A 217990-nucleotide genomic window follows, 5' to 3' on the forward strand; every position below is an offset into this window, starting at 1 on the left:
AACCATTCTCACACGCACTAAATGAATGTAAGAAATAATAACCACCGTTCAGAGCGACCTCCACGCACTATTTGTTTATACACCACACTCACTTGCTCACTCATTAGGCTGAGTTGCTAATCTTTATAGTGTACGATACGATAACGATACGATTTTCTTATACTTCTGGTGTAAATAGGATAGGAACTCTGTTTATGTGTTACACAGTTACGCTGAACAAATTGATATGGGGTATGAGATAGGTTATACCCTGGATACGAACATAGTTTTTTTTATTCGAGTGATGGGAGTTGTTCCCTCGAGACGTTAGCGTAAGTAATAGTGATGGTTATATTTACTTAAACCGACTGTTGGCATTGGAAAATTGAAAATTAACCGCGAAACATTTAACGCCTTTTGGCTAATTCTATGTAGGTGTATTAATTTGAACCTTGAATTAGTCTTTTTCTACATATTGTTGACATATTGCTGCCCTCGAACTAGTCACCTTACATATCTTGCCTTTTTCAATGAATCATTATTAATTGATTAAACATAATTATAAAATAGAGCAAGTCAACCACATTCTACAATAATTACGCGTAATTAATTGTTTATTTTATATCTTCATACGTTCGTGATGACGAGGTTTTACCAAGATTGTTAGCGAAATTGTACGATTCTAGCTATAGAATGCAGAGCACTAAGGTCGCAGTTCCGGACACAATTTGTTACTGTCTAATAGCGTGAGTCACAATGTCGCGGTGGAAATTACTTTGTTCGAACCGACTAAAAATCCTCGGTACCTATTCTTTACAGAGCATATAAAGCAGGTGACACCAGAATCAAAACTTGACACAACTTTTTCCATTTAACGAAGTAATAATCAATTTAAACAAAAATCGTCTTACTAAATAGAGAAACCAATGTGAAGGAAATTGGTCATTGTTTAATTTGACCTGACGCGACCCCTCGTGTGACTGGTGACTCCAAGGTATGGGCGTACCAGCGTGATTGATCGATGGATGTGGAACGCCTTCTGAGGAACTAACGTATTTTCGGCAATGGCTCGAGGCTACGGTAATGATTATTTAATACCTAGAGCTGGACGTTTTTAGTGTTACGTAGTTTTTGGTATTCATAACCTAATTATTTTATTGAGCCTTTTATAATATCCTCTAAGTAAGAGTGTGGTAAAAGTATATACTACTACACTACTTTACTTTTATAGTTATGTAAATTCCATGTAGAAGGACAGTTCCTCCTACCATCCACTATCGACAGCATCTGGAATCCGGAACCTCACTGTTAGCTCATTACAGATCTATTTTTTTTATAATAGGTGAGTGAGATTATATAATTACCAAATTAATTCAGTCAACTTGTCCAAATCTTAAAAAACAAATAACTACCACATTCATAAATAAATATTATCACACAAAAACAATGGCAGACAATGCGTCCAGTAGGCTAATCCTATGCGTACGCGCATACATACGCCGTGGCGTGGCGCAATCGTGACGTAAGCTATGTTTACTCACCACATAAGACTATGGTATGGTGGTGCGTAGTGAAGGAAAGTGACCTCAAGGCCGTACGGAGGTCAAATGGGAGACGAGATGGGTGATAAGATTGAAGAAATGTTTCGTTTTGTTTGTGTGAAGTAATAAGAATTTCGCCAGTCTAGATGGGAAGCTTGTTAATATATATTTTTTTAAGAATAAACCTTTCAACCGCTGCACTGTCTTTGTCCCTTTCAGCCACTAGTCTTTTTTACCTTATCACTAAAATTTAACTTATCACTAAAAATCGCGGACCACTTAAAGCCTAATCATATAACATCTTGTAGAAAGTGTGTTAGGGAGGCTTATAGGATTAATCTTTAATGAAATATATTCGTTAACTTATTTACGATTTTATAACATTCTAATTAATTTTTGAATCCTAATCGTAGATTTATTTTTGAATTTGTAATGTTTTTGGCGAAAACTTGCTTTGAGATGCAAAACATAACATACTTTTTGATTAATAGATTGAACGAGTTAATTATTCAAATAATTAATTATGTCTCACTGATCATCTCATACAAATATTTATGACTTTTAGTGATTGACATCTAGAACACGAGTGATACATTAATTTTTTTAGGACTTTATGTCATCGGAGTAATTTCATAGTTTTGCAAAGCATAGTCAGACGTCATAAAATTTGACTACCTGACTTACCAAGGGGTATCGAGTTGTCTAGGTAACTCGGTTAAGGATTTCAGATAGGCAGATCTATTCATTTAAAACACCGATACTCGGCTGCGTACGGACTGGAAGCCGAGCCCAATATGGTTGGAAAAAGGCTAGGCACATAATCAAAAGCCCTATCATCGATCATACAAAAGGTCACATAAGGGTCAAACCACATAAAAACGAAATTTCCCATCGGTTGTTTTCTCACCTACTATGTAATATTTGACACTCGCATCATACGCTATTGTGCAATAATAAAGGGTCAGCTGTCACTTGTCTAGTGATATGGGCGGCCATCTTGGAAATGTTATGTCATAACTTTTGACAATTTGTTGATATAGAGAAGATGGGAAGTATGGGAATTTTTTGGTTTGGTAATGAGGTAAACAAATAGCTTGCTTTTATTGAAATCATTAAAATATGTAACTTAATCAGTGCCGCTCTCTATATAAAGGAATTCAAGCTATCTTTCCCCATAAATGTACCAAGAAATAATACTTTACTACAGAAAGATTTAAATGAAAATAAAAAGAGAAATACACTTCTGCTTATAAGGCCATTGACATAGACTGTTATCAATGTCACCTGCAATACTAAGAAGGTAATCAATCAGTAAACAGATCATAATTGAATTTTAATATAAATAGTCATCAAATTAAAGTATTGCATGAAAAATGGTTTTCCCCACCTCTTATTATTTTTAAAAAGCTCTGTATTTATTAATTTTAATAACACACTGCCTACTTATGATATCATCAAAATACCACGCTGATTGTTTCCGAAGGTAAATAATAATTGGTGGTTTAAAAAAAAACTAGTTTTAAACATTTATGGTTACTTATGTGTAGTGTAGGGTATTTTACAGTCATTGTGTTTCGAGGCGAGCAGCGTTGTAACTACAGCTTAATTAGGAGCTTCGATAAACTGCGGGGTTATAAAACTTGATAATGAGATGAAAGTATACTTATTATTTACTTACAAAATTGATTAAAAGGTTATCATAAAAAAGTTACTTCTTGTATTGATTCTTCCGCACTTGAAGGTGACGCGTTTCCCACAAAAGTATATTTATAATGCGCTACTTTTTGTTCACAGGGAATGTAACGCAATTCAGAGGACAGGTATATCAGTAATCATCCATCAAATTAGGAAAATGTAAGAAAATACAAGCTTTATTATCTAGTTCTCAGGGTACCTAACAACTTGAGTCCTACTGCTTATATTTTTTTTACCACAAAACATTTTATAGTTTCCCAAAACAAGTAGCTCGGTAATTACCATGAAATCTCCATTACACTTATAGAATATTAAAATCAGGTAATCACTCGTATCGTACTCCATCCACATCGTCTAAGGGCCGGCGCAGACATAGCCACATCTAGTGGCGAGTGGCGCAACTGTATTTGTAGTCGACCCATAGTTTAAGACCATGCTGTGAACTGAATACTTTATGGGATAACTTAATTACGATATATCTGATTGTCAACTGTTTGGTTTACAATGAGCAAAGGCACGTATGACGTAGTGGACAGTAAAAGTAGATACTAAGCTGTGTGTTGTGGGGTTCGATCGACAATGGATGTTTTTGAAATTATCCATGGTGCTTAACTTACAATTCCTAGTTTGGGGCAAGCTTTTACCATTTATAATAAGCTTCTTAAATTTTGTAGTGGTGTTTTTAAATATGTATATTCAATAAAGAATTTTTCGCAACCTTAATTGTCGTTTAAAGAATTTTGCACACATTTTAACAATTCGCATGTCTCACTAAAAATGGAAATCAAATAAAGCCGATTAGCCATTAAATTAAATCTAACCAAAAAAAAAACATTAATCAGAAAATAAATTTTATAATTAATATGTCATAATCTTTGTTAGCATACATCTCACTAAGTGTGACGTAATCCTGCGCACACGCATGCTAGGCATTAATCTCGCGTTGCGTGGTCGCATCAGTCATCAGCCGGCGCCTCTTGCTACAAGATAACAACATTATTAATTGGCTAAATAAATTGCTTAATAATTTGAAAATTAAGGAAAGTTGTTGCCTAGTTATTACTTAGTTGCCGAATGGACGCAGGCCGTTTCTAATCGGCCTTTTATGATGAAGACTTTGTTTTCTATACATACGTAAGGCTGATTCTCCTTTGAAACCTGTCAATTATCAGCATTTCGTAGTGTTACGAAGCTTTATTTATTTTCAGTGTCTAAAACTGAAGGCCAATTGGCAATGAACAAAATAAAAGTGGAGCTCGCGCCATTATTTTTGATTATAGGCCTTTGCTTATGAGTGAGTGTAGTAATAAATAGGCGTATTATAATAATACTGCATGCAGGCAGGCTAGCATGACTTGCAAAATCTCTTTTTAATCTAATTTAAGTAGTTAGCCACCTATTGCAGGTCGATAGTTTTACGCAAAAAACATTACCTTTCAGCTTGGTGAGATGCAGTAGGTAAGTTTATACCTACATCTGTATGTACACCTATATCTGTATGTACACTTTGTACATACAGATAAATGACTAATACTAAGAAAACTATAATATAATATTTATTCAAGAAAAATTTTGTGTGAATTCTGGCTTTCAGTCGGTATCACTGTGTTAAAAGAAAGGCCGACTTTATTTATTTATTTATTTACAAGGCACACCAATAACTTATTTACAATTACTTACGCATATATAAGTTTACAATTATTGTTAGTTCTGTGTAAATAAGTTAGTTACAGGTGCGCACAACGCTCACAAAGAATAGCGTGATCGGCTGTAAAAAACTTAAATACTTAGGTATTTCTTGTATTTTCTGGCTAATATCATCATTTTCCTTGCAATATTCCTGGCGATAAAGATAATTTAGATTATACTACCTATTATTAAATGCATAGGTATAGAAAGGCACGGAACATATCTCAATGTTCATCGGGAACTGGTGCAGGTTGGCAAACTTCCAGAGCTCCGCGAACTTCAGGCAAGTTAGCACATTTGTGGCTGAAACTGGGACAGACAGCAGATTTACTACAGGCAGATACAAATACCAAAACTGGCCCATTTATTGCTAATTGTTAGGCAATTTTAGTGTACCGATCCTTAAGTTGTAAGTTCAGTACGTCATAGGTTGAGGTGAGAAAATGCAATAAAAAAAATTATAACCTCACAGGATTTCTTTCTAATAATTAAGTATCTTTCCTATCTCAACTGAAATTTGTGCACTGTAAGTTTTTATGTAATGAGAATGAAATTGAAAGGTTACAGTTGTCCCATCATGGCGAAAGTATACATAAGAGGCACATATTATATTAATATTTAAATCACTATGACATTACGGAAACTATTAAAGATAGTATGTTAATAGCAGAAAATTATATGTCAGAACAAAATATACAATCTATTAAGACGAAATGCTAACAATTGTGAATATTATGTAACCGATTCTTTAATGCTAATAGGCCAAAAGTATAAATTGATGCACTATAATATTGCAAAGGTTATAAAAGCTACATGTGAAGTAAACTTAGCTCCTGAAATACTTATCGACTGATACTGAATAACAGTTGAAAACGCTTTACGTGTCTTCTGAAACACGAGGGTGTGACATCACCAACTTCCAGACTCCGGGCTGCTATGAGTTTCTGAAACCCTGTAATCGTGATTTGTGCTTGTTGACCCAGGAATCGAACTCGGGACCTTGTATACAGTAGTCGTGGTTACGACTACCAGACTAATAGGGCATTCGTTAAGAAGTGACTGCATTATGAGAAACAGAGCTAATCAATTGGTTGATCAAAAGACTTACTATAAGTATGTAGTATTTTATGAACTTAGAAGAATTACAAAAACGAGTAAATTAAAATGTTTTGTGTACACTTTCTTGTGTACAAATATTAGTAGTGACGTAATGTGACCGCGCCAGTTAGGTAAGTAGGTATATTTGACATGATGTGTGTTTGTACGTTTGTACATATTCAATGCGCATACGCAAACGGGAGTGACGGAAATGTGTGAAGCTAATATTTGTATGGTGATTATAAAATAAAGTAGAAAAGATTTGTGTTTTAAATGGAACAGTAGCTGTTAAGGCCTAGGTATATTTCCAAGTGAAAACTCGTATTTATAAATGCACGTAAAAACAGTACAATACTTTTGTAACAAGTCCAAACACGGCTATGATTCGATGTTACAGCTTAAAGGCCCTGTTCACATCTTCCGGCTCTATTATCAGGCCAGTTCGATAATACCATATTATTGTATTGTCGTTAGAATAACATACAGTTGCCGTTCTTTGAAGTTAGTGAATAAGGTATCTTAGATAGAACATACAGATCGAATAGTCGCGTGTTATAACCCTTTGGATAATATGTCAAAGTCATTTAACTCTAAAAGAAATATTTAAGTTAAGTATATGCACAAACAAATCCCTGAAAAATTAAGGTTATACAAGCTATTTGTAACACTTGGCAGTGATCCAAGTGGACCATCCCAATAGTGTTATTTAACGTCTCCATGTAAGCTGGTTCCTGATAGAGCAGCAGTTTATAATGAAGCCTGACCTTTGTGCGGGCAGCGTGCCAGGGCGCCAGGGTGCAACGTCGTCAACGGAGGCGGGTCATTTTCAAAATGTTTTCGTCCTTCGGTAAAATGTAAATGTTTAATTGGATCTTTTTGGTTAAAAAAATGTAGAATGTTCACAAATTGTGATGTGTTTTTAATTCCTGATGCGAAGAGAGGGGTCTTATAATCGTTTGAGTTCGCTATGTGTCTGCCTATGGTATCGAAATGAATGACCTAAATTGGATGTTTTTTTAGATGAAGGCTGGTGTTCCAGGGATTGTTCTTATAAAATTGAAACTGAAATTGAGAGCTGTACAAACTAATACTGCCATCAGATGGGCAGGTATGCTTTTTCAGTCCAATATTGCTAATTACGTTAATTAAATCTTCAAACTGATGAGCTATAGCCAGAACATTACTTACTCGTAAATTATTTGAATTCACATTAATTAAGAAATTCCTTTGCAAATAGCTATATCGGGCTACCATTACCCGTTTTAAATGTCACTCCGTTGAATTTTAACAGTGGAACCATTTCAATTATTTTACGACCTGTCTCATATACAATGTATATCTCTGTATTAATACATTGATCTGTTTACAACAGATTAATGTCAATACACTTTGCACAATTAATTGCCTTTCATCTGATTACTCGTGTATTTTAATAAATCCCTCGCATTTGACATGTGAACCGAAATTGGACAGCTCATTTACATAAACGAAAAGCGCGGTCATACATTATATGCTACATAAATACATGGATACATTTAAAAACCAGCCAAGTGTGGGTCGGACTTGCTCACGAAGGGATCCGTACCATTGTCTGTGAAAGGACTAGACGTACACGTTCGTTGTATGTGACCCTGCTGAGATGTTCATATGTATGTTTGTTCTAGTTTTCAGTATTTGTTGTAGATAATAACAGCAGCATAAATGCATCATTTGTGAAAATTTCAACTGTCTAACTTATGTATGCTTTGGGAGATGCAGTCTGGTCACATACGGACGGCGAAGTCTTAGTAATAGGGTTCTGTTTGACTATTCGGGTCCGGACTGCTGAACCCTAAAAGTAATGTGTGTGCTCGTAAGTATTTTTATTTCAGAATTTATATTGTCATGGTTCGTGAGGTCACCCATACCATAAGATCTTATGTTTATAGCGTACAAAAAGTGTTTATCACCTATAATAAGTTAACAATTGGGTTGGTACCCACTTATACTGAATTTATGTTTATCGTTTATCGAAGTAAATTATTGGAGCGGGGTGCATGGTAGTGGTACGGCCAAGTTCACTGTGATTTCACTTTATTATTTTTGAAAAATTCTAAATAGTGCCTAGTTTACATTCACTAATGTCGTGTATGTTACATAATTTAATTATTTTATGAAAAAACTACCTACTTAGTATTTTAATGAATATTTATAGCGAGAGAAAAATGTGTGCCTAGTTTGTAATCTGATTAACACATGATTATTGTAGTAAGAAGAGGTTTTATGATTTTATTTAAATAATTTTAGAATTAAATCACAATACTATGAATGTGTAACGTTATAAGCATATGAATCCATTTGCATATCTCATTAGAATGTAAAACGATGTAGTTTCTATTAATTACAGGTTTTTGAGTAGGATAGAGGCTTAGCATTAAATAAAATTTGTGTTACTGATTAGCCAATTAATTAAATTATTAAAATTGGATTCTCCTTGGCTACTGCTCTTACTTATAATATGCGAATGCCATCAAGGGAATAATGTGTTGTTCAACAAGGCATTTAATTTATAGTTCCTATAAACGAGACGAGATTTTGCTTGTGGATAGTAGTTCTGACAAGCCTTATAAACCAAACGTCAAAAAGCTACTGTTCTTAGCAAAACAAATGGTTCCTTTTTATAAGAACCGGGTAAAAAACAAAGTTTCTGGAGGACTTGGCTCTGCACTACCAGCGTAGCAACAATAAACAGTACCTACAGTACAGTAGACAGACAGACAGTCAACGGTACTCCCGTTTAAAGTTCACGACTGATCACAATCTGGTGTCAGCAGACATCATTGTTGCCTTGGAACAATCAACTTCGGTGAGGTCCTACATATATTACACATCTGGTTGCCTATACTAAATTAATTGTTTGTATGCTTGCCGAAAAAAAATATCGAACAAGTGATAATTGTGTTTTCAGACTAATAAAACACATAAATATAGATCTACCTAATAAAAATTACCTACAAGATAAAATTAAGAATCCTCTTCCTTTTTTGAAATCGGTTGAATACAACTTAAGGGAGAAGTTACTTAGGATAAAGTTAAATTCCAGTTATGTTTACCTACTACCCTTGAGGGTGTAACGTAGTTATAAGCAACCCTGTTATTAAATACCATGATGGATGTACATGTACCTACACGAAAATATCCGTACTTAAGTAGACAGACAAAGCCAGGGTAACCTACTATCCTACAATAAATCAGCATCAGCAATTATTGAAGAATTTTAATGGCAAATTATCGAAGAAGTAGCGATCGACTCTCAGTACCTACTGCGTCCCATAAGGAAACCATTATTTATTACAATGTCAATACAATATGGTGAATTGCAAGTTTTATTGAGGTCATTACTGGATTTTTACCTTTTGTTTACTTAATACAAGCCTGGTGCATGCATCAAGCTCTCAAGTATGCGTGGGTGAGATGGATTCTAGGTAGAGCAAGAACTAATGTAACTTTTATAAGTTTGTATACATATCTTGGATCAATGACTGATTACAGGTGAAGGGAAAAATCTAGTCGGGATAGCAGCCAGTGATATATTTCTTAGATTTTAAGAGTTCGAAGATAATTTTGGTTACTTATAACTTAAGTAGTCTAAAACGTGAACAGTATCTAGCTACTAATTTCAAGTAGTTACGTCAAAACCAAAAAATAAAATGCAATTTTGACCTGCACAAGATGTGTAGCTTTAATTAAAATGGTGAGCCGTCAAAATGAGCGATTTAATTAACTGTAGACACACTATTATATTACTTCATATCGCTCGTGAGAGAAAGTTTATTACGCAAAGATACTCTACTGAACATTCGTAAAATAATTTCAGGTTACAGAAAAAAACGTTTCGATATTTAATCACTTGTTAGGGTACCTAATATTATGCGCAGTCGGATAAAAACTGTACTTTTCATCGGTTATAATCTCACCTTATCAGTTGCCTGGGTTACTATATTTTAAATCGATCCAGTAGTTCCTACATAAAATTGAGATAAACAAACGAAATGAACTCTTCAGCAGTGTAATATTAGTTTAGGACAAATGTCCCCGACATGTAAAACGTTTTCTTTTAATTGCTGAAAGGCAAAGTATTTCTAACTTTGGACTACAAAAATGCTTGTAAGAATTCAGTCCATTTGATCTTGTCGGTGACTAGCCGCGCCATCTGTTGGGCAACTTTCGCAACGCTTGTCAGATTTTATCATGTACAGTTTTTGTTAAAGGTTTAAGTATTGATTTATTCTCTTTCTGTATAATTAATTTAGACACATCTGGCCGTATGGCACAATAAGAATAAACAATTAGACTGTTTCAGGAACGTTCTGTGCCTACAAAAGAAGGCTTAACCTCCCATTATTTACAGAGAACAATACATTGAATAACAACGATTTACTCCCAAATACTTCACTAAGTCTAGCACCCAATCATCAGTAAATGACCAGCCAAATAGCGACCATATTGATATCAGTCTTAGTTCGGCCATCACGGTGCACGGCGCGGGGGAGGGGGAGGGAGCCAGGGGCGCGGGGGCGTGTTGCGGCGGGAGGGCAGTGGGCGTGGCTGGTCGATACCGGCTGAAGGGAGCTGAAAACTATGTAAAACGAATGATAAATCATTTAACAAGGTTACTAAGTCTCGTACAAATGTGAACGAAGATTTCAGTTTTACAAGTTTCGTCTGAAAGATCTTTTTCAATTTGCAAGGAGATTAGATATAAAATATTGCTTGAGACGAATTTTCTCTTGTATAAATTCAAAAGAAAATACTTACGAGACTTTAAATGAACTAAAATATTGAATAGAGGTTAATGGATGAACAGTTCAAAGATGGATAGATTGATTGATGAATTAATAAATTAATTGAACAGGCAAGGCCATAGATATAATAAAGAAGGGCGAACCACACTTCGTATAAATTATTGCATGTTAATACCTATATAATACTACTTAATTGTATTATGCAGGTCAGGCAAGTACCAATGCAACTTTTCTAAGTTTGTACGTACTTTCTAAGTATATCTTAGACGCCAATGACTGTGTTTCGGATGGCACGTTAAACTGTAGGTCCCGGCTGTCATTGAACATCCTTGGCAGTCGTTACGGGTAGTCAGAAGCCAGTAAGTCTGACACCAGTCTAACCAAGGGGTATTGGGTTGCCCGGGTAACTGGGTTGAGGGGGTCAGATAGGGCAGTCGCTCCTTGTAAAGCACTGGTACTCAGCTACATCCGGTTAGACTGGAAGCCGACCCCAACGTAGATTGGGAAAAAGGCTCGGAGGAGAGAATTGTATTATGCAACTTGTCATAGCATGTTGCTTACAGAACATTATCATAACTTTCAGTCTAAACAAATGCTACTGAATTTTATAAGGTAAGGCACTTTAGTTCCTTAAGACAGCTTACCTAGTAATTGGCTAGCTAGGACATTACAAAGATTCAATATAATCAGAATGAAAATCCTTGCGTGAGACTGCACGCGTTAATTAGGTACAAAGAAAATACCTTTCCAGTACTATTCCACAGTTGAACAGTTGTTATTTCCATAAAAAAATAAATAATTATTACTAAGTGTTATATGTAAATGTAAGCACTATAAATCGCACGGGTGTAGGATTGGTGCGTGTGTGACGTCACAGTTAAGTTTATATTTGTAGCAGGTCACGAGGGCACTCATTCAAGAGGGTTAACTGTATGTCATATTAATTCATATTTACGCTTTTTACTTTTATGTTAACTAAGTTAAGTATGTTCGTGGTTGTGTGTGATTTTTTATAGGTATGTTTGCAGGTTTTTCTCATTTTAATTGAAGTTTTTCTTCTTGGTACTCTTTCCTAAGAATTCTTAAAAGTACAACAGTAAAATGTATGGTTAAAGGGTTTATACGAGTGTTTTTTTTAAATAACTTTACAATCTTATTGCCTAGTTAATTAAAATTGTTGCAAAGATTTTTTGTATGCTTAAAAAAAAGATATACAATTATTTATTTTTCAGATGCATTTTATGCAAGAAACTGTTACACACAAGTAATACATACACATACACACCTAAGTATATTTTTATAACAGTGCCCTTCATCAAATCGTGAAATACTTAGCAGGTGCAGTTTAGTTTACTAATAGTTACAGCTTTAGCCTCTTGCACAAACAACATAAAACATTTATGAATAAAGCTCGTAAAATGGCGGCGCTAATTAACTTCCATTGAGTGCAGTCAGTAATTAACAGCGTTCAGTGTACAGAGCCCGCAAACTGTGACGTCAGCTACAGAATTTATACTATGGAAAAGATACTAAAATTTTTATCATAATTAGGCCACGGTAAACTGTAGGTCCGGGCTGTTATTTGAACATCTTTACAGTCGTTACGTGTAGTCGTCAGTAAGTCGGACATTAGACTTTGCCAAGGTGTATTGGGTTGCCCGGGTAACGATTTGAGAAGGTCAGATAGGCAGTCCCTCTTTGTGAAACACTGGTACTTAGCTGCATGCGTCTGCTTCCAGTCTAACCAGATGCTGGTGAGCCTTCTCAATCCGATATTCCATGATAAGACTAGTTGTCAAACTTTCTGGCTTCAACGACTAAACATGTTCAAATGACAGCCGGTACCCGCCATGGAAAGACCACCCACCGAGACCACTGCGACAAGCGTTGCTTAACTTGCTAGCTACTCAATAAAATTACTTAAATATCTTTGTTATGTTTCATTTCAACATGAACAAGCAACATTAATTAAGAATACATCTCCTTTATGGAGATTAACAACAATATACTATATCCTGTATCATTTTAACAGCTACACTGATAATAAAGCGCTAGATATACAAAGAGCGCTGCATAAAGCGCTTGAAGTGGTAATAATGAATGCAGGATGCATTTCAGTAAGTTATTGCTTCTCTCTACGGAACCATTCGCTCGCTGGGCAGCCACTGTGTTTGGGGTTCCGAGTGGGTCGAGTTCAATGAAATTGTGAAATGAGAGGTTATAGTATGGTGGTGGTGTTTCTGATCGCAGTTCTGAGAAGAATATTTTATAGTAAACTAGCTTCTGCCAGCGGTCTCACCCGCATCCCGTGGGAACTACTTCCCGTACCGGGATAAAAAGTAGCCTATAGCTTTCCTCGATAAATGGGCTATCTAACACTGAAAGAAATTTTCAAATCGGACCAGTAGTTCCTGAGATTAGCGCGTTCAAACAAACAAACAAACTCTTCAGCTTTATAATAATTCTATAGATATAGATTAAGCGTATTTCTCCAGTTTTTAAGATATACAAGGTACACTGTCTTGTCATATTAATTCAGTAATTGTAATCTAGGTCCTGTATTCATAGAGGTTCGTTAAACATTTAGGTACAGTAATTACTCTGTGTACGTAGTGTCTGTGTGTTTTATACTATTTTAGCATAGGTACACCCTAAACTTGCTTTAATACACAATAAAGAATACACGTACAACCTTTTCATACAAAAATCCGATTGATTTAGCTTAATTATTACCTACAGAACCATAACTGAATACTAAAATTAACGCTGTAGTTCCTAGCACTAATGACTGAAGAGAACTAGTTCATAATAGTACGGGCTTAATGATGTAGACTACAGGGGAGGGGGTAGCAACTACGAGGGAGGGAGGGAGGGGAGGTATCAGTAACATTTTTAAATAAAAGGACCTTCAGAATGGGTGCTCTTTCAAATTAAACTCCCAGCGACAGACAGGCTTGGATAAATGACTGTCTTTTGTACGCGAATGAAATGCTCTTAGATTTATTTTAACTTTTATGTCGCTGTAAATGGGTTCGGTTTTAACGTAAATGACAGTGAGGGCGTCTCTTTCGTTTATTTCTTTGGTTTATTTTATTAAGTACTTATAAGATTTTTTCTACTAGACTTATAAGCGCTAGTATGGAACCGTAATAACAGCTACTACCTGTATATGAAGATATATTACAGTCCCTGTGTTAGTATAGGAAGTTAAAGTTAATACATAAAGGAGACATATTATCCTCAAGATGAATCTTAGTGCGATTTATATTTGTTCACGGATTATCACATAACAATCAGTGTAACATTAATACTTAATACTCCTGTACATACATATGTGACGCTTTGAGCTGGGATATTCATAAGCCGTCAGTTCAATATGAGATATCGCTACTTAGTGGGATGAGGCTCCACCTATATTATATGTAGTGTACTAACATATTATTATTATTTATTGGATACTAGCGTTGTTTTACGGGTGTTAATGGAAATACTCGTAAATATTTGGTCCTATAAGTAAAAATCTTCTGAGCAAAATATATGACTGCGGAGCTTCTCGATTTAAAATTTCTTTCTTTATTTGATTGGTTATTTAACTAATGATATTTGAAGCTGTGGTAAGTAGTCTTTGTAATGATGTGAAAAGCTTTTAACCTTTCTTGTTGGGTAAGATCGCTTGAAACGTTTAATATTACATGAAAATATCTAATTTGATTTTGAGAACAAAATGCTGAAGGTTTTACAAACTATTGCTACTTAAAGACTTGTATACAAAAAACACGGACTCAAAAGCGGGTACTTTTCCTACGACGCCGGTCGTTAGCCCCGGCTTTAGCGGGAATTCGCATTTTTTGCTCAATTTCCAAATTGGCCTCTCCGCGGTAAACGGATCATTACTCACAATTTCTTTAACAAAAACTTCTCGTTTCAGTCAATTTGCTTTCAGTGAGTTTGACAATAAATAGTTTTATCTGCCTAGCTTTTTCCCAACTAAATATGTTGGAGTAGGTTTCCATTCTAACCAGGTACAGCTGACTATGAATGTTTTACAAGGAGCGACTGCTTTTCTGACGTCCTGAGCTCAATTACCATAGGAAACCCGACTGCTAAAAATAGAATTCGAAATAAAGAAAACAGAAGTTTGGTAGATAGATTTAAGCGTAATACTTACTTTCAATAAAGATGTTCAAATGAGACCCGTCACTAACATAGCATGTTTACCGAAACACAGTCGTTCAGGCATAGATTGGTAATCCACCCACGCCAAATCGATGATCATTAAATAGTAACGTAGTATAAATAGTATTGCAGCTGTTATATAACTGTAACCCTTTGACTTTGCCTGCGAGTGACCGTGATTCGACTTTAACTGTTGAAGATTAAAGGTTAAGCCGAACTTGTACAAAGTCGTTTGTTATTATCGAGACATCGCGTAGTTTGGGGAATAAAACTGATTGTGAGAAGTTTGAATTTCAAACGTTAAAAGTTTTTAAGCAGAAGAAAGAATAATGATTTTATTGATACAGTACAAAAACAAGAAAGGACACAGATAAAGATTTCATGCTTGAGTTTATCGCTTTCCATTGTAATGTTGATATTGTCTCACTTTTGTAAGTTCAAAGTGTTAAAGTTAATGTTACACCTTGCATGTAAGTACTGGTTTGCTCCTATCTTTCTCCACTACACATAGGATGAAGCCGACCCCAACATAGTTTGAGAAAAGGCTCGGAGATGACATAGGATGAAAGTTCCTTGTGGCAAAAACACAAGAAAGCGATGGGTACCAAGACGATATATAAATATATACGAGTATATCTAGTTTCCATTAAACGTCACAATCCCCCAGAGACAGAGACGACAACCAAACTTTCAAAATATCTCCATCCATTTCGATTCCAGAATATTCCATTATAAATTACAATACAAACAAACAGACATTCGAACATTACAGAGATAGTTTAAAATGCGAATGTAAGTTTGTATGTTACGCTTTCACTGTGAAACGGCTGAATCGATTGTGATTGTAACTGTAACTTAAGAGTAAAAGCTCAATTATGGGTTAGCAGTCTCGGTGGGGTTCAAGGCAGGAAAATACACTAATCAATGTATTTTTTGGCATCAATTTGGTGTATTTTTTTGAAAGAAAACATCCGCACAGGAGACACATAACCCTCCTTTACATAACTCAGTCGGCTAAGAAGGCTGATAATGATTGATACTACCTATGCAAATAGAATGCCCTCTAGAGACGGTTATACATGGAATATCTTTCATCTGATGGATGGAAAAAGTTCTCTAGGGATGCGGGCAAAACCGCGGGATCCATCTATCTATAAAATAAAGGTAAGATGGCGCGTGCCGAGCCTACCAACAGCCTCTGGGTAATGAGACGTGGCCGCGCCTGAGATGAATCATCAATGGAGGGAAGCTGTAGATATTGAACAAAGATTTTTTGAATCTGGCCTGAAATTAGGTGATTTATATCACCGGTAAGCTTGTACAAATGTTTCAGAAATATTGTGATTTATGTGAAACGTTTAGAAAACGTTAAAAGATTAGATATATTGCTCGATTGAGGACAAACATGTTTGATATTGAATTTTTACTATTTGTCAATTTATTTTTAGCACGTTTTGAATAAATATTAGCATAACTATGATACAAAGTGTTATAAAAAACCGACACGGTTGACAAAACCACAGTGGTATATTTCACAGCTCCCCAAAACTCCGGGATGTCAGCGCGGCGCGGGCCCCGTCACGGTAATCCCGTGTAATCCCCGCACTACTGGTATCGCTTTGATCGTGCGCCCTTCCCTAACAGTCTAATGTAATGTAAACGTTCCCTTTACAAACAAAATGTTATTACAAAAAAGAATTATTTTAATTAATGAGTTCGCCTGAAGCTCTTTGTTAGCTATCTGTGTTGTTTTTACTAAAAAAACAATACTTTTGTTGGTACAAATTGTTCATTTAGCGCTTTTCAATTACGAAAATACACGGCTAATTTAGAATTCCCTGTGTGAAGCTCGCACAAAACTGGATTATCATTAGGCTGAATACACAATGTAATAAATGTGTATTCTAAAATAAATAACCTGCCAGCCATGTTAATGAAACATACACACACACGTGGGTATTTATTTTACAAGTTTCATCAAGTATACTAGATTCTGAAATAAGTTCTAATTAGTTTAATCAAGGGATTATATAAAGGAGAATGAGCGTTTTGGGCTACCTCTCCTCTAGCATTAAGTGATACATCAGTAGAAAGCTTATTTTATGTTGAGTATTTGCTTGTATTGGTGCTACTGTCAGGGAGTTAAAACGTGCTTAATGAAATAATATCTACGTCCAAAATCAGCTCTAAGTTACTTATAATGTATTGACAATCAGTGGAAGGTATATTAATAAGAAAATATACTAAGACTAGTGAAATGGGGTAATAGTAGATGGTATACATGCTTCTCTGTTGGAAAGTTTCACAAAGTACAGAGCCGAAAAAGTAATATTGATTAACTTGGAACAAGTAAAGAAAAAGTACTCTCATATACTCCTCTTCTATGTTCCTCTTATATACTCTCTTATGCACTCTCTTATGTACTTTCTTATATACCCCTCTTATGTACTCTCTTGTGTTCTCACTTATGTACTCTCTTATGTTCTCACTTATGTACTCCTCTGATGTACCTTGTTAACGTTAATGATCTAGAATTTTAGCATCATACATCATATATTCGTTTTCTGGCAGCAAGCCAACACAAAGTAAAATGATGAATGCGGCAAACAAATAACGGTATTTTATTTATATTTGAAAGCTTCGCAATAAAGTTGAGCAGTCAAATTGGACCGAAACAAACATTTCTATACTTTTACTGACTTAACAAATATACAGGTCAATATTTACCGTCAATATTGAAATGTGTGCTGACATCCCGGGATCCCGCGGCTGGGAGTCCCGCTGGTAATCCCGGGTGATCCCCTCCTTGTTAACCGTGGCTGAGATTGACGCTGCTTGACGTTTGGCTGTGAGGCAGAGGTATCAGGGTATAGACAGGTACATTTCACAGATCCGCCTATATTTTTAATAAAAAATTAGATACGGGAAATTGGGTCATGGTAAAAAGTTTAAAGTAAAGCTTGTTTTTCGGTTGCAAATATTTGTAGCAGACTGAAGTTGTAATATGTTCGTGATGTTGTTAAGGTAAGCAAGGAAAGAAGTATTAAGACTATGTTCTTTTTTCAGCTTTAATATTTTGCTAAATTAATGTGGACGAGTCAAACTCATATTACATTCCTTTTACTCCTTTTATAAATAAAGATCGGTTGCTTATCGTACCGTGAATATTCAATCAATCCCCGCTAACAGAAATATAAATCAAGTACTTTCTGAACTATAAGCCTCCAAAGTAAAAAACCCTTCAATAAGGCTTTCATAGAAAATTCTATCCGCAGCAAAAACTGTACCAAAGACCTGAAAACCGCCTGGGAGAACGGTCGTTATCTCCTGAGACTACAGCTTTGAAGGAATTTCAACCTTATCTATTACGCACAAGGCTCATATTTTAGTGAACAGAAATGTGTTGAAGACGTTGCTCTGAACATTTGTGAAGGGGCTTAAGTTAACACAAGTTTGTTCGATTTTATACTCTATTGGCTTAAATATAAAGTAGATTGAATGTGTTTGTAAGAAAAAAATCAACGTCTTTAGACTAAGAAAAAGGATTACAAGTTGGATTTCAGTACATTATTCTCATCAAAAGTTCTTGTTATTCGCCTTTAATGAGGTTGTTCGTTACGTTTTAAATATTGTCAGAGAAATGTTTGAGCTTTCATTGTTTTATGAAAAACTCTCAGGGGTTGAAAATAAAAGAAAAACACAAAGTTACGTGTTTTTGTACAAGTTGAAAGACATTATTATAATGAATGGGTAGATTAAGTTGTGTACCGACAGTAGTCGGCTTTGCTTGAGTTAATCTGCTTCATACCTAGATGGTTCTTGTTCAGGTACTTTTAGGTTAAGGGACATTGTATTAAGAAACCTTTTACCCTCATTACATATTATACTCTTAACTAAGCATAATCTTTATTAAACGAATGCTTTTAAGCCATTTTCAGTTGAGTGAGTCTTCAATATAAACAACCGTATGGTATTTTAAATCTTGGCTGTAATATCGCTTATTTATGAGAAAACAATTAGGCTATCTTTTATTCATGCAAGAAGTAGCTCCCACACGACAATGAAAGCCACTGGCGGAAACTAGAATCAGCAATTAAGCCATACTTCCAATAAAGTTTCACTAGAAAGTCGTGCAAATATTGCACCAAATAAACAAAAATCCTATAATCATTCATACATTTGTCAGCGCGGCTGGTGGTAACAAATTCTCACTCGCTTAACATCTTAGATAAAACAAAAGCTACCGCCATTACACTCGTTATCCCGAGGAACATCTTCAAGGGATTTACATATAAAAGCTTATTTGGGGTTACATTTATCTCTGCGTACCTGAACAAGAGAGAAAATAAAGACCTAATTAGGTGACAAGAAATGTTATTTTTCACAAGCTTTATTTTTTGTACTGGGAATGTCAAGAGAGCTCATTAGTGCCTGAAAAAAATGAACGCTGAAAAACAAGTTAAATAAACCTCAGTTGTTCTCCAATTCATCCCTTTTATCAATAATTTAATGTCGAAGCTTAAACACAACACAGAATAGACAAAAAAGGTCTTAGATGACCGGCGCCAACAAATATATTATTTCTTCAAAATATGCTTGACCTTATAGTCATGACTCTAGATGTATCATCATTCCCCAGCCTATGTCCGTGTTTATTATTTAGTTGAGGTTCATTATATCTTCTTTTTCCTTCCTAACTGACGCCATTATAATAAGCAACAATACTTGCTATATGTATACCTATCGTCTTTCACACAATATAGCCATCATTCTCTTCCTCACGTCTAGGCGTGAACATATAAAAATATACATCAGCATATGCATCGCATTACGCTCCCCCTGTGGCGTCTCCATCTAAATTCATCAGCTGATTTGCACATGCATGACGCTGTGATCCGACTGCCTTGTCTCTGCCATTAGCATATATCACTGTATCAATGTCATTGTTATCTATTCATTGATACCTAGTATATGGGGTTGTTACGGTGATACGGAATTTGATTTATTTATTTAAATAAGAACAGTCAAAGCCAATAACACTATTTAACTTATTTTTCAACTCAGTCATGCATCCTTCTCGCAAATATTCAAACATTCTGATTATATTATCATCTTCCATTTATCCGCCAACACACATTGTGACATGATGCAGAAAATGTGAATAGAAATTCTCTTTTGATACTATCCTATTCATTAAAGTATCTGGTCTATCTATCTTTCCATCTGTCGCACTTTTATTCTAAAACATTTCATTTAATATACTTTGTGCTACTGTACAGATTTAAATGAAAGAAACACTGATAGCCAAACAGCCAAAGAAAGGAAAGGCTACATTTTATTCGGATGAGGGAAACAAGACTCGAGACTCGGGTGAAACAGTTAGTATTAAAATAAATACAAAATTTATTAGGAATAAGTTCATAATTGTTTTATATTTTTCCCAAGCTAATAAACAAACACATAAACACTAAATTACATCGATACAATTTCCAAAACTTCCATGGGAAAATGAACAAATGTTTTTATGGGACCAGTTCGACACAATGGGTCCTTCGTGTACCATAGAGGCATCAATGGCTACCCGTGCCATAACTGGGGTAAATATATTATGAGGAAGGGGGATAGACATACTAACAGAAAGTCTGTCTATCTCCTTTTACACATTTTGCTTCCCAAAGGTGGGTGAGCATATTAAATAGATCGTGTTATTTTGTAATATTGGATGTGCCCCGCGGTTTCACCCCGTCTTAGTTGTTGAAACACAGCGTGACATCCTAAGACAATACTTTCTTTGTGCCTTGTTTAATATTAGATTAGCAGATCTTCTGTTTACTGCTGTTCAAATATTTTGTCCTTAAGGGTTGGAAATTTAAAATTGTGCTCTAAAATGAACTCATTCCTTAGCTTAACTTTGTTGTAATAAATAGTACGTCTGTAACGTTTTCCAGTTATTCTTAAAAGTCTATACAGACAGACAAAATCACTCTTGCATTTACCTATATCATTAGGTTTTGATATTTGAGTCCTCACGTACCCGAAAGGACACTTAAACAAAAGTTTAATATCACGGGTCTTTTAACAGCCTGTTAACCTTATCCTGACCTCTGCGATAAGGTTGCATGAGGTCAGATGACCTTATGAAAAATAAATTATATACATAGGTATAAAGGCTGGTACCTGGTTGGTCAGGAAGCAGATTTAGGCAAAGATAGAGTGGTACATGTTCGACGGATATTACGGCGAAAAATACCTTTGAAAGGTTGATATTTTCGTGTATAGGTGTAACCTTTTTGTTGAGTTATATTATTATACTAAAAGCCAAAAAGATTAAATAAGTATACGGTATATATTATTGTAGGGTATCACAATACGGTACACTGTGGTACAGAGTGTCAAAACATAGGTAGTTTATGGAAATTTCTCGGTAGTAGGCTAAAAGAGTTACCTATTTAACTGGAGACCTTTAGGTCTATTGAACTACACAAGTTTCAAGTAAAGCCAAGAAAATAATTTGTATGAATTAAAGAATTATCTGTACCATGTACTTATCTGTATACATTTATAACCCACATAGTATACTTTTGCTAACTTTATGTAAGAATCTGTACAAGCACTATAGATATAAGATAGGTACAAAATAATGGCCCAGCCAGACAAAGAACACTACAGTCTATAATACGTTAATAACACTGGATTCAATCAATAGTATTCCCCGGTGAGCAATCCGTTAATAACCGAGCACTACGCCCGCGGGACTCACACCACGTGTAATGTTGTTTATATGCCGAAGCTATATACTTACGTATGTCTATATATTACGTCTAGAAACTTGATTTTATAGTCTGCTTTTGGAGGACGTTGAAGGCGAATGAAAATCTTGACTTAATCCACCAACCACTTATAAATATGCGTCCAGCAACCACGCACCTGTTCTCCATCGATCATCAGGTTAAGCAAAGTTTTGACCAGTCAGTTCGAGGATGGATGGCTATCTTGACATGACGAGTTCGTGTTATTTGGATAAAGATAATTTATTTTGTTAAAACATGGGTATATGTTTACAAAAAACAGAGGTGTTGAGTTGGAAGATATGTTAAAATTGGTGGGTCCCGCCTGTCATTTGTATGTACATCTTGGGCAGACGTTACGGGTAATTACTATCCAGAAAGTCTGATAACCAGTCTTCCTAATATACATACATTGGGTTGCCCGAGTAATTGGGTTGGGGACGTCAGACAGGCAGACACTATATAAAAAACTATTTTTAGAGTCTACTTTATTTTGAGTGTCCTAGAAATAATAGAGGACGTTGAAGGCTGTTATTCTAGGTTCTTTAAGTTTTTTTAGTCCTTACTATTCTATGTCATCTTACAATTCAGCCGCTTAATTGACAGCAGCACTCAACAGAGCGTGTGTCGTCTATTTGCTGAGTAAAATTGCAGCCGCTTTAGTCAGCGCTTTTTGCGCTAAATGAGCGCTATTGTCGGCCGCAGACGATCCTTACATATTCATAGCGCTAAAACTGTCGGGCAGAGCTGTATATAGCAAATGGACTGAAGTAAAAATGTATGTAAAGATCTATTTGTAGTTCGAAAGATCTATTTGGTGAAAGGGGGTGTTTTGGGGGTGCCGTTCTTTTGTAAAGACGTGAAGCTAGCCTAGTTTCAATAAAGGTTTTTGACTTTAACATACATGATTGGTAACGGGTTGATTCCGGATCTAGGATCTTCAATGTATGGAAAGGCCTATGACCACCACTGAAACCAAAAAATTGACAAATATAGATAATTCTATTTTGTCAATCACCCACTATTACCTATAAAAATCAACAACAAAAAACAACATCCTTCTTATAGAATATCGCACTATCTCCTAATATACCACGCATGATGAATGAGCGGCTCCCACTTCGCATGCGCGGCGCCATCGACCGCCGTATTTATAGTCCCGAATGCTGCACCGCCTCCCGAGGATCCGCAGCCACAGACTAGAGGCTTTCCATGTATAGTCGCAGGTTTTAATGTGGATCAGGCAAACTGACAATTGAGGTGGAGATAGACTGTGGCAGTTTGGTGGTTGTCTTCTTTTTAATAATTTTTAATCGGGTTTTGATTGGATTCATTTTCAGCTTCAGTTTTAGGGTAAAAGTAGAATTAATTCACTAATATCATAGCGAGATTATTTTTTTGGATGACTCCTTTCTCTGTATGTGCAGAGGAAGGGAGTATCAGACCTTTTGACCTGGGTCTGAAGATGGCAAAAGATTACATGCTCTAAAAACCAAGACAATTTGCTACGGCTGGGATTATTCCATGAGTTAGCCATAAGGTTCCATGGCCTAACAGCACGAATAACATGGAGGTTTTAATCAGTTCATTTCTGTCACTCCTGTCCTATGAATATATAGTGGGGATTTCTGAAGACTTCCTGTTTTCAAATGTCCGCTACATACATATGTACTAAATCTTATACTTACCCGATGTTAGCCAGCTTAGATTTTTTGGCAATTATATTTTCTGCAAAGCTAGGAAATCGAAATGTATTCCCAGAATTCACAATTATGTTATAATTGGATCCAATTAAGGAATATTATTAGGGAACGTTCCACTTCAGAAGTTATATAAATACCGAGTTTATTATTTAATGAATCTATTTAAAATGTTCCTATTATCAGATGATACTAGCCGAGTTTCCGCGGTTCCACCTGTGTCCCGTGGAAACTACCACCCTTAACGGGATTAAATATAGCCTGTGTTACTCGGCAAGAGTGTAGCTTTTTAACTGTGAAAGAGTTTTTCAAATCGGTTCAATAGTTTCAATATGGTATGAACAAACAAACAGACAAAAAATGTCTCCTCTTTATTATATCAATATAGATTTCAAAACGCAATTGTTTGCTTACGTCAACAATTTATTAATATCGCTGAGTCTCGCTTATTTACAGACACAAAAATATATTTATTCTGTAAATGAGATAAATGGAAGAAAAATATAGAATGTGTATCTTATGTCACAGTAACTATTCTATTTTTAACTATTACCGCTGTTTTCTCTATGATGAGCTAATGAGAAATTATTTTTGGAATAATAGATTGGTTTTGAGAGTTTACTTGTGAAAAGGGTGGGTAAACATTATATGTATTATGTGTATGTTCTCATGTTATGTTTATGTATGTAGGGTATCAGTTATTATTTTGTAATGTAGGTAATGGGAACTCGCTTAAATAAACTTCTCTTCGGACAATATGTAGGTTTTATGGAAAAACTCCACAATATGTTGTCAAAGGCCATTGAATGAAACCAAGGAACCGTGTTCACCTGTCATAGAAGTAAATCAGTTAAGTACAAATTTCATTTGGGTTCTAAGCTTGCTATTTTGTTGTTACTAAATGCAGGTTAGTTAGCTTTTAATTTAGCTGACCTAAAAGGTTAAAATTGGCCTGGAGATAAATAGGACTCTGGAGATAGACTTATTCGAGCACACGTGTTACCTCTGAACGTGGGTAAAACCGTAGAAAATAGCTACATAGTATATTTCAGTGTGCTTCAAAACTACCCACTCATAACATTCCAGCACTCGATTTGATGGTAAAACAAATACTTTCTGAATTGAAAAAATATTCTGACAGCCACAATTTTTATGTACGTAGTGGAAAACAAACGAATATCGGGAATATTTTGACTTCTATCCGAAATGTAATTGGAAAATAAATTCGAGCTGTATCCGAGTTTATCCGAATATATTTCATATAGCTGTGTTGGTGGGATTTATTCCTCGTGGTTTTGGCTTACCGTAAAATTTGAGTTATGCTACGATAAATCCTACATATTTTGCAGTAAAGTTCGTATAACATATAACCTTGAATGCACATTTGGATAATATTTAAATGTAGAGAAAATGGAGGAACAGTTTAGGAGATATCAATAAATTATATGTTACCATCCACTGATCGCTGTTGAAAAATAGTCAGTTCTATTGCTTTGACTTTGATTGCCTATGACATCTTATAAAAGAGAAGGCATAATTACAAAATTATCGGGTACCTAACTTAGTCAGACAAATTTTACTTATATAGCAACCATGGACCAGATTCTATTCTGATGTTCTGATGTTTTTTTTTCACCATTAAGTATTGGTTATTGAGACATGACATCTATAATCATATGAATTTTCATATATCTCAAACACAGCTTCACATAAATGTCTCTATCGCATAGTTTTCCTTAAACAATATCCCGAGGAAATATTCATAAGATGTCGAAGCACAGAATGTAGGGCAGATATAAAAGTATGAGAACAACTTAAACTTATTTACATTATTCATGGCGCGATAACAACGTGATGGACGCTTATGTACGTCTTCGATCCTTTTATCTCGGAAAGTATAAGATGTTACAGAACTTTGAAAAATTCTTATATAAAAAGTGTTTAACATTTAAAACTTTGGTAATTGGTGGCTATTTTTAGAATATTTGTAGCCTGACCATTGTTTTACTATGCTATGAAAAATATAAATCATACATATAAAACAAAACTTGAGTAGCTCCAGTTTTGATATTAGTCAGTCTGATTGGCTACCATTTCGTACAAAAATTTAGGAATCAAATATTTCTTGACATTTTAGCATGGCCAAGTAACTAGAGAAGGCTAGTTCCAAATACTGAGACATGGCTGAAATAAATATAATCCATTCATTTAAAATGAATTTGTATTGTACAAATATAACATTATTGGAAAGAAAGTATTAGCTAAGTACCTGTACATAATAAATGACTGTGCTTATATACTATGCCTTTATATCCATCCACATAATATAAACTCAGTATAAAAAAAATTGATGACACCACTTATAAAGCAGCCAAAAAACCAAGAAAAATAATCGTCCTATTTACATAACGATGAAATACATGAAGGAGCCGTCCCATCAGATGTATGTTCGATAAGACTTCGCCCATCGACCGACACAGCCTATTTTTAGTCATCGACCGGTTTATACCTACGTGAAAATTTCAGAAGGCTCCCATTTGCTGGGAGGCTGTGACGTCACGTTTCACCCCCAGCCAATGGGAGCGCGCCGTTTCGCGCATGGCCCGAAAGCCTTTTCTGAGCTCTGTCGAGGCTCGCCAGTTCGGGCGAGGTGTTCCCAGGTGTGCAAGTACCCGCCAACACAAACAAAGGTCAATATAATTCCATTTTTAAACCGCCATTTTAAGCCGTTCGATATTCAAAATTGACGATTTATTCGCGTGTTTTTTTTTAGATATTTTTTTGTGTGTGTGCCAGTTGGAGTAATTTTAGTTCTATTTTTAAAGTTGCGACTCATTTTAATTTTTTGAATGTCAAAAATGGTTTTTGGAGTGTCATAATTAGGGTAGTGTGTGAGTGTGTATATTTAGTGATGGTTATCGTGATAAAATCTTGTTTCTTTAACCCGCGGGTTACATAATGGTTACGTAATGGGTTACACGGTGCTGTGTATGTGTGTGTGTGATGTATGCATGTGTTGGTGAGAGGGTGTCAGTAGGTCTTAAAATAGATGTCTGTATGTATTTATAAATCTATTATGTATGTAAAATTATAATTAATTCTTTTGCTATTAACGAATGGTTGTGTTTTATACTGTTTCATCGCATTAAAAAAATAACGAATTTACCATTAGTGTGCTAAAAAAATGTGACTACCTTATAAATATCCATTTACTGATTAGACTAACATTTTTGACAGTCAAATTTGTGTCATAACTTATAATGTATTTTTGGCTACGTCATATAATATTTTTGTAATGTCAATATTCACTGTAGTTTGATCATTATCCGTAGCCGCGTAGCACTCCGTCGCTACGAGGCGTAGCGGCGTAGCCGATGCCGACGGCTACGCGCCGTAGGCGCTTTTCTATGGTAAAGGATATTGTTCTACGAAGCTTCGAGTTCGTTCTTATAATGCTACGTGTTGTTGAAATAATCATCTATTAATATGAAAAGCTTTTTAAAAATATGTTTGTAGCAATATGAAGTAAAATTATTTTGTTAAACTTACTTAATTGTTTTATGTTGAGTTAAATACTGTTTTTATCAAATAACTACTTATTATTCGGTTTTAATGAAATTGGGGAATGTAATCATTCAGTCATGTAATGGACCATTCCCTTTTTAAATTAACTAATTTAAACTTCTATTCATAAAATTTTATAACTTTCAAAGAGAGTTAGAATAATTCACAAACAAAGGCAAAAATACATATTCAGAGACTAATTTCAAAAAGTTACATTTTGCGTTACAAAGGGAGCGGAAGTCATAAACCGCGTCTGGTTCCGGTCGCAAGATGGCGGCCGGAAGCAGCTCGAGTGGCAGCTTCCGCTGGTACACATCCGATGTGGAGGCTCGCGACTTTATGAGGGGGATGGAACTTTATGTCGTTGAATGTGTCTGAAAACTATGTATTACATGATTACAAGGGTATTAGTAAAAAAAAAACTATAAACATACTGCTTGATGCTAAGTAACAGCCACCCTGATAGACCTATTAATCAATAGGTTAAATGTCGCTTGGAGCAGTCAGTCCGTGGATGGGTGACCCTCTCATATGACGAGTCCCTTCATATTTGTAACTTTGACAGTTGTTACTTGTAGTAAATATCAAGAAGTTAGATTACAAGTTCCTAAGAAGTTCCATATGACTATGTACACTAGAATCTAGTTTTAACTTCGGCTATCTATACTTATTACATGCTTTTGGTATCAGCTCCATAAAAACTTACTTTCTTTGTGATATAAGCTTACACAAAGCATATAACACAATATTATACTATCACATATATAAACTATGAAGGTTAAGTTACATAGTGTATCGGGGCCAATGCTGCGTCCCACATACGGCTGAAGCGAGGCGATACGCTGGCGAGCTGCCAAATGTTGCCAACAGCTATAAACTATAGCTGACTTGAGCCTTGTCTTACCTACAGCAGTATATAAATAGGTACATAGTTAGAGTGATTAATCTTTTAGAGAATCGTCATTTTGTGGGTAAGGTTTGCCATAAAAAGTGTGGTGGAATAAACGGCAGCCATTTTGGTTAAGGTCAGAAGGATTGAGAGTGGATGGGTGATATTTGTAGCTGTAGGGTTTTTATATACGATTGAGGAGAAAGGATAAAACTTTTGGTATGTCTACGCCTCTCTCCTGATTGGTTTTGAGTTGTGCAATTGTTGGGATGTAAAACTATCCATGGCTTCTTATCATTAGCTTCTTTCTTAAAAAGAGGTCGCGGCTTTCTCTGCTGAGGTCCGGCTGTGAGAATGTCCTGGATTCTTGATGATAATATAAAAGGCCTATCTCCACACATTGCCGTGTATCTGTGTCAAGGACGGGATAGGAACGTGTTTTGTCGGGAGTCACACATGCCTATTGTCCGTGCCCTAGTCGGCAACGGAGCATTCCTGAATGTCCTGACCCTGACACGGCCCCGATGTGCAGGGAGGGTACCTTTGATCAGCATGAAGATGTGTGAAAAGATGTGATTAAACAACTGACTGACTACCGTTCATGTGTATTAAATCTTGGTGCATCTTATGCTTATATGGAGATTTCAGCAATTGAAATGGAAAGTTGAATTTAAACTAACGAGCCACTATTTGTTTGTTACAGGCACACTCGGACGCACCATGCTGACAGCCCAAAACCAATACATATCAAATACCGCACTGATTAACTATTAAACTAAAACTTAATATACTTAATTATAAACTAAACTTTAAATACTCGAGCTATTTTACGAGAAAACAATTTTTGGATTGAAAGTTTTAGTAGCTAAATTTGGGGGTATTTTGAAGGGGGTTTAGTTCGTGGGGGGTGGTTTGAAGTGTCGACCGTGGAGGCGGAAGGCGGCGCGCTGTTGGGGCGGCTGGGGGGCGCGCTTCGGGGGGGCGCAGCCGCCGCGTCGCCCGCCAGGGTCGCCAGCTCCATCAGGGGCTACCTCACCAACAAGGTCGGCTCGCTGCAGCTCAGGGATACAGGTATGTTGACGCTACATTCATTAACTTGGACGTATATGACACGGTATGAACTGCGTGATGGTGTGACGTTCTAGGCATTAACATCTGTCGATCAAAGAAATCAACAGTGACGTCACAAAGCATTAGGTACGTCTAGGTATCTGTACCGTGCCATTACGTCTATCTGAATATCACGGCGTTCAATGCAGCGTACAATTACACCAGCCGTTTAGTTTACGAATTCTACCAGCAATTTGATACGGAACCCCAACAATTCTTTACAAGCACTCAACAAACAGACGAGCCCCCGAAACAAAGGCATTATTTATTTACGATGATATTAAGACACGACACAGCATCGCGGAGGGCCCTTCGCAAACATTGGGCTCACATCGACCAACAACCTCCTACACACGCGGTGATGGAATTTAAACCCTATGTCGCAGGAAATAGAGGTTATGTAGTCAGCAAATGTTTGGCAAAGCTAACGAAAAGCAAATATTTGTTGGACAACGTTATAAAGTAAATTGGGGGAGCGCGTGACGTAATATAAATAAAGGAGCAGCCGGTTTATATCGCACTGATTCTTTACAAGATAGGAAATATGTTATGAGATTATAATTGGAGAATTACTTGGCTATCTGAAAAATATATAAAAACTATTTTTGATACATTTGTGTCACCTTGTCACAAAATGGAGCAATACAGTCAAAAATCTGCTTCTTCTATTTATCATTACTGTTCTCAGCAGTAACCGCACATACAGCGTGTTACTTTCGTTTCTATAATATTAGTAAGGAATACGAATAAGAAAACTATATGCCTTGTGACTCACAGTAGTAGCTCTCCACGCTCCATTGAACCAAATATCCTTAACCATCACACATAATAATGTGGACATTAATGTCCGTCCAATCAAATTGAATCGTTAGCCAATCCAATTAGCATTAGTTCGTCCAATCACGAGCATTCGGTTAGAGACTGCGGATTAATTAATTAACACAAACAACTTTGTCTTGCAACTCAGTTCAATGTTTGGGGTAATTAAATGTTCTTGCGAGATTCAAAGGGATTAATCAACATTTTGCTGTGTTTGATAAGAATTATTTTGAAGATATAGCTTGAAATTTGGTCTTACAACGTCTGTTTAATCATTTTGTTAACCGACTTCCAGAAAATGAGAAATGATTGCATATCTAACGAATTTTTTTTTATTTGAAGAAAAAGCTATCAGACTCTAGCTATTTAACTGACCCTTTTTTCAGCCTTATTACGCTTGAGACTGCAAAAAAAAACTATTGCGAACCTAAAACAATCTAATTAACAAACATTGAATTCCTTCTGAGAATTCTTGGGAAAAGGGTCACAGACTCAAGGAATCCCATTTAAAACCTTCGTGGAAACTTCCAGAACAGCCTAAAACAATATTTGTTCCTGTAGGCGTATTTGTTCGTAAAATCAAGCCTGTATTTGTAGTTGTACCCGCAGAAACCGAGGCTCGTTGTCCAATTTTGCCGGTTTTCCCCTCGGGCCCTAATTGCGTCAATTATTGTATCGTGACGCGGGGACGCAGGTTCGAGTCCCAATGCGAGGGATGTTGGGCTAGGGAGTTTTGCAAGTAAGATTGGACTATACCGGTGGATTTTCTTTTGAAGGGATATTTAAAAAAATTGGATTTTATATAATTTCTTGGTTTTAATGACTATTATATTGCCGTAAATTAGGCACATGTCTCCATTGTTTTTAAAAAATGAGTGTTGCACAATTACATGGGTATATGATTAAAAAAAACTACATACGTGTTCAATAACCTTATACCTTTGATTTTCAATGTAAGTACCTCCCAAGGTACCTTTGATTTTGAATGCTGTATTAAGCTTGGTGAATAGTTGCCTATGAAAATATTTCTTCATATATTTTTAAAATACAGTAATTTCCAACCTTAATAAACTCCGCAAATTACCTCCCATAAACCGATATGAACAATGAAGCATTTTATTTAAGTTTAATTTTATTTTCGATTCGACCCCTAGCCCTCTGGTCCCCTTCTCATTAGGGGTGCAACCTAACACGGGACTATAATTTTTCCCTAGTAATTCCAATAATGACGCCACGGGTCTATAGTTAATAGACCATGGCTTATAAACGGTTTTTCTAATCGTCGCGATGATAAATGGAAGGTTGGGAGAATATTAGTCTTGGTTATGAAGATAATTTTGATTTATGGTGGGAGATATTACTAAATCTTGGGAGTTTTTTTTGTGATTTAATCTACATTTAATTAAGTAGCCTCAGCTGTATTCGGCTATAGCGACTGCTTACCACTCTGATTACTTTATGTGGGAGCTAGGATGTTCAGCTCGTAGTTGCGCTGTCCAGTGGCTAATATGGCCATTTTTTTTGTTTTTTCACCATCATTATAATTGTCAGGTCTAGGTGTGCCATTTCAAACTTCACTTTAACGTGTAGGTACAAGTTGCCAATTAATATTTTAATATCATTTTCTAATCTTGTTAATTCTCATAACCTATATCGGAAACAGTCATAATTAATTTCAAGCTCTCTGAAAATCTCAACGATCACAAAAGTCAATCCAAAGACATCCCTTCACATTTTTTCCTTTCACAAGTCAACTCGATTCAAATCGAATCGAAATCGAAATTCGAACAGGGATCGAGTGCCACTTGTACTACAAACAAATAAAGAGATTTGGGTCACTGCGCGTTACATTGCGGATTAACATCACGATTCTCTAGCGTTCCATCTAAGTTAACCAGCAATGTAAGATGACATAACATTTTTTCTCAAGTAAGAAAATTGGATTTTCCTTTTGAATGCTTAACGTCAGAACGAAATACCTTTTCGTGTGGAGATGTGAATTGTAATATTTTAAAGCGAGGGGTGCAGATAGGTGCGTATTGTTTGAAATCGGTAATATTTTGGGGTGCGTGGGGAAAAACAGGTGGATGTAAATTACATTTGGTGATTATCATAATATCTTTGACAGTACATTCGTATTCAGGCGTGGAAATTGTCTGAGATAAAAGAAAAACGGATGCATATAGTCTTGGATGGAAATTATATTGCCCATTCTTGTGTCAAAAGATTCATATCTAAGTACACAAAAATTTAAAAGTACTGAAAACTAGAATAAGATAAGTATTTAAGTATCATGTTTTACAACGACGGGTTCGGGTTCAAACATAATTTTTGCACGTTTTATAGATAACGGTATCATCACATGCGAATCCTGCTTGTCCGTAGCTGGCATTTATTTATTTTTAGCCAATAGGTGTTCGTTGGTATTCCTTATTCCAATATAGTGGTACAAATGATCCATCGTTCATATAAAATGAAATCTAAACAAATGAACTGCAGTACCAAGCACTCCAGTTGGAAGCAAGTTAACAATCCCGCGCCGAGGGGAGAGTGGGGCGCGCTGGCTCACTCCCTAGTTATGAATATTTGATATCACCCGCGGCGGTAGTCGAAACTCTTGTACTATGCTAATACACGCAGACTATGTTGTATTTTGGGTAGGCGTTATTTTGTATTGATTAACTGGGATAAGCAGTCAAGCCATGTACATAAAACACTGGTTCTCAGCTGCATCCGAAGGCTAGAAGCCAACCCCAACATAGCCAAGTGCTCAGAAGTAAGAGGCTCAGATTAAGTTGACAGTTTTAATATTGTAGCAGATAATACCATCATGTCCTCATGGAAAATAATATGTTGACGACTTCGCAAGCAGGTTACGTTCTTCTAAGAAGACTTATTTCAATTCAATCTACAAATGAGGATCAGTATTTACATTAGCCTGAAAAGGAAACTTCTTAGAATCCAATACATAGGCGTTACAAAGAAAACAATTTTCCCGTTCACTTCAAAATCGATAGTATTTATTATTTATATTCGTGGAACACACGCCAACCACGCCAGCCCAAGGGGTCTTACCGTAATGGAAATATCGATTCTACAACATTCCTCGCAAAATATTATATATCTGTGCCGTCGCTAAGGGAATCCGCTGTAGTGCAAAAAATCGTTCTATTATTTTTGGTTTGTATTTCATGAATATCTTATAAGCTTGTAAAGAAAGATGAGCGAAAATCGGGACTTATAAGTGGGCTTTCTTCACGGTATTAAAGTCAGTTTGCTATCGGTACAAAAGCTTTTGTTTTGGATATTGGCAACCGCGTTGTTTTAGCTTAATTGCTTTTTAAGCCCTTCGGAGTTTAAACAAGTAGTAAGTAATTTCAGCTCTTTTGTCTAACTTTAGTTTAGCTTTAAGTCTAGCTATGATAATTACATAATTGTACGGTACTCCGAATATTAAAATAGTAAATAACTATTCACTCATCTAGTCTAGTCACTAACCCGTTCTATGCCGAAGCGCAGACATTCATTTTCTTTTGTCTTATACCTAATTACCGAGTTTTACACCTCATTATATTTATAAATTGACTATATTATTTTTGATTTTTAACACTATCATCCTAATATTTCCCCAACTATCAACGAAAATAATAACCCATGACCGCAACACTAGTGTCGGCACGCGTCGCCCCTCGTGCTGTGACAGCCGATGACAAATGATTGCAGCGACACCGAGTCACCGCTCTTACGTATCGAGCCATGCGCGTCATACAATGTGATACAATGTCATACAATATGATACGATGTCATACAATATGATACGAGGTGAATGATGGAGTGCAGTCGCGTGGAAGTGTATTACTAAATGATGCACTTATGATATTGTGATAGTAGGTGTGACAGAAATGGAGATACGTGCGACATATTGTACGGTGTATTAATAGTATTTTTAACTGATTCGTTGAAGTACAGTACATAATAGTAGAATGGTAATCGTGTCCTATATTTGGTACAACGGACTGTTTTTTAAAACATATCCGTGTACCGACATATGGTACAAAATGATATAACGCGTTATAGTTTCTTTTATATCTGAAAAAGTAGTGATAATAGTGAAGTTTCGTAGTATGTAAACTTATCTATTCCTTAAGGACTCAGTATTGTGAGACAACACGATTTTTATACGATATAAACCTTCACTAGCTAACTTTCTCGAACATATCATTGCGCTGCATGGAATTTATTTAACTTTAAAGTTCTATATAAAAAACGAGATCATCCTATGTCGCATTGCTCATCACAGACAGCACAACATATTTTTCCAATTCCAGCAATTAGATTCAACCGTACATTGATTACGTACATCCATACATTCAGCAGTCGATCAGTATTCGAGTCCCGTCTGAGGCAATCACGAGTGGGTGTTATCTGCCGGCATTTATTTGTTTCGGACGTGTGCCGTTGTGCCGCATCTCCCCTCGGAAACGTGGCTCAATCATGGGATGCTGGTACTGGAATTTTGTGCGTTCGTTGACAAAATTGGATGAGAGTTTTTCGTCTGTGAGAGTTGTTTTAGTATCGTTAGCACTCATAGTTCTTTATCATGGTAATTTGGTTAAAAAGCAATGATTAGTAATGGAAATGTTGCTGTTAAAGATCAAAATCAATTATATATTAGGCAGCTAATATAATAAATCTTTCGTTTTCAGAAAATTACATAATTTAAATTTCTATGGGCATTGTTGTGCTACTTGTTTCTAAGCTAAAAGTCTATGAATTAAAGATGTGCTTTAAATGCTCACAAAACAAATGTACTCAAGTTTCCACCCAATTAATTACCAGCACAAAATTATCACATATAATTGGAAACCAAAAAAATCACACTTGCAATTTAACACGACCCTTATCGCCCTTCCCCTAACAATATCCGCACATCCGCCATATCCGCATACCCGGATACCCGGGCACATTGCGGGTACAACAGCAATAAATGTAAGCTGGGGAGAGTGGGGCAATATTTATACGTAGAGGGGAACCGCAGTCATTAAGCCCGGGATAGCCCGGGATTAAGTTTGTTTGCAATGGTATTGTTCACTGCTTTACGCCGTGGTGTCGCGGTGTTCCCATAAAAGACGTTTTGTTTTACAGAATGGAAGGGAATGGGTGAAATGGCTGTTTGCTGTTTTTTGTGTGTGCCATTTTTATGGGAGTTTAATTGGCAATTAATAGGGGGTTATTTTTTGTCGTTAAAACAATTAACTCCGTATTGGCATTTTGATCATCAATACAACAAATTCTTTTACTAATTAAAGAAATCGGCCTACTATTGAAAAAGTACCTGTAATAAGCATACGTAAGTACAAGAATACCTAAAATAAATGACACTCAAAACCCTATCTTAATATATCGTTCAATGCTCGCTTCATAATTATTTTATGATTATCGCCTCGGTTCACCAGCATATTGCCGAGCAATAACTGTCATATTTCAAACTCAATAGTCCATGCGACACGCGCGCCCGCCGCAAACGTTCAGCCATTACGATACAATAATATTTGCAAGATGGCTTTCTCCCCTTACGGCGGTTATCATAATAAAGGCCGCTTACAAGCGGACGATTTTATAGTGCGACTATTTTACGCCAAATATTGTCGCGCTTTCATAATATGTAATATTCGTGTATGTGTTATGTCGGCATATTACTTATGTGATATTAATACGGAATTGTCATCAACAAGTGAACGTGAAAATTATTCTTTCCGCTTTTTATGTTCAGTTTGTGTTTCCATTGTCACTTGCGATATAAAAAAGCGCACCAATTAAACAGGATAATGCTCACAGAGTTACCTTTACCTCCAAAATAGTAGCAGCTTAAATTAACGACCACCATCTTTATCTCACAAATTCTGCCTTTAACAAAAAAAGTCGGCCATGTCCAACTCGCCCGCAGATCCCCTAACCCTTGTTAAATTAGGCGTCAGTAATAGGTCGGCGGATGATTTGTGGCGATCGCTGCCGATAGCGACGGCTAATGCCGTCTTGTAAGGGGGCATTATACGGTACTAGTGATAAATCCCGAAAATCGGGGAAAATGGTGCTGTCGATTGGCGTAATAGTTATTAGACTTTTTACTGCAAACTTCTGCAGTTTTATGAGGGCAGCAAATAGTAATAAACCGACATATGTATAATTTCGTCGATAATGATTTACAACTTAAGCTAGATTTACAAAAGCTTTGCGCTTAACTAGGTCAAGAAAAATAATTTTAGCGCACAAATACCTAATAAAATACACCCTTGACGACAACAAAAGCACTAAACTCTAGTAGCTCTTTACAATAAAATTCGAGAGCAATAATCGAAATCGTAATAAAATCTACAAAGGAGTTCAATCACGCCATCACTTGACATTTCAATTCGTTGGCAACATGGCGGCCGGTTGACGGAGATAGCCGAGCGCGTTCGGGTGTCTCCGCCGACCGCCCGACCGGGCCGGGTAACAGCTTTATTGCGGGCACGTTGCTATGCCCGGGTGGGGACGTGATGGCCAATACTGCAGATTTATGAGTGTGGTCTAAATTCGCGGTTTCAGTATTTATCTACGTGGCTTGTGATTTTGAACGTAAGCTTATAATTGTTTATGAGTAGGTGATTATTTAATTTTTTGTTGATCAAATTGAAAATCGGCGTCAAAGTTTCTTTTTAATTTGATACCTATGAAATTCTTGTCTTTTATAAAACCAAAATCAAAAATCATTTATTCAAACTTTTTGAACGTCAGGAATTTACAAATATACAATAACAATAATCTTTATGAACAAGAAGACACGGAATTTAGCATCTTAACAAATCAGATTTTATCCCAATGGACACGGGCGTAATTAAATCAGTCGCTTTTAATTTGCCACGGTAACTGTATACAAGTTCCACACATTTGTCCAACATCGGGAAATAATTTCCACCGGCTTCGGCTTACACCACACAATCATTATTTACACCAAACTACACACCACTCGAAACTCTACGCCGACCTAACAGCATCCCATTTATTTATTTTGCACGTTCACCCACCTTTATTACAACGACATATGGTCTAAAATCCTCTGTTACAGCAGCAGGTGTATTTGCAATTTTTCCCTCAGAGCAAATGGCTTCATTTTCCCAACTCGCCCCACTGTGTTTTACACCGCGAATACTGTCGAGCAATTACTGCGGTGTCTTATTACACTGCCGTGCAAATTTAATGACTACACTAAGATATGTGTCTGCGATAGTTTTCAACCATATCTCAAAGTAATTTATTTTTATGCAAGTCACTTGAGACTTTTAGAAAAATAACTTAACGAGCTTGGGATCCTTTTAGATGTACTAAGAAATAAACATGGGGAACTGTTTAAATCGCTGGGGAATCCAATAAATAGTGCTCGGAGTTTGCTCGTTCAGCTGAGAAATATTCCCGAAGCAGAAAGCTGTCGTCGTAAAACTTGCAGAAAATACGTTTCTACCCTCCACAGGTATTGGAAACGTTTTCCAATACCCTCTTTGAACGGAAAAATATAAATCGTAGACTCTACATAAATCGTTTTGCACGGTATTGGTGTTTTAAAATGTATTTTCAATCTGAGGAATAGTATTTGCTTCCGCTTCGTTATCCATTGCATTCAGCGCTAGCTTTAATAAAAAATATGACATTCTTTCTATTATACTCATCGTTACAGCTACAAATGAGACGAAGAAAGTTTTAACCATCATAACAGTTCTATCTCCAAAATCACATGGGATTGCGAGAGTACCACCACAAAACGAAAAATCCAATCTCTTTGCTGATGTAAAATGAAAAATTTTAGTGTCTTTAAAATATTTATAAATATATTTTTCCGTTGTCAACCGTACAGACTTATACAACTATAACGTATTCTATGCACCAGGGAGCCCCGACCTCCTCTGGGCGAGTGGGGTGAAGTGGGCACCCCGGGTGAAAGGATTTAGCGATCAAGTGCTTTCACATAGGAATTGGGTCCTAGTGACAATTTCCTTTGTTGATTCAGGAATTATTTGCGGGTAGGGGATGTTGCGGGTTTGTTATGCAAGTTAAAGGGGTGATCTAGTATGAACGATAAATTGAATATTGAAATGTTATTTAAAAAGCTTAAAGTTTAGTTTGGTTACGTTGCCATGTTAAATGGAATTGCAAAATATTGTTGGTAAATATTGACTAGGAATAAAATAATAATTTCTTAGTAGTAAAATTGCAGGGAGAAATCACCATCCTCTTTAAATACTATGCTCAACTGGGCAAAAGATTCCCTTTAGGTGAATCGGGGTTATATTATAATTAAGATCTGTTCGCTGTCTAACGACCAATCTGAAGGAATTGTACAAAATTAAAGTTAAAATTACAATATACAGTACCCGCTTACAGTACCCACTGACCCATTTAACATCTCCCAAGCTTTAGCTCGAGTTCTATTAGTTTTATATACGTATTAAACCAACAAACTTACCATATTCCCCCACGATTAGCTTTGCATATTAGTTCTGGGAATCTAGGATGAATTTGTGAACGTTTCTGTGTAAACCACGGTCGAGTTATTAGATATTCTGTTCGAGCTCGCGGCGCTTTGAGCACAAAGTGGGGAAGCACACAGGGACCTCGGGCTAGAGAACACTTGAATCCTAATATGTATGTTATTCGAATGGGATTTTGAAAATTGATGTGTGGGATGATGAATATGTTAAGTTTGCTTTGATTTTCAGGCGTTCTTACTTCAGATATGTTTTGATATTAATTTAAATCTTAACAATTATGTTGTATAACCATAATCATAGAAATTGATTCACTTATTGGGAACTAGCAATAGAACCTTACATTGAATAAACTTTGAATTTAATACTCAAATAAACTTTACATTGATCCTTTCTCCAGTAGGTCCATAAACTATAGCCAGGGGCCACAACTTACAGATCTCATCTGAAATGCACGGCCTCAACCATAAATAAATAAGGCCTGAACCCTTCAGCCCCAACAAGATTACAGCTGACTTACGTAAACTTTTCCCACTGTGCCCCACTTCGCCCCACTCGCCCCACCCTCCTGGGACCCGCGATATAATCCAGTTTGCCTCTTTCTCCTCGCAAAATGAAACGCAACGAAAAATACAACGTTATTTAATCCCCTTGCTACAGTGTCATGACACTCTTATTGCTCTCGTAATAAGGTCGAGTTTGGATTAACTGAACAGCAAATGTACAGTTGGTTTTTGTTTTTTTAACGTGTCAAGTGAGGCTGAAAGTTGTTGGTATTATTTCTGCGAATAATGGATTCTTTTGTATGGGACGCAGTTTGGAAAACTTCATTTCATCGTGAATGTAGGTTGGTAATGACTACAACATTTCCTTGTTTGAGAGATGCGCCGAAAATTCAAATTACTTATCGTGTGGAAAAGAGGAAAATTGCGCGGAAGAGGTTTATTTTATCTTTTATGTATAAGCAGACATACACAACGTAATGAAAAATTAGAAGGCAACGTGAAGGTAACGTGTACATGAAATTGGAAACTCTTGATTGGATAAGTAATAATACAATAGGTAGAACCGTTCTTGACTAGCAGAGTTTGAGTGCCAACTATTATAACAATCTTGGTACATCTCAGACATAAGCTAATTAAAAACTTACCAAAGGAAGTCTCCACTTCACTTATCTTAAACACCATACTCCCATATCCACTTCCATACCCTCACTCCTGGCAGAAGTTCATATGAAGCACAAAGGTGAGGTGGCTCCGCGCTCGGCTGAAGAGCTCGTGGCTGCGATAGGGCACGCAGGGGCACTCGACCTGCGAATGTTGGGGACTTGTTGGGGACTTGCCATTGATTCCATGCTGGTAAGGGATGGGGGACTTTAAGAGTTGTTAGGTGATGTTTTTGAGTAAGTTGGGAAGTTTGTTGTTGGATGTAACGGTTGAAGGAATTTGCTTATTGCTTATGTATGTGTAAGTTGAGTTTTAGGAAATGGTATAAGGATTGAATAGTTATTGGATTACGTTTGGGAGATCGACTTTTTTACCAGTGAAATCAAAAAATGGTAAAGGAAACTGCAAGGTATGGCCCTTTCGGCGAGTAATATTTTTTTATAAAATATACTGATTGGTATATAAGTTATAAAAACATACCTACATATTGTTTGCCTGTAAACACTTAATAATTTAAAGACTTCACCTAGTTCAAAAGAGTCGTAAATATTTCCAATTACAATTTATTTTTTGATAACCAAAAACCAAGGAAAATGTCATACAGATGATAAGTATTTATATGCATTTGTTTGTAATCTATTCTACAAACAAATATACAAATAAATCGAAACTGGTACATATCAAAGTCTCAGTGGGAGGCGTCGGCTTTTGTTCCCTCGCAGCGGCGCGCCGCCTGGTGGTGACAACAGTTTGAGTGTCGAAACAATGTCAAACTGTTGTAATTATACCAGGGTATAGGAAATGGAAAACTGTACAATTTATTACTTATATAAATCTATACTTTATGTATGTTTCATTGATTGTATGTTTCTTTATTTGCTTGAACGGTTATCTTTAAAAATACTAGCTTTCCCCGGCATTTCTTCACTCGCATCTTGTGAGTCCTAACCTATCCCGTATCCGTCGATATATATAATTATTATCTGACTCTGAGAGAATAGTCCAAATCAGTCCGGTAGTTACTGAGATTAATGCATTCGTAGGTACTCTTCAGATTTTAAATATTAGCAAGCTTAGTTGGTTATTAGTCTAGATAGTTGTTACTATGACTCACAAGATGCGAGTGAAGAAATGCCGGGGAAAGCATAAATGTTGCACTTATCGTAGACAAAAAGTCGACTTAGCACTTTTGTATCTCATTCCCAAACAGCTATTTTAGGTTTATTAAGCTTCACCGTATTACACGAAACCTTACCCAACATCCACACATCTATCTATTACTCTTGGTGACGGACACAGACAGTAGTAATGCCCTCGCGGCTGGATCAAAGCGCGGCGCGGTCGGCCTCGCCTTTGTGACGTCACAGTGCATCGCGCTGCCTCCGACAGCCATCTCGGGTAGCTGGCACTTTGTGACCACTGTACAGTTATAGATGGATAGTTTATACAGATTTCAAAGGCAGATTAATGGTAGTTTTGAAATAAATATATAGAATTAATTAACAAAAATAAGGCAATTTTTTAAAATTATAAATATTTAGTAATAATTGTTTGCGTACGAGTATATTATATGTCAGACTGGTTGACATACTTTTACCTATTAGATTTTAAGGATATAAAGAGTTAGATAACCTTTCATGTCAGTTTGCAGCAGCAAAATGCTGCAGACAAAATCAAAATTGAAAAATGTATGGTGAAATCAAAAATGTACAAGCGGCTACCCCACACCCACAGTGTCTCCAACAGACTATATAATAACTCCACAAATAATTCAGTATTTAGTAGCATCATAAAACATCCAGTTCATGACCAAACATATACATATTTATTTCATACCAACAGAAATATAAAAGAGAAAAATACTGGCAAAGTGCTCACCAAAAAACCGTATGAAAAATTCAAAGGTTCACCCCTCGGCTAGACGGGACAGGTCACTCTCCCCTCCACCCCCACCCCTCCCCGCTCCCCTGGGAGAGGGCTACACCCCTGCGAAATTAACTCGCCCTAACTCACCTGCCCTTTGAAGAGCCGCCGGTACATCTAAACTACATACTGGCGCTTAATAGTTGCATGAATGTTTTATTCGAGTTTTGAGTAGCTGAAAATCGATGTCTGTAAGCGAGGAGAATTTATGTCGCTTTGCACTTACATTATTATTCTTGTTGCTGATTTCAAAACCAATTTTAAGGAAAGCTTTAGCACAGAGTTTTTAAGGCGCTCTGCATAAAATATATTATAAACTAATGCAAAAATTTTAAATAGGCATAATCAAAATTCAACATTTCTCAGATATTCTTGGAGTAGAATGAAAGAAACCCGATTTTTACGGCAAACGCTTTTTCGGATTTGTTGAACGTTGCACATTTGTAACATAGTTTTTCCTACTAGTAATATTTTTATACACTTCCCCACGAGCATTTTATAACTCTTGTTTCAACCATAAAAAGCTCAGAAAAACTAAACGGATCTGTAGGAAAAATTGCTTGATAACATTTTCGCTGGATGCAGGTCGCTTCCAACAGGTATCTGTGGAGATCAATGGGGGAGGCCTATGTTCAGCAGTGGACGTCCTATGGCTGAGATGATGATGATGATGATTTTCTGTGAAAATGTCACGGTCTCAATAGTCGTTTCGTTTTTTATTGCTTGTTCCAAGAATGTCTAGCGACAATTTCGTGAAGATTTTTTGTACAACGCGGTTGTTTTTCGGTTATGTGGCCGTTAGCAGTGTTTCTTTCTCTTTCACGTACCAAATATTTATATCTATATTTACCTACATATATTATGTTTATTTTTCGTATGTAGTGGGAGGATTATAAATCTACACACCACTCATATTTTACAGCTTATATTTATTTAAAAAAACAGAAGGCCAGCCCATTCCGTGCTTACAATAATCAAGCTTTCATCCAATTATACTAGTGTTAAACATTCGAATACAACACGAGTTTTTAGCACATAAAAAACAAAACAAGAAAAAAAACAGCAATTATCCGCACGAACGCCTCGCGTCACTATGTCGTGCGACTGTGCACTCCGCAGGGAGTCCGACTCCCATAGAAATTGCAATTTTATTTCATTTTAACGCGACTGTTTACCTTCAATATAATCTAGTTAGGGTGAGCAGGGAGCCAGCTATTACGCATTTCTGTCACGGCACTGTTCTTTGTCGTAATAAACAGAGATAATATTTTGAAAACGCTGCATTTTTGTTTCATGGTAAATTGTGTTATACTCTGTTGATGGAAAACAGAGCTAGGGAATTCCAGATTTCTCTTTTACAAAATAGCCTTATACCAAGCCTTAAAACAAAATTAATTTAATCTCACAATTCTATGAATGTATAGTTGTTTGTGTGCTTCTCTCTACATAACGTTTGTTCGTTATACCAACTTCTGGGTTAACAAGTTACTAGGAGGCCTTTGGCTAGGTCATATGTCTGAATTAAATGTTTAGGTTGGTTTAACTTCCCAAACTTCTGAAACCCTGAGGCCAGAGGTCAACACGAACAACACAGCATACCACTTCGTGATCATAAATCAACATACATAAATCAATAAACCTCTGGCTCAGCTTGTAAAATATTAAAGCGATGTAATGCGCAGCGGCCATTTTGGAAAACTATAGTCTGGAAACCACCATATATACATACGTATATGAAGTTCAACTGTTTCTGCAATGCGCAGAACTGAATGTCGTAGAAACTATTGGAATGACCTTGAACTTAAAGGGTTGTTTACTGCTATTTGATATTTTGAGTTAGAGTAGGTACTAAAAAATAAATATGTATGTTAGTGGTTGCTATCTTTATGCAGATTTTGTATTATAAGGAGCGCCAACATCTGTTAACTGGTTAATTTACAAAATCCTGAAACTGCAAACCTCAGAGCAAAATCTCTTAAAGCTTATTCTTTTCTACAGTATGAAATGGCCCTACTAACACCATTTCTATCTACAAATGCATTAACACATCAGTTATCCAACAACACAAAGTAAAAATATACTATCTTTAACAAAGAACCGTCAAAGAAATAATTCCCCATCCTTTCATAGGAAGTGGGTGACACAGCTCGTCTATTCACGTCCCATAGAATACCATAAGAAGTTCCAGCCCCCCGCCATAGTTAATGAAATCACGGCGATGGGGACCATAACCATAGCTAATGGCTTGGCTATGGGCCCGACCTTTATTAGTTTTCTATTGTTATCGCCAAACGATTTGATGGGGTTTATTTAGTTAGCTCGTTTTGTACAATGTGACAGTTAAATGGTGATAAATATGCTTTGTCATTACGCTTGTTTGCAGCAAAAGATTTATAATAATATTTTTTATTCAGATAAATTAAGAGTCTAAGATATAAGCTTAAATCCGAGTCGTGCGTGCTTGAACTAGGAAATCCTGTGTTGCAAGCGAAATGAGCTAATATTATTAAAAATCAATAAATATTTAGCACAGGTATAATAGCGTTTTTACGAACCATGTTAAAAAATGGAGGGTGTTCGACGTTTGCGTGGGGTTGGAGTCAGTTTTTCTAATCTTGATTTGTTCTCTATCACTGAGATGGTTTTTGGATTATAATATTTTTTTACTGTTAGAATAATATTAATTCGTTTAATTACGTATTTCATTTTAAGACATAATTAAATTAATCATTTCAAGTGTAAGATTGTGTTATGCAAACTTTGTAGCCCAATACATTTATACCCACTCTATTAAAAATACATAACAAAAACCACTCCACCATAAAGTACCACATGACCTTAACAGCCAACAAATACATATTATTATATTATACGTAGCGAACAATAACAAAATATTTCACATTTAAGCATAAACTTAGCGTCAAGTTCAGATCGCGTGCGGCGCAACTACCGCCAGTCACGGCACGATCGATAACTTAACGTTAACTTAACTTACTTGGGAGCTTTTTTCAGAATGAAATGTGGCTTAAGTATTTTTGTCGAAGCTGGTTATTTTTTCTGTCTACCCAGACAAGATATTTTGTTGTGAAGTTGCTAAGCTGGGCTCAAAATTCGCCGTAGCAACTCAATCATTTTTTAAAGTTATAAGTATTTGTGGATTGTGTTACCCTTTTCTGTGAAGACTTTTAAAGGTTTTAGTACACACATATTAGAATGTTCTTATCTAAAGCACATACACTATATTGTACTTAGTTTCCCGGATCAAATTCAAAGCCCACGCGGAAAAAATCGATGTCAAAACACGGAACTTTAAAAAGGACATGTAACCTCTGGTAACTTTAAATGTCAGTGCTCTTCAAACACATGATGATGCAGTCACCTTTCACGCTGAAATTAATGTACTACCAGGATATACTTATAATTAGCCCAGAATAAAGAGCAAGTGGTATTGGGTTGCCCGGGTAACTAGGTTGAGGAGGTAAGATAGGGCAGTCGCTCCTTGTAAAGCACTGGTACTCAGCTGCATCGGGTTAGACTGGAAGCCGAAACCAACATAGTTGGGAAAAGGCTCGGGAGATGAGGCCAGAATAAAGAGCAAACATATCTATATCTACACGTAACTTGTATTTATAGATATCAGTGGGTTTGTTCATTTGTCCGCTGTGGAGTGCACTCGTATGGAGAGGGCTCGGCCCTCTTACGGGGGCTAATTGATTACGTCAACAGGGGCTTTATTTATACGACTCACTGGAAATGTAAATATTACATATGGCGTATTTGAAATAGCATCGAGTGTGTCTAAGTTTATTTTGCTTTTTGACCAATGCGACTTGCATAGTTTTATAAAGTTTGTTTGAGATAATTGAATGGTAGTTTCTATTGGTCTTATAGGAAGCGCCAGACAATCTCAGGCATAAGATTCACGACATAAATGTAGAAGCTCATTTTTATCTGCGGTATGCAACGGTCATAATTAACTAGGGTCGCCTTTCAAGCTAATCAGACGCAGTTAAGTACTAGTTTTACATGGAGTAACTGCCTATCTGACCTCCTCAACCCAATTACCCAAGCAATCCTTGGCAAGACTAGTAAACCTTCACGATTATAACTACAAATGTCGCATGCAATGCACTAAAATTACACTTCTATAACATAACCGGCCGTCCTTACCCCACTTGAGACTGTTCTGCATAAGTTCAACTAATGTGGTTCGTTCCAAGTAGGCGCAAGTAGTGGTAGGTGTAGCCGCACGCGACACTTCCTGCCTCCAATAGTTTGCCTGATTACTTTTACATTGAACTCGTGATGGCGCAAGTTATGATAAGTTTCAGGTTAATGTGGTCACGTTTACTGAAGTACCTTGGTAAAATAATTTAGACCATATGAACATCTCAAACGAAAACTAGCAATTAATGTATTCAATGCAGTTTTAGTTTCTTTGCAGGAACAGTGTCTTTCATTTATTAATATGATGGATTAAACGTATATTTATGTTATTTACGTCTATTCAATAAATTCTATTGTTCAGATATTTATTATGTACCTACCTATTCAAATCGAAAGAAGTCTTAACCTTTACTTCTATTACTTGCACCACACAAAACCCTTACAAACCACCATGTTTTTTACCATACCGTCGCCATGACCCGCGCGAACCAGCCTTGGCCCGAGTTTCATGTCGTTTCATTATGTTTTTACAGTTCAGCTTTATTTATTTCTTTGAAACTGTTAATGGGCTCGCTAGTTTGTAGTGTGAGGTGCTTTGTGGAAACTTAATGATTATTTTGCTATTTGATTTTGTTTGAGAATCTACTGATTGATGAGTTTTTTTGTCTGGTTACTGGTAACCCTGTTATTTCCTCCCTAGGTTACCTACTTTTTATCGTTGCTACAACATACGTCTGTACAATTACAGTGTGTTATTTCCCGTGTGTTTGAGACCGAAAAAGAAATTTCTTCTAACAGTTGACAACGTAAAAAAAATTCTTGAATTTTTTATTTAAATGACTTAGTAACAACAAAAAATGTAGCTCCTAATCACTTTCTTTCCTTCCACATTTTTACCTTTCCTCATTGAAATTCTGTAGTCGTGCGGAGTCTTGCTAGAGATTTTCCGCCCTTTGCCTTTCTAACGAGCCTGTGTACAAAGGAGGGTAGGCAGAGTATTGAACGGCTTCAAATGATTAAATTGCTTCCTCTAAACCCAGATGTAAGGATTACATTTTTCTCTTTGTTAGAGACACGTTGCGGTAATCTTATGGTGGTTTTTGCATTTGTTTAGAGAATTTTAGATTAATTTATTTGTGAAGAAGTGAATATTTCTTTGAATTATCTGAAAAATAAAATCCTCTTGCTGGAGCATTCATTTTGGAAACGAATCTATGATTTGTAGTCATCTCATTACTGAATCAATTAGGTATTTAAAACAATTGAGAGCAATCCCTCAACTCCCATCAATAGACGTATTTCGCCTAACGACTTTTAATAAATACAGATCAGGCGTTAAGGAAAATGTTTGCAAAATATATCGAATGGCCCGTCAAAGCTAACACGAGACTGTTCTTGATTGAACGCCTCGTTTTCTGAGGAAAAAACCGAGAACGCGACGTAAGCCCCTTCCTATAATGATATCGGCGGCAGGGGACCTCGCAAATTGGATTTCGGTTAAACAAGTTGTTACAATTACTGCCTCCGTGAGGGATGAAAGCCTCACTCGGACCTCGGCTAACGACTGCTCACAATTTCACATTTAAAACCTTCAGACTATTCATAATTAAGTTCATTGTGTAACTGTGAATTTATTTGCTGCGTAAACTATTTAATGTTTCAAGGTTTTATCATACAGCGTTGCTGAATATACATTAATTAGTTCGACTGTTCATGAATGTATTTCAATTTAAGGCTCCAGCAGACCGGATGCGTATGCGTAGACGTAAACGTAGTCACGCGCGTAGTTACGGCGTAACCATGAGTTGTAATGTATGCAAATGTATGAGACAGGCCACACCGCTTGCGTAACGACACGCGCGTCGTTACGCCAACTATGGTTGTAACTTACTACGCGTGGTTACGCATACGCATCCGGTCTGCTCGAGCCTTTAATGTAATGTGGATAACGACCGTCGTGAATCGTTAAAATATTTTGATTCCACGCTTTTCAATATGAATATGTGAATTGCATATTGTTTTTGATTATTATCTTGTGCGAATGTGATGTGTGATATTTTGTTAATAAATAAGAAATGTGTTTGTGTTCAAAAGGACTCTGAATCGTCTTTGGAAATCGAAGCTCTCGTAACTAAGACCACTCGGGACAGAGGAACGACAACTAACAGAAACAAAGATCGACTCACAATCCTTTTGAAACATTACAGCACCCCCCTTTCTCATGAAATGATAATACAATGATCATTTCTGTTTGTTGTCAGGTTCCAAACTCCTAATCGAGGGTCCCGCTGAAGGAAGACGCGTAAATGTGTGAGCGACACGCAAATAACTCAGCGAGGGCAACTCTAGCCCTCCCCTGAAGATGTGCACAGCGTCCCACAACAGATAGAATCATATAAAAGTTATTCAAAGAATCCAAGATGGCGGAGGGACCACAGACGATATGGCAGAAGATCGACAACGCGGTCATCCCCATGGTGAACCTGGAGGTGCGGGAGGTGCGCGAGATCCTCTGGGAGAAGATCAAGGAGCCGACCTCGCAGAGGAAGATCATCCTGGTCATCGTGTCGATAGCGCTGTTGCTCGACAACATGCTGTACATGGTGATCGTGCCCATCATCCCCGACTACCTGAGGTACATCGGCGCGTGGGGCGAGGCGGGCTACGACCACGTGGTCACGCTGGCGCCCTACAGGGAGGGCAATAGGACCATCACACCGACCAAAATCATCCCAGCATCACATGAGGGTCAAGACTCAGCCACAGGTGTCTTGTTCGCCTCTAAAGCTATCGTACAGCTCATGATTAACCCATTCTCTGGTGCCTTAATCGACCGCATCGGGTATGACGTACCCATGATGATCGGACTCATCATTATGTTCCTCTCCACATCGATCTTCGCCTGCGGTCGGAGCTACAGTATGTTATTCTTCGCGAGAAGTTTGCAGGGCGTAGGGTCTGCCTTCGCGGACACTTCAGGCCTGGCGATGATAGCTGATAGGTTTACTGAAGAAAATGAAAGATCTAAAGCCCTTGGTATTGCGCTGGCCTTCATCAGCTTTGGTTGCCTCGTTGCTCCACCATTCGGCGGTGCGTTATACCAATTTGCAGGAAAGGAGGTTCCATTCTTGATTCTCGCATTAATATCATTGATGGACGGGTTTATGCTGTTGCTTGTGATGAAACCACTGAAGACGCAGCTGAAAGAAGCTAGAGAGCCCAAACCTCCCAGCACTCCCATCTGGAGGCTGTTGATGGATCCTTACATCGCTGTCTGCGCGGGCGCCCTTATGATGTCCAATGTTGCGTTAGCGTTCCTGGAACCAACCATTTCGCTTTGGATGGAGGATAATCTTACCAAAGACAACTGGAAGATTGGTATGATTTGGTTGCCAGCTTTCTTCCCTCACGTGCTTGGTGTCATCATTACCGTAAAGATGGCAAGAAAGTACCCTCAGCAGCAGTGGCTGATGGCCGCCGGAGGATTAGCGCTGGAAGGTCTGTGTTGTTTCATAATACCTTTTGCGAATTCATACAAAATGTTGATGATCCCCATCTGTGGTATTTGCTTTGGAATCGCCCTCATCGACACAGCCTTACTACCAACACTCGGGTACTTGGTGGACGTGAGATATTCATCTGTGTACGGGAGCATCTATGCGATCGCCGACATATCCTACTCGTTCGCATACGCCGTTGGACCAATCATCGCTGGAGAAGTAGTCGAGGCTATAGGATTCACAGCTCTGAACTTGTTCATCGCCTTCAGCAATTTATTATACGCGCCAGTGCTCATGTATCTCCGGCATATCTACGACTTCAAACCATTTGAGAATGAAGCTAATATCCTCATGGCTGACCCGCCAGATAAGGAATACCAAACATATAGCCTGCAAGACCAGAGGCCTGTGAACGGCGAGTACAAGAATCATCTAGAGTACTCGAACGTGTCCGGTCAGGTGGCCGGCACTGAGGAGTCTAATATTGATGCGGGAGCTGGTGGATACAATTATGACCAGTCGTATCAAGGTGGGTATCAGAATTACAGCCAGGGGTACGAGCAGCAGCAGCAGCCGCAGCAGGGCTACCAGCAAGAGTACCAGGAGCAGTACAGTCAGCAGAGGCAGTTGCCGGCACAGCCGCAGCCCACAGCCAGCAACCCCTTCAGGGCGGGAGGTGCGCCCGCGCCCGCCCCCGCCCCGGCCCCCGCGCCTCAGCCGACCATAAAGAACCCCTTCAGGCAAGGCTTCTAATTCGCTCCAAAATCAGTGTTGTTGTCGATATTTTTGAATTTACTTGTTGTGTAATTATAAATGTCCTATTTGGGTAGACGCCAACTGTTAAATAGATTTGCTTGCGTTGTGCACTTACGACCAATGTTACAAATTCAATACCTAGGAACGAATAGCACGATTTTTAAAGGTTAATCATTATAATATTTTCTTAAAAGGTTACATGAATGTAACCTTCAAAGTGAAGTGTAGCATCGCGAGCAAATGTAATGTGACAGTTGGCACTAGAACTTCGATCACTGAGCCGTAATATATCGGCGAGTTATTTAATGTCAGATAGATGTCTATTACCTAGCTGTGCTTGTAATGTAGACTATTTATCGGGTGAACTAACAATGGTTGTTTTGGATGGTAACGAGTAACGTTTGAGAATTGAATGTTGATAAAGATGGAAGAATACGAAAAGAGACAGGCAGGTACGTTCTAGAAAGAAGTGCGTAGCAAAATATAAAGTGGTAGTTTTGAGTAAAGTACGATAACTAAACAACGAAAAGTTGAGGGTAAAAAATCGATTGCTATTACGGAAATTTTATAACTTTTATATGACACCAGGGTAACATGGCTTGAGCTTGTTTAAATGACTTGAATTCAAGGTTTCGCATTTGTAACCTATGTAAACATTATTGAAATTTTAAAATCAAATTGACTCAAGTCAAAATAAATTGCCATGTGTGCTATGTAAACATTATTGAAATTTTAATATCAAATTGACTCAAGTCAAAATAAATTGCCATGTGTGCAATACAGATCCCTTGAATATTATGAATGAATTAAAGTTTTAAGTAAAAACTACTTTGGTAAATAACAATACTACTGAAGTTGAGAACAAAATTTTGTATCATAAAGTGCGTGTTAAAGTGGGATATAGAGGTATCTGTAAAATGCCATCTGGCTCGGAAGGTTACAAGTTCGATAGCGACATAATTCAAGGGCATGTCAGTTGTCACCCAAAATGGCCATTGTTGTCACCCGTTGTTTTCTTGTTGATATTGTTCTGATATAAATACAACTGTTATGCCTTCTAATAGTATATAGAATTATATCTGATGTGAGAATATATAAACTATATTATAATCAGTAAGGAAATAAAAGAGTGTGGAAACATAGCAAAACGCTGATAAATATGTACTATATGTACTTAAATTATATCAAGGCAAATGTAACCTTACTTCAATTTAATTAAGGTTAAAAATTGGCTACAAAATATTTGCATTTTAATGAAAAAATACCGCTTTTGTCGTGTTTCCATGTTTAACTAAGCTCGGGAAATATCGAACCATGTTTAATGGAAAACAGATTCTAACTACATATAAAAGTTTTTCCCACATAATGTCGCTAAGTAGTCTAGACTAGGTGTAAGGTAGATATTTTAAATCCAGCACAAACACGATAAAACGCACGTTTAATGTAAGGGCCTAAAATATTAATTTGTAACTTTTGGCACTTACTACAACACTTCAGTAGTTTGTTCAGAAGACAAATTATCATTACTGTGTCTGTACAAATTACTGAAGTGGCATCGTAAAAATGTTACTGACTGTACATAATCATTACCATATCGTAGCATTATGAGAACTAGCTCTCTACTCAATTATATCTCACAATGCGATGTTACTTAAAGTATATTTTTAGATACGATAACATGTAACTCTCGTTTGCTATCAGCAATACTAGTGTAAGCATAAGTATCATCGTATCTCGCTTCTATATCAATTAATTCAATTAATATCAATTATAATATCAATTAGTGGTAACTTAAGTTAGAATCAACGTGATAAGTTGCAACCAAGGTAACGAAACATATCAGAATCTTTTGATTCACTTAGCGTAAGTAAGCTACTTATACATAAATGTAATGTAATTATAATTTAAAGTATATTTTGTGTAAGTATATGTACAGGAGTAGTTAGTGTATCTGTCGTTGACTATACTGAGGTAGGTATGTACCGCCGGCACACAGCAAGGGGGTGGCCACTGGACGAGGGGAGGGAAGGGGAGAAACGCATAACTATTAAAAGATTAAAGTCACCAAAATGTTCGATTACTTATAAATGGGGAAATGTTAATTAGAGTTGCCAGTGATCAAAGCTTAAGATCCAATGATTTGATGTAAAGATGAAAGCCTTTTCAAAGAAGGATAAACACTTAAATTTGAGAACATGAAATTGAAGTTTGAAAAAAAAATTTGATGGGAGAAATAATGTTTTGCTTGTAAAAACATGTTGTAAAAGTTTGTTCGACAATTTGGCTAAAAAAAAGTCAAGAAAAAATATATGCGTAAATGAATTCTACAAGTAAAATTCAAAAGTGGAAAGTCCCTGATATGAAGAGAAAGTTAAAGTATCGTAACGAATGAAAGCCGCCCCTCCTCCCGTCTGATGGACACCAGTAACATTTCGCAGACGACTGAGCAACAAGAGTCAAAATTAAAAGATAACTAAAATAATTGTACAAGAAAACGTGACGAGCCCGACATGTCAATTGAGAGTGTATAAAGTAAAAAGTGATTATTGTGAATAATATTCGTTAAAATTATTATTGTCGTAAAAATTGCTAAGGTTAATCAGTTGCCGACTCCAAAACTTAACACCCGGAATAGTTTTCGAATTATTCAAAAATGGTACTTTCATTGAATGATAATTTGTGAATTAGTACCTAGCCTGCAGAGTACAATAGCGTTCGTAGTGTCAGGAGCACAACTCTTCATTGTTTCGCACAAAACATTTTATACTTTCGACTGTTAGAGTAGAGAGAGGAACTATTTTTTAGATTGAAAAGTTGCTTGCGAAGTACATCGTAAAAATAATTTATTCGTAAATAATTTTCACGTGTACTAGGCCCGCTTGATTAATTCTGCATAAAATATGCATTTATGCTAATATCATGTTTGTGACCGAGTGGAGATCAAAGGACCTCTCTCGCGAGTACTTGTAAGTTTAGAGTCAATTTTCGTGTCAAATTCTCCCGAAATTCAATTAATTAGTAGATTGTGAGCACAGAGAAGTAATATTTATTGTATATTTAAGTAAATTGCTTTGTGAGTTCTGACCGGGACCATGTGTTTCATCTATTATCCCAAAGAAATAAAAAGTATGATAAAACGCTAAATTCCTGATGTTTGCGTACTACCATACTACCATTCAGCTTCATACTGATTTATGAGCACAAACAAACTATCGGCAGACTACAATTATATTAAACGGTAGATATTCCGTAATTTATTTAAAAGTTGAATAAATCAAAGCGGTAATGTGGTCAATTCCAACTAGTGAAATATTCAGAATGCAACGTCCATGATGAATATACTATTCAATACTGTTTGAACACTGATTACCAATTATATATTCACAACATCGCGATCAGAACTCACGAGTGAATAATAGCAATGTATTAAGTTGTGTATTGTGAAATATCGTGTGTGCAATTATTAATAATTGTACTATTACTATTACATTGTGTACTATTATATCAGCAATAACCGCCAGTATCGCAGACATATCATTAGATTTAGATATACATTATACAATCTTAACGTTTTATACTTAAACGTATATTTTTTATAATAAGATTGATTGTAATAGCGTTGTGTATAGGAATATTGTCTTTTGTGGTTTACACGTGCACTTATATATAGAATTTTTGATCTTCATTTATTGAATTTATATAATATAAAATTATATATTTATACAGTATTTATACCGTATATATTTGATTTTAAATTGAATTCAGAAGATTTCTTTCTTTGAAGATATAATTATTTTAAATACGTAATTATTGTTTCATTTAAAATAATTTATATTTTCTTATAAATACAGTTCCATATTATTTTCTTCATTAATTAAAATTATGTATGACACCAAAGGCGCTAGTTATCTTAATGTATTTGGCAATATTTTTTTGCAAAACATGTATTATCAAAAATGCATTGCATATAACATATTTATGCCAAGAACAAGCCTCAAATAGGCGCATTATTGTATCACAAAGCGCCACAAAATTGTTAAAGACTTTTTGATATTATTTTAGAGTGCTTAGAATTTTATTTCTATAGTCGCTGTGATGAACACAAACTATTCAAATCTTCATCGCTAATTTCATTCTTAACAATTTCTAATCTTCTATCTATCTTCTTTAAAAATCTCAGTAGACTTATATTCCTTCTTAATAACTTAATCTTATTGTAGAGTATACTAACTCCCATTTTATATCTTGTGCTGCCTTTACAAATCCAATGAGAAAATTATAAATAAAATAATTAATTAACTCAGAAAACAAAAGCTTTCACCACATACAGTACATAATCTTAAAAGAAAAATTAATGATCTGTGAAATAATTCAAAACATATAGCATAGTTTGAATTTGCATAACAGCCTTTATATATGGCAAGCTATATTACAAAACATTTGCTAAATACGAGTTGGAAAAGAATCTTTGAAAACTTCTTATAAAAACGTCCTTGTTTGATATTCCTCGCTAGATAATCTTAATTTTCATCTTTGCTAAGAATGCGCACAATTGTTAGCATTAGCATTTTCTTGGCTTCGGCTTGAGAATATATGTATCTACTTATTACTAGTAATACTTATATGTCGTGTATCAAATATAATCCTTATCTCGGTGTTTCTTGTGAAATTGTGGCTGCAAACGGTACATACAACTCTATATCACGCCTTTGTATTACCATCAGGATTATAAAGTAACTGCTAAACCTTTATATTTTTCTCAATTACCTACAAAACATAGCAAGAAATAGTAATATTGTTGCGACGTGGCCGAAAAAATGGATTTCAAAATAATAAGTAGATTATCATCAGTAACATGCATGTTCAGTGAATGAATGCATTATCATTTGCAGACACATTTTCACGGGGTCTACTCTAATTCCTATAAACTCAACGAAAAAAGTACAGTCGAAAATCTTAATATCCTAAAATCTTTATCACTTTTCAAACTTCACAACTTAGTAAAATTTGCAAAAACTAGAACACGATTTTATCGTATAATCTTAGATCTCATGCCCTTCTAAGAGTCACTATGGAAGGATCACTATAAATACTTGATCCACATTTCATTTCGTTGACTTGGAGTAGACCCCAGTTTAGGTCAGTACCCGTCCGTTAGATCTACAACTATCTATAATCGTACTTTTAGGAACTATCACATACTCATCTAGATCTTAATGCATTTCCAATATCACTCCATTCTTATTTCCGTATCGTAGAGAACTTCCTAATCATGACTATTTATTTCTTGAATTTTATCATCAGTGCAACATATATACATATTTTAAATCGCATTTAATTCAAACGATTTTAATCATTTAAATTTTTGAGTAAGTAGTTAGTAGCACCAACAAAAAATTGAAATGTTTTATTTAAAATTCTTGTCATAAAATCGTTTGTCGATGAAGTGTTTAGGCATTTAAATTTTTTTCCCAAAACAATAGTTGTTTGAACAAGTTTTTTTACCACAGTAGAGTAGTCAGTGTCTGTAGTGTATTACTATAATGCTAATTAATATATAAAGCTGTACATATAATGAGTACGACACCCACACAAGTATGAGTGATAAGTACAGTTATATACAAAATGGTAATATTAACTACTAGTATATCATATTATCATAGTTCGTATCGTATCATTCTATCATAGTTGCGAAAATCGTATCAATATTTTTTTGCAAGATACGCCGTATTTCGATTAATTAGAAAATATCAATAAATGTTGCAAATAAAAAAAAAAAACAAGATAGATTATTTGCGTAATTTTGAGTTACCTAAATTTCATGTTGCGGTTGTTACCAATTATTAAAAGTTGATATCAGAGAAGTTTTTTAGTATTTTTTTCTATTTGAGTAGGCGTATCTTCTTAGGATTATGTAGCTTGAAATATATTCATACATATGTAGGTAACATAATTCATAAATTAATACACTAATTGGCTGATCAAAAAGCTATTTAGAATAACCATACTTACATACACGTAAGTTTAACTGTAACATGTTAGGTAATTTTAGAAGCTTTTTAGGGTAAGACAATCATAATAATTATACTCAAAATACCTCAGATTAATTATTTGTTTTCAATTTAATGTAGATTTTTTTATTAGCAGTACAGTTAAAATGTATTTTAATTTATTTTAGTAAAGTTTTCTTTTTCAGAAATAGTTTTTATTTTTCTTTCCAGAATGGAGGAGGTTTTTTTCTCTTTATCATAGATTCTCTCTAGTAGAGGTTTATTTCAATGTAGCTAATAAATAACATTAAGGTAATGCTCTAAATACTGAGTATTAAAATATTATCTAATCTAGGTTATTACTTACTATATTATGTATTTATAATATTTATATATGTATCTGTATAAGTATCGCTCTTTTTGAAATAATAAGTAAATAAACATATATATTTATATAAAATATAATATTATTAATGTTAAGCGTACTTTAAGAATAAAAAATAGATAAATAAATCATCTTAAATATGAAATCTAATCAGTAGGAATATCTATCACTATACATAATTCATGCATTCTAGGTAACATAGAATAGACTTAGAAAAATAGTTGAACACTTTCAAATGTAAAATATTTGTTATTTTGAAAATTTGTCTTTAATTTTATGTTGTTTGAAATTGTATATGTTATGGCTTTTTGAATAGCTATGTAATATAACTGGTTGCTCGTTTAGAAACTAAATCTACTGAATAAATGTGTTATTCTTTTCTAAATGGAAAAAAGACCAAGTCTTTTGAAAACACCATCAAAGCAATACAAAATATGGAGTCACTCAAAAATTAGTTGCGTATTTCAAAAATACGTATTTAGAAAAGTGTATCATGTTTATAAGTGAATGTATATTTCAATGTATCGCGTATCTAGCTAGTGAGTGATTATCAGATTATTAGATACTTACGACAAAATAACTTATAACCGTACATATTCTACTCTAGTTGTATGTAAAGTGGTCAAAATCAAAATCAGTGATCGAATAAAATTGTTACGACAAAAAATAATAATTGTTTTTATTTTTATTTCTAAAACCTTTTTCAGCCTTATCGTTTCATATTTAGGAAACTTTATTTTCATGTTAATAAATTGTGTTTTTGAAAGAGAGTGAGTTCCTTAAAGCAGATAATATAATCGAAGTAAAAGCCTTTGTGACATTTTATAACAGACCCAAATAAAACACTTTTATAACATAGAATTTCAAAATGGAAATTCCAAAATATTTTTACAGATTATACCATCTAAACGGTCCTGCAACCGTGGGTTTGTAAATGTTATTCCAAATTCAAATCAAGCAATTAGTGGACCCCACTGATTTTGAATTAAGCGCAGACAAAAGTAAACCTTACGCCCTTAGATATTCCATTTAATTTTGAACAACGGAAATTATTCTCTTTATCCGAGAAGTTTGCTAAATAAATTCCAATCGATTTCCAATTTTAACGCGTTGGATTAAAGTCCATTTCCGAAGCAAAGTTATGTTAAAAGCTCTATCTTCATCGCTATTCAATTTTAAGTTTTAGCGGTGAAGGAATAAAGTTGATATTGCATTGTAGTTTTGAATAGGGGTGAAGCAGGGTGCGGTGAGTTTGTTATCAGTAGTAATTAGTCAAATTAGTGGGGTGTACGTGTTCCGTATAATTGTGCGACGGGATGAGGGACAAACATGGAATAATGTTATCTTGATAGTCGTTACTCAGGGAGATGGCGAGATGAGGTAATGAATGTGTTTTGTATATTAACACTAGAAAGACCGAAATTTTGAACTACCTACAAAGACCAAGTGGGGTCAAATGACCCATTCAAGGGTTGTAATGTTTTATTCGTGTATTATGGTTTTAATTTTTATTGTTTAACATCTAATGGAAAATAAAAGACCTTAATAGTAATTAAACATCCATTATGTGATATAAAAATGAAAAAAATTGCACATTTTTGATGTTTTAGCTCCTTGTTTACATTACAAGAACCACACAAAGGCTTTTTACAACTAATACAAGATTTGTTGGTTTTGTCTGCATTTTTGCACGTAACAATGACGTGACACCGTTTTCTCTTTTCGCTACGTTCTTCTTCAGGGTCTGGGGTATGCTATCATCGGGATGTGAAGTACCTAGATGGCGTCATCAGGGAGTGGGTATCTCGGGCGATAAACTCCCTTGCCAAGTCAAGAATGACCTTTTTTCTCGGATTTTTGTACAAAATAAAAGAATTGGTTGCTGCCAAATTCATAATATCATGAAACACTTGTAAGGGCCAACGAGCAGAAGGTGCTTTGACACCATATTTCTTGGTCATTTGATCAATAACGTCCAGGTACTCCAAATTACGTAGCTTTGTAAAACTTCACCATGTTCGGTTTCTTTTTTGCTTCTTCTCGATCAACAAATACATAAGAGTGAAGTGAACTAAGAATCATAACTGATTTTGAAGGTTTTCCTTGATAAACTGTAAGTGCGCAGGTTTCAGAGTTGTGAATATGTGTTTCATATAATCTGAGGGTTGCATTTTTTTATAGTAGCTAGAATATCTCTTCGTATTTTGTTTACCGTACCAACTATTGATGTACGTTTTTCAATTAGCTTTTTGATAAACTTACACTGGTAAAAAAAATATCAGTTGTTATTATTTCGACCACTATTCAAGTATGAGTCCATTAGTCGCAATACATCGCACTCGCCTAAACTTTGATTTTGTGGATGGCCTTCATCTCTCCCTAAATATGGGAAACCATTACATAAGTACTTTGAATCAACATCAATACAAATATTTTAATTTAACTACCCACAATACGAGAATATTCAACGAATTTACAAAGCACGCACGTAGTGGTGTCAAATGACCACTGCGGTCTTTCTAGGTAGATGATAATTTTTAATTCGTATTTATCTTGCTTTCGGTATCGACACATCAGAATAATGTAAAGAATGACGAAATGTTAAAAGTCATTAAACCACAGTGATTTCAATGCGTTGGTTTTGAAAATATGATTGATCAAAAACTTCATTGGGGTCATTTGACCACTCTGGTCTTTCTAGTGTTAAAGTATGTCACTCTTTTTGATAAATTGGATATGCATTATGCAGAATTTAACTTTTATTTAAATTAATTTTGGAACAGCGGGCACTTTCAGGCCCAAAAACATATCTGATGAAATTTTTTTTGCAGTTAATTTAAATCTGGTAGGTACAATTTAACAAAGATATACTTTAGTACATGTTAACAAAAATTACACTGTATTCGATTCGTAGCAGTTTGCAAACCAAATAATGATAAAAAATAAGTCCTGTAGTAAGTTAGCATACTTATTGCCACATTATTTTTTACAACAATTCTACCAACATTCTGTATACACATTACCCTACAGAAGACCCCCCACTTGATCAGTTCTCAATAAAAACAACAGAGCATTGAATAAAACACGAACAAACACGAGAGACATCGACGGCACTCAGCGAGCTGGCTTGTTAGCTCGAGTGCGAGCGGAGCCGGGGGGCGAAGCGTTACAAACAGGGAAGAGTTGAAAGGGTTGTCTATCTGTAGCCGAAATTTCAAAAAACCAATTATACATGTCTGATTTGTACCTTAATAACAGGAATGATACTTTGCGTAGGTTTATTGAGAATTATCGTGATTTTTTAAATATTATGACATACCTTATATAAGCTATCAAAATAAGGAATGGCCACAGTTGATCAACATCACCTCACTGAGGTTGAGGAGGTTTGGTGGTTCACTATTGACGACAGATACTATAAATAGGTATATTTAGCTCAGTTGGGGAGCTTTATGCTTAAAGGTATGTAAACCATATTGCAAGCTTTACAAATCTAAATGTACACTCCCACTGCATGCATGTTTAACTCAGTGGGAGAGGTTCAAGACTAATGGATACATGGAAATACATTGTAAGCTCTATAAAGATATATGTCAATTGTGTCTACAGAGATGTCATGAGTCCAAAAATTATAACAGTCACACGAGCCATGAAAATATGTCAACAGTTGGTGTCAAGCACCCACTCAACAGTACTCTAAGAAATACATTGTAAAGTATGTCCCAAAAATATCAAGTGGATTTGTTCAATCAATAAATCACATCGTCATTATTTTCTTTAAAAAAGCGTTGATAATTGAGGCAGGGGTGGCGCGGGTCAAAAACCCGTGAGAATTTAACGAGGGCGCCGCGTGCCAACCCTAACTGAAGTTATTAAATTCTCAAGTTCATACAAATTGTTACCTTTGTGTTCGTGTAAGCGGTTCGATAAATATGTGGATTATTGTTTATGTAATATGATGTTTTAAACTTATTTAACAGCATGTGGTTTATGTGAGTATTAACAGCTATCGGTTTCGTTGCCTGAGGAGACTATTATCGCCCGGGTATAAAGTAGCCTATGTGTACGTACAAGCTACACTATAGCCAAGTTAATCAAAATGCATTCAGCAATTTTGTAGGAACAAGCATCCATACATACAAACTTAAGTGGGAAAGCCTAAGGGACCCTTTATAGTCCATCGAGGTAGCCTTGTGCTACTAAGTGGTAGGCGTGACCCCGATATTTTACAGCTAACATCTATAACCATTAATCAGAAGAGTCAAAGTTTCCACCTCTTTTGATAACTCAAAAGTGTCTATAGATAGCCTAGTTGGAGTTAATAATTTACCACTTTTTTGTAGACAAAGGTAGAATTATTTATTTGAGTGCTAAGCACGGAGGAAGAAAAGATAAGCAGAGATGCCATGATGCAGGTAGGTCAGGTGTCTTCGTTTAGGTCAAATACGTACGGTAGGCATGACCAAAAGGGTGAGTCACGAGTGAAGTAACGGTGCCTTCGAGTTCTTTGAGACATCTGTCAACGATTTTTGGTATTACTAAAAATGGTCGGGGCCAAAGAAAGCGTATACGGGCGAAGACAGTAACGTTCCCCGTCCTTCGAACACTCGCATTTTGGCGCGCTACTTTCTTAGGATTTTTTTGTTATGGCACCTCCGCTAGTAATTTTGTTCTCCACGGTGTTATAATTTTTATTCACTGAACATTTTGCCCTTATCCGTACAATCGACGTTAATTTACTTCATCACTCATATTTATTTCCATCAGGTTTTCCCAGAATTACCGTTTTTCTTCAAGTCATTAGAGCCATATTCTTTCGTAGCGCGTAGCACTTCGTAGCAACGTGCTACGTCAGTCTGCGTAGCGGCGTAGCAAATTGCGTGACGTAGCCACTTAGTGAATGAGGAATAATATTTCATAATAGGGGTAGTTATATAAAATATATTATGATGGTTGTATAAAAATACTACAGTGGGCTTTAAAGTACTGTTAACGCAAAGTATGATTTATTTGTGTTTTAGAATATTTTCTGTTGAGAAACTGTATTTTTATTTTAATTTGAACACATTTATATTTCTGTCCAAAATTATATTTAAAATTAAATTATATTTAGGGTCTGTTTCCAGACTCGACGAATGCAGACGAGTAGTAGTTTTTCTTTAATTGTGATATTATAAAATTTCAAATAGTCTCTTTTACATACCTATTTATACAACTAGAGGTTTTATACCTAACGCTAAACCATTTATCTTTACGATGACATTAAGCAATATATCTAGATACGAAACTGTGACCTTTGCGCGTGACCTTACTGAAACCGCATTATATGCAAACTCAGTTTATTTTATGTTCCAGCTACAAAATAAACCTAATAGAAGGCTTTGCTAACACGGAGACTAGGGTTTAACTTTGTAACGTTTTCCTACTTTGTATTAATAATGTTTTATCATCATCCTCCGAGCCTTTTCCCAACTATGTTGGGGTCGGCTTCCAGTCTAACCGGATTCAGCTGAGTACCAGTGTCTTACAAGAAGCGACTGCCTATCTGACCTCCTCAACCCAGTTACCCGGGCAACCCGATACCTCTTGGGAAGACTGGTGTCAACCTATCAATACAGATTGTTCCAGACAGTAAGCATTTGAATTGTTACCCAATTTGGTAATCCCACAATATTTTACAGATACTGTATTATATTAGTTAGGAAACTTTTATGACACAGGGAAAATTTAACTAATATACAGACTTCTTAATGTCTCACTGCAGGGCTGCGGCCTCTTCTCATACCAAGAAAAAAATACCTATAATCAACTACATATTACAAAATATCTTGAAAAAATATGAATTTATCTGAAGTTATAAAGTTACTCTATCTAGAGTTCTACAGAGACTCGGTAGAGCTCGTTAGCGCTCGTCGTTAGTCTCTGCTCTATGTAGAGTTGTGGCGGATTTGTTCTTCGTTTTATTCCAGCTCTTGTTTTACACGGGATGTAATTAATACTGTGAGAACAATGGAGAATAGTTCAGGGTTATTTGCTTTAATTAATTACGTAATTAACATTTCTTTAGCTATTCATTTTGCTGGCCTACTTTTAGAATTATATTATTACTAGCTTTTGACCGCAACTTCGTTCGCGTGGAATAGTGACTACCAGCAGATTTTTGATTTGACCAATAGATGGCGCTATATGTCCGGAATATTTTTTTTTTGTAATAAAAACTATCCTATGTCCTTTCTCAAGTTTCAAACTATGTCTGTACCAAATTTTACACAAATCGGTTCAGTAGTTTAGGCGTGAAGAAAAGACAGACAGACAGACAGAAAGACAGACAGACAGACAGACAGAGTTACTTTCGCATTTATAATATTAGTTTGGATAAGTGCACCAAGCATACGTGGGTAAATTGCTGATACATAGTATAGAGTACTAGTAGTTTTTCCGCGGTTTTACCTGTGTCTCGTGGGATAAAATATAGCCCATGTTTCTCAGGAATAGTACAGTTTTCCATGTCAAGTGAAATAATTTTTCAAATGGGTTCAGTGCTCTCAGAGACCTTAGGGTATGAAATTAAGGCACTCCAAAACACATAAAAACTTAAGTACGTCTACTATCTTTCCAAATATGTAGCGGGACTCGAGGGTAGTAAACACAATAAAGTATACACTAGCCATCTGGCTACTGAGCAACTAGCCCCCGTGTCCCAGAGGAGTTGAGAGGTACGCGTCACTCTGAGAGGTACCCTCGGTCGGGGTGTTATAATGCTACTTATGAAGTTAGGATAAGAGTGGCGAGAGAAAGGTTTTGTTTAAGGTCATTTGGGGTGCAAGGATTTTTCGTGGTTTTGCAAAACTAAGGTATTTTCTTTAGGACAACAGAGTTTATCATAGACATCATTATGTATCTAACTATCCCCTATTTTGGAGTTACAGTCCAGTCTAACCAGATACCTGGTAGGACCTTCTCAACCCGGGCAAACCTACATCCCTTGGTAAGACTTAGCTACGAGCTGCGCTTTATACGTTTGGACGTTTTTCCAATATGTACATGTACATTTGCATAATTTAAAAACAGGACGCAATGAAACTACAAGGAATTCATGAGTTCCAAAGGTTAATTCTAATTAAAACTCCTAAATATTAAAACGAATATTATTTTACCTTTCATGAAAGAAATGACTGATCTGGTTTAGATAACACAAAAGGATGCAATTCGGTTTTAAGAGCTGAAGTCGTAGATACCAGCCAGTACTTTAGCATCCAGTCAAATATAGAAAACTGCACATCACTGTAATCTATAATGCAAATCCGACATGATGTACATGTGTGTCACACCCACACAAACAGAGGTGCGGCGTGCAGCACCTGCGATCGATCGCACCTGTGTCGCCATGGCAACGCCCCGCCTCGCCGCGGGCCATGCAGTCAGCGGGAAGCGGGAGCGGAACCAACATCAATATATTAATGTTAGTTTCTGTTTTTTCTTTCTGTCTGTTTGTACCCTAAAGGCTCCGAAAGTACTGAAACTATTTGATGAATTCTTCATTGTTGGAAAGCTACACTCTTCCCGAGTAACATTAGCTATATTTTACCCCGGCACGGGCAGTAATTCCCACGGGATGTGGGTGACGGTTTGATATACGTACTTGAATATAATAATGCCAGCTTATCTTATATTTGTTTCTAGATTGGTTTTGCAATTTCATCAGTTTGCTGTAAACAAACGTACATTCTCATTTATAATTCGTATTAGTTAAATAGCGCTTGATAACGCACTTCTTCCAGTCTGCTCCGATTTCCGGTACCTCGGTTCGCTTATTCAGGGCGATGGCGAAATAGATCGGACAGTTACGCACAGAATTAACGCAGGATGGATGAAATGGCGGCAGGTAACGGGAACAACTTGTGACCCTCGTATTCCCCTTAAACTTAAGGGGAAAATTTACAAGAGTATGGTCAGACCTGCTGTCTTGTATGGATCAGAGTGCTGGCCCACAAAAGCGACGAATGAAAGACAATTGCATGCGGCAGAGATGAGAATGTTAAGAGGTATGTGTGGGGTTACGCGAATGGATAGAGTGAGGAATGAGTATATAAGAGGAAGTTTGAAAGTGGCGCCGGTATTAGAAAAACTGCGTGGAAACCGGCTGTCGTGGTATGGGCATGTGATGCGGAGGAATGAGAGTCATGTTGTGAGGAAGGTGATGAGTATGAACGTGGACGGATATAGTGGAAGAGGAAGACCAAAAAAACGATGGATGGATTGTGTGAAAGTAGATATGGTAAGAAAGAATGTTACTTGTGAGATGACGGCAGATAGAGGAGTATGGAAGAAGAAAACATGCTGCGCCGACCCCAAATGAAATTGGGATAAGGGCAGGAGGATGATTAGTTAATTAACTAATAGACTGCATCTATTAATTCCACCCATTTTATAGCTGTATCGTTTTATTACGAAACCTCATTATCCGTGGCAATAATTGCAAAATGACAATTTCGAAATATGATGATAATTTAATTTGAAATAGGTACAGTACATGTATAAAGCACTTATCTTACAAAGCTGGAGAGTTTGTATGATTGTTTGCTAGAACGCGCTAATCTCAGGAACTACTGGACCGATTCGAAGAATTCCTTCAATATTGCCCCATATATCAAGGAAAGCTACAGTATAAAAAGTAGCACTATCGAGCTGAGAAAGTGCATGTTGCATCCAATATACTTTAATATCCTGCAACATCACACGAGATTAGTAATTAGGTTCAGCAGCGGCGACCATTTTTATTGCATTACGCCGCTTCACGTACGCGGGGTGGGCAGGGTAGGACGTGCCTAATGCAGTTACGTGGCGTTTTAAAAGCTTTTTTTATAGTACCTCAGTGTGAAATGACACGGGTTTTACGCTGGACTTTATATTTAGTATTAAAAAGACTGTTAAAAGTGGACTGAGGTTATTTTCTTTAAAAAGGTTAGTTAAGTTCCAAGAAGCAATCAAAAGCTGAAAAGTTTGCTTTATTTTTTCTGGAATTATCCAATTTGAAAGAGTCTTCCAATTTTAGATAGCCTCTCTTTCAAGGACGGTTATATCAAGGACGGTTAAAGGTAGTGAAAAATACGACATACGTAAAGAACCCCTTAAGGCACGGGCAAAACCGCAGTCCGAATAAGCGATTAAGGATCATCACAATTGGCTAAGTATTTCGTATTAGAAAGCTATATTATCTGCGAGTAACATAGGCTATATTTTATCCCGGCGCGCGTGAAAACAGCTTGTGTATTATATAGAGTCAGTTTCATACTTAACTAACTATGGAACCTTGGCACGTGTTAAAGTTGACATAATGTAAATAATATTACAAGTTATTAGTATCGAGTAAGCAGTACTTCAGTACTTGTGCGACACGACATATAATAATCAAGGGAGGCATAATTCTGTCGTTAGGCGTTTGTTCTGATTTGTATCTCTTTATTAAACTATCGGGGGTTTGTTAATTGTTTATTAATTGCTGACAATATTTGAATCTTGATAAATGAAAAATTATGGGGGTGACCTTTTTAGCTTTTGCACATTTTGCAATAGGTATTGTAGTTTGTACTGTCCCCATACAAGATGACACAAAATGAATGATGGTAAAATATCTTCGTAGACTTTTAACTGTGTAAAACAATGTCTGGCACGATCAAAATGAATAATTGAAAATGTAACTCTAAATATACTAGTATGAAAAAAGGCGGGGGACACTTACTTTCTACATCCTACCTCTTAATACTACGATTTTGGTGTAAATTAATCCAGCGCTTTACACATATACCTATATAGACTTATCTAAATCACATTATTAATAAAAAATATACACAAAACACACTATTACAGAAAACCACACGCAAATTCATCGCACTATTGATTGACCCCGGCCCTTCTTGCTCATAATATAAGAAAGCCGAGCTTCGTGTGAAGTTACACCTGTCCGCAAGGGTAGAGGGATGTTAATTACAATTAATATTGCGAGATTTATTGTAGCGTAGAAATATTGTATGCATTGTATTCGTTGTAGAATGTGTTTGTATTCAATTTAGTTTTACCTTTCCTAAAACGGAGAGGAATATATTTTTAGGGCAGTTATTTTAAGACTACGTCGCAAGATGTCTGGTTTTTGACATGTTGCAATACAAACTATGCAAATGTTTATACATAATGTATATGCACAAAATAAAGTCGTGGCACTATAATCATTAAGAACAACTGAACCGATTTGACTGAAAATTTTAGGGCAGCCAGCATAGAACAAGAAGACGAACATAGGATAGCACTTTTTACACACATATGGGTTCGGGGAGTAACTGAATCTGTGGGTGGAAGCTGGATATGCACTATGAAACTTATATACAACTTATATATTGTATAGTTGAAACATTAATTTTCATTGTATTTAAACCACATGTAGATAGAATATGCAGTGTTGACCTTTATGTTAACCGCGGTCGATAACCATTGTCCGTAATAGTACATTTGAATATTTTAAACATGCGTGTTATACAGAGAATAAGAGTACCCGCACACTGTAGACTGGCAAGGTAGTTACCAAAAACTATTTCTATCGTGAAAGTTGTGAATTCAAAGTTTATTCGATCTAATCCCAGCCAAATACTTGATCGTTGTTATGTGCGTACTATCATTTTTACCATACTGATTTAAGAGCCCAAACAAACTGTTGGCTGACTAAAAGTTTGCTGTGTGCGCCAAATTATAGAATAGGCTTTTAGGTATTGTACCTAGAAAAATTAGTAATATCTTACATTCGACGCCAGACGGAATATTTCAGCCACACAGACACATCTGCTACTAGATTTCTAATCAGTTTCTAGAGCCTAGCCGTCCTATTGACGGTTCATCTAATTTCACGATCCTCGCTCCTGACAATACGATCTATCCCCGGCGACATTGACGATAATTTATTGAAACCGCAGACCAATCTGCTGAATTTATCACTGTGTTTGGGAAAATGAACCTTATCTCCTTAAGAGAAGTCTCATTTATGATAAACTGAAAAGATGTGTATAAGCTTCGGTATAACTTTATATATCTTAATTGTAATAAATTAATCATTTTATGTGCTGAATTAATATAATTATGAAAGACGCCGTCGAATAAAATTATAATTAATTGTAGGTTTATTATCCAAAAGCTAAGTTGGGGGAGTCTATAAACGTGTCTAGTACTTAAATAAAATATCCCACCAAAAACATTAAATGTAAAAAAATGCCAAGTCTCTCGATGCAGTCTTTCCATCGTAAAACGTTTTGAGATCTCATAGAAGCCAAGTCCTATTCAAAATATTTTGTAGTTATAAATCAACATTTAGTAATTGTATCAATAGTTTTCTTTATATTATAAATATAGTGACTTGGCAATGAGCACAAGAAGAAACAAATAAAACGGCATATTTGGAGGAGTTGAAAGTTACACACACCGCATGCGTAAACATTAATATCACAAAATTAATTTTCTTTTGGTTTATCCGTGTCGTCCCAACCAAATTTCGGCAACGGCAGTCAGTCTTAGTGTACTCTCGATTCATTTACTTTCATAAAGCGATGGCCCGTAAGGTATTCTTAATTATTGTATTGGAGCATGTAGTCGGTAGTGACCATCATGATTCACACATAACAAATAATCTGATCACTGGTCTCGTCAGTAACATTTGCACATAATTCCAGGCAGCAAGCAGCTTTTAATTTGTGCTCATTGCCAAGTCACTATAATTATAATATAAAGAAAACTATTGATACAATTACTAAATGTTGATTTATAACTACAAAATATTTTGAATAGGACTTGGCTTCTATGAGATCTCAAAACGTTTTACGATGGAAAGACTGCATCGAGGCATTTTTTTACATTAAATGTTTTTGGTGGGATCTCATTTATTTTTTGTAAGTGTATAAATATATATCTACTAACTTACAAACTATAACTAAACTAAACTAAATAACACGTAAAGTTCTCCGAATATCAATTATCACTACAATATTTTTTAGTTTCGAGATGGTTTTTCATAGACAGATGGCGCTATCAAATGAAAATTATCGAATTATTTTGTAGTACTACTTAGACTGCGCTTTGTAACGAAACCATAGCGCGATTCAGACAGGTACAACGCCATCTATGGAGCGCGCATACAATATTTATCGCAATACAATGGAGTTTTAGCATTATTAATAATATAAAATAAAAATTTATATTATAAATAAAATAAAATAAAAATTTATATTATTCTTTTCTATTCTATGTATGTATTCATCCAATTGGATAGGTACTTAAACAACGAACAAAGTTAACAATGCAGTCAAAATCTATACATAATGTTCTTGCCAAACCGCAAATATAAAATTGTTTTCTATGGCATACTATTTTTTAATGTTTTTATAATTTTTCCTTTATATGTGGCTAATGACCTATCTTGGTGCAAAATTTGAAGTTTCTAAGTCAGTGAGTCAGTGAGTGACAAAATGGTGTAACTTTGATCGACCGTAACTCCTAAACTATTAATTCAATTGGCATGTAATTTCGAACTTAAGCTTGTTCTAATGCCTACTATTATTCACCGAAAACCTAAACTCCTAGCTTTGTCCACGTCGAAGATATAGGGGGGGCGAAACAGCCGCGAATCGCTTCGAGAAAAAATGGTACGACCGTGGCCGTTTTGCTCGAGACTTGGCTGGGGCACTGCCGTGCCCCCAGATACCTGTAAAATAATCTCAGATCCTATTATGAAATTGTATAATTAAATTCTCAAACATATCACTGCATAAAATGAACACAGTTTCACACACTTAATAAAAATGATTTTGTTGGTTAGCCTAATCCGATTCGAAAAAAAAAACTTTCAGAGTGTCCATAATCTCACGGAACACGAGTAAATCCGCTGACTAGCGTAAAGTCCACAAAATATCACAAATCATTCTCTCCCACAGACACTAGCTGCATCGGAACATTAGATAACATCCCGCCCTCACATCATTTGTAAAATGTATCAAAGTACAAATGAATTCGGTAAGGGTGAACATATAATTAAGAGCTTGGTCATTACGAGTGGGGTGACATGTCGGGCCCCGTGACAAAGCGGTGGCTAGAATTGATCACCGCTGATAAATTGGGGGCCTAATTAATCTGTGGCGGTGGCTTTTTTTGCACCTTAATGTAGCTACTTTATTTAAGGGAGCTTTGTACCTGAAAATTCTTTCAGATTCCCAGTAATAAAACCAGTTTTCTGTTCTAGATTTGATTACTGCAAAAGCGTAGGTACTGCATCAAATTGTTATCCAACGTTTCTTCATATTCCTGCCTATGCCTATTAAATATATCCGAATATATGCTTTATATCCAAAAACGAAACGAAATATTGTATTATTCTCATTTATATAGCCTGTCTATACTTAACAACTTACAAACTACTTAAGACGTTACCAAAACTTAGTGTGCAGCCGGGCCTCCGAACATCCATTGGGTCACGTAGACACTCAGTTAAGCCCAGCTGAGCCCCCTGGCGGATATTGCCACTAACTCTCAATATCGCCAAACTGCCCCCTATTTGCCCTTATTTAGGGGGTGTCGAGGTATTGTAAGGGAAAGTGGAACAAAGGGAATATTTACGAGAGCCAAGATAGTATGCAATCGTTTGTGTCTGTTCTTACGTACATATGTAAGCTGGATAGAATTTGTTTTAAGGTGAAATATGCACAGATAATATTTGAAAAACGATTCAAGCCTTATTTACATCTGCCAAAAATTTAAGCTAATATCGCAGTTATTTTGAAACAAATATTCTTTAATATGCTATTCTTCATAACGCTTTAATTACTATAACTTCATTACTCATTTCTATACCTAGGATAACTATTACCCCTAGCCAAGAAATATTACCTACACAAAAAGCTAATATTTTACCTACAACAGGTTTATGAACACCGTTACTTTTAATAACACTAACCACTAACAATATAACAGATATGTAAGGGTATTTTGCACCCTTTAATTAGATTACCTCCCGTGAGCCCAGACGCTGGATGCAGGAGTCAACAGTCCCGTTACTGAACTTTAACGGGATAACACAAGGTTGTGAGACGGTGAGACGGTTTTCTAACTTTATTTCTGATCGTTAAGGATAATCTGTTTAAGGTTTTTGATGCTATATATTTGCTAGGTACGAGGTATTTGGTGATAGGTAATAATATAATAACTTGCAAGTTTATAAAGCTTTCTTGGTGCTGTAAATAAATTTATAAGATAGTTATAGAGACGTTCGTTTTGAAATTTATAGATTTGGCCTGATTAAATATCATCTCCTTTCCATGTGCAGTTTAGAAACTTATCGATAAAAAATCTATGCATTATTTAAATGAAGGCAGACCCATTTGCTAAGGATAGAAACGTAAAGTACCTAGCAAGCTTATCTGTCTAATACATACAGACCTACATACTATTTTCTTTTATTTGGTTGCAATCTGTCGCAATATTCATTCAGATTCTCAGGAAATACGATAACATCGGCCTTGAAATAATAAAAAGAATCTAATTACGGACGTAGGTTGGCAAAACACAGCTTTACAATCAGTGACTTTCTAGTAAAGATTGGATTCAAATATTTGTAAAACTACAGTAGGGTGTAAACGCTAACACACACGACTGAGGTACTCGCACTAAAATATTGCGACAGCTCATTTTTGATGAAATATAATTAATTTACAATGACCATGCTAGAATTTCATTTATTGTTCTAATATGGCTGGAACGCCGCAGCAAGAGCGCGACGGATTATGTCATTGATAAGAAAATAGTTCTGTGCAAATTTAAACAAAAAGTTGTATTTCTTGAAAACATTCTTGTTTTTGATATAAAAAAGACTTATTAATGAGTAAAGTAACCATTCACGAATAATTTGATGTAAAAAAAGTACTAGAAAAGGATTTTTTCATTACGAGATGCTTAAAAATCTGTTTCAAGGTAGAGATTTTTCGGTATTTCGGAAAATTTTGTAAAACTGTAAATCCGTAAGATTTTGCTGAACATATATATTGTTGTATTGGTAGGTAGTGACCCAAGCTATCACCCCCTGCAGTATGTCGTGCTATTTACTGGACACCCTGTATAATCAGGTATATTACATCGCAATATTCAGTGTATTATGGTATTGTTACAGCATGGGGCGAGTCCTTGCTGTCGCTGCCGAAGCGCTGGCTGAGCACCCAGGTGTACGGCTCCGACGACGAGGACTTCCAGGTATGTGAGCATCAACAGGCTGCTAATATCATATAGCAAACACAGCTCAAATATAGAAATATGACCTAAGAATGTTCACCAGTCTAACCTAGGGGTATTGGATGGCTCGGGTAACTGGGTTGTGGGGGTCAGATAGGACAGGCGCTCCTTGTAAAGCACTGGTACTCAGCTACATTTCGTTAGACTGGAAGCCGACCCCAACATGGTTGGGAAAAAGGCTTGGATGATGTGTGACCTAAGAATGTAACGAAATACAAATACCTAACTTATTTATTGGTTTGTAACTCTTTGTAGAAACAATCAATCAATAAATCATAATTTTTATCGACAGGTTAACATGCAAGTGAAAAGTTTTACGATTATTATATGTGTCTTTTATTTGTTCTAAGAAATCAATCATTTTCTTATCAGAATACAGACGAACCTATTCAGTTAAACAGAGACAACAACAGAGTTAGACAAGAAACAAACCATCGCATTTAACAATGATACTAACACCCACACTCATGGACATTTAATAATTACTTAAGCCACTCCTTAGTGACGGAATGTCAAAGAATTACATCACTAAGGAATGGCTTGAGTAACCTAAGTGGGGAGGTACAACTAATAAGAAAATATGTACCAACCAGAATGTCCAGCTGCCGAAGCTACCAGTCCCAGAGCTGGAGACCACGATGGAGACATACCTGGAGTTCGCAGCCGTGGTGGTGAGCCAGCAGGCGCTGGAGCACTCGCGGGGGCTGGTGAGAGGCTTCATGGAGGAGCTGGGCCCGCGCCTGCAGGAGACCCTCACCGATAGGCAGAAGGAGATGGACAACTGGGTAAGATGGAAGTTACAATGTTAATCTTAACTGAGTCGTATTTAGGTCAGACAGGTAGTGGATTGAAGTGTTTACGTCTCCCAAACATTCCTCAGATTAATAAGGGATGTTATTCAATTGTAATGAGCGTTATTTAATTTTAATAACATCTGTCGTTATCCTACAATAAGAAGCATTGTGTTCAAATTAAAGTACTTTTTATTGTAACAAACTGCATTACAACATGTGTACACGTGGAAAACTTCAGGTTTATTATAACTTCGAGCATTAAAACTTCAAAGATCTCTCGCTTCTTGCGAGTTGTAAGACATTTTCCGCTAATAAATAAAGCACAACACGCGCCAGCTCGCTTATCGCAGCCGTTAACGTTTTCCTCCATAACCCAAAACATGGTTACGTCAATCTTATTGTTCTCTGCAATCGGCCTCTCTAAGCCCCTCCAACATGACGCCTATTCAACTACCTACCTAAAATGAACATCAAAACTATAATAATTCTGTGCCTCATAACTCAAGTGCTACAAAGTAATGGATTGGTGCAACTTCGGAGCTCTTTGGCGACAAGTGACAGTCCCCTACTGATGAAGATTCTGCAATCCGTCGACGCGGCGACAAGTGACGAACATTTATTAGCAGTAACATTAAAACTATTACAAAGTCTGTGTGTTTGCATGCGTGAAACTTTGAAGGCAAAGGAAGAATCGTATAACGTTGGAACCAATTCCGTAGAGCCCCACGATCCAAGTGGCACTGATGGTAAAGTACTCGACCTCTATAGAAATATATATAACAACACATGCTTTAATTTAAGAGAAGAATTAATGAACCGTTCACATAAGTTCATAGTTGATGATGAAAATTCGATTTTTAATCACACAAACTGTGGAAAAGATGAGAGAAACAAAATTCAAATCGCAACAAATGTCAGTGATAATTCCTTGGCTGTGAAAACTCCATCAAGACTGGAACATGTATTATTTAAAATATTTATAGAGACTAAGGAATTTCATAAATATAGAATAAGAAAGTACAATTTATTTGGTAAGGGTACATCACTTGCGCAAAATGCGTCGCGCCATAGTTTCATAGTTATACTTACATTACATCCTAATGAACAAGATGAATCTGCAAGACGTTCTAAGCCTGCTGAAAGACACCTTAACAGCACGCTGTATTCAAAATCACCCATAGATATAGACATCATAGATACAAAACATGATCAAAACCAAAAAGAAAATGCAAGTTCTCCGAGACCGTTCAATTTTTCAGACTGTCATTTGTTGTCCATTTATAAATTCCTAACTGTAAGTGATCGGAAAAATCTAACAAAAATGTATAGATTCATGCGTAAACATGAAACAATAAAGATATATATTGAAGTTAATACAGGACCCAACCACACGAATTTTGTTAATATTTGTTGCAACAATAATACAATAAACCCACAGTGTCATAAAGATTTACTTAACGACATCGATGTATTCTCAAAGGCTTTTGACAAAGATAATAAAACTAAGCCGTATCTTAACATTATATCGAGAATTAAAAGCCTAGTGGAACTTTACGGTAAAATAAATGATACCAAACAAGTTTACAACCAGAGTCCTGCTATCGAGAAGCATCAAGAAAATAAAGACAATAAAACTGTCATAGAAACTACAACAACCGGACCTAGGACTACTACTGATACAAACATCCACAAGGAAAAAGACGCACATACGTTAGTTTTTAGTACAAATGATTCTTCCCAACTAGGTGAAGTTACCAGGGCTATTGTATTACTTAACGATTTTGTGTCAAAACAAACAACAAAAAGTTTTTTACAATCTCATGAAGATAATACGACTGACTTTCATGCAAATAATTCGAATGATACATCCTTGACAAATGCTGATATTCAAAACGCTGCCGTCACACAAGTGATATTTACAACAGTCTCTGAAGTCAACGCAGGCACTGCATTACATAAAAATAACCAAGAAGATTCACACCCAGAAAAATCAATAAGCGTCTATACTACTAAGACTATTCTTGAGAATGCTACAAAATATTTATCAGACAATACAATAAGCCCTTCGACAGAATCATTACACACCAGCAAAATTGCAGAAACAAGTGGGTTCCAAAGTGTTTCCACGCCAATGTTACTTGAAGCCCAGAGCACAAGCAGCACACCACAAGCAACAGTTTTGGTAACAGATCTGGAAAAAATTGAAAACAATACTCTTGATTATTCTACAATAAATAAATACGAAACCGCTGAATTTTCTACCATCGATGTAATGCAAGCTACAAACTTGGCTGGTGGTAATAAAACGATTACAGAGGGTACACGTGATGACATTAATGAAGGAACTGAATCAACATTAGCTACATTTTACCAAACTAATCTCACTGATGATGAAACGGGACTTGAAAATATTTTGGTTAATGACCATACAGATGATCTCAATGAAAGTACTACACAATCTGCAGTGTTAACGTCAAAATTAACGGATATAGACAATAATTCAACTTCAAAAACTGATACAGGTAAACAACACATTGGTACCCAAGAAACAAGCACAACAACCACAAAAGACTCAAATTATGTAATAAGTAATGGAACATTTCACGAAACTTCTACGTCAGCTGAAGACTTACCAATAATTACGGAAATATCAACATCTAGAACAATGGACCATTTCACAGATATGCATACTCGGGAACCAATTTCCTACAATACTCGCGATAACGAACAAGTCACATCAAGTGAATTCAATACTACCACGGCGTCAACTCCTATACATGAAACTCAAATTACAATCGACTATATCGAAAACGAATTGCAAAATAAAAGTGAAGAATTGTCTACAGTGAATAATCAAGAAACTGATATTACAACAGCTTCTTTTGTTGACATAACAACCCTTAGAACCGATAAATCTGAAAATGTTAGTGATATTGACCAAAATGTCATTCTTTATGAAGACTTTAATGATATAAATCTTACAGATACAAGTGTGTCCCCTTTAAAATTCAACATTTCTGATAAAAGTAATCGTCCAGAATCAACAAATCAATATTATCAAACAACCCTTATGACTACAAAATTATTGGATATTACAACTAATATTGAGTCTTCTGCAACTACCAAGGATCTACTGCAAGATCATAAATTTGAAGTTGAAGATATAAAATACATAGAAACCAATACTGTGAGCAACATAGAATCAATACCTATTATTTCTCCTAATGTCAAATCTGATAAGATATACGACGATAGCCTGTTAAAAATGGAAGGCCCTAACGATCCGAACTTAATGGAAAATGAGGTATCACCATCAGAACCAAAAATAAATTATACAACCCAAGACCCAAGTAAAACTTCAGCACACAATGACGTCAGTAACTTGGGTGCTGATTCAAACACTGACTTAATTGATGATACGAAACCCAATACTAAATATAAAAAGTATGATGAATATGGAGTTACGCAAAATACTACGACGATCCTATTACCAAAGTCTGGTGAAATAATAAGTACTCTGGATGTTGCAAAAGACAATATTTCGACAGGTACCAGCTTACATAATAGTACAACAACAAATATTATTGAATATGACGATTTTTCTGACTTGAATTTATCGTCTCATCTTACGGTAATTGACAAAATAGGACCCACAACTGAAATGACTACTAATCAGGACGCAGACCCTATTGGGACCCTATATTATATTACAAACGATTATTCAATGCCAGAAAATATAAGCACGCATTCGACAACAACTCAGGTAAATGGCAGTTTGCTTGATTTAAAACATGATCAATCAACACCACTGCCTCTATTAGGAACGAGCATAGAGACAACAACTGAGACTGAGATTTATGAACATGCTTCAAATCCAGCGCCAAAATTGATAGACTATTCTGATAAACCAAGTTCTTTTCTTAACACTGATTTAACTACAGACAATTTACAGAATAATGATGATTACGATGAATCGGTCTTCGAATCACAATACGAACCGCATTTTCATCCTACAAGTGATATAAATTCCAATAATGATGAAAAAAATTATACAAATCATTCTGAAAAGCTAGGTACCCAACCATATTCCGAAGGAAATGAAATCACTAAAACTACCTTAAGTAATTTTGACAAGAGCAACCCAGATGTTGAGCCTGCCAATTCAGAAAAGACTGGCACCGCTCTTAATACTGACATTTTAAGTACTCAGAAAGGTAGTCAGTATATTAAAGAGAATGTACTTTCCACAACTAATATTATTCCAAATACTGATGAAAATTTGATTACCAACAGTTTTAATCCAGATACTCAACAATATACTGAAGGGAATAATACAACTGAAGCTATCTTAAATAACTCTAGTAAAAACTATTCAAGTGCTGAGCCTAGTAATTCAGAACAGCCGAGTACTATTCTTGATACTGATGTTTTAACTACTCAAAGAGGTTTTCAATACACTGAAGGTATTACCACTTTTACTTCCAAGATAGGATATGACGAGACAATGTTTTCAACTACGGATATAATATCAACTACTGGCAACAATGGGATAACAAATAGTTTAAAAAATCTAGATACAGAACAATATCTTAATGGAGTTGAAACAACTGAAGTCATCCTTAATAACTTTACTACTCGGAGAGATATTGAATACACTGAAGATATTACCAGCTTTACTTCCAAGTTAGTACACGACGAGAAAATGAATTCAACTACGGATACAATGTCAAATACTGGTAACAATCGATTAACAAATACCTTAAAAAATCCAGACACAGAACTATATCTTAATAGACATGAAACAAATGAAGTTATCTTAAATAATTTTACTACTCAGAGCGGAATTCAATATACTGAAGATATTACTAGTTATACCCCTGAGTTAGCATACGACGAGAAAATGAATTCAACTACGGATATAATATCAACTACTGGCGACAATGGGATAACAAATAGTTTCAAAAATCTAGAGATAGAACAATATCTTAATGGAGATGAAACAACTGAAGTAATCTTAAATAATTTTAACAAGAGTCTTTCATATGCTGAGACTGACAATTCAGAAAAGCCAGGCACAGTCCTTAATACAGATTTTGCAAGTACTAAGACAGTTAATTTATACAATGAGGGTAACTTCAATTTTACTCAAGAATCAGCACATCAAAATAATTCAACGATGGATATTATGTCGAAGAATGACGACAATTGGATAACAAATCGTTTTGAGGATTCAAATACTCAACGACATCCTGGAAGCAATGAAACCACTGAAGCTGCTATAAGTAATTTTAATAAGAGTTACTTAGAAATTGAACCCGGTGATTCAGAAAAATTAAGCACCTTTTATGATACAGATTCTTTGACTACTCAGACAGATATTCAAGATACTGAGGCTAATGTCGGTTTAACCCCAGAGTCAGCACAACAGAATAATTTAACAACCGATGGAATTACAAATAATGATGGCAATAGGACAACTAAACGTTATGAAGATCTATATCTAGATCTAGATACCCTACAAGATACGGATGCAACAGAAACCACTGAAGCTACTTTAAGTAATTTTAACAAGAGTTACTCAGACATTGAGCCCGACGATTCAGAAAAACTAAGCTTCACCTTTTATGATGCAGACATTTCGACTAATCAGACAGATATTCAAGATACTGGCACTAATTTGAATTTTACCTCAGAGTTAGGACGTGATCAGAACATTCATTCATCGACAGACATAATTTCAAAGTATGATAACAATTCGGTAACAAATCGTTTTGAAGATACAGATACTCAACTTTATTCTGAAGGTAATGAAACAACTGAAGTTAACTTAGTTAACTTTACCAATGCTAACTCACATTCTGTACCAGATCATTCAGATGAGCCAATTTCTATTACTGATACAGATTTTTTTACTACTCAGACAAGTATTCAAAACACTGGGGCAAGTGTCGTTTTCGCCCCAGAGTCAGCACAACAGAATAATTTAACAACCGATGTAATTACAAATAATGATGGCAATTGGACAACTAAACGTTATGAAGATCTACATCTAGATCTAGACACCCAACAAGAAACGGATGCAAAAGAAACAACTGAAGTTAATTTCATTAATTTTAATGAGAGTAGCTCACATTCTGACCTTATTTCTTCAGACACAACTGAGACGCCCACTTTTATAGAAACGGCTTCGTTGGACAGCAGCGAATTACTGCCGATTACGGACAAAACCAGCAAAATACAACTCATAAACCAAGACGAAGTACCTATAACTCCGAATAACTCTTTAGAAAATATACTTCAACAGGTGCAAGTTTCCAACGTAACTGTTTTCTCTGCCAATGAAGCAACGACAATCTTTGGAAATTATGTTACAGAAAAGAGCATTTCGCCGACGATGGAGTATAGTTTAAACACATTACAAACAAATGACTCATCTGGAAATAATCTATTAAACAATGATTCATCATCGCTTAATATAGCGTTGGAAGATATTCCTGTATCAAAAGAAAGCGTAGATGAAATTTTTCTAAATCCAGACAGGAATATCTCTAACAATGCGTCTAAAGAACACTCAAATGATACATTAAGTTCAGTAGCTGAGACTTCGTCATCTTTTCACCCAGACATTACTTATGACGATATAAAAACTAGCGCAAACGATGATGGTTTTCTGGAAATCAGTCATCAAACCGAAAATATAAAAAAGGGCATTAAGCAAACCAACGATATCAAACAGATGATTGTTAAGGATGATACTAATTATACCAATACTGGTGATGGTATTTTTAGTGATTCTCTTATAGCACAAGGCCAATTTACCACGGAATTCAATAAAATTGCTGATAATGAAATAACCTTACTGGATAAAATTGTTAAACAGGAACAAGAAGAACATCTTGAAATTACAACACAACCTATGTCTGTAGGTTCTACATTAGCATCTGGTACTCGTGCCACGTCAAAAACTTTAAATGTAGTACAAACGGCTGTACCAAAAACTTTTGAAATGTATAATGACAATCTACTAGCAGGTGAAACTACTATTAACCTAGCTTCGCCAACACAGATAGTAACAGAAAAAGTTTCAGATAGTTTCAAACAAAACTATCTTGAACCTGACATCACGCCTCTCACTCATCAAGAAAATAAATCCACGAATCAGAAACCTGTGATAAAAGATAACAACATAACACCTGATCAGAGTATAGAAAATAAGCAAGTAAATAACAATAATAATTTTACCATTGATCTTCTAGATAAACAGAAATTCACAATAATTGAGCCATCAAGCACAATAAGCACTGTAACTTCAAACACTGATGTAGAAAATAATACTAGTAACGATGAAGAAGCAACACTGTCTGAAGCCGAATTCATAGATATTAAAGACAATACAGAGGTTGAGTTAATGCAAGAACTAACTTCTTCACCAGCGAAAACAGTACACCCAAGCGCAAGTCCATATACTTTTATAACTTTAAATGCTTCTAGTGGAATACAACATGATACAAAACCAGTTGTTGATTCATCAAATGCTGAATCTAATGAAATTGTAGAAAATATATTCATAGAATCAACAACGTTACAGTACAATCTTAAGGAAACATTACTTCAGACTGATGAAAAACTGAATATAAGTATTTCAGGTGACCGAGATCTAAAAAAGAATGTGGAGACGACAACAGATAATTTGTTTTACACTAACATTATACCAATTTCTAAAGAAACAAATAACTCTAACCTACAACATGCTACGACTACGATTGTCACTCAAAACGAAACAAAATTGTATGAAGTCATAAAAACACAAAATGAAAGCAAGTTTAGTAATGAATCATTACTTGATGAAACCCTAGAATCTACTACTACAACAAATAAACCAAAGTTGCCTAAGAGACCTAAAAAAAGTAAATTACTAGCTGTACCCAGAAATGTAACAAAAAAAGAAAACGGGAAACGTGTAAAAGCATCTAAAGATAAAATACAATTTACAAAACCAGTAGCATTTGAATTAAACATTCGTGTTGGAGTGGAAGCCAGTAAAAACGGAATCCAATTTTCAATACTGGGTGAAAAAGAAACAGCATACAATAGCAGTCAATTACCAGAAACACCTAAATTGTCGGAGCGAATAAAAGACAAGGCTCTAATCATACCTGGTAGAAACAAAACTATTGAAACAATTCTGAAGTCAGAAATGAAGTTAAAAGATGAAGCCAACAAGGCAAACAGCACATCTTCCAACAAAAAAGTAAAAGATATTGTTCTACCAAATACGAACTGGACTAGAAAATCAAACTATGACGGAAATGTGGACCTAAATAAGATTGCTGCAGATATAAATAAATTGTCTTTGAATGCAACACCAATTAGTACAACCGAAAAACTAAATGAAACTACATTCATGAAACTAGATAATACAATTACTGAAAGTACGTCAAGATACAATGTTTCAACTATGAAACATGAAAGTAAAATTCCAGGTGCTCTAACTCCAAACCTTGGAATTCATAATCTTAAGTCAATTTTTAAAAAGTACACTAAGGAAATAAATCAAAATTTTAATAACACGACAATGGGGAACAAAAGTTCTAAAGATGTTTTGAATACAATTTATAATAATAATACACTACTGCCGCAGATGGCAAATATTGAGCATCAAAATAATTCAATTTCAAATATTTTTGGGATTGGTAATGATACATTAAAAGTCATCAAAGAAAACTTGACAACAGATCCAGGTATTCTGGCTAACAACACAAAATATGTAAAAACAAAATTTAACAAAGAAACAAATAAAACCATGAAAATATCAAAACATAAACATAAAAAGCTACAAAAATTATTAAAGAAGTTACTGCACGGCAAACAACTTAGCAAACATCAATTACGTAGATTAAAAAAGATGTTAAAGAAGAATGGTACCCGTATTCATAAAAAGAATAAGAAACATCACAAATCTAATAAACATTCTATTGTCACTTTGGAGCACACCACTTTAACTGCGAATAATAAATCTACCACAGAAAGTCCTGCACATGTTAAAACAATTGAGAAAGCACAAACATCCACCATTTCAAGTAAAAATACTGCCAGAACTATGTCTGTTCAAAATAATTTGGCAACTGAAATTCAAATCAAACAGCAAACGACGGATGAGGTGCCTTGGAAGATCTCTAACACGGAAGGCGTTCTCGCCCAAAGACGGAATTTTGATAGACTTTCTAAAAGCAGCAACCTGTCTCATCTTACGGAGTTTCGAAGATTTTGGGGAATGTATCTCACTGATGACGAAGATGAAAGTACACGGAAACCGCAATATAAGTGGGTGACGTATACGCCAAGACATTTAAACAAAACTCACTCAGTAAGCGTTACGTTATTTGAACCACAACAAACCAAAGAAGTAACTACAGAATTCCCTAAAAATAGTCTGCAGGAAAGTGATGGATTCGACGAAATTCTGGAAACAATAAACGATGTGGATCAAAATAAAGAACAGCTTCTATCTTCAGAAAATGATATAGTAAAAACACAAAGAAAATCTTTAACGACTACTTTACTAGGAGACATAATAATACTAGAAAATATTACGGCGGCCGATATACTTAACGAATTAGATTCAAATGATAACCTTATTGACGAAATAGATGATGTATTGACACAAGAAAATAGTAATGCAACTTTGCCATTTGCTGCTTACGATTTTACTGACGATAATGGAGACGATACTATAACTGAAAAGATTAATAAATTAAGTACTACAGAAGCACAAGAACATATGATAACTACTCCTTTTAAAATAACTGCTTATGTAACAGTTATAAATACCTTACGCACAAGAGAACTTGAAAACGTTCTAAATACTAGCAACATTGAAGATATAAAAAAATCAAAAACATCAGAGGAACATGCCACAGTGAAAATGTTCTCAAATAAATCTGATATAAATGAACGGCAAAATATTACTTATATAAATGAACCTAACGATGATGCTGAAAAAAATATGGATCAAGTGGTTCTTGGTGATAACCGCAAATATAATGTTGTTCATAAAATTCAAAATTACACTGATGACATTTGGAACGAAACTAATATAAATGGACCTCAGACAAAGTCTTATTATATGGTAGAGGAAAATACAGACCTTTACATTGAATCAAGCACTATAAAAGACTTATTATCCACAAAAGCAATTATTAAAGTTAACAACACAACTAGTAAAAAGATTTATAACAAAGAAGATGAAGATTATTTTGAAAAATTGTCTGCAACTACTGAAATGAGTAATACTCACAGTATAAATATATTTTCATCTGCACAGCTAACACTTGATTTAGAAAATAAAACTAAGCCATATGTGTTTGCTAACTTAACTACATTTCCACCTCGAAGTAGTGACACGGCAGGAATTACAATCTTGATTACTACAGAAATGCCCATTACGGCTTCAGAAAAAAGTATACTTAAAGAAATAGATAGAACAACCTCGAACGAAATAGTAAGCGAAGAAAACTCGAACATCAAGAGTAAAACTAACAAGGATACGAACATAAATATTCAAGATAATAGTACTGAAAAGGGCATGAGTTTACAAACATTATCAACATCATTGAGGGTTTCAAGTGAACAAATGCCTGCTCAAGATAATTATTCTGCAACGGAACAAATACAGAACCCATCACAACACGACACAATGCTCAATAGAGACAAGTATACCGAAACATTGACATCTACTGAGATGCCTACTTTAACAACAGTTTCTCAAGGGAACGAAGGATCACCATTGAGTCCTCAAAACTTTAATGCTTTATCAAAGCTCCACAAAAATAATAAAAATGAAACCTTTGAAGATAATAATCTTGAAATGCAAAACAAATTAAAGGCTGGCAATGAAGAAACATTTAAATTTCAAAACGAAGTAGCTAATGTAACCACTGACAAGCATGTGGAAGATACCTCCCGTGGTGTTACTTTTGTAGAGATACCAAACAACTCTAAGCACACAACTCCTCAAGGAATCAATACTACAACATCACCTGACATATTGAAATTTGACAAAACCCACATGACTACCTCATCCGGTAATAGCAGCTTGGATTCTATTAACGCAGATCCTAAGAGTCAAAACTATGTTAATAACGAATTAGAAAACAAAGCTACATCTGAAATCAACACGACATCTACTGTTATCCAACCACTTCTGAAAATGTCCAAAAATGAGAGGGGGAAAATCGATGACTCATCAGATACCATCAATTCATTGCGAGATGTGACTCAAGATGTAAGTTTTACTTCGCATACAGTAGATATACCTTCAGCTTTTAATTTAAGTGCAGATGGCGAAATAACTGCGAACAGAGATGGTTCACATTTAAAAAAATCGCAAAGTGAAGTAGAAATGAAGAATAATGACGTGCTGGGTGAAGAAACCAAAATAATATTAAAAAATATCAGCAACGGTATCAAAGTGCAATCACCGACATATTCCGAAGTTTTAGATAAACCGTTAAACTTAACTCAAATTTTTGAAATCACTGCCACAAACACGCCCATGGAGCAAGATTTATATCACTCTCTCAATAAAGGAACAATAATCAATGCAGTGACAGACAGGGACCATTCCACGACAACACTAACATTTGTATCAACTGACTATTATACTAAAACAACCGAAACAAAGAGTCTACTCCAACAAGATTCTGCGGAGAAATTTGTTACAACGCACAGTATGCCCAATAACATAAGAAACAACACATATCTGCCGATAAATAGGCTGAACGTATTGCACAACACAGAAACCATATTAACTGCTGAAAAACGAAAAGATAATTTTGGGAATACTAATAAAATCACGCCGATGACGACTACACATGTTTCTAAAAACACAGAGAATTCAACACCAAACTTAAATAAGCCCAATAATACAGGAAACATCTTTCGTAAAGACTTCATCGAAACCGCAGAATCTAAAAATAATGAGAGTACACTACAGAAAGAAATCGAGCCCACTACAGAAAAGAGTACTGCAATACAAGAAGATGAAAATAAAAACCAACAAAAGCGGGTCAACTCCTCCAAGTCAAAAATATACAGTTTAGATCAAAATGCAAGACAGAAGGTCTTAAACAGTGAAAATATAAATATTTCAATGACAGAAAATTTAAACGATGCTATTGATAATAATAAACCCATAACCAATAAAACATCTACTGCTGAAAGTATTATATTGGATAATCAGTTCACGACTGTATCAACAGATAAGAATAAAATGAGAATAACGGATGGCACCATAAGTTCTAACAAACCCACACACACTAAAGTTGAAGAACTTACAGAATATCAATTAATGGCTTTAGCACTAGCAAGTAAACTAAATCTTAATTTTACAAATAAAGGTGAATCCACGATTGATTCCTACATGTTAAAGAATATCAAAAGCATTTACATGCAGGACTTGCTGCATCCAAAGGGACAAAATGATGCCATAAAAAATGGTTCTATTAGTCATTCGTCAAAGTTGAATCAAGTGACCAAAATGGAACCTATAAACAAAACAAACATTGCTTCAAATGTCGAAAATGTACAAAAGTATATACCCGTACTAGATTCGACGTTATTAAAGCCAGCCATACAGTTTAACAATAATAGATCGAAACAAAACGATTATCTCGACGATCTTCATGATCTTTTCTCTAAAGTTAAGGGTGGACAATTTAAGGGTGAATCAGGTGTAAAAATATTCAGCACGCGTCTGAATAGACCGTCTATTTCGCACACGACAGCGACAGCTGTTACAAAGAACATAAAATACAACACATATCAACCGATAACGAACGAAGACCTTGAACTACTGAAGTATGACGCTATACCGTTCTTCAGTGTACCCGTCGTTAAAAAAATTAACAACAAACCACATTCCAAAGCTGAAGTTTTAAATCGATCTTGTGATGTACTGAAAAATCTCAAGAATAAGTTTCATTCTGTCTCAGAGTTTAAACAAGTTTTAAAAGCAGCTAACTGTTCAATAGACGAAGCGGAGACTCAAGAAAACGATTTGCATCTCGCTCTAGAAATGAATAGGGATTCACATCATCCCATAGACATTATAAAAATTCCACATTCCTCAGAAAACAACAAAATATCTCACCCAATACTGGAAATTAACATTAATTCACCTCAAATAGCAACGCATGGGGATTCACCTCCCATGATTGAAATTAATGGGAATCCACTTCCAGCAGAAATAAATAAAAACTCTCTTCGGACGGATATTGACAAAAAATCACTTTCTATGAGTAACAACGGCATCTATTCTCAATCACCTAAAATGGATAGGATAAGTCCATTAAGTGACAACAGTAAAAGCACATCCCAAGTGATAGAACCCGTCAGAAAATCACTTTCTATCAACTCTTTTATTAAATATCCACCCTACAGTGATACATATAGAAGTTCAGCGCTATTTGACAACAATATGAATTCTCCACCAATAATTGAAACAAATAAAAATTCATATCCATTAGAAAACAATATAAAATCTCCTCAAACGTTAGGAATGGAAAAAAGTCCATATGTAATTAACAACAATATGAACTCCCTACAAATGATAGAAGCAAATAGAAATACACTACTTTTTAATAATAATATGAACATTCAGCAAACACTTGGATCAAACGGAATTTCAAACTCTCTTCAAAATACGATTGAAAGAAATAGGAATTTACAAGCCATTGATAACAACGTAATCACTTCTCAAGTAACAGGAACCAATATAAATCCATATGCAATGGAAAACAATATAAACATTCCTCAAATAGTTCAAATGAATGCAAATACACGCGTAACTTATAACAATATGAACACTCCTCAAAATATTGAAAAGAGTAAAAATTCAATTGTAATGGAAAACAATTTAAAATCTCCTGAAGTGTTAAAAATGGACAGAAGTCCACATGGAATGAATGACAATGTGGACTCTCTTCAAAAGATTGAAACAAATAAGAATCAACATTCATTGGTTAACAGCATGAATGCTGTTCAAGGAATAGAAACAAACAGAAATACTCCTCTTAATAAAATGAATAGATATGATGTACGGCCTATAGGCAATAGTATTATTTCTCCTCAAGAAACAGAAATGAATAGGAATGTACCTCAAACTGATGTAAACAGATACAATCCATCTCTACCGTCAAATAACATGAATGTAGTTCCGATGGACACCGATAAAAGACCAGTGTGGATGAATATACAGAATAATAATTTGCCTAAAGCAATAAATGAAAACTCTCACCCAATTCCAAAATTATACAAAAATACTGAGATAGAAGTACAAAGACATCCAACTCAAATGATTGATATCAATAGCGGTTTCCTTCCAATAGTGGAAACAAATAGTAAATTACTTCCGATGGAAGGTAATACATATTTACTTCCTATGGTTGATAACTTTGAAAAGGTATTTCCCGATAAAATTGATCGGAATGTTACTTCCATGATGGATATACATCAAAAGTTACCTCCTGATAGTGGCATCTATGACAACCCTGCTGCAACTATTAACCGTGGCCAGTATTCAATGTCAATGATTAACAATAACATGGCTCGACCAATTATTAATGAAGATTATGTAAACACGCCATTATTGGCTGGAACTAATGATAATCCGCCATTACCGATTGGCAACAAATTAAATGTTCCTTCAATGGGGGACCTTGGTAACGAAAAATTACATACAAAGATATATGACAATCAAATTACACATGAAATGAATAACAATAATCAGAATATGCTTCCAATGTTCTCCAACGTCCAGCATTCACCTCAAGCTGTTGACAAAAGTCAAAACTTGCCAGTAACGTTTGACAATTACGGTAAATCATCTGCAATGATTGACACTAACCAAAATTCACCAGCAAAGACTAAAAACGATCAGAATATGCTTCCAATATTCTCCAACATCCAGGATTCACCTCAAACTATTGACAAAAGTAAACTCTCCCCTATGTTGATGGCCAATGGTCAAAACTTGCCAGTAACGTTTGACAATTATGGTAAATCATCTGCAACGATTGACAATAACCAAAATTCACCTGCAACGAATAATAACAATCAGAATATGCTTCCAGTGTTTTCTAACATTCAGGATTCACCTCAAACTATTGACAAAAGTCAACACTCCCCTATGTTGATGGACAATGGTCAAAACTTGCCAGTAACCTTTGACAATAACCAAAATTCATCTGCAACGAACGAATATAGTCAGAATATGCTTCCAATGTTCTCCAACGTTCAGCATTCACTTCAAACTATTGACAAAAGTCAGCACTCCCCTAGTTTGATTAACAATGGTCAAAACTTACCAGAACCATTTGACAATTTTGGTAAATCCCCTGCAATGATTGACAATAACCAACATTTACCTGCAATGACTAAAAACGATCAGCATATGCTTCCAATGTTCTCCAACATCCAGGATTCACCTCAAACTATTGACAAAAGTCAACACTCCTCTATGTTGATTGAAAATGGTCAAAATTTGCCAGTAACGTTTGACAATTATGGTAAATCTCCTGCAACAATTGACAATAACCAACATTTAAATGCAAAGACTAAAAACGATCAGATTATGCTTCCAATGTTCTCCAATGTCCAGCATTCACCTCAAACTATTGACAATGGTCAAAACTTGCCAGTAACGTTTGACAATTATGGTAAATCTCCTGCAACGATTGACAATAATCAAAATTCACCTCCAACAAATGATAACAATCAGAATTTGCTACCAATGTTCTCCAACGTCCAGCATTTACCTCAAACTATTGACAAAAGTCAACAGTCACATGCTTTGATTGACAATGGTCAAAACTTACCAGAACCATTTGACAATTTTGGTAAATCCCCTGCAACGATTGACAATAACCAAAATTTGCTTGCAACGAATAGAAACGACCAGAATATGCTTTCAATGTTCTCCAATGTCCAGAATTCACCTCAAACTGTTGACAATGGTCAAAACTTGCCAGTAACGTTCGACAGTTATGGTAAATCTGCTGCAACGATTGACACTAGTCAAAATTCACCTCTAATGAATCAAAACAATCAGAATATGGTATCAATGTTCTCCAACGTCCAGCATTTACTTCAAACTGTTGAAAAAAGTGAACACGCCCCTATTTTGATTGAAAATGGTCAAAACTTGCCAGTGACCTCTGACAATAACCAAAATTCATCAGCAATGAATGAATACAGTCAGAATATGCTTCCAATGTTCTCCAATGTCCAGCATCCACTTCAAACTGCTGAAAAAAGTCAACAGTCCCCTAGTTCGAGTAACAATGGTCAAAACTTACCGGTACCGTTTGACAATTTTGGTAAATCCCCTGCAACGATTGACAATAACCAAGATTTGCTTGCAACGAATAGAAACGACCAGAATATGCTTTCAATGTTCTCCAACATCCAGAGTTCACCTCAAACTATTGACGAAAGTCAACAGTCTTCTATTTTGATTGACAATGGTCAGAGCTTGCCAGTAACGTTTGACAATAACCAAAAGTCACCTACAAAGAATAAAAACAATCAGAATATGCTACCAATGTTTTCCAACGTCCAGAATTTGCCTCAAGCTCATGCTGTTGACAAAAGTCAATACTCTCCTATTTTGATTGACAATAGTCAAAACTTGCCTCAAGGTAAATTCCCTGCAATGGTTGACAATAACCAAAATTCACCTTATACGAATAAAAACAATCAGAATTTGCTACCAATGTTCTCCAACATCCAGGATTCACCTCAAACTATTGACAAAAGTCAACATTCCTCTATTCTGATTGAAAATGGACAAAACTTGCCAGTAACCTTTGATAATTATGGTGAATCACCTGCAACGATTGACAATAACCAACATTTATCTGCAACGAATGAAAACAATCAGAATTTGCTACCTATGTTCTCCAACATCCAGGATTCACCTCAAACTATTAAAAACAGACAACACTTCCCTATTCTGATTGACAATGGTCAAAACTCGGCTATACTTTTTGAAAATTATCGCAAATCTTCTTCAACGATTGATAATAACCAACCTGGAATGAATGACAAAAATCAAAATTTGCTTTCAATGTTTGGTAATAACCAAAATACATTCAAAAATAATAATGGGAATTCAATTATTGGCAACAATAACAACGCACCTGTAATTAAGGCTAATGACAAGGATTTACAAGTAAAGATAAACAGAAATATATCACCGACAGTTTCAGACAATGGCAGGAAATCAGGAAGCAATTCTCCTACCATAACTAACAGCAATAAGAGTTTTATATCAAAGATTGAAAATAATAGAAATTTCAATAATTTGAAGTTACCTTCAATGGTAAACTTGCAGAAGAACTCAACTGTTAACATCAAAGATAATACGAAAGCACATGTAGTGGTTGACAGTAAAAAGAATTTACGTTCTTGGATCGCACCTAAAAAAAATCCTCCGATGAAGGGAACGAGTAAACCACGCACAAATAATTATGCGCGCAAAAGTACTTATCACAAGATTAAACCTCATATAATTTCAGGTCCAATTATAAATAGAATAAAAAACTTACATGCCAAGACGATCAGTGCTAAAAAGACCCCATCAACGAATGTAAAAGTTGATAATAATAAGCAAATACACAGCGCAGCTGGAAAGATTAAAAAACCACAATCCGTTTCACAGAGCAACCATCATGCAAATGTTGTCACGAAGAACTTCAAGAAAACAGGTTCACGCAAAGAGACACTTTTGGATCCTTTCGGGAAAAGGAATCCTTACTCTGCAAAACTTGCGCCACCGAAATCTCGGAAAGTGCCAGTCAAGCGAATGAGGATAGCCTCCAGGAGGAAAGATGTCATGACAATGAACACCCAAGACTTCTATTCACAACATAGATTTGTGACAGCACAGAGTTTAGCACGCAAGATAACAAAACCACCGTATTCAATGATGATTAAACCTTTGCATCCGGTTGTAAATTACCCCGTATTAAGACCGAAATTCGATAACATAGATCGAGCAAAAATATTAGAACAGAGAATGAGGTCGAAGCCTGTGTACATGCAACCTAACGACGATTTTAGAAAGGAGTTTATGTCGCCACTTGTCCCGGATATTAAATGGCGTAAAAAAGTGAATCCGAAACTTAATAATGTGTTGAATATGCCTACGTGGCATACTACTCTGAAACCAAATTTTATGAAAGACAGAATAGATAGCATGAGGAATAACTTCTTTACTGCGGATTACATGAAAGTAACGAGGCGTCCTGCGTACAATGACGTGTTGCGGGTCCCAGTGGGTGAGGACTCTACGGAAGATAACTACAAACCCGCAGCGTCTTACCACAGGAGGATGAACAGCGACGAGCAGCCCACTACACACGCTAGCACGCCTCGCCGCAGGAGAACTATATTCTTCCTGAGTCCAACTGTAGCTTATAACCAATATTAAGTATGTTTAAGTAGTTAATAAATAAATATTGTTAGTTGAAACATGTTGTTTTTATTTTTGGGTATTATTAGTATTATTAGCAATAAATAATTGAGATACATACCTCAATAACACGAGGATGAAAAATAGCAAATTGACATTAAAGCTTTAGTCTAGGTATGCCAGAAAATTGCAAGATAAGCTTGTATATACCAGTCTATGAAGCAGTCTGGTGAAGCATCGGTTGGATCTCCCCAGGTGACGGACTGGTGGCTGGACGACATGTACCTGAAGGTGCGGCTGCCGCTGCCCATCAACTCCAACCCTGGCATGGTGTTCCCTCGTCGCCACTTCGCCAAGATGGAAGAAGTGGCGGACCTGGGGGCGCTGTTCATTGATGACCTTCTCGATTATAAGGAGATGCTGGACAGGTAAGGGGTAGTCAGGAACTGGTGATATAAAACGCTGGAGCACAATTGTCTCTCATGTCTATATTTTAGTACCTCAGACTGGATATCCATATATTTACAGGTACTTACCGAAACTGCACTGATCCGATTTTAAGTCCATCATTAGCGATTAAGCTAAAGAATTAATATCACCACAATCAGAGTTAAATGCAGCCACCGAAAGTAAAATGCAATATAAACTTTAGACATAATTTAACATTAGTCTACACCAAGTTGAGCATAATAACCAATTGATATGCAAAACCACTTGAACACTGAAGATGATTAATCTCGACGGAAACTGTATTCTAACTAAGACTCGAATAAGAGTTTAATTACTAACTGTACTATGACAGGTTAAGTGCATTCTAAGTAAAACTTCTAATAGAAATATTATTATTAGGTAGTGAGGAGTCCGCACATTTTAAATACGTTAACATGCATTTATAAAACTATAATTCAATCTATTTATAGAGGTGTCGAAAATGATCTAATGAATATCAAAAATTCCAGAGGTGAGCTTCCACTAGAACGAGCCACCAGTCGCGAGAAGGGTCAGCCCCTCTGCATGGAGCAGTTCTACCGACTGCTGGGGGTGTGTCGCATCCCCGAGGTGGGGAAGGATCGCCTGGAACTGCCCCAAGTCAAGCGAGGAGCGGAAGAGCCAGAGGAACTCATCGTGGTAGCCTGCAGGAACTATGTGAGTATTTTTAGAGGTGATTATGTATTACGAGATTGGACAGACTAGTAACAAATAGTCGGAGCTGCATAGTGCCCACACAAAACCGTGATTTGACGCCGCATATAATATATTCATTCCAAATTAATTTTAAAAAATATATCTTACCCATAGTAATTTCGAGTAAAATAGTAAGTAGTAGAGATTTTGTTATCATAGGGTCAATGCAGAATTTAGACAATTGAATGTTGATCCTCATATTCTGTCCTCAATACGCTATTTCCTAGCATCAAAGTCTGAATAAGAACAAATGTAAGAAATACCCAATTCACAAAACCACTGAATCTTTCAACAAGCAATCTCCAAGTATTAAAATATTTCTAACCGTGATTTGTTGAGTAAATCTAGAGGAACAAGAATAACTGCATTATGTAGACAATGTAACTTAGTTAGCACTTGGCGCGTTGCGGTGCACTTTATCACTTAAGCTATAAGTAAGTTAGAGCTGTCCCCGAGTTAGAATAAGTTATTTTATTTTGTGTTCGCTGTTTTGAGATGCAGACTTGTGGACTTTTGGGGGTTAGTTTTGGATTGGATTAGGGTCTAAAAATATTGTTTTTTTTTTTTATTACTACTTTTTTTTTATTACCTTACCATAGTTTATGGGTTATTCATAATTCATAAACTATGGTAAGGTATCTAAGGTATGTTTTTTGTACATAATTATAATTGTAATAATTACGTATTTTAGTCATATTTACAATACCATTTGATTCCAAAATCGCATTAGCCTGAATGTGCTCTGAAACAATTAGTTCGTTGCGGTTTCAATTGTGTGCTTCTATTGTTCGTTTCAAGATAAACCTTTATCAATGCTAAACTGTTTCAATTTGCGAATCGCTTATAAATAGTTGGCGTTGAAATGTTACGTACAATTTGTCGATGCAGGAGTTGACCAATTAGTTAATTATCATCCTCCGAGCCTTTTCCCAAACTATGTTGGGGTTGGCTTCCAGTCTAAGTCCAGGCTTCCGGATTTAGCTGAGTACCAGTGCAGTACCAATTAGTTAATTATCTAAGTGTAAAAAAGTTTACCGTGAATCTTAAAATTTTATGTTTTGATGTTCTTAGTTCTTCCAAATGCTCGCGATGTCTCAATCAGTCGGGGTGTAAGGATAGCGGAAAACTTATAACTATGGGATTATTATAAAAAACAGAGTATTTACATACCAGCATCATTGTGACTCACATCTTCCTTCTTCCTCAGTTCTATCCTATCCCAGTGAAAGCAGCAGACCGAGGCAGGCTGACTCCTGGTGAGATGCAGGCTCAGCTGCTGCACGCCATGGTGGACGCTGCCGGGGCACCTCCAGCGCCCAGGGTCGGCCTGCTCACCTCCATGAACCGGGACCAGTGGGCCAGGGCTAGAGAGCAGCTTATAAAAGGCAAGTTATTATATTCCTTACATATTTATGATTTGCTTCTTGGGCAGATTCTAAAGAACATCAGCATCAAACTTTAAAGAAGTTGAATGCCTACAAATGCGGTCTTTAGGTTGAACAGTGTCGCATATTTTAAAAATAATAAGCATAGAAGACTCTATGCATATTATTATGGAGATGAATCAGACATTACAGTCGCTTTGAAAAACACGAGAATCGTTCTTAAGTACGGGGCAGTTACCTACCAGTAAGTCTCCTGAAGTACCTAGCATTTATTTAAAAATCTGCGTTTTCCAGATGAGATGAACCGCATGAACTTGGAGCTGATCTCCCGGGCGCTGTGCATCCTGTGCCTGGACGAGGCGGGGGGAGACAGGGCTGACACCGATGTTGACACCAACGCCATGCTGCGAGCCATGCACGGCGCTGGCACGCGACATCACTCCGCCAACCGGTGGTTTGATAAGACCGTACAGGTAAATTGAAATGCCTAGAGTTTTTCCTTCTCTATTAAAATTGGCTCTAATCATATCTGTGTGTAATATTTTTTCAATAGGATTTGCGGTGTTTTAGGCACCCATATTTAAGTAAAACAACTGTTTAAGTATATTGGATATGACAGCCAGGTCATGCATGGTAAGAGTCAGTGTGAAGGTCATTTTCAGAACCATGCATGGGCTAACTTTTACTAGTATAACTTTGATGACCAGTGCAATGATATAGATCAACCTTTCACCATACACACGTAATACCAGAAAGTTACAGTTAAATATAATTTCAGCTGATCATCTCATCAGACGGCACAGTAGGCATGTGTTACGAGCACAGCGCTGCTGAAGGAGTGGCAGTCGTCCGTCTGGCAGAGCGTGCTCTAGCCAGGGCTGAGGTGGCTGACAGACCAGCGCCTCCACCAGCTCTCTTGCCGGCCCCACAGGCCATGAAGTGGAACATCACCCCTGACGTGCAGAGGACCATCGAGACTGCTGCTAGGGATTTAGACAGGTACAAATACAAATACATGAGCACCTAGAATTGTGGAAAACATTTTACCAGATCTTATTCCGATATTCATCTAATGTGTGCTGTTGAACCACATGTGATTTTATGGACTACAGGGCCATCTCAGACTTGGATCACAAAGTATACACATACCGCGGGTATGGGCGCGAGTTTATGAAGTCGTGCCGCACCAGTCCTGATGTCTACATCCAGCTCGCCATGCAGTATGCTTATTACAAGTAAGAGTAGTTCCATTTTCCTTTTGAAGCGGATAAATAAAAAGTTAACAATGTACTTACCATATGCCTTATTTGTATGCTATCCAGAATGTACGGGTATCTCGTCACCACATACGAGTCAGCCTCCCTGCGTCGGTTCCGTAACGGGCGCGTGGATAACATCAGATCAGCTCACGGCGCAGCACTGGCGTGGGCCGCAGCTATGTGCACGGCCGAGACTCCGCCCCTCAACGACGGAGACGACGGACAGAAGAAGGTGTCTTTCAATTTGTATGGGGTGAGCATAGCTTTGATTGGTACTAGTTCTTGTCTGGGAAAAAGAAGACAAAGCTTTTTAGAAAAGCATGGATATATAACGTTTTCTTCTTTTTCAAGGAGCAAAAGAAATTGGAGTTGTTTGAAGAGGCAGCTCGCAAGCAGACTGCTATCATGGAAGCCAACATCCTGGGCAAGGGTATTGATAACCACCTGCTGGGGCTGCGGGAGGCGGCGCGCGAGACCCTGGGAGAAGTACCCCCGGTGTTCTGTGACACCACTTATAAGCAAATGATTGAATTCAAACTGAGCACTAGTCAGGTCAGTAGTGTTCGAAGACTTCATTACATTAAGAGAAGCCAACTCTTGTTGCTCTTTTTTCATTTTACTTTTTCGTTGTTCTTTGGAGTAGGACTGAATAACAGGTCCCTGATATATCTAGAATATTTTCAGTATGTACGTATTCCTTACTTCTCAGGTAACCACCACAACGGACGGCACATTCATGGGCTACGGTGCCGTCTGCCCCGACGGGTACGGCTGCAGCTACAACCCCAAGAAGGACAGCGTCATCTTCTGTATCTCCTCGTTCACCTCCTCTAGCGTCACCAACACGGAAGCCTTCCGGCAGTCCTTGGAGGAAGCCCTCGACTCCATGAAACTTATGTTCCAAGCTAAGAAGGCGGACAACTGAGGTGGTAAGAGTTCCTTGGAGAAAGTTTTTGGTATCATAGTTGGCACCGGTACAGGTTAGTATGGAAACGCACTGTCCTTTGGTTTTAGGGTAGGCAAAAAGATATAGTTGATTGGTTAAAGTGAATTGGATTGCGGTTTGAAATGGAGGAATTTGAATTGATGTTTAAAAAAAAGTATTATTATAAAAACCCCTCCTACGTCTTAATTAAATTACCTATTTGATATTAAAAAAATTGGAGCTGAAAGCTGGAATTCAAAGTTATAAAATAATACATGTGCTGAAACTTATAATACATACCTGTAAATGGCATGATAAAATGAACGCATAGCAAAATTTTTTTGGTGAAACCTAATATGATCTTTTAGAATCTTTTTGTAAATATTTACATTTATTTTTAATGAAAATTATTCGGATCTTGACTTAATGCTAATTCTCGTATTAATTAACTATTGAACGTATAAAATATTATATATCAGTAGGTATGCAAAATGCACGTTAGGTAAGAAAACTTGAACATATCATGAAGGACTTGTTAGAAACAATATAAGGATCTCAAAGATTTTTATAAAACTTTTTATCAAAATTATATCGATACTCGATACAAAAAAAAACTTATAATTTAACTTATAACCTGTATACTTATAAATTATAAGTTAAGTATACATATATTATAAAAGCGGGTGATTTTATTTGAAGGAAAATTGTAATGTGGGTTGCTTGTTTTCCTTGCAAGCATCAAATTGCTTGAAATAAAAGGGATGGATATGTGGAATAGAATATTATTATAGAAATTATAACTTGTGTTATATTGAAAACTATAGTTTTATCAAATCGTTGCCGTTCTGAAATCTTATGCCATATTAGCGAATTGTTCATTATTCTATAGTTTTTATCGTTGTTATCTTTAGGCAATGTATTTATTTAAAAAGCGTCGCAAATTAGACTTTCCAGTCTTATAATAAAAAATCAGAAATATTATAATATGGCAAATTATAATAAGCGAAGTGACAATGAAAACCGTTCAAGTATAGTAGATATATAAAGGTATAGAGAACTTCGTGACTCTTATAAAATTACGCGCACTTTAGATAAGTATACAAATACTTTAAAATCATTATTTCTCAAATAATAATCTCTAAATGAAGCTACGGTGCATCGTACTTACATATCAAATATAAACTTAGCCAAAGAATTTACATAGATGTATAAGTTGAAACTTTAGAGCTTTTACACTTTATATTTATACATTTGTTGTCGTTCTATCTCTATTTTACTCGTATGTATAAATTTGATATACTTAAACTAAAACGTGACGAATTGAAAGATAATGAATTTGGCATCGTAGGTCAATTTAAAAGTGTATCTAAAAAGCACTAATAGAATTAATAAAGTTGTTGAATATAAAAAAGAACTCACGAAGAATATTGGATTACATTTAATTGCATTTCCTTTGCATCAATTTTAAAATAAAAAAAAAAACAAAAATTGTATCAAAATACAATTAAACGTTCGTAAGCTCTATCAAGTGAAAATTGCGCAAAGGAAAGTCTTTAAAACAATATTTCACGTAACTTTCCAACATATTATCAAAGATATCAAAAGCTAAAAACTATGCGAGTTATTGTAATTAAGAATGCACTTATTTATTGTTATTAAAAAAAAGTAGTATTTTACGAAATATGCAATTAGCATTGAATATTAGAAAACAAGTAGTTATAAACTATTTATTTAACTGCCCCCAGCTTGTCTGTGAAAAAATCAGTAAAAGAATTAAAAAAAGTATTATCATCATATAAAAAAAATGCAGATAATATATCAATCAAAATCGAATTAAAGAAAATATAGCTACTAAAAGTAAGCATTTTTGATTATGTAAGTATCAAGTTGGGGACAGTTCTTAACTTAATAAGGAATTCAAAATGTCAATGCTGTGGTGATAACAAGATATTTAGATTTGTGATATACTTACTTAATTATATCCTTATTCAAATTATATTTACTTTGTAAAATCAAAAAATATATATGTCTACTTATTTATTTTGCACCTAAATTATAGTGTCACTGTTATTTATTGTTTAAAAATATATTTATATTATATTTTTTCTTGTTAAAAACAACAAAAATCTGTTCTATGAATAATTTATTTGTTATTTCAATGTTAGGTAAGCTAAATATTAAAAAAAAAAATAGGTAAGTAATTATATATAAGAAAAAACTCGTACATATCAATGTCGACTGTCATGCTCGGCGTGACCAAGAATATCGAAAACATATCAAAGTTTAGATTTAATTATAATTAAATTAATCTAGTTGTAATCGCAAATCACAAGTTACGATATCAATTAATATGTTAAGATTAACATTAAGAGTCAATTTGACAGTATTGCAAAAAAGTAAATCAAAAAAGTATGTGTGAGAAATTACCTTATTTACTTTGTAGTGTTACCTATTAGTAAAATGTTATTTTGAGATATTACCTTAGTATTTTTGGAGTGAGATGGTTAGCTAAGGAGGGATGAAAAAAAGTTAGCTTAAAACACGCGCCGCGGAGCACAATTAGAGATGAGTGTTAGACACAATTTATAAAAGTGTTTACTTAATTTATAAGATAAATAGATTAACGCACATATTATTGTATTCGTAATAAGTATAATTTGTTACTTATAAAAGTATAAAAAAGTTTATTTTCTATAAAAAGCCGACATCAACGAATATAATTTGTTGCATAATTTTATTAATTTATTGTTAAATACAAAATTATTTAACAAAAGCTTGTACAATTATAAACAATTCCATTTATTTATATTCGATGTAAAATGTATATTTTATTATTATATTGCTGTTTAAAAGTTAATTATTATTGTTCGTTGTTAGATACTCGTTAAAGTAGAAGTAGGTATTCAATGTCCTTATAAAGTGAAATAATAAACTAAATAAAAAAACATCACAGTTGAGAATTAAAAAAAAACCAGTAACTGCACTTATCAATGACTTATACATTATATTAAATTATACATCCGAAGTATATTATACCTATATGTATATGTATATTGCACCAGTATTGCAAAGAATATTGTATTGCATATAAGGATATTGTATTGCAAAGATTACGTGGTGTATTAATTCCCTGACTATGTTTAGATAATAAGATAAGTACTTAATCTTAATATAAAAAAAAACATATCTGTTATTCAACTAGATATAGGTAATCAATGTTACCTTTAGAAACACGCCAAGCTTTTTACCCTATTTTACAAAATAAAGACATTGCATGTTGCGGACTCTTATGTCTATCTCCAAAAAAGTTAAACAGGCGTTTGTCAAATGTTGGAATGGAAATTGTGTTTTTGCTAATGTAATCATGGAAAATCAATGAAGTTTAGCATGTTTGTAGTTATAGAGATATTAATTAAATGTTAGGGGTTGATGTAATGAGAACTGTGAGGAAGTAGACAAGGGTAAAATTGCGATGAAGTGTGAAGTGCACATGCTTGAATGATTATATTATTGAATAAAAACAGCTTGATAAAGATGCCTTTACGCATTTTTGTCTGTAGAACATGCACAAGGTATGAGGTTGCATTTAAAAGTGGCACTGATTAGTAAAATTTTAAAAATAAAATGTCAGAAAGTGCAAGTACTTACGTGCAAATTGATGGAATTTGAAAATTGAGAACTTTACGAATATTTATAACCGGACAGAATCTATGTCAAAATGTATCTTGAATTTTTATGCAACCGGGCTTCTACGAGAAGTTTACCTACCTATAAAACTAACTTTTAGGAAAGATTGTGCACCGCAGTTGGATTGTATTGTGAAGATAATATATTCGTGTTCCTAGTTTGTATTATCACTGTTAATTATAAGAAATACATTTATTACAATTATACATAATAAATAATCAATTCTACCTAATTGGTAATTGAAAAAATATCATCTCTATATACCTATTTGAAAATGTATTAAATATCTAAATGTTCCCTTGCCATTTGAAATGTAAACATATCAAAATTGCTTTATAGTATTTTAGGAAGTTTACTTAGATATAAATATGTGTTATATGTATGTATAACTAGATGTCACCAGTACCTGTCCGTGCTAAGTCACAGTGTAGGAAATAGCAGTTACACAATAATTAACTTAAAAACATACACACAACACAACAACAACAAAATAATAGTTATTTGTTATACAAGAGTGCAAAGTTGCTTTTTAACCGCGGGCTCAATTTTGATGACCGAGCAAGCGAAGGATTCTAAAATTGAAACACGAGCGTAGCGAGTGTTTCAATAATTAGAATCCTGAGCGATAGCGAGGGAATCAAAAGAGCACAAGGTGAAAAATCCTTGCACTCGAGTGCAACACGTAACTTTTCATCCCACCTCATCGAGGAAATTACTAAATGCAAAAAAACAAAATGGCGCGCACATATGAGTATCAAATTAAAAAGAAGTACCTATTAAAGTTCATTTATTTAAAAACTCGGTTTAAAAATGAAATGAGGTTAGAAATCTATGTAAAAACAATAATAAAAATTACTTGATTAATTTAATAATTATTTTAAGCAGTATTTTATTTGTTTAATATGTATTTGTTTGAAAAGTCTTATCAAGATTGTCACAAATGGAGTATTGTACACGATGTTCTAAATTCAAATCACTTTGCCGCTCTAGAGGATAAAAACGACTTTTGCGCTCAGATATCAAAGGGTAAAACTACTCTTTCCGAGATGGTGGGATGAAAACATAATTTAAAGAAAAAACGCACGAACAGAGCTGCGATCGTTATCAATTTTCAAAAGGTCACAAGCGAAATGTAATCAAAATGGTAAAATAACCACATCAAAATTAAGCGCCTCCTTTATCAAAGTTAGTTAAAAAGAAGGTCAACATTATGAAAAAACAGACCATTATATAGTCCCAGATGAGATTTGAATACATGTCCGAAAATCTCAATGAAATGATCTCGACATATGATTCACAAAATGTCTCGGTAATGACAAGAGAAGCTTTGTATAAGATTTATGATATTTTCAGTGAATATATTGAATGATTGTGCAACTGCTGTATCGTAGAGTGTGGCAACTCAACCATAATTATCTGTAGCTTGTAAGTGTATCCGTGTCAATTGAATGTTGCTCTCAATAAATTGAACTTTCCGTTGAAACTTTTATTTTATTTCTGTTCATGACCCTGAACTTTGTGTTAAATCCCTCTTTTTGATAAGTAGTCATAAAAGTTAAATATTGTCTTATACAAGAAAGAAGAAAGAAAGAAAATACATTTATTCAACTACAAAAGGCAATACACAATAGTGGGGGAAATATGCGTCACATCCACGCGAAAAGGCCCTTGCTTACAAGAGGTACAAAATTAAAACTATACTATTTATAGAACATTTTACTTTATTAATAAGAATTTTCTTTGTTCAAATAGATTTATTTATTCGCGTCAACGTCTTCAGTTCTGTCACATATTCAAAACATTACAAAGAGATTGTTTCTCTTGAATTGAATAAAACTTTTAAATATTACATTACAAGATATAATGCCTCGTCATAATCCTTACAAGAAAATAGCTGAAATTTCAGGAATTGTATACGTATTTTTACATATAAAGCCACAGAAAAAGTATCACCTCCGAAACCAATATAAACAGTTAACACTAGAAAAGTGCACTTATCACATACACAATAAAGACTATATTACAATATTAAAATAAAGCTCTCTATATTATATTTCATAAGTACCAAAATATTAACTCCATCTTTATTTACAGAATAATTTGTTCGCAACGACTATTTATTTAAAGCAATAAGACATAACATACATTAAACAATTTAAAGTATTCACAATTCTATAAATCTATGTTGGGGCTAAAGTTATCTTCAGATCCTTTCAAAAGGATAAGTTTTTTTATTATAAAATCTATATTATATTCCACACAGTTCTTTATGTAGCTCAATTAGTTTGAAGAACTTCATCATTTTAAGACTCGTCAACTGGTTATAATAAGCTTATCATTCATAGAAGATTGGTGTTTAATTCGATTTATAAACACTCAATGGCACAAAAAACAATTCAGTTTTTTTTTATAAATCATTGATTCTCTTTCCTATAACAGGGTGCAGAAGTCAATAGTTAAAAGACAATATATTTCGTTACTTTGATCAACAACAAGTCACATTTTATTTATAAGTTTAAAATCGTGACATTTATCTAAAAAGATTATTAAGAAGTTTCACATTTCCACCTACCATAATCTATGAACATTATTAATTTATTAGAATAGCACAAATATACAAACACATATGTATACACCGCGACTTTTTAGTCGTCTTACAAAGGTGGTCCACTGAATGTATCCGACATAAAATACCACTAGACATGATTATTAATTTTATAGCATTAATTAAGATAATAGGTGCAAAGAAAAATAAATAATACATTAGAAATAAGAAACATCCTGTTAATAATGTTTACGTATCAAACGGTAGAAAGTAGGTACCTTCCCAGCGCTCGAGTCGAGTGATCGTTCCATCTCCATTTTTTACGAGACAAAATATCGTAAGCCAATCTAGCACAGTCCACGTGGACTGTCATCCAATGAGATTCATTCCACGAGCGGCACGACGGCACCGCCAAAGACGACGACGGCACTTTTCAAAGAGTCCACGTGGACTTTGATAAATGCCGCCTTTTACTTAAAAATAGGTTTTAAAGGTCATTCTGTGGCTCAGTTGCCGTCCGAACACCGCAAGTGGAAGTGTGCGCGCACTACCGGTAATCAAGTGTTGTTCGCGATCGCTACGAATGAATAGGGTATAGGTACGTCTTGCATGATGAGTGATAGGAACCGTCGCTACTCGAATATCGAGTACCTACAAATGGTACGCGTGTACGCAATAGCTGGTGACAATTTAAGGGAAGCAAGAAGATTGTACGCTGCGCCTAACAATCTAATAATGTTACGGAACCGAGGAGTGATCAACCCGCACGAAATAAAAATAATAATATTGTGTTGCGCGCGGCGCGTGTGACTGTTGTGCGCCCTGAGCCGCGTGGGGCTACCGGTAACCCAGCGAGCGGTAGGCATTTATCGCGCGCGAGTACAGAGTGACAGAGGCCTGATAATAGGTACGTCATTGTCAACTTACATCACTTTGTTTTGGTTTTATTACGAAAAATGTTTCTGACGGTCCTAAGCCCGTAAAAGTATGAAAGAAGAATTGGAATTAAGTGTTACAAATTAAGTAAGAGTGCAAGTTTACAAACTACTACATAATGAGAACATTAAGATTGCAATAGTAAGAAACTTATTTTACGCTAGGGTGAATGAACTTTGATAAAGACGCCGCGCCGCGCCGCGCCGCGCCGCTCCATTGATAAAGACTCGGGCCGCGCTCACTACAGGGTGTTTTTATAATCTATGTCATGCGTCATAATAATGAATTTATTTTTGTTTTTGAATTATTCAAATGTCATAAATATATATATTTTTTTAATGAACGTGTTCTAGTCATTGGATACATGAAGTGGGCTGCCGTTGTAAGACGACTAAAATGTCACGGTGTATTTATAGGCCGTTAAGACATTGTCCGTTGTACATAATAATAAAATTGTAATCACAATTAAGCTACCTTTAAAACAATTCATTAGATATTCCTCTATTAAAATGTGTTATAATAAATGCTTGGAACTCACACATGATAGACATTAAAACTTCAATAGTATATTTATCTAAATAGTCTTTCCATATATAAATCATGATCTTTCAAGACCTTTTAACTGGCCAAGTATCTTCTCAATTTGAGTAATCACTTAACTAAAGACAAACAATCTTGATACTTTTTATTTAAAAAACCTTGTTTAAACATCGACGTAAATACAATAGCAACAATTTCTTAATACATACATTGAATCATTATTTTAAGCATTACTTTATTCGTTTCACATGTATTTGTATAAAAAGTTCAAGTATCAAGATTGTTCAACTTCAAACAAGTGCCTTATAAAATGATGTATAGGTCCAAACCTTTGGGTCTATAAGCCCATATAACTAGATATTCAACGGTTGTCTAGTAGACTAGTATCTGTATACACGGCTCGACGCCCGACGTCACTCGTCACGGCGTTACGTGATGAGGTACGCGGGTTCACAGTTACAATCCGTCTCGTCCGACTTAACCTGAAAAGCATAGTTTTTACATATTAAAGGTGTTAGTCATTACCTATTTTTCCCACTACGTATATTTACAGAGTAAAATGAAGAACCAGAAAATGAGACGACCGCTACTCACATTTTTTTTAGGTAATAAATAGCGTACATTTATATAGCTTTTTGAAATATTTAAAACTAAATTAAAGTATACCCTTTCCACAGGGCAAAAAGAATGACCAAAACAATGAAACACATAAAAATCAAACATTCACAAAGAAAATCATCAACATATACAGTAAAACAAACTTACAACACAAACGAGTATCCATCACGGCATGAATAGATAACCCAAATCTAACCAAATAGTAGTTAACCCAAATCGCAATATTTCATTGAAAGTTCACACATATTTAAAAACAACGTAACGCCCAAAAGAGATGCCCAATGTACCGTAACATACTTTCCATTTAAAAATAACCTTGAAGTAGAATATATGGTCCTATGTCCATGAGTACCTAAAGCCCCAAGTCAAATGTACCGCTCACCGTAATAATATAAACTCACAACATTACTTTCGTTTGATCGTATCTCTAGCATCAGGCCAGTAGCGGACCTAAACAGGAATACAAGAATGACATACTATTCCTGACTCGGGGTGTGATTAATGCACAATTTCACAAATAGGTAAGGTTGAATATTTTTTAAGCGACTTTTATATTTGTATGTCATACTTTCAAGAAAATTTTCTCAGAGAAAAGAATGTTCACTTGTTTCTCTCCACTACGTCGGATTGTTTGGTAGAAAAGTCGCCTACATTTCGTCCATGGGTGCATTTACACCAAACGGAGAAAGAACTAGCTTTAGAACACGTGTATTCTTTCCTTGCTTTTAATATTTCTTTCCCTATTTAAACAGTCACAGAGCATTCTTTAATTGTTCTCTCCACAATATATGAGACTCCAAGATAGAATGAGCAATTAATCATTAGAACTAGGTACGTTATCAGGTACTCACCATAAGGAAATGATGTAAGGTCAAAGTCTCAGCCCTGGGCCGGAGGTCGGGGTCATGCGTGAGACAGGACATGCAGAACTCCTGGCCTTCCTCGGAGAGGGTGGAGGGGATCTCGGGTCTACCACCAGACCCCACCAGGAACATGATCTGGTAGTTGCTGTCGTACTGCGAGAATGGACGCTGGAAACAGGTGGTATGGTGAATATAGTCGGGAGAATTTGTAACTGTTTTTAATTTGATAAGACAGCAAAACAAGCTATGCCCCGACAGGAATCCGTCGAGGTATTAAATGGGATTCTAAGCTTGATTACACAAAGAAGTGATATATATTTTCGTCAAACATATATTATATAAAAACTGATTTATTATGAGGTTTTGTAAAACTTGGGCAGTAATAATTTAGTATCTTGTAAAGAGGGGTGAAATTACGTTGCATATTGAGAGTTGAAACGATCATACGAATAGAGGACATATTGAAATATGCTTTTAAATATAACATCATAATGGTTTACCTTGCCGGAAGCCATTTCAGTGACGACACAGCCGAGCGACCAGATGTCAGCCGCGCGGCCGTGACCTGACGACTTCATGAACACCTCCGGAGCCATGTAAGCTGGAATATAACAGCAATCACCTTAATATTCGTAAAATAAACATCGCATAAAATAACTCTAATAAGCATAAGTCAATAATGTTATTTAATAATGGAATTTTAATTAGTCTTGTTTTGTAAGATGTAATTTAAAAAAATCCCGCCGGTTTATCCCGCATCCCGTGGGAACTATTTCCAGTACCCGGTTGTTACTCGATAGTAGGATAGTGTAGCTTCTCAAGAGTGAAATAATTATAAAAATCGGTTCATTACTTTCTTTAGAATACAAACAAACAATCAAACAAATCGATAACATACTAAATGATATACATGGAAATTTGTAACTTTGAGCCATCCAAAGTATAGAACAAAACTTGTGTTAAAATGCAATTTAACCCCCAAAGGGGCAGGATGATTATGATGATACAGTACCTTGTGTGCCGACGAAGCCCTGCAGTTCCCCGGGCGCGGTGGTGTTGGCGCGGATCTTGACGGCGCAGCCGAAGTCGCCCAGCTTCAGGCAGTGACCTTCGTTCGTCAGGAATATGTTGCCGCCTGCCAAATATACATAAAAACAGTTAATGGTTAAGGTACAATTAGGTAAATATTGTCTGGTTTTCAAATACATAGGTCATTAAAAGCGAAATATAGAAATAATGAAGTAATAATGACCATTTTAAACATTTTTAACAGTGGATAGGAGTCAGAGAGTTCAACGAGTTACTTTACGAAAGAATATTGTATAACAAGATCTTAATTATGTCAGTTATTCTATCTAAAATAAAGTAAATTATGGATTGAAACTGCTCGGTAACTGTTAAACTGTAGTTTGTCTGTAAAACATTAGCCATACGTCTTTAGCAGCAGACAACATACAACATATCCAGCAACGATCTTTTTTTAAACCAAGCGTATACCTCGTGAGCGACAAGTCTACCGCTAGATTTTCACTGGTACTTGTCAATTGTTCGCTTCGTCGTGTGTGTCGCCATTTTCTCTTCTATTTCACGGCATTAACGTCTTACTTTTTGTACGTAACATTATCGAACATATACCAAAACGTTGTTATCACAATTACTATTAGAAGAACACAACAAGCGACTCACTCTTGATATCCCTATGCGCGATGGCTCTCGCATGCAGCTCGCGGACGGCGCTGAGCAGCTGGCCGGTGTAGCGGCGCACGGTGGGCTCGGCCAGCGCCCCGGACGTGGCCACCAGCGCCTCCAGCGAGCCCTCCACGCACAGCTCCATGAACAGCAGCATCTCCTCCTGAGGGACAAGTGGTGTCCATTATAATATGATATAATGTGGTTGCCTCCAATAGGTATCTGTGGAGATCTAAGGGAGAGGCCTATGTTCAGCAGTGGACGTCCTATGGCTGAAATGATGATGATGATGATGAATGTGATATAGAGTTAATGAGACCCATTAATACTGTCAAACAAGCTCGTTGAGGAGACTTCACAAATCCACACGGAAAGTGAGACGTAGGCAACAGTGGTGATCACTAGTGCGCGTGGGACGGTGATAACTGCCGACGCCGACCGCCATGCAAACTCGCAGCTGTAAGTACTCATTGACGTTGATTCTCTTACGCAAATGCAAGTGCCAAGGTAAAATGACACCCTTCATGCCAGGAGTTGTTCAGTACTGTGCAGTAACACACATACCCTGTGCAGTTCGCAGCCGTAGTACCGCACGAGGTGCGGGTGCAGGATGCCCTCCAGCACGCGCAGCTCGTTGGCAGCTCGCTGCAGGGCTCTCCTGTCGCCGACACCCACTGACAGCTCCTTCATGGCCAGGAGTTGGCCGCTTTCCGTGTTCACCACTGTGTACACCTGCGGAGAGAGAGGGGATTTTTCGTTAGCATTTATTATTTCAAAATGTGTCTGAAAATAGCTCTGTAAAATGAAAAACTAAAGTTTTTAAAAACAAGAATAGTTCTCATCAAACTTAATGATTATTCGCGACTATGATCCGAGAAAAGTAACGCTCGCATACGGCCTCACACATACCTAACGCTCGCGCACTAAACTGATATCAGTTTCTGCGCTGCAAGACACGCGATTTTCCGAGCCGCGTCTATTTCCCCGCAACCATTTTATCGATTATATTATCGAAAGCAAAAAATCGAAGTAAACAATAAAAAAATGTTCATGGAAAATTCAAGACGCAATATTTGAAGTCAGTCACGACGACACGACACTAAAAAAATAATAACAACATCATAAACATACAGGTCACAAGAAGTGTGAAGAATAAGTTACCTTGCCGAAGGTGCCGGCACCAATTTTCAACCCTCGCTGCCACTTGAAGGTGAGCTGGCGCAGCTTGGGCTCGTAGCTGGGCAGCGGCGCCGCCAGCACGTGCCCCACGCTCTTGCTGTCCCGCAGCCGGGCGTCGCGGGCACTGTCCACTTGCTCGATTGCTGAGAGGACGCGACGTCTGTGCGCTAGGGGGGTGGTACAATTATAATTAGTACGCTAAAGTTTTTCGCTAAGCCAAAGGCGCTGTCAGTAGCAGCATATAGATGTCGCAGTCATCTGGTTAAAGCTGCTAGTTGATTGAATAATTTGCATTGAATGACTACATTTAATTACATAAATAGATATATCGCTGCATAGATATTAGCACACATTGGGCTGGTTAATCAATTAATATGAATGTATTTCTCATCATCGTATTATATTCTGTTAATTTTAGTAAAAACGTCTAATCATCTAAATAGTTGAATAGTCTAAATTGTGGAATAGACCCTGTATTAAAAATCACAATTTAAGCTGCATACCTACACAAATATATTATCTACACACAAAGCCAAATTGGGCAATCTTTGTGCTCCTACACGGTGCAAATACCTTGTGCATTTTGAGGCACTTGCGCAGGTTGTATGCATTTTGAAAACATACAGGTATAGTGACTCGCGCATGTACTAAAGCAAGCTACCCACCCACGTGCTGTGTTGCGTGCGCGCGGGTCACGCGGCGCATAACTTGTTCCAGCTACATGCACTGCGTAGACGCACCCATAGATCCGTCAAATAACGAAAACTTACCATTGGACTCTGCTTCAGGATAGTTGAGAGGATCAGCCTCCACGGGCGGCGGCGTCGGCGGCGTCGGCGCCTCCCGACTCGAGCAGTTACTCGGCAGTGGGCTCTGGAATATTCACATTTTCATTATTTACAACATAAGCTCCCTAGTTTGGTGCTATAGGATTATTTGAATGTGTTACCGCGACACAGGTAGTAAAGGGGCTTCAGAAGAAACATGATGGGTTTTAGTCAGTAAAAGTTTGAAACTCCTTTACGCTGGTAAACCACAGCGAGATGGATCATTTGATTTTATATTTGATAAGACCAGTATTAGTATTAGGGCTGATTTTTCAATCGCAAGATAACTTCTATCTGAGGAATATTTTTAACGTTTTGACAGCTTTTGTATGGAAAATATGTCAAACCGCCATATTTATTCCTCAGATAGAAGTTAACTGATGATTGAAAAATCAGCCCTTAGTTTGTTGCCCTAAGTTGTCAAAGTTTGCAGACTAGTTAAAGAATATTTCAGTATGACGATGTCCTAGTTATCATACCTGTAGCCTGGGTCGTGGTCGCGGCGAGTGCGGCTGCGGCAGCGCGGCGGGGCGCGGGTGCTGCGACAGCGGCGAGGGCCGCGACCCGATCACGTGCGAGATGCAACCGTCCATCAGGGTCTTCAACTCCTATACAAATATACATCACAAAATTATAAATAACTTGTAATAAAATAACAGCTTCCTAGAAAAGACTATTTGGTCCGGGACTGAAGGCTAATTCGAAAGAGTTACCGCGGCCTTGGTACATAAAGGGCTTAAGAAGGAACATGGTGGGTAGTCAGTAAGAGTCTGACACTCCCTCACGCTGTACCCACAGCGGGAAGGGTAATTTGATGATTTCCCATAAAAAAATAATTAATTAAAATTAATGACCTACCTCAAATTCTTCTTCGCTGAGATGTTTAGTATTTCGCGGGTCACACGCCAGCATTAGGAATTCTAAACCTTGACTCGCCCATCTATAAACAAAACATAAGTTAAGTAATTTTTTTCTTATTTATTTCACATGGGTCTTAAAGTCGGTGTCTACAGGCCAGTTTATATTGCAAGGGATTTCTAGAGCATTGTCAACAGTTTTATTATGTCCTTTTCAGTGATTTGGAAATTTAGGTCCAAAAACTATAACATTTTTAACACCCGAAGTGAAGATAATATTTTTACTATTAATTATAATAGTTACCTAGGCCTCAATCCTCTTCCTCTATCACACCTCTCGACCACAAACAACATCCAGCAGGTGGCGAACTGTATGACTCCCCTCGCCACCCGCGCCGCCCAGCGTTGTTCCTCACAGCTGGCCACCCGCCTCTCAACTCCTGGGGGGAAGGTGGGAGAGGATCGCCGGAGTTCCACCTCGTCCTCCCCCGGGGTCTCGGCAGAGCCTGAGAGAAGGAGCTCGATGCTGTTTTGGACCTGGGGAATTTGTAAGAGGATGATAGTAAATTGTCACGGAATAGTTGAGTAGTTAATTGACACCCTGCTATAGCTTTATCGTGCTTAGTAACGATATGTATAGGTAATCAAAGTAATAAGCTGTTAGAGCTGAAACTAAGATGTTTTTTTGCTATATTTGACATTCTGGTCCAAAAATTATAGGATTGTACCTAATGCAGAACTGAGTAAGCGCAATACATATATATGCGAGATGCGGTCGCTAGTGACCTACCGACCCCTGACTAGAGTTCTAATGACGCTGGTAATTATACAACAGTAGGAATTTAATTATGCCTTGCGCATGCCTGCGTTTCGGCACACAACGTTAACAAAAACGAGGAACAAAAATACTATGTTAGAAGCTCACCTGAGTCTCTCCAAAATGATGTATATTATCGAACAATCTCTCATCGAAGACACTGTTTTCATACTCGTCCACGATACTGTCCGATCGCAGCAGCCGCGTCCGCCGCCCCGGCGGGGTGGCTGGGCGGGCTGGTGGGGCGAGGGGTGGGGCGGGGCGGGATGTGTCGGAGACTAGCCGGTGGAGTTCCTTGTGGATCTGTGGAGATTATTTAATAGTGTAAAGAAGGTATGGTTAATTTTGAAAATTCTCTTCAATCCCATTTTATTGAAGATTTTTCACAAAATTAATCAACTTTTATGATCGGAACGATATTTTAAAGTGCTTTGTGAGCAAACAAATATTTTAAAGCGGAGACTGAAAGTTGGAAAAATAGGTCCACAGAAAAAAACATAGAAGACATAACATGGAAATACGGTTACGGTATGGTTGAAATAGGTTTAAGCGACAAACAACACAAACTGTAGTGAATAATTCCAAAATAAAAGCTGTAAAACGACAAAACGATATTCAGACACAAATAATTTCACTTATAGGTGGGACACGATATCAACGCAATAAACACATTACAAAAACGTAGAACTTACAATACGTAAACATGTAACAAATTACGTCATTGCAATCAAAATTACCAAATATTTGAACACCGTAATCTCAAATGAAAAACTGCGTTCAACAACATGTTTAAATTTCCAAGTTAATATAATATCTATTTACTTACAGGACATCAGGGTTCAAGCAATTTCTAATTTTGATAGGCTTAGACTTTTCTGTACATTAAAACGAAGACTGCTTACCAACAAAAACAGCACCCAATACAACGCCAAAGCCACAACAGATACACAGCTTAGCCACAAGAACGCAACAAAACGGCAACAGAACAAACTGCAGTGTTACTCCTTCCAGCATACCAGTGGGTTAATGGACTCATGCACGAGCATGGTCTCGGGGCGGCGTCTTCGCTCGACGCGGGGTCTGACGGGCTGCAGCGAGGCGGGGCGGCGCCGGAGCCCGCGGTCTTCGCCCCCGCGGTGCGCGTGCACGAACTTGTATAGCTCTCTGTTCAGCTGCGTAAGCAAGTGCACGGTGTACAGTGCGAAGAACTAAGTTTTGCACAAGATTGAACTTGCAAGAGTCACTTTTGTTTTATTGTAAAAAAATGGGTGAAAGTAACTCGTTACTTAGATTTTATATGATCAAACCATTTTTTTTAAGACTGTAGATACTTCCTACTTTTTTGGAAGTCGGTTAAAATGACATTTAAGTTTGTCAAAATAGATTATTGTCGAAGAATAGTGCAAAACTTTACGTATTAACACTAACAAAGGCGAAGTGAAACTTGCATATAGTGTGCAACTTGCATATAGTGTGCAATAAAGCTGCAGTGTTATACAAACAGTTGCATAGTGATAGTAAAGAAATACACAGCGTAAGTGCGAGCATGCATCTTACTATAGTTAGAAGAGAGAAAGGCCTACCCATACATACCAAAACCGAAGAAAAATAGATAATTTATAGATTCATAGAAGGTTCACATAACATATACATACAGATCGGAGATTTTGGGGTATATGGGTAAACTCTAAAGATTAATTTTTAATACAGAATTCAAAATTCTTAATACCTTCTTTTAAGTTGATTGCCAACAAAAGATCTTATAAAAAAGGCGAAATTCCACCGGTAGCACACACAAATATTTCGTCTCCGATATGTTCCTAAAATGTCGCGTAAATTTGTTACGCGAAAACACTATCAATGGACTTCATATTTATTATTGCAATACGTACACATTTGTTATTCTCTAACCCGTACACAAGTTTCAGCGGAATTTCGCCTTAGAGACTAGTTTTGTTAATCATCATCCAATTCCTCATATTTTAAATATATTTGTTTGTCTCCCCTTGACCTCGAAGCCGAGCTTGAACATCTGCAGCAGCAGCTCCCGCACCCGGGTGGCGACGGTCTCCGACAGCTCGCGGTGCAGCTCGGCGTCGCTGGCCGACAGCCGCGACTTCGCCAGGATGAGCTGGATGTGTATATACTCACCTCGAAGCCGAGCTTGAACATCTGCAGCAGCAGCTCGCGGACCCGGGTGGCGACGGTCTCCGACAGCTCGCGGTGCAGCTCGGCGTCGCTGGCCGACAGCCGCGACTTCGCCAGGATGAGCTGGATGTGTATATACTCACCTCGAAGCCGAGCTTGAACATCTGCAGCAGCAGCTCGCGGACCCGGGTGGCGACGGTCTCCGACAGCTCGCGGTGCAGCTCGGCGTCGCTGGCCGACAGCCGCGACTTCGCCAGGATGAGCTGGATGTGTATATACTCACCTCGAAGCCGAGCTTGAACATCTGCAGCAGCAGCTCCCGCACCCGGGTGGCGACGGTCTCCGACAGCTCGCGGTGCAGCTCGGCGTCGCTGGCCGACAGCCGCGACTTCGCCAGGATGAGCTGGATGTGTATATACTCACCTCGAAGCCGAGCTTGAACATCTGCAGCAGCAGCTCCCGCACCCGGGTGGCGACGGTCTCCGACAGCTCGCGGTGCAGCTCGGCGTCGCTGGCCGACAGCCGCGACTTCGCCAGGATGAGCTGGATGTGTATATACTCACCTCGAAGCCGAGCTTGAACATCTGCAGCAGCAGCTCCCGCACCCGGGTGGCGACGGTCTCCGACAGCTCGCGGTGCAGCTCGGCGTCGCTGGCCGACAGCCGCGACTTCGCCAGGATGAGCTGGATGTGTATATACTCACCTCGAAGCCGAGCTTGAACATCTGCAGCAGCAGCTCCCGCACCCGGGTGGCGACGGTCTCCGACAGCTCGCGGTGCAGCTCGGCGTCGCTGGCCGACAGCCGCGACTTCGCCAGGATGAACTCGATGTGCTGCGTTATTAGGTCCCGGATCGCCATTATTGAGTTCTGTGGGTGAAAAGTAAAATATGTGACCTTTTGCGAACTATAATACAAGAATTATAAACATAGATTTCAAATAGAACATTATATTCCTAGGAACATAAACGTTACATTATAGCCGTGTACTGACGGAATATACATAGCCATCCTGCTTCCGTTTATGTTTGTTTACTGTCGGGCCGGATAGCCGCGCACCCGCCTCCTTCACTCGCCGACACTATGACTCCGATGGATTCCGACGACCATGTGACTTATAATATACTATTTATGACTCAAGTACGGCTAATCCGATTAGGCTGAAGGTTGAAACCACCAATCATGTTCCTTCTGACGCCCTTTATGGACCAGGGTTGCGGTAACTCTTTGGAACAATCCCACAGTCGACAGGCTTTGGCCCTAGAAGGTCCACTGGGTATGGCAAGCAGCAACTTAGAACCAAGAAACGGCCATACAACCTTTATTCCTCTGCGCTTATTCTGAGTTATTTCCTTTTGAACACAGCTGAACCTTTTCAGTTAGTGCTAGCTTTTATTAACTAATATACTCACGAATATATCAGCTCTCTGCTTAGTATAGGAGGGCGGCGGGGCCCGCGCCAGCCTGGCGGCCAGCGCCCGCGCCCACTGCGCCGCCTGCAGCGTGGCGTCGCGGGACATCGCGTACACGCTCTGCGCTAGCCGACATACTTTGTAGATCGTGTATCTGAAATACACATGTTATTATTTATAGTTGAAACTAATGTTGATGTCAAAATGAACAAATACAGTGAGGGCGAGGAACTAAAAGACACGCGTCGCGTTCGCGTATGTGTGCGTATCTAATTCATCAGCGTACGTGCTACTGGACATAGCAGCGTGTGCGACGCAGTGTTGGCACGGCATTATTATTTCTTATACTAATTATTGTGATTAACCCTCACTATGTACTGTGTGCTAGGAATTGCATTCCCTAGTGCTACATAAACAATAAAAAGGACAAAATGTATAAAAAGTAAGGTCAATGTACAACGTAGCTCGTACATTTGTTTCTCAAATATTAAATTTTTAATACATAATCATAAGGGATAATCCTCTTAAATATAGGTATAAGCAATGTTTTTTGGATCGTATTTACATGTATGGAAATTCACAATTTATTACACGCAGCAGTGGAGATACAAAACTCACTTGTCAGGCTCGGCCATATCTTTCTCCGGGTGTCTCATCATCTTGCCGATGGTGTCGTCGAACTCTCGCAGCAGTCGGTTCAGTTGATTACACGTGATGTCACTGTAAACGGAATTATAGGTTAGTTTTTATGATTGTATATATATTTTTGTTGCGACGGCGTTATGACTTGAACTTTTTTGGAAATCACTGCGATATTAAGCGTACTTACACATTTATAATATTTTAATTGAGACGTGCCGAGGAGAGAGCAAATTGGCCGCGGCCATCTTGACATTTCTGCAGAAAGTTTTCTTGTCCAAACGAATCACGGCGTGTGCGTTGTCTATGCGTAACTTCTGGTCTCAACATTGGCTCGCCCGACGGCGGCGTTCCGTCGCACGAACAATGATAATAAAGTTGACGATTGTTAGTGTGGTAACATACTCCCGGCCTTGAAAGCGTCAGGTTTCAAAGTTGAATGACGCCTCTCTCCTTGGCTTGATTAGTAGTATTAATTGTCGGTTAGAGGAAGCGGGCAGATCTTGGAAAATGCCCGCCTTACTACGCCGTCTTGTTTGCGTATATCGGCAACACGAGATATACCGTCCTTCCCAGGGTAGGTTTTCAGTATTCTTCCTAAGCTCCACTTCAACGGTGGCAGATTGTCATCCTTAAGAAGGACAAGCGTATTCTCTTTTAGGTCATTTTTATGTTCCTGCCACTTGCTCCTGGTCTGCAGCTCTGACACATATTCTTTAGACCAACGCCTCCAAAAGTGCTGCCGTATTTGCTCAACCCTCTGATATCGGGTGAGTCGGTGTTCAGGAACATCGTGGACGTCGGCAGGCACAGGCGCAGTCAGTGGACGGCCAACCAAAAAATGAGCAGGAGTAAGGGGGAGGTCAAGAGGATCGGTGGACATGGGAGTTAAAGGACGTGAGTTTAAAATAGCTTCAATTTGCGTTAAAACCGTAGTGTACTCTTCAAACGTGAGATGTGCATTGCCAACTACACGACGGAGGTGATGCTTACAACTCTTAACGCCAGCTTCCCATAAGCCTCCAAAGTGGCTAGCATAAAATGGAATCATTTTAAATTTAATAGTCTGCGAAGTTGCGTATTCTTTAATGTCATCAGAACAATCATTTAAGAATTTTGAAAATTCGTTCATTAAACCTACAAAGTTCTTGCCATTGTCAGAAAAGATCTCAATCGGTTTACCACGCCGCGAGATAAACCGCTTGAGAGCCAACATGTAAGCATCGGATGAGAGATCGCTTACAAGTTCCAGATGGACAGCACGCGTAACGAAGCATATAAATAAACAAATGTAGGATTTTTGAACCCTTGCTCCTCTACCCTTACGGTTCAACGTGAACACCGGTCCCGCATAATCCACGCCGCACCGTATAAATGGATAACCAGGGTCGAGACGTTCTTGAGGCAAATTACCCATGATCGGAGTAACCGTGGTCGCGCGTAAACGTGCACACTTCACGCATTTGTGCACTACATTTTGCGAGATTGCGACCGGCAATCGGCCACCAAGATTCCCTTATTGTAAATAACAATAGCTGAGGCGCAGCATGCATGGTACGGAGATGTTCATGCCGAAAGAGGAGCACGGTAAACCAATGTTTCGCAGATAATAAAATTGGATGTTTTTTGTTAAAATTAAAATTTTCAGAATTTTGTATTCGTCCACCTACTCTTATCAAATTGTTTTTGTCAAGAAATAAATTTAACTTAAGCAATTGCGCATTTTTCTTTATAACCCTTTTGTTACTAAGCGACTCGCAAACTTCGGGAAAAGATTCTTGTTGACTCAATTTAGCCAAAGCAAGTTCCGCATATTCGAGCTCCGTGACGGTTAATAAGCCCGTTCGCCTATTATTTCTATTGCGCGTATTATAAATAAATCGAAATAAATAAGCAGCAGAACGCTTCAATCTTAAATATTGAGAAAACTTGGAAAATGGAAATAAACTGTCATCAATTGACTGATTAACTATGTGACAAAGAACATTAGACTTTAACTCGGGCAACTCTGAGTCGCAATTTACGTTATTATTACTTGATATATTTTTTATTTCAAAGTCTATATTGTGTAAAAATTGTGGGCCGTCCCACCATAATGATGAAGAACTAAGTGTATCTAAGTATACTCCTCGCGACACTAAGTCCGCAGGATTATCTTTGCCAGAGACATGTCTCCATGGGTGCTCCTTGGTTAGGTCATGGATCTCTGCCGTTCTATTCTGGACGTATGTTTTTAGTAAATTAGGAGGCATACCCAACCATCCTAGAACAACGGTGGAATCAGTCCAGAAAACGACATTATTGACTGTAGAACGTAGAGAGCCAATGACTTTGGAATATAATCGCGCTCCTAATAACGCGCCACACAACTCCAACCTAGGTATAGTTGTGGGTTTTGTAGGTGCGACCTTACCCTTAGCGCATAACAAGCGCACCGTAACGACAGATTCACTATTAATAGTGCGGACGTAAACACAGGCACCATACGCTACCTGCGAGGCGTCAGTAAATATATGTAGTTCAGTATGTATTGGGTCACAACACATAACATATCGCGGTATACGTAGATTGCCAAGCGAAGATAAGTTGCTAGTAAACCGGTTCCAGACATAAGCTACGTCACTAGGAACAGGTTCGTCCCAATCTAGTTTTAATAACCAACATTTTTGTAACAATGTCTTGGCTATTGTTATAAACGGGCTTATTAACCCTAACGGATCAAAAATCTGGGCTGCGTGCGATAAAATAATGCGTTTACTAATAATAATTGAGTCTGATTTTATTTGCGAATAGTAGTTCAATTCGTCCGACGCATTATTCCAACCAATACCTAAAGTTTTGTTCTGAGTGTTATCGCCAGTTGCGAGTCGCTTATAGTCTGTTTTTTAATCTCGTAGACTAAATTGACACTTGCAAAATGTCAAACTTTCTAATAATTTTGCTAGCTCTGTGGTGCAGTGTTGTACTTACGACACCGGTTCGTTGAATCGTAACTTTTTATCTATAATAGACGAATTAAATATTCATTCAAAGTTTTATATTTAAAATTCACGTACGTACACATGGCTGTACGACGTGCTACAAACTGCCAGGGATATCCGACCACGCAAAGCCATGCGTTATCGCGTCTATTAGTGCGTCTATTATAGATAAAAAGTTACGATTTAACGAACCGGTGTCGTAAGTACAACACTGCACCACAGAGCTAGCAAAATTATTAGAAAGTTTGACATTTTGCAAGTGTCAATTTAGTCTACGAGATTAAAAAACAGACTATAGTAACATTCTGCACATCATTAGGGTTCGCGCGGTCAAAGTTAAAAACCCATTTACGTAAAATAAAACATGCAGACTGTAACACGTGACTAGTGCCCTCGCAAATTGCGTTTAAATCATGGATATTGTTCGATCCGCAAATTGAAATTAAATCACCTTGAATGGCGGAACCAACCATCTGTATTTGATTTAAAGAAATACCTGAACTCGACACCATTCCGGCATCAAAAACGACACGCAATTTAGTAGTAGTAGCGTTTTCACGCAACACTCCGTGGTGAGGTAAAAAATAATGCGGTGTACTATACGTTTGAACAAGACTCATGTGACCTAAGTCAATGTATTCGTGTATGAAATCACTATACATTTGTTTATACTTGGCATTACGTAGTAATTTCTTTTCTAACGAGTAAAACCGGTTTTCGGCCTGAGTACGAGTGTCGCCCAAGCAATCAGGCGAACGCTTGAATGGCACTCGCACATAGAAGCGCCCGTCAGCCAGTCGCTTTGTTGTTTTGGTAAAATGCTCTTCGCATGCGAGTTCCTCGTCGGTGCCGATATTATTATTATTCACGGTCACCTCCTCTATTTCCCAAAATTTGCGTAAAGATTGATCTAATGAACAATCATCATCAGATATTGATGACTGTGTAAAATTACATGAAACATTTTTAATAGGTGGATTATTTAAACATTGAATTGAACCAGACACGACCCAACCTAACTTTGTATTCTGAAGGTAAGGGCCGATTGTAAGTCGCATTTTACCTTCACAAATAACCTCCCAAAACAAATCCGCACCTATCAACATATCTATCTGTTGACTATCGTAAAACTTTGGATCAGCTAAAGTGATATTGTCCGGTATACTGAAATGATTTATATTCAAAGTTGTTGTAGGTAACCTTGATGATATTTGCGGGAGAATTAAACACTGAACACGCGAAGTGAAACTTCCATTTTGTGACCGAAACTCAATAGTACAGGATTGCGAACACTGTGTTATTAAGTTTCCGACACCATGTATATTTTGAGTGGACTGTATAATTTTAGGTTTTAATTTCTTTATGAAAAATTGCGAAACAAATGAACGTTCACTTCCGCTATCCAGTATAACGCGCGCTTTATGGTATTCACCCGATTGGCCACGTACATCGACAATGGCAGTTGATAATAAGACAACTTTAGTCACATTGTTACAGCCCGCCTGAATATTGTGTACTTGTAACGAGTTACTATGTGTTATATTACTAGTGTCAAGCTCTGAATTGCTAACAGCTGATTGCTCACTAGATGTCATTGACCTTTTATCCTTACAGTTAGCAACCTCACAAATTAATGAATTGTGTTTTTTGTCACACTTTCTACACGGACCAAAGACACAAGTACCTACAGAATGGCCGGAACGCATACAGTTTATACACAAATTCTTGTCTTTAATTATTTTTAATCTATCTTCCGCACTTAAATCAAGAAAACTTTGACAAGAATACAAAGGGTGTTTTTCATTACACATTAAACAATTTTTGTAGAACTTTGTAGACTTAGATTGTGATTTATTGTTAGATTTATTAGTACATAACTACATTACAATGAACTTTAGATGTGGAAATATTATTTGTTTGTTTTTTATTTTCAAATCCACTGGTTGTATTTATTTTGCTATGTGATACTATGAGAGTCTCTAATATTTCAGCTTTATTCCTAAGAAACTGTAATAAATCTTCCAATTTAATTATTGACTTTGAATTATTACCAGTGTTTAAATTAATTCTATGTTCCTCCCAGTCACGCTCCGTGATGGGGTCTAATTTGGAAACTACAATATATATAATTAATGTATCCCAGTGCTCAGTTGGTTCACCTAATAGTTTTAATGCACGGAGATTTTTCAAAATGTTGTCAATTAGTTTTCTTAATAACACCGGAGATTCTTTTGTTAATGCTTGAATTGTGAACATGGACTTTACATGATTGTGAACCAATTGCCTAGTATTATCAAACCTATTGATTAACAATTCCCATGCAATGTTATAATTGTCAGCGGAGAACTCCAATGATTCTATTACAGCTTTAGCGCTTCCTTTAAGTGCGGATTTCAGGTAGTGAAACTTTTGAATTTGTGTTATACTGCGACAGTTGTGAACTAGTGACAAAAATGTGTCCCTGAACTCTAGCCACTGCTCATAAGCTCCATCAAAGTTAGGAATTGTGATGGTTGGTAACTTTATTTTAGCAGTACTGTTACTCGGCAAATCTTGCAGAGATCCCTCATCAGAGCCTGCCATGCTTTTGACAAGGGCAAGAACCTTGTAGTATTCTTGCTCAAACTCTTCGCGCGATTCGAGCTGCATGTCAATTTCTGACTCAGAACAGATATCTTCTATCTTACCTTGAACTTCATTAAAATCTAACAAGATATTTTGAGCACCTGTGACGCGTAATTTTAGCTCTTCTTGCTGTTGAAATGACAAGTTCACGTTTTGAAACGAAGACACATATTTTTTGAAATTAGTAAGCCGACATCTTGTCGATGCACGCTTCTTTTTTAAATCTTTTAGCATTTTATCCATTTTATCTGATGATTCCATTTTAGCTTGATAAATAAATGTATTCGGTACTCACGGTTTCCAGCGGTTACTTAGCTAACAGGCGTTCCTTATGCGGGCGAGCTGAAGCGTATGCGCATCACCCCACACCGTGCAAGCTTGACATGCGAAAATTTTATAAACACAATGGAAGAAGAACCGAAAATCAGATTGGAAAAGGGATAGGACTTAAATGCAAAAGGAATAGGATAAGTTGGCACGTCTCACTTCGCAGCACACGTTACGCCAAGCCACCACACCACGTGCGTCCATACAACACTTTTCGTAAATATTGTTCTTTCGCGTACGATCCGACGAAGAAGGTCCACTTATTATGTTGCGACGGCGTTATGACTTGAACTTTTTTGGAAATCACTGCGATATTAAGCGTACTTACACATTTATAATATTTTAATTGAGACGTGCCGAGGAGAGAGCAAATTGGCCGCGGCCATCTTGACATTTCTGCAGAAAGTTTTCTTGTCCAAACGAATCACGGCGTGTGCGTTGTCTATGCGTAACTTCTGGTCTCAACATTGGCTCGCCCGACGGCGGCGTTCCGTCGCACGAACAATGATAATAAAGTTGACGATTGTTAGTGTGGTAACAATTTTTTTTAGTTAAAACATTGACATATGTGGCTATGATTCAACATTGTAATAAAATTAAAAATAGGTTTCCCAAACTATAAAGTTATAATCTTACGGAGGATATCAATCACCTATTTGTTGATTTGGCTAAAAATCGAAATTTGATTTACTTATAGGTACATCTTACATAGGTATAAATAGGGCAGATCTTCCTCTCCACCACCCAAAGGTAGACTGGTAGAGAAAGCCTAAGGCGTTGAGTCCCCCATTGTTCTTTGTGACCAAGTAGTATTTAAAAAAAGGTATAGCAAAGCTTGTGAAAAGAGAGATAAGGAATAAAGTAAGCTGGTTTTCTTTTTCAGAGGAATTAGTATAAAACAAATCTACTATCGTCCACCAACAAGGTGGACAGACGACCTGTCGCCTCCAACAGGTATCTGTCAAATCTAAGGGACAGGCCTATGTTCAGCAGTGGACGTCCTATGGCTGAGATGATGATGATGATGATACATACGAGAAGGTGAGCGGCGCGAGTACAGCGGCACACTTGATGCGCTTGGCCAGCTGCGCGGTGAAGGCCCACTCCGCCTGCAGGCGGGACCGCGGCATGTGCTCCGTCACTGACATCGTTGTGAGGTATGAGAGGTATTGCTGGAAATATGACGAAATAAATATATTATTGACATTGACACATCAACGCGATCATATTGATAAAGTAAGAGAGTAGTGCGATAGAGCAGAAAGTGAGTTGATATCATCATTTACCACAAAAGTAGAAGATTGAAAACAAAAGTGCAGCTTGCATTTTTCTTTATCCTACACTATTATAATATCTACGGAAAATAACACATTAAATAGCGTATTTTCCACTACATGCAAGTTCACTGCTTAGCATATGTGTTAGCAGTCAAAGGTTGCAATTTCTTGAATACATATTGTAGAAATTTGTTACTTTTTGGCAGAGGGAGTAGAAATCAGAAGACATTGGTTTGCGTCGCAGTGCCGTACACCGATGGAAGCTTACATTTACAATACTTTATGCGTGCAGCACTGTTACTTATTGAAACCCATCATGTTCTTTCTTAAGCCCCTTTATGTACCAAGGTCGCGGTAACTCATTCTAATTATCCTGTAACCTCGACATTTCATGCCTACCTTAAGCAGCGTCTCCACGGTATCATCAAACGTGCCGGTGAGCAGCAGCAGGTCCCTGGCAGCAGGCCCCGGGGGCCGGCCGCCCAGCGCGGCGCGCACGTGCAGCGCGAAGTCCGCGCGCATCTCCGACGCGATGTCCAGACCCTCGCGCAGCTCGTGGATCAGCTAAGGAGACACGAAATTAATTACACTTCATGTTAAAATAAACATCACGTTAGCATCGAGACGTGAGAGTGCCATGAACAGCAGTGTCAGATTTAAGCCTGAAACTGCGTTAAGCGGGCATTAACGCGGGAATCCGTCACGTGGAGGTCACGGGCCCCGCGCCCATGCAACGAACGGGGCCTCCGTGAGACAGAACCCGTTGACCTACGCGTCAATTACCCATCACAGACACCCACTTAACGCAGTTTAAAAATTACAATATTATTATGTTAGTTTCATATGCAACCATGTAATTTATGTGTATGCTCGCTTATGATATAATTTCTTGATCATTTATCAAATATATAAAAATATTGTTCAGCAGTTACTCAAGCGCTGCATTCCAAAATCCGCTCTACATTATTATTAAACGAGTAATATGATGCAGCAAGTAAACCAAATCAAACAGAATTAGCTAATCAGTATATTAGTATCAAACAGCTCCTAAATATTTGGTTTTGTTAGGCTTAGCACATAAAATGGCTACCTTTGTAAATTAAAATAAATAAAAAAATATATAAAAAAAAATATTTGCTTTATTCATAAAATACACAACTTATATCAATTCGTGATCACCGCTGCACTAAAAAATGAAACGCTCTCTAACGCAGTGAGAAATAAACTGAATAGAATCCTCGTCGAGTTTTCTTATCCTAAGTTACCAACAAATTGATTTCAACGTCAAAATATATAAACCAAACACTAGTGTCAAATGGCTAACATAAATAAATAAAACTATTTGGCGGCACACATTACCTGTTTAACAGTAAGACACGAGGGATGCTCCGGCCTGGCCTCGAGGCGGAAGGACAGGTAGTCGTGCACGGCCTCCATGCACAGGCTGGACAGCAGCAGGAAGTGGGACCGGTACGAGGGCAGGCGCATGGAGCGGCACTCTTCCGACCAGCAGCCGTATCTGAGGGTTGAGGGTATTGGAGTAGTGGTGTGGGTAAAACAAATAGATTAGGTTACTTTGGTAAGTAAAGTTAGATTTTGCTCTTATATCTAGACACACGGCAGTGTGTCCGCCAAGTTCGAGCAAAAAAAGCGACACACCGGCCGTGGGTTATATTACACGAACCATTTCGGGCCAAATTCGACCCCCCTGTAACTCAAAATCTATTTTATTTACGCATACCAAATTTCTAGTATCTGTTAAGACCCCCTCACTTATCTAAAATACAAAATTTCATTGATATATCTATTGTAGGTCTTAAGATATTGACGTCAGAAAATCGCTATTTTTGCTATACACTCACTGACTGACTGATTCACTGACTCACTCATCAAAAACCTAGACCACTTCCAATGGTCGTATGGACTTGAAATTTGGCATGGAGGTAGGTCTTTATGTCAAGGTAAAGGGAAAAATCTGAAAATGGAAAAGTGTGAGACGGTTTCAAAATAATGAAGGTGTTTTATACCCGGTGTAAATTTATACCCCTAAGGAACTAAAACGAACTAAATTTATCTATATTTATATAATATATCTTCGAATGGTACAAAGGTTTGTATTTAGTCAAAGTAAAGTAAAAATCTGATAACGGCCAAGTGTGAATCACTTTCGAAAATAACGAATATGTAACTTTGATCCACGAACATAATATATGATAACATGTCATGTCAGTCAGTTGGTAAATCTAGTCCATTTAGTTAATCTAGTTCATTTCTTTGTAAAAAACATAGTGCATATTAAAAAGTCTAAAATATAGTATAAATGAGACATTTCTTTAACTAACTTCATCATAAGAAAAAAATAAAATAAACAACCTTACAAAAATAAATGAAATCCCACCCAAAACAAAAATGTGAAAGACTGCCAAGTTCGATAATATGGGAATGCTTCGCCTATAAAAGAAGTGAGATCTGAATAAGTACCAAGTTCCATACACATACCTCAGTTAAAAATAGTTACTTTTTAATGATGATTACTTGGCAAGTTTTAATAGAATATTAAATACTTGATTCATTGTGTTTAGTAGGTTTATAACAAGGTGTATGAAAACTTGCCAAGTAACATCATTAAAAAGTAACTATTTTTAACTGAGGTATGTGTATGGAACTTGGTACTTATTCAGATCTCACTTCTTTTATAGGCGAAGCATTCCCATATTATCGAACTTGGCAGTCTTTCACATTTTTGTTTTGGGTGGTAAAGGAAAACACTCCAATAAACTGGACAAAAACTAAATTTAGACGATAGTGTGCTCATAAAAGTCACCGTTGCAGTTTAATATATTAAAAATACTTTATAAAAATTAATATTTCTTAGTTGCAATTTTGGTAAATAGAGAGATAAATAAATATTCTTAAATTATTTTCATAATTAGGTTGCAGGAGAAAAGGCATAACTGTGTTATATATTTAAAAGGGAATACGTAGGGACCAAACAATCTACTCAAACAGGAAATTATTGCACAATTCCACAAGTTAATATAAACAGGTATAAACATCCAAACAGAACATGTATGTAGAGCACAATTTCTCAACTCAACTCGGTACCGGGATATTCGGAATATTTTAATTATTTTTTTTAAATAACTTTGTTTATTTTATCAATTGGGATAGAAGTGACAATTTCAATATCCCAAATATCCCAGTACCGAGCGCGCTACGCGCTACAGTAACAAACAACCACACTGTACTGACCTGCTTAGCTCATAAGTCTTGACTTCATCTTCATCTTGTCTCTCGGAGTCAGGTCGTTCATTTGCGGCGTCCTCGAACACTTCTTCACCATCCTCCTCGATAAGGTTCTCTGAATTCACCGTCTAGGGTAAACGAAGAAATTATAAAATAGATCTGAAACTGACTTTTGAAGATTGTGCGACATCGACGTGAAAAAATAATATTATTTTTCGTGATTGAGTAAAAAGGGTCTTAGATTTCAGTGCGAACGCATCACTTTTTATTAGTCAGTTTTAAATGTAACTTCTAGCAAAATTATAGGTTGCGAAATCATTTTGCCAATTTTTTTTTTTTTTTTTTTCTATTTACCAGCAGAAGTTGAAAGCTTCAAATCTAGTATCTATCGAGGGGATATGGCACATGTTCGAGCAGTGTATGTTCAAGAATGTATCAGTATCAAAATAGCCATAATATCTCGCGTATATGCTTTTCTTTCTAATGCTTTCCAATGTACTCACTTCAGGTTTCTCTAGCGTGAGATAGACCTTGTCGAGCAGGTTCATCCTCATCTTGTATATGAACATCATGCAGCGCCTCACGCCTTGCGTCTTCAGGATCTCTTGGTGGTAGTCCCTGAACAGAATATATTTATTAGTCAATATTTCACTTTATTCTTCTTGTTATTTTACAATAGAAATCATACGTAAATGAAAAAATATTTTGAGCTATATTATTACCGCGATCGATAAGATCACGCCGCATATCGAATGTTATCGAATGTAAAACATCAAAACACCATTTTATTTACCGATTTCGTAGTGAAAAAATCAATAATATAGAGGTAATAATATAGCTCGAAGTATTTTCTCGTGTTTTTCTATAATATGTATAGAAAATAATCTACTATTCTTTATTTGATTGAATTAACTGCTTTTCCTCAAAATTTTACATGTCTAAACAGCACATTTGTCCCACTTACCTATACAAAGAAACTTTACACTTGTCAAGCAGTCTCATATGAGTAAGCTCCGTCAGAGGTCCGATGTCAAACGCGTCGTTAGCCACCGGCGGTCCCTCGCTGGACATGTAGCCGCTCTCGTTGGACGTGTAGGGGTCGCCGAACTTGTAGGCTGAGGATATGTCCGGGGTTGGGAGACCGTTTGTGGACGCTATGCTCTCTGGAATTGGGAATTTTAAATGTTAATTTTATGGTGTGAAAGTCAGTATGTCTAGAAAAAAAAACTAGTGAGATGACGGCTAATAGAAGAGTACGGAAGGAGAAAACATGCTAACTATTTATATGGAACTATTTATATACTATAACTATTATGGTAAAGATCAATAACTACAGGCTGGCTAAAACCAAGTAACCTTGTAAAACAAAGATGGGCAGTAAATCGTGTCAGGCGCTTTTCATTGCAGCTAAATTCTATAGTGGCACAACAATTGTGATGAAGATAAATACCAGCAAATAAATGATATTTTAAAAAATAATGATATTTTATTATATTGAATTGTTATCCAGGTACCATAAATAAACATACATAATAACTAGTTTTTATAAAAACAAAATAAAAAAGCACAACTCACTAGAATCAACTCCACTATCAACATCATCAGTCCCCTTGTCCTCCTGTCCCTCCTCTCCCTCCTGCTTATGTCCGTCCTCTCCCTCCTTCTCCTCACATTCACCAGGCTCCTCCTTGACGGAGCCTCCCGACTGTCCGCTGCAGTCGCTGCTGCTGGAGTCGGATGGATTGCTGACGTTGAATCGCACCTGGCACGGACGTGTTTCTGAGGATTGTCTGCAGAAGAAAACTAGAGTTAGTTTTTGTGTACGTACACGTGAGAGTCTTGTGGTTAAAGTAACAGATTTTCAAGTATAAGTGTCAGGCGGCTACTAGTGTAATTTCTTAGATGTTCAAGTGACAGCAGAGACCCACCAATTCAAGGTGTCTTCCGAAAAACGGAGAAACTTGTCATGACAAGATGGTCACTCATACACGGAAAGCACCACGTCGGGTGTTATTTAACCTTATGATCAATCAACCCGTGCGGCTGTTACTCAGCTACGAGGCCCTCCTTTCATTCTTCGCAATAGGAGTGAATTGACACTTAGAACTAGTTAGTCCACATTACCTGCTGATGCTGGAGTCCACGGAGGTGGCATGCTGTGCCCCGCGGCGCTGGCTCTTGTGCAGTGCCATGTTGTACCAGAGGCACATCGACATACAAGTTAGTCCACATTACCTGCTGATGCTGGAGTCCACGGAGGTGGCATGCTGTGCCCCGCGGCGCTGGCTCTTGTGCAGTGCCATGTTGTACCAGAGGCACATCGACATACAAGTTAGTCCACATTACCTGCTGATGCTGGAGTCCACGGAGGTGGCATGCTGTGCCCCGCGGCGCTGGCTCTTGTGCAGTGCCATGTTGTACCAGAGGCACATCGACATACAAGTTAGTCCACATTACCTGCTGATGCTGGAGTCCACGGAGGTGGCATGCTGGGCCCCGCGGCGCTGGCTCTTGTGCAGTGCCATGTTGTACCAGAGGCACATCGACATACAAGTTAGTCCACATTACCTGCTGATGCTGGAGTCCACGGAGGTGGCATGCTGTGCCCCGCGGCGCTGGCTCTTGTGCAGTGCCATGTTGTACCAGAGGCACATCGACATACAAGTTAGTCCACATTACCTGCTGATGCTGGAGTCCACGGAGGTGGCATGCTGTGCCCCGCGGCGCTGGCTCTTGTGCAGTGCCATGTTGTACCAGAGGCACATCGACATACAAGTTAGTCCACATTACCTGCTGATGCTGGAGTCCACGGAGGTGGCATGCTGGGCCCCGCGGCGCTGGCTCTTGAGGCGGATGGAGCGCAGCATCCTTCGCATGGCCACCAGCTTCAGCCGCATGTGCAGTGCCATGTTGTACCAGAGGCACATCGCCTGGAGGAGAAATATTATCTTAATTATCTGGGATATACGGATTATGACCTTGGATAATGGCTATTGGAAATGGAAGGGAGGTAAGAGCAAAGTACTTTATGTATTGGTTAGTAGCATATAACCAAATATTAACAACCACTACTCAACAAGAACACAGCACAAATTGGTCACCTTAATCCTATTCTTAAACATCTGCGTGGCTATCTGCGGGTGCTCGACGGTCATGTTCCTGGAGGAGGGGTAGAGCGCCACGGCGTTGAAGAAGGAGTCCACCAGCGCCGCCACCTCGCGCATGGCGCGGCCCACCGCCGCCGCGCAGTACGCGCACTCGAATGATAGGCAACCGAACATCTGCTCCTCTAGAAATACAAATACATATAAATATGTTATACAGTATATTCAATAGAAACTTTCGGTTATTATTTTAGCCTGTAGAAACTACTTCGCGTATCCGGATAATATAGCCTACGTCACTTATGGATAGTACAGCTTCCCAATAGTGAAAGTTCAAATCAGTTTAGTAGCTTTAGAACCCTTCGGCAGGAACAAATAAACAGTAACAAGAATTCTCTGTATGATATTAATGCAGAAACGTTCCAACCCACTGTACGCGTAAATGCTTATGATATAAGCAGAACGTTGTATTCTTTTTTATTCTAACTAGTAAAGGTACTACAGGTTTTATTGTTGAATTATATTGAGTTTAGATAACCATATGCTAAATTTTAGGCTGTTCAATCACAATAACTCGATTTCGGGTGACTTGTGGGTTGGAACGTTTCTGCATATCTACGTCCAATTTAGATATTTATCGAATCTTGAATATCCATATTAATATTATTCAAAGTAAAACAAATGAAATAATTTACGGCTACTCTCATGCTACGATCTCTATTGGAAAAAAAATAGCAGCAGTAAATAACATACCTTCATTAATCTCCTCATGAACTGTAAGATCTTCCTGTGAGGTGACAAAGTTCAACGTGCGCTTGCTATTCGCTCTGCACGGATTCTTATTTACAAACCTGGAAATAATTATTACATTTTTTAAATAAACACAGATGTCTCCTTTCTCACAATTAATCTTAGCTGCATGGTAGCACTTCTAGCTTATCACATACATATATTCTTTGGGATTGGCTTCTATTGTATTGAGATGCAATTTTACATTACATCTAATAACTTTTCTAACAATCTTTCAACCTCATACAGCTACCATGTGAGCCTTCTATGTCTATAAAATATTTAAATAAGCACTTACTTATATTCGAAAATATTATTAATAATCTTAGGCACGATGTTCCTCTGGGCGCATAGATACGCGTCCTGCTGCGCAAGAGTTCTCCCCGCAAGCTTGGCTTGCAGCTCCAACCAGATGAGGTCTTTGAGCTCGTTCTGCCAGACTTGCTCTTCGCGGCTTATCTGAGGAGGAGATGATTTTTATCATATCTTGAGAAGGTTTTGTATGTGGATGATGTCTTCAATTAATATGTAGTTTGGTGTGTACTGTCGACTAATTACATGAATGACTCACTTTGTCTTACAATCGTTTTTAACTGTCAAAACACAGACTACAAAGAGGTACTGCAGAGCATGCCGAATTTCAACCTTAGTCTCAACGAAAACTTGCTTTAGGTGAGTCATGCATGTCATATGCAGATAGTACTTGAACGGTCTATAAATGTTTTATTGATGTATTGTTATTTGAATGATAGCAATTACTTAGTATGATTGATAGCTCGATGTGAAAGGGACAATTTCTGACTACCACTTCAGGGAAGGCAAACACAATTTTATATACTTAACGCATAAGCCAGGACCATAGGACCATGAGACTCTTACAACTATACCCAGATTTACTTTTCTTATTCAGATTATTTTTATAATGAAAACAAGATCAATTCACAGATTTTATTTAAGTTTTGTACATTTTTAGATTTCAAGGCTTATTTAATTGAAAAACTTAAAATATGTGAATACTCACGGCTCTCTTACAGCCCTTCTCAATATTCCCCATATTGATGAGCAGACTGAAGGTCTTGTGGAAGCTGACGCGGCTGGGAGGCAGTTCCTCATCGCCATCACAGCGCCACCTCTCCTCGCAGTCCGGCAGCAGGGTGTCATGGCCGATGGCTTCGCGGTGCTTCGGCCGCGAGGTGAGCGACATGAACCGGCTACATGACTCCACCTGAGAGTGGAGCTATTGGAAGTGTTAGTGACGTTGGGTGGAGCACGGCTAAGATAATAGAAGAGGAATTAAGACCGAAGATATTCAATTGGTGGCGTAGCTATAATAGGTATTGGAGAGAGATTAAATCATTTAAGAGAAATATTTAGGTCAAAATTAAAATTCTGGTCTACTTTTCAGATTTTGTAACCCGTGTATTATGTAGGCTAGCAAGAGTCTTAGTATAAAATCATTAGCTGTATAATTATTAGCTGTGATATCATAGAAACCACAGGAAACAGCTGTCACTATAAACTTTTTTATTTCCTTACGGCAACACCAACAAAAGCATTATTTATTGTCGTCACACCAATCATCCTCTTGGTCTACTTCTTTCAACTACAAAGTTACAAAGCACAAACTTACTAATGTGGGCACAGCCGGCATGGGGTTTGGAGACGGCAGCGAGTCAGCGCGCACATCGTGCGTGAGGTCCTGCTTGCTGTCTCTCGCCCGGGAGCGGATCAGCTTGAGGCTGCACCGCTTCTTCAGGCGGTCCAGCACTGAAACATCAGAAGGTATTGTCAGTTTCCTACTCAACACAATCAAATTACGAAATACACGAACATTAAAAATGTATGACGATCATGACTGCAGAACAAAACAACCTGAACATCATCCCGACATTATTTAGATACGAGAGCTTTAATTTGTTTTGTATGAGAAACCTATATTTAACTTTTCTTAAAGCCGGCGAGCAGGGAAAAGTTGTGTCAAATAAACAAAATGGTTGAAACTATCAGGACAATATTTGAGTAAAAATTGTGATCGAACAGTAATGACAATATAATATTATTTAATACATACTGGGAGAGGAGGGATCATGCACCTGGTGGTCCACGACGTCTTTCCTCTCTCGCAGCAGACGCTGGAAGCCGGGAGCATCCAGGTGGTTCCTGTAACAAAAACAAGATTAAAATGTAGCCATGCTTAAGAAATATAATTGATTTATGGTCGATGTTGATCAAAAAAAATATTTGAAATCGTAATATATTGATCGATATGATTGATGATAATAATATGAATTTTGTATTGATCGATACGAAAGCATTGAATGATTGTCAAAGGGTGGGAGTTTTGGGAAGCCTCAGAATTAAACCTTCAAAATAAGGGTCAAAAGAACTTTGAAAATTCTGAATTTTCCTTTTGTTCCTGGTATGATTTGAAAAGTTTAAACACATGAACATTCAAATATTGGATTATGAGTCCATGGCACATAAATATAGTGCACATGACATTATTTTTATACACCGGGCAACTATAAATTACTGTCAACGTGTGTTAAACAATTATGTACTTCATAACGGGCACGCTATTACATATCTCATTAAAATACCATTTCAGTGTTCCAAGGACAGTATATTGGGAAATATGTACATAGTTGTTCTAGATACGTAGCTACATATTATCATGAACATCTAATGATAATAGTTTATCTGTAGTAAGGAATCTAGTTTTGACTACAATCTTAATTATGTTTCTTACTTATTTTATAAGAAACCAACTATTCACCCGCTTTCCAGGAAATCTTTCCGTACACGGATACAATATAAGCTATGTCACCCGGGAATAGTGTAGCTTTGTAGCTTACCAATAATCAAATAATTTTTAGTTGAGTATCGATTGTGATTGAGTTGAGTATTTTTAAGGAGTCTTTAAAGATTACAAACAAAAACTATTTTTCTGTTTATAGTATTTTGTTTAGATAATAGGTACCCGTGAAATAAAAGATGATACCAAGAACCAGACTTGAAGACTGAAAGATAAAAACAAGGGTGTAACAAGAATCCTCATAAAAGTCACATATAAGAATGCAGTTTTTAATGTTCATCAAGCCAGTTTATAACCCACACCGTACAGGCTTGGAATGCAGAACCTACAAGATCGTCTTAACGAGGAAATCATTTCACCACGCTACCTTCAAAATTCAAGATCATACTTTCTTTAAAAACGATCTATAGGTACAACAATAATTTTAACAGTAAATACTTTTACAATACTCCTTGTATTGTTAATATTAATTAATTCATTTAAAATGTAAATAATTTAATCTATGTAGGTATGTTGCTATTTGTCCACAGCTTATAGATAAGCAAGCCGTTGATTACAAATTGACGGATTATCGCATACTTATTAATCATCGATAGAAACCTTGTCATAATAGTGGTATTGTTTCATTCAACTTAAAAGGGTTTACAAGGAAATGAAGAATATGATTAAGAAACTATTGATATTCATACCATGTTCATTTTAAAAGGAATGAGTACGCCTAAAACATTTGAACAAAGGTACTACTTAAATTTTTAAATAGAGTAATAAAAAGTCCAAGGTTTTATGCATCATATCTAGCCAGTTTTAGTTGAAGGCTTAGGCAATAGGAGCCTGCAGCTACAGTCAACTTGAATACAATTGAAGATATGTTTGCTAGTAGAAATTCTATTGATTGTTTAAAAACTTCTCCGCTTCGCTTTGGTAGAGTCCGGCCGTAAAGGTATACAAAATACAAATACATTTTCACTTTTGTTTAAGGCAACTGGACATCTCTCTCTGTGTCCTGATATGTATCCCTTATGGTGGTGGGGTCATCTTCCCTACATTTCTTCTCCACTTCGCTATGACATTCTCCGACATCTGGCACTCCCTCATTTTTTTCGCCTCTTAATCACGCCATGTAGTCTTGGGGCGGCCTCTAGATCTCAAGGCGACTATGCCTATGGGGCCCTATTGTCATCGGTTGGTATCATTGTCCCTGGTACCAGCTCGGAAGAGAGCAGTGAACTGACACCAAATGATTGTTACACCTGATAATTAACTATACCTATCATACAAGGTGAATATTTCGTTTAAGTTAATTCCAGAAAATAAGTTACTGGTCCAATTTGGAAAATTCTGTCACGTTTTCGCAGCGCATTTATTGAGGTAAATGGTGGTAATGGTAAGGCTAAATGGTTCTCATTCGTGTACATCCGTGAAGTACGTAGGACCTAGTTTTGCGAGCGGTACTTTTTCAGATTTTGGTCACGTTTTGATTAAAACTATGATTAGATTATTATAAGTCACTCATTAAACATTTGGTGAATAATTTACAATATGCCATTCATGATCGTTATCTAGAAATAAAAGCTGTAGTGTTGCTACGAGTGATACCTGATACTATGATATAGAAATAAATAAATATTTACTTTGACACCTCCATACTGTGTCACAACATAATGCAATCATATTGTAAAATATTTAATAATGGTGAAATATATTTCTGGCATTTATCTGGCCTTTTTCAGTATTCGATAGAACATGATTTAGCAATAGCAGGATTTAAGTGGTACTTTATTATCTAGTTAGTATCATGTATCAGGTAAATTTTGGCGGGTCATGATTGTTTGCATGACTTGAATGAATAGCCGGCGCCTGCGCATTCTTAGAATAATGTACATACGATAAATGACTCGTTGAACACGGTTCAAGGTAGGCTAGCAGCTTCCTAGTATAAAGATAGAGCGTTTTTTAGTTCAGTAGTTTTTGAGGAAAATGATAATAGATAAACACATGACTTCTTTAAATATGGCTTAGAAAACGATTCTCAGAACACAGACATCGGTTCCAAAAGTCGCAATTTTAACAAAATAACCGGTTGGGATTTTTTTTTTACGATTTACCATGTCCTCCTCCTAGCCGATTGTTGGCTACAGCACCTGTTCTCATGTAAGGAGATTAGCCAACTGCGCAGGACATATTATAGTGCACAAGCATTTACTCAGACACAGGTGCACTCCCTATTCCTTCACTCTCATAACCCGATGGGACGGCAATCCGACACGACCGGAGAGAGATCAGGCGCAACTTGCTTAACGATTTACCATAATCATTCAGTGAATGAACCCTCAGATATTGTTTACACAGTGTTGCTATATTGCACCGGTGTGCACACGTCTTTAATTTTATATTTACATAAAGCTCCCTTTTATCTGTGTTATCTCAAGCTGACGCAATTTTTTTCTATTTGCCGTGGTTAGATCATAACCCTAGTTTAAGATCTAGCATATTACGATTGGCCGAAAATCGAGAGAACATCTCACGTGGTTTATTATCTGTACTAATAACTAATATAATAAAGAGGAAAAGAATGTTATTTGGTTTGTGTATACTAATAAAATGAAGTGGACAAAATATAATTTTTGCTTGTTTGTAATGAGCAAACTCAAAAAATACAAGACCGATTTAAAAAAATCTTTCACTGTTGGAAAGCTACACTCTTCCCGAGTAAAATAGGCTAGTTTATCCCTGTATGGGCAGCAGTTCCCACGGGAAAATGGCTAGACTTTCATAAGGAAATGACACAGCATATCAAAATCTTAAAATTCTGTTAAACCCAAACGGAAAAGTATTATCAAATTTCTTCGTACACTATCACATAGCAATGCGGTGAATAATTCAATATCTATCGATGTCCTACTTCTGTTATTCTAGATCGAAGAGTGAGCTGAGTCATATCCTGAAAATATCTTATCACGTCGTAATTTTATTGTAATAAGTCCTTTCGATGATATAATTTGGTGTTTTGTTTGCAGTATTTATTCGTCTGCGTAATATTTTGGCATTTGGTTTTAGTCACGTTCGTCATTTAGCCAATCACCTACCTACACGGGCCGGGTTGTATTAAGTGGATTGTTAAGAATTAGACTACCCGTCGATTATACGGGACGTCCTTAAACGTATGGAAAAAATCATATAAGGTAATTCAATTCACAGGTCAATTCCAAACTTTACGACCCAAAAAGAAGAAAAATGTATGGGTACTTTAAGTATTTAAAAAATGCTGTAGCAATGAAATTCATAATATTAATGAGCAAAATTCTAAATTACCTCTCTATAGTGTCACACAACGATATTTGTCTATCAACGAGCCGCGACGATAGAGGCTATAAAAAAAAACTTGCTAAGCAGCATTTGTAAATACACACACCACTTTGTATAAATAAACAAATGACTGGGCAGTTTTCAACCTTCAAAACATCCCACACTGATTTCGACGTTTGCCAGCAATTAAAACAGTGTTTTGTCTAATTTTCACTGGGAAAGTAAGTGCCTTTCAGTCTGGAAGACGGGAGATGGGACGTGAAGCCGACGTGCCCCACTGTTATCCAGAAGCTATCGCTTTTGAAAATTACCACTTAAGAGGCCGTCATTTGAGAAAGCTCTACTACTACATCCTTTTGCTATGTCTAAAACCTGCAGCCCACTTAATAAACAGAAGATTTAGAGACGGTAAATTAGCCAATAATCCGGTATTTTTAACAAAATGAACCTTCAACAATATCAGTAAGTATCCCATTGAAGCCGATTACAGCTTCACACACAAGTTGAGCTATCTTATCTAGCGCGTCACTTGCACATTGTATTTTTATTACTTGTTATCAATCTGAATAATATTGGTTATAGACTCGACCGGTTGAGTTATTTAAAAATACTTTTGTCACCCAAATGTCCATCATAGATTGTATGGCAAAGATATAGAACACCTAACCGGCTAATAGCGACTCTTTGGGGTAAACAATCTGCAATTCTATGGTTTTCATGATTTTAGAAACCCATTCCTAAGTCGACACACCAAAATAATTTGATCGATAAATAATTTACAAATAGGTTTGTCATAATTTGCCAGATAGAATAGGGGAAATACTAAAAAGGTTAAGTACCTAAGTGCAATAAGAAATTACACACAGTCACTCATACTGTCATTTATTATGTTTTCTCTGCTATGCAAATATTGATGTACACGAGAACTATGTACAATGTAAACTTTTAACCTTAAAAAATCATATGACAATTAACTACGATGTTATTCAACAAAATTGATCATGTGTTCCAACTCATTTCTGCCGCGTTATCGTTATCACTAAACTTATAATAAACAGATTAGCCACAATACCTGTCCCCTTCAATGATGCCGAGAATTTTCACAAAATCACAAGACACACAAATCTACACACACAGAGCACTAATCACTAAAATATCTTGGACAACACTTAAGAAACCTGTCCATACAAATAACAGCTAATAACTGAGGTTACATAAAATTTTGGGCGGCCTGATGACCCCGGCTCCCCCCCCTCCATATCTCTGACGTCACATAGAGCGGCGGCAGCCATGTTAAGTAGTTGATCAATCACACAATAGGTACATTAATTAATGATGTGCATAGTATTGTATCTAAAACAATCTGCAGTGCGTGATAAGAATTTGTTAATTATTTTTGCGGTTAATTGCGTTTCTGGTTAGGCTTTTGATAAATAGGAGGGGTGTTAGTGGGGATATTTATTTTGTTATTTTTAGGAGTATCACTTATTGCTGACAAAGCTAGAGATTCTACCTTTGCAATAGAGAAGGGCTCTTCTTAAGCCCCTGTGCCTAATTGGGAATATTTGTAAGCCAGACAATGTAATAGTGATCTGCTGGAAATAAGAAGGGGCAATCGAAATTGCTATACCCACAACAACAAAGCCATAATAGTCGCCACAAAAATAGCGAAATACAATAACTTCATAACCAATTATGTACGTTATCCAAAAATAGCTCTAATAGCCCTCGAAATATTGACGTCATACCTATAACCACCCTCTCGTCCAAAACTTCCTGCAATGTTACCTATTTACATTTCCCATCTGCCTAGCCATTTGGTCGGCTTCCAGTCTAACCGGATACAGCTGAGTACCAGTGTTTAACAAGGAGCGACTGACCTCCACAAGTCAGTTACCCGGGCTTTTTTCAAGATATTTATATATAGGAACAATATAAACATAAGGCATAGTTATCACTGTTACCACCCGTCTTCCAATACGTAGTAGACTGATAGCCTTATCTACTCATTGTATACTGTATATTTTGTTATATTTTCTTGGCGGAACTGTATCTTTGTATATTTTATCAAGCAAACAGCTGGTTTCTTCCACACTTAAGTTGATTAGTGTTTAATAAACTATGTTGATATGTATTAAATACGTAAAACATAAACAGTAGTATCCAATACAAACGAAATTAGCAATCTAATAAAAGAAAATAGTTCAACCTGGTTTTAACTAGTTTACAAGGGACTACATCGATATTATATTCATTGATTTAATAAACAAGATATGATAAACAAACACACACATAGCTCACAGAACAGATGGCCGATGAAGCAGAAAAGTTTTCGAGTGGCGACCACGACCCGGAAAACACAGCGTTGGCATACTTCCCAATAGATGGATGGACGATCTGGCCAAGGTCGCCGGGAAGCAGTGGATGCGAGATGTTGAAGATCGAGCAAATTAGCGAACCTTAGGAGAGGCCTTTGTCCAGCAGTGAACGTCTTTCGGCTGACAAGACGACACATTTTTTTTACAATTTCAAATCTTTTGAGGAATGACGATAAATAAAAAATCGGTAAAAAAACTTTTAAGTTAAACGGTTTTATCTTATGTGTACTGAAAACTAGAAAATAAAAAAATAGTTACTTACCTGTCAACCTACGTAGGTGGTCCCGGTCATATTAAACTAAAATAAAAACGTGGGGCCCATTAACTATTGCTGTAGTACTTTCTTCTAGAGGTATAATAGGTGTGGATTGCATCGGCTTACTATAATCGTAACTGGAGATTTTGACAATCAATAATCAGCCGTAGCGGCTTCACCAGCGAACGCCGAGCTCATGATCTACCAAAGTATAACGATATGCTTTGCCATAGGTAGGATTTCACAGGGGCCCCACGTTTTTATTTTAGTTTAATATGACCGGGACTACCTACGTAGGTTGACAGGTAAGTAACTATTTTTTTATTTTCTAGTTTTCAGTACACATAAGATAAAACCGTTTAACTTAAAAGTTTTTACCGATTTTTATTTTCTAGTTTTTAGTATTTAATGAAAATGCCTACCGAATATTCCTCATTCTATCTAATTCATTTAGTGCATCATTATTACACGGTCTCTTACCTGACAATTTATTACAATCTAATTCCTCAATACATAGCCCTTCCAGAAACTTTTTTTTGTAACAACCCCAAAAATCATCACATGACCTCTCCTGCTGTGGGTCAGCAGCGGTGAGGGAGTGCCAGACTCTTGACTAAAAACCGTTTTGTTCCGTCGTAGGCCTTTTATGTACCAGGGCCGCGGTAACTCTTCCGAAGGCCTTGGCCCTGTTGGGCCTCGCTGGAGTTACTGACAGTTTTCTACTTGTGAAGCCCTTTCATTTGATACCCATATTGATGGGATTGACAAAACCTGCGTTATCCGCCATCTTAGATTTCAATTTTGCATAGTAAATTGTATTCTACTTGTTGAGACCTTTCATTTGATACTCATGTTGATGGGATTTACAAAACCTAAGTTATCCGCCATTTTGTAGAGGCCGCCTTCTTGGATTTTAATTTTATATAGTACATTGTATTCTACTGGTTGAGAACTTTCATTTGATACCCATATTGATGGGATTGATAAAACCTAAGTTATCCGCCATTTTGTAGCGGCCGCCATCTTGGATTTCAATTTTTTATAGTATATTGTATCCTGCTTGTTGAGCCCTTTCATTTGATACCCATATTGATGGGATTGATAAAATCTTAGTTATCCGCCATTTTGTAGAGGCCGCCATCTTGGATTTTAATTTTATATAGTACATTGTATTCTACTGGTTGAGAACTTTCATTTGATACCCATATTGATGGGATTGATAAAATCTTAGTTATCCGCCATTTTGTAGAGGCCGCCATCTTGGATTTTAATTTTATATAGTACATTGTATTCTACTGGTTGAGAACTTTCATTTGAGATCCATATTGATGGGATTGATAAAATCTACGTTATCCGCCATTTTGTGCCAGCGGCCATATTGGATTTACAATGTTATTGATATTAATATATTGTATTGTCATCGGAATTAAAGGTGTATACAAAATTTCAGATTAATCGGTTGACAGGAAGAGGGTGAAATTTGAATTACTAAATTTGACCCAAGAAGAAAGAATGAATAAATAATAAAACAAACGGGGTGAGCTAAATAAAACCGTTTAAAAAGTCAAATGATATCCAAAACCTATTATCGTCCATGACAAACTAGCTCGCTTATCTTTGCCAAAGTTATTTCAACTAAAAAAAAATAGAAAAAACTTGTTGACCTAGGTGGTTCAAGCATACACAATAAATACTTTTCTCTACTATTTCTTAAGATAAAACAATAACTGTCGTAGTATCAGCCTAGTCAACATTTAGATAATTTTACGATGGTACGCTTTACCTATATGCATAAGTAACGTAATTTATATTTGAATACTTTTTTTCTGTTTAACATGATATCATCAGCTATTTTATCGTCCCACTACAGGGCACAGGAATCTTTTAATATAGAGAAGAAATGAGAGTTCATGAATACCTATGCTTGCTGAAGGCGGATAGGCGATTTCAGACTTTAAGTCCGGGTTTCCTCAAGATGTTTCCCTTCTCCTTTAGGTACTCTGTCATTGGTGTCTAGGACATTGCTTACGAAAGAAGAATATCCTGATAATCTCTCTAATCTGATACATCTCAAAATGCCATGCAATAATTGGATCTTATCATATCATTTTAATGAGACTCATTGTAAAGTTTAAATTTTGTATGCAGGCAACATGTCACTTTAGTTTGGGTGTCAAAGTTCAGGTCTTTTTTTAAATAGCCTTTACATTCAGGCAGCAATATTGAAATATACGACCATTATGTAGCTACACTAATCTCCGAACAGTTAATTTGGAATCCCTTTGAACTACCTACTATCATTATTTACCACTTTGCTACATAATTAATTAACAGGTTTACTACAGCAAATTACTGGAATTCTCACTCATTGCTTGTATTTGGCGAATTGCTTAAAATAGCCGACATCACTCCTCTTTGTGAAAATCAAAACAGAATCGATATTTAACCTATTGACCGCCATACAAATTGAATCACTTATTTAAATCAGCGACCATTCCGATTTAGTGTTACATGTTTTTGTTTGGCTTCCAACGCGTTTTACTCCCACACAACAACAAGCAACCAATTGTGTAACAAAAGAAAATTAAAATGCCAAAATTACGCTAAAATTATTTCGAAGTGATTGGACTTCATACATCTTCAAAACTAGCAACGACAATACAGCCACTGTAGATTAGCTTTTAAATTTTCCTACAGTACCTATGTACCTGCAAGCATGGCTTGTATATTGCATTTATCCACAAGCATCTATCGAGAACAGCACTATCTAGTGCACTTATAACTAATTAATAGTACAAGCCCATAAATAGACAATAACAAGCATGCGCGATATGGAAACCATTTAAGTAATTAAACGGTGGTTGTAAATTCAAGAGCTAGGGACACACCCGACATAAATCCCCTAAGTCTTGATGATGCAAAAGTAAATAATAATAAAAAAAAACTGAGAAATAACTTGTTTGATAAATATAGAGGTCGGGACGCTCCAGGTTGCGGTCCAATTACCAGTTTGTGCGGAAACTAGGGGCATTCAACTTATCAAAACGCCAATCCAAAATGAACCTGTCGGCGACGATGAATAAGTGTAAAAGTGATAACTAAGTGATAAAAGCAGTGATAATCAATGTTTAAGTTTTTTAAGGTTTTATGATAGTTAGTATGTCTGTAGTTAATTAAAAGCTATTTTCTGTTGTTGTTTTTAATTCCTTTAAAGTTTAAGACTAAAATTGTAACATAGTTAAGCGTATCTAAGTACCTACTAATTTTAAGTGTAACTTGTATGCCCTAGTTTAAGGATTAACGTTTTCAATAAAAAACAGATATTGCTGTTGTTTTAATTATAAAGATAGAATACTAAGGTTGCATAATTAAAATAGTCAGTACAAATAAGTTGTTAAGCACTAAGTTTTGTAAATAAATATAAGTGGGATGCCTATCTTATGCAACCTAGAAACCCTAGAAATAGATTCAAATAGTAAGTCTAGGGTATTGGTACTTTTCCATTGTTGAATTCTAGTTTGCTTTTTGGCCACGAGCGGCGCTAGTAGGATGATCGACAAATTAAACCGAATGTTATCGAAACCTTACCTTAACGAGAGCCGTTTGAGTTTTTTAAAGTTTTCTAATTAAAAAGGGATGTTTTTAAGGGTGAATTTTTTGTATAATATAAGGGAAATCGGGTTGCATAGGATAGGCATAGCTGGAACGTTATAAGTATGCCAAATCACCTAAAAACTGCCCAAGAAAGATTCCCATACATAGGGCACGGGAACGCCCCTCGCTCCCATTGGCTGTCGCATCGGCCATATTGTGAACTACTTACCCGCGCTCTAGCGTATATAATGAGGGCATATTTTGGTAATCGGGCAGACCTTCCTAAAGCCGCGTGTACGCGGCCCTAATATAGCTAACTATAAGTTAATTAGAAATGACAGGATCACACGCCACAAAGGCGGCACGCTTATCTATTATAAAAGATCGCTACATTGTGTAGAGATCACTCCCCCCGACTTAAGCTGCATTGAAGCCTCGATCTGTCGACTAGCCATGTCCCAGCACCAGTCGATCACTCTCGTATCGGCCTACTGCCCTCCCACGTCCTCATCCTTTCAGTCCTACGACCCGATCCTTTTCACGAACGATCTCAGAGCCTTACTAGGCCTGAGCGACTCTGTAATAATAGCAGGCGATCTAAACGCCAAACATCCCGCCTGGAATAGCAACACTACTTCTCCAAGAGGCAGGTTGCTATTCAATCAGTGTGAATCCCTCAACTTCGATGTCATCGCTCCGATGCATCCCACTCACTTTCCTAATATAGTCGACCACCTTCCCGACGTTCTCGATGTAGCGCTCCTCAAGAACGTAAACTTACGTTTACATTCGATCGAGGTACTACACGAGCTCACCTCCGACCACAGACCGGTTCTTGTGGAACTAGCCTCGCGCTCAGGCCCACTCGACCCGGATCGCCCTCCTCCCACCCAGATTGTCACGGACTGGAGAATGCTAAGCGAAAGCTTGAAATCCTCCTCCGCCCAGTTAGAATCAATTCCCGATGAAATCAACTCAGTCGCTGACATGACGGGCGCGATCGGCTCGTTCACCGAGCACGTACAATCCACCGTGGACAAGTGTTCACGTAGAGTTGAAGCGACGAGCTTTCATCGCTTCAAGCTCCCGGATGACGTGCGTGCTCTGGTGACCGAGAAGAACGCGGCTGTCCGTGCCTACAGTACTTTTCCTGCGACGCTAACAAGTCTCACATGCGTAACTTACAGCGTGCTGTAAAGGAACGCCTTGCTGAGATGCGTGAAACGCGCTGGGACAAGACGCTGAGCGAACTCGAGCCGACTCATCAAGCCTTCTGGCAGCTTCAAAGGAAACTCAAATCCGATGAAGTAGCTTCCACCCCGCCGATCAAACGCCCCGACAATTCCATCGCCTTCGAGGACGATGAAAAGCGGAATGTCTGGCCGACAGCCTCGAGGCTCAATGCTCGCCTAGTACCCAACCGGTCGACCCGGCTCACCTACTAAAGGTCGAAGCCGAGGTCGAACGCAGATCCTCCCTACCACCGCAAGAAGACCCCGACGATCCCTTGCCTCCCGTCACTCCAGACGAAGTGGCAGAGATCATCAAACGTCTCAAACCCCGTAAAGCTCCGGGCCCAGATAGAATAACCAATAAAGTGTTCAAAATCCTACCCGCTTCCCTCGTAATACTCATGACCGCGATCTTCAATTGCGCCATGACCCATAACCTGTTCCCACAGGCATGGAAAGAGGCAACCGTAATCGGTATTCCCAAACCCGGTAAACCAAAATCAGACCCGTCCAGCTATCGCCCTATCAGTTTACTCAATGTGTTCGGCAAGATCTACGAGATACTTATCTATAAGCGTCTCAAAGATTACGTCGAAGCAAAGAGTCTTATTCCATTAGAACAGTTTGGTTTTCGAACCCATCACTCTTGTGTCCAACAAGTCCACCGCATCGTGGAAGGTGTGAGCCACGGATTCCAACGTGGCCAACTCACCGGCACGATTCTCTTCGACATAGCAAAGGCATTCGACAAAGTCTGGCACAAAGGCTTGATTTACAAGCTTTACCAACTCGGTGTCCCAGACCGTCTCGTCGTCATCTTACGAGACTTTTGTCGAATCGCACCTTTCGCTATCGCATAGACGGCACTCTTTCTTCGGCCCACCCTATAAAGCTGGCGTCCCACAAGGCTCGGTACTCTCCCCCATCCTCTTCACGCTATACACTAGCGATATTCCTAAGAACAAGCATGTTCAATTAGCCCTATTCGCCGACGACACGGCAATCTACTGCTCAGGCCGCAGCCCAGCCGCCATAGTGAGACATCTCCAAGCCTATTGCAACACCCTAGGTGTCTGGACTAGGCTATGGAGAATCGAACTCCACCCCGACAAAGCCAGGCCATACTCTTTTCGAGCCCCGCCGTAGGCTTCCTCCCGTGCCCCCGTCAGTCACCATGTTTGGTAGGCCGATTCCTTGGAAGGAGCATGCCAAATATCTAGGTGTAATCTTAGACCAGCGCCTCTCATTCGCCGAGCACATACGTAAGGTGCGCTCTAGAGCAGCCTTTGTGTACGGCAGATTGCACTTCTTGCTCAATTCAAAGAGCAAATTATCTCTTAAATCCAAGTTACGCCTCTACGGATCGTGCATACGCCCCGTCATGATGTATGCTTGCCCTGTGTTCGCACAGGCAAGCCATCGCTGCCTTCACAGAATGCAAGCCCTTCAAAACCGTGCCTTACGGAAAATCACAGGAGCTCCCTATTATGTTCGAAATGAGATTCTTCATGTCGACTTAAAATCCCTACCATCCGCCAGTATATGAAGCGTGCCGCCATACGGTACTTCGAACGCGCTGAGAAACACGATAACTCACTTATCGTGTCAGCCAGTAATTACACTCCCTCCCGCATCAGTAGGATTCGCCGCCCTAGGCATGCCCTTCTAGAACCTGACGATGAGATAACTGTCCTCCAAGAGAGTAGTAAACTCACTAGCACCCTATACAAACACAAACCGCGTTCGTACAAACCTCGCCGCCGAGGTCCGCCGCGACGTCCCGTTCTCTGTCCTCCCGACCCTTGCTCATCGAGCCAGCCCGCGAGCTGAGCCAGTAGCTTTAAATTCCCCATTTAATAATAATGATCATATGATCCAGCCTGTCCCTTTGCTGCCTCCCCAGCGACGCCCTAAGCCGAGGTCCGACCCCACAGGGGGTACCCTTAGCGCAGTCGCTTAGTTTATAAGTTGTTTTACGCCCCTGGCTGGAGGCCTTAAATTCTAGGCATCCACAGGGAAAAGTCCGGTTAAGCAGTACACGGCCTCCTAGGCTGAACTGCGAGATGCCATACCAAAAAGGTAATCGGGCAGTCCGAATCCAGCAGCGCTCCAGTTAACAAGAAGAATAAAGGAAGAATTAACCCTGAATAGTGTTATTGTCTGCACCCTGCCTTGTTGAAGAGCGTCCCCGCCAGCAGCCCTATTCGGCACCACACCAATTATACAGTCCACACCCTTCAGCTGGTCCTTCGCGAGCCGGATAGGGTGAAGATCAAGATGCCTTCGACAAGATCAAGTTCTGCGCAGTCCAAGACCACCGGGGAAAGTTCTACGTCAACAGACTGGAGCATGAATACGCCAAGTGAAACCGCAAGTTCGTCGATAGCAAGTAGATCGACGCTTACAAAGAGGACGCCGTCGCCGCACAAACGAACGCCGTTACCTCAAGCAAAGGGTGTTGTTGGAAAGGATTCATCAGCGGGGGAAGGGAGCCGCCCCCCTCCGCCATCAAGGATAAGCGAAGAATCGGATCCCGTACATGAAGTAGGAAGCCACCCCACGTCCCAGAACCCGGAGAGAAGCGTCGCAGTGAAGGCTCGTCCACAAGATTCAAGCATTCCGCCGTCTAGTGTCAGCGCGTCAGTTGAAGGAAACCCTCAAGCTAAGAAGCCGACCCGCGATGTAGACACGACGTCCAGCCGCTCGTCTCAAAGAAAGAAGGCAGAAGCACAAGCAAGAATGGCGGTGGCACTACGGGAATTAGAAGTAGCTGAAGCCCGCGCAAGGGTAGCTCGAGCCGAGCTGGACATCGCCGTCGCCGAGTCCGACGAGGAAGATGGAGCTGGTGAAGAGTTGTACGAGCAAACCCATGAAGTGGAGAATTGGTTCATCGAGACCAGCGCCGGGCCCAGCAAGAAGAAGAGACCGACCGATTCTAAAGAAGAAAGAAGCGATATCCACCAACTGGCTGAAGCAATACGCAAGCTGTCTGAAAACTCACGTGACGTCACCGCGCCGAAGTACATCGAACTCCCTCACTTCAACGGATCCTGTGAAGAGTGGTTGGCATTCAGAAGATCATTCGAAGATACAGCCGCCTCATTCAGCAACGCACAGAACTTAGCGCGCCTAAGAAGAGCTATACAAGGGAAAGCGAAAGAAGCTGTTCAGAGCCTGCTATTCACCGCTGAAAATCCACGCGAAGTAATTAAGGGATTGGAGTCAAGATTTGGAAGACCTGGAGCGCTAGCATTATCAGAGCTGGAGAAGCTGAAGAATATGTCAAGAGTGAGCGAAAACCCAAGTGATATCTGCGTGTTTGCAAGTCGCGTGAAGAACGCTATAGAAACAATCAAGGCGTTGAAGAAACCGCAGTACCTCAGCTCGCCTGAAACATTGAAAGCCATAGTGGAGAAGATGCCGCCTTCTATGAAGTTTCGCTGGTTTGCCTATCACAGAAGCAGAAGAGATGAAGACCTTCAAGAACTATTACTTGTTGAAGCGTTCCTGGAAATTGAAGCAGACATGTGTGGGGACTTCGCTCCGCCTGAAGCGTTATCAGAACACAAGAAGGGTTTCAGAAGGCCGGTGAATGTGACACAAGACACGTCGCAAGACAAATATAAGAAGTCGTGTCCAGCTTGTGAGGGTGAACACTATGCAACAGAATGCAAGAAGTTCAAAGAAGCGGATATAAATGAGAAATGGGACATCATCAAGAAAGCAAGAATCTGTTTTAAGTGTTTACGATTCAAGCACTCAAGAATCAACTGCAAGGCGCCTGTGTGTAAGCAGTGTGGAAGATGGCATCATACTCTCCTGCACTCGGACGAGCCGCCTGTACCAGTACAGAAATCAAGTGACGAAAACAAAGGGAAACAAATATATGAAGAGAAGGTTTCTTCAGTAAACAGTACCAAGTCAGAGAGAGAGCATATTTGAAGATGGTTCCGGTGCATCTCTACGGGCCTAAAGGACAAGTACGTGTACTGGCGTTGCTGGATGAAGGATCAACTGTCACGCTCCTGGACGAGGCAATAGCAGAGACGATTGGAGCTGAAGGAAGTCGCGAAGCTCTGTCTATTGAAACAGTGGGCGGAAGAGTTATAAGGAAAGATAGTTCTCAGAAGATTCAACTGAAGATAAGAGGAGCCCACAGAAGAGATAAGAAGTCCATCACAGTTAGAACAATTGACGACTTGAGGCTGTGTGAACAAGGAATCAGTAAGAGCACCGTAGAGAGCTGCCCGCATCTGAAGGCAATCGAAGAGCAGTTACTCTACACGGCAGAGCGGCCAAGGTTGTTGATTGGGCAAGACAATTGGGCACTTATCGTCACAAGAAGATTGAAGAAGGGCAAGCCAGCTGAACCCGTGGCCTCTCTCACTGACTTAGGGTGGGTGCTGCACGGCTGTGAAACTGGCACGAACACTGTAGTCAACTTCGTACATTATGGAAGAGCGACGACAGAATCAGAAGACATAGAAGAAGTAGTAAGGCAACATTTCCAGCTAGAATCGCTGGGTATCCAGAACCGACTGCCATCAAACGACAGCGACAGAAGAGCCTTAGAAACTTTAGAAAAAACGACGAAACGTTTAGCAAGCGGGCAATTCGAAACAGGCCTCTTGTGGAAGAAAGAAGACGAGCGCCTGCCTAACAACTACAAGCAAGCTTTTCGTCGTCTAATCAGCATTGAAAGGAAGCTGGACAAAGATAAGGAAGTCAAAGAGTATTACGAGAAGCAAATCCAGAGCATGGTTGAAAATGGATACGCAGAGAAAGCGCCAGAGACGTCAACTGAAGGAAGAACTTTCTACTTGCCCCACTTCGCAGTTGTGCACCCTGTCAAGCGGAAGCCAAGAATAGTGTTTGACGCAGCAGCCAAGTACGAAGGGAAAAGCCTCAACGACGCCTTGCTAGCAGGCCCGGATCTACTTCAGTCACTGTTCGGAGTGCTGCTACGCTTCAGAGAAGGCCCAGTGGCTGTCATGGCCGACATCCAAGACATGTTTCTTCGAGTCAAAGTGAGGGAAGGCGACCGAGACAGTCTAAGGTTCCTGTGGCGAGGAAGCCGAAGAACAAGCAAACCCGACGAGTACAGAATGTCGTCGATTATATTCGGGGCAGCGTCATCGCCCGCAACTGCGATATATGTGATGAACAAAAACGCGGAAGACTTCAAGGCAACTCACCCAGAAGCTGTGAAAGCTATAAGCAGGAATCACTATATGGATGATTACCTACAGAGCTTCGCGTCGATTGAAGAAGCTAAGAAGATATCAAGAGAAGTTAAAGAGATACATTCTCGAGCGAGTTTTCACTTAAAAGGCTGGGCGAGCAACGACATAAGGGTATTATCAGAAATTGAAGACACGAACAAAGGAGAATCACTGCTGCTTACAAAGGAAGAAAAAACTCTGGGACTGAGGTGGCTTGTGAAAGAAGATAAGTTGGCGTTCAACGTTGGTCTGCGCAACACACCGAAGGAATTATTAGAAAATACAAGAGCGCCTACGAAGCGTGAAGTCACAAGTGCCGTGATGTCAACATTCGATCCGCTAGGCTTCGCGGCGCCTGTGCTAATACAAGGAAAGAAATTAATTCAAGACATATGGAGAACGAAGGTTGACTGGGACGAGAAGATTAACGAAAAACAAAGAAAAATGTGGTCAAGGTACTTAGAAGAGGTGCTGGCATTAACAGGACTTCAGATACCGAGATGTATCTCGCCACGCTGCGGTGAAGGGCAGCTACACACGTTCACGGACGCTAGCGAAGAGGCTTACGCGGCGGTTGCTTACTGGAGGACAGTTGAACCCTGCGGGAAAGTGCACGTCTCCATGGTCGCAGGCAAAGCAAGAGTATCGCCGACAAAACCAGTGTCGATTCCACGATTAGAGTTGCAAGCCGCCCTGCTTGGCAGTAGACTAGCAGCTAGTATCGAGGAAGAAATGAGCCTGCAAGTATCAAGAAAATTCTACTGGACTGACTCTAGCACCGTGTTACTGTGGATCAAGGCGGAGCCAAGGAAATTTAAAACCTTCGTGGCTAACCGGCTCGCAGAAATCGAAGAAAACACTAAGCCGGAGGACTGGAGATGGGTGCCCACTAAAGAGAACCCGGCGGACGACGCTACAAGGGGAACGCCGGCCGAGTTCAGTCACAAATCAAGATGGTTCCAAGGCCCCGCGTTTCTTCGACAAACAGAACAAGAGTGGCCTCTACACGATTTCAAGTCTGCGGGCAAATTGCCGGAGGAAAAAAGCAAGGAGCAAGTGGTGGCTGCAGCAAAAGAAGGGAAGGCCTTAATTGATTTACAAAGGTTTTCAAGCTGGGAGCGACTACTGCGCGTCACGGCCAGAGTGGTCACCTTCGCATACCTCTTATTGAAGAAGACCCGTAAAGCAGCCACTACTGCCGTGCGCAAAGAAGACGAGCCTTGGCGACCGCAGAGAAGAGCACAAAAGGACAAGAAGCGAACCCCCAATCAACCAGCCATCACCAAGTCTAAGAAACCTCTACACGCACCTATAGAGCAACAACACATAAGGAAGGCCGAAGAGATTCTAATAAGGATAAGTCAAGTCGATAGTTTTGCAACAGAAATAAGAAGTTTGAAAAAAGAAAAACCCCTCGAAAATGCAAGTAAACTTAAGAAAATCGACGTGTACATCGATGATGACCTCATCATTAAGTTAAGAAGCAGGACGATGAAGTTTCGCGGCGAAGAGCGAAGGAAAATGAACCCTATTATATTAGACGGAAAACACAGAATTGCGCAGCTCATCATTCAACATTATCATAAGAAGTTTCTTCACGGCAACACTGCTACAGTCATGAACGAAGTGCGACAAAAGTATTGGATCTTCGGTTTAAGGGCCGCAGTAAAGGCAGTGTCACATGGCTGCCAGTGGTGCAGAACAAGGAAGAGTGTCCCCGCGATACCTCCGACGGGCGACCTACCGAGCGAGCGACTACAACACCATCAGTTCCCGTTCACTTGCACTGCAGTCGATTACTTCGGCCCCATGCAAGTCACCGTTGGCAGAAGGGTTGAGAAGCGGTGGGGGGCATTGTTTACATGCCTTACCACGCGAGCCGTTCACCTGGAGCTGGCCCCCTCTCTAAGTGCCAGCTCTATGATAATGGCGTTGCGACGGATGACCGCGAGAAGAGGAAGGCCGAGTACGATTTTTAGTGACAACGGTACTAACTTCGTTGGCGCGAACAAAGAGCTAGAGGCGGCCGCACAAGAAAAAGGAATCAAGTGGAAATTTATCCCCCCCGGCAGCCCAAACATGGGGGGCGCCTGGGAGAGACTCGTGCGGTCAGTGAAGACGGCCCTGGCTGCAGTACTCAATGAAAGAAGCCCGCCTGAAGAAGTACTTCACACATTAATAACAGAAGTCGAACACATCGTCAACTCAAGACCCTCACCCCGTCAGTATGGATCCCGACGACGAAGAGAGTCTGACCCCCAACCATTTCCTGCTTGGAAGATCGTGCGGAGCGATGGCGCCGGGAGAATTCGACGACACAGACTTAATCGGGAAGGCAAACTGGAAAACAGCGCAGAGGCTCGCCGACCATTTCTGGCAGCGGTGGGTGAAAGAGTACCTGCCCCTCATCATGCCACGACGGATAGAGGGTCGCGCCACTAACGACCCTCGAGAAGGCGACATCGTGCTCATAGTCGACTCCACGTTACCTCGCAATACGTGGCCCCGCGGTGAAGTCATTAAAACCTACCCCGGGCCAGACGGCAGAACCCGAGTGATGGACGTAAGGACTACGGGAGGAGTGCTGCGCCGGCCAACGCGTAGAATCATCGTCCTGGTTCCCGCCGCATCGTCGCGCTCCGAGGATGGCGTGCTACGCACCGTGGGGGAGAATGTCGGCGACGATGAATAAGTGTAAAAGTGATAACTAAGTGATAAAAGCAGTGATAATCAATGTTTAAGTTTTTTAAGGTTTTATGATAGTTAGTATGTCTGTAGTTAATTAAAAGCTATTTTCTGTTGTTGTTTTTAATTCCTTTAAAGTTTAAGACTAAAATTGTAACATAGTTAAGCGTATCTAAGTACTAATTTTAAGTGTAACTTGTATGCCCTAGTTTAAGGATTAACGTTTTCAATAAAAAACAGATATTGCTGTTGTTTTAATTATAAAGATAGAATACTAAGGTTGCATAATTAAAATAGTCAGTACAAATAAGTTGTTAAGCACTAAGTTTTGTAAATAAATATAAGTGGGATGCCTATCTTATGCAACCTAGAAACCCTAGAAATAGATTCAAATAGTAAGTCTAGGGTATTGGTACTTTTCCATTGTTGAATTCTAGTTTGCTTTTTGGCCACGAGCGACGCTAGTAGGATGATCGACAAATTAAACCGAATGTTATCGAAACCTTACCTTAACGAGAGCCGTTTGAGTTTTTTAAAGTTTTCTAATTAAAAAGGGATGTTTTTAAGGGTGAATTTTTTGTATAATATAAGGGAAATCGGGTTGCATAGGATAGGCATAGCTGGAACGTTATAAGTATGCCAAATCACCTAAAAACTGCCCAAGAAAGATTCCCATACATAGGGCACGGGAACGCCCCTCGCTCCCATTGGCTGTCGCATCGGCCATATTGTGAACTACTTACCCGCGCTCTAGCGTATATAATGAGGGCATATTTTGGTAATCGGGCAGTCCGAATCCAGCAGCGCTCCAGTTAACAAGAAGAATAAAGGAAGAATTAACCCTGAATAGTGTTATTGTCTGCACCCTGCCTTGTTGAAGAGCGTCCCCGCCAGCAGCCCTATTCGGCACCACACCAATTATACAGTCCACACCCTTCAGAACCATCGGGAGACCCGGTCTCCCAGCTGGTACTTTAAAACCCCAAATTCTTTAAAGACCGAATTCAGAATACCTTGAGGTCACTAGGAAAGGAAACAAAGCAAGAAAGTAGTTATAATTTATCTCAAGGGAACGCTATGCACCATTTGCAGAAAAAATATAAGTCGTAAAACACCGTAAATCGAAATGTGCCGCTCGAGGTATTATCACATTATATTCTATTAAATATTTATAGCACATAACCTTCAGAATGTTCAATTACAGTACTTTATTATGAATCGCTCCAAATGTTGATTAATATCAATTTGGTCACCTACTTTAATCATTACGGTAAACATAAAAAAAATCAGACCGCTCAAAGGTCTTCCATGTCTAGAAGGAATATCTTCATCAAATGACCCAATGATCTGAATAGTCCTATTGGTAGACTCACCTTCTCCCTCTCTCCTTATCCCTGATCCTTGAGCGAGGAGGAGTGGTTCCGAGGAGATCAGCCTCGGCCCCATCGCCACTATCAGCCAGAAGGTACTTGGAAGAGTGACGGGGATTCCGGAACACCACATCTTTGGCATCACTGAAAAGAAGAAAAACCGATTTTAGGAGATAAGCGAAGGAACGGGGAAACACTATAAATGATACGCTGTTTTCAAAAAATCCAACTTAGTGTTTGCGCTGGAAATGCCACTAGAATGGGATATTTTAACTATTGATAAGTTAGGAATGATAACTGCGGCAATCAGCTCTTTAGTTTTTATTTAAATTGACTAATGATGTCGTCAAACTGTGGTATAATCTCTTATTTATATTTATGTAATTACGATAGTATTTCTAGTCTCCGAGTCCAGACAGTTCATTAGACCACTGGTCCTTTTCTCCACATAAGTTAAGGTCAGATCAGAACTTTACGACCTTGTCCACACGTTATCAAGGTCCTATTATACAGCAATGATAACAGTGTTTGTGTGAGTTATATTACTTTATTACTAATTATATCGTCAAGTGGTTATATCTCAGTTTCCGAGATTAATGTGATTAACGATTGCCGCGTGAAAGAATGTTCTATAGAGCTCTATCAAATCAAACTATTTAATTTATTAAGAGTATCAAGAGAAAACGCAATTAATGGACCTGAAACTAACTAAACACAGCTCCCAAAAACAAACATCGGAATGTTTACAAGACGGTTCGAGCAAAACGTAGCAAAAAAAAATTCATTGGCAACACGAATTAGTCTGTTGTATTTTTAAAAATAATATTGAACTTACAATGTTTATATTTTACGGAAGAACTGTGTGTTTCAGTTTATACAGATAATTATGTATCAGTTAACAAAGATAACGGCGATAGGCAGTCAGCAGACTGGCGCGTGGCAAAATAAAATTCCATAATGCAGCTAATACTGGATTTCGTCCTTTTTCCTCGACCAGAGACCATCCCACATAAACTCTCGAGATATCATATTATCGAAACAATTAAGCACATAAAAGAACACTAACATTAGAACCGTACGGAAACCTCAAAGCATGTGTAGTACTGCTAATTCTTCTTCTAGCTGGTGGACCACCGATCATACATCATAAGGATTTAAACCTCTCTTGCAAAAAGAGGATGATGGCAATGATGTCCTATCGTAACTCAAAAAGAAACGTCATGACGTCAGACCCTTCCATCGCCCCATTTAGCTAGATTCGCGTTTCCATTTAGCGTGTTTCAATTGTTTATATATTAGTTGTCTTGTTTATTAGCACACTGCGTCTGTCAGTCTCCCCGGGTTATTCCGAGAACACAAAACATGTGGGAAACTTTCTATTTCACCTAGCGACGCGTGCGCATACGAAATGCCGACGCGTAGGTAGGCCATACGGGGAAGTAGCGGATGCAGTGTTTTGTTTTTAGAATAATGATTACTTACTGTTATCATGAGGATAAATTCACACATGATAAGAAATGAAGTCTGGTGTAAAAAATAAAAATCAAAAGGAAGAACCACATTGTTTACAGTTATTAGAGTTTTGAAAATATATTTGGTTATCCAGGTATCTGTCACCACACGTTCCCCTTTTTTTGAACAATTTTCTCGATTTTCATACAACCTAGCTACAGTGAGACAGCTGTTCATTTTACTATTCTTTTCTATTCTAAAGTTACAGTCGTCAAGATTTGTACTAGTAGCTAAACTGAGGAGAAAATGAAGGAATTTCACGAAATGAGACGAATATAAACTTAAAACTGAGCCCAAATCTTTCAATGTAAAAAACTTATCTAGCATTTAATATCCTGGTTTCAAGGTCAATATAAAGATAATTTTATTGTTTACAACAATTGTATTCCTTCCATATTTTCATTCATAAGTCATACTTAGCATGTTATAAACTGTACCTTCGATTTTATCTTTAGTCTTATCTTAATGACTACAGCAAAGTCATTCATGGTCATTATCTCCCCATTGTCAAAACAAAACTGCACAGGAGGACTCCCACCTATGTTATTATTACAGGTTTTTAATAGTTCCCATGGCTAGTATTTTCAAAATTGAGCAAAAACCCAAGGTCTATGTAATGGGCCACCATATTTAAATGCCGTTATTCCAGTCTTCCGCATACAATGGTTTTTGTACACGAATTTACTGACGACCTTCACGGAGTACAATCGTCAAATTGTTGGAATCCAACCTGCGTACGTTATCATTTATCATTAACTATTTAAACACTGCTAGTTACTTCTATGAAGAATGACAGTGTCACATTCGGAAGCCAAGCCAAATTTTATTTAAAACTAGACAACACGATAGATTTTGACATGACTAAATAAGATCACAACAGACAGGAAAGTCTGTGACATAACATGTATACCTACATCAGAAAAAAGTATCTTGTTTCATAATTCTGGAGTTTTTGTCTCCTGTGATAAAGTCAACCGTGGGCCAGTATTTTGTCCTATGACTCTTACACTTCTGTAGGGCGAATAGCACTGCCGGGACTGTAGGATTGTTCGAAAGAGTTACTTGCCCTACTATTGAAAAGGCTCCAGAAGGAACAGATTTGGGTTTTAGTCAGTAAGAGTCTGACACTCCCTCCCTTTGCACTACAACATCTACATTATATTTTGGATTTAATATCTTCCAAAAATAGAGTCCCAGACCGGCTCTAAGGTTTTTTTCTTGTTTCACGTTTTGATACCATGACACCCTGCCTGGTCATTCTTTATAATGATCCAACAGCAAGACCATGGCAAGCAATTAGTGCGAACAAATGACCAGGAAAACGGCGGAATTTTGGACAAAGTTCAAGGCCATATCTAATCTTTGCGTAAGTAGCTATATCTGTGGCGAAGAGAATTCATGGTCAAAACAGAAAATCTTAGGCCTGCGCCAATAGCTACTGAACCAAAAATTACTGGGCTCGCAGTTAAAGCATATTTTAGAAGAGTTGATATTGCTCTGTGAATTTATGAATTAAAATTCCTTCGCGACCGCCATTCCGATAAAGTAATCAATCAATATGTTTGCTGCCCATACAGGTTAGCTATTAGCTGTGTAAATGGTAAACCACTTAACAAATTACAAGTTACAACAGTTATGTTAAATGAAGGTCCATGAATGTTAAGCATATTTTTGCACGTGGCACTTCAAAGTGCTCCTTTTAACCCGTAGGCTATAATTTAGGCCACCTACGCCAAAATATTAGGTAGCTTTTCGAGTAAAAACAGATAGAAATGGACGCTTTTCGATAGGACGTGTCTGTCTGCCCATCCGCTTTTGGTATGTCTGTCTAGCTAGATAAGACTGTATTATAGGTAGTTATCGGCACGAATTTTGAGCTCTGACCTACATCTGCGCAGAAGTGATTTATTAGCAAAGAAGAGTTGTTCGAAATAGATACCGCGGCCCTGGTAGGTACATAAAAGGACTATGACGGAACACGACGGTTTTTAGTCAGTAAGAGTCTAACACTCCCTCACCGCTGCTAACCCACAGCGGGAGGGGTCATTTGATGATTTTTGACGTCGTTAAAAAAAATAAAAAGCCCGCCCCCGCGCCTCACTTCATACCACAAAAGTGACCCAATAAATTACTTCTGCGCAGGTGAAGGTCAGAGCTCAAGATTCGTGACGATAACTATACAATATACCAGTGGCGAGGGGTGGTTTAATGAAATAGGGAAGCCGCAGCAAAAAAAACTGGGGAGTACTCAGGGATGGGGAGAGGTAATGGAGGTAATTTCTCAGTCCACCTTTTAGCACTGACTGAGAGACTGATAGTTTGAACATGTTTTCTCGAGGAATTCGGCAGATTATTAATATCTATAAAACTTTATTATCTTTAGTTAGGTATATTAACTACTAGAATCTGAGAAAAGTTGGCACTAGAAACAATACATTTTAAGTATTTAATTTACAACGGCCTGTTAGCCATTCATATTTCTGTGGTGTTAAGGCAAAAGGGGATGAGTCAGAAATTGTGAAAAATGAGTTAATTACACAGTTGGGTACAAAATTTTACGAACTATCATGGTAAAAAGGAGATAATTCAATATAATGTATTTTATTTCGTGAATCTCCAATAAAAAATACGAGTCTAGTCATAAATAGCAAAACCTAAAAAGTAAAAAGGAGTTTTGTCTAGTTATCTTCTTATTGCATACGTGATCCTTTACTTATAAAATTAGGTATAATGAGATAAGTCGACTTGTGCCTAAATTCATATTCGTCGTTCCGCGTTAGTTGCATTTCGCGCGCGAAGTTGACGTCTTTTTACTAGTGCAACGGTGCAAAAAATCCTAAAATTATGGTTTACGTGGGTAATTTGAGTGTTAAACCTACAGAAATGAATAGGATTAACAAATTCGATTTAACGTAAGTATGATGAATTTAAAACCTTTAAATTATGAGCTGATTCGGATCTGGAGGACAACCAGTATGGTTTCCGTAAAGGGCGTTCAACAGTTGACGCTATACTGCTTCCTCCACGCATACGCGTGAGGGTTCTGGCGGTCCTGGCGGAGGAAGCAGTCGACCGGGGCGAGGTGGTTTCGGCGGTGTCGCATGACATCGCTAACGCGTTCAACACCCTGCCCTGGAATATCATAAAGGAGGCGCTCCGTTATCATGGAGTGCCAGGGTACCTCCGTCGCATAATCGGGGCCTATTTATCCGAAAGAGCTGTCGTGTACCTGGATCGAGAAGGATGGGTTCGTCAGAACATCTCTTCCTCAGGGGTCGGTTCTTGGCCCTCTCCTGTGGAACATTGGCTACGATTGGATATCAGCGTGATATGCTACGCTGACGACACGCTAGTCACAGCACATGGGTAGACGTACCGGCAGGCGGCCATTCGGGCCACAGCCAGTGTCGCGCAGGTCGTGGGTAGGTCTTGGCCTCGAAGTGGCCTTGCACAAATCCGAGGCCCTTTGCTTCCATGGGCCAAGGAAGAAGCCACCTCCGGGGTCCAGTATCGTGGTGGGAGGGGTTACCATCGCTGTGGAGCCGACAATGAAATACCTGGGACTCGTTTTCGAAAGTCGTTGGGACTTCGGGCCACACTTCCAGCGGCTCGCTCCTCGGTTGTTCGTCGCAGCTTTAGCGCTCTCACGCTTGTTGCCCAACCTCAGGTGACCCAATACCTCCTGCCGGAGGCTCTATATGGGGGTCGTGCGGGCGATGGCGCTTTACGCCGCGCCAGTGTGGGCGAGCACCCTGACGGCCCGCAACCTTCCAGTGCTGCGAAGACCACAGCGAGCGATGGCCATCAGGGTTATAAGAGGATACCGCACGATCTCCTTCGAAGCTGCATGCCTCCTAGCCGGATCGAGACCGACAGCCCTCGCGTCACCTCTATACATGGCGCGAGGAAGCAGTGGGGTGGGCCAAGCGCCTCGTGCCTTGGCAAGTTGAGTTGCGCAGTTCAGAGCTCCGCCAAGACCTCATTGCGGAATGGGAGCAGCGACTTGCGCGACCCACGGCATGGCACGCCGCTCTCGCGGCGGTAAGGCCCATACTGAAGGAGTGGCTGGAGGGACGCCACGGCGCCCTCAGCTTCCGGCTGACACAGGTCCTTACCGGACATGGGTGTTTCGGAAAGTTCCTGTGTCGCATCGGTCGGGAGCCCACGCCTGAATGCCACCACTGTGGCATCTGGGGCAACGCAGCGCCGTGACCTAGCGGCAGCAGTAGACGCTGCGGGAAGTCTTTCGCTGCCGGCTGTCGTGTCCTGCATGGTCGGCAGCGAAGATGGATGGAACGCCGTCGCATCCTTTTGTGAGGATGTGATGGTTTGAAAGGAGGCGGCGGAAAGGGAGAGAGAAGCTGCTTCCTCTCTCCCCGCCCGCAGCAGACGTGGAGGACGTCGCAGAATGACTAATCTCCGGCCACCATAGGGCGCGGCCTGCGGGCGACAGACTAGGGGCGTCTGTCGTCCGATCAGAAACAGGCCTCGAGACGGTGGCGTTGTGTTGTGCGCGCATCTCTTAGTGGAGTTTGCTGTGGACGCTGGGTGACGGCCACAGAGGTTGACGGGGCCCGCCTTTGAACATCTGGGGGGCCAATACCTGTCGGGGGTGCGGAAGAATGCTTTGGCGATACCCGTGCCCTCGACAATAGGTAATTGAAGGCAACACTGGGTGGGTTTTTAGCCGGTAAGAGTTTGGCACACCCCCTCCACCGACCCCAGGTGGAGGGAAGTCCATGAGGATTTCCCCCCTGCCAAAAAAAAAGGTATATACGTAAATAATAATAGCAAATAAAGAGACGAGTCGTTCTAGGATTTTATTTTTAATTTTTACCGTGTTACGGAAAAAGGAGATATGTCAATTATTTTAATAATTAAGAAATAAAAATATTTTTCGGGTACATATAAAAGACGACTAAATTAATAAATGAAAATTAAAACAGAGTTGTGTTAATTATTTCTATACACTTTTGATTAAACTGCATTTTTATTACAAAACAAACACGCATTTTTTTGATTAGCCCCTGGTGAAAAGTTGTGTTTTTTGACTCATCCCCTTTTGCCTTAACACCACAGATTTATCGTAGGTATATGTTTCATAAATCCGTCAGGACGTAAGTAATTTTAATACTGACGTAATATAGGTAGGTAATTCACCCGTACGGCGGGCGTGCCCGAGTTTTAAAACACGTTTTTATTCTCAAAACTTAACCTTGAAAAATAGGTTCCTTCATAAAGCAACTAATCTGTCGGAAAACAATCTAATGCGATAAATGCTATCCCAGTCAAGTTTTAAAAGTAGGTACACTAAAAAGAAACCTGATGCAAACTGTCTACGTATCAAAATGACTCATTTCTACGTAGGTCTCTCTATTTTCACTACGCACACTGTACTTGGACTGAGTATCAGGTCACAGTGCGATCGCGACGATAAGTAGGGAGTAATGATACTGCCAACTGCTATGAATATAAAAAAATATAAATTCCCAAGTATGGTCATTAAATCGCGGGGAATCTTAACACCGCGATTCAGGATTTGCATAAAAATGCACAACGCCATCTATGTTGACGTAATGTAACTAAAACACTTAAACTAACATAAAATATTGTACACACACGAACTATGTCATTTCCAAATGATACAATAAATTCAGTTAAGTAATACAAAGAAAAAATTGTTAATGGTATTATCTAAAACAAAATAAGAACAATGAGAGTGAATTTGTCTGATTTGTTTGTTTACATATTTGAGAGCTCTAAGCGCTGTCACTCGCGCGTAGACAGATATAGCTACTCTACTCTTGACGCGTTCTTTCTCGTTCACTCGCGAGTTTTGATTGGTGGAAGCCGCTCCGTGAGCCGGGTTACCGCTCGCCCATAGTTTGCGAACATCGCGTGGCGCGGCGTGGATGACGTCGCGCAAGCGTAGTTTTGTATGGACGAGGAAGCCGCGGCTTGTTTAGTAGGAGCAAAATGTTTCAAGTAATTTATAGACAATTTTTTTTACGGTGGTAGGCGTTTTGTTATACCTACATATTTAAATTGTGTGGTTTAAATGATTATATTAATTATATCTATACCTATATTATAACTTATACCTATGCTTCTTTCTTGAAATTCGAAAGGGAAGCCGATGGGAATCGGCTTATAGGGACGCCTCGCCACTGCAATATACCTAGGTAGGTAGCTAATTTGCAGAGATGATTTGAGCAGAATCCATTTATTTTGGTTTTACCTTAAAAAACGGCAACTGGACAACAACAAACACTACCTAGGTATACTAAATTCAGACTTAAAATACGTCAACTACCTAGAATTGCAGAACACGAGGTTTTTGACAACAATATACAAATATGCAGATAGGTAGGTACCTAAATGTTCATCTGACCATCGTTGGCACAAAACTTTGACGTCACAAAGAGTCGACCCTCACTCGCAATGGAAGGAAGTGTTCATTATGGTAGGTCATTGTGGGGCTTCCCCGGCTTCGCGGTTCATTATTACAAATCAAAGACAAGTGTAGGATTTTGTACCTAAACAACCTTCTGTCTATCTATATCATGTTGGTCATTTTCAGAGATCGGAATGCTGCGAAATGTTTCTGAAAAATTGTGGCTAGGGCAATGATTATTAGGTACCTAATAAATAAGTTAGGGTTTGTATTTTATGGCACCAAAACTAATTTTCTAAGAATTCTATGCAGACTGACTGGCGTCACTTGGCGTTCGGCATTAGATACCTATCTACTTCTGAATTATCTTTTTTATAATAAACTTGTTGACGTCTCTAAGAAGTGAAGACAGTATTATGCGTGAATAAACTTTAAAATAAGATAATTACAACTCATGCCTGCGAGTGCAAAGACATACTTTATGAATGGGTGTCATTTGTGTGAGATAAGTTTAAGCTCAGCTTTACAACGCACTATCACTAACCGAGAAAAATGCTGAACAAGCCTTATTTACCTAGATAGAATTATTACACCTATTGTACAATAAAATTCAAAGCCATGCACAAGTACAGACAAGTACTCAAAAAGTAACACCAGTCCATCGTCACTATCTATGACAGGTCTGGGAAATGAAAAAGCATGAAAATCACATTAACGGTTATCAAATTTTTGCACTAAGTCACTCACAAAAGTCATGAATGAATGACTCATAATGTTTTTAGCATTAAGTGTACAATTTTAGTGCAGATCTGCCTACATTTAACGCCTACTTACATTCTTCTTAATCAGTCAGGCATGGCTGAAACCAGACACAAACACTTTAAGACATGCAATTGTTAACTCTATTCATTATGCTTAATGACCAATTCATCAACTGCATGGCCTTTTACCAACTATGTTGGGGTAGGCTGCCAGTTCTAAAAGAATGCAGCTGACAACCAGTGTTTTATATTGAGGCACTGCCTATTTGTTTTTATAATACATAAATACAAAAATTAAATTGTGATGATGTTGAGGAATATGTGTGTTTTTCGAAAGGAGGATACAATGGTTACAATCTTACAATAACTTAATAAATAGTTCCGAAGATCTGTGCAAAAGTGGTCATGAGTGTGCTTAAAAAAATCAAAACTTGTTACTCACAAAACCATCATGTCTGTATAAGGGCGATTCTCTGTAAGCTCGTTCAGCTCCATACAAATTCTGTCCTGGCAATTTTTTTTTTAATTTGACAAAAAACCTAGTCCTATGCCAAAGAAAATTAACTTTTTATTTAGTTAGACAAGGAGGCCCACTGAATTTGTACCTATTTTCCGAGTTATTAGCGATTTTCCAAAAAATCATGACAGGGGACTGTTTGAGGCATCAGGGGACTGTTTTGAATGTGAACAGAAACCCACATTTTATGACTTTTCTATGATCAAAAGCCATATATTTCGGGTTTTTATTACCGCAAGCATGACACGACATAGATCTTGATACGTCGCAACATAGATCTTCCAGCAACTCCTGGTGGTGATTGTTGTAAGTTAATATGTTAGCAGTATGAAGAGCGCTAAGCTTCATGTCTATGTGGCTGTGAACTATACAAAGACGTGTTTCGCCATTTTGAGCGTTTGGTTTGATAACCCATTTCTTTCAACTGCTTACCAATGACGTCGCCGGCGAAAAAGTCGTGGTGGACCTCGTGGGTAAAAAACCAACTTGTCAATTATGAGGGCGCGGCTTCGATTCCAGGTCAGGCAAGTACCAATGCAACTTTTCACCAGAGACTGTGTTTCGGATGGCACGTTAGACTGTAGGTCTCGGCTGTTATTGAACATCCTTGGCAGTCGTTACGGGTAGTCAGAAGCCAGTAAGTCTAACACCAGTCGAACTAAGGGGTACAGGGTTAGGGCACGCCACCATAGCGGGGACCTCTTTGAGGAGTGGCTCGGGAGGAGTCACGGCGCCCTCATTTACCGCATAACGCAGGTCCTCACCGGACACGGTTGTTTTGGGAAGTATCGAATCGGTCCTGAGGTGGCGCCCGGGTGTCACCACTGTGCGGACAGTTTCGAGGACACGATGGACCTCACAGTCCAGGAGTGCCCTGCATGGGAAGGACAGCGCAGGATCCTCGTCGAGGGCGTCCGGCCCTGGTTCATGCCATGGTCCGGGGCGAGAGGAATGGGTTGCCGTCGCCTCCTTCTGCGAAGCAGTCATGCTCGAGAAGTAGGCGGCGGAACGACAGAGAGTTCGCATCTCTCATCCCGGCTGGACCAGGTAGTCACCACGGGCGCCGGGTTGCGCGAGACGACTCCCGGCCACCGTAGGCCTGGGTCTGTGGGCGATGAGTTCAGATGGTTCATCGTTCCTGCGTCTTTTTAGACAACAGACCCGTGTCGGTGGCGTGCGTAGTTCCACGCGCTCCTCAAGTTGATGTCAGCAACCCTAGCGAGGCCCAGCAGGGCATAGGGCCTCTGGGGCTGCGGGACTTTACGAAAGAGTTACCACGGCCCTGGTACATTAAAGGCCTACGACGGAACACGACGGATTTTTAGTCAGTAAAAGTCTGACACTCCCTCACCGCTTCTGACCCGCAGCGGGAGGGGTCATTTGATGATTTTTAGCGTCATTAAAAAAAGTCGGTTGCACGGGTAACTGAGTTGTGGAGGTCAGATAGGGCAGTCGCTCTTGCCGCTCTGCTTCTCTCTTTTTTTGTAGAAATTCCTCTCGGGATAGCTTCTTCTTTTTAGGAGCCATATCACGTGCGTTCGATCAGCCTGTGTAATATAATTCAAGTTCATAAAGGAAAATAATGCGATGCAATGATAGTTTGATTCTTAAATTAATAAAAGAGACTAGCGAATAAATTTACACAAACAATTCATGAAAACTATTAAACCAATACGCAGAATACACAGTCCCCTGTTTTGTTAAACAGTCCCCTGTTGCGTTTTTTGACAAAGGACTGTTGCCAGAGGACTGTGTATTTCAGTTAGATTTCACAATATTTATGAAACCGATGTCTTATAGTTTTTTAAGAACCTACCGATCAATTAAGGCACAAATAATGTAACAATTAACTATAAATAGAGATAATTTAAGTAATTAAATTACATACAATTATTTACCAGAGGCCTGTGTGTGGTAGCGGCCCAAACGCTTGTTCGCCTCACAAATGACGCTCTAACACTAAACAGAATGGCGTATCGTTACCGCATTTGATAAGTTTGCCAACTTCACAACAATTGCATTTCGTTGCACTAATAAAACGATTGTAAAATATTATAGTTTTTTTTTAATATTGATTTAAATTTTTGGCAGGGGACTGTATTAAAATTCTCAGGACAAAGTTTACAGGAGTTTATTAAAATGAATAAAGTTGTAATGAGTGCTTGTTTTACGAAAATAATATAATTTCATTATTTTTGTTTGTGATATTAAGAGGGCTATCACAAATTTTCGAGTTTTATACGAGTTTTGATGCGTCATTATGCTTTGGATATAGTCACAAAAAAAAAACAAAAATAAGATTAAGAAAGTTTGATCATTTATCTTGGGGCTGTTTTCAATAAATATTTTAATTTGTCTACGTACATCAGAAAAATCTTTGTCTCTGCAAAGGATGTTTCATAAAATGTTGCTTTTGGGGATCTTTTGATGCTTCAGTACTCCGAGGATATAGCAATTTAACCATTTATAAAAATGTTCAAGATACAACTATATCTTGTACTTGTGCTTGCTTACACCAATTTATTACAATTCATACAGTAATACACCAAAAATAATTCTATAAAACTGAGAGTTACTGACAATTTTCCGTACAAAACTATATTTTTTATCTATGAAAGTATAATCCAAATTCAAATAAAAAACATTTAATAATTAAGGTGGTATTGTTATAAAGCTTGAAAAAAAAAATTGGTCTATTTAAAAGTAAAACAATATTTTAAAATAATTTTTGTTTGCAATGCAAAGAATCAATATAAATCTTGTGACGCGCGGCGTTCAACTTTAGTCAGCGCCAGGCGCTTACCGAGGAGGGACGTATCGCTCGCTGTTGCGCCGCGTAAACTCGCCGGAGTTCGAAAAATATAGCGCAACCTACGCATCTAACACGTTTTGATACTAGTGAGTTTTTAATTTATTTATTAGTTATAATGATCTGATTCAAATGTAATATACATAAGTATTAGCCCATGATATTCTAATGCGAAAATGTTATAGATTGGGTTCTCTTTTTTTGATGTTGGTTATATAGAAATATGTACGTAAATGTCATCGTCGTTAGTTTCGCTGTTGCATAATAATATTATTGGATATCTTTGATTCTTGCAGGATAATGAAAACATATTTAATTCAGATTATCAGACTCAATCGGATACAAGTACAAATAATATGAGAAGTATTTTTTGTCACTGGTGACAGACATATTTGTTTTAATAAACTATTTACATTCCTAGTTTTTATTGTTGCAGGAAAATGAAGATACAATACATGGAAGACGAATTATAGATTTTAGTTTTTTTATAAATCAATTACTTATACCTAATTGATAAACATGGTGAAAAGTTTGGTTGTCGATTAAATAATTTAAAAATTGTAAACGATTATTTGTTTATTGTAACTCAATCGAGCTATTCTAGGTTATAAAATTCATCAGTACAAATAATATTTCATAAACTATAAAACCAATAAACTATTTCGGAAAAAAAGTGGCAAAGTCTCAAGTTTGTTTGTGCCGCGTGGCGGTCCGCAGGTGTGCGTTGCGTATTTCGCTAGACGCACACGCGCGCAAGTGCTGCCGGCTATCGTCTAATTTACCTAAACCTGAGCGATTCGATTTTGTAATAGCGCTCTTAACTGCTAAGTGAAAGTAGTTTCATCAAGTTTTTCGGAAATCGCATTTCTAGGTGTGAATGCAGTGAAAGGGACAGCCAGGGGACTGTATTTTTCGAGCTTCTAAAACGTATAGAAAAAAAATTAAAGTAATTATGGTTATAAAAACAAAGGGCCCGTGAAGCTTAAAGGTTAAAGTTTCATAAAATATGATTTTTTAAATAAGAATTAAACTATTTATTGAAAAAATCGGTCCGGACAGCCGATTACGAGCTTACAGAGAATCGCCCATAAATAAGTTATCCAAAATAAAAAGTTTTATTTATTACATTAGTTTTCCTGCCACGGCCGTCTAGATGCATTTGTTTGTTTTCTCATTTAATATCACATTACCGTTCAAATGCGTAGGTTCAAGCGTAGCGTGATAACAATGATAGGTGCTCGCTGATAAGTTAATCTAGCTTAACAGGCATCAATGTCCATGAAATAGCTTTGTAACGTTGAGTGGTTTTATGAAAGTAATCAGGTAGTAAATTAGAAGTGTATGTGTGCTTAGTTGAGAATATTGTCGCAATATTGTTACAGATTTCAACAGCCACATGCTTGTTTTTTTGACAAAAAGGAGGAAGTTCTATATTCAGATATTATTTATTTGTCGACTATCTTTATTTACCTAGATTTTCCTAACTATTTTAGGCTTGATTTGATTCCAGTCTAACCAAATGCATGCAAGCAATGTATTACAGGCAACCCCTTGGTAAGACTGGGTGTAAGACTCTTGTCTTCTGACTACCTGTAACAACTGCCAAAGATGTGCAAATCGCAGCTGGTCCTCATGGTTGGTTCAATAAGAATATTGATATTTACAAAAAGACAATTTAAGAAAAGGGTTGAAATAAACCTTTTTAAAGTAGGTAAATACAACAGATTTCAAAGTTCTCTGACCTTTAAAATGTAAAAAATATAGAACTGTAAATGTACCTAATGTTTTGTTTGCATTCATGTGGTTTTTGTACACTCATATTTTATACTGTAGGTATGTATTTTGTTTTAGTAATAATGCAGTATTACTAAGTACTTTTAGTAGGTAAAGAAATAATAGGAAAACTAAGAAATTGTATTGTTCACCAGTTGTGCTAGCAAATCCTTGAGTTGCCCTTCATTGAAGCAAATCATTGTGTAAACTGATATAGTAATAGATGTATAACACCAGTATGATATAACAATCATTTATATGTACGTATACGTAAACAAATATGGTGTACAATTAATATTCATGTTGGATCCATGTAAGAAAATAAGCTAACAACAGAGTATATTAAGTAAATATTATAAGTAATTCTGACCAAAATGATGTGAGATTCATAATCATTGATAATCGCTTTCGAATGATGACGGATATTTAAATTGTACACAAAAGGGTATAAGTTCGGCGCATTTACCGTCTTCATAATTAAATTAACACTTACAAATCATCATCGGAGCTGTCCGAGTTGTAGTTTATCGGGAACCCCATACTCTTCTTCCAATCACTGTCTGTAGAATCCCCCATTTTAATTCAATCACGAAAACTTGGATTCTTCAGACAAAACACGGTTCCCGCGATTCACCAAAACATAGTCACTTGTTCTACCTCACAAAACTACCTTAATCACCCACAAAATTTGCACAACACTGCTTAGATACGTGGTTTAAAGTATATGACATGTTTATACATCAATTTTGTTAGTAAAGAACCGGTATTTGAATAAAAAAATTACAATATAACCGAGCGTCCGATCACACGTCTTATCACGCGACTGACAGAATTAGTCGGACAGGACAGATGGATAGTGTCAAAATTACGCAAGTGTCAAATGTCATGTTTTGATAATTTGTTTTTATTAGAAATGCAGATAATTAAACATAACAAAAGTAAAATAATTCATTTATTATTTCGAAGTTAACTTCTATTCTATTCTATTAAATTGTTTTTTACGTGTGTAATAAAAAAATCTGGAACGTCATTTTTTAACGCTTTTATTTTAGTTATTGAGAAAAGGCTCCATCAACTTTGAGCTTGCATGCATTCCTTGTTCCTTCCATTTCCCTCTCCTGCTCCTGCTCCACCTGCGTTAGCGTTAACGTTAATGTCAATGGCCAACTACACGTTACTTATTGCATTAAAAATGCGTGTTGGCTACACTTACGCAAAGAGTTAATCCCTCATGAAGTAACGCGTTAACACACATTAAAGAGTTTAAACTCAGATACACAAAATAATTCTAAAAACTAAAGCTTTCTCATTTGACCATTCCATTATCGTGCTCGTAAAATGCAGTTACCGCTTAAACAAAGTATCTACACTCGTCCTTGCATGCGTGCAATGAGATGGCATTAATGTAGCCAACATCACTTAGCGCTCTAAGCTACGCACTAAAACCCTTTGATGCGTCCAAAAAACCGACACCCGAGTTATCGCTTAACGTTTAATGCTATTTATATTGCCATTAGTATAAATTGACATTAAAACGTTGGCCACATCTGCGTAATGCCAAAATTTAACGCGTTAAGACGCAGGTGGAGCAGTAGCATCCTAGTTCCAAAAACTGCCACTCACCAAGCAAGACGTGGCGCCACCATCAATGCAAAAAATTTTCGCGCGAGTGCCAAAAAACGCGAGGCCGGCCGCCATAACGCGCCGCAAATTAAAATCAAAAACTATGTGTAAACTTCAATAAACTTCTTAAACTAGTCAACAACCCTTGCAGGGAGTTACTGGGCGCCCATCATACTATAAATAATATGTGTACAAGTGATCTGTGTGCTGTGTGAGTGGATCAAGTTGCAGCAACCGGCGGAACTTTGTAAGTACCTACTAATTCCTATTTCCCATCGGTCCTGTGTGCAGCTTTCCATAAACCTCTCACAGAAAATCTCGTCCAGGTTTACAACCTGGATAGATCTGTAAAAACCTATTGGTCTAGGGCTTACGGTCAACGAAGCACCGTTCAAGTCACACCATTTTTAGTGAGCCTTCTGAGCCGCATAATATACCTAATTGTTGAGTGTGCTTGGTTCAAATCGTGTAACCTACGACTCAATTATTACGTAAAAGTATTTAGTTGTCCATTTTAAGTCATTGAATTCTAAACAATACAAAATGGATAGCAAAGAAACTAAACTCAAACTTCTCGTCACTCAACGTGAGTACCTACGTATTTCGTGAGATTTAAATTTTATTCGATTTATCTCTTCAAATAACATCCGATAAGTCCAAGTTAGGCCCTTTTAAGAGTAGGTACCTATCATGGGCGTAGCCAGCTTTGGGCTCAGGGTGGGGCAGCAGTCAACCTATCCCCCGGGGGAGGGCGGGGGCCCTCCGATTTTTTGTATCTTGAGCCGTTAATATCAAACTTGTTAATCTCTTCATTTGAGAGGTTTATATTTCCAGGGACACAAAATAAACAATCACACACAGGACAAAAGCCAAAAGCAAGGGCATATACATAGTTTCTGAATACGCGAGCGAAGCGAGCGCGAAATTTTCATCGGACTTAAACCAAATATTACGTAAAATTTAGCCCAAACGTACTTAACTTTTAGTTTGTTGACAAATGCAAAAATAAGGGCATATACACTCAGCGGCACGGAATTTGGCCCAAACAATCCCAAGTAGATATCAGCCCAGATAGCTGTTGTATATTCTAATTTCATATGGCATATTGTCAGTCCTTTTGTAATTGTTAATTAGAATACAGAAAAATGTGTGTCTGTTTAACTTTTATAACACTAGAAACAGATTCCGTTGTCGGAACACAAAGCAGAAAGTTAAGTTAAAATTCAGATAGAAATTGCCGAAGTACTAAGCACTTTACAAAAAAAAATAATGATTATGATCGTTTTTTGTTTCTCTTTTTTTCACAATTTGATCTGAAAATTACCCTTACTGCAGCTCAAGTTGCTCAAGTAGTGATGCTAAGACGTCTAGGGCGGTCACTGCGGAAGATGGTCGAAACTTTAAGTGCACCGCGTACAAGTTAAAGATATGCATAGAAAATGTATGACCAGACTGTCCTTTACACAAGAAGACCAAAAAGTGGGTGTAAGGTGTTCGTCGGCGCCCGACGACCGATTTATCGTACGTGCATAAATGAAAAATCGGTTTCTCACTGCGTTAGAGATACGCCAGCCTTTGCAAACAGCAAGAGAAGTCAACGTCCGTAAGTGCGTAATAAGAAGAAGGACGGAGGAACGGGATCTGCGTGCTCGAAGATCAACTCGAGGCCCGGAACTTCTCCCGCACCATCGCGTAGCCAGACTTAGGTTTACAAGAGAACATGCAAATTGGACGCATGACCCATGGAGTAAAATTTTATGAACCGATGAATGCAGAGTCGCCTTAAGAGCCCCAGACGGTCGTGAACGTGAATGGAGAAAGCGGAAAGAATGGTTTCTTCGCACCACTACCAAGCAAACAGTTAGTTTTCATGGTGGGTACATCTTGGTTTGGCGAGGCATAAGTTCAGAAGCCCGTACTGAATTATTGGCTGTCGAAAGTTGTCTGACAACAATGCGGTACATTGAAGAGATCCTTCAAAATCATGTTTTAACCTGTCAGGGATTCATAGGAAGTGAAGAATTTCGTATACTGTAGGACAATGCTCGACCTCACACAGCTCTTTGCATAACCGATTACTTGTTCGAGGTCGGTATTCAAAAATTGGACTGGCCTGCAAGAAACCCAGCCATGAATCCTGTAAAACATGTCTGGAACATGCTTAAAAGACAGGTCCGAGCAAGTCGTATCCCACCACGGACTCTCAGTGAACTGAAAACCGCGCTGGTAGCTACCTGGGGGGAGATCTCCCAGGTGGAGATAAAACCATCATCCAGAGCATGCCAAATCGTATGCAGGCAGTCATCAGATCAAGAGGAAGAAACACCCGTTATTAAAATTCGATAACTTTCAGTTTTGTTCAAAATGTTAAATTTAAAAGTTTATGGTGATTATTGCGGTAAAGGACTCTGTTTTCTAACTCAATTAAACTTAATGAACATCCTCACAATTCTGTTGTTTGTGGTCATTTACTCTTGGAAAATGAGTAAATTAATCAATTTTAAAATAAAAAATCATATTTTTCATTTAAATAATGGATATAAGGCCCAAATGTGCTTGGGCCAGATTCCGTGCCGCTGAGTGTAGTTTCTGAATACGCGAGCGAAGCGAGTGTGAAATTTTTATCGGACTTAAACCAAATATTACGCAAAATTTAGCCCAAACGTACTTAACTTTTTGTTTCTTGACAAACACAAAAACAATATAGTTTCTGAATACGAGAGCGAAGCGAGCGCGAAATTTTAATTATTTTTTAACACTTAAAACCAAAAACTACGTAAAATGTCGCCCAAATATACATTTTCATGAATGGGGGGACTAGGTAAGACACACCCGATTTACGTCTATATGAAAACCCCGTCGCTCGCATAGACAAGTCAATAAAAATAAAGTTAGATAACGTATAGCAACGTCGCGCAGCTAAGCTTCGCGAACCACTTAGAATGCCTCCAGGGACCACCAGTGGTCCGCGGACCACCGGTTAAGAACCACTGTGCTAAACGATCGTTCTATTGTACAGGGGCCCGATTCTCCTAAGTTAATAATGTCAAAATCGAATAGAAATCGAATCGCAATATGATCGTAATAGCAGTTTTAACCATATCGGGCATTCTGCTACTAATAAAAGACCAATCGTATTCGATTGACATTTGATTGGTTTGCGATTGGTCTGCTATTTTGGTGATTTTGGTCTATACGGTAGTTTGCTCTACAATCATATTGCAATAGTTAATCATTTGCAGACAAAATGATTCATTATTGAATGACAGAAAAGGATAAAAACGTTTATTTCAAAGAAAAAATAGCGGAATGCCACATACGTTTCGGGATTGGATTGCAGTCGAACGTGAATCGTATGTTGCTTAAGTAAAATTAGGAGAATCGTGCCCCTGGTCGTACATGAAAACAAATACAAAATTGCATTTCCGAAATTTTGATCACATCTCCTTCAATGCATTATTTTTTGGATTAGATGGACGGCTCGTGTCGCTACGCCACATAGCACCTTTTCTTTTAGGGAATATGGCTCGCTTTCAAATGACGCGCGCACCGCGCACGTTCGGGAACTCGAGCGTGCATTTTGTTTCGATCGCGCTCTTTTCAAAGTCGAAATTTTTTTTTGTGCAATAACTTACGGATATTACATATGATTGTTGATGTTGTTAGTTAGAGTTAGTAAAAAAAACATTGTTTAATCAGACACCTTATAGGTCAGAGCCAGGGCCCAGGGTGGGGGAAGTGCCCCAGCTTGCCCCAGTGTGGCTACGCCCATGGTACCTATAGACGTATTGACGACTTGCGACATGAATACATAAATTTCACGAACGGAATAAACTCGTTAAAACTAGCTTTGAATCCTCAAGACAGCATAAACATGAAAACGGTTGATGCCTTTGACGACATGTACTACGCAGTCAACGAAGTCGCAGAAATCAACCTACAGTGTGATAAAAGTGAAGCCGCATTGCCGTTCCGCGACGCCATCTCATCGGAGGCAACCGGAAGCCGGAAACCATTCGCGCAACCACGTTTACCTAAAATCGAACTTATTAAATTTGACGGAAATATACCTAGAATATTGGCAAACATTCTATGACACATTTGCATTTCTCGTGCACAATAATGAACTTAAGACTGTGACCTACGGCGTGAGCAGTTCACCATTTTTAGCCATCCGTACGCTACACCAGCTAGCAAACGATCACGGTGCATCATGGCCTGGAGCTGCTTCCATTCTGCGTCATGACACGTTCATGGATGACGTCACCGCTGGCGCTCCTTCAGTTGAAGCTGCCTTAAATCTGAAGGACGGAATTATTAATTTGCTGAATTGTGGTAAATTCGAACTACGTAAATGGAGTAGTAACTCACCTGAGTTCCTTGCACAACTTCCTTCTGAACATTGTCAAGTTCCAAAATAATTTTGTGATGATCAAAACATACAAACTTTAAAAATATTAGGTCTGCAATGGGACCCAAATCTAGATCTTTTTACTTCTCAATCGGAATTCACTACAAAGTTTACGAAGCGTTCAATTCTTTCTTATGTTGCTCGCATTTATGACCCATTGGGTTGGTTAACTCCCATGGTGCTTAAAGCTAAATTGATTCTTCAAGCCTTGTGGAAACTTCAATTAAATTGGGACGATCCTGTGCCAGACAGTATTGCTCATCAATGGACTGACTTTGTCACTGAGCTCAGCTACCTCAAACAAGTACAAATTCCTCGTCATATTCTGCCCTCATACGTAGTAGAATGCCATCTCGTTGGTTTTTGTGATGGTTCATCCAAAGGTTATGGTTGTTGTATTTATTTAAGATCTGTCTGTAGAGGTAAAATTTCAGTTAAATTTATTAACCGCGAAGTCGAGAGCAGCTCCCATAAAACCAGTTACGATTAATCGCCTCGAACTTCTTGGTGCAGTACTTCTTGCTCGGGTCTTGAAACATATGGCCGACTTGTTAAATCCACATCTGAAGCTCTCGTGAGTGATTGCTTTCACTGATAGTAGTACAGTTTTATCTTGGCTTAATACTGAACCTTATAAATTAAAAACCTTTGTTTCGCATCGTGTAGTTAAAATTACCGATCTCGTACACATTCGAAATAGGTATCACGTATCGACCTCCGATAATCCAGCTGATCATAGCAGTCGTGGGTTGTCATGTTCACAGCTGATCGCTTCTGATACCTGGTGGTCAGGTCCATCTTGGCTTTCTCTAGAGACGTCAGAATGGCCAGTTTCACAGGACGTATACGTGCCACCTGGAGTTGTGCCTGAGGTGAAGAGCTTGCCTGTGATAACTCATGCCGCGGACTTAGTGCTTTTATATGAGGATCCGATTAAAAAATTATTAAGTCATTATTCTTCATTTTCACGTGTCCAAAGAGCATTAGCTTGGTTGTTGCGATTTAGTAAAGTCTTAAGAAAACTAACTTTCAATTGTAAAACTTTGACTGTGGAGGAATTAGAAAATTCATTATCCCTGCTTGTTCAACACGAGCAGACGGAATACTTTGCTAATGAGATAGAGTCAGTAAAATGTGAAAGGACTTGTTCACGTCCTATTCAAAAACTTAATCCTTTTCTCGATCACCGAGGACTCTTGCGAGTGGGGGGGGGGGCATTTAATAAATTCAAAACTTCCACTCTCTGCAATTTACCCTTTGTTGTTACCAAAAAATTCACGATTGTCTGCACTTATAGTTGACTATTTTCATAAACTTCATCTTCATTGTGGACCTAGAATGTTGCAGTCTATTATAAGTCGTGGATTCTGGATTTTGGGTATTCGCAATTTAATACGATCGCGACTTTCCAAGTGTGTAACATGCTTCAAAGTAAATCCCACATCAGTTTCACCTATAATGGGAAATCTACCGGCACCCCGAGTACAACCTTCACGATGTTTTTCAAAAATAGGGATAGATTTCGCAGGACCCTTCATCGTGAAAGAGAGTAAAAGGCGTAAGGCGCCTGTTTACAAGGTGTACGTCTGTGTGATGGTATGTCTCGCAGTAAAAGCGATCCATCTTGAGCTAGTTACAGACTTGTCGACAAGTGCGTTAATCGCAGCTTTGGACAGATTCGTATCACGCCGTGGTCTTTGTCAACTCATTATCTCTGTGGTACAAATTTTGTCGGGGCCAAGCGCTACTTAAGCGAGGTCCACCAGTTTCTTTCCACTCAGGAGTCAGAACTTAATACTGAGTGTACAAAGCGTAATATCGTGTGGCAACATAATCCACCAACTGCTAGCCACTTTGGTGGTATTTTTGAAAGTGGTGTTAAGTTGATGAAGTACCACCTTAAACGAGTTGTTGGCTTACAAGTGCTAACGTTTGAAGAGATGTTGACTGTGCTGAATAAAGTAGAATCCGTCCTTAACTCTCGGCCGTTATGCACGTTGTCTAGAGATCCCACTGAGGTAGATGTCTTGACACCGGGTCATTTCATCACTGGTGGTCCTTTGGTATCATTACCGGAGATCCCGCTTACGGATACTTATTTACCGCCTAAAGAGCGATGGCAATTATTGCAGAAAATGACACAGAGTTTTTGGAAAATTTGGCAAAGAGATTACCTTCATACACTGCAGCAGAGATGCAAATGGTTCAAAGACCAAGTCAATGTGCAAGTGGGTGATATAGTTACAATTGTGGAACAAAATCTTCCACCGTTGGAGTGGCGTTTCGGTCGGGTTGTCGAGCTTCATCCAGGCTCTGATGGTGTAGTGCGTGTCGTCACGCTACGTACGGCCAAAGGACTACTTCGACGGCCTGTAGTCAAGATTTGCCCTTTGCCTACTTCGAACTAAACCTTATCTTTCCATTGTATTTTATTAACCATAATTATTGTTAATGTAGCTTAAAATCAACTTACTTTTAACTTAAAATTGTAAACTTAGCATCGTAATCACGTAACTTACTAGGTAATTCAGCACGATTTGAACTCAAGCACACATAACACACATCTTTTAGTCTTTTCGACTCTTATTTTGTGAAATCCCTGGACTGATTTCAAGTGGGGGGGAATGTTTGAGCTTGCATGCATTCCTTGTTCCTTCTATTTCCCTCTCCTAGTTCCAAAAACTGCCACTCACCAAGCAAGACGTGGCGCCACCGTCAATGCAAAAAATTTTCGCGCGAGTGCCAAAAAACACGAGGCCGGCCGCCATAACGCGCCGCAAATTAAAATCAAAAACTATGTGTAAACTTCAATAAACTTCTTAAACTAGTCAACAACCCCTGCAGGGAGTTACTGGGCGCCCATCATACTATAAATAATATGTGTACAAGTGATCTGTGTGCTGTGTGAGTGGATCAAGTTGCAGCAACCGGCGGAACTTTGTAAGTACCTACTGTACTGGGATTCTATAAAACTCGATCAACAACTCGCATTTCACTTCGATTCGTAATGTCATTTCATACTTTAGGGGAGGTAGGGGAGGGATGGGCACTTTTTCACAATTTATTGCATAAAAAATCAGATTTTACAGATCATTATCAACTTTTATTGCCATTTCTTATATTATTATTTATTTGCCACTAGCCAAGAATGATAAAGTACATAGTATCTGTGAAACAATAAATCAATAAAAAATGTAATACCTACTTTATCTGGATTTAGTGAAAACAAAATTGAGACCAATTTGGTTATTTTCATGCTTAAGAGAATACCAATATTATAACTGAAGTACAGAGTCTTTTGAAAACATATCAGCTGGCGGGGAAACCACATAAAGGGAATACTCCTTATTAAGAACTAAGTGTTTTTCTTATTATTGTGTGCTTGATTACAATGTTTCAACTATAAACTGTGTCAATACTTACTTTTACACGAGTTGTAAGTCCTTTGCCTCGACGTTTTGTGGGCTTTATCAGGGGCAGTAAATCAGACTCCAGTTGGTCAATTAGCTCCTTTGACAATCTATATATGCTCACATAGTCATCATCGCGAGTTAATAAAGATAAACTACGAATTCTAGCAGATTGTTGACGCTTTTCTAAATTATCTAAAGCATGAGCTTCTTCTAATAAAGATTTAAGCAAAAACATTCTAGCCATCGTTAAAGGTAGGCACTTAATCACTTTAAAACACTTAGAACTTTACTTAAACACTATTTTAAATATAATAGTCTCTAGATCAAGTTGGCAACGGTACCTGAAACAAGATTCTATAAAGGATTTTTCGCGCAGATTTATAACTTCACAAATTTTCACTGACGAAGAAGAGCAAAAATTTTCAAATTATACATTACATGGTATGTCCAAGCCTCCCTACCATAGGGAGCATTGGACACTTTTGACTTAGTTTATGAAAAAAAAATCGGTAAAAAACTTTTAAGTTAAACGGTTTTATCTTATGTGCACTGAAAACTAGAAAATAAAAATAGTTACTTACCTGTCAACCTACGTAGGTGGTCCCGGTCATATTAGACTAAAATAAAAACGTGGGGCCCATTAACTATTGCTGTAGTACTCTCTTCTAAAGGTATAATAGGTGTGGATTGCATCGACTTACTATAATTGTAACTGGAGATTTTGACAATCAATAATTAATAATAGAAAATACACATACCTTTCATTAGTTTTCTCTTTATAACGATCCGAAACCGCAACAAAATATTTAAGTACTTTTACGAGTGTTTGTTCTTGACAACTCACAGAAATGACAGATAGTCTATGGATGAACACCGTTACCAGTCGGTAACGTAAACTACCCAATAAAAAAAAAACAAAACTATGATCAGAAATCAGAATAAAAGGACCCCCCTTTTATTCTGATTTGATCATGTCTCCCAACTGCCCATCTCTCCCCTACCTCCCCTATAGATAGACAGATTTTGACAGATCTGTCATAATCTCGACTTTGATTTAGTTCAACTTGTCAACACGCTCGATAGTGTAGCGCTAGTGTAGTTTGACAATGTCAATCACGAAACTTTAAGGTAGAATTCCGTGGGTCGCGATTGTCGCAGCCGCGCGCGACAAAAGTCAACCTATGAAAATGTATGGCACCGCTGCCGAGGGCTGCGACAGTCGCGCGCGGACGACGAATTTCGTGAGTGTACGCTTCTCAACATGGTCTAGCGCTTAATAACATCTATAGAATTTTAGTAAAACCAGAATTAAATTTTTGACAATGCCGCGAGCAGCTTACGAAATTCGTCGGCCGCGCGCGACTGTCACGGGCCTCGACAACGGTGCCATATATTTTCATAGGTTGACTATTGTCGCGTCCACGGAATTCTACCTTTAGATCGAAGTCGAAGTGAGAGTTATGTCGAAGTGAGTTGTGATATTTTATAGAATCGACATGCTGATTCCTATTTCCCATCGGTCCTGTGTGCAGCTTTCCATAAACCTCTCACAGAAAATCTCGTCCAGATTTACAACCTGGATAGATCTGTAAAAACCTATTGGTCTAGGGCTTACGGTCAACGAAGCACCGTTCAAGTCACACCACTAGCCTTTTCCCAACTATGTTGGGATCTGTTTTCAGTCTAACCGGATGCAGCTGAGTACTTATAGTGTATAACATGGAGCAAGTGGAGCAACTGCATATTGGACCTCCTCAACCCAGTTAGACATTCTGGATTTTGACTTCTTAGAACGATTGCCAAATACCTACGTTAAAATGGAAACGGGGACGCACCCATTAAACGAGCCTTCCGAAACACGGAGAAACACTTGATAAGATGGTCATGGTCACATTGGTCACCCCTCCACGCCATGCGTTCAAGTTCAAGTTTATAGATAGTTTCGGAGCTTTTAGGGTACCGTCACAAAAAAATGTTTCATTCTTGTTATACTAGTACCTATAGGCGAGTAAATAGATATACTATAGACATCTCAATATATCGTAGACATCTCAACCTATGCATGTTTTTGATTGAACTTTAAAAAACTATGTATAGAGGTATAATAAATTAAATTAAGTACCTAAACATTGTATGAATTTGTACCTGCTATGTACAACAAGAAATTGAAATACGATCAAAAAGAATTGCAACATTCACGTTAAGTCAATAAACGGAGTTATTCACCTTCTTAAGAAACATTAAACTTCTTAAGACCGTTTGCCCCTACAAAATGAGTAGGCGACGCAGCGACGCCGACGTGATCAAAAATAAATCCAAAAGATACTTATTGTTGAAACGATAGTTTTCCACAACCTTATATGTAGACATACATTAAATTAACCTTTCTTGTTAAATTTTTTAATCAACATTTAAAATTTATTAATCAACAGCAAAGTGAAACAAAATCTACCCATGCTAATATTATTATAAGCAATTATTTCAATTAAAATTAACGTGAGTAAAATGATTCTGCTTTACCAAGCACAGTAAATAAATAGGACTAGGTCTTAAAGCACGTGCCCGCAGTCACGTGACGAACTAAGCACGTTTGGGTTAACGATGCAAATGCAACGATGCAGTGTGAAGATATAAGTACCTAGTTTGTTTGGTTGTACTTTGTAACCTTTGGAACCTTTAAAATATTGTATTTTTTGGGATAATAGGAGGAGAGATTCGTAAATTGCCAGATAGATGACACGAATAAGAAGAGAGTGAATTTCAGTATGACGAATGAGAGGGAGGAATGGAATTGGACAGAAATTTGGACCCTGAAATAACATCGGGAACAGGGCAAGAAGAAGAAGGAGAGGGAGTCCCACTAGACCCTTAGATTTAAAAACCTATCTGCTGACCCACCAGGGCTGGTTCATTTGGATACCTATTCATCACTATAATCATGGACAGTTCGAAAATACGGGTGCCACTTTTGAATTCTTTTCATCTTAGTTACACTCAGAAAGCGCACATTTACACAGAATTTAAGAGATTGATAAGTTAGTAATCAGCTGGCCTATGTAACTAGTACTTTAGTCGTAACTGCATTGTATTGTTTGTTATATAACTGTTATTTTACATAATGTTCGGCAGTTAGACTTTGGAGCTTAGGTAGGTAGTTTTTGTATGGCGTGTAGGTAGACTGTGCAGCTATTTACAGCATCCTTTTCTCAATCTTCGGTTAGATCATTTCTGGAGACAGAATAGCCTTGGTGATAGTTTTATTTCCTTTTTTCTGAGAGCTGCTCCAAACACTATCAGGTATTTCCCGCCGAATTACACTTACAGTATTTTTCTTACGATATTTTCCACAGTTCGTTGTTTCATGGAAAATTATGAAAACAAAAATAAAATCAATAACAGATCTTTAATATTTACACGTAAAAAATACTGAGCATACAAAAGTAACAAAAAGCATTAGTATTAAGTAATATAGTTATCAGCCAGTAAAATACAGAGGCCACACATATCCCGCGGGGTCACTCCGGTAGCCTGGTAGCCAAGGCCAGTACTGCCTCGGCTGAGTCCTGATGATCTCGGGAGGTATGTCACAGAGCTCACAGTTCTTGTACACCCTGAGAGCTGCCAGCATAATGATTGGAAGGAAGATTATGAATTTTAGCAGCATCTGCAAGAATATTCAAGGAGTTAGTGAAGTAGGCGTTTCTTTGTTAAAAAAATGTGGGTTCATTTTGTTGAAGATACTTACTGAAAGGTTGTTATTCCTCATCATTTTCATCTTTTAGGACCTGATCTACTGCTTAACGATCTGTCGATAAACCACAAATACCCAAGTTTAACATTTGCTAATATTTATGTATCAAGTGTACCTCGAGCCAAATAGCTTTGAATACTGCGTAATTAGGTACTAGTTTCTTATATACTTAGGGGTGTATTGTGTAAGTACTATAAGCAGGTGCAACAAAGGCTCGTTACGTTCGCAGGCTGTTGGTGTAACTGTGTTCTGATGAATATGTTACTGTAGGAATATTATTGAGATGCAGATTGTATCATCTAGTAAGCCACAAACTAGTTTAAACTCTCTGACACTGGTCTGATTCTTAACAAGTCCGTTTGACAGCTCTGAATGTAACAACGACTTACTGAATAACATTTGGAGACGCCGGCGTTACGTGCCCCCCCAGATCGGTATGGTATAATAGAGCAATCCGCAATTTCCAGATAGTTTGTAAAAGCTATAAAACCCCATGCACTGCTGCAGTCGCGCTCGTGACCACTGCGTCAAACGGGGAATTTCCCTGTGAAGTTGGAACCTCTTTAAGGGTGATGTCGCAAGGGCGGTGCAACGTAGCTTCTTTTTGTCCAGCCGTAGATTATCTGTGGCTACCCACTTAGTAAGCCCATCCAAAAATAATTTCTTATAGTTTCAGTTGTTAGATGAAGTTTCAGGTTTGCTTTAAAACACTACAAGTTAATTAGTATCAACAGTTTGAAGTTATTAGAGTACCTACCTACTCACATTTTAAGGATGCTTAATAGAGCCATCTAGTAAAACTTTGGGCGAGCCTGGACTTTTAACACATTATTACGCAGGCTTCACAAAATACATACTACGTCACCCCCACCCTAATAAAATTGGAATGAGGGCAGGAGGATGCTGATGATGGTGCAGCCTCGGATCGGAGCCAATAAGGAAGGAGTAGATATAGCGAGGCAAAGTTGACCAAAGTAAACCTCCACACCCCCTGTATTCGCCCAACATCTGTGAACTTTGCGAGCAGTGTCGAGGATGCTTTCAAGTTCCTTATCTGCTGAAAGATACAGCTAGATTAGCAAAGGTGTAGCTTGCTGATAATGTTTCAATTGATGATATCATCTAAATATATCGGCTTAAACAATATATCGTCGGAAGATCATAAATATTGGCAGTCCTACAGTCGAGTACCATGGGCTAAATTATCTTCATGATTATAATGGTACTATTAGGAAGCGAGAAATATCGTGAGAGTATGCTGCAGAGTCGAAGTCAAGACAATGTTGCACCTACTGTTGACTTTTGACGAAAGAAAGATCATCATCAAGAATAATCTACTTATCTATAAAATAATCAGTATATTAAAACGATTAGATATGCCACCGGGATCATTATCATCAACCTGCCCTTAGCTAAATTTTATTTATCTTTCCATACTCTGCTATCTGCCGTGATCTCACAAGTAACAGTTTTTAGCCCTATGGACTTTCCCCCAATCCATCCATCCATGCTATACGACTGGTAACGGAAAAGCTAAAAATTTTGAGTTGATTCACGATTACCTTCTAAATCTTCTGCTAACCATCTCGACTGCAGTCTTGGGAGACACAAAATTACGAGTGTTAGTTTATATTTTTATTTATTTATTTATTAATGCTCTGGTACAAACTTAATATAAGAGATCTTTATTACAAACATACAAAAATATTCTGGTCATTAACTGCTACGATCCTTGAACCTTATTTTGTCTTTATACTCTTCGCTCTCATGTTCTCCTTTCGCCATCTCCAGCCAGTCCTTCGCCTTGTCTTTCTTGATCTTCTTCTGGTACACCACGTAGCCTTCCTTCGTGACGTACGACACCACAGGAGTCAGAACCTCTCGCCTCTTCTTCTTCGAAGACCTCAGGTTATTTCTGGAGCGATATTCAGCACTTTCTGAACAAGATCCCTCGCTTGAAGACGACTCCATATTGACGCGCTTGCGTTTCGGCTTGCGTTTAGATTTGCGAGGCTTATCAGCTTTCTTCGAGTGGTGAGGTGTCACCACCATAGGTAATCGTCCTCCGTTCATTGGAAACGCCATCGGGACTGGCATGGGTCCTGAGGGCATGCCAGGCAGACGCGGCATGTGCGGCATCATCGGAGGCGCGTTAGGCATCTGCATCATCTGTCCGTTTGGCATCTGCATCATTGGCTGCGAGTTAGGCATCGGCATCATGTGCATCGGCGGTTGCCCCTGTTGGAAGGGGTACGGGAAGGGTGCTGGAGGCGCGAATTGAGATCCGGTCACTGCTATGAACAGCAGGACCAGAAACTGAGTGACGATGCGTAGCATCATCTGCAATTCTTCAAACTTCTTTTATGACTATTTAGAATTGTAGATATGTGATGATATATTGATAGTTTTGTAGAATTTCAACCATGAATATCACTTTGTAGGAGCTGCCGAAAGCGTAATAAACTTGAGCTTTACGTTTAAAGCTTGTATATTAACTTTCAAGTTTACTACATTATAGTGAAGCTGGGAGGCTTCCTCTAGGTATGCTGGTTGATCGCAAAAGAAACACGGTTATTTATAGGCAAGTTGAAATTACCGCACAATGCCCGGTTAAAGCACTACAAACAACATTACATATGAAACCTAGGTTACATTATAAGATTACGACATCAGCTTAAATGACGATTTTAGATGCATAGGTATATTGCATTGACGAGAAATTGGCAAAAATCTTAGAAGACAGTATATTATCAAGCTTTAATCTTATTGTTGACATATTTATCCATAATGTTAACAACTAACCATGGCAGTATACCGCTAAATATTACCTAGTAGAAACTTAATTTTTTTTTATCGCTAATTCGATTGAAACCTTGTAAAATTATGATAGCAAGAAAAACTAAAACAGTTTTTGTGTGTTATATAATATTTTGTGCAGGCGTTTTGCAAGGATCGTTCAGTTTTGTAAAAATGAATGTTTATGTATTAGCTCATTTTATGACTGTCAGCATACTATCAGTCACAATTTCGAGCCAGCGTGTTGACATACAAAATAATATACAACATATTTTAAAATATGAAAAAAATAATGCGGAAACTGCGAAATTGGATAATCATGTTTTCTGTTAAAGAGTGGTAAAATTCAATGGGTTTCGTAAGAGCTATTGTGAAGGTATTACGCAAATATCGGTTATTTAGCGGCGTAGGTTTCGGCTCCATTGTTTTTATAGCCCACACCTGTTCGCATCAGGTTTACAAAAGGCTCTACTTGACCGCTAAGGACCCATTGGACTGCTTGAATTTGGCCACAGCGGTTACAACCGATGGACGAAAGTAAGTAAATTCGACCAATTGTAAAAAATAACTTACGCAGAAGGATTTAAAAATAAAAATAAAATTGTATATTGGTGTTTGTTACAGACAAAAATGAAGATAGTACTGCATCTCTGGTTACTTGTTAGTGCGTCTACTACGATAGCAGTCAAAGACCCGCCCCTGCCGCCATGTCCGACAAACCTGCAGTACTTCCCTCAAAGCCTGCCGATGCACTGCAGGATGCCAAGAAGCGCAGATCCCGCCCAATTCCCCGGATTTCCTACATTACCACCTATGTCTGAATCCTTTTATCAAAGTCCACCGCCAGATAAACAGCCACGACCTATCCCAATACCAATTCCTCCGTTTCCAGGAATGCCTGGTGCTATGCCAATGCCAGGACCCATGGGGCCAATGGGCCAACCTATGCCACCAGGGCCAATGCCACCGGGGGCTATGCCAGTACCTATGCCCGGTGGTCCCATGCCAATGCCGATGCCGATGGTAGGAGGACCTCCACACAAGTTGCCAGTAATCGTTATGCCCTTCTACTCTCCGGATAATTCCTTTAAAAAGCAATCGACGCCCAGGCCTCGACATCGGCACCCAAAGAAGAAACGACCGCGGAAAAAGAGGCCCAACTCACACGAGTCCAACGACGAGACCAGCTCTGGCGAAGGTGGTTCCGGATCTGAAGATTCGGAAGATTCAAGTGAACACGGATTTTGGAAAGGCCGCGCCAAGGGCGGACGAAGGAAGATGTCCCGGAGGCAGATGTCTGGCAAAAAGTACAGGACAAAGAGGAAAGAAGTAGTAAATAATAAGAAAAAAGAGCTATTAACTCCTATACTCCAGTACGTCACGAAGGATGGATATGTCATTTTTGAAAAACAGATTAGTAAAGGTGAAGCAAAAGACTGGTTGAAACCACCTCGTCCTGATGGTCCTGAAGTTAATGCAGTCGAAGAAAAACATGATGAAAAGTTTAATGAAGTTAAGCCAAAAAGTGCTGAAAAAGTCGTAAAGGCATATGAAGAAGAAGAAGTTCATATGAGAGCTGAGGAGAGTAAAGAGGCAGAGGCAATAACACAAAAACCAAGCATAAAAGTTAAACCAAGACATCGTCCCAGAAAACCAAACCCATTAATAAAGAGCGACCAATAGCCTGAACAGTATGAAAAGGTTATCTATTTTATATTTTTGTAAATGTATGTAAATATAAAATAAAAAGTATAAATAAAAATAATCATTTCTTCGACCATATTTCTTTTTATTCATTGTATAACAAATGCGGTTAATTACTGCAACTACATATGTCATAGATGTAGAGCAGTAGACATTCCTAAAACCTGAATTAAGTACATACTACAATGCCTTTTTATGCCGGAAGACGCTGGATGCAGGTCGCCTCCAACAGGTATCTGTGGAGATCTAAGGGGGAGGCCTATGTTCAGCAGTGGACGTCCTATGGCTGAGATGATGATGATGCCTTTTTATCACGTATGAGCCTACTCAAACGGGGTGAGGCACGTTAAAGGTAAAAAATCTTGATAGGATTCTTTGCACACGTCATATTAATCTAATAAACTATGTAAATACTGGTAAAAATAATGGTTTTACTAATTAAGTAATTGTTATCTTTTGTAAGTAGATTATAGATTTTAGCCGCCTTTTAATTTTAAACAGAATTTTCAAATGAAAACTCGTATCAGATGCCTTCAGTTAAGTGCTTACTCAAATGGAGTATTATTATTATTTACACACATGTTCGCCATTTAACGAGTAATATTCATTTTCTTTCGAACCATACCACTTTAGCAGACCTTTTTAACCGACTTCCTAAGAAGGAGTCACGTAGGCTATTATATTACCCATATACATTACAAATATCTACTCATCAAAAGAATAACGACTAGTAATGCAACTAAAACTTTTACTCTGAAAAGAAGTTTGAAAACAAACACAATTATTGGTTTTTATTAAATTTCACCAGTGTATGGTGAAATGGGTCGTGGGCCAATTACATAAAACTCTACGGGGATGATTTGTATCAGGAAACTGATGACTATAAATATATGTGATAAAGTAACGGTCAAATTCGTTTTTTCAAGGCTAAAGTAACAGCAAAACAATACAAAACTAAAAGTTAAAATCGTGAAAAAACGTATTTTACCGTTACTTTTACATTATGACATTACTTTGGCTTTTACTTTTCATGAAGAAACTGACTTACAGTCAAAGAATGAAAAATAAAAGTAAAAGATTTACAGGTTTTTGAGGAGAAATCGCTTCGTTAAAACTGTGGAAACAGGTTGGATTTTTTGATAATGCAATATTGTAGTGCATGGATATATAGACCCCTTATCATACAAAGAAAGCATGACTGTTTATCCACGTTTGCTCTATTCTGTCACTAGGACTAGATTTTATTACCTTCTCGAATAGTCATTCATGATAACCCCCAATAGGTAATATATACAGTCATGGACACATAATTAAAGACACCCCCCAACTCGAAGTGAAATAAATAGTTATGGTACTGACATGAGCTTAAGCACGGTATAAACTGTAGTGTAATAATTATTAAAACAAACATTACATTGTGTTCTTTAAATTTAGGACAAAAAATATTTTCTTTCTTTAATACTTTAGATATAAAGCTCTATGGGAAATGAACACTAACTTTTGTAGCTGATACTTGGCTGGTCAGCTAATTAAAGACAGTTAAAGCTCAGTTAAGAAAAAAAAAACGAAAGATACAAATAGTTGCCATACTTTTTTTTAGAAGTGAGTAAAATACTTATGAAAACTCGAATTAGGTAATAATTTAGGTTTATTTCTTTAAAAATTTTCATTTTAGTCCTATCAATAAGACTAGAACAAAAATTCTGGTAAGTAAAATGTTTTAGGCTTTTTAATATTATATTTTGACATACGGCATATTCATACCACTTGATCTGTAGTAAGGACATGGTAATAAAATTATTAAAGATTTCTTATCAATGGCACTAAAAAAGGCATGGTTTGAGAACAACTCAAAACCGACCCCAAGGAAAACTTGTCCCCAAACAGACTTTAAGGCGGTGCTATAGGCAAATAGTGAACCATTTACATGATTCGGTACTGGTTTTTTTGGGAGTCATCTGATGCTAAAAGTACGACAATTGTGTCTGCAGAACTTTTAGACTACAACCGGGTCGGGAAAAGCTGTAAGGCATGGGTATCAGAAGATGTTACTTTTGGAAAAGCACCGCGTGTCCATACTGTAGTTGGCTATTTCTATCAAATGTGAAAGGTGCAGTTAACAAGTGTTCAAAAATGTATTTTTTTTTTCTCATTAAACAAAGGGATACGAATAATTCTAAAATAATGTATCGAAATTAGTCGCCTCCAAAACATGAGATGGAACCAAAATACACTAAGAAAGTTCTCAACCATAGGAGGCGAAAAAGTAATAGTGTGGGGCTTCTCTCCACTACTTGGTGTGGTGATCTTTTAGAAAGATATTATTAAAAATAGGCGAATTCAAGTACTATAATATTTTAGAAATAGCATTTTGTTATATGCTAAGCATAATTTACCGGTCCTTAGCGCTTTCCAAATTAGAAAAGTTCTGAAAAACACTGTAAGAGTAGTAAAAAGGACTCTTTGATCGAGCAACTTATGACGGTTTTGGTTTGGCCCATCACAAATTTAATTGAAAAAAAAACTGGTGATCGGCCAGAAAACACAATGGCGATAAGTCATACATGAAACATTGATCAATTTTACACAGATTTTTATGAAGCATGGAAGAAAATTCCCGTAGCGACTTAAAACAAAACTGACCGCTTGCACGCTTAGGGATGTCGTGCTGTCATTGAGGTAAAAGGAAATAAACCAAATATTAGTACTCATTAGTATGCTTAGTTACAGTGTAGGGAATGTTGTTATAGAAAAGTACCATCAATAATATTAATAATTTGCATTTCTTCCTTTGAGCAAATGGAGTGTCTTTAATTATATGGCCAGGCTACGTTATGGTTCATACCGCTCGAGATTCGGATAAAGCGAAAAAAAACTTGTCGCGAAGGATCACTGAAGATGGTCTTTAGTTTTAATATTTCACAATGCCCTCTTAAATATTTTAAAATAGAAAATAAAGTTCCAGTAGCAATCAGAAAAAAGAAATACAGATGAAATGCGGCAGCAATTTAAGATTCCAACAGTGTCTTTAATTATGTGTCCATGACTGTATATAGTAGTAGGTAAGGGATATTTTACTCCAGTTCGTCAGTCAGGGAGAACTCAAGTTAGTACATAGGAATAGTATAGTCATAGAGGAGTAAATGGGGCGAGTAAATAAAGTAGTACTTGAGGGAGTACATAATGTACCTAATAATAACAATAACGCCAGTCCAACCGATTTCAACCATGGCAGCGGTTCTATCTAGGGTTCTATCAGCTAGCTGCGCAGGAGATATTGTTGTGCACAAGCATTTGCGCAGACGCAGGTGCACTCACTATTCCTTCACTATCATAGCCCGATGGGACGGCAATCCTACACCACGGGAGAGAGATCAGGCGCAAGACCGACATTAAGCGTGCTCTCCGATGCATGGGGGAATCAATCACCAACTTTTAGACTCTAAGCTACTTTGTGAAAGTTTCTCAAACTTTGTGAAACCTACGAATCGATCCGACCCGGGAATTGCAACCGAGACTCCATGCATATTAGTCGCATTATTGGTCCACTAGACCAACGGATCGGTCAAATGTAGAGGGAGAACATAGGAAATACATTGGAGGCACTGAACAATGAAACTATTGGGGGTATAATACATAAGGGCATGGACACGAGTTATTGGTTTGCTCTTAACGTAGGGGTAGATAAATTTAAAAAATCGCCACCACTGCATACAAAAATTCCTCTTTTTTAAGTAAGTCTAGAAAAAATTATACGCTCATTAGGGTTTGAACATAAATGTTGATGATTGAATTCCTGTTTCCTAGAAATAAAATAATGATTGTTCAATATAAAAGGTTATGCACCAGAATTCTTGAAAAATACAATCCTTTTTAGATTATTGTTCTGAGTTTGTTTTTATTCATAGCCAAGTCATAGGAAAAAAGCGATTTGAAATAACTTAGAATTAGAAGTTTTGTATTACAACGATAATAAATTAACGTGTTATGAATGCATGCATGCGAGCGGGATGTACGATTCTCTAAACATTATTGACAAATCCAATGTAGGTGATGATAAAAATGTAGAAATACTCAAGCAAACGCCCAAAAACCAAAAAGACAATCAGAATTCTGATACAAGAAAGTTTTTTGTAAACACTGCAACAAAATCAGAAAGCGAATCAATGATTAATATTTTATGTATTCTCATTACTTAACGCTATAAAGTTTGCCATAAAGTTGTTACGAAATGGGCCGGCCATGCACTTGCATTCGTCTGCAGCACAATGCACCACTGTTATGAAACGCATCTACTGAAAGTATAAAACTAGGCAGCTGACATGTACGCCATTGAATCGACACTATTTTGATTCGGCGCAGTTATGATTTCAGTAAGTAATAATTTTGTCGTAAATTGTGTTCATATTTTATTGCCTGTCAGATTTTTAATCTTATTTCTCAAGAAAGTAATTGATAAATTTTATTCCTTTTTTATTGTTCGCAAGGTTCCAGTTTGTTTGCAATCATGACCTTCACGTCAAGTGTAGGTACTTATTAGTCCAAATACCTCTGATCAAAAACGAATAAATATAAATAGATGCTAAACACTGTGGTAATTCAATAAAATATCAATTACAACAGTATTAAAGACGCATATTATTTCCAACTTAATGATGTTATTGTTTCAGGATGCGTTACAAAAATGGAGCGTTGTGATCTTCATAGTGTTGGTAGTCGTGCACTCCCAGATGCAGATGATGCCGATGCCATACGGGTACGGGCCGCCGATGATGATGGCGCCGCCCCCGCCGCCCATGGCCATGCCGGTCCCGGTGCCCGTGGCCATCCCCATCCCTTACCCAGAGTCCACCACGACCACCACCACCACCACAACCACAGAAAAATCCAGCGGAGGCGGTGGTAGTGACGGCGGCATGCAAATACCCATAGCTATCCCGCTACCAGTGCCGCAGTTTGTGCAGATCGCAATTCCAAGCTTTCAACCTCCAAATTGTATGCCACCAAAGCCTAAAGGTAACGGTAACGGTAATGGTGGCAAAAATAAAAGTTGTCCTCCTTGTCCACCGTGCTCGTGTAATCCATGCACGCCTTCTTTCTTCTCCTTCTGTTCGCCTTGCCATCTACAGTGTAGATGCAAGAATGGACAAGAGAACCCTGCTCCTCAGCCACCGAACCCTCCCCAACCCATTCCAGGTCCTGCGTTCCCGATGCCTATCCCCATGCCCGCTCCACCTCCCGTAGTCATCGTGCCATTCCCACCTCAGTTCAGCCCCCAACAACCAGATCAGCATACGGAATGTGAATCTCACTCAGTCAGCGCATCCTGTTCGGCAGAGAAGGAATCAAAATCTTGTGAAAATGGCAGGAATCGAAAAAAGAAACGCAAAAAGGATAGAAAAAAGAAAAGATCAGGATACGATATATACAGGAGAAGAAATTTTGGCTTCAGAACCAGAGATAGCAGTGATGGTGGACTTATTAAACCTGTGCTCACTTACATGTCTAGAAATGGAGATATTAAGATGAAGAGACGACTGAGTAATGACGAGGCAAATGCCTTAATAGGAGATGGTGAAGTTCAAAATGTGCGCTTAATAGCAGGCGATGATTCAGATAACAGGCCAAGAATAGTAGTCATGACTCAACCAGTTCCGAGAAGCCGCGACTATCGGAGACACCTGGTGGTGGAAGACGGCAGCTCGCAGCACACGCTGGGGAGTGGGAGGAAGGAACTGGTCTTCCGACCATCTGACAATAAGAAGATTAGCAACCTATCGGTGTCATTCCAAATAAGCAAATAGTTTGTAATGTTTATTGTTTTTATATCTTAACTATTTATATTTTGTATAAATGCCAATTAAAAGTTTAAAAAAATTATAAGTCAATGATCTATGATTTTTAATAATGCGATCCTTGTATTGCGAGGCGATGATGCTAAATCAATTGATTGATGAATTGATGATGTAGGAACTCAACCGTCATAGGGACCTGTGAATCTATAGATTCGTTTGAAATAAAATGTTAGACAATAATTTACCCAGAACACAGACTTTTGAATATTTCAAAAAGAACATCTACACATGGACAGACTTTGTGCAAATCAGATATTGATATTGTAGATGCGATACTCACATCGAATAAAATATTTTAAAAATATTTACTTCAAGGATTCAGAGAGAATATTATGTGGGGCCTTAAAATGCAGTAAATACAGCTTTTTTTATAGCTCGTGTTTAATCCATCTGATCCTAAAACTGACGTTTCGCTGCGTTTTAACGAAAAAAATACTGCTATCAAATAAAAGGCCCTTATTGTAAGACTATGTATATTCAATCTGAAATGAGGTTTTGTAAGCGTCTCACTTATGTAGAATTCGAGCAAAACTGAAATGATATGCCTGAAATGATTACAGTTATAACAAAATATATTGGGAACTATCATCATTTCCTTGGTCTTTTCTCAATTTCTAATTTTGAGTGGGCGTTAGCTTGTCTTCCTTTTCCATACTTCTGTAGATGTCATCGTATTAGTGACATTCTTTCTAGCCATATCGTCTTTTGCAAAATCCTTCCATTGATTAATTACTAGAACCAGGCATCACGTTCACGATTTGCTTGAATAGATGATTGTGATGTGTGCTATTTGAACTTACTACTATACGTATACGTATTTAAAAATTACAACCTGAGATACATCGACTCCTGCTGGGGCATGGGGCTACGGGATTGTTCGAAAGAGTTACCGCGGCTTTTAGTCAGTAAGAGTCTGACACTTCCTCGCCGCTGCTAACCCACAGCGGGAGGGGTCATTTGATGATTGTTGGCGTTGTTAAAAAAAAAGATACATCGTAGCCTATTTATCCAAACTAGACTTTAGCATTGAACCCTACGAGTTTTTGAAATGCAACAGAACCTCATGGTACAGTTTAAATATATTCTTAACTAGCCACAGTTTCTCGCGGTTTCTCCCGTGTCCCGTGAGAACTGCTGCCCGTACCGGGATAAAATATAGCCTATGTTACACGGGAAGAATGTAGCTTTCCAAAAGTAAAAGCATTTTTCTAATCGGTTCGAAGTCTTTACCGTACAAAAAAAACTAACAAAGGTACATAGGTATCAGATGTTCATATGAGCAATATTTTAGTTTACACGTCGTATAGTTGTCCATGAATATGTGGGTTATTTTTATAATGAACTTACTACCCGACTGTCATAATAAGCGTTTATGTATCAATGTCATAACAAATGATTGGAAAACTTAACAAAACTCCCTCGTAATCCTGATTACGCAAATAAGCTGCAACAATACGCCTATTATTATTGTTCTTATGAATGAACAATCACTTCGCATGTAACAGCTTTTATTTCGGTCTTTATTGCGCAAAATTCAGTCAGTACGGTTTTCAGGAAGCCTATGGTTGCTTATGGTAAGTTACTCTCATTTTTTTTTTCTATATTTTTTGAGAAATTTTGCCTGCTTAATGTCCTGTCCATCCTGTCGTAACAACTACGTAGTCAAAAATTGAAGAAATTTTAAGTAACCCATTTTTTTTTCAGAGAATGATTGCCATATACATAACAATCGTTCATATAGCAATAACTTCAAAAGTGACAGCACTAAGTTTCGAAAGCTTTGTGAAATCTTTACCAGCCGATGTGCCGGAAGAGATTAAAACAATGATGCTTGATATACATCATAAACACCCTGAAGAATTCACCATGCCTGATTTACATGACGTCACTTTAGGGGATTTCAAAACAACGAGTCCCGTCGTCACAGTTCCAGTTGAAACTGAGCACACTACAGTAAAATCTACTACTGTTAAGATTAAAGAGAAATTGATATTCAAACCTGTGGTGCCAGAAAGAAGAAATTTAGGGACGACTACTAAAAAAGTAACAGAGCCAGCTAAAATAACAACAGCTAAAATAGATACAACAACAGCTGAAGTACCGCCACCTTGTCATCAAATCACTCCTGGAGTGCCTTTACCTGTGCCAATGCCGATGATGCCAGTTCCGATGTCAATCTACGCTAGAGTACCCATCGTGATGCCAATGAAATCATACTTCGAGCCAGTAATACACGACCACCCACCCTTACACAAGATAAAACACATGATAGAGAGAGATGAAAAGAAATGGCAGAAAAAGAATAAAGGTAAAGATTGTGATGTGTCTGTGGAAATAATTTATAGTGATAATTATAGCGATTCAGATGATGATGACACGGAATCTGAGAGCAGTTCGGAATCTGTTGATGTTGGTTCTGATTACTATTCGGATTTTATTAAAATTAATGCAAATAGACACCGTTAGCGAAAATATGTCACGTTTGTAGACAATATACCAGTATAGTGCCTTGGTACTGAATAAGCCTGAAATAAGCCTCTACTCCACATTCCTCTTTATAGCAGCATGATGATGATTTTTTATATTTTTTGTACAATTTTTAACTTTGTAAGTCTAATTGTAAACGTATCTATTAAATAAATGAGCATTTTAATTACTCTTTATTGTTTCTCCTGATGGGCACAACATTAATTTAATGGTTTTTGTTTGTTTAATTAATTGTAAGAGATGATTAAGTAATAAAACCTCATACACGTTTGTGCAAAGGATTAGGCTGAGATGGATCTTAATCAATGCGTTTATGTGCCGATAAAAAAGGTAGGTGAGAAGAAAAAATAAAACAACATGTATTAAGTGTACTTAAAGCTTTATCCTTAAATTATTCATCACAAGTTCACAGACCTCTTTTACGTCATCTTTTATCAGTTCTTGATCAAAATACGATGTTTCTACACAATGCACTCCACTTCAAAAATCCTGTCTTGTGATTCTAAGTTTAATTTAATAATTTAGTGAAAATATCCTCCTCTCCTTATTCATTAACTAGCTTTTGCTGACGGTTTCACCAGCGTCAGCACACAGAAACAACATAATCACTAAAAATATTATCACTTTGGACCATCAATTCCTCATGAGAGGCCTTTCAGCTTTCTCTAAGATCTTCCCAGCAGTTTGTTTGAAGACTATCACTTTACTTCTGGTCAGCCTGTTCAGGTATACCAAGCGTACTGCATGAAATATTAGTGCTATGCTTATAAGTAACATTACTACGATTATACACTTCACCACGATGGGGGCTTTCTGGTACACTAGTATTAGCTTGCTCATCATCCATTCTGGTAGTTTTGGTTGATCCTGCAACAAATTAAACTTGGTTATTAGTGAAATTAGCATCATCATCATCATTCCGAACTATGTTGGGGTCAGCTTCCAGTCTAACCGGATTCAGCTGATTATTATCAGTATTTATTTATCAAATTAGCAAAAGCATATTCTTGTCAGTGTTGTGTGATTGTGAATGAATTAGGAGAATGGTCATAGATTAGAGGCATACAAGTCCAGAAAAATAGGTGTCTGCCTAAACAACAGTGAGACTGACTAGGTACTCCGCAACTTATTTAGTACATGTATCGCATCAGAAACTATTACTTCAAGGCAGCGAGATGATTATAATCCAGTTACAATTTAATCGCAATGATAATAATTAGTCATAATTAAGTCAGTCAGCTCTGCACTAGATAATGACAGCATTCTACGTCGCACTGCAAGCAGTTCACAGGTCGGGCCGAGTCAACCATGACACTTAGCACTTAACTACCTTACAATTATGCAGAGGATTATCTACGCTTTTATTGTCTCCTGTGTAATTAATAAAGAATGCTTTTATACGGACTAACAATGTAAAATACAATGCTATACATTTTTTTTGTGTGGTGATAAAATTATGCGATCATCTTATTTATGTAATGAAAATACAAGCAGATAGGTGTACATTTGTAATTCTTGCTGTTGTCAATAGATATAAATAGACCTTTTGGTCATGCGCAACCTGTCAAATGAAGAAGAACTGGCAATGAAGACCGTGAATGATTGGAGACTAGAGTGCCCATCGTCACATTTTGTGAAAAGACGCCTAAACATGGATAGGAACATCCAAAACTATCATCAAAGAGCTATATAAACTGACCGGTTTTCTTCTTCTTCCTGCCCTGTTCCCAATTTTATTTGGGGTCGCCGCAATATGTCTTCCAGTTCCATTCTTCGCTGTCACTCATCATACTGACACTCTCTCCCTTCTTATTCATGTCATCTTTCAGGCAATGAACTGAGCGGTTTTAGCACACAAATATTAATTTCTAAAAAAACCTTTTGGCAAATATCTGTAGAAATCAAATTGTACTTACCACTCTAGCATAAGCGATGGGTATGACAGTGTTGGACAGCATCTTGGTCATATTGTTGAAGCTCACGTCATCTACCATCATGCTGACCTGGAGCGATAGCTTCGTTTTGTAAGTCACACTTACTCTCTGTAACAAATGAAGTAAAATATGGATAAAGTTTGGTTTAACTACCTCGTCATCACAACCAAAAATTGTCCACAGCTGGATAAAGGCCTCCCCCAAGTTGGGGATTTGCACATACTCAGTCCATAGTTAGTCAGCGCAGTGTCGGATATTTTAATAGCTTTAGAGATGTCGATACCCATCTCCCATGACCCTTGGTGGTATTTAATATCCTAACTAGGTGCTGATTTTCTAATCGGTCATTTATCTTATTTATCATTTATTTTTAAGGAAAAATTAAAACTGCTGGGAAACCGGCCCTAAGACCGGTTGTGTTAAATGGCTAATATGCCTAGTCAATTATGCAGGAGGTATATTGCAAAGGGGACACCTTGTGCTGACACTGACACACTTTAGTTATATTTGCTTTTACTTTCGAAGTCCAGTGGGATGGCAATTAGTTGTCGCTCTGAAGAAAAACAAAACCACAGTGTGGTAAAAAATTGGTAAAACCACATATTGTGTGGTACAAAAACGATTTCCATGATTCTTATTGAAATGTCTTAACATAAACTTGTCATCATGATTTTTTAAAGTAAATTATTGTATTATTCCTGATCAAAAATCGAAGCATGCTAACTCCAGATCCTATTTCAATCTTTAAATTATATGATATTTATCTCACAGTGGTATAAGGTTACTTACTCTGTCTATAGCTACTTCGTTGATATGCACGTCTCTGTCAGGGTTCAGTCCTTCAAGGCGTTCTCGTAATATAGGATCCGAGTCTATAAAGTGTGATTTTGACAAGACGAATGGTAAACCTGAAAAAAGCCCTTTGTTATTTATTTTGCTCGTTACTAACTTAAATAGTAAAATCTAAAGTCTTGATCTGTGCATAGTTTTCATATTTTAAATGTTTTACATATTACAAATAACTCGTATTTTAATTCTAATCCACACAAAGGAATATAAAAGCCATGCATACCATAATAACACTTAGAAATGTCGATGACACCATAAGGGTAGGGCTTCAGAGTGATGGGATCAACTTCTCCCATGAAGGTGTCATTGCTAATGGTGTATATGAGAGCCTCTCCTCCATAGTCCATGATCCTGCTGCCTATGTACTGCAGGGCGAAGGTCCTACAGATGCCTAGTCGGTAGAAGTTGATGGGAACTTCGGGGGTCAAATTCGGTGGGTAGCCTTCTGCTTCGTAGGTGTTGTTGAATGTTTGTATACTGCAGAAGGAATAATGATTGAGTTAATTTATAGAAGCCAATAATGAGGGTTTTCTAAAATGGCGTCCACCAGGTGGCGCACTGAGTCGTCAGGTCCAGGTAACTGTCAAAGTGCTTATCTTTACTATGAATAGTGAACGATTTTAGTGGTTTTTTTTATTTTATAATTAAAGCACTGCATTATTGTTTTACTATTGAGGTTGAGTAAATAAAAAAAACTAAATCATATTGTGTTAACAAATTTTTCAACAAGCTTTTCCTTAGTACCAGTGACTTTTGCACCCTCTCTCTTAGCTCAATTTTTAGTTCGGAAACCTTATTCTGACCGTAGTCCATAATAAAATCAATAACACTTCCAATATAACAGAATTTCAATAAACAATAAGTTCGGCACCTACAATTCCATATTATTTGACAGCTGTTTGGACCAGACGCATACGTGGCGCCACCCGGTGGCAGAAAAAATTTCAAAAACCCTCATTAATTATAGAAAACTTTGCAGATTTACGTATCAATATTTTTTTTACCTTTCTTCAACATCCTCGATGCCTCCCATCTTGAGATGTCTATATTTCTTCACCCACTTGATCTCGAACCTATCCTTGTCGGTAGCACCCACTTCTATTCTATAATCTGATGTATTGTCATATAGCTGTCGAACAAAATGTTTGAGGTATTTTAACACAAATAACTGCAGTGTTATTTGTATAAAATCTTAGAAAATATTAAAACATCATCATCATCCTCTGTTAAAAGTAAAATAACGTCATCATTTACTATAAGGTATCTTTATGTCTATAATAACTTTATAATTTTGACTTACCCTATCAAGAAGACCAAAACTATCAAAATACACGACTCCAGGAGCCAGACCGTTGAGGATCTTGATAATAGGATTGTTATAACCCCACAAAAAGTTGTGGACATCCAAGTTCAGGAAGGGTTTGGCTCCTAAATGGGTTATCATTAAGTTGAAGGCGCTGCGGATAAAGCTAGGGTAGTTGGACAAAAGTGACGCTGAACTCTGAAACAAACAGTTCTTATGACAAATCCTTTTGATTTTGAAGAAAAAAATCCGAATAAGACTTTAAAGGAAGAAACAAATCATATAGACTACAAATGATACTCACAAGAAGTGGCAAGTTAGGCAGCCTGAGGATGACATCTTTCGGGTGTGCTAGAGACTCTTCTGGGATGAACTCCGTCCTGACCTTCGCTGTCATTGCCATGCGGGTGCCATCCTCGCTTGGCTCTAGATCCTCATACCAGCGATATTCTCTGAAAAGATGATATTAGTGTAACCTAAATAGAATCTCAAGATCATCGTCCAGATCTAATTCATCATCATTTTTATTCTGCCATAGTAGTTTTCTTTGAACTTAGTAATCATTTTCTAATTCCTGCTTATTATTTGAAAGTGATGAACATTTCTGTTCCTAAAAAGCCTTAATTAAGCCAGGAATACCATTCACAGGTGTACAATAACTTAAAACTATCATCACCAATTGTACCACTTACTGAAACACAAAAGGTCCGACTTCTTCCACCTTCAGCTTATAGTCCTCGCCACTGAGGAACCGCTCGCTGTTTGTGATGTTGAACACGTAGACCGACAGGCGACCTGCCTGCATCTCTTGCTGCAGCAGCTCGTATAAGATCGAGTCTTTGGTTAGCCGAAGTTTCTAGAAGATCAGGATATAATGTGAATAAGTTGTTAGATAGTTCTTAAGGGAGTACATAATAGAGCACATAAGGTTGTAAATAGGGATAGTTCTTAAGGCAGTACATAAGAGAGAATATAGGGTTGTATACAAGGGAGAACATAAGTTTGTACATAATGGAGTACATAAGGTCTAAGTAAGGATCTTTTAAAATACTCACATATTTGATGATAAGATGTATGGGGTCTAGTATGATGATCAGTATTGGTACTATCAGGAACACGACTCCCGTTAACAATACTGCCAGGATTTTATCTGTAGATAACAAACATAACAATTATTTTTATAATTACGGGGATTCTTCGAAATCTGAGCATTTAACTTGGCATAACTGGTTAATAATAACAACATAAAAATATTTTCGTATTTTTTCCTCACTGAAGTGAAGTTTAAAAAGTCATATTTTTTTGAACCGTAAAATAATGTTATTGCACTGAGCTTACGATTGTCAAAATTCTTACAATAGTTTTATACCTATTTATCACTAAAAAATATAAACGAATACCACTATTATCATATTACTCTAGTAATATATTAAATTAATAGTTAATTTGTTTGTAACGCTTTTCACAGAAAATAACTGAATAGATTGTCATTTTTGATCAGGAGAAACCCTTATAGGTACTCTGATGGTTGTAGGAAGAATATGATATTATGATATGACACTTACTTTTGCTCGTAATCCTGGCGTTAATAGCGTCTCTTCTCGTCAGTAGAACCATTGCTGATTTGTCTTATCATGTAGTTGTGTTCTTTAATACTTCTGTGAAAATAAAGCCCTCGTACCTAAGTTATTTTATACGACACAATTACTAAGGCTTCATTGTACCTAAGTTTAAACACTTTAAAGGCAACTTTGCCTTAAAAACCTTTGCTCATTAATAACCCTTTTTCGCTTTTTTTTTGGTTTGTCAAAATATCTTATTATTGCATTACGACCAGCCATTTATTTATTAATTGCTTAGAAATAATAAAATAATATTTATTTATTTGAAGGTTTTTTATAAGGAATAAAAATATTGTTATGCCTATTTGTTGCATAAGTTTTATTATAAGTAATTGCTAGATTTTAATTTTATGAAGTTTTAAATTTAAATGCACAAAAATATGTAAACTATTAAACATTAAATAGATTAAATGGGCAATTTTCAAAATCTGGTAGGTAACACGTAATATTTTAAACAAAATAAACATTTAATTTTTCTCACAAAATAAATAATTGTGATTGCAGATTTGTATAGTTAATATTTAAAAATGTAATTACTTATATGTACCTACAAAAAAGCACTAAATAAAGAATGAACTAGGTACTTTATTTTAAAGCGATTGCTTTGTAATCAGAATTACGTGAACCGAATACTTTACAATGACAACATCATTAATGATGCCATTGCATAAACAATTATAAAAGCTTTATAGGCTGCTATCAAAGTGCATAACAAAATGTTAAATTGAGGAAAAACTTAAAAAAGCTCATTATCAATGTAATAAATACACTATATCTACATATACCTATATTATATTTACTCGTGAATGACGTTGGCAACAAAAAAAAATATCAAAACAGAAACCTTTTTATTTATAATTTGAAATAAAATAATCCAAAACAAATATCTTTGCGTATAAACCGGATGTTTTAAAAATATATCGTACCCACCATTTGTTCGTTGAGATAAGTGATTCATTTGACCCAGGTCGGGGAACATCAGATCCCATCTTTATTTTGAATTATTTCAAAAAAAAGGTGTAAAAATTTTCACACACGTAATTATTCTTGGGAGAGATCTTATAATAATTCAGTCTTGAATTCTGAGTTACCAAATATACCTAAGTTTTGGAGACAATTTTTTTTACCTAAACCGATTCTTGCATAAATTAATTCTAATCTAATAAGATTTAGAGTGGTGCCTAGAGCTAAATATTATTTAAATTAGTTAACTCTATATACTTTACTATTAAGTTTATCCATTGGATTTTCTTTGCTTAAGTTGCAATTCTTAGAAATACGATTTAATTGTACATAACTATGTAAACAACATAAAACGTGTCAAGAATTGCAATGCGCATGCGTGCCTTTATATAATAAATAATACCTATTCTTGTTTTTGCGAACATCAAGTTCTTTATATCATAAAGAGCATCAAAATAAAAATAATTGGACTGACATTATTATATTCAAAACATTTATTTTTCAAGTTAGAATAGACCCTTAACTTCACCCCCATACTTAAAATGCTTTTAATTTGTAAGCAGTCATCTGCCGAGCCTTTTCCCAACTATGTTAAGGTCAGCTTCCAGTCTAACCGACTGAACGACTGATTGATTTGTACCTATCATTTTCTTTCCCTATCACCCGTGTCTATTATAAACACGAATTTTTGACAGTAAAAATAGGAAAACAGACAAGGTTCCTCATTTTAGCATACCTAGATAATTAAATACGAAGTCTAGACTTCTAACTATTGTACTAAAAAATGTCGTATGACGTAGATTATAGATAAATAAATATTAAAATATATCCGTGGGATTAAAAAAGCAACAAGTAAGTACTTCTGTGTCTAAAAAACAATAGGTGTGAGAATTAAATTATTTAGCTAGATAAAAATAATATTTAACCTTAGTGCTAATCCTTCGTGCTAAACTATTTTAATGAATGCACAATCAACATTTTGGTGTCTGTCACAGTTAACAAAAATGAATAATTCATCGGATCACAGTTTTAAAAATATTATAAAAAACTTGTCAGTGACGCAAATGAAAGTGAGATAAATAGAACTTTATAGAAACTTTTAGAAGCTCGTTTATAAATTAAATAACAAATGGGTCGGTCGATCAGCAACGCTTTGCGTATTCGGTCTAGGGATGGGTGACCATATGACAAAGCTGGTATGTTCCTCCACTGCTGTCATTTGAATATCTATTTCAGGCGTTAAGAGTAGTTTAAAGCCCGAGATATCCAGTCAATAAGGAGTGTATCGGGTTGCCTGTGTAGGTAAATGGGTATTTTAAGTCAGATAGGCAGTCGCTTCATGTAAAACAATGGTAGGTGCTCAGCAGCATACAGTTAGACTGGAAGCTGACCCCAATATAGTTGGGAAAAGGCTCGACAGATAATGATGACTTGTTACACAGATTAATTAACAATGGATTTTCTAATTTAATTTATTTAATTTCTGAAATGTAAAAATGTAATTTTGTAATGTAGTTGTTTAGAGATCTTTGTGTAGTCGGTTAGATTGCCTGAAAGAAATGATATTTTTAGAAAAATGCGTCTATTATAAGAATATGAATTTTGCCATCTTATTTTGTACCCATATTCTTTGCAAAATAAACAATTTGATTTAGGCCTATGCTACTCGGGAAGAGTGTAGCTTTTCGACAGTTAAATAAATTTTCAACTCGGTTCAGTAATTTCGGAAGCTTTGGGGTCCAGACAAAGAGAAAATGTTTCGTCTGTATTATATTAGTAGGCATAGATTACCTACCTATTTATACTACGAGGGCTGAAAATTTATAAATACTTACATTAATCCGCGTAAACTCCAAAATATAGGTACTTTCAAAAACAGCACACACTATCAATTAAACACCATATTATTATTAATTAAAATAAAATAAAAATATTAACTGCGTCACAGATTAAATAAAAACTAACTTTGTTAGAACTTTAGTTTTAGTACCTAAGTATTTTCAATGTAATGCCAATGTCGCGAGGTTCACTCCGTTTCCTGAACTAACTTTATAATTTCAAGTTTCATTCTTTATACAAGTTGTCTGCTTTATATATATCTACGTATTATAATTCCTTGCCTTAGTTTTTTTGGGTTCCGTAATGAAAATATATTTATTTGCGTGTAAATTGTTCGCAAGTGTAAACAATCATGACAAATCTCTAATGCAAAAAGTGCATATAATAAATAGTCATTAAGCGATTTTAAGCAAAAAATTACAAATATAAAATACTGCATTCAGGTATTTATTTACTAAAATTGTATAGTGTCAAATATTATAAACATACAATCATAAAGATCTTAGTTATTCTTCGGTGGTTTTAGTCACATCTCATCACCTAATTAATTATATTTTAAGAATGATCTAATTAACATGTACAAAAATAAAACATAGAAAAACTAATATACTTACCTAGAGAAAAATAAAACAATACGTATTTTACATTTACGTAAGAGATAAGCTGTTTATTCACGTACAAAAAGCAATGAATAATTACTATTACATAATTCGTGTCTGGAGAAAAACTGGTTCAATTTTCAGTGTGTTGAGGAGCTTTGTGTACCTATATTTTTTATTTTATCTACATTCGGACCTCGTTTGATAAATCGGCTAAACCGATTGACGTAATATTGGTTCATGGAATAATAGTGGTCTCTTTCGGGAACCTAAACTGCTTAAAACTGAAAACTGAAAAACTGCAAGTAAATAATATAATTCAGTTTAAGGCGCATAATACAAATATAGTGTTGATAGGAAGTTTGTTTCACCACTTCTTCTCGGCAAAAACACATAGGAAGCGGTGAAAGGCGGGCGGTCTGCAACTGTCAAAGATTCACAGATGTCCCGACTTAAATCTTAACGTGAATTCAAAATGAAGAACAGAACCCTTTCTGATAAGAATTTTATGAAACCGTCTAAGGCCCAAGTTCAAAGACAGCATAAATATCCGTTCTTCTTAACATAATAAGAAAACAATTATTTTAAGAAAACGTACGTTTATGTTGTCGGTGTAGGTACTTGGGCCTTAGGTGTCAAGTCGATGCACCCTATCCTAAACCCAAAAATACCTTTAAAAAACCCCCACGAATTTAAAACGTCTATTTTTGAAACCGGTTAATTAATATAAATCATCATTCTCTTTGCTTAAACGACGTCATCAGAATTTGTGTGATTGTGACAATTTTGATTTATTTGTCCAATGTTGTTTATATTGCTTATAATAAATAAATATTATTTCTTTTTTTTACATAATTGTATGTCCGCCCTTTGCATAACCTCGTAAATATTTGTGGTTTTTGCATTTAAGTAAGTACTTAGTAATAATTTATTAATCACTGTTTTTATAAACGCCATCACTAAGTCACTAGTTTCGCATTACCATCTCTATGCAGATGACTTGCAGCTTTATCAACACTTCAAACTTGAAGAGCTACCGAAAGCAATTGATGCCATCAATAATGATCTTAGAAACATAAGTCAATGGGCTAAGGATTTCGGGCTTCTAGTCAATCCTGCCAAGTCACAAGCTCTCATTATTGGTGGCAGATATTTCCTTAATAAGCTGTCTTCACCACCACCGGTCTCATATGATAGCGTTGCAATCCCATACTCTTCTACGGTCAAGAACTTGGGAGTAATTATGGACTGTCATTTATCCTGGGGTTCACACGTTGCAGAAGTAAGCAGAAGGGTATTTTGCTCGTTTCAGTCACTCAAACGTCTCCAGAAGTTCCTGCCTTTTCCGACAAAAATTACTCTCGCTCAGTCGCTTCTTCTCCCTCTTTTAGATTATGCCGATGTCTGTTTCCTTGATGCGACTGAGGAACTTCTTAACAAACTCGAGCGTCTGCAGAATCTGTGCATCCGCTTCATTTTTGGCCTCCGGAAATACGACCATGTGTCTGAATTCCGGAGCCAGCTGAAGTGGCTGCCAATTCGGCAGCGTCGAGATGCTCATATTCTGTCTTTTCTTTTCTCTCTTCTTCACAATCCCAACGCTCCAAATTATCTTAAGGAACGCTTCGAGTTCCTTGTTCCTAGAGGCAAACCCTGTCGCTCCTCTTCATCTCTTCTACTCCGTGTCCCTCCTCATACTTCGAGCCGTTATGATGGATCCTTCACTGTTCGCGCTGTGAGGCTTTGGAACGCTCTGCCTCACAGTATACGTGACAGCACATCGTTAGATGTCTTCAAGAGACGAATTAAAGAACATTTCCTGTCAACATGACCTTATTTGTATGTATGTATTTATTTATTTATTATATTTTATATTTTATTTATAGGTATATATTTTATGTTATGTAGTTTTATCTTTCTTTTGTTTAATGTTGTGCACTTTTTAATTTTCTCTTCCCTATCGCATCTCTCTATCGCTCTAAGGTTTGCTGTTAGAGAACCCAGTTCTGGGTTAAGCTCGCCTTTGTACATGTCTTCTCTGTGTTGTGTGTATTTTTATATGTTTTTGTGTACAATAAAGAATAAGAATACTGTAGGTGTCTAAGTATTTAGTTGTATGTTAAGTATGTATGTTGTTGTAAGTCAAAAATTTGCAAAAAAACTGCTTGTATTATCGTCAATATTGACACCTTAATGAAGGCTTAAGTATACCGAAAACTCATACCCATACTCATACCATAATTTTTACTAATACTTTCTTCTTTCTAACAAAAAAAGGACAGATGCTCTTTCTACGACTACCCAAAAAGCGGGAGGTTCTAAATACGGATGTTTACATTTTTTAGGATGCAAAAAAATCCGGCTGTTTGTTTATTAGAGGAGCGGAATTACGTCTGTCGTAACGAGTACTGGGGTATTTTCTTCAAATTATTTTGAGCTCGGAGAATTTCCCACACTTAATTATGGATCAAGATATCGGAGGTCAAGACTGCCACAAAAAGCTTCTGATGTAAATAAGTGTTTTTATTCAAAACTAGCTGATTTCTCGCGGCTTCGCGGCGTCCCGTGTGAATTGTTACTCGGGAAGAGAGTAGCCTTCCAACAGTGAAAGAATTTTTCAAATCGGTTCAGAAGTTTCGGAGTGCAAACAAGCAAAAAAAAGGTTTCATCTTTATTATATTAGTATAGTTTATTTTTTGCTCTGTAATTGTTCTTTCCTTTCCTACTAGGTAAGCATTACTTGTTATGTCTGAACTACTTTTTGATACTTACTATATGGCTTTTTGGATATTTAGTACCTACCTACTTGCATTATCTCTGTGTATTTGTGAGAGGGCAGTTCAAGTTTCTGGGTCTGGGTACATAAGTACCTAATACCGACAGGAAACCTTTTATTATTTTACTTATATATGTGTTTACATGCCCATGTAAGGATGAGCAAAAAACATGACAAAAAAGTGTTTTGTGTAAATTATTTATTTTATTACTTAAAATTAATTTAAATTTATTTATGTACAGTCTTATGCATAATAACATCTACATAGGTAACTTCCACAGTAAATTAGCCTAAATTACAATAAAAACCAATTCTTTGGTCAATTCACCAATCACTCTTCAGTTTAAACGCGCCAATCACTTTCGTTTTAAAATTACTTTTAAACTACACCAATAGATGGCGTTGTTTTCAATTATCTGTTCATCAGCGGTTCTACCACGAATACTTCTTTTACATCTTTCGGGTCTGCACTATAAGATATGCCTTTTCTTCTAGAAGGTACGCAGTTCCAGTACAGCTGTTTTGAGGAGTAGGAGACGAGGAGGACACCAGCTATAACTAGCACAATTTGAAAGCCTAGGAAGACGTAGGGAATATAGATGTGGACCATTCGTAGTGTTGAGATCTGTTTGTCTTGCAATTTTGGTTGTACCTGAAAAATACACATTTAAAGTTATAAAGGGCAATCACTCATATTTAGTTAAGTGTTTTAGTATCAGATAATGGCTGTCCACTGCTAACCGAGGGCCTTCTTCAATGAATGCCAATCATCACAGCCTAGGGCAGAAGTTTAGGGTCACAGAATCTTCATTGTTAAGGAATGTTTCACAAATATTTTTGACACACTTCTAGATATAGATGTTTGATTTACTAGTGCAATTTATGGAAACCTGCATTCTGATCATTTGTGTAGTGAGAAGTCACTTTAAAGTGGTTGATGACCATAAAGCCGATACTTACAATTTTAACATTGATGATGGGCACGAGCATGTCTGAGAAGCTGCTCAGCTTGGAGTTGAACTCCACGTCGCGCATCATCACGCTCACTTGCACTGAGAACTTAGTAGCCATCACCATGCCAAATAGCTGAGGGGAGGAAATACATTCAAATGAAAATAAATTATAATTATAAATATATTTATCAAAATAATTCTAATATATTTCGATTTATTTCGATATCAATGCTAAATAAATCGATCTCTTGAACTATCAAAATGTATTTATTCAAAACAGCTTCAAAAACAGTTGGACAACATTTTTCATGAGACAGGCCCCCAAAACACTCGCCCTTTACCAGTTCGATTGTGTTTTTGCTGGGAAGAAGATGTGGTGGAACAAACTCCCCAGCAATAACACAGAGTTCTATAATTTTCAAATCGTCAGAAGTCATAAACTTTCCTCTAAGAAGTATTAAATATACTTACTGGTTCAACAATTAACGAACTGCCGTGATCCTCTTCATTGGGAGTAAGACCCTCGATGCGATCATATAACGAAGGGCTTGCATCCAGGAAATGGGCGTTTGATAGGACCAGCGGTAAACCTAAACACATAAACAATATATTTTAATTCATGTGCGTGAATGTGTCATGCAGGAAGTCATTGCGTGGGTGGAAGCCAGTTTTCCACAAAAAAAAATTATTTCAGATTTAACCATATTTATATGGATGTGAGTATCTAAAGAAAGCTAGAAATAGAAAAACAAGGATACAAACTGTATCCTTTATTAGTAGGTAATGAAGGAAATTTTACCATCCTCCATATACCCTAAAAAAAGATTAACAAATTTCAACTCACCATACATACAAGAAGACATGTCAGTGACGCCTTCAAAACAAACTCCTTTACTGCAAAGGCACTCATTCTCCTCAATCTGACTGAAACTCCTGTTAGAGAACTTGTAGGTCATGCCCTCAATGCCGAAGTCCATGGTCTTCTGGCCCTGGTACTCCAGCTCCATGAATCGACAGAGGACGTTGCGGTAGATCTTGAGAGGCCGGTGAGGGGACATGTCGGGGGGGTAGCCTATGCCTTCGAACGAGCCGTTGAAGCTGTTGCAACTTGAGCTGGAAGAGGAAAAGGTGTTGAACAAATGAAGGCTGATATGATATAGTGGTCAGTAGTTACTGCTGCTGTGTGCAATAGTGCATGTGGGATGAATGAGCGTGAACGCATCCAAAGTACAGGGAAAGGTCGTATTGTATTAATAAAACTACTTAGTAATAAATTATCATTAGAAATAAGCAGCATCTTTGTACTATTCTATGTGATTACTTTTTCTGTCATGTGTTTAGTTTGTGTAGAAATGGTTAACTAAATAAGTAAAATAAATTGTTAACTGCTCTCTTTACCTACACACAGTTTATCAGGTAAAGCGTAAGAACTTAGGAAAAAAATATTTACTGCTATCTCTCGCGATTTCACTCACGATATCTCAATCTCTTCACCAGTTTCAATGAGAGTGCATAAACCAAACTTTCGCATTTATTATATTAAGTAGCAAGTAAGTATTGTCATGAACAGCGCACCTTGTTTCGGGATATCCCCAAGCTGACAGGCCACCGATGCCGTCAATAGTCTTGATCATGAACTTGTCTTCATCGGTGGCACTCACTTCCACACGGAATGGTATACTTTCATCGTACAGCTGGAAACATTAAATTAAAATATGAGGTAGGTACTAAGTACTATAGTGTTTTCAACGTTACAGATTTTGGCCTTAACCGTTGTACACCTTACGTTTTGAAAAGTAAAGCTTTATGTTAATGCACACATGAATTTCACATTTATTTTGACAGTAGGTATCGGTTAATAGAAAGGAAAAGTGAAGTAGAAGAAGCTTCTTTTCTCTCTGCTGCCTAAGTGCCTTCCAATCAAAATTAAAAGAAATATATCTTTAATTTTAGATGTTTTCTAACTAGACGAAAATGTTACGTCCTAAAAAATACTCACCCTATCCAAAACACCCATTTTATCGAAGTTAATCCACCCAGGCAGCACAGTGTTACCCAGATTAATGAGGGGTTCTTCATACCCCCACAGGTAGTCCTGGGCAGATATCTGGATAGTTGGCTTACTGTCCAGCTGGGAGGTCAGCATGTTGAACCCCATGCGTGCGAAGTAACCGTAGGTTGACACCATGGAACCCATGCTCTGAAAATTGATGATAGATGGATTATTTTTCTGGTAAATTTGTTGATAAATGATTTCCAAACAACTGACCTTTAAAATAAATCTCAATTTCAATTAAAGTACTTTGCTTGAAAGGAAATTCTACTGGTATTTACATTGGTGTACCGAAATATTATCCAAAAGAAATTAACTAAGTAATATAAAAATAAGTCATGAGCAAACCACAGAACGCGTTTTGAACAGGCACAGAACTACACTTAGGGCTACCTATTGTCCAAGTGCAGGAAGTACATAGTTACCCCAAGAAGCGGGTGAAATACTGGCCAAAACCAGTATGTAATATTTTCTTTTACAAATTATATGTGCTTTCAATACTAGACAAGGAATCTCACCAGCATAGCAACATTCGGCACGGTGACCATAATATCCTCAGGTCTGCCGACTGACTCTTCGGGAAGGAAGGTGACCTTATGACGAGGAGTGTACCTCATCACACCAGCTTCCAGGTCTATCTCCAAGTCTTCATTCGTACGATTCTCTCTGAAACATATCAATTGAACAAATAAAAAACAAATGAATGAAATATTTTGTTATTGCCAAAAATACGCGTGGAAATATACTTAAGATAATTATAAGTTATCAACTCATCCTTGGAATTATAGATAAGCAAAATCTTTTTATTTACAAACATACGTTACGTATTTCCTAAAAGATAAAGCCTATAGAGTCCAATTTTTTTTAAACTAAAAAGAACCCATTCAAAACGCAACGATAGTAACTCTCTGGTATGTTCTATCACAAAATAACTAAGTAATGAATATATTTTTTGGAGACTGAATAAGGGCATAGTTTACTTTTTATCCGGATAAGGGAAGAAGGTCCCCTAGACGAGGGTGAAACAGTGCAAAACAGCTAGCAATTCATAAATCAAAGTAAAATTAATGTGACGATCTAAAAAAAACAAGATGCCTTGCCCAGTAAACAAAATGGTATTTATTCCAAGTACGTAATTAAGTCATATTAGCATGAAGACAGATTTAGTTGTCCTAACCTAGGTGAACTAGAAGCCAGATTAATTAGTCAATACTTAATTGAAGTTTACTTAATCGATCGACTGGTCGCTCGATTATCTAATGTAGGTTTATCAACTTATTATGATTCAAAGCAGCTGAATAATCAAGTTTGATTCGCGTTTGAATAGGTAAGACATGATAAAAAGTGATTTGTAATAGAGATAGAACAGTATCTACGTAAGACGTTGTTTTTGTCTGTTGCACAGAACAAAATAAAAGTTTTCCACCGCTGATTAATTTGTCTACATAGGTACTTGCTAAAATATAAAAAGGAAAGATTTGATTGTTTGTTTTTTTGAATTGATTATTTTTATTAGTATTGAAAAAAATCCGCGCGATTTGAAAAATGATTTCACTGTTAGGACGCTACATTAACTGCGCTGAAATAAGGCTATGTTTTATGCCGATATGGGCAGTACCTACCTATTTCTCAAGGGACACGGATGAAACCACGTGGAGCTAGTCTTCTTATATATAAAAATGAATTGCTGTTCGTTAGTCTCACTAAAACTCGAGAATGGCTGGACCGATTTGGTTAATTTTGGTTTTAAAATGTTTGTAGAGGTCCGGGGAAGGTTTAAACGATACGAAGTTTGTTGGGTCAACCAGTAGATTATAAAAATAAAGACTTGTTGTTCAAACGAGCTTACTCATCTCAATAACTACTGAATCGATTGGAAAATTCTGTCAGTCTTAAGGTGTCTACACACCAAAGCCGCTGAGGCCGGCGGCACAGCCCGGCGGCTCAAGCCGCCGGCCGTATTTTGTACAATCATGCCGCATGATTGTACAAAATACGGCCGGCGGGTTGGGCCGCCGGGCTGTGCCGCCGGCATCAGCGGCTTTGGTGTGTAGACACCATTAGATAGTCCAATTATCGAGGAAGGCTACTACTTTTCATCAGAGTACGTAGTTTATTTCTAGTTACTCGAGTGAATCTGTATCTAGTAAGGATATAAGAATAACTTACTGATAAGTAAAAGGCCCAATTTCCTCCACCTTCAGCCTGTCATCCTCCCCGCTGAGGAACTGCTCAGCATTGGTGATGTTGAAGATGTAGGCCGACAGGTGCAGGCTGTCCACCTCCTGACTCATGGCCTCGTGGACTGCTGTACCGTAGTCTACGCGAGCCGACTGTAAGAATAACATTCAGATAATACGAGTAAAATACCAAGTCAGACACCAGTCTAACCAAGGGGTATAGGGTGACTCGGGTAACTGGGTTGAGGAGGTCTGATATGGCAGTCGCTCCTTGTGGCACACTGGTACTCAGCTGCATCCGGTTAGGCTGGAAACTGGCTCCCATATAGTTGGTGAAAGGCTCGCTTTAGTCACCTTACAAGCCCTAGTGTCAGAGTATTCTTAAATCTGCCTGACGGCCTCTGACTTGGAATAAGAACGACTGTTACATACTGAGTAGAATTCAATTCCCAGCCCGGGAATCGATACGTGACCCTTACTAAACCACTGAGTAAAGACAAGAGTAAAGAAAGTATGAAATTAATATTTAGTTATATGCAAGGTGCATTTCTTATATGCTTAGGTATACTTACATAAATAAATAATAATCGCAAGGGGTCTACAATGATGCTCAGTATGACTGCAGACAGGAATAATGTTCCGATCACCAAACACACCACGAGCTTTACTGAAAACATAAAAAAAAACTTATGAAGCATTTTCATTTCACGTGTATCATGTTTTGAGTTACTTAAGCTGATTTATTATTGGGCTATAATAATAATTAGGTCCATAATCACCGACGACACAACCGCTTAATTTTCTTAAAGCAACTGTTTACTTTGAAAATTGTAGATACGTGAAATTTCGTAAGGAAAACTAACTGTTTATACTGTCGACGAACTTGGGTTTTAGTTATTGAAATATATCTTACTTTTAACAGCAGTTGTTATTGGCTCGTCATTTCCTTTGGTGATGTAACCCATTTTGAAGTTTTTTTCCTTCATTTGGTTAGTGGTTATCTACACTAGGGACCTGAAATAAATAACCGTTGTTAATTCGTATTACTTATACATATTTCATTTGAATTGGAAATAGGCTTTTAAGATTAATTTATTGTAACAGTGTTTGGAGGACCCGGTTTTTAACTATTGAATTAATCTAATAGCTGAGGTATATCAAAATAATAATAATTACAGTTTTAAGCACGAAACTCTCTTTTTGTAATTTTATTTATTGAAGTCAGCTATTTATTTAAGTAGATGAGTTTGAGTATGATTAACTACTGGCACTTTGTCCTATGCTACGTATAATTATTATTTAAAAGGAATGACTATGCTTAGTTTATCATATTGGCACATTTTTCTAGTCATAACATTGTATGTTTATCTCGTTAATTGGTATTAATTGTCTGGAGATATAGACGAAGTCGCGTGTAAATGATAACTATCATTAAATGTAAATAAATATACCTATACCTACTAACATTGTAATGCTGAAGAGTTGGTTTAGATCAGGGCTAAAGTCAGGAACTAACGGAACGATTTGAAAAATATGTATTCAGAAAATATATATTTCAGTGTTAATTAGATAGCCTATTTTATAACGATGGCTGGATTGCCTGAAAGATGACATGAATAAGAAAGCAGTGAGTGTCTGTATGACTAGTGACAGGGAAGAATGAAAATGGAAGACTTATTGCGCCGACTCCAAACAAAATTGAGAACAGGACAGGAAGAAGAATAAAGACTATTTATTGAGGAAGGTTTTAAATACTTAGGTAAAAAACCTTTATATTGCAAATAAATATTTATAGGCATGCATATACATGGGGTTATTAAACTTGTTAGTAACTTATGTAGAGACAACAAAACAGGTTTAGGAAACTATTAATATTGATTTACAGTAAAAAATCACGTTTTTTTGAACGAGGCGTCATGGTGTGAACTTGATGAAATAACTAGGTATTTTATTGCGGATTAAATAATTAACATAAAAATAAATTGTCACAAATTGGCTCTAAAGTTACGACACATTTTTTATCGTCTTTAAAAACGAACTTTTTAATTTTTTGTCTAAGTTTTTTGTTAAGCTAGCTAAGAGTCTATTTGGCATTTTTAATGGGAAGGGGCTAACATAATGGGGTTAGCTTATTTTACAATTTGCTTACCATTAAAATCACTACGTAGTTTTTCACAAGGACGCCATTATTGGAAATCAAATATTTTAAAGAATAATTAAACTTACATTTATTTTTATCGGTTCATCGACAATGTCAACACTGTACCTACCAGAAATAAAAAATATTTAAGCAAGTTAAAATTAGATGAGGACGGCACGCCAAAAAAATATTAAAAATAAACTTTACCTAAGTACTCTGTACAACAAACAAAAACAATTAATATAAAAAATGCGTGCACCGTTCTGATACTATGTATATATTATCTTCTAATATCTATAAACTAACACTGTTTGTTATGAAACTTATAAGTATACATATGTGACGAATATCTAATCTTCTTCAATCGTAGGTACGCAATGGGATTGAGACGGATGACCCATTTGATAAAATCCGATCAAATTCCAATTCAATTATGTTTTCTAATGGTGGTCAGAAAGAAGTCGTTCAATAGTAAAATCTTGATTGTTCAAGGGCACAACACGGTACCCCATGATATTTCCGTGATTTTTGTGGTTTACGAGTTACTATAGGTACATTTTCAATGGACTTAAAAAGGGGAGGCTCTTAGTTTGACCTGCGTGAATGTTTGTGTGCAATTATTTAACCTCTGGCTCAACCTATTCTGATGCGTCATCAGCATTAATAAGTATTTCTCAGACATAGCAGCTTTATGGCAAGTATATTACTGAAGTCAAACGTTTTTGTATTTTATATGATTTCCACCTGTAAGATTTGAAATTCAATAACCTAGGTAAATAACGAATTTCCCTATTTAAGCAAAACACGTGTAGACTGAATGTTTAGAAAAAAAAACATATATTCCAGAAGGTCTAACCAGAGATATGCAAGCATAACTGATTAGCAGTCCAAAAAAATATGATGACCTAAAACACTGCCGGGGTCACTAGTTTACGTAAAATCATATACGAGTTAGTTAGGTCAATATAAAAACTCTGTAATCAGTGCTTTTTGGCACATAAGCGTCAGTTTTCTTTAAAAAAACTGTGTTTTCATTGTAACACGTTAAATTTTCAGTTGATTTAAGAAAAACGGACATTTTAAATGTAGTCGGTGAACCTGGGCTATACTTAGTCCTATGTTACTACATAGTATATATGTTATGGACCAAGTGATAAATTGGGCAGTATACATAATGCCCGGTCATTATGAAAAATGCCCAATATGAGAGTGCAATTTGATAATAATTATTCAAATAATCAAATTGACCGGGCACTATACATATTGCCCGTGACCTTTTGGGCAAAGTAATACAAACATATTTAATTTCATTTTTTTAACATAACACATCCCATATTAATTGACCCAGCATGGAAGTAAGCATGCAACCTGCAGCAAGCATGGCTTCTGTCACGGCTCCGGCGCTGCGGGGCTCCGGCGGTCCCATGCGAGCTTATCGTCGCAGATGGTTTTCACGCTCACCACCGCAGCTTCGGCTTGCTGGCCAGCCTCAGCCGCGGCGGCGACCGCTTCAACTACCTGCGCCTCAGCTCGCAGGTCGCCTCGCCCCTCCGTGCCTACGCGCTTTTGAATTGCACTCTAGGGGTAGGGCAGACAAGACTACGTGGAGTCGGTTTTGCAGCGATTCGTTTTCGTCACTAAGTTCAGTTTTTAATACAATGTTTTGAATCCAAATTAAATTCTACCATAAAAAAAACGAGCCAAGAAAAATGAGATCAAGAAAAACGAGGCCGAGTAAGTAAATCAGATGACAATTGCCCAATTAATAATTTTGTGGCTAGACTTGTAATTTTCAATTAAAATAGAACATATAATTTTAACAATAATCATAAAATATGTAGCAAGTAACAGGATTTATTTATTAGAACAACTGCCACCCTCGCACCGCATAAAATATAGCTTTATTATCAAATTGCCCAACTATCATGTAGCAATATAATAATGCCCGTGCAATGTGATAAATAATGAAGTTAAGATAGTTATTAATCACTTGGCCCGATAAAGCTAGACATTATGCATAATGCTCGGGCATTATAAATAATGCCCGAATTAATCACATGGTCCATAACATATATATTACTACATAGGTAAGATCTTCAACGCGTAGTTTCAGCTGCATCCCTAGGTAGGTTACTATTTTCTGCATTAGTTAATGGAACTTTATACATAAGGGACATACATACGTACTATTACGTACTTAGATTCCACTCATAGTTTCAGCCCCGTCAAATTTTAACTAACTACTTCTATCACCCGGATAAAAAGACCTATGTTTTGCTGATGCCTATGCATTCAGCTTTAACTATTATTATATGTAGAGTTTCATCATATCTGTTTAGTAGTTTTAGCGATAGCGTAATAATCATTAAGACAGCCATCTATATATCCTATATACAAACTTATACGTTTTGTGTAATGTGACAAATCCATTTTTCTAATATTTTTTTCTAATTCTTATTCTTATCCTTTAACTATGTAAAGTAGGTATATTATTACTACTATTCTACTGGAAGCTTTTCAGGCAACAGTGATGAAGCTCATGTGTATTTGTACACAAAGAAAACAATAACCCCTCTTCACTGAGGTCGGCTAAAAACGTGCTTGTAAGGTCATCAAACGTTTTAGGGAAGGCCTGATTATTATTTTGCGATAAAATTAACTTAATGAGTTTAATAACGTGAACTATCAACATACAGCAAAACGTCACGTGTTGTTTAAATAATGTAAATAGTATATGATAAACTAGTAGGTAATATTGCATTGTTGTTTAAAGATTAATTGTGGGAAAAAACAAAGAAAGCTTCTCAAATATAAGGACAGTTTTTTGTTTTTTTTTTCCTCTTTCCATAAAACGTTATTTTAATAAACTTCTTAGTAACCTAAATACAATTCGGAAGGTTACGTTTATATGATTTTTTATACCTTTAATTTAAAACCTCTGATTAAGGTTATTTTGTGGTTTAACCCTTTATTTAAAAGTAACATTGAACTTTCAAGTTCGCGGGATTTTTTATGATCAAATAAATAATTGGTTCAATGATTTGTGACTGGAAAGCTAATTATAAATTTTATTTCTTTTTGATATAGGTACATTGAGTCATGTGGCCTTATAAAATAAATAAAACGTGATAAAAACTGTTATTAAATATAACACTTTTGCTACACTGACAACCACTAACCACTTAGCTGACCTGAGCATCGAATCTAGTACCACCAGTTTAACCCTAGAGCTTTCGATCACTTTGCTATGGAGTTAGTACTTATTTTTTTCCATGCTCTTCTATCTCTACTATACCAAATTAGTTATTTTTACGTTTATAAAAATACTATGAATCTGTTCTCCTACTCCCACGTGCTAGAAGAACTACTTTCTGCAACCGGGTAAAATGTGCCCTAAGTAAGTAGATCATAAAAACTAAGTTATTTCCAGATATATGTACTTACCTAAAAATCACAATAATTCGCAAATCCACATAACATCACGGACTTACGCACAACAAGTTAGCTGCGTACAGTCACCGCCAAAACTGATCCGTCGCGGGTTTATCACTGTTATATAATACTTTACACGCGAACTTGTTTAGACAGCACTCACTCACCCTGTAGATAACAGTTAAGTTAAACAGACGAAAAATATTTTTATATATTTTTTTTTGTAAATGTTTTAGTATTTTTTTCTTTTTTTTTTTTTAATAATAAAATAATTTTGGTATATAATAAAAAAATTTTGGTACTAATGACTGCGACACAGCTTTTCTCTTATTCTTTGTTTTTTTTTTTGGTTTTTAACTCTTTGTTACCTATACCTACGAAATAATTTGAATTTGAAATTAAGCAATATACACCTAAAGAAAGGACATTGTTCCGGCTCCATACATGTTCTGCCTAAGAACCGTTCGAATGGAAAGTGACTTCTATAAAATCTTAAAATTATATGGAATCCTATGAAATAAGTTTTCACGAACGGACACTTCAGGAAACTAAAATAATTACGAAAAAAGTTAATATTTTGAGGTTATAAATAAAAAATAACCAAGCTTGCGTGAAATATCAGAGTAGTATTATCAAACTAATACAAAATATCAACAATACTATGTACAGCTCTGTATGTTCTCTTCTAGATCTAGGAAAAGACTACTCTACTAGATACTAGGAAAAGAGATAGTACCTAGACAAGTTTAAGATAACTCTTTGACAATTATCATTTTACAAAGTTGCATTTTCTGTCTGTCCCTATGAATGCTTAGATCTTTAAAACTACGCAATGGATTTGGGTGCGATTTTTTTTAATAGATAGAGTAGGTCAAGAGGAAGCTTACACCAAGGTTTTACATTGCCACCGTGCGAAGACGGGGCGTGTGGCTAGTTTTCATAAATGCTTAGAATTTTTGTGAAAAACAACTACCTAAACGCTTTTGCTTTCAACGTTACGTTTCTTAATATATAGTGAATCCACTTTGGATTTGTGATAAAACGCATAAGTATCCAAAATGGAAAAGTTCCATTCACCACAATTCATAAAATATCGATATTATTACGATAGAGCATTATTTTATTTAAATGATTGTTACTACTTTTATATTAGACAGTTACCTAGCTATCTACATGCCATAAGGCGGGAATCGAACCCGCGGTCTATTACCAAGAAGGCACAGACCATACTAAAAATGTCATTACCACACAAAATAATTTAACAGTTAAAGTAAGGTTTACCAATAACAATGAAAGAGGTTTTCGAGGATGTGCAATAAAAACAATATTTATATTCAATTAAAGGTTTTTAATCATCAATATTTCTCAATAATATATTATTTAAGAACTGAGCAGGGGGTTCAATTGAATTTTGGTATCTCGCCCAGCTTAAATACCAGATAATAGTCATTATGTGGGCACAACAGCCCACTATTTTACACCCAACGATACAATTGCAACAGTGATGCCTGATGGTAGGAGCTTCTTACAAAGTACACAATTGCGTCCAACAGTGCATTGCATCTTATTATGCTCGACTGCTTCAGACCAACACGTCGTACATACAAGGTCATGAGCTTTAACCTGTAATAAATAAATACAATAAAACATTAGTAACTTGCAATTGTGGCAATTGATTTGAAAACCGAGAAATTGTGTGCTTATGAAAACATAAGTCGGTAGTAATATTCTTATCAAAATTAGAAAAACACTTTCGTAGACCACTTACCATACGGGGAACAGTCCATTGTTGTATGCAACGAAGTATATCTTCGTTTTCTAATACCAAAGAACCTCCAGCAGATCCACAATTTATACAATATACTACATATATTCTCCATCCATTGTTGTAATTATAATACAACTAAATTCGATCACAGACAGAGCAATATCCGAAAATGCCAGGAAAATCCAGTCCTTTACACACAGCCGAGTCTACCAAGTACGCAATCTAATCGGAGTCCGTAATCAAGCCAAAGTTGTTAGAATAAAACCATGAAACGCATAGAAAATCACAAAAGAAACGATAGTCGCAAAGCAATCAAACTGACTTCTGGCAAACATATGTCAATGTGGCAAACTGACTGAAGTACACCAGTGTTGCCAATTACGAAAACTATAATCCTACTCGAATGCCAAGCTAGAAATTCGCGATTTCGCTTAAAACATATAGAATACTAGTTTTTTTTCTAGCTAGTCAGTTTAGGTATTTAAATGAATAAAGTGTTACCAACTAATTTTAATAACCGACTTCGGAAAGGAGGTCCTCAGTTCGATCCGTATTTACCGAAATCGCGAAAACTTCCAAAACTGGCAGCACTGGCTAACGGAAACATTTTATAAGGCATCAATAATTGTGACCCAACTTTTTATTTAGAATTTATTTATTTGAAGTGTCCGTGGAATACTAAAATATGTTTCAAACAATATAAAAAAAAATGAAAATTATAGTATAATTTATATTCACATCGGTTCTTAGGCCAAAATTGAACAATGTCCTTTGTCGTGCAGTACACAATATTTAAAAAAAATCAATACATATCAAAATAAATGTTATCAATGATTGATTACGATTTTTTTAATGCATATTTTGTAAAAACAATCAGTATTTTTCAAGTTACTGACATGCGTTTATCATGTACTTAGACAGTGTTCTGATTCTTTAACGAAGGATGCGATCTTCAGTGATCACAGAATAAAGATGTAAAACTGTGAAGATACGTACTAACGTTCGTAAAAATGACACTCACACACGCATGTGCATCGGCGAGCTTCTATCGGTGCTATCGGTGCTCACGACGGTCAGTACTGAGCGTCGTGCATCGAGCTCATGCGTGTGTGAGTGACATTGTTACGGTGTTGTTACGAACGTTAGTATGTAGCTTCCCAACTGTTTACAGGAGAATATATTTAAACTGTGGTGATAGTTTTGCTTGACGTGGGTTTATATGCACACTGGGTCTTTGACTGTAAACCGCCGGTGAACAATAATTTTTATCTAGGTTCACACTGGGTACTGTGAATAGAGCTTTTGACTTTGTGCGACTTCACATCTGCCTAGTGTTTTCCCAACTACGTTGAGTTGGCTTCCAGTCTAACGAAACGCAGTTGACTACCAGTGTGCCACGTGGAGCGACTGCCTATTTGACCTCCTCAACCCGTTGACGAGGAACCCGATACCCCTGGGTACATTTGCTGTTTCTGGTTTCTGACTACCAGTAACGACTGCCAAAGATGACAGCCGGGACCCACTAAATTAAGTAGGTAAAGTGTTAATAATCAAATTGGATTTTTACGATTTATTTATATACTTAGGTACATGCGTAAAATAAATATAATTTATCCAAAATTTGTTCAAGTATTCATTACCATTAAAAACCTTTGATTTTGAATATGTTTCGAATCCATTATCAGGATTATTTCTTAATTTACATTTTTAATGGTTCTAGGATCGATAAAATGTTTACCTGCCTAATTTTATGGACTTATTAATCATTTATAATGTAACCGCATTCTTCCTGATTCTTTTATAAAAAAGATTTAAGTTAACTGGTTATATTTTTAGAAAAAAAAAAGTTTTTAACTTTTTTCTTTTGGTTCACTTTTTAAAAGATTTCTGTAAGTTCTAGACAGTGAGTTAACTTCAACCTTAGTTAGAGTTAAAGTTCAAAATACTGAATAGGTAGATAACCTAGGTGCAATATTTTTTTATCTATAAAAGTGACGTCAAAGTATGAACCTAAGTAACTTGACGAGACTTGAGTAGGATAATGAACTTGGATCTATTACCTTCTTAAGTATTTTGAACTTATAGGTAACGACTATCGATATTATTTTTTTATTCTTCGCATCTTAATTTTAGACATATTAACAATGTTAAAATTGATTACATAATCTAGTTTATTATGTAATCAATATTAACATTTTCGATATACCTACTGAATGTTGCCAGATTATACTTAAC

The 217990-nt window shown here is 37.4% G+C and overlaps 7 protein-coding genes across 7 annotated transcripts; 4 read left to right on the forward strand and 3 right to left on the reverse strand.

Annotated features, from left to right (window-relative positions):
- Positions 1-26006: 26006 nt before the first annotated feature.
- Vacht (Vesicular acetylcholine transporter) lies at positions 26007-51040 on the forward strand. The gene is made up of 3 exons (XM_021337439.3): positions 26007-26140; positions 28607-28974; positions 47872-51040. The coding sequence occupies exon 3, from the start codon at positions 48031-48033 to the stop codon at positions 49861-49863; it is 1833 nt and encodes a 610-aa protein (XP_021193114.2). The 5' UTR covers positions 26007-26140; positions 28607-28974; positions 47872-48030; the 3' UTR covers positions 49864-51040.
- A 42651-nt stretch (positions 51041-93691) lies between these two features.
- On the forward strand, positions 93692-95576 carry LOC135117774 (Choline acetyltransferase). The gene is made up of 6 exons (XM_064037914.1): positions 93692-93865; positions 94171-94391; positions 94505-94627; positions 94715-94904; positions 95003-95203; positions 95361-95576. Exons 1-6 carry the CDS (start codon positions 93692-93694, stop codon positions 95574-95576), a joined length of 1125 nt encoding a protein of 374 aa, XP_063893984.1.
- A 5390-nt stretch (positions 95577-100966) lies between these two features.
- Positions 100967-166152, reverse strand: LOC110378274 (mitogen-activated protein kinase kinase kinase 4). The gene is made up of 35 exons (XM_064037915.1): positions 165798-166152; positions 151542-151682; positions 130752-130840; positions 130311-130447; positions 129702-129905; positions 128979-129139; positions 128645-128742; positions 127889-128076; positions 127578-127717; positions 126363-126577; positions 125752-125950; positions 125291-125405; positions 124794-124915; positions 122901-123060; positions 121941-122105; positions 121300-121436; positions 114311-114412; positions 113693-113846; positions 112846-113150; positions 112706-112793; positions 112562-112670; positions 112146-112420; positions 111151-111306; positions 110243-110437; positions 109622-109854; positions 109319-109400; positions 108940-109068; positions 108404-108506; positions 107616-107800; positions 107019-107186; positions 106452-106617; positions 105778-105900; positions 105266-105366; positions 104754-104933; positions 100967-103766 (listed from the first exon to the last, which is right to left on the reverse strand). The coding sequence occupies exons 1-35, from the start codon at positions 165878-165880 to the stop codon at positions 103713-103715; spliced, it is 5262 nt and encodes a 1753-aa protein (XP_063893985.1). The 5' UTR covers positions 165881-166152; the 3' UTR covers positions 100967-103712.
- A 15776-nt stretch (positions 166153-181928) lies between these two features.
- Positions 181929-182981, forward strand: LOC110378261 (uncharacterized). Its single transcript, XM_064037916.1, has one exon. The coding sequence runs from the start codon at positions 181929-181931 to the stop codon at positions 182979-182981; it is 1053 nt and encodes a 350-aa protein (XP_063893986.1).
- A 4256-nt stretch (positions 182982-187237) lies between these two features.
- LOC110378269 (uncharacterized) lies at positions 187238-188883 on the forward strand. The gene is made up of 2 exons (XM_021337461.3): positions 187238-187375; positions 187673-188883. Exons 1-2 carry the CDS (start codon positions 187367-187369, stop codon positions 188804-188806), a joined length of 1143 nt encoding a protein of 380 aa, XP_021193136.3. The 5' UTR covers positions 187238-187366; the 3' UTR covers positions 188807-188883.
- Positions 188884-191706: 2823 nt separating this feature from the next.
- LOC110378267 (scavenger receptor class B member 1) lies at positions 191707-197088 on the reverse strand. Its single transcript, XM_064037824.1, has 10 exons — positions 196996-197088; positions 196486-196580; positions 196123-196286; positions 195735-195882; positions 195428-195628; positions 195132-195256; positions 194351-194604; positions 194068-194186; positions 193261-193386; positions 191707-192211 (listed from the first exon to the last, which is right to left on the reverse strand). Exons 1-10 carry the CDS (start codon positions 197045-197047, stop codon positions 191978-191980), a joined length of 1518 nt encoding a protein of 505 aa, XP_063893894.1. The 5' UTR covers positions 197048-197088; the 3' UTR covers positions 191707-191977.
- A 6325-nt stretch (positions 197089-203413) lies between these two features.
- LOC110378266 (scavenger receptor class B member 1) lies at positions 203414-214173 on the reverse strand. The gene is made up of 11 exons (XM_064037941.1): positions 214000-214173; positions 209329-209429; positions 208988-209082; positions 208405-208568; positions 206754-206901; positions 206182-206382; positions 205758-205876; positions 205027-205295; positions 204654-204772; positions 204190-204315; positions 203414-203881 (listed from the first exon to the last, which is right to left on the reverse strand). Exons 2-11 carry the CDS (start codon positions 209399-209401, stop codon positions 203642-203644), a joined length of 1554 nt encoding a protein of 517 aa, XP_063894011.1. The 5' UTR covers positions 209402-209429; positions 214000-214173; the 3' UTR covers positions 203414-203641.
- Positions 214174-217990: the final 3817 nt, after the last annotated feature.

This window comes from Helicoverpa armigera, chromosome 14, assembly GCF_030705265.1.
Source record: "Helicoverpa armigera isolate CAAS_96S chromosome 14, ASM3070526v1, whole genome shotgun sequence".
NCBI lineage: Eukaryota > Metazoa > Arthropoda > Insecta > Lepidoptera > Noctuidae > Helicoverpa > Helicoverpa armigera.

Excerpts from the sequence above, each read along its gene's own strand:
- Vacht (XM_021337439.3), top strand. The coding sequence starts at position 48,031 with ATGGCGGAGGGACCACAGACGATATGGCAGAAGATCGACAACGCGGTC.
- LOC135117774 (XM_064037914.1), top strand. The coding sequence starts at position 93,692 with ATGAACCGCATGAACTTGGAGCTGATCTCCCGGGCGCTGTGCATCCTG. Across the intron at positions 94,905-95,002 it reads TGTCTTTCAATTTGTATGGG|GAGCAAAAGAAATTGGAGTT; the intron begins GTGAGCATAGCT and ends TTCTTTTTCAAG. Across the intron at positions 95,204-95,360 it reads TCAAACTGAGCACTAGTCAG|GTAACCACCACAACGGACGG; the intron begins GTCAGTAGTGTT and ends CTTACTTCTCAG.
- LOC110378274 (XM_064037915.1), bottom strand. The coding sequence starts at position 165,880 with ATGGGGGATTCTACAGACAGTGATTGGAAGAAGAGTATGGGGTTCCCG. Across the intron at positions 123,061-124,793 it reads AAGACTTATGAGCTAAGCAG|ATACGGCTGCTGGTCGGAAG; the intron begins GTCAGTACAGTG and ends CTCAACCCTCAG. Across the intron at positions 108,507-108,939 it reads GACCACGACCCAGGCTACAG|AGCCCACTGCCGAGTAACTG; the intron begins GTATGATAACTA and ends TGAATATTCCAG.
- LOC110378261 (XM_064037916.1), top strand. The coding sequence starts at position 181,929 with ATGAAGATAGTACTGCATCTCTGGTTACTTGTTAGTGCGTCTACTACG.
- LOC110378267 (XM_064037824.1), bottom strand. The coding sequence starts at position 197,047 with ATGGTTCTACTGACGAGAAGAGACGCTATTAACGCCAGGATTACGAGC. Across the intron at positions 194,605-195,131 it reads ATCGAGGATGTTGAAGAAAG|TATACAAACATTCAACAACA; the intron begins GTAAAAAAAATA and ends TTCCTTCTGCAG. Across the intron at positions 194,187-194,350 it reads CATTTCTAAGTGTTATTATG|GTTTACCATTCGTCTTGTCA; the intron begins GTATGCATGGCT and ends GGCTTTTTTCAG.
- LOC110378266 (XM_064037941.1), bottom strand. The coding sequence starts at position 209,401 with ATGAAGGAAAAAAACTTCAAAATGGGTTACATCACCAAAGGAAATGAC. Across the intron at positions 206,902-208,404 it reads ATTGGGCCTTTTACTTATCA|AGAGAATCGTACGAATGAAG; the intron begins GTAAGTTATTCT and ends GATATGTTTCAG. Across the intron at positions 205,296-205,757 it reads TGGGGATATCCCGAAACAAG|CTCAAGTTGCAACAGCTTCA; the intron begins GTGCGCTGTTCA and ends TTCCTCTTCCAG.